The sequence below is a fragment of the Eubalaena glacialis genome, chromosome 12, assembly GCF_028564815.1.
Source record: "Eubalaena glacialis isolate mEubGla1 chromosome 12, mEubGla1.1.hap2.+ XY, whole genome shotgun sequence".
Lineage (NCBI taxonomy): Eukaryota > Metazoa > Chordata > Mammalia > Artiodactyla > Balaenidae > Eubalaena > Eubalaena glacialis.
Genome location: NC_083727.1, coordinates 86,616,213 through 86,900,453, shown reverse-complemented (window position 1 = coordinate 86,900,453; position 284,241 = coordinate 86,616,213).

Genomic DNA, 284,241 nt, shown 5'->3' with positions numbered 1-284,241 from the left:
ACTCAGGCACTGACACTGTCCATAACTAAGGCCCTCTCACTACGCCTAACTCAGGCACTGACACTGTCCCTAACTAAGGCCATGACACTACTCTTAACTCAGGCCCTGACACTGTCCATAACTAAGACCCTGACACTACTCAGAGTTCAGGCACTGACACTGTCCCTAACAAAGGCCGTAACACTGCACCTACCACAGGCCCTGACACTGTCCCTTACTAAGGCCCTGAAATTACTCCCAACTAAGGCGCTGACACTGTCCCTAACTACAGCACTCACACTACCCCTATTTCAGGCACTGACAATATTCCTATCTCAGGAAATGACTCTGCCCCTAAGAGAGGCCCTGACACTACTCTTAACTCAGGCGCTGATACAATATGTAACGAAGGCACCAATTATACTCCTAACTCAGGCCTTGAATTTGTCCCTAACTAAGCCCAGTCACTACTCCTAACTCTGGTACTGACACTGTCCCTAACTAAGGTCCTGACACTACTCCTAACTCAGGGGCTTATACTATACCTAATGAAGCCAACGATGCTACTGCTAACTCAGTACCTCACACTCTCCTTAACAAAGGCCTTGAAACTACTCTTAACTCAGGCCCTGACACTGTCCCTAACTAAGGTCCTGACACTACTCCTAACTCATGCACGGACTCTGGCCCTAAATAAGGCTTGACACTACTCCTAGCTCGGGCCCTGACACCCTCCCTAACTAAGGTCCTGACACTACTCCCAACTCAGGCCCTGACACTGTCCCTAACTAAGGCCCTGACACTATTCCTAACCCAGGCACTGACACTGTCGCTAACAAAGGTCGTGAAACTACTACTAACTCAGGCACTTACACTGTCCCTAACTAAGGCCCTGACACTATTCCCAACTCAGGGACTGACCCTATCCCTACCTAAGGTCTTAACACTACTCCTAACTCAGGCCCTGACACTGTCTGTAACTAAGGCCTTGACACTACTCCTAACTCAGGCACTGACACTGTCCGTAACTAAGGCCCTAACACTACTATTAACTCAGGCACTGATACAATACCTAATGAAGGCACCGATTCTACTCCTAACTCAGGACCTGACACTGACCCTAACTAAGGCCATGAAACTACTCCTATCTCAGGCCCTGACACTGTCCCTAACTAAGGCCCTGACACTACTCCTAATACAGGCACTCACATTCTCCCTAACTAAGGCCCTGACACTACTTCCAACACAGGCCATGACACTGTCCCTATCTACGGCCCTCACACTACTCCTAACTCAGGCACTGACACTGTCCCTAACTAAGGCCGTGACACTACTCCTAAGTAAGGCCCTGACATGATTCCTAACATAGGTTCTGATGCTTGTCTTAACTAAGGCCCTATGACTGGCCTTAAATAAAGCCTTGACACTATTCTTAACTCAGGCCCTGACACTGTCCCTAAATAAGGCCCTGACAGTATTCCTAACACAGGCCCTGACACTGTCCCTAACTAAGGCCATGACACTACTCCTAACTCAGGTGTAGACACTGTCCCTAACTAAGAACCTGACACTTCTCTTAACTCAGGCACTGGCACTGTACCTAACTAAGGCCCTGACACTACTCCTAATTCAGGCATGACACTCTCCAAAACTAATGCGCTGACACTACTCCTAACTCAGGAACTGACACTGTCCATAACTAAGGCCCAGGCACAACTCCTAAATCAAGCATTGAAACAATACCTAACGAAGGCACCGGTGCTACTCCTAACTAAGGCCCAGACACTCGCCCTCACTAAGGCTCTGACACTATTCTCAACTCAGTAATTGACACTCTGGCGAACTAGGGCCCTGACTCTGCCCCTAACTCAGGTACTGACACTGTCCGTAACTAAGGCCATGACACTACTCCTAACTCAGGCCCTAACACTACTCCTAACTCAGGCACTAACTCTGTCGCTAATTAAGTCCTTGACACTACTCCTAACTCAGGGCCTTACACTGTCCCTAAATAAGGCTCTGACACTACTCCTTTCTCAGGCCCTGAAAATGTCCGTAACTAAGGCCCTGACAATTCTCCTAACACAGGCATTGACACTGTCCCTAACTAAGGCCCTGAGACTATTCCTCACTCAAACACAGACACTGTCCCTAACTAAGGCCTTGACACTTCTCCCAACTTAGGCACTGACACTGTCCCTATCTAAGGCCTTGACACTACTCTTAAACCAGGCACTGACACTGCCCCTAACTAAGGCCCTGACACTACTCCCAACACAGGCAGTGATACTTTCAGTAACTAAGACCCTGACACTACTCCTAACTCAGGCACTGACGCTGTGCCTAACAAGTCCGTGACACTACTCCTAACTCAGGGCCTTACACTGTCCCTAAGTAAGGCTCTGACGCTACTTCTAACTCAGGCACTGACACTGCCCCTAACAAAGGCCCTGACACTACTGCTAACTGAGGCATTGACACTGTCCCTAAATAAGGCCCTCACACTACTCCTAACTCAGGCCCTAACACTACTCCTAACTCAGGCACTAATTCTGTCGCTAATTAAGTCCTTGACACTACTCCTAACTCAGGGCCTTACACTGTCCCTAAATAAGGCTCTGACACTACTCCTAACTCAGGCCCTGAAAATGTCCGTAACTAAGGCCCTGACAATTCTCCTAACACAGGCATTGACACTGTCCCTAACTAAGGTCCTGAGACTATTCCTCACTCAAACACAGACACTGTCCCTAACTAAGGCCTTGACACTTCTCCCAACTTAGGCACTGACACTGTCCCTATCTAAGGCCTTGACACTACTCTTAAACCAGGCACTGACACTGCCCCTAACTAAGGCCCTGACACTACTCCCAACACAGGCAGTGATACTTTCAGTAACTAAGACCCTGACACTACTCCTAACTCAGGCACTGACGCTGTGCCTAACAAGTCCGTGACACTACTCCTAACTCAGGGCCTTACACTGTCCCTAAGTAAGGCTCTGACGCTACTTCTAACTCAGGCACTGACACTGCCCCTAACAAAGGCCCTGACACTACTGCTAACTGAGGCATTGACACTGTCCCTAAATAAGGCCCTCACACTACTCCTAACTCAGGCCCTAACACTACTCCTAATTCAGTCACTGACTCTGTCCCTAACTAAGTCCTTGACACTACTCCAACTCAGGGCCTTACACTGTCCCTAACTAAGGCTCTGACACTACTCCTAACTCAGGCCCTGACATTGTCCATAACTAAGACCCTGACACTTCTCCTAACTCAGACATTGACACTGTCCCTAACTAAGGCCCTGAGACTATTCCTCACTCAAACCCAGACACTGTCCCTAACTAAGGCCTTGACACTTCTCCCAACTTAGGCACTGACACTGTCCCTATCTAAGGCCTTGACACTACTCTTTAACCAGGCACTGACACTGCCCCTAACTAAGGCCCTGACACTACTCCCAACACAGGCAATGATACTTTCAGTAACTAAGACCCTAACACTACTCCTAACTCAGGCACTGACGCTGTGCCTAACAAAGTCCGTGACACTATTCCCAACTCAGGGCCTTGCACTGTCCCTAAGTAAGGCTCTGACACTACTTCTAACTCAGGCACTGACACTGTCCTTAACTAAGGCCCTCAAACTTCTCCTAACTCAGGCCCTAACACTACTCCTAACTCAGGCACTGACACTGTCCCTAACTAAGGCTCTGACACTGCTCCTAACTCAGGGCCTTACACTGTCCCTAACTAAGGCTCTGACACTGCTCCTAACTCAGGCACTGACACTGTCCCTAAGTAAGACTCTGACACTACTCCTAACACAGGCACTGACACTGTCTGAAACTAAGGGCGTGACACTCCTCCTAACTAAGGAACTGATACAGTCTCTAACAAAGGCCCTGAGAATACTCCTCACTCAGACCCTGACACTTTCCGTAACTAAAGCCCTGACACGTCTCCCAACTCAGGCACTGACACTGTCCCTAATGAGGGCCGAGACACTACTCCTAACTGAGGCACTGACACTGCCCCTAACTAAGGCCTTCACACTATTCCTAACACAGGCACTGACCCTGCCCATAACTAAGGTCCTGACACTACTCCTAACTCAGGGCCTTAAACTGTCCCTAAATAAGGACGTGACACTAGTCTTATATCAAGCACTGACGCTCTCCCTAACTAAGGCCCTGACACTATTCTTAACTCAGGCACTGACACTGTCCCTAAATAAGGCCCTCACACTACTCCTAACTCAGGCCCTAACACTACTCCGAAATCAGGAACTGACACTGTCCCTAACAAAGTCCATGACCCTACTCCTAACTCAGTGCCTTACAGTGTCCCTAACTAAGGCCCTGAGACTACTCCCAACTCAGGCACTGACACTGTCCTTAAGTAAGGCCGTGGCACTCCTCCTAACGTAGGAACTGACACTGTCTCTAACTAAGGCCCTGAGACCCTCCTCACTCAAACCCTGACACTCTCCCTAACTAAGGCCCTGACACTTGTCCCAACTCAGGCACTGACACTGTCCGAATTAACTTGTGACACTACTCCTAACTCAGGCACTGACACTACTCCTAATTCAGGCACTGACACTGTCCCTAACTAAGTCCGTGACACTACTCCTAACTCAGGGCCTTACACTGTCCCTAAATAAGGACGTGACACTACTCTTAAATCAGGCACTGACACTCTCCCTAACTAAGGCCTTGACACTACTCTTAACAAAGGCACTGACAATGTCCCTAAATTAAGCCCTCACACTACTCCTAACTCAGGCCTAACACTACTCCTAACTCAGGCACTGACACTGTGCCTAACTAAGGCCCTGACACTACTCCTAACTTAGTGCCTTACACTGTCACTAACTAATGTTCTGATACTACTCCTGACACAGGCGCTGAAACTATCCCTAACTAAGGCCATGACACTACTCCCGGATCAAGAACTGACACTTTCTGTAACTAAGACCCTGACACCACTCCTCACTCAGGCCCTGACACTGTCTCTAACTAAGGCCCTGACACTACTCCCAACACAGGCAGTGATACTTTCAGCAACTAAGACCCTGACACTACTCCTAACTCAGGCACTGACGCTGTGCCTAACAAAGTCTGTGACACTACTCCTAACTCAGGGCCTTACACTGTCCCTAAGTAAGGCTCTGACGCTACTTCTAACTCAGGCACTGACACGGTCCCTAACTAAGGCCCTGAGACTATTCCTCACTCAAACCCAGACACTGTCCCTAACTAAGGCCTTGACACTTCTCCCAACTTAGGCACTGACACTGTCCCTATCTAAGGCCTTGACACTACTCTTAAACCAGGCACTGACACTGCCCCTAACTAAGGCCCTGACACTACTCCCAACACAGGCAGTGATACTTTCAGCAACTAAGACCCTGACACTACTCCTAACTCAGGCACTGACGCTGTGCCTAACAAAGTCCGTGACACTACTCCTAACTCAGGGCCTTACACTGTCCCTAAGTAAGGCTCTGACGCTACTTCTAACTCAGGCACTGACACTGTCCCTAACTAAGGCCCTCAAACTACTCCTAACTCAGGCCCTCACACTACTCCTAACTCAGGCACTGACACTGACCCTAACTAAGTCCGTGACACTACTCCTAACTCAGGGCCTTACACTGTCCCTAAATAAGGACATGACACTTCTCTTAACTCAGGCACTGACACTCTCCCTAACTAAGGCCTTGACACTACTCTTCACAAAGGCAGTGACACTGTCCAAAAATTAAACCCTCACACTACTCCTAACTCAGGCCCTAACACTACTCCTAACTGAGGCACTGACAGTGTCCCTAAATAAGGCCGTGACACTATTCCTAACTCAGGCCCTGTCACTGTCCGTAACGAAGGCCTTGACACTACTCTTAACACAGGCACTGACACTGCCCCTAACAAAGGCCCTCACACTACTGCTAACTGAGGCATTGACACTGTCCCTAAATAAGGCCCTCACACTACTCCTAACTCAGGCCGTAACACTACTCCTAACTCAGTCACTGACTCTGTCCCTAACTAAGTCCTTGACACTACTCCAACTCAGGGCCTTACACTGTCCCTAACTAAGGCTCTGACACTACTCCTAACTCAGGCCCTGACATTGTCCATAACTAAGACCCTGACACTTCTCCTAACTCAGACATTGTCACTGTCCCTAACTAAGGCCCTGAGACTATTCCTCACTCAAACCCAGACACTGTCCCTAACTAAGGCCTTGACACTTCTCCCAACTTAGGCACTGACACTGTCCCTATCTAAGGCCTTGACACTACTCTTAAACCAGGCACTGACACTGCCCCTAACTAAGGCCCTGACACTACTCCCAACACAGGCAGTGATACTTTCAGTAACTAAGACCCTGACACTACTCCTAACTCAGGCACTGACGCTGTGCCTAACAAAGTCCGTGACACTACTCCTAACTCAGGGCCTTACACTGTCCCTAAGTAAGGCTCTGACGCTACTTCTAACTCAGGCACTGACACTGTCCCTAACTAAGGCCCTCAAACTACTCCTAACTCAGGCCCTCACACTACTCCTAACTCACGCACTGACACTGTCCGTAACTAAGTCCGTGACACGACTCCTAACTCAGAGCCTTACACTGTCCCTAAATAAGGACGTGACACTACTCTTAAATCAGGCACTGACACTGCCCCTAACTAAGGCCCTGACACTACTCCCAACACAGGCAGTGATACTTTCAGCAACTAAGACCCTGACACTACTCCTAACTCAGGCACTGACGCTGTGCCTAACAAATTCTGTGACACTACTCCTAACTCAGGGCCTTACAATGTCCCTAAGTAAGGCTCTGACACTACTTCTAACTCAGGCAATGACACTGTCCCTAACTAAGGTCCTCAAACTACTCCTAACTCAGGCCCTAACACTACTCCTAATTCAGGCACTGACACTGTCCCTAACTAAGTCCGTGACACTACTCCTAACTCAGGCCTAACACTACTCCTAACTCAGGCACTGACACTGTGCCTAACTAAGGCCCTGACACTACTCCTAACTTAGTGCCTTACACTGTCACTAACTAATGTTCTGACACTACTCCTGACACAGGCGCTGAAACTATCCCTAACTAAGGCCATGACACTACTCCCGGATCAAGAACTGACACTTTCTGTAACTAAGACCCTGACACCACTCCTCACTCAGGCCCTGACACTGTCTCTAACTAAGGCCTTGACACTACCCTTAACACAGGCACTGACACTGCCCGTAACAAAGGCCCTGAAACTACTGTTAACAGAGGCATGGACACTGTCCCTAAATAAGGCCCTCACACTACTCCTAACTCAGGCCCTAACACTAGTCCTAACTCAGTCACTGACACTGTCCCTAACTAAGTCCGGGAAACTACTCCGAACTCAGGGCCTAACACTGTCCCTAACTAAGGCCTTGACACTACTCTTAACACAGGCACTGACACTGCCCCTAACAAAGGCCCTGAAACTACTGTTAACTGAGGCATGGACACTGTCCCTAAATAAGGCCCTCACACTACTCCTAACTCAGGCCCTAACACTAGTCCTAACTCAGTCACTGACACGAACCCTAACTAAGTCCGTGACACTACTCCTAACTCAGGGCCTTACACTGTCCCTAAATAAGGACATGACACTTCTCTTAACTCAGGCACTGACACTCTCCCTAACTAAGGCCTTGACACTACTCTTCACAAAGGCAGTGACACTGTCCAAAAATTAAACCCTCACACTACTCCTAACTCAGGCCCTAACACTACTCCTAACTGAGGCACTGACAGTGTCCCTAAATAAGGCCGTGACACTATTCCTAACACAGGCCCTGTCACTGTCCGTAACGAAGGCCTTGACACTACTCTTAACACAGGCACTGACACTGCCCCTAAAAAGGCCCTCACACTACTGCTAACTGAGGCATTGACACTGTCCCTAAATAAGGCCCTCACACTACTCCTAACTCAGGCCCTAACACTACTCCTAACTCAGTCACTGACTCTGTCCCTAACTAAGTCCTTGACACTACTCCAACTCAGGGCCTTACACTGTCCCTAACTAAGGCTCTGACACTACTCCTAACTCAGGCCCTGACATTGTCCATAACTAAGACCCTGACACTTCTCCTAACTCAGACATTGACACTGTCCCTAACTAAGTCCCTGAGACTATTCCTCACTCAAACCCAGACACTGTCCCTAACTAAGGCCTTGACACTTCTCCCAACTTAGGCACTGACACTGTCCCTATCTAAGGCCTTGACACTACTCTTAAACCAGGCACTGACACTGCCCCTAACTAAGGCCCTGACACTACTCCCAACACAGGCAGTGATACTTTCAGCAACTAAGACCCTGACACTACTCCTAACTCAGGCACTGACGCTGTGCCTAACTAAGTCCGTGACACTACTCCTAACTCAGGGCCTTACACTGTCCCTAAATAAGGACGTGACACTACTCTTAAATCAGGCACTGACACTCTCCCTAACTAAGGCCTTGACACTACTCTTAACAAAGGCACTGACAATGTCCCTAAATTAAGCCCTCACACTACTCCTAACTCAGGCCCTAACACTACTCCTAACTCAGGCACTGACACTGTCCCTAACTAAGGCCCTGACACTACTCTTATCTCAGGAACTGACAATTTCCCTATATAAGGCCCTCACACTACTCCTAACTCAGGCTCTAAACTACTCCTAACGAAGGCACTGACACTGACCCTAACTAAGGCCATTACACTACTCCTAACTCAGGCACAGAAATTTTCTCTAACTAAGGCCCTGAGACTATTCCTCACTCAGACCCTGACACTGTCCCTAACTAAGGCCCTGACACTACTCCCAATTAAGGCACTGACACTGTCCCTAATTAAGGTCGTGATACTACTCCTAACTCAGGCACTGACTCTCTCCCTAACTAAGGCCTTGACACTACTCTTAACACAGGCACTGACACTACCTCTAAATAAGACCCTGACACTACTCCTAAATTAGGCCCTAACACTACTCCTAACTCATGCACTGACACTGTGCCTCACAAAGTACGTGACACTACTCCTAACTCAGGGCCTTACACTGTCTCTACGTAAGGTTCTGACACTATTCCTAACTCAGCCACTGACTCTGTCCCAAACTAAGGTCCTCACACTACTCCCAAACAGGCTCTGACACTGTCCCGAATTAAAGTCATGACACTACTCCTAACTCAGGCCCTGACACTGTCCCTAACTAAGGCCTTGACACTATTCTTAACACAGGCACTGTCACTGCCCCTAACAAAGGCCCTGACACTACTCCTAACTCAGTCACTGACTCTGTCCCTAACTAAGTCCTTGACACTACTCCAACTCAGGACCTTACACTGTCCCTAACTAAGTCCCTGACACTACTCCTAACTCAAGCATTCACACTGTCTCTAACTTAAGCCCTCACACTACTCCTAACTCAGGCCCTACCGTTACTCCCTACTCAGGCACTTACTCTGTCCCTAACTAAGTCCCTGACTCTACTCCAAAGTCAGGGGCTTAGACTAGCCCTAACTAAGGCTCTGACACTACACCTAACTAAGGAACTGACACTTCGCTAACTAAGGCCCTCACACTTCTCCTAACTCAGGCCATAACAGTACTCCTAACTCAGGCACTGAAACTCTCCCAACTAAGGCCTTGACACTACTCTTAACACAGGCACTGGCACTGCCCCTCACTAAGGCCCTGACACTACTGCTGACTCAGGCACTGACACTGTCCCTAAATAAGGTCCTCACACTACTGCTAACTTAGACCCTAACACTGCTCCTAACTCAGGCACTGACACTGTGCCTAACAAAGTACGTGTCACAACTCCTAACTCAGGGCCCTACACTGTCCCTAAATAAGGACGTGACACTATTCTTAACTCAGGCACTGACACTCTCCCTAACTAAGGCCTTGACAGTATTCTTAAAAAAGGCAATGACACTGTCCCTAAATTAAGCCCTCACACTACTCCTAACTCAAGCCCTAACACTACTCCTAACTCAGGCACTGACACTGTCCCTAACTAAGTCCTTGACACTACTCCAACTCAGGACCTTACACTGTCCCTAACTAAGGCTCTGACACTACTCCTTACTCAGGCCCTGGCAATGTCTGTAACTAAGGCCCTGACACTGCTCCTAACTCAGGCACTGACACTGTCCCTAACTAAGGTCCGGAGAGTACTCCTCACTCAGACCAAGACATTGTCCCTATCTAAGGCCTTGACACTTCTCCCTACTTCGGAACTGACACTGTCCCTATCTAAGGCCTTGACACTACTCTTAACACAGGCACTGACACTGCCCCTAACTAAGGCCCTGACACTACTCCCAATTCAGACACTGACACTTTCAGTAACTAAGACCCTGACAATACTCCTAACTCAGGCACTGACACTGACCCTAACTAAAACCGTGACACTATTCCTAATGCAGGCCCTGACACTGACCTTAAGTAAGTCCCTGACACTACGCCTAACTCAGGCACTGACACTCTCCGTATCTAAGGCCTTGATACTACTCTTAACATAGGCACAGGAACTGTCCCTATCTAAGGCCCTGACACTACTCCTAACTCAGGCACTGACACTGTCCCTAATTAAGGCCAGCACACTACTCCTAACACAGGCCCTAACACTACTACTAAGTCAGGCACTGACACTGTCCCTAACAAATTCCGTGACACTACTCCTAAATCAGGGCCTTACACTGTCCCTAACTAAAGCCCTGACACTACACCAAACTCAGTCACTGACTCTGTCAGTAACTAAGGTCCTGACACTTCTCCCAAATAAGGCCCTGAGAGTGTCCCTAATTAAAGTCGTGACACTACTCAAACTCAGGGCCTAACAGTGTCCCTAAGTAGGGGTCTGACACTACTCCTAAATCAGGCACTGACCCTGTCCGTAACTAAGTCTCTGGCACTACTCCTAACTCAGGCACTAACACTGTCCGTAACTAAGGCCCTGACACTACGCCTAACTCAGGCACTGACACTCTCCCTAACTAAGGCCTTGACACTACTCTTAACAAAGTCACTGACACTGTCCCTAAATAAGGCCCTCACACTTCTCCTGACATAGGCACTAACACTACTCCTAACTCAGGCACTGACTCTCTCTCTAACTAAGGCCCTCATACTACTCCTAACTCAGGTCCTAACACTACTCCTAACTCAGGCACTGACACTGTCCCTAACTAAGGCCCTGACACTACGCCCAATGCAGGTACTGACACTGTCCCAAATTAAGATCGTGACACTACTCGTAAATCAGGCACTGACACTGTCCCTAAGTAAGGCCGAGACACTCCTCCTAACTCAGGGACTGACACTGTCCATAACTAAGGCCCTGACACTACTGCTACCTCAGGAACTGACACTGTCCCTAAATAAGGCCCTCACACTACTCCTAACACAGGCCCTAACATTAATCCTATCCCAGGCCCTGACACTGTCCCTAACTAAGACCGTGACATAACTCCCAAATCAGGCACTGACACTGTCCCTAATTAGGGTCCTAACACAGGCCCTGACACTGTCAATAACTAAGGCCGTGAGACTACCCCTAACTCAGGCACTGACACTGTCCTTAACTAAGAGGATGACACTACTCCTAATTCAGGCCCTAACACTATTCCTAACTCAGGCACTGGCTCTGTCCCTATCTAAGTCATTGACACTATTCCTACTTCAGGACCTTACACTGTCACAAATTAAGGCCCTCACACTACTTGTAACTGAGGCCCTAACACTACTCCTAACTCAGGCACTGACATTGTCCCTAACTAAGGCCCAGACACTACTCCCAACTCAGGCACTGACATTGTCCCTAACTAACGTCCTGACACTTCTCCCAACTCAGGCAGTGACACTGTCCCTAACTAAGGCCCTGACACTACTCCTATCTCAGGCACTGACACTGTCCCTAACTAAGGCACTGACACTACTCCCAACACAGGCGCTGACACTGTCCCTAACTAAGGCCATGACACTTCTCCTAACTCAGGCACTGATACTGTCCCTAACTAAGGCCCTGAGACTACTCCTCACTCAGACCCTGACACTGTCCCTAACAAAGGCCCTGACACTACTCCCAACTCAGGCACTGACACTTTCCCTAACTAAGACTATGACATTACTCCTAACTCAAACAGTGACACTGTCCCTAATTAAGGTCGTGACACTACACTTAACTCAGGCACTGACACTGTCCCTAATTAAGGCTCTGATACTACTCCTAACTCAGGCACTGACACTGTTCTGAACTAATGTCCTCACACTACTCCTGACTCAGGCCCTAACACTACTCTAATACAGGCACTGACAAGGTCCCTAACTAAGTCCTTGACACTACTCCTAACTCAGCGCCAGACACTATCGCTAACTAAGGCCCTGACACTACTCCTAACTCCGACTCTGACACTGTCCCTAACTAAGGCCCTGACACTACTCCTATCTCAAGCACTGGCACTCTCCCTAACTAAGGCCTTAATACTACTCTGAACACAGGCATGGACACTGTACCTAAAAAGGCCGTGACAATTCTCCTAACAAAGGCCCTGACACTGTCCCTAAGTAAAGCCCTGACAATACACCTAACTCAGGCCCCGACACTCTCCCTAACTAAGGCCTGGACACTACTCTTAACACAGACACTGGCACTGTCCCTAACTAAGGCCCTGACACTACTCCTAAATCAGGCCCTGAAACTACTCCCTACTCTGGCACTGACACTGTCGCTAACTAAGGCCCTGACACTACTCCCAACACAGGCACTGACACATCCCTAACTAAGGCCCTGACACTACTCCCAACACAGGCACTGACACCGTCCCTAACTAAGGCCATGACACTACTCTTCACTCAGACCCTGACACTGTCCCTAACTAAGGCCCTGACACTTCTCCCAACTCAGGCACTGACACTTTCCATAACTAAGACCCTGACATTACTCCTACCTCAAACACTGACACAGTCACTAACTAAGACCCTAACACGACTCCTAACTCTGGTCCTGACACTGTCCCTAACTAACGCCGTGACACTATTCCTAACTCAGGCACTGACACTCTCCCTAACTAAGGCCTTGACACTACTCTTAACACAGGCAGTGACACTGCCCCTAACAAAGACCCTGACACTACACCTAACTCAGGCACTGACTGTCACTAACTAAGGCCCTGACACTACACCCAAATAAGGCCCTGAGAGTGTCCCTAATTAAGGTCCTGACACTACTCCAAACTCAGGGCCTAACACTGTCCCTAAGTAGGGCTGTGACACCACTCCTAACTCACGCACTGACCCTGTCCTTAACTAAGGCTCTGGCACTACTCCTAACTCAGGCACTAACACTGTCCGTAACTAAGGCCCTGACACTACGCCTAACTCAGGCACTGACACTCTCCCTAACTAAGGCTTTGACAATAGTCTTAACAAAGGCAGTGACACTGTCCCTAAATAAGGGCATCACACTACTCCTAACTCAGGCCGTACCACTACTCCTAACTCAGGCACTGACACTGTCCCAAATTAAGATCGTGACACTACTCCTAAATCAGGCACTGACACTGTCCCTAAATAAGGCCGGGACACTCCTCCTAACACAGGAACTGACACTGTCCATAACTAAGGCCCTGACACTACTGCTAACTCAGGAACTGACACTGTCCCTAAATAAGGCCCTCACACTACTCCTAACACAGGCCCTAACATTACTCTTAACCCAGGCCCTGACACTGTCCCTAACTTAGACCGTGACATTACTCCCAATTCAGACACTGACACTGTTCCTAATTAGGGTCGTGACACTACTGCTAACACAGGCCCTGACACTGTCCCTAACTAAGGATCTGACACTACTTCTAACACAGGAACTGACACTGTCGCTAACTAAGGCCCTCACACTACTCCTATCTCAGGCCCTAACACTACTCCTAACTCAGGCACTGACACTGTCCATAACTAAGGCCCTGACACCACTCGTAACTCAGGGCCTTACACTGTGCCTAACTAAGGCTCTGACAATACACCTAACTCAGGCACAGACACTGTCCCTCATTAAGTTTGTGACACTACTCCCAACGCAGGCACTGACACTCTCCCTAATTAAGGCCCTGACACTACTCCCAACTCAGGCACTGACTCAGTCCCTAACTAAGTCCCTGACACTTCTCGTAACTCAGGGCCTTACACTGTGCCTAACTAAGGCTCTGACAATACACCTAACTCAAGCACTGACACTGTCCCTAACTAAGGCCGTGACAGTACTCCTAACTCAGGCACTGACACTGTCCGTAACAAAGGGATGACACTACTCTTAACTCAGGCACTTACACTGTCTCTAACTAAGGCCCTGAGACTACTCCTCACTCAGACCCTGACACTGTCCCTAACTAAGGCCCTGACACTACTCCCAAATCAGGCACTGACACTTACTGTATCTAAGACCCTGACACTACTCCTAACTCAGGCACTGACAGTCTCCCTAACTACGGCCCTCACACTACTTCCAACTCAGGCACTGACATTGTGCCTACCTAGGCCCCTGACCCTATTCTCAACTCAGGCACTAACACTGTGTCTTACTAATGCCATGACACTACTTCCAACTCAGACACTGACACTTTCACTAACTAAGGCCCTGAAACTCTTAACAACAAAGGCCCTGACACTGTTCCTAACTACCAGTCTCAGACTACTCTTAACTCAGGCCCTGACACTATTCCTAACACAGTCACTGACACTGTCCCTAACTAAGGCCCTGAGACTACTCCTAACTCAGGCACTGACACTGTCCATAACCTAGGCCCTGGCACTATTCCCAACTGAGGCAATGACGCTGTCTGTAACTAAGGGTCTCACACTACTCCCAACACAGGCACTGATGCCATCCCTAACTAAGGCCATAACACTTCTCCAAACTCAGGCACTGACACTGTCCCTAACTAAGGCCCAGACAATAGAACCAACACAGGCACTGACACTGTCCCTAACTAAGGCCCTGACACTACTACCAACTCAGGAACTGACACTGTCCCTAATTAAGGCCCTCACACTACTCCTAACTCAGGCTCTGACACTGTCCCTAACTTCTGCCCTGACACTACTTGTTACTTAGCCACTGACACGCTCCCTAACTAAGGCCCTGAGACTACTTCTACCTCAGGCCCTGACACTGTCCCTAACTAAGGCCCTGACACTACTCCCAAATCAGACACTGACACTGTCCTTAACTAAGGCCCTGACTCTACCCCTAACTCAAGCACTGACACAGTCCCTGACTAAGACCTTTACACTACCCCTAACTCAGGCCCTGAATGTATTCCTAACTCAGGCACTGACATTGGCACTAAATAAGCCCGGACGCTACTCCTAACTCAAGCACTGATTCTATACCTAACGAAGGCACTGATGCTACTCCTAACTAAGGCCCTCACACTACTCTTAATTCAGGCCCTAGGCCCTGTGTCAGAGTCCTAGCCAGTGTGTTCCTTGGCTGAGGCAGTTCACTAGATGCAGAACACCCTCGAGAAGTTGATTCAGAGGAGGATCCAGTGTGTACTCTGTGTCTCTTTTGACTTGTTAGAAACCACAGGGATGTATGCTGCATGTCCCCATGGAAATGGGGGCGAGATGGTACTAGCCTTGCTTTTCCATTTGGAAAGTTCCATTCATGCTCCCTTGAAGCTCCCTGAAATTCTCTGCTGTTGACTGGCCTCTGGCCACTGTAGACATGGGTCTGGGAAGAAAATGAGTTTTCTCTGGCTACTCAGGGTGCTTCCATGGCCGGGGTGGGGCTCATCTTGCCATGCTCTAGAGCTAAAGGGACTCTCAACGTGAGTCCTTGCCTCGAGGTAAGGCCCTGAGTAGCCATGCAGAAAGGGAGGCAGGCAGCTCTTCCCATGAGCTCTTAGTCGCTGTTATGCTTTACTTTAAAGAAGGTACCCTTTGAGAACTCCTAGGCCCCTCTGGTGAGCATCATTTTGATTCGAAGATCACTGAGTACCTCCACACCGCTGTGGGCCTAATGAGCAACATCGAGGCCCATAAGTCCCTCGGAGACCCTCTGTGTCCGCCGAGTGATGGGCAACACACTGCACTCTTTCTTGGGACTTCTTGATTTCCCCAGCACTCGCACAGGATCACGAGCACCGTTCTAGCAAGGTCCAACACGCCGTGGAAGTGGCACCCTTTCCCTAGTCTGAGCTGCACCGAGAGAAACACTCGGCTTCGCCTTCCAACCTGGACCTCGTACCTGAAGTCACCCTGCCTCCCGGAGAAAGGCGGAGTGCTTGCCTATTGCAACTGAAGCCCAGTTTTTCCTGTAGCACTGCAGGCTTCTGAAGAGGCACGGGCCCAGAGGCCTAGCTAGGGCGTGCCTTGGCTGAGGCCGTTCACTAGATGCAGAACACCCTGCCTCGAGAAGTTGATTCAGGGAAGGAACCAGTGTGCGCTCTGTGTCTCTTTTGACTTGTCAGAAACCACAGGGAGGTATGCTGCGTGTGCCCATGGAAATGGGGGCGCGATGGTACTAGCCTTGCTTTTCCATTTGCAAAGCTCCACGCGTGCTGCCTTGAAGCTCCCTGAAATTCTCTGCTGTTGACTGGCCTCTGGCCGCTGTAGGCATGGGTCTGGGAAGAAAATGAGTTTTCTCTGGCTACACAGGGTGCTTCCATGGCCGGCGTGGGGCTCATCTTGCCATGCTCTAGAGATAAAGGGAATCTCAACCTGAGTCCTTGCCTCGAGGTAAGGCCCTGAGTAGCCATGCAGAAAGGGAGGCATGCAGCACTCTCCCTGAGCTCTTAAGTGCTGTTCTGCTTTATTTTTAAAAAGGACCCTTTCTGGAACTCCTAGCCCCCTCGGGTGTGCGTCATTTTCGTTCCAAAATCACTGAGTACCACCTCCACACTGCTGTGGGCCTGATGAGCAACATTGAGGCCCTTAAGTCCCTCGGAGGCCCTCTGTGTCTGCCGAGGGATGGGCAACACACTGCACTCTTTCTTGGGACTTCTTGATTTACCCAGCACTCGCACAGGATCACGAGCACCGTTGTAGCAAGGTCCAACATGCCGTGGAAGTCGCACTCTTTCCCTAGTCTGAGCTGCACTGAGAGAAACCCTCGGCTTCGCCTTCCAACCTGGACCTCGTACCTGAAGTCACCCTGCCTCCAGGAGAAAGGCGGATTGCTTGCCTATTGCAACTAAAGCACACTTCTTCCTGTAGCACTGCAGGCTTCTGAAGAGGCACGGGCCCAGAGGCCTAGCTAGGGCGTGCCTTGGTTGAGGCCGTTCACTACATGCAGAACACCCTGCCTCGAGAAGTTGATTCAGGGAAGGAACCAGTGTGCGCTCTGTGTCTCTTTTGACTTGTCAGAAACCACAGGGAGGTATGCTGCGTGTGCCCATGGAAATGGGGGCGCGATGGTACTAGCCTTGCTTTTCCATTTGCAAAGCTCCACGCGTGCTGCCTTGAAGCTCCCTGAAATTCTCTGCTGTTGACTGGCCTCTGGCCGCTGTAGGCATGGGTCTGGGAAGAAAATGAGTTTTCTCTGGCTACACAGGGTGCTTCCATGGCCGGGGTGGGGCTCATCTTGCCATGCTCTAGAGCTAAAGGGAATCTCAACGTGAGTCCTTGCCTCGAGGTAAGGCCCTGAGTAGCCATGCAGAACGGGAGGCATGCAGCTCTCTCCATGAGCTCTTAGTCGCTGTTCTGCTTTATTTGAAAGAAGGTAGCCTTGGAGAACTCCTAGGCCCCTCGGGTGAGCATCCTTTTCGTTCCAAGATCACTGAGTACCTCCACACCCCTGTGGGCCTACTGAGCAACATCGAGGCCCATAGGTCCCTCGGAAGCCCTCCGTGTCTGCCGAGGGATGGGCAACACACTGCACGTTACTTCAGGAGAGCTACATTTCTAGAGCACTCGAACAGCATCAGAACCACATTTCTAGGCAGTCCAACATGCCCTGGTAGTCTTCGACATTGCCCCCGTTAGAGCTGCCATGAGAAAACACTCTGCTTCGAATTCTTAGAGGACCTCGTACCTGAAGTCTCTCTACTCAAGGAGAAAGTCAGCATCCTACCATGCGGTGTCGCTCACGGGACACTCAACGTGAAGACTTGCCTCGAGGTAAGGCCCTGAATTGCTCTGCAGAAGCGGAGGCGTGCAGCAGTTTCCATGAGGCCGCAGGCGCTCCTCTGCAGCCTTTGAACGCCAGTACGCTTTTCGGGACACCTAGGTGCCTCGCCTGGAAACCCTATGCCCTGCAAGAACACGGAGTACCCCCAGGCTCCCCTGGCCCTACTAAACAACATCCAGGCCGGTAGGCCTTCGGACTCACACTGTGTATGCCGAGTGAGGGGCAAAACAGTACACTCTTTCTTGGGACAGCTTGATTCCCCCAGCACTACCACAGGTTCACGAGCACGGTTCTAGCAGGTTCCAACATGCCGTGGAAGTCGCACTCATTCCCTACTCTGAGCTGCACTGAAACAAACACTAGGCTTCGCCTTCCAACCAGGACCTCCTACCTGAAGTCACGCTGCCTCCAGGAGAAAGTCGGCTTGCGTTCCTATTGCCACTAAAGCACAGTTTTGCCTGTAGCCCTGCAGGCTTCTGAAGAGGCACGGGCCCAGAGGCCTAGCTAGGGCGCGCCTTCGTTGAGGCCGTTCACTACATGCAGAACACCCTGCCTCGAGAAGCTGATTCGGGGAAGGACGAAGTGTGTGCTCTGTGTCTCTTTTGACTGCTCAGAAACCACAGGGAGGTATGCTGCGTGTGCCCATGGAAATGGGGGCGGGATGGTACTAGCCTTGCTTTTCCATTTGGAAAGCCCCATTCATGCTCCCTGGAAGCTCCCTGAAATTCTCTGCTGTTGTCAGGCCTCTGGACGCCGTAGGCATGGGTCTGGGAAGAAAATGAGTTTTCTCTGGCTACACAGAGTGCTTCCATGGACGGGGTGGGGATCATCTTGCCATGCTCTAGAGCTAAAGGGTATCTCAACGTGAGTCCTTGCCTCGAGGTAATGCCCTGAGTAGCCATGCAGGAAGGGAGGCATGCAGCTCTTTCCATGAGCTCTTAGTCGCTGTTCTGCTTTATTTTTGAAAAGTACCCTCTCTGGAACTCCTAGGCCCCTCGGGTGAGCATCCTTTTCGTTCCAAGATCACTGAGTACCTCCACACCGCTGTGGGCCTACTGAGCAACATCGAGGCCCATAGGTCCCTCGGAGGCCCTCCGTGTCTGCCGAGGGATGGGCAACACACTGCACTCTTTCTTGGGACTTCTTGATTTACCCAGCACTCGCACAGGATCACGAGCCCCGTTCTAGCAAGGTCCAACATGCCGTGGAAGTCACACTCTTTCCCTAGTCTGAGCTGCACTGAGAGAAACCCTCGGCTTCGCCTTCCATCCTGGACCTCGTACCTGAAGTCACCCTGCCTCCCGGAGAAAGGCGGAGTGCTTGCCTATTGCAACTGAAGCACAGTTTTTCCTGTAGCACTGCAGGCTTCTGAAGAGACACGGGCCCAGAGGCCTAGGTAGGGCGTGCCTTGGCTGAGGCCGTTCACTAGATGCAGAACACCCTGCCTCGAGAAGTTGATTCAGGGAAGGAACCAGTGTGTGCTCTGTGTCTCTTTTGACTTGTCAGAAACCACAGGGAGGTATGCTGCGTGTGCCCATGGAAATGGGGGCGCGATGGTACTAGCCTTGCTTTTCCATTTGCAAAGCTCCACGCGTGCTGCCTTGAAGCTCCCTGAAATGCTCTGCTGTTGACTGGCCTCTGGCCGCTGTAGGCATGGGTCTGGGAAGAAAATGAGCTTTCTCTGGCTACACAGGGTGCTTCCATGGCCGGGGTGGGGCTCATCTTGCCATGCTCTGGAGCTAAAGGGAATCTCAACGTGAGTCCTTGCCTCGAGGTAAGGCCCTGAGTAGCCATGCAGAACGGGAGGCATGCAGCTCTCTCCATGAGCTCTTAGTCGCTGTTCTGCTTTATTTGAAAGAAGGTAGCCTTGGAGAACTCCTAGGCCCCTCGGGTGAGCATCCTTTTCGTTCCAAGATCACTGAGTACCTCCACACCCCTGTGGGCCTACTGAGCAACATCGAGGCCCATAGGTCCCTCGGAGGCCCTCTGTGTCTGCCGAGAGATGGGCAACACACTGCACGTTACTTCAGGAGAGCTACATTTCTAGAGCACTCGAACAGCATCAGAACCACATTTCTAGGCAGTCCAACATGCCCTGGAAGGCTTCGACATTGCCCTCGTTTGAGCTGCCATGAGAAAACACTCTGCTTCGAATTCTTAGAGGACCTCGTACCTGAAGTCTCTCTACTCAAGGAGAAAGTCAGCATCCTACCATGCGGTGTCGCTCACGGGACACTCAACGTGAGGACTTGCCTCGAGGTAAGGCCCTGAATTGCTCTGCAGAAGCGGAGGCGTGCAGCAGTTTCCATGAGGCCGCAGGCTCTCCTCTGCAGCCTTTGAACGCCAGTACGCTTTTCGGGACACCTAGGTGCCTCGCCTGGAAACCCTATGCCCTGCAAGAACACGGAGTACCCCCAGGCTCCCCTGGCCCTACTAAACAACATCCAGGCCGGTAGGCCTTCGGACTCACACTGTGTATGCCGAGTGAGGGGCAAAACAGTACACTCTTTCTTGGGACAGCTTGATTCCCCCAGCACTACCACAGGTTCACGAGCACGGTTCTAGCAGGTTCCAACATGCCGTGGAAGTCGCACTCATTCCCTACTCTGAGCTGCACTGAAAAAAACACTAGGCTTCGCCTTCCAACCAGAACCTCCTACCTGAAGTCACGCTGCCTCCAGGAGAAAGTCGGCTTGCGTTCCTATTGCCACTAAAGCACAGTTTTGCCTGTAGCCCTGCAGGCTTCTGAAGAGGCACGGGCCCAGAGGCCTAGCTAGGGCGCGCCTTGGTTGAGGCCGTTCACTACATGCAGAACACCCTGCCTCGAGAAGCTGATTCGGGGAAGGACGAAGTGTGTGCTCTGTGTCTCTTTGGACTTCTCAGAAACCACAGGGATGTATGCTGCGTGTGCCCATGGAAATGGGGGCGCGACGGTACTAGCCTTGCTTTTTCATTTGCAAAGGCCCGTTCACGCTCCCTTGAAGCGCCCTGAAAGTCTCTGCTGTTGTCAGGCCTCTGGCCGCTGTAGGCATGGGTCTGGGAAGAAAATGAGCTTTCTCTGGCTACACAGGGTGCTTCCATGGCCGGGGTGGGGCTCATCTTGCCATGCTCTGGAGCTAAAGGGAATCTCAACGTGAGTCCTTGCGTCGAGGTAAGGCCCTGAGTAGCCATGCAGGAAGGGAGGCATGCAGCTCTCTCCATGAGCTCTTAGTCGCTGTTCTGCTTTATTTGAAAGAAGGCAGCATTTGAGAACTCCTAGGCCCCTCGGGTGAGCATCCTTTTCGTTCCAAGATCACTGAGTACCTCCACACCGCTGTGGGCCTACTGAGCAACATCGAGGCCCATAGGTCCCTCGGAGGCCCTCCGTGTCTGCCGAGGGATGGGCAACACACTGCACTCTTTCTTGGGACTTCTTGATTTACCCAGCACTCGCACAGGATCACGAGCCCCGTTCTAGCAAGGTCCAACATGCCGTGGAAGTCACACTCTTTCCCTAGTCTGAGCTGCACTGAGAGAAACCCTCGGCTTCGCCTTCCATCCTGGACCTCGTACCTGAAGTCACCCTGCCTCCCGGAGAAAGGCGGAGTGCTTGCCTATTGCAACTGAAGCACAGTTTTTCCTGTAGCACTGCAGGCTTCTGAAGAGGCACGGGCCCAGAGGCCTAGCAAGGGCGTGCCTTGGCTGAGGCCGTTCACTAGATGCAGAACACCCTGCCTCGAGATGCTGATTCGGGGAAGGACGAAGTGTGTGCTCTGTGTCTCTTTTGACTGCTCAGAAACCACAGGGAGGTATGCTGCGTGTGCCCATGGAAATGGGAGCGCGATGGTACTAGCCTTGCTTTTCCATTTGCAAAGCTCCACGCGTGCTGCCTTGAAGCTCCCTGAAATGCTCTGCTGTTGACTGGCCTCTGGCCGCTGTAGGCATGGGTCTGGGAAGAAAATGAGCTTTCTCTGGCTACACAGGGTGCTTCCATGGCCGGAGTGGGGCTCATCTTGCCATGCTCTGGAGCTAAAGGGAATCTCAACGTGAGTCCTTGCCTCGAGGTAAGGCCCTGAGTAGCCATGCAGAACGGGAGGCATGCAGCTCTCTCCATGAGCTCTTAGTCGCTGTTCTGCTTTATTTGAAAGAAGGTAGCCTTGGAGAACTCCTAGGCCCCTCGGGTGAGCATCCTTTTCGTTCCAAGATCACTGAGTACCTCCACACAGCTGTGGGCCTACTGAGCAACATCGAGGCCCATAGGTCCCTCGGAGGCCCTCCGTGTCTGCCGAGGGATGGGCAACACACTGCACGTTACTTCAGGAGAGCTACATTTCTAGAGCACTCGAACAGCATCAGAACCACATTTCTAGGCAGTCCAACATGCCCTGGAAGTCTTCGACATTGCCCTCGTTTGAGCTGCCATGAGAAAACACTCTGCTTCGAATTCTTAGAGGACCTCGTACCTGAAGTCTCTCTACTCAAGGAGAAAGTCAGCATCCTACCATGCGGTGTCGCTCACGGGACACTCAACGTGAAGACTTGCCTCGAGGTAAGGCCCTGAATTGCTCTGCAGAAGCGGAGGCGTGCAGCAGTTTCCATGAGGCCGCAGGCGCTCCTCTGCAGCCTTTGAACGCCAGTACGCTTTTCGGGACACCTAGGTGCCTCGCCTGGAAACCCTATGCCCTGCAAGAACACGGAGTACCCCCAGGCTCCCCGGCCCTACTAAACAACATCCAGGCCGGTAGGCCTTCGGACTCACACTGTGTATGCCGAGTGAGGGGCAAAACAGTACACTCTTTCTTGGGACAGCTTGATTCCCCCAGCACTACCACAGGTTCACGAGCACGGTTCTAGCAGGTTCCAACATGCCGTGGAAGTCGCACTCATTCCCTACTCTGAGCTGCACTGAAAAAAACACTAGGCTTCGCCTTCCAACCAGGACCTCCTACCTGAAGTCACGCTGCCTCCAGGAGAAAGTCGGCTTGCGTTCCTATTGCCACTAAAGCACAGTTTTTCCTGTAGCACTGCAGGCTTCTGAAGAGGCACGGGCCCAGAGGCCTAGCTAGGGCGCGCCTTGGTTGAGGCCGTTCACTACATGCAGAACACCCTGCCTCGAGAAGCTGATTCGGGGAAGGACGAAGTGTGTGCTCTGTGTCTCTTTTGACTGCTCAGAAACCACAGGGAGGTATGCTGCGTGTGCCCATGGAAATGGGGGCGCGACGGTACTAGCCTTGCTTTTTCATTTGCAAAGCCCCGTTCACGCTCCCTTGAAGCGCCCTGAAATTCTCTGCTGTTGTCAGGCCTCTGGCCGCTGTAGGCATGGGTCTGGGAAGAAAATGAGCTTTCTCTGGCTACACAGGGTGCTTCCATGGCCGGGGTGGGGCTCATCTTGCCATGCTCTAGAGCTAAAGGGAATCTCAACGTGAGTCCTTGCCTCGAGGTAAGGCCCTGAGTAGCCATGCAGGAAGGGAGGCATGCAGCTCTCTCCATGAGCTCTTAGTCGCTGTTCTGCTTTATTTGAAAGAAGGCAGCATTTGAGAACTCCTAGGCCCCTCGGGTGAGCATCCTTTTCGTTCCAAGATCACTGAGTACCTCCACACCGCTGTGGGCCTACTGAGCAACATCGAGGCCCATAGGTCCCTCGGAGGCCCTCCGTGTCTGCCGAGGGATGGGCAACACACTGCACTCTTTCTTGGGACTTCTTGATTTACCCAGCACTCGCACAGGATCACGAGCCCCGTTCTAGCAAGGTCCAACATGCCGTGGAAGTCACACTCTTTCCCTAGTCTGAGCTGCACTGAGAGAAACCCTCGGCTTCGCCTTCCATCCTGGACCTCGTACCTGAAGTCACCCTGCCTCCCGGAGAAAGGCGGAGTGCTTGCCTATTGCAACTGAAGCACAGTTTTTCCTGTAGCACTGCAGGCTTCTGAAGAGGCACGGGCCCAGAGGCCTAGCTAGGGCGTGCCTTGGCTGAGGCCGTTCACTAGATGCAGAACACCCTGCCTCGAGAAGTTGATTCAGGGAAGGAACCAGTGTGTGCTCTGTGTCTCTTTTGACTTGTCAGAAACCACAGGGAGGTATGCTGCGTGTGCCCATGGAAATGGGGGCGCGATGGTACTAGCCTTGCTTTTCCATTTGCAAAGCTCCACGCGTGCTGCCTTGAAGCTCCCTGAAATGCTCTGCTGTTGACTGGCCTCTGGCCGCTGTAGGCATGGGTCTGGGAAGAAAATGAGCTTTCTCTGGCTACACAGGGTGCTTCCATGGCCGGGGTGGGGCTCATCTTGCCATGCTCTGGAGCTAAAGGGAATCTCAACGTGAGTCCTTGCCTCGAGGTAAGGCCCTGAGTAGCCATGCAGAACGGGAGGCATGCAGCTCTCTCCATGAGCTCTTAGTCGCTGTTCTGCTTTATTTGAAAGAAGGTAGCCTTGGAGAACTCCTAGGCCCCTCGGGTGAGCATCCTTTTCGTTCCAAGATCACTGAGTACCTCCACACAGCTGTGGGCCTACTGAGCAACATCGAGGCCCATAGGTCCCTCGGAGGCCCTCCGTGTCTGCCGAAGGATGGGCAACACACTGCACGTTACTTCAGGAGAGCTACATTTCTAGAGCACTCGAACAGCATCAGAACCACATTTCTAGGCAGTCCAACATGCCCTGGAAGGCTTCGACATTGCCCTCGTTTGAGCTGCCATGAGAAAACACTCTGCTTCGAATTCTTAGAGGACCTCCTACCTGAAGTCTCTCTACTCAAGGAGAAAGTCAGCATCCTACCATGCGGTGTCGCTCACGGGACACTCAACGTGAAGACTTGCCTCGAGGTAAGGCCCTGAATTGCTCTGCAGAAGCGGAGGCGTGCAGCAGTTTCCATGAGGCCGCAGGCGCTCCTCTGCAGCCTTTGAACGCCAGTACGCTTTTCGGGACACCTAGGTGCCTCGCCTGGAAACCCTATGCCCTGCAAGAACACGGAGTACCCCCAGGCTCCCCGGCCCTACTAAACAACATCCAGGCCGGTAGGCCTTCGGACTCACACTGTGTATGCCGAGTGAGGGGCAAAACAGTACACTCTTTCTTGGGACAGCTTGATTCCCCCAGCACTACCACAGGTTCACGAGCACGGTTCTAGCAGGTTCCAACATGCCGTGGAAGTCGCACTCATTCCCTACTCTGAGCTGCACTGAAAAAAACACTAGGCTTCGCCTTCCAACCAGGACCTCCTACCTGAAGTCACGCTGCCTCCAGGAGAAAGTCGGCTTGCGTTCCTATTGCCACTAAAGCACAGTTTTTCCTGTAGCACTGCAGGCTTCTGAAGAGGCACGGGCCCAGAGGCCTAGCTAGGGCGCGCCTTGGTTGAGGCCGTTCACTACATGCAGAACACCCTGCCTCGAGAAGCTGATTCGGGGAAGGACGAAGTGCGTGCTCTGTGTCTCTTTTGACTGCTCAGAAACCACAGGGAGGTATGCTGCGTGTGCCCATGGAAATGGGGGCGCGACGGTACTAGCCTTGCTTTTTCATTTGCAAAGCCCCGTTCACGCTCCCTTGAAGCGCCCTGAAATTCTCTGCTGTTGTCAGGCCTCTGGCCGAGTAGGCATGGGTCTGGGAAGAAAATGAGCTTTCTCTGGCTACACAGGGTGCTTCCATGGCCGGGGTGGGGCTCATCTTGCCATGCTCTGGAGCTAAAGGGAATCTCAACGTGAGTCCTTGCCTCGAGGTAAGGCCCTGAGTAGCCATGCAGGAAGGGAGGCATGCAGCTCTCTCCATGAGCTCTTAGTCGCTGTTCTGCTTTATTTGAAAGAAGGCAGCATTTGAGAACTCCTAGGCCCCTCGGGTGAGCATCATTTTCGTTCCAAGATCACTGAGTACCTCCACACCGCTGTGGGCCTACTGAGCAACATCGAGGCCCATAGGTCCCTCGGAGGCCCTCCGTGTCTGCCGAGGGATGGGCAACACACTGCACTCTTTCTTGGGACTTCTTGATTTACCCAGCACTCGCACAGGATCACGAGCCCCGTTCTAGCAAGGTCCAACATGCCGTGGAAGTCGCACTCTTTCCCTAGTCTGAGCTGCACTGAGAGAAACCCTCGGCTTCGCCTTCCATCCTGGACCTCGTACCTGAAGTCACCCTGCCTCCCGGAGAAAGGCGGAGTGCTTGCCTATTGCAACTGAAGCACAGTTTTTCCTGTAGCACTGCAGGCTTCTGAAGAGGCATGGGCCCAGAGGCCTAGCTAGGGCGTGCCTTGGCTGAGGCCGTTCACTAGATGCAGAACACCCTGCCTCGAGAAGTTGATTCAGGGAAGGAACCAGTGTGCGCTCTGTGTCTCTTTTGACTTGTCAGAAACCACAGGGAGGTATGCTGCGTGTGCCCATGGAAATGGGGGCGCGATGGTACTAGCCTTGCTTTTCCATTTGCAAGCTCCACGCGTGCTGCCTTGAAGCTCCCTGAAATGCTCTGCTGTTGACTGGCCTCTGGCCGCTGTAGGCATGGGTCTGGGAAGAAAATGAGCTTTCTCTGGCTACACAGGGTGCTTCCATGGCCGAGGTGGGGCTCATCTTGCCATGCTCTGGAGCTAAAGGGAATCTCAACGTGAGTCCTTGCCTCGAGGTAAGGCCCTGAGTAGCCATGCAGAACGGGAGGCATGCAGCTCTCTCCATGAGCTCTTAGTCGCTGTTCTGCTTTATTTGAAAGAAGGTAGCCTTGGAGAACTCCTAGGCCCCTCGGGTGAGCATCCTTTTCGTTCCAAGATCACTGAGTACCTCCACACAGCTGTGGGCCTACTGAGCAACATCGAGGCCCATAGGTCCCTCGGAGGCCCTCCGTGTCTGCCGAGGGATGGGCAACACACTGCACGTTACTTCAGGAGAGCTACATTTCTAGAGCACTCGAACAGCATCAGAACCACATTTCTAGGCAGTCCAACATGCCCTGGAAGGCTTCGACATTGCCCTCGTTTGAGCTGCCATGAGAAAACACTCTGCTTCGAATTCTTAGAGGACCTCGTACCTGAAGTCTCTCTACTCAAGGAGAAAGTCAGCATCCTACCATGCGGTGTCGCTCACGGGACACTCAACGTGAAGACTTGCCTCGAGGTAAGGCCCTGAATTGCTCTGCAGAAGCGGAGGCGTGCAGCAGTTTCCATGTGGCCGCAGGCGCTCCTCTGCAGCCTTTGAACGCCAGTACGCTTTTCGGGACACCTAGGTGCCTCGCCTGGAAACCCTATGCCCTGCAAGAACACGGAGTACCCCCAGGCTCCCCGGCCCTACTAAACAACATCCAGGCCGGTAGGCCTTCGGACTCACACTGTGTATGCCGAGTGAGGGGCAAAACAGTACACTCTTTCTTGGGACAGCTTGATTCCCCCAGCACTACCACAGGTTCACGAGCACGGTTCTAGCAGGTTCCAACATGCCGTGGAAGTCGCACTCATTCCCTACTCTGAGCTGCACTGAAAAAAACACTAGGCTTCGCCTTCCAACCAGGACCTCCTACCTGAAGTCACGCTGCCTCCAGGAGAAAGTCGGCTTGCGTTCCTATTGCCACTAAAGCACAGTTTTTCCTGTAGCACTGCAGGCTTCTGAAGAGGCACGGGCCCAGAGGCCTAGCTAGGGCGCGCCTTGGTTGAGGCCGTTCACTACATGCAGAACACCCTGCCTCGAGAAGCTGATTCGGGGAAGGACGAAGTGTGTGCTCTGTGTCTCTTTTGACTGCTCAGAAACCACAGGGAGGTATGCTGCGTGTGCCCATGGAAATGGGGGCGCGACGGTACTAGCCTTGCTTTTTCATTTGCAAAGCCCCGTTCACGCTCCCTTGAAGCGCCCTGAAATTCTCTGCTGTTGTCAGGCCTCTGGCCGCTGTAGGCATGGGTCTGGGAAGAAAATGAGCTTTCTCTGGCTACACAGGGTGCTTCCATGGCCGGGGTGGGGCTCATCTTGCCATGCTCTAGAGCTAAAGGGAATCTCAACGTGAGTCCTTGCCTCGAGGTAAGGCCCTGAGTAGCCATGCAGGAAGGGAGGCATGCAGCTCTCTCCATGAGCTCTTAGTCGCTGTTCTGCTTTATTTGAAAGAAGGCAGCATTTGAGAACTCCTAGGCCCCTCGGGTGAGCATCCTTTTCGTTCCAAGATCACTGAGTACCTCCACACCGCTGTGGGCCTACTGAGCAACATCGAGGCCCATAGGTCCCTCGGAGGCCCTCCGTGTCTGCCGAGGGATGGGCAACACACTGCACTCTTTCTTGGGACTTCTTGATTTACCCAGCACTCGCACAGGATCACGAGCCCCGTTCTAGCAAGGTCCAACATGCCGTGGAAGTCACACTCTTTCCCTAGTCTGAGCTGCACTGAGAGAAACCCTCGGCTTCGCCTTCCATCCTGGACCTCGTACCTGAAGTCACCCTGCCTCCCGGAGAAAGGCGGAGTGCTTGCCTATTGCAACTGAAGCACAGTTTTTCCTGTAGCACTGCAGGCTTCTGAAGAGGCACGGGCCCAGAGGCCTAGCTAGGGCGTGCCTTGGCTGAGGCCGTTCACTAGATGCAGAACACCCTGCCTCGAGAAGTTGATTCAGGGAAGGAACCAGTGTGTGCTCTGTGTCTCTTTTGACTTGTCAGAAACCACAGGGAGGTATGCTGCGTGTGCCCATGGAAATGGGGGCGCGATGGTACTAGCCTTGCTTTTCCATTTGCAAAGCTCCACGCGTGCTGCCTTGAAGCTCCCTGAAATGCTCTGCTGTTGACTGGCCTCTGGCCGCTGTAGGCATGGGTCTGGGAAGAAAATGAGCTTTCTCTGGCTACACAGGGTGCTTCCATGGCCGGGGTGGGGCTCATCTTGCCATGCTCTGGAGCTAAAGGGAATCTCAACGTGAGTCCTTGCCTCGAGGTAAGGCCCTGAGTAGCCATGCAGAACGGGAGGCATGCAGCTCTCTCCATGAGCTCTTAGTCGCTGTTCTGCTTTATTTGAAAGAAGGTAGCCTTGGAGAACTCCTAGGCCCCTCGGGTGAGCATCCTTTTCGTTCCAAGATCACTGAGTACCTCCACACAGCTGTGGGCCTACTGAGCAACATCGAGGCCCATAGGTCCCTCGGAGGCCCTCCGTGTCTGCCGAGGGATGGGCAACACACTGCACGTTACTTCAGGAGAGCTACATTTCTAGAGCACTCGAACAGCATCAGAACCACATTTCTAGGCAGTCCAACATGCCCTGGAAGGCTTCGACATTGCCCTCGTTTGAGCTGCCATGAGAAAACACTCTGCTTCGAATTCTTAGAGGACCTCCTACCTGAAGTCTCTCTACTCAAGGAGAAAGTCAGCATCCTACCATGCGGTGTCGCTCACGGGACACTCAACGTGAAGACTTGCCTCGAGGTAAGGCCCTGAATTGCTCTGCAGAAGCGGAGGCGTGCAGCAGTTTCCATGAGGCCGCAGGCGCTCCTCTGCAGCCTTTGAACGCCAGTACGCTTTTCGGGACACCTAGGTGCCTCGCCTGGAAACCCTATGCCCTGCAAGAACACGGAGTACCCCCAGGCTCCCCGGCCCTACTAAACAACATCCAGGCCGGTAGGCCTTCGGACTCACACTGTGTATGCCGAGTGAGGGGCAAAACAGTACACTCTTTCTTGGGACAGCTTGATTCCCCCAGCACTACCACAGGTTCACGAGCACGGTTCTAGCAGGTTCCAACATGCCGTGGAAGTCGCACTCATTCCCTACTCTGAGCTGCACTGAAAAAAACACTAGGCTTCGCCTTCCAACCAGGACCTCCTACCTGAAGTCACGCTGCCTCCAGGAGAAAGTCGGCTTGCGTTCCTATTGCCACTAAAGCACAGTTTTTCCTGTAGCACTGCAGGCTTCTGAAGAGGCACGGGCCCAGAGGCCTAGCTAGGGCGCGCCTTGGTTGAGGCCGTTCACTACATGCAGAACACCCTGCCTCGAGAAGCTGATTCGGGGAAGGACGAAGTGTGTGCTCTGTGTCTCTTTTGACTGCTCAGAAACCACAGGGAGGTATGCTGCGTGTGCCCATGGAAATGGGGGCGCGACGGTACTAGCCTTGCTTTTTCATTTGCAAAGCCCCGTTCACGCTCCCTTGAAGCGCCCTGAAATTCTCTGCTGTTGTCAGGCCTCTGGCCGCTGTAGGCATGGGTCTGGGAAGAAAATGAGCTTTCTCTGGCTACACAGGGTGCTTCCATGGCCGGGGTGGGGCTCATCTTGCCATGCTCTGGAGCTAAAGGGAATCTCAACGTGAGTCCTTGCGTCGAGGTAAGGCCCTGAGTAGCCATGCAGGAAGGGAGGCATGCAGCTCTCTCCATGAGCTCTTAGTCGCTGTTCTGCTTTATTTGAAAGAAGGCAGCATTTGAGAACTCCTAGGCCCCTCGGGTGAGCATCATTTTCGTTCCAAGATCACTGAGTACCTCCACACCGCTGTGGGCCTACTGAGCAACATCGAGGCCCATAGGTCCCTCGGAGGCCCTCCGTGTCTGCCGAGGGATGGGCAACACACTGCACTCTTTCTTGGGACTTCTTGATTTACCCAGCACTCGCACAGGATCACGAGCCCCGTTCTAGCAATGTCCAACATGCCGTGGAAGTCACACTCTTTCCCTAGTCTGAGCTGCACTGAGAGAAACCCTCGGCTTCGCCTTCCATCCTGGACCTCGTACCTGAAGTCACCCTGCCTCCCGGAGAAAGGCGGAGTGCTTGCCTATTGCAACTGAAGCACAGTTTTTCCTGTAGCACTGCAGGCTTCTGAAGAGGCACGGGCCCAGAGGCCTAGCTAGGGCGTGCCTTGGCTGAGGCCGTTCACTAGATGCAGAACACCCTGCCTCGAGAAGTTGATTCAGGGAAGGAACCAGTGTGTGCTCTGTGTCTCTTTTGACTTGTCAGAAACCACAGGGAGGTATGCTGCGTGTGCCCATGGAAATGGGGGCGCGATGGTACTAGCCTTGCTTTTCCATTTGCAAAGCTCCACGCGTGCTGCCTTGAAGCTCCCTGAAATGCTCTGCTGTTGACTGGCCTCTGGCCGCTGTAGGCATGGGTCTGGGAAGAAAATGAGCTTTCTCTGGCTACACAGGGTGCTTCCATGGCCGGGGTGGGGCTCATCTTGCCATGCTCTGGAGCTAAAGGGAATCTCAACGTGAGTCCTTGCCTCGAGGTAAGGCCCTGAGTAGCCATGCAGAACGGGAGGCATGCAGCTCTCTCCATGAGCTCTTAGTCGCTGTTCTGCTTTATTTGAAAGAAGGTAGCCTTGGAGAACTCCTAGGCCCCTCGGGTGAGCATCCTTTTCGTTCCAAGATCACTGAGTACCTCCACACAGCTGTGGGCCTACTGAGCAACATCGAGGCCCATAGGTCCCTCGGAGGCCCTCCGTGTCTGCCGAGGGATGGGCAACACACTGCACGTTACTTCAGGAGAGCTACATTTCTAGAGCACTCGAACAGCATCAGAACCACATTTCTAGGCAGTCCAACATGCCCTGGAAGGCTTCGACATTGCCCTCGTTTGAGCTGCCATGAGAAAACACTCTGCTTCGAATTCTTAGAGGACCTCCTACCTGAAGTCTCTCTACTCAAGGAGAAAGTCAGCATCCTACCATGCGGTGTCGCTCACGGGACACTCAACGTGAAGACTTGCCTCGAGGTAAGGCCCTGAATTGCTCTGCAGAAGCGGAGGCGTGCAGCAGTTTCCATGAGGCCGCAGGCGCTCCTCTGCAGCCTTTGAACGCCAGTACGCTTTTCGGGACACCTAGGTGCCTCGCCTGGAAACCCTATGCCCTGCAAGAACACGGAGTACCCCCAGGCTCCCCGGCCCTACTAAACAACATCCAGGCCGGTAGGCCTTCGGACTCACACTGTGTATGCCGAGTGAGGGGCAAAACAGTACACTCTTTCTTGGGACAGCTTGATTCCCCCAGCACTACCACAGGTTCACGAGCACGGTTCTAGCAGGTTCCAACATGCCGTGGAAGTCGCACTCATTCCCTACTCTGAGCTGCACTGAAAAAAACACTAGGCTTCGCCTTCCAACCAGGACCTCCTACCTGAAGTCACGCTGCCTCCAGGAGAAAGTCGGCTTGCGTTCCTATTGCCACTAAAGCACAGTTTTTCCTGTAGCACTGCAGGCTTCTGAAGAGGCACGGGCCCAGAGGCCTAGCTAGGGCGCGCCTTGGTTGAGGCCGTTCACTACATGCAGAACACCCTGCCTCGAGAAGCTGATTCGGGGAAGGACGAAGTGTGTGCTCTGTGTCTCTTTTGACTGCTCAGAAACCACAGGGAGGTATGCTGCGTGTGCCCATGGAAATGGGGGCGCGACGGTACTAGCCTTGCTTTTTCATTTGCAAAGCCCCGTTCACGCTCCCTTGAAGCGCCCTGAAATTCTCTGCTGTTGTCAGGCCTCTGGCCGCTGTAGGCATGGGTCTGGGAAGAAAATGAGCTTTCTCTGGCTACACAGGGTGCTTCCATGGCCGGGGTGGGGCTCATCTTGCCATGCTCTGGAGCTAAAGGGAATCTCAACGTGAGTCCTTGCGTCGAGGTAAGGCCCTGAGTAGCCATGCAGGAAGGGAGGCATGCAGCTCTCTCCATGAGCTCTTAGTCGCTGTTCTGCTTTATTTGAAAGAAGGCAGCATTTGAGAACTCCTAGGCCCCTCGGGTGAGCATCATTTTCGTTCCAAGATCACTGAGTACCTCCACACCGCTGTGGGCCTACTGAGCAACATCGAGGCCCATAGGTCCCTCGGAGGCCCTCCGTGTCTGCCGAGGGATGGGCAACACACTGCACTCTTTCTTGGGACTTCTTGATTTACCCAGCACTCGCACAGGATCACGAGCCCCGTTCTAGCAAGGTCCAACATGCCGTGGAAGTCACACTCTTTCCCTAGTCTGAGCTGCACTGAGAGAAACCCTCGGCTTCGCCTTCCATCCTGGACCTCGTACCTGAAGTCACCCTGCCTCCCGGAGAAAGGCGGAGTGCTTGCCTATTGCAACTGAAGCACAGTTTTTCCTGTAGCACTGCAGGCTTCTGAAGAGGCACGGGCCCAGAGGCCTAGCTAGGGCGTGCCTTGGCTGAGGCCGTTCACTAGATGCAGAACACCCTGCCTCGAGAAGTTGATTCAGGGAAGGAACCAGTGTGTGCTCTGTGTCTCTTTTGACTTGTCAGAAACCACAGGGAGGTATGCTGCGTGTGCCCATGGAAATGGGGGCGCGATGGTACTAGCCTTGCTTTTCCATTTGCAAAGCTCCACGCGTGCTGCCTTGAAGCTCCCTGAAATGCTCTGCTGTTGACTGGCCTCTGGCCGCTGTAGGCATGGGTCTGGGAAGAAAATGAGCTTTCTCTGGCTACACAGGGTGCTTCCATGGCCGGGGTGGGGCTCATCTTGCCATGCTCTGGAGCTAAAGGGAATCTCAACGTGAGTCCTTGCCTCGAGGTAAGGCCCTGAGTAGCCATGCAGAACGGGAGGCATGCAGCTCTCTCCATGAGCTCTTAGTCGCTGTTCTGCTTTATTTGAAAGAAGGTAGCCTTGGAGAACTCCTAGGCCCCTCGGGTGAGCATCCTTTTCGTTCCAAGATCACTGAGTACCTCCACACAGCTGTGGGCCTACTGAGCAACATCGAGGCCCATAGGTCCCTCGGAGGCCCTCCGTGTCTGCCGAGGGATGGGCAACACACTGCACGTTACTTCAGGAGAGCTACATTTCTAGAGCACTCGAACAGCATCAGAACCACATTTCTAGGCAGTCCAACATGCCCTGGTAGTCTTCGACATTGCCCCCGTTAGAGCTGCCATGAGAAAACACTCTGCTTCGAATTCTTAGAGGACCTCCTACCTGAAGTCTCTCTACTCAAGGAGAAAGTCAGCATCCTACCATGCGGTGTCGCTCACGGGACACTCAACGTGAAGACTTGCCTCGAGGTAAGGCCCTGAATTGCTCTGCAGAAGCGGAGGCGTGCAGCAGTTTCCATGAGGCCGCAGGCGCTCCTCTGCAGCCTTTGAACGCCAGTACGCTTTTCGGGACACCTAGGTGCCTCGCCTGGAAACCCTATGCCCTGCAAGAACACGGAGTACCCCCAGGCTCCCCGGCCCTACTAAACAACATCCAGGCCGGTAGGCCTTCGGACTCACACTGTGTATGCCGAGTGAGGGGCAAAACAGTACACTCTTTCTTGGGACAGCTTGATTCCCCCAGCACTACCACAGGTTCACGAGCACGGTTCTAGCAGGTTCCAACATGCCGTGGAAGTCGCACTCATTCCCTACTCTGAGCTGCACTGAAAAAAACACTAGGCTTCGCCTTCCAACCAGGACCTCCTACCTGAAGTCACGCTGCCTCCAGGAGAAAGTCGGCTTGCGTTCCTATTGCCACTAAAGCACAGTTTTTCCTGTAGCACTGCAGGCTTCTGAAGAGGCACGGGCCCAGAGGCCTAGCTAGGGCGCGCCTTGGTTGAGGCCGTTCACTACATGCAGAACACCCTGCCTCGAGAAGCTGATTCGGGGAAGGACGAAGTGTGTGCTCTGTGTCTCTTTTGACTGCTCAGAAACCACAGGGAGGTATGCTGCGTGTGCCCATGGAAATGGGGGCGCGACGGTACTAGCCTTGCTTTTTCATTTGCAAAGCCCCGTTCACGCTCCCTTGAAGCGCCCTGAAATTCTCTGCTGTTGTCAGGCCTCTGGCCGCTGTAGGCATGGGTCTGGGAAGAAAATGAGCTTTCTCTGGCTACACAGGGTGCTTCCATGGCCGGGGTGGGGCTCATCTTGCCATGCTCTAGAGCTAAAGGGAATCTCAACGTGAGTCCTTGCCTCGAGGTAAGGCCCTGAGTAGCCATGCAGGAAGGGAGGCATGCAGCTCTCTCCATGAGCTCTTAGTCGCTGTTCTGCTTTATTTGAAAGAAGGCAGCATTTGAGAACTCCTAGGCCCCTCGGGTGAGCATCATTTTCGTTCCAAGATCACTGAGTACCTCCACACCGCTGTGGGCCTACTGAGCAACATCGAGGCCCATAGGTCCCTCGGAGGCCCTCCGTGTCTGCCGAGGGATGGGCAACACACTGCACTCTTTCTTGGGACTTCTTGATTTACCCAGCACTCGCACAGGATCACGAGCCCCGTTCTAGCAAGGTCCAACATGCCGTGGAAGTCACACTCTTTCCCTAGTCTGAGCTGCACTGAGAGAAACCCTCGGCTTCGCCTTCCATCCTGGACCTCGTACCTGAAGTCACCCTGCCTCCCGGAGAAAGGCGGAGTGCTTGCCTATTGCAACTGAAGCACAGTTTTTCCTGTAGCACTGCAGGCTTCTGAAGAGGCACGGGCCCAGAGGCCTAGCTAGGGCGTGCCTTGGCTGAGGCCGTTCACTAGATGCAGAACACCCTGCCTCGAGAAGTTGATTCAGGGAAGGAACCAGTGTGTGCTCTGTGTCTCTTTTGACTTGTCAGAAACCACAGGGAGGTATGCTGCGTGTGCCCATGGAAATGGGGGCGCGATGGTACTAGCCTTGCTTTTCCATTTGCAAAGCTCCACGCGTGCTGCCTTGAAGCTCCCTGAAATGCTCTGCTGTTGACTGGCCTCTGGCCGCTGTAGGCATGGGTCTGGGAAGAAAATGAGCTTTCTCTGGCTACACAGGGTGCTTCCATGGCCGGGGTGGGGCTCATCTTGCCATGCTCTGGAGCTAAAGGGAATCTCAACGTGAGTCCTTGCCTCGAGGTAAGGCCCTGAGTAGCCATGCAGAACGGGAGGCATGCAGCTCTCTCCATGAGCTCTTAGTCGCTGTTCTGCTTTATTTGAAAGAAGGTAGCCTTGGAGAACTCCTAGGCCCCTCGGGTGAGCATCCTTTTCGTTCCAAGATCACTGAGTACCTCCACACAGCTGTGGGCCTACTGAGCAACATCGAGGCCCATAGGTCCCTCGGAGGCCCTCCGTGTCTGCCGAGGGATGGGCAACACACTGCACGTTACTTCAGGAGAGCTACATTTCTAGAGCACTCGAACAGCATCAGAACCACATTTCTAGGCAGTCCAACATGCCCTGGAAGTCTTCGACATTGCCCTCGTTTGAGCTGCCATGAGAAAACACTCTGCTTCGAATTCTTAGAGGACCTCGTACCTGAAGTCTCTCTACTCAAGGAGAAAGTCAGCATCCTACCATGCGGTGTCGCTCACGGGACACTCAACGTGAAGACTTGCCTCGAGGTAAGGCCCTGAATTGCTCTGCAGAAGCGGAGGCGTGCAGCAGTTTCCATGAGGCCGCAGGCGCTCCTCTGCAGCCTTTGAACGCCAGTACGCTTTTCGGGACACCTAGGTGCCTCGCCTGGAAACCCTATGCCCTGCAAGAACACGGAGTACCCCCAGGCTCCCCGGCCCTACTAAACAACATCCAGGCCGGTAGGCCTTCGGACTCACACTGTGTATGCCGAGTGAGGGGCAAAACAGTACACTCTTTCTTGGGACAGCTTGATTCCCCCAGCACTACCACAGGTTCACGAGCACGGTTCTAGCAGGTTCCAACATGCCGTGGAAGTCGCACTCATTCCCTACTCTGAGCTGCACTGAAAAAAACACTAGGCTTCGCCTTCCAACCAGGACCTCCTACCTGAAGTCACGCTGCCTCCAGGAGAAAGTCGGCTTGCGTTCCTATTGCCACTAAAGCACAGTTTTTCCTGTAGCACTGCAGGCTTCTGAAGAGGCACGGGCCCAGAGGCCTAGCTAGGGCGCGCCTTGGTTGAGGCCGTTCACTACATGCAGAACACCCTGCCTCGAGAAGCTGATTCGGGGAAGGACGAAGTGTGTGCTCTGTGTCTCTTTTGACTGCTCAGAAACCACAGGGAGGTATGCTGCGTGTGCCCATGGAAATGGGGGCACGACGGTACTAGCCTTGCTTTTTCATTTGCAAAGCCCCGTTCACGCTCCCTTGAAGCGCCCTGAAATTCTCTGCTGTTGTCAGGCCTCTGGCCGCTGTAGGCATGGGTCTGGGAAGAAAATGAGCTTTCTCTGGCTACACAGGGTGCTTCCATGGCCGGGGTGGGGCTCATCTTGCCATGCTCTAGAGCTAAAGGGAATCTCAACGTGAGTCCTTGCCTCGAGGTAAGGCCCTGAGTAGCCATGCAGGAAGGGAGGCATGCAGCTCTCTCCATGAGCTCTTAGTCGCTGTTCTGCTTTATTTGAAAGAAGGCAGCATTTGAGAACTCCTAGGCCCCTCGGGTGAGCATCCTTTTCGTTCCAAGATCACTGAGTACCTCCACACCGCTGTGGGCCTACTGAGCAACATCGAGGCCCATAGGTCCCTCGGAGGCCCTCCGTGTCTGCCGAGGGATGGGCAACACACTGCACTCTTTCTTGGGACTTCTTGATTTACCCAGCACTCGCACAGGATCACGAGCCCCGTTCTAGCAAGGTCCAACATGCCGTGGAAGTCACACTCTTTCCCTAGTCTGAGCTGCACTGAGAGAAACCCTCGGCTTCGCCTTCCATCCTGGACCTCGTACCTGAAGTCACCCTGCCTCCCGGAGAAAGGCGGAGTGCTTGCCTATTGCAACTGAAGCACAGTTTTTCCTGTAGCACTGCAGGCTTCTGAAGAGGCACGGGCCCAGAGGCCTAGCTAGGGCGTGCCTTGGCTGAGGCCGTTCACTAGATGCAGAACACCCTGCCTCGAGAAGTTGATTCAGGGAAGGAACCAGTGTGCGCTCTGTGTCTCTTTTGACTTGTCAGAAACCACAGGGAGGTATGCTGCGTGTGCCCATGGAAATGGGGGCGCGATGGTACTAGCCTTGCTTTTCCATTTGCAAAGCTCCACGCGTGCTGCCTTGAAGCTCCCTGAAATGCTCTGCTGTTGACTGGCCTCTGGCCGCTGTAGGCATGGGTCTGGGAAGAAAATGAGCTTTCTCTGGCTACACAGGGTGCTTCCATGGCCGGGGTGGGGCTCATCTTGCCATGCTCTGGAGCTAAAGGGAATCTCAACGTGAGTCCTTGCCTCGAGGTAAGGCCCTGAGTAGCCATGCAGAACGGGAGGCATGCAGCTCTCTCCATGAGCTCTTAGTCGCTGTTCTGCTTTATTTGAAAGAAGGTAGCCTTGGAGAACTCCTAGGCCCCTCGGGTGAGCATCCTTTTCGTTCCAAGATCACTGAGTACCTCCACACCCCTGTGGGCCTACTGAGCAACATCGAGGCCCATAGGTCCCTCGGAGGCCCTCCGTGTCTGCCGAGGGATGGGCAACACACTGCACGTTACTTCAGGAGAGCTACATTTCTAGAGCACTCGAACAGCATCAGAACCACATTTCTAGGCAGTCCAACATGCCCTGGAAGTCTTCGACATTGCCCTCGTTTGAGCTGCCATGAGAAAACACTCTGCTTCGAATTCTTAGAGGACCTCGTACCTGAAGTCTCTCTACTCAAGGAGAAAGTCAGCATCCTACCATGCGGTGTCGCTCACGGGACACTCAACGTGAAGACTTGCCTCGAGGTAAGGCCCTGAATTGCTCTGCAGAAGCGGAGGCGTGCAGCAGTTTCCATGAGGCCGCAGGCGCTCCTCTGCAGCCTTTGAACGCCAGTACGCTTTTCGGGACACCTAGGTGCCTCGCCTGGAAACCCTATGCCCTGCAAGAACACGGAGTACCCCCAGGCTCCCCGGCCCTACTAAACAACATCCAGGCCGGTAGGCCTTCGGACTCACACTGTGTATGCCGAGTGAGGGGCAAAACAGTACACTCTTTCTTGGGACAGCTTGATTCCCCCAGCACTACCACAGGTTCACGAGCACGGTTCTAGCAGGTTCCAACATGCCGTGGAAGTCGCACTCATTCCCTACTCTGAGCTGCACTGAAAAGAACACTAGGCTTCACCTTCCAACCAGGACCTCCTACCTGAAGTCACGCTGCCTCCAGGAGAAAGTCGGCTTGCGTTCCTATTGCCACTAAAGCACAGTTTTTCCTGTAGCACTGCAGGCTTCTGAAGAGGCACGGGCCCAGAGGCCTAGCTAGGGCGCGCCTTGGTTGAGGCCGTTCACTACATGCAGAACACCCTGCCTCGAGAAGCTGATTCGGGGAAGGACGAAGTGTGTGCTCTGTGTCTCTTTTGACTGCTCAGAAACCACAGGGAGGTATGCTGCGTGTGCCCATGGAAATGGGGGCGCGACAGTACTAGCCTTGCTTTTTCATTTGCAAAGCCCCGTTCACGCTCCCTTGAAGCGCCCTGAAATTCTCTGCTGTTGACTGGCCTCTGGCCGCCGTAGGCATGGGTCTGGGAAGAAAATGAGCTTTCTCTGGCTACACAGGGTGCTTCCATGGCCGGGGTGGGGCTCATCTTGCCATGCTCTGGAGCTAAAGGGAATCTCAACGTGAGTCCTTGCCTCGAGGTAAGGCCCTGAGTAGCCATGCAGGAAGGGAGGCATGCAGCTCTCTCCATGAGCTCTTAGTCGCTGTTCTGCTTTATTTGAAAGAAGGTAGCCTTGGAGAACTCCTAGGCCCCTCGGGTGAGCATCCTTTTCGTTCCAAGATCACTGAGTACCTCCACACAGCTGTGGGCCTACTGAGCAACATCGAGGCCCATAGGTCCCTCGGAGGCCCTCCGTGTCTGCCGAGGGATGGGCAACACACTGCACGTTACTTCAGGAGAGCTACATTTCTAGAGCACTCGAACAGCATCAGAACCACATTTCTAGGCAGTCCAACATGCCCTGGAAGGCTTCGACATTGCCCTCGTTTGAGCTGCCATGAGAAAACACTCTGCTTCGAATTCTTAGAGGACCTCGTACCTGAAGTCTCTCTACTCAAGGAGAAAGTCAGCATCCTACCATGCGGTGTCGCTCACGGGACACTCAACGTGAAGACTTGCCTCGAGGTAAGGCCCTGAATTGCTCTGCAGAAGCGGAGGCGTGCAGCAGTTTCCATGAGGCCGCAGGCGCTCCTCTGCAGCCTTTGAACGCCAGTACGCTTTTCGGGACACCTAGGTGCCTCGCCTGGAAACCCTATGCCCTGCAAGAACACGGAGTACCCCCAGGCTCCCCGGCCCTACTAAACAACATCCAGGCCGGTAGGCCTTCGGACTCACACTGTGTATGCCGAGTGAGGGGCAAAACAGTACACTCTTTCTTGGGACAGCTTGATTCCCCCAGCACTACCACAGGTTCACGAGCACGGTTCTAGCAGGTTCCAACATGCCGTGGAAGTCGCACTCATTCCCTACTCTGAGCTGCACTGAAAAAAACACTAGGCTTCGCCTTCCAACCAGGACCTCCTACCTGAAGTCACGCTGCCTCCAGGAGAAAGTCGGCTTGCGTTCCTATTGCCACTAAAGCACAGTTTTTCCTGTAGCACTGCAGGCTTCTGAAGAGGCACGGGCCCAGAGGCCTAGCTAGGGCGCGCCTTGGTTGAGGCCGTTCACTACATGCAGAACACCCTGCCTCGAGAAGCTGATTCGGGGAAGGACGAAGTGTGTGCTCTGTGTCTCTTTTGACTGCTCAGAAACCACAGGGAGGTATGCTGCGTGTGCCCATGGAAATGGGGGCGCGACGGTACTAGCCTTGCTTTTTCATTTGCAAAGCCCCGTTCACGCTCCCTTGAAGCGCCCTGAAATTCTCTGCTGTTGTCAGGCCTCTGGCCGCTGTAGGCATGGGTCTGGGAAGAAAATGAGCTTTCTCTGGCTACACAGGGTGCTTCCATGGCCGGGGTGGGGCTCATCTTGCCATGCTCTAGAGCTAAAGGGAATCTCAACGTGAGTCCTTGCCTCGAGGTAAGGCCCTGAGTAGCCATGCAGGAAGGGAGGCATGCAGCTCTCTCCATGAGCTCTTAGTCGCTGTTCTGCTTTATTTGAAAGAAGGCAGCATTTGAGAACTCCTAGGCCCCTCGGGTGAGCATCATTTTCGTTCCAAGATCACTGAGTACCTCCACACCGCTGTGGGCCTACTGAGCAACATCGAGGCCCATAGGTCCCTCGGAGGCCCTCCGTGTCTGCCGAGTGATGGGCAACACACTGCACTCTTTCTTGGGACTTCTTGATTTACCCAGCACTCGCACAGGATCACGAGCCCCGTTCTAGCAAGGTCCAACATGCCGTGGAAGTCACACTCTTTCCCTAGTCTGAGCTGCACTGAGAGAAACCCTCGGCTTCGCCTTCCATCCTGGACCTCGTACCTGAAGTCACCCTGCCTCCCGGAGAAAGGCGGAGTGCTTGCCTATTGCAACTGAAGCACAGTTTTTCCTGTAGCACTGCAGGCTTCTGAAGAGGCACGGGCCCAGAGGCCTAGCTAGGGCGTGCCTTGGCTGAGGCCGTTCACTAGATGCAGAACACCCTGCCTCGAGAAGTTGATTCAGGGAAGGAACCAGTGTGTGCTCTGTGTCTCTTTTGACTTGTCAGAAACCACAGGGAGGTATGCTGCGTGTGCCCATGGAAATGGGGGCGCGATGGTACTAGCCTTGCTTTTCCATTTGCAAAGCTCCACGCGTGCTGCCTTGAAGCTCCCTGAAATGCTCTGCTGTTGACTGGCCTCTGGCCGCTGTAGGCATGGGTCTGGGAAGAAAATGAGCTTTCTCTGGCTACACAGGGTGCTTCCATGGCCGGGGTGGGGCTCATCTTGCCATGCTCTGGAGTTAAAGGGAATCTCAACGTGAGTCCTTGCCTCGAGGTAAGGCCCTGAGTAGCCATGCAGAACGGGAGGCATGCAGCTCTCTCCATGAGCTCTTAGTCGCTGTTCTGCTTTATTTGAAAGAAGGTAGCCTTGGAGAACTCCTAGGCCCCTCGGGTGAGCATCCTTTTCGTTCCAAGATCACTGAGTACCTCCACACAGCTGTGGGCCTACTGAGCAACATCGAGGCCCATAGGTCCCTCGGAGGCCCTCCGTGTCTGCCGAGGGATGGGCAACACACTGCACGTTACTTCAGGAGAGCTACATTTCTAGAGCACTCGAACAGCATCAGAACCACATTTCTAGGCAGTCCAACATGCCCTGGAAGTCTTCGACATTGCCCTCGTTTGAGCTGCCATGAGAAAACACTCTGCTTCGAATTCTTAGAGGACCTCGTACCTGAAGTCTCTCTACTCAAGGAGAAAGTCAGCATCCTACCATGCGGTGTCGCTCACGGGACACTCAACGTGAAGACTTGCCTCGAGGTAAGGCCCTGAATTGCTCTGCAGAAGCGGAGGCGTGCAGCAGTTTCCATGAGGCCGCAGGCGCTCCTCTGCAGCCTTTGAACGCCAGTACGCTTTTCGGGACACCTAGGTGCCTCGCCTGGAAACCCTATGCCCTGCAAGAACACGGAGTACCCCCAGGCTCCCCGGCCCTACTAAACAACATCCAGGCCGGTAGGCCTTCGGACTCACACTGTGTATGCCGAGTGAGGGGCAAAACAGTACACTCTTTCTTGGGACAGCTTGATTCCCCCAGCACTACCACAGGTTCACGAGCACGGTTCTAGCAGGTTCCAACATGCCGTGGAAGTCGCACTCATTCCCTACTCTGAGCTGCACTGAAAAAAACACTAGGCTTCGCCTTCCAACCAGGACCTCCTACCTGAAGTCACGCTGCCTCCAGGAGAAAGTCGGCTTGCGTTCCTATTGCCACTAAAGCACAGTTTTTCCTGTAGCACTGCAGGCTTCTGAAGAGGCACGGGCCCAGAGGCCTAGCTAGGGCGCGCCTTGGTTGAGGCCGTTCACTACATGCAGAACACCCTGCCTCGAGAAGCTGATTCGGGGAAGGACGAAGTGTGTGCTCTGTGTCTCTTTCGACTGCTCAGAAACCACAGGGAGGTATGCTGCGTGTGCCCATGGAAATGGGGGCGCGACGGTACTAGCCTTGCTTTTTCATTTGCAAAGCCCCGTTCACGCTCCCTTGAAGCGCCCTGAAATTCTCTGCTGTTGTCAGGCCTCTGGCCGCTGTAGGCATGGGTCTGGGAAGAAAATGAGCTTTCTCTGGCTACACAGGGTGCTTCCATGGCCGGGGTGGGGCTCATCTTGCCATGCTCTGGAGCTAAAGGGAATCTCAACGTGAGTCCTTGCCTCGAGGTAAGGCCCTGAGTAGCCATGCAGGAAGGGAGGCATGCAGCTCTCTCCATGAGCTCTTAGTCGCTGTTCTGCTTTATTTGAAAGAAGGCAGCATTTGAGAACTCCTAGGCCCCTCGGGTGAGCATCATTTTCGTTCCAAGATCACTGAGTACCTCCACACCGCTGTGGGCCTACTGAGCAACATCGAGGCCCATAGGTCCCTCGGAGGCCCTCCGTGTCTGCCGAGGGATGGGCAACACACTGCACTCTTTCTTGGGACTTCTTGATTTACCCAGCACTCGCACAGGATCACGAGCCCCGTTCTAGCAAGGTCCAACATGCCGTGGAAGTCACACTCTTTCCCTAGTCTGAGCTGCACTGAGAGAAACCCTCGGCTTCGCCTTCCATCCTGGACCTCGTACCTGAAGTCACCCTGCCTCCCGGAGAAAGGCGGAGTGCTTGCCTATTGCAACTGAAGCACAGTTTTTCCTGTAGCACTGCAGGCTTCTGAAGAGGCACGGGCCCAGAGGCCTAGCTAGGGCGTGCCTTGGCTGAGGCCGTTCACTAGATGCAGAACACCCTGCCTCGAGAAGTTGATTCAGGGAAGGAACCAGTGTGTGCTCTGTGTCTCTTTTGACTTGTCAGAAACCACAGGGAGGTATGCTGCGTGTGCCCATGGAAATGGGGGCGCGATGGTACTAGCCTTGCTTTTCCATTTGCAAAGCTCCACGCGTGCTGCCTTGAAGCTCCCTGAAATGCTCTGCTGTTGACTGGCCTCTGGCCGCTGTAGGCATGGGTCTGGGAAGAAAATGAGCTTTCTCTGGCTACACAGGGTGCTTCCATGGCCGGGGTGGGGCTCATCTTGCCATGCTCTGGAGCTAAAGGGAATCTCAACGTGAGTCCTTGCCTCGAGGTAAGGCCCTGAGTAGCCATGCAGAACGGGAGGCATGCAGCTCTCTCCATGAGCTCTTAGTCGCTGTTCTGCTTTATTTGAAAGAAGGTAGCCTTGGAGAACTCCTAGGCCCCTCGGGTGAGCATCCTTTTCGTTCCAAGATCACTGAGTACCTCCACACAGCTGTGGGCCTACTGAGCAACATCGAGGCCCATAGGTCCCTCGGAGGCCCTCCGTGTCTGCCAAGGGATGGGCAACACACTGCACGTTACTTCAGGAGAGCTACATTTCTAGAGCACTCGAACAGCATCAGAACCACATTTCTAGGCAGTCCAACATGCCCTGGAAGGCTTCGACATTGCCCTCGTTTGAGCTGCCATGAGAAAACACTCTGCTTCGAATTCTTAGAGGACCTCGTACCTGAAGTCTCTCTACTCAAGGAGAAAGTCAGCATCCTACCATGCGGTGTCGCTCACGGGACACTCAACGTGAAGACTTGCCTCGAGGTAAGGCCCTGAATTGCTCTGCAGAAGCGGAGGCGTGCAGCAGTTTCCATGAGGCCGCAGGCGCTCCTCTGCAGCCTTTGAACGCCAGTACGCTTTTCGGGACACCTAGGTGCCTCGCCTGGAAACCCTATGCCCTGCAAGAACACGGAGTACCCCCAGGCTCCCCGGCCCTACTAAACAACATCCAGGCCGGTAGGCCTTCGGACTCACACTGTGTATGCCGAGTGAGGGGCAAAACAGTACACTCTTTCTTGGGACAGCTTGATTCCCCCAGCACTACCACAGGTTCACGAGCACGGTTCTAGCAGGTTCCAACATGCCGTGGAAGTCGCACTCATTCCCTACTCTGAGCTGCACTGAAAAAAACACTAGGCTTCGCCTTCCAACCAGGACCTCCTACCTGAAGTCACGCTGCCTCCAGGAGAAAGTCGGCTTGCGTTCCTATTGCCACTAAAGCACAGTTTTTCCTGTAGCACTGCAGGCTTCTGAAGAGGCACGGGCCCAGAGGCCTAGCTAGGGCGCGCCTTGGTTGAGGCCGTTCACTACATGCAGAACACCCTGCCTCGAGAAGCTGATTCGGGGAAGGACGAAGTGTGTGCTCTGTGTCTCTTTTGACTGCTCAGAAACCACAGGGAGGTATGCTGCGTGTGCCCATGGAAATGGGGGCGCGACGGTACTAGCCTTGCTTTTTCATTTGCAAAGCCCCGTTCACGCTCCCTTGAAGCGCCCTGAAATTCTCTGCTGTTGTCAGGCCTCTGGCCGCTGTAGGCATGGGTCTGGGAAGAAAATGAGCTTTCTCTGGCTACACAGGGTGCTTCCATGGCCGGGGTGGGGCTCATCTTGCCATGCTCTGGAGCTAAAGGGAATCTCAACGTGAGTCCTTGCCTCGAGGTAAGGCCCTGAGTAGCCATGCAGGAAGGGAGGCATGCAGCTCTCTCCATGAGCTCTTAGTCGCTGTTCTGCTTTATTTGAAAGAAGGCAGCATTTGAGAACTCCTAGGCCCCTCGGGTGAGCATCATTTTCGTTCCAAGATCACTGAGTACCTCCACACCGCTGTGGGCCTACTGAGCAACATCGAGGCCCATAGGTCCCTCGGAGGCCCTCCGTGTCTGCCGAGTGATGGGCAACACACTGCACTCTTTCTTGGGACTTCTTGATTTACCCAGCACTCGCACAGGATCACGAGCCCCGTTCTAGCAAGGTCCAACATGCCGTGGAAGTCACACTCTTTCCCTAGTCTGAGCTGCACTGAGAGAAACCCTCGGCTTCGCCTTCCATCCTGGACCTCGTACCTGAAGTCACCCTGCCTCCCGGAGAAAGGCGGAGTGCTTGCCTATTGCAACTGAAGCACAGTTTTTCCTGTAGCACTGCAGGCTTCTGAAGAGGCACGGGCCCAGAGGCCTAGCTAGGGCGTGCCTTGGCTGAGGCCGTTCACTAGATGCAGAACACCCTGCCTCGAGAAGTTGATTCAGGGAAGGAACCAGTGTGTGCTCTGTGTCTCTTTTGACTTGTCAGAAACCACAGGGAGGTATGCTGCGTGTGCCCATGGAAATGGGGGCGCGATGGTACTAGCCTTGCTTTTCCATTTGCAAAGCTCCACGCGTGCTGCCTTGAAGCTCCCTGAAATGCTCTGCTGTTGACTGGCCTCTGGCCGCTGTAGGCATGGGTCTGGGAAGAAAATGAGCTTTCTCTGGCTACACAGGGTGCTTCCATGGCCGGGGTGGGGCTCATCTTGCCATGCTCTGGAGCTAAAGGGAATCTCAACGTGAGTCCTTGCCTCGAGGTAAGGCCCTGAGTAGCCATGCAGAACGGGAGGCATGCAGCTCTCTCCATGAGCTCTTAGTCGCTGTTCTGCTTTATTTGAAAGAAGGTAGCCTTGGAGAACTCCTAGGCCCCTCGGGTGAGCATCCTTTTCGTTCCAAGATCACTGAGTACCTCCACACAGCTGTGGGCCTACTGAGCAACATCGAGGCCCATAGGTCCCTCGGAGGCCCTCCGTGTCTGCCGAGGGATGGGCAACACACTGCACGTTACTTCAGGAGAGCTACATTTCTAGAGCACTCGAACAGCATCAGAACCACATTTCTAGGCAGTCCAACATGCCCTGGAAGGCTTCGACATTGCCCTCGTTTGAGCTGCCATGAGAAAACACTCTGCTTCGAATTCTTAGAGGACCTCGTACCTGAAGTCTCTCTACTCAAGGAGAAAGTCAGCATCCTACCATGCGGTGTCGCTCACGGGACACTCAACGTGAAGACTTGCCTCGAGGTAAGGCCCTGAATTGCTCTGCAGAAGCGGAGGCGTGCAGCAGTTTCCATGAGGCCGCAGGCGCTCCTCTGCAGCCTTTGAACGCCAGTACGCTTTTCGGGACACCTAGGTGCCTCGCCTGGAAACCCTATGCCCTGCAAGAACACGGAGTACCCCCAGGCTCCCCGGCCCTACTAAACAACATCCAGGCCGGTAGGCCTTCGGACTCACACTGTGTATGCCGAGTGAGGGGCAAAACAGTACACTCTTTCTTGGGACAGCTTGATTCCCCCAGCACTACCACAGGTTCACGAGCACGGTTCTAGCAGGTTCCAACATGCCGTGGAAGTCGCACTCATTCCCTACTCTGAGCTGCACTGAAAAAAACACTAGGCTTCGCCTTCCAACCAGGACCTCCTACCTGAAGTCACGCTGCCTCCAGGAGAAAGTCGGCTTGCGTTCCTATTGCCACTAAAGCACAGTTTTTCCTGTAGCACTGCAGGCTTCTGAAGAGGCACGGGCCCAGAGGCCTAGCTAGGGCGCGCCTTGGTTGAGGCCGTTCACTACATGCAGAACACCCTGCCTCGAGAAGCTGATTCGGGGAAGGACGAAGTGTGTGCTCTGTGTCTCTTTTGACTGCTCAGAAACCACAGGGAGGTATGCTGCGTGTGCCCATGGAAATGGGGGCGCGACGGTACTAGCCTTGCTTTTTCATTTGCAAAGCCCCATTCACGCTCCCTTGAAGCGCCCTGAAATTCTCTGCTGTTGTCAGGCCTCTGGCCGCTGTAGGCATAGGTCTGGGAAGAAAATGAGCTTTCTCTGGCTACACAGGGTGCTTCCATGGCCGGGGTGGGGCTCATCTTGCCATGCTCTAGAGCTAAAGGGAATCTCAACGTGAGTCCTTGCCTCGAGGTAAGGCCCTGAGTAGCCATGCAGGAAGGGAGGCATGCAGCTCTCTCCATGAGCTCTTAGTCGCTGTTCTGCTTTATTTGAAAGAAGGCAGCATTTGAGAACTCCTAGGCCCCTCGGGTGAGCATCCTTTTCGTTCCAAGATCACTGAGTACCTCCACACCGCTGTGGGCCTACTGAGCAACATCGAGGCCCATAGGTCCCTCGGAGGCCCTCCGTGTCTGCCGAGGGATGGGCAACACACTGCACTCTTTCTTGGGACTTCTTGATTTACCCAGCACTCGCACAGGATCACGAGCCCCGTTCTAGCAAGGTCCAACATGCCGTGGAAGTCACACTCTTTCCCTAGTCTGAGCTGCACTGAGAGAAACCCTCGGCTTCGCCTTCCATCCTGGACCTCGTACCTGAAGTCACCCTGCCTCCCGGAGAAAGGCGGAGTGCTTGCCTATTGCAACTGAAGCACAGTTTTTCCTGTAGCACTGCAGGCTTCTGAAGAGGCACGGGCCCAGAGGCCTAGCTAGGGCGTGCCTTGGCTGAGGCCGTTCACTAGATGCAGAACACCCTGCCTCGAGAAGTTGATTCAGGGAAGGAACCAGTGTGTGCTCTGTGTCTCTTTTGACTTGTCAGAAACCACAGGGAGGTATGCTGCGTGTGCCCATGGAAATGGGGGCGCGATGGTACTAGCCTTGCTTTTCCATTTGCAAAGCTCCACGCGTGCTGCCTTGAAGCTCCCTGAAATGCTCTGCTGTTGACTGGCCTCTGGCCGCTGTAGGCATGGGTCTGGGAAGAAAATGAGCTTTCTCTGGCTACACAGGGTGCTTCCATGGCCGGGGTGGGGCTCATCTTGCCATGCTCTGGAGCTAAAGGGAATCTCAACGTGAGTCCTTGCCTCGAGGTAAGGCCCTGAGTAGCCATGCAGAACGGGAGGCATGCAGCTCTCTCCATGAGCTCTTAGTCGCTGTTCTGCTTTATTTGAAAGAAGGTAGCCTTGGAGAACTCCTAGGCCCCTCGGGTGAGCATCCTTTTCGTTCCAAGATCACTGAGTACCTCCACACAGCTGTGGGCCTACTGAGCAACATCGAGGCCCATAGGTCCCTCGGAGGCCCTCCGTGTCTGCCGAGGGATGGGCAACACACTGCACGTTACTTCAGGAGAGCTACATTTCTAGAGCACTCGAACAGCATCAGAACCACATTTCTAGGCAGTCCAACATGCCCTGGAAGGCTTCGACATTGCCCTCGTTTGAGCTGCCATGAGAAAACACTCTGCTTCGAATTCTTAGAGGACCTCGTACCTGAAGTCTCTCTACTCAAGGAGAAAGTCAGCATCCTACCATGCGGTGTCGCTCACGGGACACTCAACGTGAAGACTTGCCTCGAGGTAAGGCCCTGAATTGCTCTGCAGAAGCGGAGGCGTGCAGCAGTTTCCATGAGGCCGCAGGCGCTCCTCTGCAGCCTTTGAACGCCAGTACGCTTTTCGGGACACCTAGGTGCCTCGCCTGGAAACCCTATGCCCTGCAAGAACACGGAGTACCCCCAGGCTCCCCGGCCCTACTAAACAACATCCAGGCCGGTAGGCCTTCGGACTCACACTGTGTATGCCGAGTGAGGGGCAAAACAGTACACTCTTTCTTGGGACAGCTTGATTCCCCCAGCACTACCACAGGTTCACGAGCACGGTTCTAGCAGGTTCCAACATGCCGTGGAAGTCGCACTCATTCCCTACTCTGAGCTGCACTGAAAAAAACACTAGGCTTCGCCTTCCAACCAGGACCTCCTACCTGAAGTCACGCTGCCTCCAGGAGAAAGTCGGCTTGCGTTCCTATTGCCACTAAAGCACAGTTTTTCCTGTAGCACTGCAGGCTTCTGAAGAGGCACGGGCCCAGAGGCCTAGCTAGGGCGCGCCTTGGTTGAGGCCGTTCACTACATGCAGAACACCCTGCCTCGAGAAGCTGATTCGGGGAAGGACGAAGTGTGTGCTCTGTGTCTCTTTTGACTGCTCAGAAACCACAGGGAGGTATGCTGCGTGTGCCCATGGAAATGGGGGCGCGACGGTACTAGCCTTGCTTTTTCATTTGCAAAGCCCCGTTCACGCTCCCTTGAAGCGCCCTGAAATTCTCTGCTGTTGTCAGGCCTCTGGCCGCTGTAGGCATGGGTCTGGGAAGAAAATGAGCTTTCTCTGGCTACACAGGGTGCTTCCATGGCCGGGGTGGGGCTCATCTTGCCATGCTCTAGAGCTAAAGGGAATCTCAACGTGAGTCCTTGCCTCGAGGTAAGGCCCTGAGTAGCCATGCAGGAAGGGAGGCATGCAGCTCTCTCCATGAGCTCTTAGTCGCTGTTCTGCTTTATTTGAAAGAAGGCAGCATTTGAGAACTCCTAGGCCCCTCGGGTGAGCATCCTTTTCGTTCCAAGATCACTGAGTACCTCCACACCGCTGTGGGCCTACTGAGCAACATCGAGGCCCATAGGTCCCTCGGAGGCCCTCCGTGTCTGCCGAGGGATGGGCAACACACTGCACTCTTTCTTGGGACTTCTTGATTTACCCAGCACTCGCACAGGATCACGAGCCCCGTTCTAGCAAGGTCCAACATGCCGTGGAAGTCACACTCTTTCCCTAGTCTGAGCTGCACTGAGAGAAACCCTCGGCTTCGCCTTCCATCCTGGACCTCGTACCTGAAGTCACCCTGCCTCCCGGAGAAAGGCGGAGTGCTTGCCTATTGCAACTGAAGCACAGTTTTTCCTGTAGCACTGCAGGCTTCTGAAGAGGCACGGGCCCAGAGGCCTAGCTAGGGCGTGCCTTGGCTGAGGCCGTTCACTAGATGCAGAACACCCTGCCTCGAGAAGTTGATTCAGGGAAGGAACCAGTGTGTGCTCTGTGTCTCTTTTGACTTGTCAGAAACCACAGGGAGGTATGCTGCGTGTGCCCATGGAAATGGGGGCGCGATGGTACTAGCCTTGCTTTTCCATTTGCAAAGCTCCACGCGTGCTGCCTTGAAGCTCCCTGAAATGCTCTGCTGTTGACTGGCCTCTGGCCGCTGTAGGCATGGGTCTGGGAAGAAAATGAGCTTTCTCTGGCTACACAGGGTGCTTCCATGGCCGGGGTGGGGCTCATCTTGCCATGCTCTGGAGCTAAAGGGAATCTCAACGTGAGTCCTTGCCTCGAGGTAAGGCCCTGAGTAGCCATGCAGAACGGGAGGCATGCAGCTCTCTCCATGAGCTCTTAGTCGCTGTTCTGCTTTATTTGAAAGAAGGTAGCCTTGGAGAACTCCTAGGCCCCTCGGGTGAGCATCCTTTTCGTTCCAAGATCACTGAGTACCTCCACACAGCTGTGGGCCTACTGAGCAACATCGAGGCCCATAGGTCCCTCGGAGGCCCTCCGTGTCTGCCGAGGGATGGGCAACACACTGCACGTTACTTCAGGAGAGCTACATTTCTAGAGCACTCGAACAGCATCAGAACCACATTTCTAGGCAGTCCAACATGCCCTGGAAGTCTTCGACATTGCCCTCGTTTGAGCTGCCATGAGAAAACACTCTGCTTCGAATTCTTAGAGGACCTCGTACCTGAAGTCTCTCTACTCAAGGAGAAAGTCAGCATCCTACCATGCGGTGTCGCTCACGGGACACTCAACGTGAAGACTTGCCTCGAGGTAAGGCCCTGAATTGCTCTGCAGAAGCGGAGGCGTGCAGCAGTTTCCATGAGGCCGCAGGCGCTCCTCTGCAGCCTTTGAACGCCAGTACGCTTTTCGGGACACCTAGGTGCCTCGCCTGGAAACCCTATGCCCTGCAAGAACACGGAGTACCCCCAGGCTCCCCGGCCCTACTAAACAACATCCAGGCCGGTAGGCCTTCGGACTCACACTGTGTATGCCGAGTGAGGGGCAAAACAGTACACTCTTTCTTGGGACAGCTTGATTCCCCCAGCACTACCACAGGTTCACGAGCACGGTTCTAGCAGGTTCCAACATGCCGTGGAAGTCGCACTCATTCCCTACTCTGAGCTGCACTGAAAAAAACACTAGGCTTCGCCTTCCAACCAGGACCTCCTACCTGAAGTCACGCTGCCTCCAGGAGAAAGTCGGCTTGCGTTCCTATTGCCACTAAAGCACAGTTTTTCCTGTAGCACTGCAGGCTTCTGAAGAGGCACGGGCCCAGAGGCCTAGCTAGGGCGCGCCTTGGTTGAGGCCGTTCACTACATGCAGAACACCCTGCCTCGAGAAGCTGATTCGGGGAAGGACGAAGTGTGTGCTCTGTGTCTCTTTTGACTGCTCAGAAACCACAGGGAGGTATGCTGCGTGTGCCCATGGAAATGGGGGCGCGACGGTACTAGCCTTGCTTTTTCATTTGCAAAGCCCCGTTCACGCTCCCTTGAAGCGCCCTGAAATTCTCTGCTGTTGTCAGGCCTCTGGCCGCTGTAGGCATGGGTCTGGGAAGAAAATGAGCTTTCTCTGGCTACACAGGGTGCTTCCATGGCCGGGGTGGGGCTCATCTTGCCATGCTCTAGAGCTAAAGGGAATCTCAACGTGAGTCCTTGCCTCGAGGTAAGGCCCTGAGTAGCCATGCAGGAAGGGAGGCATGCAGCTCTCTCCATGAGCTCTTAGTCGCTGTTCTGCTTTATTTGAAAGAAGGCAGCATTTGAGAACTCCTAGGCCCCTCGGGTGAGCATCCTTTTCGTTCCAAGATCACTGAGTACCTCCACACCGCTGTGGGCCTACTGAGCAACATCGAGGCCCATAGGTCCCTCGGAGGCCCTCCGTGTCTGCCGAGGGATGGGCAACACACTGCACTCTTTCTTGGGACTTCTTGATTTACCCAGCACTCGCACAGGATCACGAGCCCCGTTCTAGCAAGGTCCAACATGCCGTGGAAGTCACACTCTTTCCCTAGTCTGAGCTGCACTGAGAGAAACCCTCGGCTTCGCCTTCCATCCTGGACCTCGTACCTGAAGTCACCCTGCCTCCCGGAGAAAGGCGGAGTGCTTGCCTATTGCAACTGAAGCACAGTTTTTCCTGTAGCACTGCAGGCTTCTGAAGAGGCACGGGCCCAGAGGCCTAGCTAGGGCGTGCCTTGGCTGAGGCCGTTCACTAGATGCAGAACACCCTGCCTCGAGAAGTTGATTCAGGGAAGGAACCAGTGTGTGCTCTGTGTCTCTTTTGACTTGTCAGAAACCACAGGGAGGTATGCTGCGTGTGCCCATGGAAATGGGGGCGCGATGGTACTAGCCTTGCTTTTCCATTTGCAAAGCTCCACGCGTGCTGCCTTGAAGCTCCCTGAAATGCTCTGCTGTTGACTGGCCTCTGGCCGCTGTAGGCATGGGTCTGGGAAGAAAATGAGCTTTCTCTGGCTACACAGGGTGCTTCCATGGCCGGGGTGGGGCTCATCTTGCCATGCTCTGGAGCTAAAGGGAATCTCAACGTGAGTCCTTGCCTCGAGGTAAGGCCCTGAGTAGCCATGCAGAACGGGAGGCATGCAGCTCTCTCCATGAGCTCTTAGTCGCTGTTCTGCTTTATTTGAAAGAAGGTAGCCTTGGAGAACTCCTAGGCCCCTCGGGTGAGCATCCTTTTCGTTCCAAGATCACTGAGTACCTCCACACAGCTGTGGGCCTACTGAGCAACATCGAGGCCCATAGGTCCCTCGGAGGCCCTCCGTGTCTGCCGAGGGATGGGCAACACACTGCACGTTACTTCAGGAGAGCTACATTTCTAGAGCACTCGAACAGCATCAGAACCACATTTCTAGGCAGTCCAACATGCCCTGGAAGTCTTCGACATTGCCCTCGTTTGAGCTGCCATGAGAAAACACTCTGCTTCGAATTCTTAGAGGACCTCGTACCTGAAGTCTCTCTACTCAAGGAGAAAGTCAGCATCCTACCATGCGGTGTCGCTCACGGGACACTCAACGTGAAGACTTGCCTCGAGGTAAGGCCCTGAATTGCTCTGCAGAAGCGGAGGCGTGCAGCAGTTTCCATGAGGCCGCAGGCGCTCCTCTGCAGCCTTTGAACGCCAGTACGCTTTTCGGGACACCTAGGTGCCTCGCCTGGAAACCCTATGCCCTGCAAGAACACGGAGTACCCCCAGGCTCCCCGGCCCTACTAAACAACATCCAGGCCGGTAGGCCTTCGGACTCACACTGTGTATGCCGAGTGAGGGGCAAAACAGTACACTCTTTCTTGGGACAGCTTGATTCCCCCAGCACTACCACAGGTTCACGAGCACGGTTCTAGCAGGTTCCAACATGCCGTGGAAGTCGCACTCATTCCCTACTCTGAGCTGCACTGAAAAAAACACTAGGCTTCGCCTTCCAACCAGGACCTCCTACCTGAAGTCACGCTGCCTCCAGGAGAAAGTCGGCTTGCGTTCCTATTGCCACTAAAGCACAGTTTTTCCTGTAGCACTGCAGGCTTCTGAAGAGGCACGGGCCCAGAGGCCTAGCTAGGGCGCGCCTTGGTTGAGGCCGTTCACTACATGCAGAACACCCTGCCTCGAGAAGCTGATTCGGGGAAGGACGAAGTGTGTGCTCTGTGTCTCTTTTGACTGCTCAGAAACCACAGGGAGGTATGCTGCGTGTGCCCATGGAAATGGGGGCGCGACGGTACTAGCCTTGCTTTTTCATTTGCAAAGCCCCGTTCACGCTCCCTTGAAGCGCCCTGAAATTCTCTGCTGTTGTCAGGCCTCTGGCCGCTGTAGGCATGGGTCTGGGAAGAAAATGAGCTTTCTCTGGCTACACAGGGTGCTTCCATGGCCGGGGTGGGGCTCATCTTGCCATGCTCTAGAGCTAAAGGGAATCTCAACGTGAGTCCTTGCCTCGAGGTAAGGCCCTGAGTAGCCATGCAGGAAGGGAGGCATGCAGCTCTCTCCATGAGCTCTTAGTCGCTGTTCTGCTTTATTTGAAAGAAGGCAGCATTTGAGAACTCCTAGGCCCCTCGGGTGAGCATCCTTTTCGTTCCAAGATCACTGAGTACCTCCACACCGCTGTGGGCCTACTGAGCAACATCGAGGCCCATAGGTCCCTCGGAGGCCCTCCGTGTCTGCCGAGGGATGGGCAACACACTGCACTCTTTCTTGGGACTTCTTGATTTACCCAGCACTCGCACAGGATCACGAGCCCCGTTCTAGCAAGGTCCAACATGCCGTGGAAGTCACACTCTTTCCCTAGTCTGAGCTGCACTGAGAGAAACCCTCGGCTTCGCCTTCCATCCTGGACCTCGTACCTGAAGTCACCCTGCCTCCCGGAGAAAGGCGGAGTGCTTGCCTATTGCAACTGAAGCACAGTTTTTCCTGTAGCACTGCAGGCTTCTGAAGAGGCACGGGCCCAGAGGCCTAGCTAGGGCGTGCCTTGGCTGAGGCCGTTCACTAGATGCAGAACACCCTGCCTCGAGAAGTTGATTCAGGGAAGGAACCAGTGTGTGCTCTGTGTCTCTTTTGACTTGTCAGAAACCACAGGGAGGTATGCTGCGTGTGCCCATGGAAATGGGGGCGCGATGGTACTAGCCTTGCTTTTCCATTTGCAAAGCTCCACGCGTGCTGCCTTGAAGCTCCCTGAAATGCTCTGCTGTTGACTGGCCTCTGGCCGCTGTAGGCATGGGTCTGGGAAGAAAATGAGCTTTCTCTGGCTACACAGGGTGCTTCCATGGCCGGGGTGGGGCTCATCTTGCCATGCTCTGGAGCTAAAGGGAATCTCAACGTGAGTCCTTGCCTCGAGGTAAGGCCCTGAGTAGCCATGCAGAACGGGAGGCATGCAGCTCTCTCCATGAGCTCTTAGTCGCTGTTCTGCTTTATTTGAAAGAAGGTAGCCTTGGAGAACTCCTAGGCCCCTCGGGTGAGCATCCTTTTCGTTCCAAGATCACTGAGTACCTCCACACAGCTGTGGGCCTACTGAGCAACATCGAGGCCCATAGGTCCCTCGGAGGCCCTCCGTGTCTGCCGAGGGATGGGCAACACACTGCACGTTACTTCAGGAGAGCTACATTTCTAGAGCACTCGAACAGCATCAGAACCACATTTCTAGGCAGTCCAACATGCCCTGGAAGTCTTCGACATTGCCCTCGTTTGAGCTGCCATGAGAAAACACTCTGCTTCGAATTCTTAGAGGACCTCGTACCTGAAGTCTCTCTACTCAAGGAGAAAGTCAGCATCCTACCATGCGGTGTCGCTCACGGGACACTCAACGTGAAGACTTGCCTCGAGGTAAGGCCCTGAATTGCTCTGCAGAAGCGGAGGCGTGCAGCAGTTTCCATGAGGCCGCAGGCGCTCCTCTGCAGCCTTTGAACGCCAGTACGCTTTTCGGGACACCTAGGTGCCTCGCCTGGAAACCCTATGCCCTGCAAGAACACGGAGTACCCCCAGGCTCCCCGGCCCTACTAAACAACATCCAGGCCGGTAGGCCTTCGGACTCACACTGTGTATGCCGAGTGAGGGGCAAAACAGTACACTCTTTCTTGGGACAGCTTGATTCCCCCAGCACTACCACAGGTTCACGAGCACGGTTCTAGCAGGTTCCAACATGCCGTGGAAGTCGCACTCATTCCCTACTCTGAGCTGCACTGAAAAAAACACTAGGCTTCGCCTTCCAACCAGGACCTCCTACCTGAAGTCACGCTGCCTCCAGGAGAAAGTCGGCTTGCGTTCCTATTGCCACTAAAGCACAGTTTTTCCTGTAGCACTGCAGGCTTCTGAAGAGGCACGGGCCCAGAGGCCTAGCTAGGGCGCGCCTTGGTTGAGGCCGTTCACTACATGCAGAACACCCTGCCTCGAGAAGCTGATTCGGGGAAGGACGAAGTGTGTGCTCTGTGTCTCTTTTGACTGCTCAGAAACCACAGGGAGGTATGCTGCGTGTGCCCATGGAAATGGGGGCGCGACGGTACTAGCCTTGCTTTTTCATTTGCAAAGCCCCGTTCACGCTCCCTTGAAGCGCCCTGAAATTCTCTGCTGTTGTCAGGCCTCTGGCCGCTGTAGGCATGGGTCTGGGAAGAAAATGAGCTTTCTCTGGCTACACAGGGTGCTTCCATGGCCGGGGTGGGGCTCATCTTGCCATGCTCTAGAGCTAAAGGGAATCTCAACGTGAGTCCTTGCCTCGAGGTAAGGCCCTGAGTAGCCATGCAGGAAGGGAGGCATGCAGCTCTCTCCATGAGCTCTTAGTCGCTGTTCTGCTTTATTTGAAAGAAGGCAGCATTTGAGAACTCCTAGGCCCCTCGGGTGAGCATCCTTTTCGTTCCAAGATCACTGAGTACCTCCACACCGCTGTGGGCCTACTGAGCAACATCGAGGCCCATAGGTCCCTCGGAGGCCCTCCGTGTCTGCCGAGGGATGGGCAACACACTGCACTCTTTCTTGGGACTTCTTGATTTACCCAGCACTCGCACAGGATCACGAGCCCCGTTCTAGCAAGGTCCAACATGCCGTGGAAGTCACACTCTTTCCCTAGTCTGAGCTGCACTGAGAGAAACCCTCGGCTTCGCCTTCCATCCTGGACCTCGTACCTGAAGTCACCCTGCCTCCCGGAGAAAGGCGGAGTGCTTGCCTATTGCAACTGAAGCACAGTTTTTCCTGTAGCACTGCAGGCTTCTGAAGAGGCACGGGCCCAGAGGCCTAGCTAGGGCGTGCCTTGGCTGAGGCCGTTCACTAGATGCAGAACACCCTGCCTCGAGAAGTTGATTCAGGGAAGGAACCAGTGTGTGCTCTGTGTCTCTTTTGACTTGTCAGAAACCACAGGGAGGTATGCTGCGTGTGCCCATGGAAATGGGGGCGCGATGGTACTAGCCTTGCTTTTCCATTTGCAAAGCTCCACGCGTGCTGCCTTGAAGCTCCCTGAAATGCTCTGCTGTTGACTGGCCTCTGGCCGCTGTAGGCATGGGTCTGGGAAGAAAATGAGCTTTCTCTGGCTACACAGGGTGCTTCCATGGCCGGGGTGGGGCTCATCTTGCCATGCTCTGGAGCTAAAGGGAATCTCAACGTGAGTCCTTGCCTCGAGGTAAGGCCCTGAGTAGCCATGCAGAACGGGAGGCATGCAGCTCTCTCCATGAGCTCTTAGTCGCTGTTCTGCTTTATTTGAAAGAAGGTAGCCTTGGAGAACTCCTAGGCCCCTCGGGTGAGCATCCTTTTCGTTCCAAGATCACTGAGTACCTCCACACAGCTGTGGGCCTACTGAGCAACATCGAGGCCCATAGGTCCCTCGGAGGCCCTCCGTGTCTGCCGAGGGATGGGCAACACACTGCACGTTACTTCAGGAGAGCTACATTTCTAGAGCACTCGAACAGCATCAGAACCACATTTCTAGGCAGTCCAACATGCCCTGGAAGTCTTCGACATTGCCCTCGTTTGAGCTGCCATGAGAAAACACTCTGCTTCGAATTCTTAGAGGACCTCGTACCTGAAGTCTCTCTACTCAAGGAGAAAGTCAGCATCCTACCATGCGGTGTCGCTCACGGGACACTCAACGTGAAGACTTGCCTCGAGGTAAGGCCCTGAATTGCTCTGCAGAAGCGGAGGCGTGCAGCAGTTTCCATGAGGCCGCAGGCGCTCCTCTGCAGCCTTTGAACGCCAGTACGCTTTTCGGGACACCTAGGTGCCTCGCCTGGAAACCCTATGCCCTGCAAGAACACGGAGTACCCCCAGGCTCCCCGGCCCTACTAAACAACATCCAGGCCGGTAGGCCTTCGGACTCACACTGTGTATGCCGAGTGAGGGGCAAAACAGTACACTCTTTCTTGGGACAGCTTGATTCCCCCAGCACTACCACAGGTTCACGAGCACGGTTCTAGCAGGTTCCAACATGCCGTGGAAGTCGCACTCATTCCCTACTCTGAGCTGCACTGAAAAAAACACTAGGCTTCGCCTTCCAACCAGGACCTCCTACCTGAAGTCACGCTGCCTCCAGGAGAAAGTCGGCTTGCGTTCCTATTGCCACTAAAGCACAGTTTTTCCTGTAGCACTGCAGGCTTCTGAAGAGGCACGGGCCCAGAGGCCTAGCTAGGGCGCGCCTTGGTTGAGGCCGTTCACTACATGCAGAACACCCTGCCTCGAGAAGCTGATTCGGGGAAGGACGAAGTGTGTGCTCTGTGTCTCTTTTGACTGCTCAGAAACCACAGGGAGGTATGCTGCGTGTGCCCATGGAAATGGGGGCGCGACGGTACTAGCCTTGCTTTTTCATTTGCAAAGCCCCGTTCACGCTCCCTTGAAGCGCCCTGAAATTCTCTGCTGTTGTCAGGCCTCTGGCCGCTGTAGGCATGGGTCTGGGAAGAAAATGAGCTTTCTCTGGCTACACAGGGTGCTTCCATGGCCGGGGTGGGGCTCATCTTGCCATGCTCTAGAGCTAAAGGGAATCTCAACGTGAGTCCTTGCCTCGAGGTAAGGCCCTGAGTAGCCATGCAGGAAGGGAGGCATGCAGCTCTCTCCATGAGCTCTTAGTCGCTGTTCTGCTTTATTTGAAAGAAGGCAGCATTTGAGAACTCCTAGGCCCCTCGGGTGAGCATCCTTTTCGTTCCAAGATCACTGAGTACCTCCACACCGCTGTGGGCCTACTGAGCAACATCGAGGCCCATAGGTCCCTCGGAGGCCCTCCGTGTCTGCCGAGGGATGGGCAACACACTGCACTCTTTCTTGGGACTTCTTGATTTACCCAGCACTCGCACAGGATCACGAGCCCCGTTCTAGCAAGGTCCAACATGCCGTGGAAGTCACACTCTTTCCCTAGTCTGAGCTGCACTGAGAGAAACCCTCGGCTTCGCCTTCCATCCTGGACCTCGTACCTGAAGTCACCCTGCCTCCCGGAGAAAGGCGGAGTGCTTGCCTATTGCAACTGAAGCACAGTTTTTCCTGTAGCACTGCAGGCTTCTGAAGAGGCACGGGCCCAGAGGCCTAGCTAGGGCGTGCCTTGGCTGAGGCCGTTCACTAGATGCAGAACACCCTGCCTCGAGAAGTTGATTCAGGGAAGGAACCAGTGTGTGCTCTGTGTCTCTTTTGACTTGTCAGAAACCACAGGGAGGTATGCTGCGTGTGCCCATGGAAATGGGGGCGCGATGGTACTAGCCTTGCTTTTCCATTTGCAAAGCTCCACGCGTGCTGCCTTGAAGCTCCCTGAAATGCTCTGCTGTTGACTGGCCTCTGGCCGCTGTAGGCATGGGTCTGGGAAGAAAATGAGCTTTCTCTGGCTACACAGGGTGCTTCCATGGCCGGGGTGGGGCTCATCTTGCCATGCTCTGGAGCTAAAGGGAATCTCAACGTGAGTCCTTGCCTCGAGGTAAGGCCCTGAGTAGCCATGCAGAACGGGAGGCATGCAGCTCTCTCCATGAGCTCTTAGTCGCTGTTCTGCTTTATTTGAAAGAAGGTAGCCTTGGAGAACTCCTAGGCCCCTCGGGTGAGCATCCTTTTCGTTCCAAGATCACTGAGTACCTCCACACAGCTGTGGGCCTACTGAGCAACATCGAGGCCCATAGGTCCCTCGGAGGCCCTCCGTGTCTGCCGAGGGATGGGCAACACACTGCACGTTACTTCAGGAGAGCTACATTTCTAGAGCACTCGAACAGCATCAGAACCACATTTCTAGGCAGTCCAACATGCCCTGGAAGTCTTCGACATTGCCCTCGTTTGAGCTGCCATGAGAAAACACTCTGCTTCGAATTCTTAGAGGACCTCGTACCTGAAGTCTCTCTACTCAAGGAGAAAGTCAGCATCCTACCATGCGGTGTCGCTCACGGGACACTCAACGTGAAGACTTGCCTCGAGGTAAGGCCCTGAATTGCTCTGCAGAAGCGGAGGCGTGCAGCAGTTTCCATGAGGCCGCAGGCGCTCCTCTGCAGCCTTTGAACGCCAGTACGCTTTTCGGGACACCTAGGTGCCTCGCCTGGAAACCCTATGCCCTGCAAGAACACGGAGTACCCCCAGGCTCCCCGGCCCTACTAAACAACATCCAGGCCGGTAGGCCTTCGGACTCACACTGTGTATGCCGAGTGAGGGGCAAAACAGTACACTCTTTCTTGGGACAGCTTGATTCCCCCAGCACTACCACAGGTTCACGAGCACGGTTCTAGCAGGTTCCAACATGCCGTGGAAGTCGCACTCATTCCCTACTCTGAGCTGCACTGAAAAAAACACTAGGCTTCGCCTTCCAACCAGGACCTCCTACCTGAAGTCACGCTGCCTCCAGGAGAAAGTCGGCTTGCGTTCCTATTGCCACTAAAGCACAGTTTTTCCTGTAGCACTGCAGGCTTCTGAAGAGGCACGGGCCCAGAGGCCTAGCTAGGGCGCGCCTTGGTTGAGGCCGTTCACTACATGCAGAACACCCTGCCTCGAGAAGCTGATTCGGGGAAGGACGAAGTGTGTGCTCTGTGTCTCTTTTGACTGCTCAGAAACCACAGGGAGGTATGCTGCGTGTGCCCATGGAAATGGGGGCGCGACGGTACTAGCCTTGCTCTTTCATTTGCAAAGCCCCGTTCACGCTCCCTTGAAGCGCCCTGAAATTCTCTGCTGTTGTCAGGCCTCTGGCCGCTGTAGGCATGGGTCTGGGAAGAAAATGAGCTTTCTCTGGCTACACAGGGTGCTTCCATGGCCGGGGTGGGGCTCATCTTGCCATGCTCTAGAGCTAAAGGGAATCTCAACGTGAGTCCTTGCCTCGAGGTAAGGCCCTGAGTAGCCATGCAGGAAGGGAGGCATGCAGCTCTCTCCATGAGCTCTTAGTCGCTGTTCTGCTTTATTTGAAAGAAGGCAGCATTTGAGAACTCCTAGGCCCCTCGGGTGAGCATCATTTTCGTTCCAAGATCACTGAGTACCTCCACACCGCTGTGGGCCTACTGAGCAACATCGAGGCCCATAGGTCCCTCGGAGGCCCTCCGTGTCTGCCGAGTGATGGGCAACACACTGCACTCTTTCTTGGGACTTCTTGATTTACCCAGCACTCGCACAGGATCACGAGCCCCGTTCTAGCAAGGTCCAACATGCCGTGGAAGTCACACTCTTTCCCTAGTCTGAGCTGCACTGAGAGAAACCCTCGGCTTCGCCTTCCATCCTGGACCTCGTACCTGAAGTCACCCTGCCTCCCGGAGAAAGGCGGAGTGCTTGCCTATTGCAACTGAAGCACAGTTTTTCCTGTAGCACTGCAGGCTTCTGAAGAGGCACGGGCCCAGAGGCCTAGCTAGGGCGTGCCTTGGCTGAGGCCGTTCACTAGATGCAGAACACCCTGCCTCGAGAAGTTGATTCAGGGAAGGAACCAGTGTGTGCTCTGTGTCTCTTTTGACTTGTCAGAAACCACAGGGAGGTATGCTGCGTGTGCCCATGGAAATGGGGGCGCGATGGTACTAGCCTTGCTTTTCCATTTGCAAAGCTCCACGCGTGCTGCCTTGAAGCTCCCTGAAATGCTCTGCTGTTGGCTGGCCTCTGGCCGCTGTAGGCATGGGTCTGGGAAGAAAATGAGCTTTCTCTGGCTACACAGGGTGCTTCCATGGCCGGAGTGGGGCTCATCTTGCCATGCTCTGGAGCTAAAGGGAATCTCAACGTGAGTCCTTGCCTCGAGGTAAGGCCCTGAGTAGCCATGCAGAACGGGAGGCATGCAGCTCTCTCCATGAGCTCTTAGTCGCTGTTCTGCTTTATTTGAAAGAAGGTAGCCTTGGAGAACTCCTAGGCCCCTCGGGTGAGCATCCTTTTCGTTCCAAGATCACTGAGTACCTCCACACCCCTGTGGGCCTACTGAGCAACATCGAGGCCCATAGGTCCCTCGGAGGCCCTCCGTGTCTGCCGAGGGATGGGCAACACACTGCACGTTACTTCAGGAGAGCTACATTTCTAGAGCACTCGAACAGCATCAGAACCACATTTCTAGGCAGTCCAACATGCCCTGGAAGTCTTCGACATTGCCCTCGTTTGAGCTGCCATGAGAAAACACTCTGCTTCGAATTCTTAGAGGACCTCGTACCTGAAGTCTCTCTACTCAAGGAGAAAGTCAGCATCCTACCATGCGGTGTCGCTCACGGGACACTCAACGTGAAGACTTGCCTCGAGGTAAGGCCCTGAATTGCTCTGCAGAAGCGGAGGCGTGCAGCAGTTTCCATGAGGCCGCAGGCGCTCCTCTGCAGCCTTTGAACGCCAGTACGCTTTTCGGGACACCTAGGTGCCTCGCCTGGAAACCCTATGCCCTGCAAGAACACGGAGTACCCCCAGGCTCCCCGGCCCTACTAAACAACATCCAGGCCGGTAGGCCTTCGGACTCACACTGTGTATGCCGAGTGAGGGGCAAAACAGTACACTCTTTCTTGGGACAGCTTGATTCCCCCAGCACTACCACAGGTTCACGAGCACGGTTCTAGCAGGTTCCAACATGCCGTGGAAGTCGCACTCATTCCCTACTCTGAGCTGCACTGAAAAAAACACTAGGCTTCGCCTTCCAACCAGGACCTCCTACCTGAAGTCACGCTGCCTCCAGGAGAAAGTCGGCTTGCGTTCCTATTGCCACTAAAGCACAGTTTTTCCTGTAGCACTGCAGGCTTCTGAAGAGGCACGGGCCCAGAGGCCTAGCTAGGGCGCGCCTTGGTTGAGGCCGTTCACTACATGCAGAACACCCTGCCTCGAGAAGCTGATTCGGGGAAGGACGAAGTGTGTGCTCTGTGTCTCTTTTGACTGCTCAGAAACCACAGGGAGGTATGCTGCGTGTGCCCATGGAAATGGGGGCGCGACGGTACTAGCCTTGCTTTTTCATTTGCAAAGCCCCGTTCACGCTCCCTTGAAGCGCCCTGAAATTCTCTGCTGTTGTCAGGCCTCTGGCCGCTGTAGGCATGGGTCTGGGAAGAAAATGAGCTTTCTCTGGCTACACAGGGTGCTTCCATGGCCGGGGTGGGGCTCATCTTGCCATGCTCTGGAGCTAAAGGGAATCTCAACGTGAGTCCTTGCCTCGAGGTAAGGCCCTGAGTAGCCATGCAGGAAGGGAGGCATGCAGCTCTCTCCATGAGCTCTTAGTCGCTGTTCTGCTTTATTTGAAAGAAGGCAGCATTTGAGAACTCCTAGGCCCCTCGGGTGAGCATCATTTTCGTTCCAAGATCACTGAGTACCTCCACACCGCTGTGGGCCTACTGAGCAACATCGAGGCCCATAGGTCCCTCGGAGGCCCTCCGTGTCTGCCGAGTGATGGGCAACACACTGCACTCTTTCTTGGGACTTCTTGATTTACCCAGCACTCGCACAGGATCACGAGCCCCGTTCTAGCAAGGTCCAACATGCCGTGGAAGTCACACTCTTTCCCTAGTCTGAGCTGCACTGAGAGAAACCCTCGGCTTCGCCTTCCATCCTGGACCTCGTACCTGAAGTCACCCTGCCTCCCGGAGAAAGGCGGAGTGCTTGCCTATTGCAACTGAAGCACAGTTTTTCCTGTAGCACTGCAGGCTTCTGAAGAGGCACGGGCCCAGAGGCCTAGCTAGGGCGTGCCTTGGCTGAGGCCGTTCACTAGATGCAGAACACCCTGCCTCGAGAAGTTGATTCAGGGAAGGAACCAGTGTGTGCTCTGTGTCTCTTTTGACTTGTCAGAAACCACAGGGAGGTATGCTGCGTGTGCCCATGGAAATGGGGGCGCGTTGGTACTAGCCTTGCTTTTCCATTTGCAAAGCTCCACACGTGCTGCCTTGAAGCTCCCTGAAATGCTCTGCTGTTGACTGGCCTCTGGCCGCTGTAGGCATGGGTCTGGGAAGAAAATGAGCTTTCTCTGGCTACACAGGGTGCTTCCATGGCCGGGGTGGGGCTCATCTTGCCATGCTCTGGAGCTAAAGGGAATCTCAACGTGAGTCCTTGCCTCGAGGTAAGGCCCTGAGTAGCCATGCAGAACGGGAGGCATGCAGCTCTCTCCATGAGCTCTTAGTCGCTGTTCTGCTTTATTTGAAAGAAGGTAGCCTTGGAGAACTCCTAGGCCCCTCGGGTGAGCATCCTTTTCGTTCCAAGATCACTGAGTACCTCCACACAGCTGTGGGCCTACTGAGCAACATCGAGGCCCATAGGTCCCTCGGAGGCCCTCCGTGTCTGCCGAGGGATGGGCAACACACTGCACGTTACTTCAGGAGAGCTACATTTCTAGAGCACTCGAACAGCATCAGAACCACATTTCTAGGCAGTCCAACATGCCCTGGAAGGCTTCGACATTGCCCTCGTTTGAGCTGCCATGAGAAAACACTCTGCTTCGAATTCTTAGAGGACCTCGTACCTGAAGTCTCTCTACTCAAGGAGAAAGTCAGCATCCTACCATGCGGTGTCGCTCACGGGACACTCAACGTGAAGACTTGCCTCGAGGTAAGGCCCTGAATTGCTCTGCAGAAGCGGAGGCGTGCAGCAGTTTCCATGAGGCCGCAGGCGCTCCTCTGCAGCCTTTGAACGCCAGTACGCTTTTCGGGACACCTAGGTGCCTCGCCTGGAAACCCTATGCCCTGCAAGAACACGGAGTACCCCCAGGCTCCCCGGCCCTACTAAACAACATCCAGGCCGGTAGGCCTTCGGACTCACACTGTGTATGCCGAGTGAGGGGCAAAACAGTACACTCTTTCTTGGGACAGCTTGATTCCCCCAGCACTACCACAGGTTCACGAGCACGGTTCTAGCAGGTTCCAACATGCCGTGGAAGTCGCACTCATTCCCTACTCTGAGCTGCACTGAAAAAAACACTAGGCTTCGCCTTCCAACCAGGACCTCCTACCTGAAGTCACGCTGCCTCCAGGAGAAAGTCGGCTTGCGTTCCTATTGCCACTAAAGCACAGTTTTTCCTGTAGCACTGCAGGCTTCTGAAGAGGCACGGGCCCAGAGGCCTAGCTAGGGCGCGCCTTGGTTGAGGCCGTTCACTACATGCAGAACACCCTGCCTCGAGAAGCTGATTCGGGGAAGGACGAAGTGTGTGCTCTGTGTCTCTTTTGACTGCTCAGAAACCACAGGGAGGTATGCTGCGTGTGCCCATGGAAATGGGGGCGCGACGGTACTAGCCTTGCTTTTTCATTTGCAAAGCCCCGTTCACGCTCCCTTGAAGCGCCCTGAAATTCTCTGCTGTTGTCAGGCCTCTGGCCGCTGTAGGCATGGGTCTGGGAAGAAAATGAGCTTTCTCTGGCTACACAGGGTGCTTCCATGGCCGGGGTGGGGCTCATCTTGCCATGCTCTAGAGCTAAAGGGAATCTCAACGTGAGTCCTTGCCTCGAGGTAAGGCCCTGAGTAGCCATGCAGGAAGGGAGGCATGCAGCTCTCTCCATGAGCTCTTAGTCGCTGTTCTGCTTTATTTGAAAGAAGGCAGCATTTGAGAACTCCTAGGCCCCTCGGGTGAGCATCCTTTTCGTTCCAAGATCACTGAGTACCTCCACATCGCTGTGGGCCTACTGAGCAACATCGAGGCCCATAGGTCCCTCGGAGGCCCTCCGTGTCTGCCGAGGGATGGGCAACACACTGCACTCTTTCTTGGGACTTCTTGATTTACCCAGCACTCGCACAGGATCACGAGCCCCGTTCTAGCAAGGTCCAACATGCCGTGGAAGTCACACTCTTTCCCTAGTCTGAGCTGCACTGAGAGAAACCCTCGGCTTCGCCTTCCATCCTGGACCTCGTACCTGAAGTCACCCTGCCTCCCGGAGAAAGGCGGAGTGCTTGCCTATTGCAACTGAAGCACAGTTTTTCCTGTAGCACTGCAGGCTTCTGAAGAGGCACGGGCCCAGAGGCCTAGCTAGGGCGTGCCTTGGCTGAGGCCGTTCACTAGATGCAGAACACCCTGCCTCGAGAAGTTGATTCAGGGAAGGAACCAGTGTGTGCTCTGTGTCTCTTTTGACTTGTCAGAAACCACAGGGAGGTATGCTGCGTGTGCCCATGGAAATGGGGGCGCGACGGTACTAGCCTTGCTTTTTCATTTGCAAAGCTCCACGCGTGCTGCCTTGAAGCTCCCTGAAATGCTCTGCTGTTGACTGGCCTCTGGCCGCTGTAGGCATGGGTCTGGGAAGAAAATGAGCTTTCTCTGGCTACACAGGGTGCTTCCATGGCCGGGGTGGGGCTCATCTTGCCATGCTCTGGAGCTAAAGGGAATCTCAACGTGAGTCCTTGCCTCGAGGTAAGGCCCTGAGTAGCCATGCAGAACGGGAGGCATGCAGCTCTCTCCATGAGCTCTTAGTCGCTGTTCTGCTTTATTTGAAAGAAGGTAGCCTTGGAGAACTCCTAGGCCCCTCGGGTGAGCATCCTTTTCGTTCCAAGATCACTGAGTACCTCCACACAGCTGTGGGCCTACTGAGCAACATCGAGGCCCATAGGTCCCTCGGAGGCCCTCCGTGTCTGCCGAGGGATGGGCAACACACTGCACGTTACTTCAGGAGAGCTACATTTCTAGAGCACTCGAACAGCATCAGAACCACATTTCTAGGCAGTCCAACATGCCCTGGAAGTCTTCGACATTGCCCTCGTTTGAGCTGCCATGAGAAAACACTCTGCTTCGAATTCTTAGAGGACCTCGTACCTGAAGTCTCTCTACTCAAGGAGAAAGTCAGCATCCTACCATGCGGTGTCGCTCACGGGACACTCAACGTGAAGACTTGCCTCGAGGTAAGGCCCTGAATTGCTCTGCAGAAGCGGAGGCGTGCAGCAGTTTCCATGAGGCCGCAGGCGCTCCTCTGCAGCCTTTGAACGCCAGTACGCTTTTCGGGACACCTAGGTGCCTCGCCTGGAAACCCTATGCCCTGCAAGAACACGGAGTACCCCCAGGCTCCCCGGCCCTACTAAACAACATCCAGGCCGGTAGGCCTTCGGACTCACACTGTGTATGCCGAGTGAGGGGCAAAACAGTACACTCTTTCTTGGGACAGCTTGATTCCCCCAGCACTACCACAGGTTCACGAGCACGGTTCTAGCAGGTTCCAACATGCCGTGGAAGTCGCACTCATTCCCTACTCTGAGCTGCACTGAAAAAAACACTAGGCTTCGCCTTCCAACCAGGACCTCCTACCTGAAGTCACGCTGCCTCCAGGAGAAAGTCGGCTTGCGTTCCTATTGCCACTAAAGCACAGTTTTTCCTGTAGCACTGCAGGCTTCTGAAGAGGCACGGGCCCAGAGGCCTAGCTAGGGCGCGCCTTGGTTGAGGCCGTTCACTACATGCAGAACACCCTGCCTCGAGAAGCTGATTCGGGGAAGGACGAAGTGTGTGCTCTGTGTCTCTTTTGACTGCTCAGAAACCACAGGGAGGTATGCTGCGTGTGCCCATGGAAATGGGGGCGCGACGGTACTAGCCTTGCTTTTTCATTTGCAAAGCCCCGTTCACGCTCCCTTGAAGCGCCCTGAAATTCTCTGCTGTTGTCAGGCCTCTGGCCGCTGTAGGCATGGGTCTGGGAAGAAAATGAGCTTTCTCTGGCTACACAGGGTGCTTCCATGGCCGGGGTGGGGCTCATCTTGCCATGCTCTAGAGCTAAAGGGAATCTCAACGTGAGTCCTTGCCTCGAGGTAAGGCCCTGAGTAGCCATGCAGGAAGGGAGGCATGCAGCTCTCTCCATGAGCTCTTAGTCGCTGTTCTGCTTTATTTGAAAGAAGGTAGCATTTGAGAACTCCTAGGCCCCTCGGGTGAGCATCATTTTCGTTCCAAGATCACTGAGTACCTCCACACCGCTGTGGGCCTACTGAGCAACATCGAGGCCCATAGGTCCCTCGGAGGCCCTCCGTGTCTGCCGAGTGATGGGCAACACACTGCACTCTTTCTTGGGACTTCTTGATTTACCCAGCACTCGCACAGGATCACGAGCCCCGTTCTAGCAAGGTCCAACATGCCGTGGAAGTCACACTCTTTCCCTAGTCTGAGCTGCACTGAGAGAAACCCTCGGCTTCGCCTTCCATCCTGGACCTCGTACCTGAAGTCACCCTGCCTCCCGGAGAAAGGCGGAGTGCTTGCCTATTGCAACTGAAGCACAGTTTTTCCTGTAGCACTGCAGGCTTCTGAAGAGGCACGGGCCCAGAGGCCTAGCTAGGGCGTGCCTTGGCTGAGGCCGTTCACTAGATGCAGAACACCCTGCCTCGAGAAGCTGATTCGGGGAAGGACGAAGTGTGTGCTCTGTGTCTCTTTTGACTGCTCAGAAACCACAGGGAGGTATGCTGCGTGTGCCCATGGAAATGGGGGCGCGATGGTGCTAGCCTTGCTTTTCCATTTGCAAAGCTCCACGCGTGCTGCCTTGAAGCTCCCTGAAATGCTCTGCTGTTGACTGGCCTCTGGCCGCTGTAGGCATGGGTCTGGGAAGAAAATGAGCTTTCTCTGGCTACACAGGGTGCTTCCATGGCCGGGGTGGGGCTCATCTTGCCATGCTCTGGAGCTAAAGGGAATCTCAACGTGAGTCCTTGCCTCGAGGTAAGGCCCTGAGTAGCCATGCAGAACGGGAGGCATGCAGCTCTCTCCATGAGCTCTTAGTCGCTGTTCTGCTTTATTTGAAAGAAGGTAGCCTTGGAGAACTCCTAGGCCCCTCGGGTGAGCATCCTTTTCGTTCCAAGATCACTGAGTACCTCCACACCCCTGTGGGCCTACTGAGCAACATCGAGGCCCATAGGTCCCTCGGAGGCCCTCCGTGTCTGCCGAGGGATGGGCAACACACTGCACGTTACTTCAGGAGAGTTACATTTCTAGAGCACTCGAACAGCATCAGAACCACATTTCTAGGCAGTCCAACATGCCCTGGTAGTCTTCGACATTGCCCCCGTTAGAGCTGCCATGAGAAAACACTCTGCTTCGAATTCTTAGAGGACCTCCTACCTGAAGTCTCTCTACTCAAGGAGAAAGTCAGCATCCTACCATGCGGTGTCGCTCACGGGACACTCAACGTGAAGACTTGCCTCGAGGTAAGGCCCTGAATTGCTCTGCAGAAGCGGAGGCGTGCAGCAGTTTCCATGAGGCCGCAGGCGCTCCTCTGCAGCCTTTGAACGCCAGTACGCTTTTCGGGACACCTAGGTGCCTCGCCTGGAAACCCTATGCCCTGCAAGAACACGGAGTACCCCCAGGCTCCCCTGGCCCTACTAAACAACATCCAGGCCGGTAGGCCTTCGGACTCACACTGTGTATGCCGAGTGAGGGGCAAAACAGTACACTCTTTCTTGGGACAGCTTGATTCCCCCAGCACTACCACAGGTTCACGAGCACGGTTCTAGCAGGTTCCAACATGCCGTGGAAGTCGCACTCATTCCCTACTCTGAGCTGCACTGAAAAAAACACTAGGCTTCGCCTTCCAACCAGGACCTCCTACCTGAAGTCACGCTGCCTCCAGGAGAAAGTCGGCTTGCGTTCCTATTGCCACTAAAGCACAGTTTTTCCTGTAGCACTGCAGGCTTCTGAAGAGGCACGGGCCCAGAGGCCTAGCTAGGGCGCGCCTTGGTTGAGGCCGTTCACTACATGCAGAACACCCTGCCTCGAGAAGCTGATTCGGGGAAGGACGAAGTGTGTGCTCTGTGTCTCTTTTGACTGCTCAGAAACCACAGGGAGGTATGCTGCGTGTGCCCATGGAAATGGGGGCGCGACGGTACTAGCCTTGCTTTTTCATTTGCAAAGCCCCGTTCACGCTCCCTTGAAGCGCCCTGAAATTCTCTGCTGTTGTCAGGCCTCTGGCCGCTGTAGGCATGGGTCTGGGAAGAAAATGAGCTTTCTCTGGCTACACAGGGTGCTTCCATGGCCGGGGTGGGGCTCATCTTGCCATGCTCTAGAGCTAAAGGGAATCTCAACGTGAGTCCTTGCCTCGAGGTAAGGCCCTGAGTAGCCATGCAGGAAGGGAGGCATGCAGCTCTCTCCATGAGCTCTTAGTCGCTGTTCTGCTTTATTTGAAAGAAGGTAGCATTTGAGAACTCCTAGGCCCCTCGGGTGAGCATCATTTTCGTTCCAAGATCACTGAGTACCTCCACACCGCTGTGGGCCTACTGAGCAACATCGAGGCCCATAGGTCCCTTGGAGGCCCTCCGTGTCTGCCGAGTGATGGGCAACACACTGCACTCTTTCTTGGGACTTCTTGATTTACCCAGCACTCGCACAGGATCACGAGTCCCATTCTAGCAAGGTCCAACATGCCGTGGAAGTCACACTCTTTCCCTAGTCTGAGCTGCACTGAGAGAAACCCTCGGCTTCGCCTTCCATCCTGGACCTCGTACCTGAAGTCACCCTGCCTCCCGGAGAAAGGCGGAGTGCTTGCCTATTGCAACTGAAGCACAGTTTTTCCTGTAGCACTGCAGGCTTCTGAAGAGGCACGGGCCCAGAGGCCTAGCTAGGGCGTGCCTTGGCTGAGGCCGTTCACTAGATGCAGAACACCCTGCCTCGAGAAGCTGATTCGGGGAAGGACGAAGTGTGTGCTCTGTGTCTCTTTTGACTGCTCAGAAACCACAGGGAGGTATGCTGCGTGTGCCCATGGAAATGGGGGCGCGATGGTGCTAGCCTTGCTTTTCCATTTGCAAAGCTCCACGCGTGCTGCCTTGAAGCTCCCTGAAATGCTCTGCTGTTGACTGGCCTCTGGCCGCTGTAGGCATGGGTCTGGGAAGAAAATGAGCTTTCTCTGGCTACACAGGGTGCTTCCATGGCCGGGGTGGGGCTCATCTTGCCATGCTCTGGAGCTAAAGGGAATCTCAACGTGAGTCCTTGCCTCGAGGTAAGGCCCTGAGTAGCCATGCAGAACGGGAGGCATGCAGCTCTCTCCATGAGCTCTTAGTCGCTGTTCTGCTTTATTTGAAAGAAGGTAGCCTTGGAGAACTCCTAGGCCCCTCGGGTGAGCATCCTTTTCGTTCCAAGATCACTGAGTACCTCCACACAGCTGTGGGCCTACTGAGCAACATCGAGGCCCATAGGTCCCTCGGAGGCCCTCCGTGTCTGCCGAGGGATGGGCAACACACTGCACGTTACTTCAGGAGAGCTACATTTCTAGAGCACTCGAACAGCATCAGAACCACATTTCTAGGCAGTCCAACATGCCCTGGAAGGCTTCGACATTGCCCTCGTTTGAGCTGCCATGAGAAAACACTCTGCTTCGAATTCTTAGAGGACCTCGTACCTGAAGTCTCTCTACTCAAGGAGAAAGTCAGCATCCTACCATGCGGTGTCGCTCACGGGACACTCAACGTGAAGACTTGCCTCGAGGTAAGGCCCTGAATTGCTCTGCAGAAGCGGAGGCGTGCAGCAGTTTCCATGAGGCCGCAGGCGCTCCTCTGCAGCCTTTGAACGCCAGTACGCTTTTCGGGACACCTAGGTGCCTCGCCTGGAAACCCTATGCCCTGCAAGAACACGGAGTACCCCCAGGCTCCCCGGCCCTACTAAACAACATCCAGGCCGGTAGGCCTTCGGACTCACACTGTGTATGCCGAGTGAGGGGCAAAACAGTACACTCTTTCTTGGGACAGCTTGATTCCCCCAGCACTACCACAGGTTCACGAGCACGGTTCTAGCAGGTTCCAACATGCCGTGGAAGTCGCACTCATTCCCTACTCTGAGCTGCACTGAAAAAAACACTAGGCTTCGCCTTCCAACCAGGACCTCCTACCTGAAGTCACGCTGCCTCCAGGAGAAAGTCGGCTTGCGTTCCTATTGCCACTAAAGCACAGTTTTTCCTGTAGCACTGCAGGCTTCTGAAGAGGCACGGGCCCAGAGGCCTAGCTAGGGCGCGCCTTGGTTGAGGCCGTTCACTACATGCAGAACACCCTGCCTCGAGAAGCTGATTCGGGGAAGGACGAAGTGTGTGCTCCGTGTCTCTTTTGACTGCTCAGAAACCACAGGGAGGTATGCTGCGTGTGCCCATGGAAATGGGGGCGCGACGGTACTAGCCTTGCTTTTTCATTTGCAAAGCCCCGTTCACGCTCCCTTGAAACGCCCTGAAATTCTCTGCTGTTGTCAGGCCTCTGGCCGCTGTAGGCATGGGTCTGGGAAGAAAATGAGCTTTCTCTGGCTACACAGGGTGCTTCCATGGCCGGGGTGGGGCTCATCTTGCCATGCTCTAGAGCTAAAGGGAATCTCAACGTGAGTCCTTGCCTCGAGGTAAGGCCCTGAGTAGCCATGCAGGAAGGGAGGCATGCAGCTCTCTCCATGAGCTCTTAGTCGCTGTTCTGCTTTATTTGAAAGAAGGCAGCATTTGAGAACTCCTAGGCCCCTCGGGTGAGCATCCTTTTCGTTCCAAGATCACTGAGTACCTCCACACCGCTGTGGGCCTACTGAGCAACATCGAGGCCCATAGGTCCCTCGGAGGCCCTCCGTGTCTGCCGAGTGATGGGCAACACACTGCACTCTTTCTTGGGACTTCTTGATTTACCCAGCACTCGCACAGGATCACGAGCCCCGTTCTAGCAAGGTCCAACATGCCGTGGAAGTCACACTCTTTCCCTAGTCTGAGCTGCACTGAGAGAAACCCTCGGCTTCGCCTTCCATCCTGGACCTCGTACCTGAAGTCACCCTGCCTCCCGGAGAAAGGCGGAGTGCTTGCCTATTGCAACTGAAGCACAGTTTTTCCTGTAGCACTGCAGGCTTCTGAAGAGGCACGGGCCCAGAGGCCTAGCTAGGGCGTGCCTTGGCTGAGGCCGTTCACTAGATGCAGAACACCCTGCCTCGAGAAGTTGATTCAGGGAAGGAACCAGTGTGTGCTCTGTGTCTCTTTTGACTTGTCAGAAACCACAGGGAGGTATGCTGCGTGTGCCCATGGAAATGGGGGCGCGATGGTACTAGCCTTGCTTTTCCATTTGCAAAGCTCCACGCGTGCTGCCTTGAAGCTCCCTGAAATGCTCTGCTGTTGACTGGCCTCTGGCCGCTGTAGGCATGGGTCTGGGAAGAAAATGAGCTTTCTCTGGCTACACAGGGTGCTTCCATGGCCGGGGTGGGGCTCATCTTGCCATGCTCTGGAGCTAAAGGGAATCTCAACGTGAGTCCTTGCCTCGAGGTAAGGCCCTGAGTAGCCATGCAGAACGGGAGGCATGCAGCTCTCTCCATGAGCTCTTAGTCGCTGTTCTGCTTTATTTGAAAGAAGGTAGCCTTGGAGAACTCCTAGGCCCCTCGGGTGAGCATCCTTTTCGTTCCAAGATCACTGAGTACCTCCACACCCCTGTGGGCCTACTGAGCAACATCGAGGCCCATAGGTCCCTCGGAGGCCCTCCGTGTCTGCCGAGGGATGGGCAACACACTGCACGTTACTTCAGGAGAGCTACATTTCTAGAGCACTCGAACAGCATCAGAACCACATTTCTAGGCAGTCCAACATGCCCTGGTAGTCTTCGACATTGCCCCCGTTAGAGCTGCCATGAGAAAACACTCTGCTTCGAATTCTTAGAGGACCTCGTACCTGAAGTCTCTCTACTCAAGGAGAAAGTCAGCATCCTACCATGCGGTGTCGCTCACGGGACACTCAACGTGAAGACTTGCCTCGAGGTAAGGCCCTGAATTGCTCTGCAGAAGCGGAGGCGTGCAGCAGTTTCCATGAGGCCGCAGGCGCTCCTCTGCAGCCTTTGAACGCCAGTACGCTTTTCGGGACACCTAGGTGCCTCGCCTGGAAACCCTATGCCCTGCAAGAACACGGAGTACCCCCAGGCTCCCCGGCCCTACTAAACAACATCCAGGCCGGTAGGCCTTCGGACTCACACTGTGTATGCCGAGTGAGGGGCAAAACAGTACACTCTTTCTTGGGACAGCTTGATTCCCCCAGCACTACCACAGGTTCACGAGCACGGTTCTAGCAGGTTCCAACATGCCGTGGAAGTCGCACTCATTCCCTACTCTGAGCTGCACTGAAAAAAACACTAGGCTTCGCCTTCCAACCAGGACCTCCTACCTGAAGTCACGCTGCCTCCAGGAGAAAGTCGGCTTGCGTTCCTATTGCCACTAAAGCACAGTTTTTCCTGTAGCACTGCAGGCTTCTGAAGAGGCACGGGCCCAGAGGCCTAGCTAGGGCGCGCCTTGGTTGAGGCCGTTCACTACATGCAGAACACCCTGCCTCGAGAAGCTGATTCGGGGAAGGACGAAGTGTGTGCTCTGTGTCTCTTTTGACTGCTCAGAAACCACAGGGAGGTATGCTGCGTGTGCCCATGGAAATGGGGGCGCGACGGTACTAGCCTTGCTTTTTCATTTGCAAAGCCCCGTTCACGCTCCCTTGAAGCGCCCTGAAATGCTCTGCTGTTGTCAGGCCTCTGGCCGCTGTAGGCATGGGTCTGGGAAGAAAATGAGCTTTCTCTGGCTACACAGGGTGCTTCCATGGCCGGAGTGGGGCTCATCTTGCCATGCTCTGGAGCTAAAGGGAATCTCAACGTGAGTCCTTGCCTCGAGGTAAGGCCCTGAGTAGCCATGCAGGAAGGGAGGCATGCAGCTCTCTCCATGAGCTCTTAGTCGCTGTTCTGCTTTATTTGAAAGAAGGTAGCATTTGAGAACTCCTAGGCCCCTCGGGTGAGCATCATTTTCGTTCCAAGATCACTGAGTACCTCCACACCGCTGTGGGCCTACTGAGCAACATCGAGGCCCATAGGTCCCTCGGAGGCCCTCCGTGTCTGCCGAGGGATGGGCAACACACTGCACTCTTTCTTGGGACTTCTTGATTTACCCAGCACTCGCACAGGATCACGAGCCCCGTTCTAGCAAGGTCCAACATGCCGTGGAAGTCACACTCTTTCCCTAGTCTGAGCTGCACTGAGAGAAACCCTCGGCTTCGCCTTCCATCCTGGACCTCGTACCTGAAGTCACCCTGCCTCCCGGAGAAAGGCGGAGTGCTTGCCTATTGCAACTGAAGCACAGTTTTTCCTGTAGCACTGCAGGCTTCTGAAGAGGCACGGGCCCAGAGGCCTAGCAAGGGCGTGCCTTGGCTGAGGCCGTTCACTAGATGCAGAACACCCTGCCTCGAGATGATTATTCGGGGAAGGACGAAGTGTGTGCTCTGTGTCTCTTTTGACTGCTCAGAAACCACAGGGAGGTATGCTGCGTGTGCCCATGGAAATGGGGGCGCGATGGTACTAGCCTTGCTTTTCCATTTGCAAAGCTCCACGCGTGCTGCCTTGAAGCTCCCTGAAATGCTCTGCTGTTGACTGGCCTCTGGCCGCTGTAGGCATGGGTCTGGGAAGAAAATGAGCTTTCTCTGGCTACACAGGGTGCTTCCATGGCCGGAGTGGGGCTCATCTTGCCATGCTCTGGAGCTAAAGGGAATCTCAACGTGAGTCCTTGCCTCGAGGTAAGGCCCTGAGTAGCCATGCAGAACGGGAGGCATGCAGCTCTCTCCATGAGCTCTTAGTCGCTGTTCTGCTTTATTTGAAAGAAGGTAGCCTTGGAGAACTCCTAGGCCCCTCGGGTGAGCATCCTTTTCGTTCCAGGATCACTGAGTACCTCCACACCCCTGTGGGCCTACTGAGCAACATCGAGGCCCATAGGTCCCTCGGAGGCCCTCCGTGTCTGCCGAGGGATGGGCAACACACTGCACGTTACTTCAGGAGAGCTACATTTCTAGAGCACTCGAACAGCATCAGAACCACATTTCTAGGCAGTCCAACATGCCCTGGTAGTCTTCGACATTGCCCCCGTTAGAGCTGCCATGAGAAAACACTCTGCTTCGAATTCTTAGAGGACCTCCTACCTGAAGTCTCTCTACTCAAGGAGAAAGTCAGCATCCTACCATGCGGTGTCGCTCACGGGACACTCAACGTGAAGACTTGCCTCGAGGTAAGGCCCTGAATTGCTCTGCAGAAGCGGAGGCGTGCAGCAGTTTCCATGAGGCCGCAGGCGCTCCTCTGCAGCCTTTGAACGCCAGTACGCTTTTCGGGACACCTAGGTGCCTCGCCTGGAAACCCTATGCCCTGCAAGAACACGGAGTACCCCCAGGCTCCCCGGCCCTACTAAACAACATCCAGGCCGGTAGGCCTTCGGACTCACACTGTGTATGCCGAGTGAGGGGCAAAACAGTACACTCTTTCTTGGGACAGCTTGATTCCCCCAGCACTACCACAGGTTCACGAGCACGGTTCTAGCAGGTTCCAACATGCCGTGGAAGTCGCACTCATTCCCTACTCTGAGCTGCACTGAAAAAAACACTAGGCTTCGCCTTCCAACCAGGACCTCCTACCTGAAGTCACGCTGCCTCCAGGAGAAAGTCGGCTTGCGTTCCTATTGCCACTAAAGCACAGTTTTTCCTGTAGCACTGCAGGCTTCTGAAGAGGCACGGGCCCAGAGGCCTAGCTAGGGCGCGCCTTGGTTGAGGCCGTTCACTACATGCAGAACACCCTGCCTCGAGAAGCTGATTCGGGGAAGGACGAAGTGCGTGCTCTGTGTCTCTTTTGACTGCTCAGAAACCACAGGGAGGTATGCTGCGTGTGCCCATGGAAATGGGGGCGCGACGGTACTAGCCTTGCTTTTTCATTTGCAAAGCCCCGTTCACGCTCCCTTGAAGCGCCCTGAAATGCTCTGCTGTTGTCAGGCCTCTGGCCGCTGTAGGCATGGGTCTGGGAAGAAAATGAGCTTTCTCTGGCTACACAGGGTGCTTCCATGGCCGGGGTGGGGCTCATCTTGCCATGCTCTGGAGCTAAAGGGAATCTCAACGTGAGTCCTTGCCTCGAGGTAAGGCCCTGAGTAGCCATGCAGAACGGGAGGCATGCAGCTCTCTCCATGAGCTCTTAGTCGCTGTTCTGCTTTATTTGAAAGAAGGTAGCATTAGAGAACTCCTAGGCCCCTCGGGTGAGCATCATTTTCGTTCCAAGATCACTGAGTACCTCCACACCGCTGTGGGCCTACTGAGCAACATCGAGGCCCATAGGTCCCTCGGAGGCCCTCCGTGTCTGCCGAGGGATGGGCAACACACTGCACTCTTTCTTGGGACTTCTTGATTTACCCAGCACTCGCACAGGATCACGAGCCCCGTTCTAGCAAGGTCCAACATGCCGTGGAAGTCACACTCTTTCCCTAGTCTGAGCTGCACTGAGAGAAACCCTCGGCTTCGCCTTCCATCCTGGACCTCGTACCTGAAGTCACCCTGCCTCCCGGAGAAAGGCGGAGTGCTTGCCTATTGCAACTGAAGCACAGTTTTTCCTGTAGCACTGCAGGCTTCTGAAGAGGCACGGGCCCAGAGGCCTAGCAAGGGCGTGCCTTGGCTGAGGCCGTTCACTAGATGCAGAACACCCTGCCTCGAGATGATTATTCGGGGAAGGACGAAGTGTGTGCTCTGTGTCTCTTTTGACTGCTCAGAAACCACAGGGAGGTATGCTGCGTGTGCCCATGGAAATGGGGGCGCGATGGTACTAGCCTTGCTTTTCCATTTGCAAAGCTCCACGCGTGCTGCCTTGAAGCTCCCTGAAATGCTCTGCTGTTGACTGGCCTCTGGCCGCTGTAGGCATGGGTCTGGGAAGAAAATGAGCTTTCTCTGGCTACACAGGGTGCTTCCATGGCCGGAGTGGGGCTCATCTTGCCATGCTCTGGAGCTAAAGGGAATCTCAACGTGAGTCCTTGCCTCGAGGTAAGGCCCTGAGTAGCCATGCAGAACGGGAGGCATGCAGCTCTCTCCATGAGCTCTTAGTCGCTGTTCTGCTTTATTTGAAAGAAGGTAGCCTTGGAGAACTCCTAGGCCCCTCGGGTGAGCATCCTTTTCGTTCCAAGATCACTGAGTACCTCCACACCCCTGTGGGCCTACTGAGCAACATCGAGGCCCATAGGTCCCTCGGAGGCCCTCCGTGTCTGCCGAGGGATGGGCAACACACTGCACGTTACTTCAGGAGAGCTACATTTCTAGAGCACTCGAACAGCATCAGAACCACATTTCTAGGCAGTCCAACATGCCCTGGTAGTCTTCGACATTGCCCCCGTTAGAGCTGCCATGAGAAAACACTCTGCTTCGAATTCTTAGAGGACCTCCTACCTGAAGTCTCTCTACTCAAGGAGAAAGTCAGCATCCTACCATGCGGTGTCGCTCACGGGACACTCAACGTGAAGACTTGCCTCGAGGTAAGGCCCTGAATTGCTCTGCAGAAGCGGAGGCGTGCAGCAGTTTCCATGAGGCCGCAGGCGCTCCTCTGCAGCCTTTGAACGCCAGTACGCTTTTCGGGACACCTAGGTGCCTCGCCTGGAAACCCTATGCCCTGCAAGAACACGGAGTACCCCCAGGCTCCCCGGCCCTACTAAACAACATCCAGGCCGGTAGGCCTTCGGACTCACACTGTGTATGCCGAGTGAGGGGCAAAACAGTACACTCTTTCTTGGGACAGCTTGATTCCCCCAGCACTACCACAGGTTCACGAGCACGGTTCTAGCAGGTTCCAACATGCCGTGGAAGTCGCACTCATTCCCTACTCTGAGCTGCACTGAAAAAAACACTAGGCTTCGCCTTCCAACCAGGACCTCCTACCTGAAGTCACGCTGCCTCCAGGAGAAAGTCGGCTTGCGTTCCTATTGCCACTAAAGCACAGTTTTTCCTGTAGCACTGCAGGCTTCTGAAGAGGCACGGGCCCAGAGGCCTAGCTAGGGCGCGCCTTGGTTGAGGCCGTTCACTACATGCAGAACACCCTGCCTCGAGAAGCTGATTCGGGGAAGGACGAAGTGTGTGCTCTGTGTCTCTTTTGACTGCTCAGAAACCACAGGGAGGTATGCTGCGTGTGCCCATGGAAATGGGGGCGCGACAGTACTAGCCTTGCTTTTTCATTTGCAAAGCCCCGTTCACGCTCCCTTGAAGCGCCCTGAAATGCTCTGCTGTTGTCAGGCCTCTGGCCGCTGTAGGCATGGGTCTGGGAAGAAAATGAGCTTTCTCTGGCTACACAGGGTGCTTCCATGGCCGGGGTGGGGCTCATCTTGCCATGCTCTAGAGCTAAAGGGAATCTCAACGTGAGTCCTTGCCTCGAGGTAAGGCCCTGAGTAGCCATGCAGGAAGGGAGGCATGCAGCTCTCTCCATGAGCTCTTAGTCGCTGTTCTGCTTTATTTGAAAGAAGGTAGCATTTGAGAACTCCTAGGCCCCTCGGGTGAGCATCATTTTCGTTCCAAGATCACTGAGTACCTCCACACCGCTGTGGGCCTACTGAGCAACATCGAGGCCCATAGGTCCCTCGGAGGCCCTCCGTGTCTGCCGAGGGATGGGCAACACACTGCACTCTTTCTTGGGACTTCTTGATTTACCCAGCACTCGCACAGGATCACGAGCCCCGTTCTAGCAAGGTCCAACATGCCATGGAAGTCACACTCTTTCCCTAGTCTGAGCTGCACTGAGAGAAACCCTCGGCTTCGCCTTCCATCCTGGACCTCGTACCTGAAGTCACCCTGCCTCCCGGAGAAAGGCGGAGTGCTTGCCTATTGCAACTGAAGCACAGTTTTTCCTGTAGCACTGCAGGCTTCTGAAGAGGCACGGGCCCAGAGGCCTAGCAAGGGCGTGCCTTGGCTGAGGCCGTTCACTAGATGCAGAACACCCTGCCTCGAGATGCTGATTCGGGGAAGGACGAAGTGTGTGCTCTGTGTCTCTTTTGACTGCTCAGAAACCACAGGGAGGTATGCTGCGTGTGCCCATGGAAATGGGGGCGCGATGGTACTAGCCTTGCTTTTCCATTTGCAAAGCTCCACGCGTGCTGCCTTGAAGCTCCCTGAAATGCTCTGCTGTTGACTGGCCTCTGGCCGCTGTAGGCATGGGTCTGGGAAGAAAATGAGCTTTCTCTGGCTACACAGGGTGCTTCCATGGCCGGAGTGGGGCTCATCTTGCCATGCTCTGGAGCTAAAGGGAATCTCAACGTGAGTCCTTGCCTCGAGGTAAGGCCCTGAGTAGCCATGCAGAACGGGAGGCATGCAGCTCTCTCCATGAGCTCTTAGTCGCTGTTCTGCTTTATTTGAAAGAAGGTAGCCTTGGAGAACTCCTAGGCCCCTCGGGTGAGCATCCTTTTCGTTCCAAGATCACTGAGTACCTCCACACCCCTGTGGGCCTACTGAGCAACATCGAGGCCCATAGGTCCCTCGGAGGCCCTCCGTGTCTGCCGAGGGATGGGCAACACACTGCACGTTACTTCAGGAGAGCTACATTTCTAGAGCACTCGAACAGCATCAGAACCACATTTCTAGGCAGTCCAACATGCCCTGGTAGTCTTCGACATTGCCCCCGTTAGAGCTGCCATGAGAAAACACTCTGCTTCCAATTCTTAGAGGACCTCCTACCTGAAGTCTCTCTACTCAAGGAGAAAGTCAGCATCCTACCATGCGGTGTCGCTCACGGGACACTCAACGTGAAGACTTGCCTCGAGGTAAGGCCCTGAATTGCTCTGCAGAAGCGGAGGCGTGCAGCAGTTTCCATGAGGCCGCAGGCGCTCCTCTGCAGCCTTTGAACGCCAGTACGCTTTTCGGGACACCTAGGTGCCTCGCCTGGAAACCCTATGCCCTGCAAGAACACGGAGTACCCCCAGGCTCCCCTGGCCCTACTAAACAACATCCAGGCCGGTAGGCCTTCGGACTCACACTGTGTATGCCGAGTGAGGGGCAAAACAGTACACTCTTTCTTGGGACAGCTTGATTCCCCCAGCACTACCACAGGTTCACGAGCACGGTTCTAGCAGGTTCCAACATGCCGTGGAAGTCGCACTCATTCCCTACTCTGAGCTGCACTGAAAAAAACACTAGGCTTCGCCTTCCAACCAGGACCTCCTACCTGAAGTCACGCTGCCTCCAGGAGAAAGTCGGCTTGCGTTCCTATTGCCACTAAAGCACAGTTTTTCCTGTAGCACTGCAGGCTTCTGAAGAGGCACGGGCCCAGAGGCCTAGCTAGGGCGCGCCTTGGTTGAGGCCGTTCACTACATGCAGAACACCCTGCCTCGAGAAGCTGATTCGGGGAAGGACGAAGTGTGTGCTCTGTGTCTCTTTTGACTGCTCAGAAACCACAGGGAGGTATGCTGCGTGTGCCCATGGAAATGGGGGCGCGACGGTACTAGCCTTGCTTTTTCATTTGCAAAGCCCCGTTCACGCTCCCTTGAAGCGCCCTGAAGTGCTCTGCTGTTGTCAGGCCTCTGGCCGCTGTAGGCATGGGTCTGGGAAGAAAATGAGCTTTCTCTGGCTACACAGGGTGCTTCCATGGCCGGGGTGGGGCTCATCTTGCCATGCTCTGGAGCTAAAGGGAATCTCAACGTGAGTCCTTGCCTCGAGGTAAGGCCCTGAGTAGCCATGCAGGAAGGGAGGCATGCAGCTCTCTCCATGAGCTCTTAGTCGCTGTTCTGCTTTATTTGAAAGAAGGTAGCATTTGAGAACTCCTAGGCCCCTCGGGTGAGCATCATTTTCGTTCCAAGATCACTGAGTACCTCCACACCGCTGTGGGCCTACTGAGCAACATCGAGGCCCATAGGTCCCTCGGAGGCCCTCCGTGTCTGCCGAGGGATGGGCAACACACTGCACTCTTTCTTGGGACTTCTTGATTTACCCAGCACTCGCACAGGATCACGAGCCCCGTTCTAGCAAGGTCCAACATGCCGTGGAAGTCACACTCTTTCCCTAGTCTGAGCTGCACTGAGAGAAACCCTCGGCTTCGCCTTCCATCCTGGACCTCGTACCTGAAGTCACCCTGCCTCCCGGAGAAAGGCGGAGTGCTTGCCTATTGCAACTGAAGCACAGTTTTTCCTGTAGCACTGCAGGCTTCTGAAGAGGCACGGGCCCAGAGGCCTAGCAAGGGCGTGCCTTGGCTGAGGCCGTTCACTAGATGCAGAACACCCTGCCTCGAGATGCTGATTCGGGGAAGGACGAAGTGTGTGCTCTGTGTCTCTTTTGACTGCTCAGAAACCACAGGGAGGTATGCTGCGTGTGCCCATGGAAATGGGGGCGCGATGGTACTAGCCTTGCTTTTCCATTTGCAAAGCTCCACGCGTGCTGCCTTGAAGCTCCCTGAAATGCTCTGCTGTTGACTGGCCTCTGGCCGCTGTAGGCATGGGTCTGGGAAGAAAATGAGCTTTCTCTGGCTACACAGGGTGCTTCCATGGCCGGAGTGGGGCTCATCTTGCCATGCTCTGGAGCTAAAGGGAATCTCAACGTGAGTCCTTGCCTCGAGGTAAGGCCCTGAGTAGCCATGCAGAACGGGAGGCATGCAGCTCTCTCCATGAGCTCTTAGTCGCTGTTCTGCTTTATTTGAAAGAAGGTAGCCTTGGAGAACTCCTAGGCCCCTCGGGTGAGCATCCTTTTCGTTCCAAGATCACTGAGTACCTCCACACCCCTGTGGGCCTACTGAGCAACATCGAGGCCCATAGGTCCCTCGGAGGCCCTCCGTGTCTGCCGAGGGATGGGCAACACACTGCACGTTACTTCAGGAGAGCTACATTTCTAGAGCACTCGAACAGCATCAGAACCACATTTCTAGGCAGTCCAACATGCCCTGGTAGTCTTCGACATTGCCCCCGTTAGAGCTGCCATGAGAAAACACTCTGCTTCGAATTCTTAGAGGACCTCCTACCTGAAGTCTCTCTACTCAAGGAGAAAGTCAGCATCCTACCATGCGGTGTCGCTCACGGGACACTCAACGTGAAGACTTGCCTCGAGGTAAGGCCCTGAATTGCTCTGCAGAAGCGGAGGCGTGCAGCAGTTTCCATGAGGCCGCAGGCGCTCCTCTGCAGCCTTTGAACGCCAGTACGCTTTTCGGGACACCTAGGTGCCTCGCCTGGAAACCCTATGCCCTGCAAGAACACGGAGTACCCCCAGGCTCCCCGGCCCTACTAAACAACATCCAGGCCGGTAGGCCTTCGGACTCACACTGTGTATGCCGAGTGAGGGGCAAAACAGTACACTCTTTCTTGGGACAGCTTGATTCCCCCAGCACTACCACAGGTTCACGAGCACGGTTCTAGCAGGTTCCAACATGCCGTGGAAGTCGCACTCATTCCCTACTCTGAGCTGCACTGAAAAAAACACTAGGCTTCGCCTTACAACCAGGACCTCCTACCTGAAGTCACGCTGCCTCCAGGAGAAAGTCGGCTTGCGTTCCTATTGCCACTAAAGCACAGTTTTTCCTGTAGCACTGCAGGCTTCTGAAGAGGCACGGGCCCAGAGGCCTAGCTAGGGCGCGCCTTGGTTGAGGCCGTTCACTACATGCAGAACACCCTGCCTCGAGAAGCTGATTCGGGGAAGGACGAAGTGTGTGCTCTGTGTCTCTTTTGACTGCTCAGAAACCACAGGGAGGTATGCTGCGTGTGCCCATGGAAATGGGGGCGCGACGGTACTAGCGTTGCTCTTTCATTTGCAAAGCACCGTTCACGCTCCCTTGAAGCGCCCTGAAATTCTCTGCTGTTGTCAGGCCTCTGGCCGCTGTAGGCATGGGTCTGGGAAGAAAATGAGCTTTCTCTGGCTACACAGGGTGCTTCCATGGCCGGGGTGGGGCTCATCTTGCCATGCTCTAGAGCTAAAGGGAATCTCAACGTGAGTCCTTGCCTCGAGGTAAGGCCCTGAGTAGCCATGCAGGAAGGGAGGCATGCAGCTCTCTCCATGAGCTCTTAGTCGCTGTTCTGCTTTATTTGAAAGAAGGCAGCATTTGAGAACTCCTAGGCCCCTCGGGTGAGCATCATTTTCGTTCCAAGATCACTGAGTACCTCCACACCGCTGTGGGCCTACTGAGCAACATCGAGGCCCATAGGTCCCTCGGAGGCCCTCCGTGTCTGCCGAGGGATGGGCAACACACTGCACTCTTTCTTGGGACTTCTTGATTTACCCAGCACTCGCACAGGATCACGAGCCCCGTTCTAGCAAGGTCCAACATGCCGTGGAAGTCACACTCTTTCCCTAGTCTGAGCTGCACTGAGAGAAACCCTCGGCTTCGCCTTCCATCCTGGACCTCGTACCTGAAGTCACCCTGCCTCCCGGAGAAAGGCGGAGTGCTTGCCTATTGCAACTGAAGCACAGTTTTTCCTGTAGCACTGCAGGCTTCTGAAGAGGCACGGGCCCAGAGGCCTAGCAAGGGCGTGCCTTGGCTGAGGCCGTTCACTAGATGCAGAACACCCTGCCTCGAGATGCTGATTCGGGGAAGGACGAAGTGTGTGCTCTGTGTCTCTTTTGACTGCTCAGAAACCACAGGGAGGTATGCTGCGTGTGCCCATGGAAATGGGGGCGCGATGGTACTAGCCTTGCTTTTCCATTTGCAAAGCTCCACGCGTGCTGCCTTGAAGCTCCCTGAAATGCTCTGCTGTTGACTGGCCTCTGGCCGCTGTAGGCATGGGTCTGGGAAGAAAATGAGCTTTCTCTGGCTACACAGGGTGCTTCCATGGCCGGAGTGGGGCTCATCTTGCCATGCTCTGGAGCTAAAGGGAATCTCAACGTGAGTCCTTGCCTCGAGGTAAGGCCCTGAGTAGCCATGCAGAACGGGAGGCATGCAGCTCTCTCCATGAGCTCTTAGTCGCTGTTCTGCTTTATTTGAAAGAAGGTAGCCTTGGAGAACTCCTAGGCCCCTCGGGTGAGCATCCTTTTCGTTCCAAGATCACTGAGTACCTCCACACCCCTGTGGGCCTACTGAGCAACATCGAGGCCCATAGGTCCCTCGGAGGCCCTCCGTGTCTGCCGAGGGATGGGCAACACACTGCACGTTACTTCAGGAGAGCTACATTTCTAGAGCACTCGAACAGCATCAGAACCACATTTCTAGGCAGTCCAACATGCCCTGGTAGTCTTCGACATTGCCCCCGTTAGAGCTGCCATGAGAAAACACTCTGCTTCGAATTCTTAGAGGACCTCCTACCTGAAGTCTCTCTACTCAAGGAGAAAGTCAGCATCCTACCATGCGGTGTCGCTCACGGGACACTCAACGTGAAGACTTGCCTCGAGGTAAGGCCCTGAATTGCTCTGCAGAAGCGGAGGCGTGCAGCAGTTTCCATGAGGCCGCAGGCGCTCCTCTGCAGCCTTTGAACGCCAGTACGCTTTTCGGGACACCTAGGTGCCTCGCCTGGAAACCCTATGCCCTGCAAGAACACGGAGTACCCCCAGGCTCCCCGGCCCTACTAAACAACATCCAGGCCGGTAGGCCTTCGGACTCACACTGTGTATGCCGAGTGAGGGGCAAAACAGTACACTCTTTCTTGGGACAGCTTGATTCCCCCAGCACTACCACAGGTTCACGAGCACGGTTCTAGCAGGTTCCAACATGCCGTGGAAGTCGCACTCATTCCCTACTCTGAGCTGCACTGAAAAAAACACTAGGCTTCGCCTTACAACCAGGACCTCCTACCTGAAGTCACGCTGCCTCCAGGAGAAAGTCGGCTTGCGTTCCTATTGCCACTAAAGCACAGTTTTTCCTGTAGCACTGCAGGCTTCTGAAGAGGCACGGGCCCAGAGGCCTAGCTAGGGCGCGCCTTGGTTGAGGCCGTTCACTACATGCAGAACACCCTGCCTCGAGAAGCTGATTCGGGGAAGGACGAAGTGTGTGCTCTGTGTCTCTTTTGACTGCTCAGAAACCACAGGGAGGTATGCTGCGTGTGCCCATGGAAATGGGGGCGCGACGGTACTAGCCTTGCTTTTTCATTTGCAAAGCCCCGTTCACGCTCCCTTGAAGCGCCCTGAAATGCTCTGCTGTTGTCAGGCCTCTGGCCGCTGTAGGCATGGGTCTGGGAAGAAAATGAGCTTTCTCTGGCTACACAGGGTGCTTCCATGGCCGGGGTGGGGCTCATCTTGCCATGCTCTGGAGCTAAAGGGAATCTCAACGTGAGTCCTTGCCTCGAGGTAAGGCCCTGAGTAGCCATGCAGAACGGGAGGCATGCAGCTCTCTCCATGAGCTCTTAGTCGCTGTTCTGCTTTATTTGAAAGAAGGTAGCATTTGAGAACTCCTAGGCCCCTCGGGTGAGCATCATTTTCGTTCCAAGATCACTGAGTACCTCCACACCGCTGTGGGCCTACTGAGCAACATCGAGGCCCATAGGTCCCTCGGAGGCCCTCCGTGTCTGCCGAGGGATGGGCAACACACTGCACTCTTTCTTGGGACTTCTTGATTTACCCAGCACTCGCACAGGATCACGAGCCCCGTTCTAGCAAGGTCCAACATGCCGTGGAAGTCACACTCTTTCCCTAGTCTGAGCTGCACTGAGAGAAACCCTCGGCTTCGCCTTCCATCCTGGACCTCGTACCTGAAGTCACCCTGCCTCCCGGAGAAAGGCGGAGTGCTTGCCTATTGCAACTGAAGCACAGTTTTTCCTGTAGCACTGCAGGCTTCTGAAGAGGCACGGGCCCAGAGGCCTAGCAAAGGCGTGCCTTGGCTGAGGCCGTTCACTAGATGCAGAACACCCTGCCTCGAGATGATGATTCGGGGAAGGACGAAGTGTGTGCTCTGTGTCTCTTTTGACTGCTCAGAAACCACAGGGAGGTATGCTGCGTGTGCCCATGGAAATGGGGGCGCGATGGTACTAGCCTTGCTTTTCCATTTGCAAAGCTCCACGCGTGCTGCCTTGAAGCTCCCTGAAATGCTCTGCTGTTGACTGGCCTCTGGCCGCTGTAGGCATGGGTCTGGGAAGAAAATGAGCTTTCTCTGGCTACACAGGGTGCTTCCATGGCCGGAGTGGGGCTCATCTTGCCATGCTCTGGAGCTAAAGGGAATCTCAACGTGAGTCCTTGCCTCGAGGTAAGGCCCTGAGTAGCCATGCAGAACGGGAGGCATGCAGCTCTCTCCATGAGCTCTTAGTCGCTGTTCTGCTTTATTTGAAAGAAGGTAGCCTTGGAGAACTCCTAGGCCCCTCGGGTGAGCATCCTTTTCGTTCCAAGATCACTGAGTACCTCCACACCCCTGTGGGCCTACTGAGCAACATCGAGGCCCATAGGTCCCTCGGAGGCCCTCCGTGTCTGCCGAGGGATGGGCAACACACTGCACGTTACTTCAGGAGAGCTACATTTCTAGAGCACTCGAACAGCATCAGAACCACATTTCTAGGCAGTCCAACATGCCCTGGTAGTCTTCGACATTGCCCCCGTTAGAGCTGCCATGAGAAAACACTCTGCTTCGAATTCTTAGAGGACCTCGTACCTGAAGTCTCTCTACTCAAGGAGAAAGTCAGCATCCTACCATGCGGTGTCGCTCACGGGACACTCAACGTGAAGACTTGCCTCGAGGTAAGGCCCTGAATTGCTCTGCAGAAGCGGAGGCGTGCAGCAGTTTCCATGAGGCCGCAGGCGCTCCTCTGCAGCCTTTGAACGCCAGTACGCTTTTCGGGACACCTAGGTGCCTCGCCTGGAAACCCTATGCCCTGCAAGAACACGGAGTACCCCCAGGCTCCCCGGGCCCTACTAAACAACATCCAGGCCGGTAGGCCTTCGGACTCACACTGTGCATGCCGAGTGAGGGGCAAAACAGTACACTCTTTCTTGGGACAGCTTGATTCCCCCAGCACTACCACAGGTTCACGAGCACGGTTCTAGCAGGTTCCAACATGCCGTGGAAGTCGCACTCATTCCCTACTCTGAGCTGCACTGAAAAAAACACTAGGCTTCGCCTTCCAACCAGGACCTCCTACCTGAAGTCACGCTGCCTCCAGGAGAAAGTCGGCTTGCGTTCCTATTGCCACTAAAGCACAGTTTTTCCTGTAGCACTGCAGGCTTCTGAAGAGGCACGGGCCCAGAGGCCTAGCTAGGGCGCGCCTTGGTTGAGGCCGTTCACTACATGCAGAACACCCTGCCTCGAGAAGCTGATTCGGGGAAGGACGAAGTGTGTGCTCTGTGTCTCTTTTGACTGCTCAGAAACCACAGGGAGGTATGCTGCGTGTGCCCATGGAAATGGGGGCGCGACGGTACTAGCCTTGCTTTTTCATTTGCAAAGCCCCGTTCACGCTCCCTTGAAGCGCCCTGAAGTGCTCTGCTGTTGTCAGGCCTCTGGCCGCTGTAGGCATGGGTCTGGGAAGAAAATGAGCTTTCTCTGGCTACACAGGGTGCTTCCATGGCCGGGGTGGGGCTCATCTTGCCATGCTCTGGAGCTAAAGGGAATCTCAACGTGAGTCCTTGCCTCGAGGTAAGGCCCTGAGTAGCCATGCAGAACGGGAGGCATGCAGCTCTCTCCATGAGCTCTTAGTCGCTGTTCTGCTTTATTTGAAAGAAGGTAGCATTTGAGAACTCCTAGGCCCCTCGGGTGAGCATCATTTTCGTTCCAAGATCACTGAGTACCTCCACACCGCTGTGGGCCTACTGAGCAACATCGAGGCCCATAGGTCCCTCGGAGGCCCTCCGTGTCTGCCGAGGGATGGGCAACACACTGCACTCTTTCTTGGGACTTCTTGATTTACCCAGCACTCGCACAGGATCACGAGCCCCGTTCTAGCAAGGTCCAACATGCCGTGGAAGTCACACTCTTTCCCTAGTCTGAGCTGCACTGAGAGAAACCCTCGGCTTCGCCTTCCATCCTGGACCTCGTACCTGAAGTCACCCTGCCTCCCGGAGAAAGGCGGAGTGCTTGCCTATTGCAACTGAAGCACAGTTTTTCCTGTAGCACTGCAGGCTTCTGAAGAGGCACGGGCCCAGAGGCCTAGCAAAGGCGTGCCTTGGCTGAGGCCGTTCACTAGATGCAGAACACCCTGCCTCGAGATGATGATTCGGGGAAGGACGAAGTGTGTGCTCTGTGTCTCTTTTGACTGCTCAGAAACCACAGGGAGGTATGCTGCGTGTGCCCATGGAAATGGGGGCGCGATGGTACTAGCCTTGCTTTTCCATTTGCAAAGCTCCACGCGTGCTGCCTTGAAGCTCCCTGAAATGCTCTGCTGTTGACTGGCCTCTGGCCGCTGTAGGCATGGGTCTGGGAAGAAAATGAGCTTTCTCTGGCTACACAGGGTGCTTCCATGGCCGGAGTGGGGCTCATCTTGCCATGCTCTGGAGCTAAAGGGAATCTCAACGTGAGTCCTTGCCTCGAGGTAAGGCCCTGAGTAGCCATGCAGAACGGGAGGCATGCAGCTCTCTCCATGAGCTCTTAGTCGCTGTTCTGCTTTATTTGAAAGAAGGTAGCCTTGGAGAACTCCTAGGCCCCTCGGGTGAGCATCCTTTTCGTTCCAAGATCACTGAGTACCTCCACACCCCTGTGGGCCTACTGAGCAACATCGAGGCCCATAGGTCCCTCGGAGGCCCTCCGTGTCTGCCGAGGGATGGGCAACACACTGCACGTTACTTCAGGAGAGCTACATTTCTAGAGCACTCGAACAGCATCAGAACCACATTTCTAGGCAGTCCAACATGCCCTGGTAGTCTTCGACATTGCCCCCGTTAGAGCTGCCATGAGAAAACACTCTGCTTCGAATTCTTAGAGGACCTCGTACCTGAAGTCTCTCTACTCAAGGAGAAAGTCAGCATCCTACCATGCGGTGTCGCTCACGGGACACTCAACGTGAAGACTTGCCTCGAGGTAAGGCCCTGAATTGCTCTGCAGAAGCGGAGGCGTGCAGCAGTTTCCATGAGGCCGCAGGCGCTCCTCTGCAGCCTTTGAACGCCAGTACGCTTTTCGGGACACCTAGGTGCCTCGCCTGGAAACCCTATGCCCTGCAAGAACACGGAGTACCCCCAGGCTCCCCGGGCCCTACTAAACAACATCCAGGCCGGTAGGCCTTCGGACTCACACTGTGCATGCCGAGTGAGGGGCAAAACAGTACACTCTTTCTTGGGACAGCTTGATTCCCCCAGCACTACCACAGGTTCACGAGCACGGTTCTAGCAGGTTCCAACATGCCGTGGAAGTCGCACTCATTCCCTACTCTGAGCTGCACTGAAAAAAACACTAGGCTTCGCCTTCCAACCAGGACCTCCTACCTGAAGTCACGCTGCCTCCAGGAGAAAGTCGGCTTGCGTTCCTATTGCCACTAAAGCACAGTTTTTCCTGTAGCACTGCAGGCTTCTGAAGAGGCACGGGCCCAGAGGCCTAGCTAGGGCGCGCCTTGGTTGAGGCCGTTCACTACATGCAGAACACCCTGCCTCGAGAAGCTGATTCGGGGAAGGACGAAGTGTGTGCTCTGTGTCTCTTTTGACTGCTCAGAAACCACAGGGAGGTATGCTGCGTGTGCCCATGGAAATGGGGGCGCGACGGTACTAGCCTTGCTTTTTCATTTGCAAAGCCCCGTTCACGCTCCCTTGAAGCGCCCTGAAGTGCTCTGCTGTTGTCAGGCCTCTGGCCGCTGTAGGCATGGGTCTGGGAAGAAAATGAGCTTTCTCTGGCTACACAGGGTGCTTCCATGGCCGGGGTGGGGCTCATCTTGCCATGCTCTGGAGCTAAAGGGAATCTCAACGTGAGTCCTTGCCTCGAGGTAAGGCCCTGAGTAGCCATGCAGGAAGGGAGGCATGCAGCTCTCTCCATGAGCTCTTAGTCGCTGTTCTGCTTTATTTGAAAGAAGGTAGCATTTGAGAACTCCTAGGCCCCTCGGGTGAGCATCATTTTCGTTCCAAGATCACTGAGTACCTCCACACCGCTGTGGGCCTACTGAGCAACATCGAGGCCCATAGGTCCCTCGGAGGCCCTCCGTGTCTGCCGAGGGATGGGCAACACACTGCACTCTTTCTTGGGACTTCTTGATTTACCCAGCACTCGCACAGGATCACGAGCCCCGTTCTAGCAAGGTCCAACATGCCGTGGAAGTCACACTCTTTCCCTAGTCTGAGCTGCACTGAGAGAAACCCTCGGCTTCGCCTTCCATCCTGGACCTCGTACCTGAAGTCACCCTGCCTCCCGGAGAAAGGCGGAGTGCTTGCCTATTGCAACTGAAGCACAGTTTTTCCTGTAGCACTGCAGGCTTCTGAAGAGGCACGGGCCCAGAGGCCTAGCAAGGGCGTGCCTTGGCTGAGGCCGTTCACTAGATGCAGAACACCCTGCCTCGAGATGATGATTCGGGGAAGGACGAAGTGTGTGCTCTGTGTCTCTTTTGACTGCTCAGAAACCACAGGGAGGTATGCTGCGTGTGCCCATGGAAATGGGGGCGCGATGGTACTAGCCTTGCTTTTCCATTTGCAAAGCTCCACGCGTGCTGCCTTGAAGCTCCCTGAAATGCTCTGCTGTTGACTGGCCTCTGGCCGCTGTAGGCATGGGTCTGGGAAGAAAATGAGCTTTCTCTGGCTACACAGGGTGCTTCCATGGCCGGAGTGGGGCTCATCTTGCCATGCTCTGGAGCTAAAGGGAATCTCAACGTGAGTCCTTGCCTCGAGGTAAGGCCCTGAGTAGCCATGCAGAACGGGAGGCATGCAGCTCTCTCCATGAGCTCTTAGTCGCTGTTCTGCTTTATTTGAAAGAAGGTAGCCTTGGAGAACTCCTAGGCCCCTCGGGTGAGCATCCTTTTCGTTCCAAGATCACTGAGTACCTCCACACCCCTGTGGGCCTACTGAGCAACATCGAGGCCCATAGGTCCCTCGGAGGCCCTCCGTGTCTGCCGAGGGATGGGCAACACACTGCACGTTACTTCAGGAGAGCTACATTTCTAGAGCACTCGAACAGCATCAGAACCACATTTCTAGGCAGTCCAACATGCCCTGGTAGTCTTCGACATTGCCCCCGTTAGAGCTGCCATGAGAAAACACTCTGCTTCGAATTCTTAGAGGACCTCCTACCTGAAGTCTCTCTACTCAAGGAGAAAGTCAGCATCCTACCATGCGGTGTCGCTCACGGGACACTCAACGTGAAGACTTGCCTCGAGGTAAGGCCCTGAATTGCTCTGCAGAAGCGGAGGCGTGCAGCAGTTTCCATGAGGCCGCAGGCGCTCCTCTGCAGCCTTTGAACGCCAGTACGCTTTTCGGGACACCTAGGTGCCTCGCCTGGAAACCCTATGCCCTGCAAGAACACGGAGTACCCCCAGGCTCCCCTGGCCCTACTAAACAACATCCAGGCCGGTAGGCCTTCGGACTCACACTGTGTATGCCGAGTGAGGGGCAAAACAGTACACTCTTTCTTGGGACAGCTTGATTCCCCCAGCACTACCACAGGTTCACGAGCACGGTTCTAGCAGGTTCCAACATGCCGTGGAAGTCGCACTCATTCCCTACTCTGAGCTGCACTGAAAAAAACACTAGGCTTCGCCTTCCAACCAGGACCTCCTACCTGAAGTCACGCTGCCTCCAGGAGAAAGTCGGCTTGCGTTCCTATTGCCACTAAAGCACAGTTTTTCCTGTAGCACTGCAGGCTTCTGAAGAGGCACGGGCCCAGAGGCCTAGCTAGGGCGCGCCTTGGTTGAGGCCGTTCACTACATGCAGAACACCCTGCCTCGAGAAGCTGATTCGGGGAAGGACGAAGTGTGTGCTCTGTGTCTCTTTTGACTGCTCAGAAACCACAGGGAGGTATGCTGCGTGTGCCCATGGAAATGGGGGCGCGACGGTACTAGCCTTGCTTTTTCATTTGCAAAGCCCCGTTCACGCTCCCTTGAAGCGCCCTGAAGTGCTCTGCTGTTGTCAGGCCTCTGGCCGCTGTAGGCATGGGTCTGGGAAGAAAATGAGCTTTCTCTGGCTACACAGGGTGCTTCCATGGCCGGGGTGGGGCTCATCTTGCCATGCTCTAGAGCTAAAGGGAATCTCAACGTGAGTCCTTGCCTCGAGGTAAGGCCCTGAGTAGCCATGCAGGAAGGGAGGCATGCAGCTCTCTCCATGAGCTCTTAGTCGCTGTTCTGCTTTATTTGAAAGAAGGTAGCATTTGAGAACTCCTAGGCCCCTCGGGTGAGCATCATTTTCGTTCCAAGATCACTGAGTACCTCCACACCGCTGTGGGCCTACTGAGCAACATCGAGGCCCATAGGTCCCTCGGAGGCCCTCCGTGTCTGCCGAGGGATGGGCAACACACTGCACTCTTTCTTGGGACTTCTTGATTTACCCAGCACTCGCACAGGATCACGAGCCCCGTTCTAGCAAGGTCCAACATGCCGTGGAAGTCACACTCTTTCCCTAGTCTGAGCTGCACTGAGAGAAACCCTCGGCTTCGCCTTCCATCCTGGACCTCGTACCTGAAGTCACCCTGCCTCCCGGAGAAAGGCGGAGTGCTTGCCTATTGCAACTGAAGCACAGTTTTTCCTGTAGCACTGCAGGCTTCTGAAGAGGCACGGGCCCAGAGGCCTAGCAAGGGCGTGCCTTGGCTGAGGCCGTTCACTAGATGCAGAACACCCTGCCTCGAGATGCTGATTCGGGGAAGGACGAAGTGTGTGCTCTGTGTCTCTTTTGACTGCTCAGAAACCACAGGGAGGTATGCTGCGTGTGCCCATGGAAATGGGGGCGCGATGGTACTAGCCTTGCTTTTCCATTTGCAAAGCTCCACGCGTGCTGCCTTGAAGCTCCCTGAAATGCTCTGCTGTTGACTGGCCTCTGGCCGCTGTAGGCATGGGTCTGGGAAGAAAATGAGCTTTCTCTGGCTACACAGGGTGCTTCCATGGCCGGAGTGGGGCTCATCTTGCCATGCTCTGGAGCTAAAGGGAATCTCAACGTGAGTCCTTGCCTCGAGGTAAGGCCCTGAGTAGCCATGCAGAACGGGAGGCATGCAGCTCTCTCCATGAGCTCTTAGTCGCTGTTCTGCTTTATTTGAAAGAAGGTAGCCTTGGAGAACTCCTAGGCCCCTCGGGTGAGCATCCTTTTCGTTCCAAGATCACTGAGTACCTCCACACCCCTGTGGGCCTACTGAGCAACATCGAGGCCCATAGGTCCCTCGGAGGCCCTCCGTGTCTGCCGAGGGATGGGCAACACACTGCACGTTACTTCAGGAGAGCTACATTTCTAGAGCACTCGAACAGCATCAGAACCACATTTCTAGGCAGTCCAACATGCCCTGGTAGTCTTCGACATTGCCCCCGTTAGAGCTGCCATGAGAAAACACTCTGCTTCGAATTCTTAGAGGACCTCCTACCTGAAGTCTCTCTACTCAAGGAGAAAGTCAGCATCCTACCATGCGGTGTCGCTCACGGGACACTCAACGTGAAGACTTGCCTCGAGGTAAGGCCCTGAATTGCTCTGCAGAAGCGGAGGCGTGCAGCAGTTTCCATGAGGCCGCAGGCGCTCCTCTGCAGCCTTTGAACGCCAGTACGCTTTTCGGGACACCTAGGTGCCTCGCCTGGAAACCCTATGCCCTGCAAGAACACGGAGTACCCCCAGGCTCCCCGGCCCTACTAAACAACATCCAGGCCGGTAGGCCTTCGGACTCACACTGTGTATGCCGAGTGAGGGGCAAAACAGTACACTCTTTCTTGGGACAGCTTGATTCCCCCAGCACTACCACAGGTTCACGAGCACGGTTCTAGCAGGTTCCAACATGCCGTGGAAGTCGCACTCATTCCCTACTCTGAGCTGCACTGAAAAAAACACTAGGCTTCGCCTTCCAACCAGGACCTCCTACCTGAAGTCACGCTGCCTCCAGGAGAAAGTCGGCTTGCGTTCCTATTGCCACTAAAGCACAGTTTTTCCTGTAGCACTGCAGGCTTCTGAAGAGGCACGGGCCCAGAGGCCTAGCTAGGGCGCGCCTTGGTTGAGGCCGTTCACTACATGCAGAACACCCTGCCTCGAGAAGCTGATTCGGGGAAGGACGAAGTGTGTGCTCTGTGTCTCTTTTGACTGCTCAGAAACCACAGGGAGGTATGCTGCGTGTGCCCATGGAAATGGGGGCGCGACGGTACTAGCGTTGCTCTTTCATTTGCAAAGCACCGTTCACGCTCCCTTGAAGCGCCCTGAAATTCTCTGCTGTTGTCAGGCCTCTGGCCGCTGTAGGCATGGGTCTGGGAAGAAAATGAGCTTTCTCTGGCTACACAGGGTGCTTCCATGGCCGGGGTGGGGCTCATCTTGCCATGCTCTAGAGCTAAAGGGAATCTCAACGTGAGTCCTTGCCTCGAGGTAAGGCCCTGAGTAGCCATGCAGGAAGGGAGGCATGCAGCTCTCTCCATGAGCTCTTAGTCGCTGTTCTGCTTTATTTGAAAGAAGGCAGCATTTGAGAACTCCTAGGCCCCTCGGGTGAGCATCATTTTCGTTCCAAGATCACTGAGTACCTCCACACCGCTGTGGGCCTACTGAGCAACATCGAGGCCCATAGGTCCCTCGGAGGCCCTCCGTGTCTGCCGAGGGATGGGCAACACACTGCACTCTTTCTTGGGACTTCTTGATTTACCCAGCACTCGCACAGGATCACGAGCCCCGTTCTAGCAAGGTCCAACATGCCGTGGAAGTCACACTCTTTCCCTAGTCTGAGCTGCACTGAGAGAAACCCTCGGCTTCGCCTTCCATCCTGGACCTCGTACCTGAAGTCACCCTGCCTCCCGGAGAAAGGCGGAGTGCTTGCCTATTGCAACTGAAGCACAGTTTTTCCTGTAGCACTGCAGGCTTCTGAAGAGGCACGGGCCCAGAGGCCTAGCAAGGGCGTGCCTTGGCTGAGGCCGTTCACTAGATGCAGAACACCCTGCCTCGAGAAGTTGATTCAGGGAAGGAACCAGTGTGTGCTCTGTGTCTCTTTTGACTTGTCAGAAACCACAGGGAGGTATGCTGCGTGTGCCCATGGAAATGGGGGCGCGATGGTACTAGCCTTGTTTTTCCATTTGCGAAGCTCCACGCGTGCTGCCTTGAAGCTCCCTGAAATGCTCTGCTGTTGACTGGCCTCTGGCCGCTGTAGGCATGGGTCTGGGAAGAAAATGAGCTTTCTCTGGCTACACAGGGTGCTTCCATGGCCGGAGTGGGGCTCATCTTGCCATGCTCTGGAGCTAAAGGGAATCTCAACGTGAGTCCTTGCCTCGAGGTAAGGCCCTGAGTAGCCATGCAGAACGGGAGGCATGCAGCTCTCTCCATGAGCTCTTAGTCGCTGTTCTGCTTTATTTGAAAGAAGGTAGCCTTGGAGAACTCCTAGGCCCCTCGGGTGAGCATCCTTTTCGTTCCAAGATCACTGAGTACCTCCACACCCCTGTGGGCCTACTGAGCAACATCGAGGCCCATAGGTCCCTCGGAGGCCCTCCGTGTCTGCCGAGGGATGGGCAACACACTGCACGTTACTTCAGGAGAGCTACATTTCTAGAGCACTCGAACAGCATCAGAACCACATTTCTAGGCAGTCCAACATGCCCTGGTAGTCTTCGACATTGCCCCCGTTAGAGCTGCCATGAGAAAACACTCTGCTTCGAATTCTTAGAGGACCTCCTACCTGAAGTCTCTCTACTCAAGGAGAAAGTCAGCATCCTACCATGCGGTGTCGCTCACGGGACACTCAACGTGAAGACTTGCCTCGAGGTAAGGCCCTGAATTGCTCTGCAGAAGCGGAGGCGTGCAGCAGTTTCCATGAGGCCGCAGGCGCTCCTCTGCAGCCTTTGAACGCCAGTACGCTTTTCGGGACACCTAGGTGCCTCGCCTGGAAACCCTATGCCCTGCAAGAACACGGAGTACCCCCAGGCTCCCCGGCCCTACTAAACAACATCCAGGCCGGTAGGCCTTCGGACTCACACTGTGTATGCCGAGTGAGGGGCAAAACAGTACACTCTTTCTTGGGACAGCTTGATTCCCCCAGCACTACCACAGGTTCACGAGCACGGTTCTAGCAGGTTCCAACATGCCGTGGAAGTCGCACTCATTCCCTACTCTGAGCTGCACTGAAAAAAACACTAGGCTTCGCCTTCCAACCAGGACCTCCTACCTGAAGTCACGCTGCCTCCAGGAGAAAGTCGGCTTGCGTTCCTATTGCCACTAAAGCACAGTTTTTCCTGTAGCACTGCAGGCTTCTGAAGAGGCACGGGCCCAGAGGCCTAGCTAGGGCGCGCCTTGGTTGAGGCCGTTCACTACATGCAGAACACCCTGCCTCGAGAAGCTGATTCGGGGAAGGACGAAGTGTGTGCTCTGTGTCTCTTTTGACTGCTCAGAAACCACAGGGAGGTATGCTGCGTGTGCCCATGGAAATGGGGGCGCGACGGTACTAGCCTTGCTTTTTCATTTGCAAAGCCCCGTTCACGCTCCCTTGAAGCGCCCTGAAATGCTCTGCTGTTGTCAGGCCTCTGGCCGCTGTAGGCATGGGTCTGGGAAGAAAATGAGCTTTCTCTGGCTACACAGGGTGCTTCCATGGCCGGGGTGGGGCTCATCTTGCCATGCTCTGGAGCTAAAGGGAATCTCAACGTGAGTCCTTGCCTCGAGGTAAGGCCCTGAGTAGCCATGCAGAACGGGAGGCATGCAGCTCTCTCCATGAGCTCTTAGTCGCTGTTCTGCTTTATTTGAAAGAAGGTAGCATTTGAGAACTCCTAGGCCCCTCGGGTGAGCATCATTTTCGTTCCAAGATCACTGAGTACCTCCACACCGCTGTGGGCCTACTGAGCAACATCGAGGCCCATAGGTCCCTCGGAGGCCCTCCGTGTCTGCCGAGGGATGGGCAACACACTGCACTCTTTCTTGGGACTTCTTGATTTACCCAGCACTCGCACAGGATCACGAGCCCCGTTCTAGCAAGGTCCAACATGCCGTGGAAGTCACACTCTTTCCCTAGTCTGAGCTGCACTGAGAGAAACCCTCGGCTTCGCCTTCCATCCTGGACCTCGTACCTGAAGTCACCCTGCCTCCCGGAGAAAGGCGGAGTGCTTGCCTATTGCAACTGAAGCACAGTTTTTCCTGTAGCACTGCAGGCTTCTGAAGAGGCACGGGCCCAGAGGCCTAGCAAGGGCGTGCCTTGGCTGAGGCCGTTCACTAGATGCAGAACACCCTGCCTCGAGATGCTGATTCGGGGAAGGACGAAGTGTGTGCTCTGTGTCTCTTTTGACTGCTCAGAAACCACAGGGAGGTATGCTGCGTGTGCCCATGGAAATGGGGGCGCGATGGTACTAGCCTTGCTTTTCCATTTGCAAAGCTCCACGCGTGCTGCCTTGAAGCTCCCTGAAATGCTCTGCTGTTGACTGGCCTCTGGCCGCTGTAGGCATGGGTCTGGGAAGAAAATGAGCTTTCTCTGGCTACACAGGGTGCTTCCATGGCCGGAGTGGGGCTCATCTTGCCATGCTCTGGAGCTAAAGGGAATCTCAACGTGAGTCCTTGCCTCGAGGTAAGGCCCTGAGTAGCCATGCAGAACGGGAGGCATGCAGCTCTCTCCATGAGCTCTTAGTCGCTGTTCTGCTTTATTTGAAAGAAGGTAGCCTTGGAGAACTCCTAGGCCCCTCGGGTGAGCATCCTTTTCGTTCCAAGATCACTGAGTACCTCCACACCCCTGTGGGCCTACTGAGCAACATCGAGGCCCATAGGTCCCTCGGAGGCCCTCCGTGTCTGCCGAGGGATGGGCAACACACTGCACGTTACTTCAGGAGAGCTACATTTCTAGAGCACTCGAACAGCATCAGAACCACATTTCTAGGCAGTCCAACATGCCCTGGTAGTCTTCGACATTGCCCCCGTTAGAGCTGCCATGAGAAAACACTCTGCTTCGAATTCTTAGAGGACCTCCTACCTGAAGTCTCTCTACTCAAGGAGAAAGTCAGCATCCTACCATGCGGTGTCGCTCACGGGACACTCAACGTGAAGACTTGCCTCGAGGTAAGGCCCTGAATTGCTCTGCAGAAGCGGAGGCGTGCAGCAGTTTCCATGAGGCCGCAGGCGCTCCTCTGCAGCCTTTGAACGCCAGTACGCTTTTCGGGACACCTAGGTGCCTCGCCTGGAAACCCTATGCCCTGCAAGAACACGGAGTACCCCCAGGCTCCCCGGCCCTACTAAACAACATCCAGGCCGGTAGGCCTTCGGACTCACACTGTGTATGCCGAGTGAGGGGCAAAACAGTACACTCTTTCTTGGGACAGCTTGATTCCCCCAGCACTACCACAGGTTCACGAGCACGGTTCTAGCAGGTTCCAACATGCCGTGGAAGTCGCACTCATTCCCTACTCTGAGCTGCACTGAAAAAAACACTAGGCTTCGCCTTCCAACCAGGACCTCCTACCTGAAGTCACGCTGCCTCCAGGAGAAAGTCGGCTTGCGTTCCTATTGCCACTAAAGCACAGTTTTTCCTGTAGCACTGCAGGCTTCTGAAGAGGCACGGGCCCAGAGGCCTAGCTAGGGCGCGCCTTGGTTGAGGCCGTTCACTACATGCAGAACACCCTGCCTCGAGAAGCTGATTCGGGGAAGGACGAAGTGTGTGCTCTGTGTCTCTTTTGACTGCTCAGAAACCACAGGGAGGTATGCTGCGTGTGCCCATGGAAATGGGGGCGCGACGGTACTAGCCTTGCTCTTTCATTTGCAAAGCCCCGTTCACGCTCCCTTGAAGCGCCCTGAAATGCTCTGCTGTTGTCAGGCCTCTGGCCGCTGTAGGCATGGGTCTGGGAAGAAAATGAGCTTTCTCTGGCTACACAGGGTGCTTCCATGGCCGGGGTGGGGCTCATCTTGCCATGCTCTAGAGCTAAAGGGAATCTCAACGTGAGTCCTTGCCTCGAGGTAAGGCCCTGAGTAGCCATGCAGGAAGGGAGGCATGCAGCTCTCTCCATGAGCTCTTAGTCGCTGTTCTGCTTTATTTGAAAGAAGGCAGCATTTGAGAACTCCTAGGCCCCTCGGGTGAGCATCATTTTCGTTCCAAGATCACTGAGTACCTCCACACCGCTGTGGGCCTACTGAGCAACATCGAGGCCCATAGGTCCCTCGGAGGCCCTCCGTGTCTGCCGAGTGATGGGCAACACACTGCACTCTTTCTTGGGACTTCTTGATTTACCCAGCACTCGCACAGGATCACGAGCCCCGTTCTAGCAAGGTCCAACATGCCGTGGAAGTCACACTCTTTCCCTAGTCTGAGCTGCACTGAGAGAAACCCTCGGCTTCGCCTTCCATCCTGGACCTCGTACCTGAAGTCACCCTGCCTCCCGGAGAAAGGCGGAGTGCTTGCCTATTGCAACTGAAGCACAGTTTTTCCTGTAGCACTGCAGGCTTCTGAAGAGGCACGGGCCCAGAGGCCTAGCTAGGGCGTGCCTTGGCTGAGGCCGTTCACTAGATGCAGAACACCCTGCCTCGAGAAGTTGATTCAGGGAAGGAACCAGTGTGTGCTCTGTGTCTCTTTTGACTTGTCAGAAACCACAGGGAGGTATGCTGCGTGTGCCCATGGAAATGGGGGCGCGATGGTACTAGCCTTGCTTTTCCATTTGCAAAGCTCCACGCGTGCTGCCTTGAAGCTCCCTGAAATGCTCTGCTGTTGACTGGCCTCTGGCCGCTGTAGGCATGGGTCTGGGAAGAAAATGAGCTTTCTCTGGCTACACAGGGTGCTTCCATGGCCGGAGTGGGGCTCATCTTGCCATGCTCTGGAGCTAAAGGGAATCTCAACGTGAGTCCTTGCCTCGAGGTAAGGCCCTGAGTAGCCATGCAGAACGGGAGGCATGCAGCTCTCTCCATGAGCTCTTAGTCGCTGTTCTGCTTTATTTGAAAGAAGGTAGCCTTGGAGAACTCCTAGGCCCCTCGGGTGAGCATCCTTTTCGTTCCAAGATCACTGAGTACCTCCACACCCCTGTGGGCCTACTGAGCAACATCGAGGCCCATAGGTCCCTCGGAGGCCCTCCGTGTCTGCCGAGGGATGGGCAACACACTGCACGTTACTTCAGGAGAGCTACATTTCTAGAGCACTCGAACAGCATCAGAACCACATTTCTAGGCAGTCCAACATGCCCTGGTAGTCTTCGACATTGCCCCCGTTAGAGCTGCCATGAGAAAACACTCTGCTTCGAATTCTTAGAGGACCTCCTACCTGAAGTCTCTCTACTCAAGGAGAAAGTCAGCATCCTACCATGCGGTGTCGCTCACGGGACACTCAACGTGAAGACTTGCCTCGAGGTAAGGCCCTGAATTGCTCTGCAGAAGCGGAGGCGTGCAGCAGTTTCCATGAGGCCGCAGGCGCTCCTCTGCAGCCTTTGAACGCCAGTACGCTTTTCGGGACACCTAGGTGCCTCGCCTGGAAACCCTATGCCCTGCAAGAACACGGAGTACCCCCAGGCTCCCCGGCCCTACTAAACAACATCCAGGCCGGTAGGCCTTCGGACTCACACTGTGTATGCCGAGTGAGGGGCAAAACAGTACACTCTTTCTTGGGACAGCTTGATTCCCCCAGCACTACCACAGGTTCACGAGCACGGTTCTAGCAGGTTCCAACATGCCGTGGAAGTCGCACTCATTCCCTACTCTGAGCTGCACTGAAAAAAACACTAGGCTTCGCCTTCCAACCAGGACCTCCTACCTGAAGTCACGCTGCCTCCAGGAGAAAGTCGGCTTGCGTTCCTATTGCCACTAAAGCACAGTTTTTCCTGTAGCACTGCAGGCTTCTGAAGAGGCACGGGCCCAGAGGCCTAGCTAGGGCGCGCCTTGGTTGAGGCCGTTCACTACATGCAGAACACCCTGCCTCGAGAAGCTGATTCGGGGAAGGACGAAGTGTGTGCTCTGTGTCTCTTTTGACTGCTCAGAAACCACAGGGAGGTATGCTGCGTGTGCCCATGGAAATGGGGGCGCGACGGTACTAGCCTTGCTCTTTCATTTGCAAAGCCCCGTTCACGCTCCCTTGAAGCGCCCTGAAATTCTCTGCTGTTGTCAGGCCTCTGGCCGCTGTAGGCATGGGTCTGGGAAGAAAATGAGCTTTCTCTGGCTACACAGGGTGCTTCCATGGCCGGGGTGGGGCTCATCTTGCCATGCTCTAGAGCTAAAGGGAATCTCAACGTGAGTCCTTGCCTCGAGGTAAGGCCCTGAGTAGCCATGCAGGAAGGGAGGCATGCAGCTCTCTCCATGAGCTCTTAGTCGCTGTTCTGCTTTATTTGAAAGAAGGTAGCATTTGAGAACTCCTAGGCCCCTCGGGTGAGCATCATTTTCGTTCCAAGATCACTGAGTACCTCCACACCGCTGTGGGCCTACTGAGCAACATCGAGGCCCATAGGTCCCTCGGAGGCCCTCCGTGTCTGCCGAGGGATGGGCAACACACTGCACTCTTTCTTGGGACTTCTTGATTTACCCAGCACTCGCACAGGATCACGAGCCCCGTTCTAGCAAGGTCCAACATGCCGTGGAAGTCACACTCTTTCCCTAGTCTGAGCTGCACTGAGAGAAACCCTCGGCTTCGCCTTCCATCCTGGACCTCGTACCTGAAGTCACCCTGCCTCCCGGAGAAAGGCGGAGTGCTTGCCTATTGCAACTGAAGCACAGTTTTTCCTGTAGCACTGCAGGCTTCTGAAGAGGCACGGGCCCAGAGGCCTAGCAAGGGCGTGCCTTGGCTGAGGCCGTTCACTAGATGCAGAACACCCTGCCTCGAGATGATGATTCGGGGAAGGACGAAGTGTGTGCTCTGTGTCTCTTTTGACTGCTCAGAAACCACAGGGAGGTATGCTGCGTGTGCCCATGGAAATGGGGGCGCGATGGTACTAGCCTTGCTTTTCCATTTGCAAAGCTCCACGCGTGCTGCCTTGAAGCTCCCTGAAATGCTCTGCTGTTGACTGGCCTCTGGCCGCTGTAGGCATGGGTCTGGGAAGAAAATGAGCTTTCTCTGGCTACACAGGGTGCTTCCATGGCCGGAGTGGGGCTCATCTTGCCATGCTCTGGAGCTAAAGGGAATCTCAACGTGAGTCCTTGCCTCGAGGTAAGGCCCTGAGTAGCCATGCAGAACGGGAGGCATGCAGCTCTCTCCATGAGCTCTTAGTCGCTGTTCTGCTTTATTTGAAAGAAGGTAGCCTTGGAGAACTCCTAGGCCCCTCGGGTGAGCATCCTTTTCGTTCCAAGATCACTGAGTACCTCCACACCCCTGTGGGCCTACTGAGCAACATCGAGGCCCATAGGTCCCTCGGAGGCCCTCCGTGTCTGCCGAGGGATGGGCAACACACTGCACGTTACTTCAGGAGAGCTACATTTCTAGAGCACTCGAACAGCATCAGAACCACATTTCTAGGCAGTCCAACATGCCCTGGTAGTCTTCGACATTGCCCCCGTTAGAGCTGCCATGAGAAAACACTCTGCTTCGAATTCTTAGAGGACCTCCTACCTGAAGTCTCTCTACTCAAGGAGAAAGTCAGCATCCTACCATGCGGTGTCGCTCACGGGACACTCAACGTGAAGACTTGCCTCGAGGTAAGGCCCTGAATTGCTCTGCAGAAGCGGAGGCGTGCAGCAGTTTCCATGAGGCCGCAGGCGCTCCTCTGCAGCCTTTGAACGCCAGTACGCTTTTCGGGACACCTAGGTGCCTCGCCTGGAAACCCTATGCCCTGCAAGAACACGGAGTACCCCCAGGCTCCCCGGGCCCTACTAAACAACATCCAGGCCGGTAGGCCTTCGGACTCACACTGTGTATGCCGAGTGAGGGGCAAAACAGTACACTCTTTCTTGGGACAGCTTGATTCCCCCAGCACTACCACAGGTTCACGAGCACGGTTCTAGCAGGTTCCAACATGCCGTGGAAGTCGCACTCATTCCCTACTCTGAGCTGCACTGAAAAAAACACTAGGCTTCGCCTTCCAACCAGGACCTCCTACCTGAAGTCACGCTGCCTCCAGGAGAAAGTCGGCTTGCGTTCCTATTGCCACTAAAGCACAGTTTTTCCTGTAGCACTGCAGGCTTCTGAAGAGGCACGGGCCCAGAGGCCTAGCTAGGGCGCGCCTTGGTTGAGGCCGTTCACTACATGCAGAACACCCTGCCTCGAGAAGCTGATTCGGGGAAGGACGAAGTGTGTGCTCTGTGTCTCTTTTGACTGCTCAGAAACCACAGGGAGGTATGCTGCGTGTGCCCATGGAAATGGGGGCGCGACGGTACTAGCCTTGCTTTTTCATTTGCAAAGCCCCGTTCACGCTCCCTTGAAGCGCCCTGAAGTGCTCTGCTGTTGTCAGGCCTCTGGCCGCTGTAGGCATGGGTCTGGGAAGAAAATGAGCTTTCTCTGGCTACACAGGGTGCTTCCATGGCCGGGGTGGGGCTCATCTTGCCATGCTCTAGAGCTAAAGGGAATCTCAACGTGAGTCCTTGCCTCGAGGTAAGGCCCTGAGTAGCCATGCAGGAAGGGAGGCATGCAGCTCTCTCCATGAGCTCTTAGTCGCTGTTCTGCTTTATTTGAAAGAAGGTAGCATTTGAGAACTCCTAGGCCCCTCGGGTGAGCATCATTTTCGTTCCAAGATCACTGAGTACCTCCACACCGCTGTGGGCCTACTGAGCAACATCGAGGCCCATAGGTCCCTCGGAGGCCCTCCGTGTCTGCCGAGGGATGGGCAACACACTGCACTCTTTCTTGGGACTTCTTGATTTACCCAGCACTCGCACAGGATCACGAGCCCCGTTCTAGCAAGGTCCAACATGCCGTGGAAGTCACACTCTTTCCCTAGTCTGAGCTGCACTGAGAGAAACCCTCGGCTTCGCCTTCCATCCTGGACCTCGTACCTGAAGTCACCCTGCCTCCCGGAGAAAGGCGGAGTGCTTGCCTATTGCAACTGAAGCACAGTTTTTCCTGTAGCACTGCAGGCTTCTGAAGAGGCACGGGCCCAGAGGCCTAGCAAGGGCGTGCCTTGGCTGAGGCCGTTCACTAGATGCAGAACACCCTGCCTCGAGATGATGATTCGGGGAAGGACGAAGTGTGTGCTCTGTGTCTCTTTTGACTGCTCAGAAACCACAGGGAGGTATGCTGCGTGTGCCCATGGAAATGGGGGCGCGATGGTACTAGCCTTGCTTTTCCATTTGCAAAGCTCCACGCGTGCTGCCTTGAAGCTCCCTGAAATGCTCTGCTGTTGACTGGCCTCTGGCCGCTGTAGGCATGGGTCTGGGAAGAAAATGAGCTTTCTCTGGCTACACAGGGTGCTTCCATGGCCGGAGTGGGGCTCATCTTGCCATGCTCTGGAGCTAAAGGGAATCTCAACGTGAGTCCTTGCCTCGAGGTAAGGCCCTGAGTAGCCATGCAGAACGGGAGGCATGCAGCTCTCTCCATGAGCTCTTAGTCGCTGTTCTGCTTTATTTGAAAGAAGGTAGCCTTGGAGAACTCCTAGGCCCCTCGGGTGAGCATCCTTTTCGTTCCAAGATCACTGAGTACCTCCACACCCCTGTGGGCCTACTGAGCAACATCGAGGCCCATAGGTCCCTCGGAGGCCCTCCGTGTCTGCCGAGGGATGGGCAACACACTGCACGTTACTTCAGGAGAGCTACATTTCTAGAGCACTCGAACAGCATCAGAACCACATTTCTAGGCAGTCCAACATGCCCTGGTAGTCTTCGACATTGCCCCCGTTAGAGCTGCCATGAGAAAACACTCTGCTTCGAATTCTTAGAGGACCTCCTACCTGAAGTCTCTCTACTCAAGGAGAAAGTCAGCATCCTACCATGCGGTGTCGCTCACGGGACACTCAACGTGAAGACTTGCCTCGAGGTAAGGCCCTGAATTGCTCTGCAGAAGCGGAGGCGTGCAGCAGTTTCCATGAGGCCGCAGGCGCTCCTCTGCAGCCTTTGAACGCCAGTACGCTTTTCGGGACACCTAGGTGCCTCGCCTGGAAACCCTATGCCCTGCAAGAACACGGAGTACCCCCAGGCTCCCCGGCCCTACTAAACAACATCCAGGCCGGTAGGCCTTCGGACTCACACTGTGTATGCCGAGTGAGGGGCAAAACAGTACACTCTTTCTTGGGACAGCTTGATTCCCCCAGCACTACCACAGGTTCACGAGCACGGTTCTAGCAGGTTCCAACATGCCGTGGAAGTCGCACTCATTCCCTACTCTGAGCTGCACTGAAAAAAACACTAGGCTTCGCCTTCCAACCAGGACCTCCTACCTGAAGTCACGCTGCCTCCAGGAGAAAGTCGGCTTGCGTTCCTATTGCCACTAAAGCACAGTTTTTCCTGTAGCACTGCAGGCTTCTGAAGAGGCACGGGCCCAGAGGCCTAGCTAGGGCGCGCCTTGGTTGAGGCCGTTCACTACATGCAGAACACCCTGCCTCGAGAAGCTGATTCGGGGAAGGACGAAGTGTGTGCTCTGTGTCTCTTTTGACTGCTCAGAAACCACAGGGAGGTATGCTGCGTGTGCCCATGGAAATGGGGGCGCGACGGTACTAGCCTTGCTCTTTCATTTGCAAAGCCCCGTTCACGCTCCCTTGAAGCGCCCTGAAATTCTCTGCTGTTGTCAGGCCTCTGGCCGCTGTAGGCATGGGTCTGGGAAGAAAATGAGCTTTCTCTGGCTACACAGGGTGCTTCCATGGCCGGGGTGGGGCTCATCTTGCCATGCTCTAGAGCTAAAGGGAATCTCAACGTGAGTCCTTGCCTCGAGGTAAGGCCCTGAGTAGCCATGCAGGAAGGGAGGCATGCAGCTCTCTCCATGAGCTCTTAGTCGCTGTTCTGCTTTATTTGAAAGAAGGCAGCATTTGAGAACTCCTAGGCCCCTCGGGTGAGCATCATTTTCGTTCCAAGATCACTGAGTACCTCCACACCGCTGTGGGCCTACTGAGCAACATCGAGGCCCATAGGTCCCTCGGAGGCCCTCCGTGTCTGCCGAGGGATGGGCAACACACTGCACTCTTTCTTGGGACTTCTTGATTTACCCAGCACTCGCACAGGATCACGAGCCCCGTTCTAGCAAGGTCCAACATGCCGTGGAAGTCACACTCTTTCCCTAGTCTGAGCTGCACTGAGAGAAACCCTCGGCTTCGCCTTCCATCCTGGACCTCGTACCTGAAGTCACCCTGCCTCCCGGAGAAAGGCGGAGTGCTTGCCTATTGCAACTGAAGCACAGTTTTTCCTGTAGCACTGCAGGCTTCTGAAGAGGCACGGGCCCAGAGGCCTAGCTAGGGCGTGCCTTGGCTGAGGCCGTTCACTAGATGCAGAACACCCTGCCTCGAGAAGTTGATTCGGGGAAGGAACCAGTGTGTGCTCTGTGTCTCTTTTGACTTGTCAGAAACCACAGGGAGGTATGCTGCGTGTGCCCATGGAAATGGGGGCGCGATGGTACTAGCCTTGTTTTTCCATTTGCAAAGCTCCACGCGTGCTGCCTTGAAGCTCCCTGAAATGCTCTGCTGTTGACTGGCCTCTGGCCGCTGTAGGCATGGGTCTGGGAAGAAAATGAGCTTTCTCTGGCTACACAGGGTGCTTCCATGGCCGGAGTGGGGCTCATCTTGCCATGCTCTGGAGCTAAAGGGAATCTCAACGTGAGTCCTTGCCTCGAGGTAAGGCCCTGAGTAGCCATGCAGAACGGGAGGCATGCAGCTCTCTCCATGAGCTCTTAGTCGCTGTTCTGCTTTATTTGAAAGAAGGTAGCCTTGGAGAACTCCTAGGCCCCTCGGGTGAGCATCCTTTTCGTTCCAAGATCACTGAGTACCTCCACACCCCTGTGGGCCTACTGAGCAACATCGAGGCCCATAGGTCCCTCGGAGGCCCTCCGTGTCTGCCGAGGGATGGGCAACACACTGCACGTTACTTCAGGAGAGCTACATTTCTAGAGCACTCGAACAGCATCAGAACCACATTTCTAGGCAGTCCAACATGCCCTGGTAGTCTTCGACATTGCCCCCGTTAGAGCTGCCATGAGAAAACACTCTGCTTCGAATTCTTAGAGGACCTTGTACCTGAAGTCTCTCTACTCAAGGAGAAAGTCAGCATCCTACCATGCGGTGTCGCTCACGGGACACTCAACGTGAAGACTTGCCTCGAGGTAAGGCCCTGAATTGCTCTGCAGAAGCGGAGGCGTGCAGCAGTTTCCATGAGGCCGCAGGCGCTCCTCTGCAGCCTTTGAACGCCAGTACGCTTTTCGGGACACCTAGGTGCCTCGCCTGGAAACCCTATGCCCTGCAAGAACACGGAGTACCCCCAGGCTCCCCGGCCCTACTAAACAACATCCAGGCCGGTAGGCCTTCGGACTCACACTGTGTATGCCGAGTGAGGGGCAAAACAGTACACTCTTTCTTGGGACAGCTTGATTCCCCCAGCACTACCACAGGTTCACGAGCACGGTTCTAGCAGGTTCCAACATGCCGTGGAAGTCGCACTCATTCCCTACTCTGAGCTGCACTGAAAAAAACACTAGGCTTCGCCTTCCAACCAGGACCTCCTACCTGAAGTCACGCTGCCTCCAGGAGAAAGTCGGCTTGCGTTCCTATTGCCACTAAAGCACAGTTTTTCCTGTAGCACTGCAGGCTTCTGAAGAGGCACGGGCCCAGAGGCCTAGCTAGGGCGCGCCTTGGTTGAGGCCGTTCACTACATGCAGAACACCCTGCCTCGAGAAGCTGATTCGGGGAAGGACGAAGTGTGTGCTCTGTGTCTCTTTTGACTGCTCAGAAACCACAGGGAGGTATGCTGCGTGTGCCCATGGAAATGGGGGCGCGACGGTACTAGCCTTGCTCTTTCATTTGCAAAGCCCCGTTCACGCTCCCTTGAAGCGCCCTGAAATTCTCTGCTGTTGTCAGGCCTCTGGCCGCTGTAGGCATGGGTCTGGGAAGAAAATGAGCTTTCTCTGGCTACACAGGGTGCTTCCATGGCCGGGGTGGGGCTCATCTTGCCATGCTCTAGAGCTAAAGGGAATCTCAACGTGAGTCCTTGCCTCGAGGTAAGGCCCTGAGTAGCCATGCAGGAAGGGAGGCATGCAGCTCTCTCCATGAGCTCTTAGTCGCTGTTCTGCTTTATTTGAAAGAAGGCAGCATTTGAGAACTCCTAGGCCCCTCGGGTGAGCATCATTTTCGTTCCAAGATCACTGAGTACCTCCACACCGCTGTGGGCCTACTGAGCAACATCGAGGCCCATAGGTCCCTCGGAGGCCCTCCGTGTCTGCCGAGGGATGGGCAACACACTGCACTCTTTCTTGGGACTTCTTGATTTACCCAGCACTCGCACAGGATCACGAGCCCCGTTCTAGCAAGGTCCAACATGCCGTGGAAGTCACACTCTTTCCCTAGTCTGAGCTGCACTGAGAGAAACCCTCGGCTTCGCCTTCCATCCTGGACCTCGTACCTGAAGTCACCCTGCCTCCCGGAGAAAGGCGGAGTGCTTGCCTATTGCAACTGAAGCACAGTTTTTCCTGTAGCACTGCAGGCTTCTGAAGAGGCACGGGCCCAGAGGCCTAGCTAGGGCGTGCCTTGGCTGAGGCCGTTCACTAGATGCAGAACACCCTGCCTCGAGAAGTTGATTCGGGGAAGGAACCAGTGTGTGCTCTGTGTCTCTTTTGACTTGTCAGAAACCACAGGGAGGTATGCTGCGTGTGCCCATGGAAATGGGGGCGCGATGGTACTAGCCTTGTTTTTCCATTTGCAAAGCTCCACGCGTGCTGCCTTGAAGCTCCCTGAAATGCTCTGCTGTTGACTGGCCTCTGGCCGCTGTAGGCATGGGTCTGGGAAGAAAATGAGCTTTCTCTGGCTACACAGGGTGCTTCCATGGCCGGAGTGGGGCTCATCTTGCCATGCTCTGGAGCTAAAGGGAATCTCAACGTGAGTCCTTGCCTCGAGGTAAGGCCCTGAGTAGCCATGCAGAACGGGAGGCATGCAGCTCTCTCCATGAGCTCTTAGTCGCTGTTCTGCTTTATTTGAAAGAAGGTAGCCTTGGAGAACTCCTAGGCCCCTCGGGTGAGCATCCTTTTCGTTCCAAGATCACTGAGTACCTCCACACCCCTGTGGGCCTACTGAGCAACATCGAGGCCCATAGGTCCCTCGGAGGCCCTCCGTGTCTGCCGAGGGATGGGCAACACACTGCACGTTACTTCAGGAGAGCTACATTTCTAGAGCACTCGAACAGCATCAGAACCACATTTCTAGGCAGTCCAACATGCCCTGGTAGTCTTCGACATTGCCCCCGTTAGAGCTGCCATGAGAAAACACTCTGCTTCGAATTCTTAGAGGACCTTGTACCTGAAGTCTCTCTACTCAAGGAGAAAGTCAGCATCCTACCATGCGGTGTCGCTCACGGGACACTCAACGTGAAGACTTGCCTCGAGGTAAGGCCCTGAATTGCTCTGCAGAAGCGGAGGCGTGCAGCAGTTTCCATGAGGCCGCAGGCGCTCCTCTGCAGCCTTTGAACGCCAGTACGCTTTTCGGGACACCTAGGTGCCTCGCCTGGAAACCCTATGCCCTGCAAGAACACGGAGTATCCCCAGGCTCCCCTGGCCCTACTAAACAACATCCAGGCCGGTAGGCCTTCGGACTCACACTGTGTATGCCGAGTGAGGGGCAAAACAGTACACTCTTTCTTGGGACAGCTTGATTCCCCCAGCACTACCACAGGTTCACGAGCACGGTTCTAGCAGGTTCCAACATGCCGTGGAAGTCGCACTCATTCCCTACTCTGAGCTGCACTGAAAAAAACACTAGGCTTCGCCTTCCAACCAGGACCTCCTACCTGAAGTCACGCTGCCTCCAGGAGAAAGTCGGCTTGCGTTCCTATTGCCACTAAAGCACAGTTTTTCCTGTAGCACTGCAGGCTTCTGAAGAGGCACGGGCCCAGAGGCCTAGCTAGGGCGCGCCTTGGTTGAGGCCGTTCACTACATGCAGAACACCCTGCCTCGAGAAGCTGATTCGGGGAAGGACGAAGTGTGTGCTCTGTGTCTCTTTTGACTGCTCAGAAACCACAGGGAGGTATGCTGCGTGTGCCCATGGAAATGGGGGCGCGACGGTACTAGCCTTGCTTTTTCATTTGCAAAGCCCCGTTCACGCTCCCTTGAAGCGCCCTGAAATGCTCTGCTGTTGTCAGGCCTCTGGCCGCTGTAGGCATGGGTCTGGGAAGAAAATGAGCTTTCTCTGGCTACACAGGGTGCTTCCATGGCCGGGGTGGGGCTCATCTTGCCATGCTCTGGAGCTAAAGGGAATCTCAACGTGAGTCCTTGCCTCGAGGTAAGGCCCTGAGTAGCCATGCAGAACGGGAGGCATGCAGCTCTCTCCATGAGCTCTTAGTCGCTGTTCTGCTTTATTTGAAAGAAGGTAGCATTTGAGAACTCCTAGGCCCCTCGGGTGAGCATCATTTTCGTTCCAAGATCACTGAGTACCTCCACACCGCTGTGGGCCTACTGAGCAACATCGAGGCCCATAGGTCCCTCGGAGGCCCTCCGTGTCTGCCGAGGGATGGGCAACACACTGCACTCTTTCTTGGGACTTCTTGATTTACCCAGCACTCGCACAGGATCACGAGCCCCGTTCTAGCAAGGTCCAACATGCCGTGGAAGTCACACTCTTTCCCTAGTCTGAGCTGCACTGAGAGAAACCCTCGGCTTCGCCTTCCATCCTGGACCTCGTACCTGAAGTCACCCTGCCTCCCGGAGAAAGGCGGAGTGCTTGCCTATTGCAACTGAAGCACAGTTTTTCCTGTAGCACTGCAGGCTTCTGAAGAGGCACGGGCCCAGAGGCCTAGCAAGGGCGTGCCTTGGCTGAGGCCGTTCACTAGATGCAGAACACCCTGCCTCGAGATGATGATTCGGGGAAGGACGAAGTGTGTGCTCTGTGTCTCTTTTGACTGCTCAGAAACCACAGGGAGGTATGCTGCGTGTGCCCATGGAAATGGGGGCGCGATGGTACTAGCCTTGCTTTTCCATTTGCAAAGCTCCACGCGTGCTGCCTTGAAGCTCCCTGAAATGCTCTGCTGTTGACTGGCCTCTGGCCGCTGTAGGCATGGGTCTGGGAAGAAAATGAGCTTTCTCTGGCTACACAGGGTGCTTCCATGGCCGGAGTGGGGCTCATCTTGCCATGCTCTGGAGCTAAAGGGAATCTCAACGTGAGTCCTTGCCTCGAGGTAAGGCCCTGAGTAGCCATGCAGAACGGGAGGCATGCAGCTCTCTCCATGAGCTCTTAGTCGCTGTTCTGCTTTATTTGAAAGAAGGTAGCCTTGGAGAACTCCTAGGCCCCTCGGGTGAGCATCCTTTTCGTTCCAAGATCACTGAGTACCTCCACACCCCTGTGGGCCTACTGAGCAACATCGAGGCCCATAGGTCCCTCGGAGGCCCTCCGTGTCTGCCGAGGGATGGGCAACACACTGCACGTTACTTCAGGAGAGCTACATTTCTAGAGCACTCGAACAGCATCAGAACCACATTTCTAGGCAGTCCAACATGCCCTGGTAGTCTTCGACATTGCCCCCGTTAGAGCTGCCATGAGAAAACACTCTGCTTCGAATTCTTAGAGGACCTCCTACCTGAAGTCTCTCTACTCAAGGAGAAAGTCAGCATCCTACCATGCGGTGTCGCTCACGGGACACTCAACGTGAAGACTTGCCTCGAGGTAAGGCCCTGAATTGCTCTGCAGAAGCGGAGGCGTGCAGCAGTTTCCATGAGGCCGCAGGCGCTCCTCTGCAGCCTTTGAACGCCAGTACGCTTTTCGGGACACCTAGGTGCCTCGCCTGGAAACCCTATGCCCTGCAAGAACACGGAGTACCCCCAGGCTCCCCGGCCCTACTAAACAACATCCAGGCCGGTAGGCCTTCGGACTCACACTGTGTATGCCGAGTGAGGGGCAAAACAGTACACTCTTTCTTGGGACAGCTTGATTCCCCCAGCACTACCACAGGTTCACGAGCACGGTTCTAGCAGGTTCCAACATGCCGTGGAAGTCGCACTCATTCCCTACTCTGAGCTGCACTGAAAAAAACACTAGGCTTCGCCTTCCAACCAGGACCTCCTACCTGAAGTCACGCTGCCTCCAGGAGAAAGTCGGCTTGCGTTCCTATTGCCACTAAAGCACAGTTTTTCCTGTAGCACTGCAGGCTTCTGAAGAGGCACGGGCCCAGAGGCCTAGCTAGGGCGCGCCTTGGTTGAGGCCGTTCACTACATGCAGAACACCCTGCCTCGAGAAGCTGATTCGGGGAAGGACGAAGTGTGTGCTCTGTGTCTCTTTTGACTGCTCAGAAACCACAGGGAGGTATGCTGCGTGTGCCCATGGAAATGGGGGCGCGACGGTACTAGCCTTGCTCTTTCATTTGCAAAGCCCCGTTCACGCTCCCTTGAAGCGCCCTGAAATTCTCTGCTGTTGTCAGGCCTCTGGCCGCTGTAGGCATGGGTCTGGGAAGAAAATGAGCTTTCTCTGGCTACACAGGGTGCTTCCATGGCCGGGGTGGGGCTCATCTTGCCATGCTCTAGAGCTAAAGGGAATCTCAACGTGAGTCCTTGCCTCGAGGTAAGGCCCTGAGTAGCCATGCAGGAAGGGAGGCATGCAGCTCTCTCCATGAGCTCTTAGTCGCTGTTCTGCTTTATTTGAAAGAAGGCAGCATTTGAGAACTCCTAGGCCCCTCGGGTGAGCATCATTTTCGTTCCAAGATCACTGAGTACCTCCACACCGCTGTGGGCCTACTGAGCAACATCGAGGCCCATAGGTCCCTCGGAGGCCCTCCGTGTCTGCCGAGGGATGGGCAACACACTGCACTCTTTCTTGGGACTTCTTGATTTACCCAGCACTCGCACAGGATCACGAGCCCCGTTCTAGCAAGGTCCAACATGCCGTGGAAGTCACACTCTTTCCCTAGTCTGAGCTGCACTGAGAGAAACCCTCGGCTTCGCCTTCCATCCTGGACCTCGTACCTGAAGTCACCCTGCCTCCCGGAGAAAGGCGGAGTGCTTGCCTATTGCAACTGAAGCACAGTTTTTCCTGTAGCACTGCAGGCTTCTGAAGAGGCACGGGCCCAGAGGCCTAGCTAGGGCGTGCCTTGGCTGAGGCCGTTCACTAGATGCAGAACACCCTGCCTCGAGAAGTTGATTCGGGGAAGGAACCAGTGTGTGCTCTGTGTCTCTTTTGACTTGTCAGAAACCACAGGGAGGTATGCTGCGTGTGCCCATGGAAATGGGGGCGCGATGGTACTAGCCTTGTTTTTCCATTTGCAAAGCTCCACGCGTGCTGCCTTGAAGCTCCCTGAAATGCTCTGCTGTTGACTGGCCTCTGGCCGCTGTAGGCATGGGTCTGGGAAGAAAATGAGCTTTCTCTGGCTACACAGGGTGCTTCCATGGCCGGAGTGGGGCTCATCTTGCCATGCTCTGGAGCTAAAGGGAATCTCAACGTGAGTCCTTGCCTCGAGGTAAGGCCCTGAGTAGCCATGCAGAACGGGAGGCATGCAGCTCTCTCCATGAGCTCTTAGTCGCTGTTCTGCTTTATTTGAAAGAAGGTAGCCTTGGAGAACTCCTAGGCCCCTCGGGTGAGCATCCTTTTCGTTCCAAGATCACTGAGTACCTCCACACCCCTGTGGGCCTACTGAGCAACATCGAGGCCCATAGGTCCCTCGGAGGCCCTCCGTGTCTGCCGAGGGATGGGCAACACACTGCACGTTACTTCAGGAGAGCTACATTTCTAGAGCACTCGAACAGCATCAGAACCACATTTCTAGGCAGTCCAACATGCCCTGGTAGTCTTCGACATTGCCCCCGTTAGAGCTGCCATGAGAAAACACTCTGCTTCGAATTCTTAGAGGACCTCCTACCTGAAGTCTCTCTACTCAAGGAGAAAGTCAGCATCCTACCATGCGGTGTCGCTCACGGGACACTCAACGTGAAGACTTGCCTCGAGGTAAGGCCCTGAATTGCTCTGCAGAAGCGGAGGCGTGCAGCAGTTTCCATGAGGCCGCAGGCGCTCCTCTGCAGCCTTTGAACGCCAGTACGCTTTTCGGGACACCTAGGTGCCTCGCCTGGAAACCCTATGCCCTGCAAGAACACGGAGTATCCCCAGGCTCCCCTGGCCCTACTAAACAACATCCAGGCCGGTAGGCCTTCGGACTCACACTGTGTATGCCGAGTGAGGGGCAAAACAGTACACTCTTTCTTGGGACAGCTTGATTCCCCCAGCACTACCACAGGTTCACGAGCACGGTTCTAGCAGGTTCCAACATGCCGTGGAAGTCGCACTCATTCCCTACTCTGAGCTGCACTGAAAAAAACACTAGGCTTCGCCTTCCAACCAGGACCTCCTACCTGAAGTCACGCTGCCTCCAGGAGAAAGTCGGCTTGCGTTCCTATTGCCACTAAAGCACAGTTTTTCCTGTAGCACTGCAGGCTTCTGAAGAGGCACGGGCCCAGAGGCCTAGCTAGGGCGCGCCTTGGTTGAGGCCGTTCACTACATGCAGAACACCCTGCCTCGAGAAGCTGATTCGGGGAAGGACGAAGTGTGTGCTCTGTGTCTCTTTTGACTGCTCAGAAACCACAGGGAGGTATGCTGCGTGTGCCCATGGAAATGGGGGCGCGACGGTACTAGCCTTGCTTTTTCATTTGCAAAGCCCCGTTCACGCTCCCTTGAAGCGCCCTGAAATGCTCTGCTGTTGTCAGGCCTCTGGCCGCTGTAGGCATGGGTCTGGGAAGAAAATGAGCTTTCTCTGGCTACACAGGGTGCTTCCATGGCCGGGGTGGGGCTCATCTTGCCATGCTCTGGAGCTAAAGGGAATCTCAACGTGAGTCCTTGCCTCGAGGTAAGGCCCTGAGTAGCCATGCAGAACGGGAGGCATGCAGCTCTCTCCATGAGCTCTTAGTCGCTGTTCTGCTTTATTTGAAAGAAGGTAGCATTTGAGAACTCCTAGGCCCCTCGGGTGAGCATCATTTTCGTTCCAAGATCACTGAGTACCTCCACACCGCTGTGGGCCTACTGAGCAACATCGAGGCCCATAGGTCCCTCGGAGGCCCTCCGTGTCTGCCGAGGGATGGGCAACACACTGCACTCTTTCTTGGGACTTCTTGATTTACCCAGCACTCGCACAGGATCACGAGCCCCGTTCTAGCAAGGTCCAACATGCCGTGGAAGTCACACTCTTTCCCTAGTCTGAGCTGCACTGAGAGAAACCCTCGGCTTCGCCTTCCATCCTGGACCTCGTACCTGAAGTCACCCTGCCTCCCGGAGAAAGGCGGAGTGCTTGCCTATTGCAACTGAAGCACAGTTTTTCCTGTAGCACTGCAGGCTTCTGAAGAGGCACGGGCCCAGAGGCCTAGCAAGGGCGTGCCTTGGCTGAGGCCGTTCACTAGATGCAGAACACCCTGCCTCGAGATGCTGATTCGGGGAAGGACGAAGTGTGTGCTCTGTGTCTCTTTTGACTGCTCAGAAACCACAGGGAGGTATGCTGCGTGTGCCCATGGAAATGGGGGCGCGATGGTACTAGCCTTGCTTTTCCATTTGCAAAGCTCCACGCGTGCTGCCTTGAAGCTCCCTGAAATGCTCTGCTGTTGACTGGCCTCTGGCCGCTGTAGGCATGGGTCTGGGAAGAAAATGAGCTTTCTCTGGCTACACAGGGTGCTTCCATGGCCGGAGTGGGGCTCATCTTGCCATGCTCTGGAGCTAAAGGGAATCTCAACGTGAGTCCTTGCCTCGAGGTAAGGCCCTGAGTAGCCATGCAGAACGGGAGGCATGCAGCTCTCTCCATGAGCTCTTAGTCGCTGTTCTGCTTTATTTGAAAGAAGGTAGCCTTGGAGAACTCCTAGGCCCCTCGGGTGAGCATCCTTTTCGTTCCAAGATCACTGAGTACCTCCACACCCCTGTGGGCCTACTGAGCAACATCGAGGCCCATAGGTCCCTCGGAGGCCCTCCGTGTCTGCCGAGGGATGGGCAACACACTGCACGTTACTTCAGGAGAGCTACATTTCTAGAGCACTCGAACAGCATCAGAACCACATTTCTAGGCAGTCCAACATGCCCTGGTAGTCTTCGACATTGCCCCCGTTAGAGCTGCCATGAGAAAACACTCTGCTTCGAATTCTTAGAGGACCTCCTACCTGAAGTCTCTCTACTCAAGGAGAAAGTCAGCATCCTACCATGCGGTGTCGCTCACGGGACACTCAACGTGAAGACTTGCCTCGAGGTAAGGCCCTGAATTGCTCTGCAGAAGCGGAGGCGTGCAGCAGTTTCCATGAGGCCGCAGGCGCTCCTCTGCAGCCTTTGAACGCCAGTACGCTTTTCGGGACACCTAGGTGCCTCGCCTGGAAACCCTATGCCCTGCAAGAACACGGAGTACCCCCAGGCTCCCCGGCCCTACTAAACAACATCCAGGCCGGTAGGCCTTCGGACTCACACTGTGTATGCCGAGTGAGGGGCAAAACAGTACACTCTTTCTTGGGACAGCTTGATTCCCCCAGCACTACCACAGGTTCACGAGCACGGTTCTAGCAGGTTCCAACATGCCGTGGAAGTCGCACTCATTCCCTACTCTGAGCTGCACTGAAAAAAACACTAGGCTTCGCCTTCCAACCAGGACCTCCTACCTGAAGTCACGCTGCCTCCAGGAGAAAGTCGGCTTGCGTTCCTATTGCCACTAAAGCACAGTTTTTCCTGTAGCACTGCAGGCTTCTGAAGAGGCACGGGCCCAGAGGCCTAGCTAGGGCGCGCCTTGGTTGAGGCCGTTCACTACATGCAGAACACCCTGCCTCGAGAAGCTGATTCGGGGAAGGACGAAGTGTGTGCTCTGTGTCTCTTTTGACTGCTCAGAAACCACAGGGAGGTATGCTGCGTGTGCCCATGGAAATGGGGGCGCGATGGTGCTAGCCTTGCTTTTTCATTTGCAAAGCCCCGTTCACGCTCCCTTGAAGCGCCCTGAAATTCTCTGCTGTTGTCAGGCCTCTGGCCGCTGTAGGCATGGGTCTGGGAAGAAAATGAGCTTTCTCTGGCTACACAGGGTGCTTCCATGGCCGGAGTGGGGCTCATCTTGCCATGCTCTGGAGCTAAAGGGAATCTCAACGTGAGTCCTTGCCTCGAGGTAAGTCCCTGAGTAGCCATGCAGAACGGGAGGCATGCAGCTCTCTCCATGAGCTCTTAGTCGCTGTTCTGCTTTATTTGAAAGAAGGTAGCCTTGGAGAACTCCTAGGCCCCTCGGGTGAGCATCCTTTTCGTTCCAAGATCACTGAGTACCTCCACACCCCTGTGGGCCTACTGAGCAACATCGAGGCCCATAGGTCCCTCGGAGGCCCTCCGTGTCTGCCGAGGGATGGGCAACACACTGCACTCTTTCTTGGGACTTCTTGATTTACCCAGCACTCGCACAGGATCACGAGCCCCGTTCTAGCAAGGTCCAACATGCCGTGGAAGTCACACTCTTTCCCTAGTCTGAGCTGCACTGAGAGAAACCCTCGGCTTCGCCTTCCATCCTGGACCTCGTACCTGAAGTCACCCTGCCTCCCGGAGAAAGGCGGAGTGCTTGCCTATTGCAACTGAAGCACAGTTTTTCCTGTAGCACTGCAGGCTTCTGAAGAGGCACGGGCCCAGAGGCCTAGCTAGGGCGTGCCTTGGCTGAGGCCGTTCACTAGATGCAGAACACCCTGCCTCGAGAAGTTGATTCAGGGAAGGAACCAGTGTGTGCTCTGTGTCTCTTTTGACTGCTCAGAAACCACAGGGAGGTATGCTGCGTGTGCCCATGGAAATGGGGGCGCGATGGTACTAGCCTTGCTTTTCCATTTGCAAAGCTCCACGCGTGCTGCCTTGAAGCTCCCTGAAATGCTCTGCTGTTGACTGGCCTCTGGCCGCTGTAGGCATGGGTCTGGGAAGAAAATGAGCTTTCTCTGGCTACACAGGGTGCTTCCATGGCCGGAGTGGGGCTCATCTTGCCATGCTCTGGAGCTAAAGGGAATCTCAACGTGAGTCCTTGCCTCGAGGTAAGGCCCTGAGTAGCCATGCAGAACGGGAGGCATGCAGCTCTCTCCATGAGCTCTTAGTCGCTGTTCTGCTTTATTTGAAAGAAGGTAGCCTTGGAGAACTCCTAGGCCCCTCGGGTGAGCATCCTTTTCGTTCCAAGATCACTGAGTACCTCCACACCCCTGTGGGCCTACTGAGCAACATCGAGGCCCATAGGTCCCTCGGAGGCCCTCCGTGTCTGCCGAGGGATGGGCAACACACTGCACGTTACTTCAGGAGAGCTACATTTCTAGAGCACTCGAACAGCATCAGAACCACATTTCTAGGCAGTCCAACATGCCCTGGTAGTCTTCGACATTGCCCCCGTTAGAGCTGCCATGAGAAAACACTCTGCTTCGAATTCTTAGAGGACCTCCTACCTGAAGTCTCTCTACTCAAGGAGAAAGTCAGCATCCTACCATGCGGTGTCGCTCACGGGACACTCAACGTGAAGACTTGCCTCGAGGTAAGGCCCTGAATTGCTCTGCAGAAGCGGAGGCGTGCAGCAGTTTCCATGAGGCCGCAGGCGCTCCTCTGCAGCCTTTGAACGCCAGTACGCTTTTCGGGACACCTAGGTGCCTCGCCTGGAAACCCTATGCCCTGCAAGAACACGGAGTACCCCCAGGCTCCCCGGCCCTACTAAACAACATCCAGGCCGGTAGGCCTTCGGACTCACACTGTGTATGCCGAGTGAGGGGCAAAACAGTACACTCTTTCTTGGGACAGCTTGATTCCCCCAGCACTACCACAGGTTCACGAGCACGGTTCTAGCAGGTTCCAACATGCCGTGGAAGTCGCACTCATTCCCTACTCTGAGCTGCACTGAAAAAAACACTAGGCTTCGCCTTCCAACCAGGACCTCCTACCTGAAGTCACGCTGCCTCCAGGAGAAAGTCGGCTTGCGTTCCTATTGCCACTAAAGCACAGTTTTTCCTGTAGCACTGCAGGCTTCTGAAGAGGCACGGGCCCAGAGGCCTAGCTAGGGCGCGCCTTGGTTGAGGCCGTTCACTACATGCAGAACACCCTGCCTCGAGAAGCTGATTCGGGGAAGGACGAAGTGTGTGCTCTGTGTCTCTTTTGACTGCTCAGAAACCACAGGGAGGTATGCTGCGTGTGCCCATGGAAATGGGGGCGCGATGGTGATAGCCTTGCTTTTTCATTTGCAAAGCCCCGTTCACGCTCCCTTGAAGCGCCCTGAAATGCTCTGCTGTTGTCAGGCCTCTGGCCGCTGTAGGCATGGGTCTGGGAAGAAAATGAGCTTTCTCTGGCTACACAGGGTGCTTCCATGGCCGGGGTGGGGCTCATCTTGCCATGCTCTGGAGCTAAAGGGAATCTCAACGTGAGTCCTTGCCTCGAGGTAAGGCCCTGAGTAGCCATGCAGAACGGGAGGCATGCAGCTCTCTCCATGAGCTCTTAGTCGCTGTTCTGCTTTATTTGAAAGAAGGTAGCCTTGGAGAACTCCTAGGCCCCTCGGGTGAGCATCCTTTTCGTTCCAAGATCACTGAGTACCTCCACACCCCTGTGGGCCTACTGAGCAACATCGAGGCCCATAGGTCCCTCGGAGGCCCTCCGTGTCTGCCGAGGGATGGGCAACACACTGCACTCTTTCTTGGGACTTCTTGATTTACCCAGCACTCGCACAGGATCACGAGCCCCGTTCTAGCAAGGTCCAACATGCCGTGGAAGTCACACTCTTTCCCTAGTCTGAGCTGCACTGAGAGAAACCCTCGGCTTCGCCTTCCATCCTGGACCTCGTACCTGAAGTCACCCTGCCTCCCGGAGAAAGGCGGAGTGCTTGCCTATTGCAACTGAAGCACAGTTTTTCCTGTAGCACTGCAGGCTTCTGAAGAGGCACGGGCCCAGAGGCCTAGCTAGGGCGTGCCTTGGCTGAGGCCGTTCACTAGATGCAGAACACCCTGCCTCGAGAAGTTGATTCAGGGAAGGAACCAGTGTGTGCTCTGTGTCTCTTTTGACTGCTCAGAAACCACAGGGAGGTATGCTGCGTGTGCCCATGGAAATGGGGGCGCGATGGTACTAGCCTTGCTTTTCCATTTGCAAAGCTCCACGCGTGCTGCCTTGAAGCTCCCTGAAATGCTCTGCTGTTGACTGGCCTCTGGCCGCTGTAGGCATGGGTCTGGGAAGAAAATGAGCTTTCTCTGGCTACACAGGGTGCTTCCATGGCCGGAGTGGGGCTCATCTTGCCATGCTCTGGAGCTAAAGGGAATCTCAACGTGAGTCCTTGCCTCGAGGTAAGGCCCTGAGTAGCCATGCAGAACGGGAGGCATGCAGCTCTCTCCATGAGCTCTTAGTCGCTGTTCTGCTTTATTTGAAAGAAGGTAGCCTTGGAGAACTCCTAGGCCCCTCGGGTGAGCATCCTTTTCGTTCCAAGATCACTGAGTACCTCCACACCCCTGTGGGCCTACTGAGCAACATCGAGGCCCATAGGTCCCTCGGAGGCCCTCCGTGTCTGCCGAGGGATGGGCAACACACTGCACGTTACTTCAGGAGAGCTACATTTCTAGAGCACTCGAACAGCATCAGAACCACATTTCTAGGCAGTCCAACATGCCCTGGTAGTCTTCGACATTGCCCCCGTTAGAGCTGCCATGAGAAAACACTCTGCTTCGAATTCTTAGAGGACCTCGTACCTGAAGTCTCTCTACTCAAGGAGAAAGTCAGCATCCTACCATGCGGTGTCGCTCACGGGACACTCAACGTGAAGACTTGCCTCGAGGTAAGGCCCTGAATTGCTCTGCAGAAGCGGAGGCGTGCAGCAGTTTCCATGAGGCCGCAGGCGCTCCTCTGCAGCCTTTGAACGCCAGTACGCTTTTCGGGACACCTAGGTGCCTCGCCTGGAAACCCTATGCCCTGCAAGAACACGGAGTACCCCCAGGCTCCCCGGCCCTACTAAACAACATCCAGGCCGGTAGGCCTTCGGACTCACACTGTGTATGCCGAGTGAGGGGCAAAACAGTACACTCTTTCTTGGGACAGCTTGATTCCCCCAGCACTACCACAGGTTCACGAGCACGGTTCTAGCAGGTTCCAACATGCCGTGGAAGTCGCACTCATTCCCTACTCTGAGCTGCACTGAAAAAAACACTAGGCTTCGCCTTCCAACCAGGACCTCCTACCTGAAGTCACGCTGCCTCCAGGAGAAAGTCGGCTTGCGTTCCTATTGCCACTAAAGCACAGTTTTTCCTGTAGCACTGCAGGCTTCTGAAGAGGCACGGGCCCAGAGGCCTAGCTAGGGCGCGCCTTGGTTGAGGCCGTTCACTACATGCAGAACACCCTGCCTCGAGAAGCTGATTCGGGGAAGGACGAAGTGTGTGCTCTGTGTCTCTTTTGACTGCTCAGAAACCACAGGGAGGTATGCTGCGTGTGCCCATGGAAATGGGGGCGCGATGGTGCTAGCCTTGCTTTTTCATTTGCAAAGCCCCGTTCACGCTCCCTTGAAGCGCCCTGAAATTCTCTGCTGTTGTCAGGCCTCTGGCCGCTGTAGGCATGGGTCTGGGAAGAAAATGAGCTTTCTCTGGCTACACAGGGTGCTTCCATGGCCGGGGTGGGGCTCATCTTGCCATGCTCTGGAGCTAAAGGGAATCTCAACGTGAGTCCTTGCCTCGAGGTAAGGCCCTGAGTAGCCATGCAGAACGGGAGGCATGCAGCTCTCTCCATGAGCTCTTAGTCGCTGTTCTGCTTTATTTGAAAGAAGGTAGCCTTGGAGAACTCCTAGGCCCCTCGGGTGAGCATCCTTTTCGTTCCAAGATCACTGAGTACCTCCACACCCCTGTGGGCCTACTGAGCAACATCGAGGCCCATAGGTCCCTCGGAGGCCCTCCGTGTCTGCCGAGGGATGGGCAACACACTGCACTCTTTCTTGGGACTTCTTGATTTACCCAGCACTCGCACAGGATCACGAGCCCCGTTCTAGCAAGGTCCAACATGCCGTGGAAGTCACACTCTTTCCCTAGTCTGAGCTGCACTGAGAGAAACCCTCGGCTTCGCCTTCCATCCTGGACCTCGTACCTGAAGTCACCCTGCCTCCCGGAGAAAGGCGGAGTGCTTGCCTATTGCAACTGAAGCACAGTTTTTCCTGTAGCCCTGCAGGCTTCTGAAGAGGCACGGGCCCAGAGGCCTAGCTAGGGCGTGCCTTGGCTGAGGCCGTTCACTAGATGCAGAACACCCTGCCTCGAGAAGTTGATTCAGGGAAGGAACCAGTGTGTGCTCTGTGTCTCTTTTGACTGCTCAGAAACCACAGGGAGGTATGCTGCGTGTGCCCATGGAAATGGGGGCGCGATGGTACTAGCCTTGCTTTTCCATTTGCAAAGCTCCACGCGTGCTGCCTTGAAGCTCCCTGAAATGCTCTGCTGTTGACTGGCCTCTGGCCGCTGTAGGCATGGGTCTGGGAAGAAAATGAGCTTTCTCTGGCTACACAGGGTGCTTCCATGGCCGGAGTGGGGCTCATCTTGCCATGCTCTGGAGCTAAAGGGAATCTCAACGTGAGTCCTTGCCTCGAGGTAAGGCCCTGAGTAGCCATGCAGAACGGGAGGCATGCAGCTCTCTCCATGAGCTCTTAGTCGCTGTTCTGCTTTATTTGAAAGAAGGTAGCCTTGGAGAACTCCTAGGCCCCTCGGGTGAGCATCCTTTTCGTTCCAAGATCACTGAGTACCTCCACACCCCTGTGGGCCTACTGAGCAACATCGAGGCCCATAGGTCCCTCGGAGGCCCTCCGTGTCTGCCGAGGGATGGGCAACACACTGCACGTTACTTCAGGAGAGCTACATTTCTAGAGCACTCGAACAGCATCAGAACCACATTTCTAGGCAGTCCAACATGCCCTGGTAGTCTTCGACATTGCCCCCGTTAGAGCTGCCATGAGAAAACACTCTGCTTCGAATTCTTAGAGGACCTCGTACCTGAAGTCTCTCTACTCAAGGAGAAAGTCAGCATCCTACCATGCGGTGTCGCTCACGGGACACTCAACGTGAAGACTTGCCTCGAGGTAAGGCCCTGAATTGCTCTGCAGAAGCGGAGGCGTGCAGCAGTTTCCATGAGGCCGCAGGCGCTCCTCTGCAGCCTTTGAACGCCAGTACGCTTTTCGGGACACCTAGGTGCCTCGCCTGGAAACCCTATGCCCTGCAAGAACACGGAGTACCCCCAGGCTCCCCGGCCCTACTAAACAACATCCAGGCCGGTAGGCCTTCGGACTCACACTGTGTATGCCGAGTGAGGGGCAAAACAGTACACTCTTTCTTGGGACAGCTTGATTCCCCCAGCACTACCACAGGTTCACGAGCACGGTTCTAGCAGGTTCCAACATGCCGTGGAAGTCGCACTCATTCCCTACTCTGAGCTGCACTGAAAAAAACACTAGGCTTCGCCTTCCAACCAGGACCTCCTACCTGAAGTCACGCTGCCTCCAGGAGAAAGTCGGCTTGCGTTCCTATTGCCACTAAAGCACAGTTTTTCCTGTAGCACTGCAGGCTTCTGAAGAGGCACGGGCCCAGAGGCCTAGCTAGGGCGCGCCTTGGTTGAGGCCGTTCACTACATGCAGAACACCCTGCCTCGAGAAGCTGATTCGGGGAAGGACGAAGTGTGTGCTCTGTGTCTCTTTTGACTGCTCAGAAACCACAGGGAGGTATGCTGCGTGTGCCCATGGAAATGGGGGCGCGATGGTGATAGCCTTGCTTTTTCATTTGCAAAGCCCCGTTCACGCTCCCTTGAAGCGCCCTGAAATTCTCTGCTGTTGTCAGGCCTCTGGCCGCTGTAGGCATGGGTCTGGGAAGAAAATGAGCTTTCTCTGGCTACACAGGGTGCTTCCATGGCCGGAGTGGGGCTCATCTTGCCATGCTCTGGAGCTAAAGGGAATCTCAACGTGAGTCCTTGCCTCGAGGTAAGGCCCTGAGTAGCCATGCAGAACGGGAGGCATGCAGCTCTCTCCATGAGCTCTTAGTCGCTGTTCTGCTTTATTTGAAAGAAGGTAGCCTTGGAGAACTCCTAGGCCCCTCGGGTGAGCATCCTTTTCGTTCCAAGATCACTGAGTACCTCCACACCCCTGTGGGCCTACTGAGCAACATCGAGGCCCATAGGTCCCTCGGAGGCCCTCCGTGTCTGCCGAGGGATGGGCAACACACTGCACTCTTTCTTGGGACTTCTTGATTTACCCAGCACTCGCACAGGATCACGAGCCCCGTTCTAGCAAGGTCCAACATGCCGTGGAAGTCACACTCTTTCCCTAGTCTGAGCTGCACTGAGAGAAACCCTCGGCTTCGCCTTCCATCCTGGACCTCGTACCTGAAGTCACCCTGCCTCCCGGAGAAAGGCGGAGTGCTTGCCTATTGCAACTGAAGCACAGTTTTTCCTGTAGCCCTGCAGGCTTCTGAAGAGGCACGGGCCCAGAGGCCTAGCTAGGGCGTGCCTTGGCTGAGGCCGTTCACTAGATGCAGAACACCCTGCCTCGAGAAGTTGATTCAGGGAAGGAACCAGTGTGTGCTCTGTGTCTCTTTTGACTGCTCAGAAACCACAGGGAGGTATGCTGCGTGTGCCCATGGAAATGGGGGCGCGATGGTACTAGCCTTGCTTTTCCATTTGCAAAGCTCCACGCGTGCTGCCTTGAAGCTCCCTGAAATGCTCTGCTGTTGACTGGCCTCTGGCCGCTGTAGGCATGGGTCTGGGAAGAAAATGAGCTTTCTCTGGCTACACAGGGTGCTTCCATGGCCGGAGTGGGGCTCATTTTGCCATGCTCTGGAGCTAAAGGGAATCTCAACGTGAGTCCTTGCCTCGAGGTAAGGCCCTGAGTAGCCATGCAGAACGGGAGGCATGCAGCTCTCTCCATGAGCTCTTAGTCGCTGTTCTGCTTTATTTGAAAGAAGGTAGCCTTGGAGAACTCCTAGGCCCCTCGGGTGAGCATCCTTTTCGTTCCAAGATCACTGAGTACCTCCACACCCCTGTGGGCCTACTGAGCAACATCGAGGCCCATAGGTCCCTCGGAGGCCCTCCGTGTCTGCCGAGGGATGGGCAACACACTGCACGTTACTTCAGGAGAGCTACATTTCTAGAGCACTCGAACAGCATCAGAACCACATTTCTAGGCAGTCCAACATGCCCTGGTAGTCTTCGACATTGCCCCCGTTAGAGCTGCCATGAGAAAACACTCTGCTTCGAATTCTTAGAGGACCTCCTACCTGAAGTCTCTCTACTCAAGGAGAAAGTCAGCATCCTACCATGCGGTGTCGCTCACGGGACACTCAACGTGAAGACTTGCCTCGAGGTAAGGCCCTGAATTGCTCTGCAGAAGCGGAGGCGTGCAGCAGTTTCCATGAGGCCGCAGGCGCTCCTCTGCAGCCTTTGAACGCCAGTACGCTTTTCGGGACACCTAGGTGCCTCGCCTGGAAACCCTATGCCCTGCAAGAACACGGAGTATCCCCAGGCTCCCCTGGCCCTACTAAACAACATCCAGGCCGGTAGGCCTTCGGACTCACACTGTGTATGCCGAGTGAGGGGCAAAACAGTACACTCTTTCTTGGGACAGCTTGATTCCCCCAGCACTACCACAGGTTCACGAGCACGGTTCTAGCAGGTTCCAACATGCCGTGGAAGTCGCACTCATTCCCTACTCTGAGCTGCACTGAAAAAAACACTAGGCTTCGCCTTCCAACCAGGACCTCCTACCTGAAGTCACGCTGCCTCCAGGAGAAAGTCGGCTTGCGTTCCTATTGCCACTAAAGCACAGTTTTTCCTGTAGCACTGCAGGCTTCTGAAGAGGCACGGGCCCAGAGGCCTAGCTAGGGCGCGCCTTGGTTGAGGCCGTTCACTACATGCAGAACACCCTGCCTCGAGAAGCTGATTCGGGGAAGGACGAAGTGTGTGCTCTGTGTCTCTTTTGACTGCTCAGAAACCACAGGGAGGTATGCTGCGTGTGCCCATGGAAATGGGGGCGCGACGGTACTAGCCTTGCTTTTTCATTTGCAAAGCCCCGTTCACGCTCCCTTGAAGCGCCCTGAAATGCTCTGCTGTTGTCAGGCCTCTGGCCGCTGTAGGCATGGGTCTGGGAAGAAAATGAGCTTTCTCTGGCTACACAGGGTGCTTCCATGGCCGGGGTGGGGCTCATCTTGCCATGCTCTGGAGCTAAAGGGAATCTCAACGTGAGTCCTTGCCTCGAGGTAAGGCCCTGAGTAGCCATGCAGAACGGGAGGCATGCAGCTCTCTCCATGAGCTCTTAGTCGCTGTTCTGCTTTATTTGAAAGAAGGTAGCATTTGAGAACTCCTAGGCCCCTCGGGTGAGCATCATTTTCGTTCCAAGATCACTGAGTACCTCCACACCGCTGTGGGCCTACTGAGCAACATCGAGGCCCATAGGTCCCTCGGAGGCCCTCCGTGTCTGCCGAGGGATGGGCAACACACTGCACTCTTTCTTGGGACTTCTTGATTTACCCAGCACTCGCACAGGATCACGAGCCCCGTTCTAGCAAGGTCCAACATGCCGTGGAAGTCACACTCTTTCCCTAGTCTGAGCTGCACTGAGAGAAACCCTCGGCTTCGCCTTCCATCCTGGACCTCGTACCTGAAGTCACCCTGCCTCCCGGAGAAAGGCGGAGTGCTTGCCTATTGCAACTGAAGCACAGTTTTTCCTGTAGCACTGCAGGCTTCTGAAGAGGCACGGGCCCAGAGGCCTAGCAAGGGCGTGCCTTGGCTGAGGCCGTTCACTAGATGCAGAACACCCTGCCTCGAGATGCTGATTCGGGGAAGGACGAAGTGTGTGCTCTGTGTCTCTTTTGACTGCTCAGAAACCACAGGGAGGTATGCTGCGTGTGCCCATGGAAATGGGGGCGCGATGGTACTAGCCTTGCTTTTCCATTTGCAAAGCTCCACGCGTGCTGCCTTGAAGCTCCCTGAAATGCTCTGCTGTTGACTGGCCTCTGGCCGCTGTAGGCATGGGTCTGGGAAGAAAATGAGCTTTCTCTGGCTACACAGGGTGCTTCCATGGCCGGAGTGGGGCTCATCTTGCCATGCTCTGGAGCTAAAGGGAATCTCAACGTGAGTCCTTGCCTCGAGGTAAGGCCCTGAGTAGCCATGCAGAACGGGAGGCATGCAGCTCTCTCCATGAGCTCTTAGTCGCTGTTCTGCTTTATTTGAAAGAAGGTAGCCTTGGAGAACTCCTAGGCCCCTCGGGTGAGCATCCTTTTCGTTCCAAGATCACTGAGTACCTCCACACCCCTGTGGGCCTACTGAGCAACATCGAGGCCCATAGGTCCCTCGGAGGCCCTCCGTGTCTGCCGAGGGATGGGCAACACACTGCACGTTACTTCAGGAGAGCTACATTTCTAGAGCACTCGAACAGCATCAGAACCACATTTCTAGGCAGTCCAACATGCCCTGGTAGTCTTCGACATTGCCCCCGTTAGAGCTGCCATGAGAAAACACTCTGCTTCGAATTCTTAGAGGACCTCGTACCTGAAGTCTCTCTACTCAAGGAGAAAGTCAGCATCCTACCATGCGGTGTCGCTCACGGGACACTCAACGTGAAGACTTGCCTCGAGGTAAGGCCCTGAATTGCTCTGCAGAAGCGGAGGCGTGCAGCAGTTTCCATGAGGCCGCAGGCGCTCCTCTGCAGCCTTTGAACGCCAGTACGCTTTTCGGGACACCTAGGTGCCTCGCCTGGAAACCCTATGCCCTGCAAGAACACGGAGTACCCCCAGGCTCCCCGGCCCTACTAAACAACATCCAGGCCGGTAGGCCTTCGGACTCACACTGTGTATGCCGAGTGAGGGGCAAAACAGTACACTCTTTCTTGGGACAGCTTGATTCCCCCAGCACTACCACAGGTTCACGAGCACGGTTCTAGCAGGTTCCAACATGCCGTGGAAGTCGCACTCATTCCCTACTCTGAGCTGCACTGAAAAAAACACTAGGCTTCGCCTTCCAACCAGGACCTCCTACCTGAAGTCACGCTGCCTCCAGGAGAAAGTCGGCTTGCGTTCCTATTGCCACTAAAGCACAGTTTTTCCTGTAGCACTGCAGGCTTCTGAAGAGGCACGGGCCCAGAGGCCTAGCTAGGGCGCGCCTTGGTTGAGGCCGTTCACTACATGCAGAACACCCTGCCTCGAGAAGCTGATTCGGGGAAGGACGAAGTGTGTGCTCTGTGTCTCTTTTGACTGCTCAGAAACCACAGGGAGGTATGCTGCGTGTGCCCATGGAAATGGGGGCGCGACGGTACTAGCCTTGCTCTTTCATTTGCAAAGCCCCGTTCACGCTCCCTTGAAGCGCCCTGAAATTCTCTGCTGTTGTCAGGCCTCTGGCCGCTGTAGGCATGGGTCTGGGAAGAAAATGAGCTTTCTCTGGCTACACAGGGTGCTTCCATGGCCGGGGTGGGGCTCATCTTGCCATGCTCTAGAGCTAAAGGGAATCTCAACGTGAGTCCTTGCCTCGAGGTAAGGCCCTGAGTAGCCATGCAGGAAGGGAGGCATGCAGCTCTCTCCATGAGCTCTTAGTCGCTGTTCTGCTTTATTTGAAAGAAGGCAGCATTTGAGAACTCCTAGGCCCCTCGGGTGAGCATCATTTTCGTTCCAAGATCACTGAGTACCTCCACACCGCTGTGGGCCTACTGAGCAACATCGAGGCCCATAGGTCCCTCGGAGGCCCTCCGTGTCTGCCGAGGGATGGGCAACACACTGCACTCTTTCTTGGGACTTCTTGATTTACCCAGCACTCGCACAGGATCACGAGCCCCGTTCTAGCAAGGTCCAACATGCCGTGGAAGTCACACTCTTTCCCTAGTCTGAGCTGCACTGAGAGAAACCCTCGGCTTCGCCTTCCATCCTGGACCTCGTACCTGAAGTCACCCTGCCTCCCGGAGAAAGGCGGAGTGCTTGCCTATTGCAACTGAAGCACAGTTTTTCCTGTAGCACTGCAGGCTTCTGAAGAGGCACGGGCCCAGAGGCCTAGCTAGGGCGTGCCTTGGCTGAGGCCGTTCACTAGATGCAGAACACCCTGCCTCGAGAAGTTGATTCGGGGAAGGAACCAGTGTGTGCTCTGTGTCTCTTTTGACTTGTCAGAAACCACAGGGAGGTATGCTGCGTGTGCCCATGGAAATGGGGGCGCGATGGTACTAGCCTTGTTTTTCCATTTGCAAAGCTCCACGCGTGCTGCCTTGAAGCTCCCTGAAATGCTCTGCTGTTGACTGGCCTCTGGCCGCTGTAGGCATGGGTCTGGGAAGAAAATGAGCTTTCTCTGGCTACACAGGGTGCTTCCATGGCCGGAGTGGGGCTCATCTTGCCATGCTCTGGAGCTAAAGGGAATCTCAACGTGAGTCCTTGCCTCGAGGTAAGGCCCTGAGTAGCCATGCAGAACGGGAGGCATGCAGCTCTCTCCATGAGCTCTTAGTCGCTGTTCTGCTTTATTTGAAAGAAGGTAGCCTTGGAGAACTCCTAGGCCCCTCGGGTGAGCATCCTTTTCGTTCCAAGATCACTGAGTACCTCCACACCCCTGTGGGCCTACTGAGCAACATCGAGGCCCATAGGTCCCTCGGAGGCCCTCCGTGTCTGCCGAGGGATGGGCAACACACTGCACGTTACTTCAGGAGAGCTACATTTCTAGAGCACTCGAACAGCATCAGAACCACATTTCTAGGCAGTCCAACATGCCCTGGTAGTCTTCGACATTGCCCCCGTTAGAGCTGCCATGAGAAAACACTCTGCTTCGAATTCTTAGAGGACCTCCTACCTGAAGTCTCTCTACTCAAGGAGAAAGTCAGCATCCTACCATGCGGTGTCGCTCACGGGACACTCAACGTGAAGACTTGCCTCGAGGTAAGGCCCTGAATTGCTCTGCAGAAGCGGAGGCGTGCAGCAGTTTCCATGAGGCCGCAGGCGCTCCTCTGCAGCCTTTGAACGCCAGTACGCTTTTCGGGACACCTAGGTGCCTCGCCTGGAAACCCTATGCCCTGCAAGAACACGGAGTATCCCCAGGCTCCCCTGGCCCTACTAAACAACATCCAGGCCGGTAGGCCTTCGGACTCACACTGTGTATGCCGAGTGAGGGGCAAAACAGTACACTCTTTCTTGGGACAGCTTGATTCCCCCAGCACTACCACAGGTTCACGAGCACGGTTCTAGCAGGTTCCAACATGCCGTGGAAGTCGCACTCATTCCCTACTCTGAGCTGCACTGAAAAAAACACTAGGCTTCGCCTTCCAACCAGGACCTCCTACCTGAAGTCACGCTGCCTCCAGGAGAAAGTCGGCTTGCGTTCCTATTGCCACTAAAGCACAGTTTTTCCTGTAGCACTGCAGGCTTCTGAAGAGGCACGGGCCCAGAGGCCTAGCTAGGGCGCGCCTTGGTTGAGGCCGTTCACTACATGCAGAACACCCTGCCTCGAGAAGCTGATTCGGGGAAGGACGAAGTGTGTGCTCTGTGTCTCTTTTGACTGCTCAGAAACCACAGGGAGGTATGCTGCGTGTGCCCATGGAAATGGGGGCGCGACGGTACTAGCCTTGCTTTTTCATTTGCAAAGCCCCGTTCACGCTCCCTTGAAGCGCCCTGAAATGCTCTGCTGTTGTCAGGCCTCTGGCCGCTGTAGGCATGGGTCTGGGAAGAAAATGAGCTTTCTCTGGCTACACAGGGTGCTTCCATGGCCGGGGTGGGGCTCATCTTGCCATGCTCTGGAGCTAAAGGGAATCTCAACGTGAGTCCTTGCCTCGAGGTAAGGCCCTGAGTAGCCATGCAGAACGGGAGGCATGCAGCTCTCTCCATGAGCTCTTAGTCGCTGTTCTGCTTTATTTGAAAGAAGGTAGCATTTGAGAACTCCTAGGCCCCTCGGGTGAGCATCATTTTCGTTCCAAGATCACTGAGTACCTCCACACCGCTGTGGGCCTACTGAGCAACATCGAGGCCCATAGGTCCCTCGGAGGCCCTCCGTGTCTGCCGAGGGATGGGCAACACACTGCACTCTTTCTTGGGACTTCTTGATTTACCCAGCACTCGCACAGGATCACGAGCCCCGTTCTAGCAAGGTCCAACATGCCGTGGAAGTCACACTCTTTCCCTAGTCTGAGCTGCACTGAGAGAAACCCTCGGCTTCGCCTTCCATCCTGGACCTCGTACCTGAAGTCACCCTGCCTCCCGGAGAAAGGCGGAGTGCTTGCCTATTGCAACTGAAGCACAGTTTTTCCTGTAGCACTGCAGGCTTCTGAAGAGGCACGGGCCCAGAGGCCTAGCAAGGGCGTGCCTTGGCTGAGGCCGTTCACTAGATGCAGAACACCCTGCCTCGAGATGATGATTCGGGGAAGGACGAAGTGTGTGCTCTGTGTCTCTTTTGACTGCTCAGAAACCACAGGGAGGTATGCTGCGTGTGCCCATGGAAATGGGGGCGCGATGGTACTAGCCTTGCTTTTCCATTTGCAAAGCTCCACGCGTGCTGCCTTGAAGCTCCCTGAAATGCTCTGCTGTTGACTGGCCTCTGGCCGCTGTAGGCATGGGTCTGGGAAGAAAATGAGCTTTCTCTGGCTACACAGGGTGCTTCCATGGCCGGAGTGGGGCTCATCTTGCCATGCTCTGGAGCTAAAGGGAATCTCAACGTGAGTCCTTGCCTCGAGGTAAGGCCCTGAGTAGCCATGCAGAACGGGAGGCATGCAGCTCTCTCCATGAGCTCTTAGTCGCTGTTCTGCTTTATTTGAAAGAAGGTAGCCTTGGAGAACTCCTAGGCCCCTCGGGTGAGCATCCTTTTCGTTCCAAGATCACTGAGTACCTCCACACCCCTGTGGGCCTACTGAGCAACATCGAGGCCCATAGGTCCCTCGGAGGCCCTCCGTGTCTGCCGAGGGATGGGCAACACACTGCACGTTACTTCAGGAGAGCTACATTTCTAGAGCACTCGAACAGCATCAGAACCACATTTCTAGGCAGTCCAACATGCCCTGGAAGTCTTCGACATTGCCCTCGTTTGAGCTGCCATGAGAAAACACTCTGCTTCGAATTCTTAGAGGACCTCGTACCTGAAGTCTCTCTACTCAAGGAGAAAGTCAGCATCCTACCATGCGGTGTCGCTCACGGGACACTCAACGTGAAGACTTGCCTCGAGGTAAGGCCCTGAATTGCTCTGCAGAAGCGGAGGCGTGCAGCAGTTTCCATGAGGCCGCAGGCGCTCCTCTGCAGCCTTTGAACGCCAGTACGCTTTTCGGGACACCTAGGTGCCTCGCCTGGAAACCCTATGCCCTGCAAGAACACGGAGTACCCCCAGGCTCCCCGGCCCTACTAAACAACATCCAGGCCGGTAGGCCTTCGGACTCACACTGTGTATGCCGAGTGAGGGGCAAAACAGTACACTCTTTCTTGGGACAGCTTGATTCCCCCAGCACTACCACAGGTTCACGAGCACGGTTCTAGCAGGTTCCAACATGCCGTGGAAGTCGCACTCATTCCCTACTCTGAGCTGCACTGAAAAAAACACTAGGCTTCGCCTTCCAACCAGGACCTCCTACCTGAAGTCACGCTGCCTCCAGGAGAAAGTCGGCTTGCGTTCCTATTGCCACTAAAGCACAGTTTTTCCTGTAGCACTGCAGGCTTCTGAAGAGGCACGGGCCCAGAGGCCTAGCTAGGGCGCGCCTTGGTTGAGGCCGTTCACTACATGCAGAACACCCTGCCTCGAGAAGCTGATTCGGGGAAGGACGAAGTGTGTGCTCTGTGTCTCTTTTGACTGCTCAGAAACCACAGGGAGGTATGCTGCGTGTGCCCATGGAAATGGGGGCGCGACGGTACTAGCCTTGCTTTTTCATTTGCAAAGCCCCGTTCACGCTCCCTTGAAGCGCCCTGAAATGCTCTGCTGTTGTCAGGCCTCTGGCCGCTGTAGGCATGGGTCTGGGAAGAAAATGAGCTTTCTCTGGCTACACAGGGTGCTTCCATGGCCGGGGTGGGGCTCATCTTGCCATGCTCTGGAGCTAAAGGGAATCTCAACGTGAGTCCTTGCCTCGAGGTAAGGCCCTGAGTAGCCATGCAGAACGGGAGGCATGCAGCTCTCTCCATGAGCTCTTAGTCGCTGTTCTGCTTTATTTGAAAGAAGGTAGCATTTGAGAACTCCTAGGCCCCTCGGGTGAGCATCATTTTCGTTCCAAGATCACTGAGTACCTCCACACCGCTGTGGGCCTACTGAGCAACATCGAGGCCCATAGGTCCCTCGGAGGCCCTCCGTGTCTGCCGAGGGATGGGCAACACACTGCACTCTTTCTTGGGACTTCTTGATTTACCCAGCACTCGCACAGGATCACGAGCCCCGTTCTAGCAAGGTCCAACATGCCGTGGAAGTCACACTCTTTCCCTAGTCTGAGCTGCACTGAGAGAAACCCTCGGCTTCGCCTTCCATCCTGGACCTCGTACCTGAAGTCACCCTGCCTCCCGGAGAAAGGCGGAGTGCTTGCCTATTGCAACTGAAGCACAGTTTTTCCTGTAGCACTGCAGGCTTCTGAAGAGGCACGGGCCCAGAGGCCTAGCAAGGGCGTGCCTTGGCTGAGGCCGTTCACTAGATGCAGAACACCCTGCCTCGAGATGCTGATTCGGGGAAGGACGAAGTGTGTGCTCTGTGTCTCTTTTGACTGCTCAGAAACCACAGGGAGGTATGCTGCGTGTGCCCATGGAAATGGGGGCGCGATGGTACTAGCCTTGCTTTTCCATTTGCAAAGCTCCACGCGTGCTGCCTTGAAGCTCCCTGAAATGCTCTGCTGTTGACTGGCCTCTGGCCGCTGTAGGCATGGGTCTGGGAAGAAAATGAGCTTTCTCTGGCTACACAGGGTGCTTCCATGGCCGGAGTGGGGCTCATCTTGCCATGCTCTGGAGCTAAAGGGAATCTCAACGTGAGTCCTTGCCTCGAGGTAAGGCCCTGAGTAGCCATGCAGAACGGGAGGCATGCAGCTCTCTCCATGAGCTCTTAGTCGCTGTTCTGCTTTATTTGAAAGAAGGTAGCCTTGGAGAACTCCTAGGCCCCTCGGGTGAGCATCCTTTTCGTTCCAAGATCACTGAGTACCTCCACACCCCTGTGGGCCTACTGAGCAACATCGAGGCCCATAGGTCCCTCGGAGGCCCTCCGTGTCTGCCGAGGGATGGGCAACACACTGCACGTTACTTCAGGAGAGCTACATTTCTAGAGCACTCGAACAGCATCAGAACCACATTTCTAGGCAGTCCAACATGCCCTGGTAGTCTTCGACATTGCCCCCGTTAGAGCTGCCATGAGAAAACACTCTGCTTCGAATTCTTAGAGGACCTCGTACCTGAAGTCTCTCTACTCAAGGAGAAAGTCAGCATCCTACCATGCGGTGTCGCTCACGGGACACTCAACGTGAAGACTTGCCTCGAGGTAAGGCCCTGAATTGCTCTGCAGAAGCGGAGGCGTGCAGCAGTTTCCATGAGGCCGCAGGCGCTCCTCTGCAGCCTTTGAACGCCAGTACGCTTTTCGGGACACCTAGGTGCCTCGCCTGGAAACCCTATGCCCTGCAAGAACACGGAGTACCCCCAGGCTCCCCGGCCCTACTAAACAACATCCAGGCCGGTAGGCCTTCGGACTCACACTGTGTATGCCGAGTGAGGGGCAAAACAGTACACTCTTTCTTGGGACAGCTTGATTCCCCCAGCACTACCACAGGTTCACGAGCACGGTTCTAGCAGGTTCCAACATGCCGTGGAAGTCGCACTCATTCCCTACTCTGAGCTGCACTGAAAAAAACACTAGGCTTCGCCTTCCAACCAGGACCTCCTACCTGAAGTCACGCTGCCTCCAGGAGAAAGTCGGCTTGCGTTCCTATTGCCACTAAAGCACAGTTTTTCCTGTAGCACTGCAGGCTTCTGAAGAGGCACGGGCCCAGAGGCCTAGCTAGGGCGCGCCTTGGTTGAGGCCGTTCACTACATGCAGAACACCCTGCCTCGAGAAGCTGATTCGGGGAAGGACGAAGTGTGTGCTCTGTGTCTCTTTTGACTGCTCAGAAACCACAGGGAGGTATGCTGCGTGTGCCCATGGAAATGGGGGCGCGATGGTGCTAGCCTTGCTTTTTCATTTGCAAAGCCCCGTTCACGCTCCCTTGAAGCGCCCTGAAATTCTCTGCTGTTGTCAGGCCTCTGGCCGCTGTAGGCATGGGTCTGGGAAGAAAATGAGCTTTCTCTGGCTACACAGGGTGCTTCCATGGCCGGAGTGGGGCTCATCTTGCCATGCTCTGGAGCTAAAGGGAATCTCAACGTGAGTCCTTGCCTCGAGGTAAGTCCCTGAGTAGCCATGCAGAACGGGAGGCATGCAGCTCTCTCCATGAGCTCTTAGTCGCTGTTCTGCTTTATTTGAAAGAAGGTAGCCTTGGAGAACTCCTAGGCCCCTCGGGTGAGCATCCTTTTCGTTCCAAGATCACTGAGTACCTCCACACCCCTGTGGGCCTACTGAGCAACATCGAGGCCCATAGGTCCCTCGGAGGCCCTCCGTGTCTGCCGAGGGATGGGCAACACACTGCACTCTTTCTTGGGACTTCTTGATTTACCCAGCACTCGCACAGGATCACGAGCCCCGTTCTAGCAAGGTCCAACATGCCGTGGAAGTCACACTCTTTCCCTAGTCTGAGCTGCACTGAGAGAAACCCTCGGCTTCGCCTTCCATCCTGGACCTCGTACCTGAAGTCACCCTGCCTCCCGGAGAAAGGCGGAGTGCTTGCCTATTGCAACTGAAGCACAGTTTTTCCTGTAGCACTGCAGGCTTCTGAAGAGGCACGGGCCCAGAGGCCTAGCTAGGGCGTGCCTTGGCTGAGGCCGTTCACTAGATGCAGAACACCCTGCCTCGAGAAGTTGATTCAGGGAAGGAACCAGTGTGTGCTCTGTGTCTCTTTTGACTGCTCAGAAACCACAGGGAGGTATGCTGCGTGTGCCCATGGAAATGGGGGCGCGATGGTACTAGCCTTGCTTTTCCATTTGCAAAGCTCCACGCGTGCTGCCTTGAAGCTCCCTGAAATGCTCTGCTGTTGACTGGCCTCTGGCCGCTGTAGGCATGGGTCTGGGAAGAAAATGAGCTTTCTCTGGCTACACAGGGTGCTTCCATGGCCGGAGTGGGGCTCATCTTGCCATGCTCTGGAGCTAAAGGGAATCTCAACGTGAGTCCTTGCCTCGAGGTAAGGCCCTGAGTAGCCATGCAGAACGGGAGGCATGCAGCTCTCTCCATGAGCTCTTAGTCGCTGTTCTGCTTTATTTGAAAGAAGGTAGCCTTGGAGAACTCCTAGGCCCCTCGGGTGAGCATCCTTTTCGTTCCAAGATCACTGAGTACCTCCACACCCCTGTGGGCCTACTGAGCAACATCGAGGCCCATAGGTCCCTCGGAGGCCCTCCGTGTCTGCCGAGGGATGGGCAACACACTGCACGTTACTTCAGGAGAGCTACATTTCTAGAGCACTCGAACAGCATCAGAACCACATTTCTAGGCAGTCCAACATGCCCTGGTAGTCTTCGACATTGCCCCCGTTAGAGCTGCCATGAGAAAACACTCTGCTTCGAATTCTTAGAGGACCTCCTACCTGAAGTCTCTCTACTCAAGGAGAAAGTCAGCATCCTACCATGCGGTGTCGCTCACGGGACACTCAACGTGAAGACTTGCCTCGAGGTAAGGCCCTGAATTGCTCTGCAGAAGCGGAGGCGTGCAGCAGTTTCCATGAGGCCGCAGGCGCTCCTCTGCAGCCTTTGAACGCCAGTACGCTTTTCGGGACACCTAGGTGCCTCGCCTGGAAACCCTATGCCCTGCAAGAACACGGAGTACCCCCAGGCTCCCCGGCCCTACTAAACAACATCCAGGCCGGTAGGCCTTCGGACTCACACTGTGTATGCCGAGTGAGGGGCAAAACAGTACACTCTTTCTTGGGACAGCTTGATTCCCCCAGCACTACCACAGGTTCACGAGCACGGTTCTAGCAGGTTCCAACATGCCGTGGAAGTCGCACTCATTCCCTACTCTGAGCTGCACTGAAAAAAACACTAGGCTTCGCCTTCCAACCAGGACCTCCTACCTGAAGTCACGCTGCCTCCAGGAGAAAGTCGGCTTGCGTTCCTATTGCCACTAAAGCACAGTTTTTCCTGTAGCACTGCAGGCTTCTGAAGAGGCACGGGCCCAGAGGCCTAGCTAGGGCGCGCCTTGGTTGAGGCCGTTCACTACATGCAGAACACCCTGCCTCGAGAAGCTGATTCGGGGAAGGACGAAGTGTGTGCTCTGTGTCTCTTTTGACTGCTCAGAAACCACAGGGAGGTATGCTGCGTGTGCCCATGGAAATGGGGGCGCGATGGTGATAGCCTTGCTTTTTCATTTGCAAAGCCCCGTTCACGCTCCCTTGAAGCGCCCTGAAATGCTCTGCTGTTGTCAGGCCTCTGGCCGCTGTAGGCATGGGTCTGGGAAGAAAATGAGCTTTCTCTGGCTACACAGGGTGCTTCCATGGCCGGGGTGGGGCTCATCTTGCCATGCTCTGGAGCTAAAGGGAATCTCAACGTGAGTCCTTGCCTCGAGGTAAGGCCCTGAGTAGCCATGCAGAACGGGAGGCATGCAGCTCTCTCCATGAGCTCTTAGTCGCTGTTCTGCTTTATTTGAAAGAAGGTAGCCTTGGAGAACTCCTAGGCCCCTCGGGTGAGCATCCTTTTCGTTCCAAGATCACTGAGTACCTCCACACCCCTGTGGGCCTACTGAGCAACATCGAGGCCCATAGGTCCCTCGGAGGCCCTCCGTGTCTGCCGAGGGATGGGCAACACACTGCACTCTTTCTTGGGACTTCTTGATTTACCCAGCACTCGCACAGGATCACGAGCCCCGTTCTAGCAAGGTCCAACATGCCGTGGAAGTCACACTCTTTCCCTAGTCTGAGCTGCACTGAGAGAAACCCTCGGCTTCGCCTTCCATCCTGGACCTCGTACCTGAAGTCACCCTGCCTCCCGGAGAAAGGCGGAGTGCTTGCCTATTGCAACTGAAGCACAGTTTTTCCTGTAGCACTGCAGGCTTCTGAAGAGGCACGGGCCCAGAGGCCTAGCAAGGGCGTGCCTTGGCTGAGGCCGTTCACTAGATGCAGAACACCCTGCCTCGAGATGCTGATTCGGGGAAGGACGAAGTGTGTGCTCTGTGTCTCTTTTGACTGCTCAGAAACCACAGGGAGGTATGCTGCGTGTGCCCATGGAAATGGGGGCGCGATGGTACTAGCCTTGCTTTTCCATTTGCAAAGCTCCACGCGTGCTGCCTTGAAGCTCCCTGAAATGCTCTGCTGTTGACTGGCCTCTGGCCGCTGTAGGCATGGGTCTGGGAAGAAAATGAGCTTTCTCTGGCTACACAGGGTGCTTCCATGGCCGGAGTGGGGCTCATCTTGCCATGCTCTGGAGCTAAAGGGAATCTCAACGTGAGTCCTTGCCTCGAGGTAAGGCCCTGAGTAGCCATGCAGAACGGGAGGCATGCAGCTCTCTCCATGAGCTCTTAGTCGCTGTTCTGCTTTATTTGAAAGAAGGTAGCCTTGGAGAACTCCTAGGCCCCTCGGGTGAGCATCCTTTTCGTTCCAAGATCACTGAGTACCTCCACACCCCTGTGGGCCTACTGAGCAACATCGAGGCCCATAGGTCCCTCGGAGGCCCTCCGTGTCTGCCGAGGGATGGGCAACACACTGCACGTTACTTCAGGAGAGCTACATTTCTAGAGCACTCGAACAGCATCAGAACCACATTTCTAGGCAGTCCAACATGCCCTGGTAGTCTTCGACATTGCCCCCGTTAGAGCTGCCATGAGAAAACACTCTGCTTCGAATTCTTAGAGGACCTCGTACCTGAAGTCTCTCTACTCAAGGAGAAAGTCAGCATCCTACCATGCGGTGTCGCTCACGGGACACTCAACGTGAAGACTTGCCTCGAGGTAAGGCCCTGAATTGCTCTGCAGAAGCGGAGGCGTGCAGCAGTTTCCATGAGGCCGCAGGCGCTCCTCTGCAGCCTTTGAACGCCAGTACGCTTTTCGGGACACCTAGGTGCCTCGCCTGGAAACCCTATGCCCTGCAAGAACACGGAGTACCCCCAGGCTCCCCGGCCCTACTAAACAACATCCAGGCCGGTAGGCCTTCGGACTCACACTGTGTATGCCGAGTGAGGGGCAAAACAGTACACTCTTTCTTGGGACAGCTTGATTCCCCCAGCACTACCACAGGTTCACGAGCACGGTTCTAGCAGGTTCCAACATGCCGTGGAAGTCGCACTCATTCCCTACTCTGAGCTGCACTGAAAAAAACACTAGGCTTCGCCTTCCAACCAGGACCTCCTACCTGAAGTCACGCTGCCTCCAGGAGAAAGTCGGCTTGCGTTCCTATTGCCACTAAAGCACAGTTTTTCCTGTAGCACTGCAGGCTTCTGAAGAGGCACGGGCCCAGAGGCCTAGCTAGGGCGCGCCTTGGTTGAGGCCGTTCACTACATGCAGAACACCCTGCCTCGAGAAGCTGATTCGGGGAAGGACGAAGTGTGTGCTCTGTGTCTCTTTTGACTGCTCAGAAACCACAGGGAGGTATGCTGCGTGTGCCCATGGAAATGGGGGCGCGATGGTGCTAGCCTTGCTTTTTCATTTGCAAAGCCCCGTTCACGCTCCCTTGAAGCGCCCTGAAATTCTCTGCTGTTGTCAGGCCTCTGGCCGCTGTAGGCATGGGTCTGGGAAGAAAATGAGCTTTCTCTGGCTACACAGGGTGCTTCCATGGCCGGAGTGGGGCTCATCTTGCCATGCTCTGGAGCTAAAGGGAATCTCAACGTGAGTCCTTGCCTCGAGGTAAGTCCCTGAGTAGCCATGCAGAACGGGAGGCATGCAGCTCTCTCCATGAGCTCTTAGTCGCTGTTCTGCTTTATTTGAAAGAAGGTAGCCTTGGAGAACTCCTAGGCCCCTCGGGTGAGCATCCTTTTCGTTCCAAGATCACTGAGTACCTCCACACCCCTGTGGGCCTACTGAGCAACATCGAGGCCCATAGGTCCCTCGGAGGCCCTCCGTGTCTGCCGAGGGATGGGCAACACACTGCACTCTTTCTTGGGACTTCTTGATTTACCCAGCACTCGCACAGGATCACGAGCCCCGTTCTAGCAAGGTCCAACATGCCGTGGAAGTCACACTCTTTCCCTAGTCTGAGCTGCACTGAGAGAAACCCTCGGCTTCGCCTTCCATCCTGGACCTCGTACCTGAAGTCACCCTGCCTCCCGGAGAAAGGCGGAGTGCTTGCCTATTGCAACTGAAGCACAGTTTTTCCTGTAGCACTGCAGGCTTCTGAAGAGGCACGGGCCCAGAGGCCTAGCTAGGGCGTGCCTTGGCTGAGGCCGTTCACTAGATGCAGAACACCCTGCCTCGAGAAGTTGATTCAGGGAAGGAACCAGTGTGTGCTCTGTGTCTCTTTTGACTGCTCAGAAACCACAGGGAGGTATGCTGCGTGTGCCCATGGAAATGGGGGCGCGATGGTACTAGCCTTGCTTTTCCATTTGCAAAGCTCCACGCGTGCTGCCTTGAAGCTCCCTGAAATGCTCTGCTGTTGACTGGCCTCTGGCCGCTGTAGGCATGGGTCTGGGAAGAAAATGAGCTTTCTCTGGCTACACAGGGTGCTTCCATGGCCGGAGTGGGGCTCATCTTGCCATGCTCTGGAGCTAAAGGGAATCTCAACGTGAGTCCTTGCCTCGAGGTAAGGCCCTGAGTAGCCATGCAGAACGGGAGGCATGCAGCTCTCTCCATGAGCTCTTAGTCGCTGTTCTGCTTTATTTGAAAGAAGGTAGCCTTGGAGAACTCCTAGGCCCCTCGGGTGAGCATCCTTTTCGTTCCAAGATCACTGAGTACCTCCACACCCCTGTGGGCCTACTGAGCAACATCGAGGCCCATAGGTCCCTCGGAGGCCCTCCGTGTCTGCCGAGGGATGGGCAACACACTGCACGTTACTTCAGGAGAGCTACATTTCTAGAGCACTCGAACAGCATCAGAACCACATTTCTAGGCAGTCCAACATGCCCTGGTAGTCTTCGACATTGCCCCCGTTAGAGCTGCCATGAGAAAACACTCTGCTTCGAATTCTTAGAGGACCTCCTACCTGAAGTCTCTCTACTCAAGGAGAAAGTCAGCATCCTACCATGCGGTGTCGCTCACGGGACACTCAACGTGAAGACTTGCCTCGAGGTAAGGCCCTGAATTGCTCTGCAGAAGCGGAGGCGTGCAGCAGTTTCCATGAGGCCGCAGGCGCTCCTCTGCAGCCTTTGAACGCCAGTACGCTTTTCGGGACACCTAGGTGCCTCGCCTGGAAACCCTATGCCCTGCAAGAACACGGAGTACCCCCAGGCTCCCCGGCCCTACTAAACAACATCCAGGCCGGTAGGCCTTCGGACTCACACTGTGTATGCCGAGTGAGGGGCAAAACAGTACACTCTTTCTTGGGACAGCTTGATTCCCCCAGCACTACCACAGGTTCACGAGCACGGTTCTAGCAGGTTCCAACATGCCGTGGAAGTCGCACTCATTCCCTACTCTGAGCTGCACTGAAAAAAACACTAGGCTTCGCCTTCCAACCAGGACCTCCTACCTGAAGTCACGCTGCCTCCAGGAGAAAGTCGGCTTGCGTTCCTATTGCCACTAAAGCACAGTTTTTCCTGTAGCACTGCAGGCTTCTGAAGAGGCACGGGCCCAGAGGCCTAGCTAGGGCGCGCCTTGGTTGAGGCCGTTCACTACATGCAGAACACCCTGCCTCGAGAAGCTGATTCGGGGAAGGACGAAGTGTGTGCTCTGTGTCTCTTTTGACTGCTCAGAAACCACAGGGAGGTATGCTGCGTGTGCCCATGGAAATGGGGGCGCGATGGTGATAGCCTTGCTTTTTCATTTGCAAAGCCCCGTTCACGCTCCCTTGAAGCGCCCTGAAATGCTCTGCTGTTGTCAGGCCTCTGGCCGCTGTAGGCATGGGTCTGGGAAGAAAATGAGCTTTCTCTGGCTACACAGGGTGCTTCCATGGCCGGGGTGGGGCTCATCTTGCCATGCTCTGGAGCTAAAGGGAATCTCAACGTGAGTCCTTGCCTCGAGGTAAGGCCCTGAGTAGCCATGCAGAACGGGAGGCATGCAGCTCTCTCCATGAGCTCTTAGTCGCTGTTCTGCTTTATTTGAAAGAAGGTAGCCTTGGAGAACTCCTAGGCCCCTCGGGTGAGCATCCTTTTCGTTCCAAGATCACTGAGTACCTCCACACCCCTGTGGGCCTACTGAGCAACATCGAGGCCCATAGGTCCCTCGGAGGCCCTCCGTGTCTGCCGAGGGATGGGCAACACACTGCACTCTTTCTTGGGACTTCTTGATTTACCCAGCACTCGCACAGGATCACGAGCCCCGTTCTAGCAAGGTCCAACATGCCGTGGAAGTCACACTCTTTCCCTAGTCTGAGCTGCACTGAGAGAAACCCTCGGCTTCGCCTTCCATCCTGGACCTCGTACCTGAAGTCACCCTGCCTCCCGGAGAAAGGCGGAGTGCTTGCCTATTGCAACTGAAGCACAGTTTTTCCTGTAGCCCTGCAGGCTTCTGAAGAGGCACGGGCCCAGAGGCCTAGCTAGGGCGTGCCTTGGCTGAGGCCGTTCACTAGATGCAGAACACCCTGCCTCGAGAAGTTGATTCAGGGAAGGAACCAGTGTGTGCTCTGTGTCTCTTTTGACTGCTCAGAAACCACAGGGAGGTATGCTGCGTGTGCCCATGGAAATGGGGGCGCGATGGTACTAGCCTTGCTTTTCCATTTGCAAAGCTCCACGCGTGCTGCCTTGAAGCTCCCTGAAATGCTCTGCTGTTGACTGGCCTCTGGCCGCTGTAGGCATGGGTCTGGGAAGAAAATGAGCTTTCTCTGGCTACACAGGGTGCTTCCATGGCCGGAGTGGGGCTCATCTTGCCATGCTCTGGAGCTAAAGGGAATCTCAACGTGAGTCCTTGCCTCGAGGTAAGGCCCTGAGTAGCCATGCAGAACGGGAGGCATGCAGCTCTCTCCATGAGCTCTTAGTCGCTGTTCTGCTTTATTTGAAAGAAGGTAGCCTTGGAGAACTCCTAGGCCCCTCGGGTGAGCATCCTTTTCGTTCCAAGATCACTGAGTACCTCCACACCCCTGTGGGCCTACTGAGCAACATCGAGGCCCATAGGTCCCTCGGAGGCCCTCCGTGTCTGCCGAGGGATGGGCAACACACTGCACGTTACTTCAGGAGAGCTACATTTCTAGAGCACTCGAACAGCATCAGAACCACATTTCTAGGCAGTCCAACATGCCCTGGTAGTCTTCGACATTGCCCCCGTTAGAGCTGCCATGAGAAAACACTCTGCTTCGAATTCTTAGAGGACCTCCTACCTGAAGTCTCTCTACTCAAGGAGAAAGTCAGCATCCTACCATGCGGTGTCGCTCACGGGACACTCAACGTGAAGACTTGCCTCGAGGTAAGGCCCTGAATTGCTCTGCAGAAGCGGAGGCGTGCAGCAGTTTCCATGAGGCCGCAGGCGCTCCTCTGCAGCCTTTGAACGCCAGTACGCTTTTCGGGACACCTAGGTGCCTCGCCTGGAAACCCTATGCCCTGCAAGAACACGGAGTACCCCCAGGCTCCCCGGCCCTACTAAACAACATCCAGGCCGGTAGGCCTTCGGACTCACACTGTGTATGCCGAGTGAGGGGCAAAACAGTACACTCTTTCTTGGGACAGCTTGATTCCCCCAGCACTACCACAGGTTCACGAGCACGGTTCTAGCAGGTTCCAACATGCCGTGGAAGTCGCACTCATTCCCTACTCTGAGCTGCACTGAAAAAAACACTAGGCTTCGCCTTCCAACCAGGACCTCCTACCTGAAGTCACGCTGCCTCCAGGAGAAAGTCGGCTTGCGTTCCTATTGCCACTAAAGCACAGTTTTTCCTGTAGCACTGCAGGCTTCTGAAGAGGCACGGGCCCAGAGGCCTAGCTAGGGCGCGCCTTGGTTGAGGCCGTTCACTACATGCAGAACACCCTGCCTCGAGAAGCTGATTCGGGGAAGGACGAAGTGTGTGCTCTGTGTCTCTTTTGACTGCTCAGAAACCACAGGGAGGTATGCTGCGTGTGCCCATGGAAATGGGGGCGCGATGGTGATAGCCTTGCTTTTTCATTTGCAAAGCCCCGTTCACGCTCCCTTGAAGCGCCCTGAAATTCTCTGCTGTTGTCAGGCCTCTGGCCGCTGTAGGCATGGGTCTGGGAAGAAAATGAGCTTTCTCTGGCTACACAGGGTGCTTCCATGGCCGGAGTGGGGCTCATCTTGCCATGCTCTGGAGCTAAAGGGAATCTCAACGTGAGTCCTTGCCTCGAGGTAAGGCCCTGAGTAGCCATGCAGAACGGGAGGCATGCAGCTCTCTCCATGAGCTCTTAGTCGCTGTTCTGCTTTATTTGAAAGAAGGTAGCCTTGGAGAACTCCTAGGCCCCTCGGGTGAGCATCCTTTTCGTTCCAAGATCACTGAGTACCTCCACACCCCTGTGGGCCTACTGAGCAACATCGAGGCCCATAGGTCCCTCGGAGGCCCTCCGTGTCTGCCGAGGGATGGGCAACACACTGCACTCTTTCTTGGGACTTCTTGATTTACCCAGCACTCGCACAGGATCACGAGCCCCGTTCTAGCAAGGTCCAACATGCCGTGGAAGTCACACTCTTTCCCTAGTCTGAGCTGCACTGAGAGAAACCCTCGGCTTCGCCTTCCATCCTGGACCTCGTACCTGAAGTCACCCTGCCTCCCGGAGAAAGGCGGAGTGCTTGCCTATTGCAACTGAAGCACAGTTTTTCCTGTAGCCCTGCAGGCTTCTGAAGAGGCACGGGCCCAGAGGCCTAGCTAGGGCGTGCCTTGGCTGAGGCCGTTCACTAGATGCAGAACACCCTGCCTCGAGAAGTTGATTCAGGGAAGGAACCAGTGTGTGCTCTGTGTCTCTTTTGACTTGTCAGAAACCACAGGGAGGTATGCTGCGTGTGCCCATGGAAATGGGGGCGCGATGGTACTAGCCTTGCTTTTCCATTTGCAAAGCTCCACGCGTGCTGCCTTGAAGCTCCCTGAAATGCTCTGCTGTTGACTGGCCTCTGGCCGCTGTAGGCATGGGTCTGGGAAGAAAATGAGCTTTCTCTGGCTACACAGGGTGCTTCCATGGCCGGAGTGGGGCTCATCTTGCCATGCTCTGGAGCTAAAGGGAATCTCAACGTGAGTCCTTGCCTCGAGGTAAGGCCCTGAGTAGCCATGCAGAACGGGAGGCATGCAGCTCTCTCCATGAGCTCTTAGTCGCTGTTCTGCTTTATTTGAAAGAAGGTAGCCTTGGAGAACTCCTAGGCCCCTCGGGTGAGCATCCTTTTCGTTCCAAGATCACTGAGTACCTCCACACCCCTGTGGGCCTACTGAGCAACATCGAGGCCCATAGGTCCCTCGGAGGCCCTCCGTGTCTGCCGAGGGATGGGCAACACACTGCACGTTACTTCAGGAGAGCTACATTTCTAGAGCACTCGAACAGCATCAGAACCACATTTCTAGGCAGTCCAACATGCCCTGGTAGTCTTCGACATTGCCCCCGTTAGAGCTGCCATGAGAAAACACTCTGCTTCGAATTCTTAGAGGACCTCCTACCTGAAGTCTCTCTACTCAAGGAGAAAGTCAGCATCCTACCATGCGGTGTCGCTCACGGGACACTCAACGTGAAGACTTGCCTCGAGGTAAGGCCCTGAATTGCTCTGCAGAAGCGGAGGCGTGCAGCAGTTTCCATGAGGCCGCAGGCGCTCCTCTGCAGCCTTTGAACGCCAGTACGCTTTTCGGGACACCTAGGTGCCTCGCCTGGAAACCCTATGCCCTGCAAGAACACGGAGTACCCCCAGGCTCCCCGGCCCTACTAAACAACATCCAGGCCGGTAGGCCTTCGGACTCACACTGTGTATGCCGAGTGAGGGGCAAAACAGTACACTCTTTCTTGGGACAGCTTGATTCCCCCAGCACTACCACAGGTTCACGAGCACGGTTCTAGCAGGTTCCAACATGCCGTGGAAGTCGCACTCATTCCCTACTCTGAGCTGCACTGAAAAAAACACTAGGCTTCGCCTTCCAACCAGGACCTCCTACCTGAAGTCACGCTGCCTCCAGGAGAAAGTCGGCTTGCGTTCCTATTGCCACTAAAGCACAGTTTTTCCTGTAGCACTGCAGGCTTCTGAAGAGGCACGGGCCCAGAGGCCTAGCTAGGGCGCGCCTTGGTTGAGGCCGTTCACTACATGCAGAACACCCTGCCTCGAGAAGCTGATTCGGGGAAGGACGAAGTGTGTGCTCTGTGTCTCTTTTGACTGCTCAGAAACCACAGGGAGGTATGCTGCGTGTGCCCATGGAAATGGGGGCGCGATGGTGCTAGCCTTGCTTTTTCATTTGCAAAGCCCCGTTCACGCTCCCTTGAAGCGCCCTGAAATTCTCTGCTGTTGTCAGGCCTCTGGCCGCTGTAGGCATGGGTCTGGGAAGAAAATGAGCTTTCTCTGGCTACACAGGGTGCTTCCATGGCCGGGGTGGGGCTCATCTTGCCATGCTCTGGAGCTAAAGGGAATCTCAACGTGAGTCCTTGCCTCGAGGTAAGGCCCTGAGTAGCCATGCAGAACGGGAGGCATGCAGCTCTCTCCATGAGCTCTTAGTCGCTGTTCTGCTTTATTTGAAAGAAGGTAGCCTTGGAGAACTCCTAGGCCCCTCGGGTGAGCATCCTTTTCGTTCCAAGATCACTGAGTACCTCCACACCCCTGTGGGCCTACTGAGCAACATCGAGGCCCATAGGTCCCTCGGAGGCCCTCCGTGTCTGCCGAGGGATGGGCAACACACTGCACTCTTTCTTGGGACTTCTTGATTTACCCAGCACTCGCACAGGATCACGAGCCCCGTTCTAGCAAGGTCCAACATGCCGTGGAAGTCACACTCTTTCCCTAGTCTGAGCTGCACTGAGAGAAACCCTCGGCTTCGCCTTCCATCCTGGACCTCGTACCTGAAGTCACCCTGCCTCCCGGAGAAAGGCGGAGTGCTTGCCTATTGCAACTGAAGCACAGTTTTTCCTGTAGCCCTGCAGGCTTCTGAAGAGGCACGGGCCCAGAGGCCTAGCTAGGGCGTGCCTTGGCTGAGGCCGTTCACTAGATGCAGAACACCCTGCCTCGAGAAGTTGATTCAGGGAAGGAACCAGTGTGTGCTCTGTGTCTCTTTTGACTGCTCAGAAACCACAGGGAGGTATGCTGCGTGTGCCCATGGAAATGGGGGCGCGATGGTACTAGCCTTGCTTTTCCATTTGCAAAGCTCCACGCGTGCTGCCTTGAAGCTCCCTGAAATGCTCTGCTGTTGACTGGCCTCTGGCCGCTGTAGGCATGGGTCTGGGAAGAAAATGAGCTTTCTCTGGCTACACAGGGTGCTTCCATGGCCGGAGTGGGGCTCATCTTGCCATGCTCTGGAGCTAAAGGGAATCTCAACGTGAGTCCTTGCCTCGAGGTAAGGCCCTGAGTAGCCATGCAGAACGGGAGGCATGCAGCTCTCTCCATGAGCTCTTAGTCGCTGTTCTGCTTTATTTGAAAGAAGGTAGCCTTGGAGAACTCCTAGGCCCCTCGGGTGAGCATCCTTTTCGTTCCAAGATCACTGAGTACCTCCACACCCCTGTGGGCCTACTGAGCAACATCGAGGCCCATAGGTCCCTCGGAGGCCCTCCGTGTCTGCCGAGGGATGGGCAACACACTGCACGTTACTTCAGGAGAGCTACATTTCTAGAGCACTCGAACAGCATCAGAACCACATTTCTAGGCAGTCCAACATGCCCTGGTAGTCTTCGACATTGCCCCCGTTAGAGCTGCCATGAGAAAACACTCTGCTTCGAATTCTTAGAGGACCTCGTACCTGAAGTCTCTCTACTCAAGGAGAAAGTCAGCATCCTACCATGCGGTGTCGCTCACGGGACACTCAACGTGAAGACTTGCCTCGAGGTAAGGCCCTGAATTGCTCTGCAGAAGCGGAGGCGTGCAGCAGTTTCCATGAGGCCGCAGGCGCTCCTCTGCAGCCTTTGAACGCCAGTACGCTTTTCGGGACACCTAGGTGCCTCGCCTGGAAACCCTATGCCCTGCAAGAACACGGAGTACCCCCAGGCTCCCCGGCCCTACTAAACAACATCCAGGCCGGTAGGCCTTCGGACTCACACTGTGTATGCCGAGTGAGGGGCAAAACAGTACACTCTTTCTTGGGACAGCTTGATTCCCCCAGCACTACCACAGGTTCACGAGCACGGTTCTAGCAGGTTCCAACATGCCGTGGAAGTCGCACTCATTCCCTACTCTGAGCTGCACTGAAAAAAACACTAGGCTTCGCCTTCCAACCAGGACCTCCTACCTGAAGTCACGCTGCCTCCAGGAGAAAGTCGGCTTGCGTTCCTATTGCCACTAAAGCACAGTTTTTCCTGTAGCACTGCAGGCTTCTGAAGAGGCACGGGCCCAGAGGCCTAGCTAGGGCGCGCCTTGGTTGAGGCCGTTCACTACATGCAGAACACCCTGCCTCGAGAAGCTGATTCGGGGAAGGACGAAGTGTGTGCTCTGTGTCTCTTTTGACTGCTCAGAAACCACAGGGAGGTATGCTGCGTGTGCCCATGGAAATGGGGGCGCGATGGTGATAGCCTTGCTTTTTCATTTGCAAAGCCCCGTTCACGCTCCCTTGAAGCGCCCTGAAATTCTCTGCTGTTGTCAGGCCTCTGGCCGCTGTAGGCATGGGTCTGGGAAGAAAATGAGCTTTCTCTGGCTACACAGGGTGCTTCCATGGCCGGAGTGGGGCTCATCTTGCCATGCTCTGGAGCTAAAGGGAATCTCAACGTGAGTCCTTGCCTCGAGGTAAGGCCCTGAGTAGCCATGCAGAACGGGAGGCATGCAGCTCTCTCCATGAGCTCTTAGTCGCTGTTCTGCTTTATTTGAAAGAAGGTAGCCTTGGAGAACTCCTAGGCCCCTCGGGTGAGCATCCTTTTCGTTCCAAGATCACTGAGTACCTCCACACCCCTGTGGGCCTACTGAGCAACATCGAGGCCCATAGGTCCCTCGGAGGCCCTCCGTGTCTGCCGAGGGATGGGCAACACACTGCACTCTTTCTTGGGACTTCTTGATTTACCCAGCACTCGCACAGGATCACGAGCCCCGTTCTAGCAAGGTCCAACATGCCGTGGAAGTCACACTCTTTCCCTAGTCTGAGCTGCACTGAGAGAAACCCTCGGCTTCGCCTTCCATCCTGGACCTCGTACCTGAAGTCACCCTGCCTCCCGGAGAAAGGCGGAGTGCTTGCCTATTGCAACTGAAGCACAGTTTTTCCTGTAGCCCTGCAGGCTTCTGAAGAGGCACGGGCCCAGAGGCCTAGCTAGGGCGTGCCTTGGCTGAGGCCGTTCACTAGATGCAGAACACCCTGCCTCGAGAAGTTGATTCAGGGAAGGAACCAGTGTGTGCTCTGTGTCTCTTTTGACTTGTCAGAAACCACAGGGAGGTATGCTGCGTGTGCCCATGGAAATGGGGGCGCGATGGTACTAGCCTTGCTTTTCCATTTGCAAAGCTCCACGCGTGCTGCCTTGAAGCTCCCTGAAATGCTCTGCTGTTGACTGGCCTCTGGCCGCTGTAGGCATGGGTCTGGGAAGAAAATGAGCTTTCTCTGGCTACACAGGGTGCTTCCATGGCCGGAGTGGGGCTCATCTTGCCATGCTCTGGAGCTAAAGGGAATCTCAACGTGAGTCCTTGCCTCGAGGTAAGGCCCTGAGTAGCCATGCAGAACGGGAGGCATGCAGCTCTCTCCATGAGCTCTTAGTCGCTGTTCTGCTTTATTTGAAAGAAGGTAGCCTTGGAGAACTCCTAGGCCCCTCGGGTGAGCATCCTTTTCGTTCCAAGATCACTGAGTACCTCCACACCCCTGTGGGCCTACTGAGCAACATCGAGGCCCATAGGTCCCTCGGAGGCCCTCCGTGTCTGCCGAGGGATGGGCAACACACTGCACGTTACTTCAGGAGAGCTACATTTCTAGAGCACTCGAACAGCATCAGAACCACATTTCTAGGCAGTCCAACATGCCCTGGTAGTCTTCGACATTGCCCCCGTTAGAGCTGCCATGAGAAAACACTCTGCTTCGAATTCTTAGAGGACCTCCTACCTGAAGTCTCTCTACTCAAGGAGAAAGTCAGCATCCTACCATGCGGTGTCGCTCACGGGACACTCAACGTGAAGACTTGCCTCGAGGTAAGGCCCTGAATTGCTCTGCAGAAGCGGAGGCGTGCAGCAGTTTCCATGAGGCCGCAGGCGCTCCTCTGCAGCCTTTGAACGCCAGTACGCTTTTCGGGACACCTAGGTGCCTCGCCTGGAAACCCTATGCCCTGCAAGAACACGGAGTACCCCCAGGCTCCCCGGCCCTACTAAACAACATCCAGGCCGGTAGGCCTTCGGACTCACACTGTGTATGCCGAGTGAGGGGCAAAACAGTACACTCTTTCTTGGGACAGCTTGATTCCCCCAGCACTACCACAGGTTCACGAGCACGGTTCTAGCAGGTTCCAACATGCCGTGGAAGTCGCACTCATTCCCTACTCTGAGCTGCACTGAAAAAAACACTAGGCTTCGCCTTCCAACCAGGACCTCCTACCTGAAGTCACGCTGCCTCCAGGAGAAAGTCGGCTTGCGTTCCTATTGCCACTAAAGCACAGTTTTTCCTGTAGCACTGCAGGCTTCTGAAGAGGCACGGGCCCAGAGGCCTAGCTAGGGCGCGCCTTGGTTGAGGCCGTTCACTACATGCAGAACACCCTGCCTCGAGAAGCTGATTCGGGGAAGGACGAAGTGTGTGCTCTGTGTCTCTTTTGACTGCTCAGAAACCACAGGGAGGTATGCTGCGTGTGCCCATGGAAATGGGGGCGCGATGGTGCTAGCCTTGCTTTTTCATTTGCAAAGCCCCGTTCACGCTCCCTTGAAGCGCCCTGAAATTCTCTGCTGTTGTCAGGCCTCTGGCCGCTGTAGGCATGGGTCTGGGAAGAAAATGAGCTTTCTCTGGCTACACAGGGTGCTTCCATGGCCGGGGTGGGGCTCATCTTGCCATGCTCTGGAGCTAAAGGGAATCTCAACGTGAGTCCTTGCCTCGAGGTAAGGCCCTGAGTAGCCATGCAGAACGGGAGGCATGCAGCTCTCTCCATGAGCTCTTAGTCGCTGTTCTGCTTTATTTGAAAGAAGGTAGCCTTGGAGAACTCCTAGGCCCCTCGGGTGAGCATCCTTTTCGTTCCAAGATCACTGAGTACCTCCACACCCCTGTGGGCCTACTGAGCAACATCGAGGCCCATAGGTCCCTCGGAGGCCCTCCGTGTCTGCCGAGGGATGGGCAACACACTGCACTCTTTCTTGGGACTTCTTGATTTACCCAGCACTCGCACAGGATCACGAGCCCCGTTCTAGCAAGGTCCAACATGCCGTGGAAGTCACACTCTTTCCCTAGTCTGAGCTGCACTGAGAGAAACCCTCGGCTTCGCCTTCCATCCTGGACCTCGTACCTGAAGTCACCCTGCCTCCCGGAGAAAGGCGGAGTGCTTGCCTATTGCAACTGAAGCACAGTTTTTCCTGTAGCACTGCAGGCTTCTGAAGAGGCACGGGCCCAGAGGCCTAGCTAGGGCGTGCCTTGGCTGAGGCCGTTCACTAGATGCAGAACACCCTGCCTCGAGAAGTTGATTCAGGGAAGGAACCAGTGTGTGCTCTGTGTCTCTTTTGACTGCTCAGAAACCACAGGGAGGTATGCTGCGTGTGCCCATGGAAATGGGGGCGCGATGGTACTAGCCTTGCTTTTCCATTTGCAAAGCTCCACGCGTGCTGCCTTGAAGCTCCCTGAAATGCTCTGCTGTTGACTGGCCTCTGGCCGCTGTAGGCATGGGTCTGGGAAGAAAATGAGCTTTCTCTGGCTACACAGGGTGCTTCCATGGCCGGAGTGGGGCTCATCTTGCCATGCTCTGGAGCTAAAGGGAATCTCAACGTGAGTCCTTGCCTCGAGGTAAGGCCCTGAGTAGCCATGCAGAACGGGAGGCATGCAGCTCTCTCCATGAGCTCTTAGTCGCTGTTCTGCTTTATTTGAAAGAAGGTAGCCTTGGAGAACTCCTAGGCCCCTCGGGTGAGCATCCTTTTCGTTCCAAGATCACTGAGTACCTCCACACCCCTGTGGGCCTACTGAGCAACATCGAGGCCCATAGGTCCCTCGGAGGCCCTCCGTGTCTGCCGAGGGATGGGCAACACACTGCACGTTACTTCAGGAGAGCTACATTTCTAGAGCACTCGAACAGCATCAGAACCACATTTCTAGGCAGTCCAACATGCCCTGGTAGTCTTCGACATTGCCCCCGTTAGAGCTGCCATGAGAAAACACTCTGCTTCGAATTCTTAGAGGACCTCCTACCTGAAGTCTCTCTACTCAAGGAGAAAGTCAGCATCCTACCATGCGGTGTCGCTCACGGGACACTCAACGTGAAGACTTGCCTCGAGGTAAGGCCCTGAATTGCTCTGCAGAAGCGGAGGCGTGCAGCAGTTTCCATGAGGCCGCAGGCGCTCCTCTGCAGCCTTTGAACGCCAGTACGCTTTTCGGGACACCTAGGTGCCTCGCCTGGAAACCCTATGCCCTGCAAGAACACGGAGTACCCCCAGGCTCCCCGGCCCTACTAAACAACATCCAGGCCGGTAGGCCTTCGGACTCACACTGTGTATGCCGAGTGAGGGGCAAAACAGTACACTCTTTCTTGGGACAGCTTGATTCCCCCAGCACTACCACAGGTTCACGAGCACGGTTCTAGCAGGTTCCAACATGCCGTGGAAGTCGCACTCATTCCCTACTCTGAGCTGCACTGAAAAAAACACTAGGCTTCGCCTTCCAACCAGGACCTCCTACCTGAAGTCACGCTGCCTCCAGGAGAAAGTCGGCTTGCGTTCCTATTGCCACTAAAGAACAGTTTTTCCTGTAGCACTGCAGGCTTCTGAAGAGGCACGGGCCCAGAGGCCTAGCTAGGGCGCGCCTTGGTTGAGGCCGTTCACTACATGCAGAACACCCTGCCTCGAGAAGCTGATTCGGGGAAGGACGAAGTGTGTGCTCTGTGTCTCTTTTGACTGCTCAGAAACCACAGGGAGGTATGCTGCGTGTGCCCATGGAAATGGGGGCGCGATGGTGCTAGCCTTGCTTTTTCATTTGCAAAGCCCCGTTCACGCTCCCTTGAAGCGCCCTGAAATTCTCTGCTGTTGTCAGGCCTCTGGCCGCTGTAGGCATGGGTCTGGGAAGAAAATGAGCTTTCTCTGGCTACACAGGGTGCTTCCATGGCCGGGGTGGGGCTCATCTTGCCATGCTCTGGAGCTAAAGGGAATCTCAACGTGAGTCCTTGCCTCGAGGTAAGGCCCTGAGTAGCCATGCAGAACGGGAGGCATGCAGCTCTCTCCATGAGCTCTTAGTCGCTGTTCTGCTTTATTTGAAAGAAGGTAGCCTTGGAGAACTCCTAGGCCCCTCGGGTGAGCATCCTTTTCGTTCCAAGATCACTGAGTACCTCCACACCCCTGTGGGCCTACTGAGCAACATCGAGGCCCATAGGTCCCTCGGAGGCCCTCCGTGTCTGCCGAGGGATGGGCAACACACTGCACGTTACTTCAGGAGAGCTACATTTCTAGAGCACTCGAACAGCATCAGAACCACATTTCTAGGCAGTCCAACATGCCCTGGAAGTCTTCGACATTGCCCTCGTTTGAGCTGCCATGAGAAAACACTCTGCTTCGAATTCTTAGAGGACCTCGTACCTGAAGTCTCTCTACTCAAGGAGAAAGTCAGCATCCTACCATGCGGTGTCGCTCACGGGACACTCAACGTGAAGACTTGCCTCGAGGTAAGGCCCTGAATTGCTCTGCAGAAGCGGAGGCGTGCAGCAGTTTCCATGAGGCCGCAGGCGCTCCTCTGCAGCCTTTGAACGCCAGTACGCTTTTCGGGACACCTAGGTGCCTCGCCTGGAAACCCTATGCCCTGCAAGAACACGGAGTACCCCCAGGCTCCCCTGGCCCTACTAAACAACATCCAGGCCGGTAGGCCTTCGGACTCACACTGTGTATGCCGAGTGAGGGGCAAAACAGTACACTCTTTCTTGGGACAGCTTGATTCCCCCAGCACTACCACAGGTTCACGAGCACGGTTCTAGCAGGTTCCAACATGCCGTGGAAGTCGCACTCATTCCCTACTCTGAGCTGCACTGAAAAAAACACTAGGCTTCGCCTTCCAACCAGGACCTCCTACCTGAAGTCACGCTGCCTCCAGGAGAAAGTCGGCTTGCGTTCCTATTGCCACTAAAGCACAGTTTTTCCTGTAGCACTGCAGGCTTCTGAAGAGGCACGGGCCCAGAGGCCTAGCTAGGGCGCGCCTTGGTTGAGGCCGTTCACTACATGCAGAACACCCTGCCTCGAGAAGCTGATTCGGGGAAGGACGAAGTGTGTGCTCTGTGTCTCTTTTGACTGCTCAGAAACCACAGGGAGGTATGCTGCGTGTGCCCATGGAAATGGGGGCGCGATGGTACTAGCCTTGCTTTTCCATTTGCAAAGCTCCACGCGTGCTGCCTTGAAGCTCCCTGAAATGCTCTGCTGTTGACTGGCCTCTGGCCGCTGTAGGCATGGGTCTGGGAAGAAAATGAGCTTTCTCTGGCTACACAGGGTGCTTCCATGGCCGGAGTGGGGCTCATCTTGCCATGCTCTGGAGCTAAAGGGAATCTCAACGTGAGTCCTTGCCTCGAGGTAAGGCCCTGAGTAGCCATGCAGAACGGGAGGCATGCAGCTCTCTCCATGAGCTCTTAGTCGCTGTTCTGCTTTATTTGAAAGAAGGTAGCCTTGGAGAACTCCTAGGCCCCTCGGGTGAGCATCCTTTTCGTTCCAAGATCACTGAGTACCTCCACACCCCTGTGGGCCTACTGAGCAACATCGAGGCCCATAGGTCCCTCGGAGGCCCTCCGTGTCTGCCGAGGGATGGGCAACACACTGCACGTTACTTCAGGAGAGCTACATTTCTAGAGCACTCGAACAGCATCAGAACCACATTTCTAGGCAGTCCAACATGCCCTGGTAGTCTTCGACATTGCCCCCGTTAGAGCTGCCATGAGAAAACACTCTGCTTCGAATTCTTAGAGGACCTCCTACCTGAAGTCTCTCTACTCAAGGAGAAAGTCAGCATCCTACCATGCGGTGTCGCTCACGGGACACTCAACGTGAAGACTTGCCTCGAGGTAAGGCCCTGAATTGCTCTGCAGAAGCGGAGGCGTGCAGCAGTTTCCATGAGGCCGCAGGCGCTCCTCTGCAGCCTTTGAACGCCAGTACGCTTTTCGGGACACCTAGGTGCCTCGCCTGGAAACCCTATGCCCTGCAAGAACACGGAGTACCCCCAGGCTCCCCGGCCCTACTAAACAACATCCAGGCCGGTAGGCCTTCGGACTCACACTGTGTATGCCGAGTGAGGGGCAAAACAGTACACTCTTTCTTGGGACAGCTTGATTCCCCCAGCACTACCACAGGTTCACGAGCACGGTTCTAGCAGGTTCCAACATGCCGTGGAAGTCGCACTCATTCCCTACTCTGAGCTGCACTGAAAAAAACACTAGGCTTCGCCTTCCAACCAGGACCTCCTACCTGAGGTCACGCTGCCTCCAGGAGAAAGTCGGCTTGCGTTCCTATTGCCACTAAAGCACAGTTTTTCCTGTAGCACTGCAGGCTTCTGAAGAGGCACGGGCCCAGAGGCCTAGCTAGGGCGCGCCTTGGTTGAGGCCGTTCACTACATGCAGAACACCCTGCCTCGAGAAGCTGATTCGGGGAAGGACGAAGTGTGTGCTCTGTGTCTCTTTTGACTGCTCAGAAACCACAGGGAGGTATGCTGCGTGTGCCCATGGAAATGGGGGCGCGACGGTACTAGCCTTGCTTTTTCATTTGCAAAGCCCCGTTCACGCTCCCTTGAAGCGCCCTGAAATTCTCTGCTGTTGTCAGGCCTCTGGCCGCTGTAGGCATGGGTCTGGGAAGAAAATGAGCTTTCTCTGGCTACACAGGGTGCTTCCATGGCCGGGGTGGGGCTCATCTTGCCATGCTCTGGAGCTAAAGGGAATCTCAACGTGAGTCCTTGCCTCGAGGTAAGGCCCTGAGTAGCCATGCAGAACGGGAGGCATGCAGCTCTCTCCATGAGCTCTTAGTCGCTGTTCTGCTTTATTTGAAAGAAGGTAGCATTTGAGAACTCCTAGGCCCCTCGGGTGAGCATCATTTTCGTTCCAAGATCACTGAGTACCTCCACACCGCTGTGGGCCTACTGAGCAACATCGAGGCCCATAGGTCCCTCGGAGGCCCTCCGTGTCTGCCGAGGGATGGGCAACACACTGCACTCTTTCTTGGGACTTCTTGATTTACCCAGCACTCGCACAGGATCACGAGCCCCGTTCTAGCAAGGTCCAACATGCCGTGGAAGTCACACTCTTTCCCTAGTCTGAGCTGCACTGAGAGAAACCCTCGGCTTCGCCTTCCATCCTGGACCTCGTACCTGAAGTCACCCTGCCTCCCGGAGAAAGGCGGAGTGCTTGCCTATTGCAACTGAAGCACAGTTTTTCCTGTAGCACTGCAGGCTTCTGAAGAGGCACGGGCCCAGAGGCCTAGCAAGGGCGTGCCTTGGCTGAGGCCGTTCACTAGATGCAGAACACCCTGCCTCGAGATGATTATTCGGGGAAGGACGAAGTGTGTGCTCTGTGTCTCTTTTGACTGCTCAGAAACCACAGGGAGGTATGCTGCGTGTGCCCATGGAAATGGGGGCGCGATGGTACTAGCCTTGCTTTTCCATTTGCAAAGCTCCACGCGTGCTGCCTTGAAGCTCCCTGAAATGCTCTGCTGTTGACTGGCCTCTGGCCGCTGTAGGCATGGGTCTGGGAAGAAAATGAGCTTTCTCTGGCTACACAGGGTGCTTCCATGGCCGGGGTGGGGCTCATCTTGCCATGCTCTGGAGCTAAAGGGAATCTCAACGTGAGTCCTTGCCTCGAGGTAAGGCCCTGAGTAGCCATGCAGAACGGGAGGCATGCAGCTCTCTCCATGAGCTCTTAGTCGCTGTTCTGCTTTATTTGAAAGAAGGTAGCCTTGGAGAACTCCTAGGCCCCTCGGGTGAGCATCCTTTTCGTTCCAAGATCACTGAGTACCTCCACACCCCTGTGGGCCTACTGAGCAACATCGAGGCCCATAGGTCCCTCGGAGGCCCTCCGTGTCTGCCGAGGGATGGGCAACACACTGCACGTTACTTCAGGAGAGCTACATTTCTAGAGCACTCGAACAGCATCAGAACCACATTTCTAGGCAGTCCAACATGCCCTGGAAGTCTTCGACATTGCCCTCGTTTGAGCTGCCATGAGAAAACACTCTGCTTCGAATTCTTAGAGGACCTCGTACCTGAAGTCTCTCTACTCAAGGAGAAAGTCAGCATCCTACCATGCGGTGTCGCTCACGGGACACTCAACGTGAAGACTTGCCTCGAGGTAAGGCCCTGAATTGCTCTGCAGAAGCGGAGGCGTGCAGCAGTTTCCATGAGGCCGCAGGCGCTCCTCTGCAGCCTTTGAACGCCAGTACGCTTTTCGGGACACCTAGGTGCCTCGCCTGGAAACCCTATGCCCTGCAAGAACACGGAGTACCCCCAGGCTCCCCTGGCCCTACTAAACAACATCCAGGCCGGTAGGCCTTCGGACTCACACTGTGTATGCCGAGTGAGGGGCAAAACAGTACACTCTTTCTTGGGACAGCTTGATTCCCCCAGCACTACCACAGGTTCACGAGCACGGTTCTAGCAGGTTCCAACATGCCGTGGAAGTCGCACTCATTCCCTACTCTGAGCTGCACTGAAAAAAACACTAGGCTTCGCCTTCCAACCAGGACCTCCTACCTGAAGTCACGCTGCCTCCAGGAGAAAGTCGGCTTGCGTTCCTATTGCCACTAAAGCACAGTTTTTCCTGTAGCACTGCAGGCTTCTGAAGAGGCACGGGCCCAGAGGCCTAGCTAGGGCGCGCCTTGGTTGAGGCCGTTCACTACATGCAGAACACCCTGCCTCGAGAAGCTGATTCGGGGAAGGACGAAGTGTGTGCTCTGTGTCTCTTTTGACTGCTCAGAAACCACAGGGAGGTATGCTGCGTGTGCCCATGGAAATGGGGGCGCGATGGTACTAGCCTTGCTTTTCCATTTGCAAAGCTCCACGCGTGCTGCCTTGAAGCTCCCTGAAATGCTCTGCTGTTGACTGGCCTCTGGCCGCTGTAGGCATGGGTCTGGGAAGAAAATGAGCTTTCTCTGGCTACACAGGGTGCTTCCATGGCCGGAGTGGGGCTCATCTTGCCATGCTCTGGAGCTAAAGGGAATCTCAACGTGAGTCCTTGCCTCGAGGTAAGGCCCTGAGTAGCCATGCAGAACGGGAGGCATGCAGCTCTCTCCATGAGCTCTTAGTCGCTGTTCTGCTTTATTTGAAAGAAGGTAGCCTTGGAGAACTCCTAGGCCCCTCGGGTGAGCATCCTTTTCGTTCCAAGATCACTGAGTACCTCCACACCCCTGTGGGCCTACTGAGCAACATCGAGGCCCATAGGTCCCTCGGAGGCCCTCCGTGTCTGCCGAGGGATGGGCAACACACTGCACGTTACTTCAGGAGAGCTACATTTCTAGAGCACTCGAACAGCATCAGAACCACATTTCTAGGCAGTCCAACATGCCCTGGTAGTCTTCGACATTGCCCCCGTTAGAGCTGCCATGAGAAAACACTCTGCTTCGAATTCTTAGAGGACCTCCTACCTGAAGTCTCTCTACTCAAGGAGAAAGTCAGCATCCTACCATGCGGTGTCGCTCACGGGACACTCAACGTGAAGACTTGCCTCGAGGTAAGGCCCTGAATTGCTCTGCAGAAGCGGAGGCGTGCAGCAGTTTCCATGAGGCCGCAGGCGCTCCTCTGCAGCCTTTGAACGCCAGTACGCTTTTCGGGACACCTAGGTGCCTCGCCTGGAAACCCTATGCCCTGCAAGAACACGGAGTACCCCCAGGCTCCCCGGCCCTACTAAACAACATCCAGGCCGGTAGGCCTTCGGACTCACACTGTGTATGCCGAGTGAGGGGCAAAACAGTACACTCTTTCTTGGGACAGCTTGATTCCCCCAGCACTACCACAGGTTCACGAGCACGGTTCTAGCAGGTTCCAACATGCCGTGGAAGTCGCACTCATTCCCTACTCTGAGCTGCACTGAAAAAAACACTAGGCTTCGCCTTCCAACCAGGACCTCCTACCTGAGGTCACGCTGCCTCCAGGAGAAAGTCGGCTTGCGTTCCTATTGCCACTAAAGCACAGTTTTTCCTGTAGCACTGCAGGCTTCTGAAGAGGCACGGGCCCAGAGGCCTAGCTAGGGCGCGCCTTGGTTGAGGCCGTTCACTACATGCAGAACACCCTGCCTCGAGAAGCTGATTCGGGGAAGGACGAAGTGTGTGCTCTGTGTCTCTTTTGACTGCTCAGAAACCACAGGGAGGTATGCTGCGTGTGCCCATGGAAATGGGGGCGCGACGGTACTAGCCTTGCTTTTTCATTTGCAAAGCCCCGTTCACGCTCCCTTGAAGCGCCCTGAAATTCTCTGCTGTTGTCAGGCCTCTGGCCGCTGTAGGCATGGGTCTGGGAAGAAAATGAGCTTTCTCTGGCTACACAGGGTGCTTCCATGGCCGGGGTGGGGCTCATCTTGCCATGCTCTGGAGCTAAAGGGAATCTCAACGTGAGTCCTTGCCTCGAGGTAAGGCCCTGAGTAGCCATGCAGAACGGGAGGCATGCAGCTCTCTCCATGAGCTCTTAGTCGCTGTTCTGCTTTATTTGAAAGAAGGTAGCATTTGAGAACTCCTAGGCCCCTCGGGTGAGCATCATTTTCGTTCCAAGATCACTGAGTACCTCCACACCGCTGTGGGCCTACTGAGCAACATCGAGGCCCATAGGTCCCTCGGAGGCCCTCCGTGTCTGCCGAGGGATGGGCAACACACTGCACTCTTTCTTGGGACTTCTTGATTTACCCAGCACTCGCACAGGATCACGAGCCCCGTTCTAGCAAGGTCCAACATGCCGTGGAAGTCACACTCTTTCCCTAGTCTGAGCTGCACTGAGAGAAACCCTCGGCTTCGCCTTCCATCCTGGACCTCGTACCTGAAGTCACCCTGCCTCCCGGAGAAAGGCGGAGTGCTTGCCTATTGCAACTGAAGCACACTTTTTCCTGTAGCACTGCAGGCTTCTGAAGAGGCACGGGCCCAGAGGCCTAGCAAGGGCGTGCCTTGGCTGAGGCCGTTCACTAGATGCAGAACACCCTGCCTCGAGATGATTATTCGGGGAAGGACGAAGTGTGTGCTCTGTGTCTCTTTTGACTGCTCAGAAACCACAGGGAGGTATGCTGCGTGTGCCCATGGAAATGGGGGCGCGATGGTACTAGCCTTGCTTTTCCATTTGCAAAGCTCCACGCGTGCTGCCTTGAAGCTCCCTGAAATGCTCTGCTGTTGACTGGCCTCTGGCCGCTGTAGGCATGGGTCTGGGAAGAAAATGAGCTTTCTCTGGCTACACAGGGTGCTTCCATGGCCGGAGTGGGGCTCATCTTGCCATGCTCTGGAGCTAAAGGGAATCTCAACGTGAGTCCTTGCCTCGAGGTAAGGCCCTGAGTAGCCATCCAGAACGGGAGGCATGCAGCTCTCTGCATGAGCTCTTAGTCGCTGTTCTGCTTTATTTGAAAGAAGGTAGCCTTGGAGAACTCCTAGGCCCCTCGGGTGAGCATCCTTTTCGTTCCAAGATCACTGAGTACCTCCACACCCCTGTGGGCCTACTGAGCAACATCGAGGCCCATAGGTCCCTCGGAGGCCCTCCGTGTCTGCCGAGGGATGGGCAACACACTGCACGTTACTTCAGGAGAGCTACATTTCTAGAGCACTCGAACAGCATCAGAACCACATTTCTAGGCAGTCCAACATGCCCTGGTAGTCTTCGACATTGCCCCCGTTAGAGCTGCCATGAGAAAACACTCTGCTTCGAATTCTTAGAGGACCTCCTACCTGAAGTCTCTCTACTCAAGGAGAAAGTCAGCATCCTACCATGCGGTGTCGCTCACGGGACACTCAACGTGAAGACTTGCCTCGAGGTAAGGCCCTGAATTGCTCTGCAGAAGCGGAGGCGTGCAGCAGTTTCCATGAGGCCGCAGGCGCTCCTCTGCAGCCTTTGAACGCCAGTACGCTTTTCGGGACACCTAGGTGCCTCGCCTGGAAACCCTATGCCCTGCAAGAACACGGAGTACCCCCAGGCTCCCCGGCCCTACTAAACAACATCCAGGCCGGTAGGCCTTCGGACTCACACTGTGTATGCCGAGTGAGGGGCAAAACAGTACACTCTTTCTTGGGACAGCTTGATTCCCCCAGCACTACCACAGGTTCACGAGCACGGTTCTAGCAGGTTCCAACATGCCGTGGAAGTCGCACTCATTCCCTACTCTGAGCTGCACTGAAAAAAACACTAGGCTTCGCCTTCCAACCAGGACCTCCTACCTGAAGTCACGCTGCCTCCAGGAGAAAGTCGGCTTGCGTTCCTATTGCCACTAAAGCACAGTTTTTCCTGTAGCACTGCAGGCTTCTGAAGAGGCACGGGCCCAGAGGCCTAGCTAGGGCGCGCCTTGGTTGAGGCCGTTCACTACATGCAGAACACCCTGCCTCGAGAAGCTGATTCGGGGAAGGACGAAGTGTGTGCTCTGTGTCTCTTTTGACTGCTCAGAAACCACAGGGAGGTATGCTGCGTGTGCCCATGGAAATGGGGGCGCGACGGTACTAGCGTTGCTCTTTCATTTGCAAAGCACCGTTCACGCTCCCTTGAAGCGCCCTGAAATTCTCTGCTGTTGTCAGGCCTCTGGCCGCTGTAGGCATGGGTCTGGGAAGAAAATGAGCTTTCTCTGGCTACACAGGGTGCTTCCATGGCCGGGGTGGGGCTCATCTTGCCATGCTCTAGAGCTAAAGGGAATCTCAACGTGAGTCCTTGCCTCGAGGTAAGGCCCTGAGTAGCCATGCAGGAAGGGAGGCATGCAGCTCTCTCCATGAGCTCTTAGTCGCTGTTCTGCTTTATTTGAAAGAAGGCAGCATTTGAGAACTCCTAGGCCCCTCGGGTGAGCATCATTTTCGTTCCAAGATCACTGAGTACCTCCACACCGCTGTGGGCCTACTGAGCAACATCGAGGCCCATAGGTCCCTCGGAGGCCCTCCGTGTCTGCCGAGTGATGGGCAACACACTGCACTCTTTCTTGGGACTTCTTGATTTACCCAGCACTCGCACAGGATCACGAGCCCCGTTCTAGCAAGGTCCAACATGCCGTGGAAGTCACACTCTTTCCCTAGTCTGAGCTGCACTGAGAGAAACCCTCGGCTTCGCCTTCCATCCTGGACCTCGTACCTGAAGTCACCCTGCCTCCCGGAGAAAGGCGGAGTGCTTGCCTATTGCAACTGAAGCACAGTTTTTCCTGTAGCACTGCAGGCTTCTGAAGAGGCACGGGCCCAGAGGCCTAGCTAGGGCGTGCCTTGGCTGAGGCCGTTCACTAGATGCAGAACACCCTGCCTCGAGATGATGATTCGGGGAAGGACGAAGTGTGTGCTCTGTGTCTCTTTTGACTGCTCAGAAACCACAGGGAGGTATGCTGCGTGTGCCCATGGAAATGGGGGCGCGATGGTACTAGCCTTGCTTTTCCATTTGCAAAGCTCCACGCGTGCTGCCTTGAAGCTCCCTGAAATGCTCTGCTGTTGACTGGCCTCTGGCCGCTGTAGGCATGGGTCTGGGAAGAAAATGAGCTTTCTCTGGCTACACAGGGTGCTTCCATGGCCGGAGTGGGGCTCATCTTGCCATGCTCTGGAGCTAAAGGGAATCTCAACGTGAGTCCTTGCCTCGAGGTAAGGCCCTGAGTAGCCATGCAGAACGGGAGGCATGCAGCTCTCTCCATGAGCTCTTAGTCGCTGTTCTGCTTTATTTGAAAGAAGGTAGCCTTGGAGAACTCCTAGGCCCCTCGGGTGAGCATCCTTTTCGTTCCAAGATCACTGAGTACCTCCACACCCCTGTGGGCCTACTGAGCAACATCGAGGCCCATAGGTCCCTCGGAGGCCCTCCGTGTCTGCCGAGGGATGGGCAACACACTGCACGTTACTTCAGGAGAGCTACATTTCTAGAGCACTCGAACAGCATCAGAACCACATTTCTAGGCAGTCCAACATGCCCTGGTAGTCTTCGACATTGCCCCCGTTAGAGCTGCCATGAGAAAACACTCTGCTTCGAATTCTTAGAGGACCTCCTACCTGAAGTCTCTCTACTCAAGGAGAAAGTCAGCATCCTACCATGCGGTGTCGCTCACGGGACACTCAACGTGAAGACTTGCCTCGAGGTAAGGCCCTGAATTGCTCTGCAGAAGCGGAGGCGTGCAGCAGTTTCCATGAGGCCGCAGGCGCTCCTCTGCAGCCTTTGAACGCCAGTACGCTTTTCGGGACACCTAGGTGCCTCGCCTGGAAACCCTATGCCCTGCAAGAACACGGAGTACCCCCAGGCTCCCCGGCCCTACTAAACAACATCCAGGCCGGTAGGCCTTCGGACTCACACTGTGTATGCCGAGTGAGGGGCAAAACAGTACACTCTTTCTTGGGACAGCTTGATTCCCCCAGCACTACCACAGGTTCACGAGCACGGTTCTAGCAGGTTCCAACATGCCGTGGAAGTCGCACTCATTCCCTACTCTGAGCTGCACTGAAAAAAACACTAGGCTTCGCCTTCCAACCAGGACCTCCTACCTGAAGTCACGCTGCCTCCAGGAGAAAGTCGGCTTGCGTTCCTATTGCCACTAAAGCACAGTTTTTCCTGTAGCACTGCAGGCTTCTGAAGAGGCACGGGCCCAGAGGCCTAGCTAGGGCGCGCCTTGGTTGAGGCCGTTCACTACATGCAGAACACCCTGCCTCGAGAAGCTGATTCGGGGAAGGACGAAGTGTGTGCTCTGTGTCTCTTTTGACTGCTCAGAAACCACAGGGAGGTATGCTGCGTGTGCCCATGGAAATGGGGGCGCGACGGTACTAGCCTTGCTCTTTCATTTGCAAAGCCCCGTTCACGCTCCCTTGAAGCGCCCTGAAATGCTCTGCTGTTGTCAGGCCTCTGGCCGCTGTAGGCATGGGTCTGGGAAGAAAATGAGCTTTCTCTGGCTACACAGGGTGCTTCCATGGCCGGGGTGGGGCTCATCTTGCCATGCTCTAGAGCTAAAGGGAATCTCAACGTGAGTCCTTGCCTCGAGGTAAGGCCCTGAGTAGCCATGCAGGAAGGGAGGCATGCAGCTCTCTCCATGAGCTCTTAGTCGCTGTTCTGCTTTATTTGAAAGAAGGCAGCATTTGAGAACTCCTAGGCCCCTCGGGTGAGCATCATTTTCGTTCCAAGATCACTGAGTACCTCCACACCGCTGTGGGCCTAACTGAGCAACATCGAGGCCCATAGGTCCCTCGGAGGCCCTCCGTGTCTGCCGAGTGATGGGCAACACACTGCACTCTTTCTTGGGACTTCTTGATTTACCCAGCACTCGCACAGGATCACGAGCCCCGTTCTAGCAAGGTCCAACATGCCGTGGAAGTCACACTCTTTCCCTAGTCTGAGCTGCACTGAGAGAAACCCTCGGCTTCGCCTTCCATCCTGGACCTCGTACCTGAAGTCACCCTGCCTCCCGGAGAAAGGCGGAGTGCTTGCCTATTGCAACTGAAGCACAGTTTTTCCTGTAGCACTGCAGGCTTCTGAAGAGGCACGGGCCCAGAGGCCTAGCTAGGGCGTGCCTTGGCTGAGGCCGTTCACTAGATGCAGAACACCCTGCCTCGAGAAGTTGATTCAGGGAAGGAACCAGTGTGTGCTCTGTGTCTCTTTTGACTTGTCAGAAACCACAGGGAGGTATGCTGCGTGTGCCCATGGAAATGGGGGCGCGATGGTACTAGCCTTGCTTTTCCATTTGCAAAGCTCCACGCGTGCTGCCTTGAAGCTCCCTGAAATGCTCTGCTGTTGACTGGCCTCTGGCCGCTGTAGGCATGGGTCTGGGAAGAAAATGAGCTTTCTCTGGCTACACAGGGTGCTTCCATGGCCGGAGTGGGGCTCATCTTGCCATGCTCTGGAGCTAAAGGGAATCTCAACGTGAGTCCTTGCCTCGAGGTAAGGCCCTGAGTAGCCATGCAGAACGGGAGGCATGCAGCTCTCTCCATGAGCTCTTAGTCGCTGTTCTGCTTTATTTGAAAGAAGGTAGCCTTGGAGAACTCCTAGGCCCCTCGGGTGAGCATCCTTTTCGTTCCAAGATCACTGAGTACCTCCACACCCCTGTGGGCCTACTGAGCAACATCGAGGCCCATAGGTCCCTCGGAGGCCCTCCGTGTCTGCCGAGGGATGGGCAACACACTGCACGTTACTTCAGGAGAGCTACATTTCTAGAGCACTCGAACAGCATCAGAACCACATTTCTAGGCAGTCCAACATGCCCTGGTAGTCTTCGACATTGCCCCCGTTAGAGCTGCCATGAGAAAACACTCTGCTTCGAATTCTTAGAGGACCTCCTACCTGAAGTCTCTCTACTCAAGGAGAAAGTCAGCATCCTACCATGCGGTGTCGCTCACGGGACACTCAACGTGAAGACTTGCCTCGAGGTAAGGCCCTGAATTGCTCTGCAGAAGCGGAGGCGTGCAGCAGTTTCCATGAGGCCGCAGGCGCTCCTCTGCAGCCTTTGAACGCCAGTACGCTTTTCGGGACACCTAGGTGCCTCGCCTGGAAACCCTATGCCCTGCAAGAACACGGAGTACCCCCAGGCTCCCCGGGCCCTACTAAACAACATCCAGGCCGGTAGGCCTTCGGACTCACACTGTGTATGCCGAGTGAGGGGCAAAACAGTACACTCTTTCTTGGGACAGCTTGATTCCCCCAGCACTACCACAGGTTCACGAGCACGGTTCTAGCAGGTTCCAACATGCCGTGGAAGTCGCACTCATTCCCTACTCTGAGCTGCACTGAAAAAAACACTAGGCTTCGCCTTCCAACCAGGACCTCCTACCTGAAGTCACGCTGCCTCCAGGAGAAAGTCGGCTTGCGTTCCTATTGCCACTAAAGCACAGTTTTTCCTGTAGCACTGCAGGCTTCTGAAGAGGCACGGGCCCAGAGGCCTAGCTAGGGCGCGCCTTGGTTGAGGCCGTTCACTACATGCAGAACACCCTGCCTCGAGAAGCTGATTCGGGGAAGGACGAAGTGTGTGCTCTGTGTCTCTTTTGACTGCTCAGAAACCACAGGGAGGTATGCTGCGTGTGCCCATGGAAATGGGGGCGCGACGGTACTAGCCTTGCTTTTTCATTTGCAAAGCCCCGTTCACGCTCCCTTGAAGCGCCCTGAAGTGCTCTGCTGTTGTCAGGCCTCTGGCCGCTGTAGGCATGGGTCTGGGAAGAAAATGAGCTTTCTCTGGCTACACAGGGTGCTTCCATGGCCGGAGTGGGGCTCATCTTGCCATGCTCTGGAGCTAAAGGGAATCTCAACGTGAGTCCTTGCCTCGAGGTAAGGCCCTGAGTAGCCATGCAGAACGGGAGGCATGCAGCTCTCTCCATGAGCTCTTAGTCGCTGTTCTGCTTTATTTGAAAGAAGGTAGCCTTGGAGAACTCCTAGGCCCCTCGGGTGAGCATCCTTTTCGTTCCAAGATCACTGAGTACCTCCACACCCCTGTGGGCCTACTGAGCAACATCGAGGCCCATAGGTCCCTCGGAGGCCCTCCGTGTCTGCCGAGGGATGGGCAACACACTGCACGTTACTTCAGGAGAGCTACATTTCTAGAGCACTCGAACAGCATCAGAACCACATTTCTAGGCAGTCCAACATGCCCTGGTAGTCTTCGACATTGCCCCCGTTAGAGCTGCCATGAGAAAACACTCTGCTTCGAATTCTTAGAGGACCTCCTACCTGAAGTCTCTCTACTCAAGGAGAAAGTCAGCATCCTACCATGCGGTGTCGCTCACGGGACACTCAACGTGAAGACTTGCCTCGAGGTAAGGCCCTGAATTGCTCTGCAGAAGCGGAGGCGTGCAGCAGTTTCCATGAGGCCGCAGGCGCTCCTCTGCAGCCTTTGAACGCCAGTACGCTTTTCGGGACACCTAGGTGCCTCGCCTGGAAACCCTATGCCCTGCAAGAACACGGAGTACCCCCAGGCTCCCCGGCCCTACTAAACAACATCCAGGCCGGTAGGCCTTCGGACTCACACTGTGTATGCCGAGTGAGGGGCAAAACAGTACACTCTTTCTTGGGACAGCTTGATTCCCCCAGCACTACCACAGGTTCACGAGCACGGTTCTAGCAGGTTCCAACATGCCGTGGAAGTCGCACTCATTCCCTACTCTGAGCTGCACTGAAAAAAACACTAGGCTTCGCCTTCCAACCAGGACCTCCTACCTGAAGTCACGCTGCCTCCAGGAGAAAGTCGGCTTGCGTTCCTATTGCCACTAAAGCACAGTTTTTCCTGTAGCACTGCAGGCTTCTGAAGAGGCACGGGCCCAGAGGCCTAGCTAGGGCGCGCCTTGGTTGAGGCCGTTCACTACATGCAGAACACCCTGCCTCGAGAAGCTGATTCGGGGAAGGACGAAGTGTGTGCTCTGTGTCTCTTTTGACTGCTCAGAAACCACAGGGAGGTATGCTGCGTGTGCCCATGGAAATGGGGGCGCGACGGTACTAGCCTTGCTCTTTCATTTGCAAAGCCCCGTTCACGCTCCCTTGAAGCGCCCTGAAATGCTCTGCTGTTGTCAGGCCTCTGGCCGCTGTAGGCATGGGTCTGGGAAGAAAATGAGCTTTCTCTGGCTACACAGGGTGCTTCCATGGCCGGGGTGGGGCTCATCTTGCCATGCTCTAGAGCTAAAGGGAATCTCAACGTGAGTCCTTGCCTCGAGGTAAGGCCCTGAGTAGCCATGCAGGAAGGGAGGCATGCAGCTCTCTCCATGAGCTCTTAGTCGCTGTTCTGCTTTATTTGAAAGAAGGCAGCATTTGAGAACTCCTAGGCCCCTCGGGTGAGCATCATTTTCGTTCCAAGATCACTGAGTACCTCCACACCGCTGTGGGCCTAACTGAGCAACATCGAGGCCCATAGGTCCCTCGGAGGCCCTCCGTGTCTGCCGAGTGATGGGCAACACACTGCACTCTTTCTTGGGACTTCTTGATTTACCCAGCACTCGCACAGGATCACGAGCCCCGTTCTAGCAAGGTCCAACATGCCGTGGAAGTCACACTCTTTCCCTAGTCTGAGCTGCACTGAGAGAAACCCTCGGCTTCGCCTTCCATCCTGGACCTCGTACCTGAAGTCACCCTGCCTCCCGGAGAAAGGCGGAGTGCTTGCCTATTGCAACTGAAGCACAGTTTTTCCTGTAGCACTGCAGGCTTCTGAAGAGGCACGGGCCCAGAGGCCTAGCTAGGGCGTGCCTTGGCTGAGGCCGTTCACTAGATGCAGAACACCCTGCCTCGAGAAGTTGATTCAGGGAAGGAACCAGTGTGTGCTCTGTGTCTCTTTTGACTTGTCAGAAACCACAGGGAGGTATGCTGCGTGTGCCCATGGAAATGGGGGCGCGATGGTACTAGCCTTGCTTTTCCATTTGCAAAGCTCCACGCGTGCTGCCTTGAAGCTCCCTGAAATGCTCTGCTGTTGACTGGCCTCTGGCCGCTGTAGGCATGGGTCTGGGAAGAAAATGAGCTTTCTCTGGCTACACAGGGTGCTTCCATGGCCGGAGTGGGGCTCATCTTGCCATGCTCTGGAGCTAAAGGGAATCTCAACGTGAGTCCTTGCCTCGAGGTAAGGCCCTGAGTAGCCATGCAGAACGGGAGGCATGCAGCTCTCTCCATGAGCTCTTAGTCGCTGTTCTGCTTTATTTGAAAGAAGGTAGCCTTGGAGAACTCCTAGGCCCCTCGGGTGAGCATCCTTTTCGTTCCAAGATCACTGAGTACCTCCACACCCCTGTGGGCCTACTGAGCAACATCGAGGCCCATAGGTCCCTCGGAGGCCCTCCGTGTCTGCCGAGGGATGGGCAACACACTGCACGTTACTTCAGGAGAGCTACATTTCTAGAGCACTCGAACAGCATCAGAACCACATTTCTAGGCAGTCCAACATGCCCTGGTAGTCTTCGACATTGCCCCCGTTAGAGCTGCCATGAGAAAACACTCTGCTTCGAATTCTTAGAGGACCTCCTACCTGAAGTCTCTCTACTCAAGGAGAAAGTCAGCATCCTACCATGCGGTGTCGCTCACGGGACACTCAACGTGAAGACTTGCCTCGAGGTAAGGCCCTGAATTGCTCTGCAGAAGCGGAGGCGTGCAGCAGTTTCCATGAGGCCGCAGGCGCTCCTCTGCAGCCTTTGAACGCCAGTACGCTTTTCGGGACACCTAGGTGCCTCGCCTGGAAACCCTATGCCCTGCAAGAACACGGAGTACCCCCAGGCTCCCCGGGCCCTACTAAACAACATCCAGGCCGGTAGGCCTTCGGACTCACACTGTGTATGCCGAGTGAGGGGCAAAACAGTACACTCTTTCTTGGGACAGCTTGATTCCCCCAGCACTACCACAGGTTCACGAGCACGGTTCTAGCAGGTTCCAACATGCCGTGGAAGTCGCACTCATTCCCTACTCTGAGCTGCACTGAAAAAAACACTAGGCTTCGCCTTCCAACCAGGACCTCCTACCTGAAGTCACGCTGCCTCCAGGAGAAAGTCGGCTTGCGTTCCTATTGCCACTAAAGCACAGTTTTTCCTGTAGCACTGCAGGCTTCTGAAGAGGCACGGGCCCAGAGGCCTAGCTAGGGCGCGCCTTGGTTGAGGCCGTTCACTACATGCAGAACACCCTGCCTCGAGAAGCTGATTCGGGGAAGGACGAAGTGTGTGCTCTGTGTCTCTTTTGACTGCTCAGAAACCACAGGGAGGTATGCTGCGTGTGCCCATGGAAATGGGGGCGCGACGGTACTAGCCTTGCTTTTTCATTTGCAAAGCCCCGTTCACGCTCCCTTGAAGCGCCCTGAAGTGCTCTGCTGTTGTCAGGCCTCTGGCCGCTGTAGGCATGGGTCTGGGAAGAAAATGAGCTTTCTCTGGCTACACAGGGTGCTTCCATGGCCGGGGTGGGGCTCATCTTGCCATGCTCTAGAGCTAAAGGGAATCTCAACGTGAGTCCTTGCCTCGAGGTAAGGCCCTGAGTAGCCATGCAGGAAGGGAGGCATGCAGCTCTCTCCATGAGCTCTTAGTCGCTGTTCTGCTTTATTTGAAAGAAGGTAGCATTTGAGAACTCCTAGGCCCCTCGGGTGAGCATCATTTTCGTTCCAAGATCACTGAGTACCTCCACACCGCTGTGGGCCTACTGAGCAACATCGAGGCCCATAGGTCCCTCGGAGGCCCTCCGTGTCTGCCGAGGGATGGGCAACACACTGCACTCTTTCTTGGGACTTCTTGATTTACCCAGCACTCGCACAGGATCACGAGCCCCGTTCTAGCAAGGTCCAACATGCCGTGGAAGTCACACTCTTTCCCTAGTCTGAGCTGCACTGAGAGAAACCCTCGGCTTCGCCTTCCATCCTGGACCTCGTACCTGAAGTCACCCTGCCTCCCGGAGAAAGGCGGAGTGCTTGCCTATTGCAACTGAAGCACAGTTTTTCATGTAGCACTGCAGGCTTCTGAAGAGGCACGGGCCCAGAGGCCTAGCAAGGGCGTGCCTTGGCTGAGGCCGTTCACTAGATGCAGAACACCCTGCCTCGAGATGCTGATTCGGGGAAGGACGAAGTGTGTGCTCTGTGTCTCTTTTGACTGCTCAGAAACCACAGGGAGGTATGCTGCGTGTGCCCATGGAAATGGGGGCGCGATGGTACTAGCCTTGCTTTTCCATTTGCAAAGCTCCACGCGTGCTGCCTTGAAGCTCCCTGAAATGCTCTGCTGTTGACTGGCCTCTGGCCGCTGTAGGCATGGGTCTGGGAAGAAAATGAGCTTTCTCTGGCTACACAGGGTGCTTCCATGGCCGGAGTGGGGCTCATCTTGCCATGCTCTGGAGCTAAAGGGAATCTCAACGTGAGTCCTTGCCTCGAGGTAAGGCCCTGAGTAGCCATGCAGAACGGGAGGCATGCAGCTCTCTCCATGAGCTCTTAGTCGCTGTTCTGCTTTATTTGAAAGAAGGTAGCCTTGGAGAACTCCTAGGCCCCTCGGGTGAGCATCCTTTTCGTTCCAAGATCACTGAGTACCTCCACACCCCTGTGGGCCTACTGAGCAACATCGAGGCCCATAGGTCCCTCGGAGGCCCTCCGTGTCTGCCGAGGGATGGGCAACACACTGCACGTTACTTCAGGAGAGCTACATTTCTAGAGCACTCGAACAGCATCAGAACCACATTTCTAGGCAGTCCAACATGCCCTGGTAGTCTTCGACATTGCCCCCGTTAGAGCTGCCATGAGAAAACACTCTGCTTCGAATTCTTAGAGGACCTCGTACCTGAAGTCTCTCTACTCAAGGAGAAAGTCAGCATCCTACCATGCGGTGTCGCTCACGGGACACTCAACGTGAAGACTTGCCTCGAGGTAAGGCCCTGAATTGCTCTGCAGAAGCGGAGGCGTGCAGCAGTTTCCATGAGGCCGCAGGCGCTCCTCTGCAGCCTTTGAACGCCAGTACGCTTTTCGGGACACCTAGGTGCCTCGCCTGGAAACCCTATGCCCTGCAAGAACACGGAGTACCCCCAGGCTCCCCGGGCCCTACTAAACAACATCCAGGCCGGTAGGCCTTCGGACTCACACTGTGTATGCCGAGTGAGGGGCAAAACAGTACACTCTTTCTTGGGACAGCTTGATTCCCCCAGCACTACCACAGGTTCACGAGCACGGTTCTAGCAGGTTCCAACATGCCGTGGAAGTCGCACTCATTCCCTACTCTGAGCTGCACTGAAAAAAACACTAGGCTTCGCCTTCCAACCAGGACCTCCTACCTGAAGTCACGCTGCCTCCAGGAGAAAGTCGGCTTGCGTTCCTATTGCCACTAAAGCACAGTTTTTCCTGTAGCACTGCAGGCTTCTGAAGAGGCACGGGCCCAGAGGCCTAGCTAGGGCGCGCCTTGGTTGAGGCCGTTCACTACATGCAGAACACCCTGCCTCGAGAAGCTGATTCGGGGAAGGACGAAGTGTGTGCTCTGTGTCTCTTTTGACTGCTCAGAAACCACAGGGAGGTATGCTGCGTGTGCCCATGGAAATGGGGGCGCGACGGTACTAGCCTTGCTTTTTCATTTGCAAAGCCCCGTTCACGCTCCCTTGAAGCGCCCTGAAGTGCTCTGCTGTTGTCAGGCCTCTGGCCGCTGTAGGCATGGGTCTGGGAAGAAAATGAGCTTTCTCTGGCTACACAGGGTGCTTCCATGGCCGGGGTGGGGCTCATCTTGCCATGCTCTAGAGCTAAAGGGAATCTCAACGTGAGTCCTTGCCTCGAGGTAAGGCCCTGAGTAGCCATGCAGGAAGGGAGGCATGCAGCTCTCTCCATGAGCTCTTAGTCGCTGTTCTGCTTTATTTGAAAGAAGGTAGCATTTGAGAACTCCTAGGCCCCTCGGGTGAGCATCATTTTCGTTCCAAGATCACTGAGTACCTCCACACCGCTGTGGGCCTACTGAGCAACATCGAGGCCCATAGGTCCCTCGGAGGCCCTCCGTGTCTGCCGAGGGATGGGCAACACACTGCACTCTTTCTTGGGACTTCTTGATTTACCCAGCACTCGCACAGGATCACGAGCCCCGTTCTAGCAAGGTCCAACATGCCGTGGAAGTCACACTCTTTCCCTAGTCTGAGCTGCACTGAGAGAAACCCTCGGCTTCGCCTTCCATCCTGGACCTCGTACCTGAAGTCACCCTGCCTCCCGGAGAAAGGCGGAGTGCTTGCCTATTGCAACTGAAGCACAGTTTTTCATGTAGCACTGCAGGCTTCTGAAGAGGCACGGGCCCAGAGGCCTAGCAAGGGCGTGCCTTGGCTGAGGCCGTTCACTAGATGCAGAACACCCTGCCTCGAGATGCTGATTCGGGGAAGGACGAAGTGTGTGCTCTGTGTCTCTTTTGACTGCTCAGAAACCACAGGGAGGTATGCTGCGTGTGCCCATGGAAATGGGGGCGCGATGGTACTAGCCTTGCTTTTCCATTTGCAAAGCTCCACGCGTGCTGCCTTGAAGCTCCCTGAAATGCTCTGCTGTTGACTGGCCTCTGGCCGCTGTAGGCATGGGTCTGGGAAGAAAATGAGCTTTCTCTGGCTACACAGGGTGCTTCCATGGCCGGAGTGGGGCTCATCTTGCCATGCTCTGGAGCTAAAGGGAATCTCAACGTGAGTCCTTGCCTCGAGGTAAGGCCCTGAGTAGCCATGCAGAACGGGAGGCATGCAGCTCTCTCCATGAGCTCTTAGTCGCTGTTCTGCTTTATTTGAAAGAAGGTAGCCTTGGAGAACTCCTAGGCCCCTCGGGTGAGCATCCTTTTCGTTCCAAGATCACTGAGTACCTCCACACCCCTGTGGGCCTACTGAGCAACATCGAGGCCCATAGGTCCCTCGGAGGCCCTCCGTGTCTGCCGAGGGATGGGCAACACACTGCACGTTACTTCAGGAGAGCTACATTTCTAGAGCACTCGAACAGCATCAGAACCACATTTCTAGGCAGTCCAACATGCCCTGGTAGTCTTCGACATTGCCCCCGTTAGAGCTGCCATGAGAAAACACTCTGCTTCGAATTCTTAGAGGACCTCCTACCTGAAGTCTCTCTACTCAAGGAGAAAGTCAGCATCCTACCATGCGGTGTCGCTCACGGGACACTCAACGTGAAGACTTGCCTCGAGGTAAGGCCCTGAATTGCTCTGCAGAAGCGGAGGCGTGCAGCAGTTTCCATGAGGCCGCAGGCGCTCCTCTGCAGCCTTTGAACGCCAGTACGCTTTTCGGGACACCTAGGTGCCTCGCCTGGAAACCCTATGCCCTGCAAGAACACGGAGTACCCCCAGGCTCCCCGGCCCTACTAAACAACATCCAGGCCGGTAGGCCTTCGGACTCACACTGTGTATGCCGAGTGAGGGGCAAAACAGTACACTCTTTCTTGGGACAGCTTGATTCCCCCAGCACTACCACAGGTTCACGAGCACGGTTCTAGCAGGTTCCAACATGCCGTGGAAGTCGCACTCATTCCCTACTCTGAGCTGCACTGAAAAAAACACTAGGCTTCGCCTTCCAACCAGGACCTCCTACCTGAAGTCACGCTGCCTCCAGGAGAAAGTCGGCTTGCGTTCCTATTGCCACTAAAGCACAGTTTTTCCTGTAGCACTGCAGGCTTCTGAAGAGGCACGGGCCCAGAGGCCTAGCTAGGGCGCGCCTTGGTTGAGGCCGTTCACTACATGCAGAACACCCTGCCTCGAGAAGCTGATTCGGGGAAGGACGAAGTGTGTGCTCTGTGTCTCTTTTGACTGCTCAGAAACCACAGGGAGGTATGCTGCGTGTGCCCATGGAAATGGGGGCGCGACGGTACTAGCCTTGCTTTTTCATTTGCAAAGCCCCGTTCACGCTCCCTTGAAGCGCCCTGAAATGCTCTGCTGTTGTCAGGCCTCTGGCCGCTGTAGGCATGGGTCTGGGAAGAAAATGAGCTTTCTCTGGCTACACAGGGTGCTTCCATGGCCGGGGTGGGGCTCATCTTGCCATGCTCTGGAGCTAAAGGGAATCTCAACGTGAGTCCTTGCCTCGAGGTAAGGCCCTGAGTAGCCATGCAGAACGGGAGGCATGCAGCTCTCTCCATGAGCTCTTAGTCGCTGTTCTGCTTTATTTGAAAGAAGGTAGCATTTGAGAACTCCTAGGCCCCTCGGGTGAGCATCATTTTCGTTCCAAGATCACTGAGTACCTCCACACCGCTGTGGGCCTACTGAGCAACATCGAGGCCCATAGGTCCCTCGGAGGCCCTCCGTGTCTGCCGAGTGATGGGCAACACACTGCACTCTTTCTTGGGACTTCTTGATTTACCCAGCACTCGCACAGGATCACGAGCCCCGTTCTAGCAAGGTCCAACATGCCGTGGAAGTCACACTCTTTCCCTAGTCTGAGCTGCACTGAGAGAAACCCTCGGCTTCGCCTTCCATCCTGGACCTCGTACCTGAAGTCACCCTGCCTCCCGGAGAAAGGCGGAGTGCTTGCCTATTGCAACTGAAGCACAGTTTTTCCTGTAGCACTGCAGGCTTCTGAAGAGGCACAGGCCCAGAGGTCTAGCAAGGGCGTGCCTTGGCTGAGGCCGTTCACTAGATGCAGAACACCCTGCCTCGAGATGCTGATTCGGGGAAGGACGAAGTGTGTGCTCTGTGTCTCTTCTGACTGCTCAGAAACCACAGGGAGGTATGCTGCGTGTGCCCATGGAAATGGGGGCGCGATGGTACTAGCCTTGCTTTTCCATTTGCAAAGCTCCACGCGTGCTGCCTTGAAGCTCCCTGAAATGCTCTGCTGTTGACTGGCCTCTGGCCGCTGTAGGCATGGGTCTGGGAAGAAAATGAGCTTTCTCTGGCTACACAGGGTGCTTCCATGGCCGGAGTGGGGCTCATCTTGCCATGCTCTGGAGCTAAAGGGAATCTCAACGTGAGTCCTTGCCTCGAGGTAAGGCCCTGAGTAGCCATGCAGAACGGGAGGCATGCAGCTCTCTCCATGAGCTCTTAGTCGCTGTTCTGCTTTATTTGAAAGAAGGTAGCCTTGGAGAACTCCTAGGCCCCTCGGGTGAGCATCCTTTTCGTTCCAAGATCACTGAGTACCTCCACACCCCTGTGGGCCTACTGAGCAACATCGAGGCCCATAGGTCCCTCGGAGGCCCTCCGTGTCTGCCGAGGGATGGGCAACACACTGCACGTTACTTCAGGAGAGCTACATTTCTAGAGCACTCGAACAGCATCAGAACCACATTTCTAGGCAGTCCAACATGCCCTGGTAGTCTTCGACATTGCCCCCGTTAGAGCTGCCATGAGAAAACACTCTGCTTCGAATTCTTAGAGGACCTCCTACCTGAAGTCTCTCTACTCAAGGAGAAAGTCAGCATCCTACCATGCGGTGTCGCTCACGGGACACTCAACGTGAAGACTTGCCTCGAGGTAAGGCCCTGAATTGCTCTGCAGAAGCGGAGGCGTGCAGCAGTTTCCATGAGGCCGCAGGCGCTCCTCTGCAGCCTTTGAACGCCAGTACGCTTTTCGGGACACCTAGGTGCCTCGCCTGGAAACCCTATGCCCTGCAAGAACACGGAGTACCCCCAGGCTCCCCGGCCCTACTAAACAACATCCAGGCCGGTAGGCCTTCGGACTCACACTGTGTATGCCGAGTGAGGGGCAAAACAGTACACTCTTTCTTGGGACAGCTTGATTCCCCCAGCACTACCACAGGTTCACGAGCACGGTTCTAGCAGGTTCCAACATGCCGTGGAAGTCGCACTCATTCCCTACTCTGAGCTGCACTGAAAAAAACACTAGGCTTCGCCTTCCAACCAGGACCTCCTACCTGAAGTCACGCTGCCTCCAGGAGAAAGTCGGCTTGCGTTCCTATTGCCACTAAAGCACAGTTTTTCCTGTAGCACTGCAGGCTTCTGAAGAGGCACGGGCCCAGAGGCCTAGCTAGGGCGCGCCTTGGTTGAGGCCGTTCACTACATGCAGAACACCCTGCCTCGAGAAGCTGATTCGGGGAAGGACGAAGTGTGTGCTCTGTGTCTCTTTTGACTGCTCAGAAACCACAGGGAGGTATGCTGCGTGTGCCCATGGAAATGGGGGCGCGATGGTGCTAGCCTTGCTTTTTCATTTGCAAAGCCCCGTTCACGCTCCCTTGAAGCGCCCTGAAATTCTCTGCTGTTGTCAGGCCTCTGGCCGCTGTAGGCATGGGTCTGGGAAGAAAATGAGCTTTCTCTGGCTACACAGGGTGCTTCCATGGCCGGAGTGGGGCTCATCTTGCCATGCTCTGGAGCTAAAGGGAATCTCAACGTGAGTCCTTGCCTCGAGGTAAGGCCCTGAGTAGCCATGCAGAACGGGAGGCATGCAGCTCTCTCCATGAGCTCTTAGTCGCTGTTCTGCTTTATTTGAAAGAAGGTAGCCTTGGAGAACTCCTAGGCCCCTCGGGTGAGCATCATTTTCGTTCCAAGATCACTGAGTACCTCCACACAGCTGTGGGCCTACTGAGCAACATCGAGGCCCATAGGTCCCTCGGAGGCCCTCCGTGTCTGCCGAGGGATGGGCAACACACTGCACTCTTTCTTGGGACTTCTTGATTTACCCAGCACTCGCACAGGATCACGAGCCCCGTTCTAGCAAGGTCCAACATGCCGTGGAAGTCACACTCTTTCCCTAGTCTGAGCTGCACTGAGAGAAACCCTCGGCTTCGCCTTCCATCCTGGACCTCGTACCTGAAGTCACCCTGCCTCCCGGAGAAAGGCGGAGTGCTTGCCTATTGCAACTGAAGCACAGTTTTTCCTGTAGCACTGCAGGCTTCTGAAGAGGCACGGGCCCAGAGGCCTAGCTAGGGCGTGCCTTGGCTGAGGCCGTTCACTAGATGCAGAACACCCTGCCTCGAGAAGTTGATTCAGGGAAGGAACCAGTGTGTGCTCTGTGTCTCTTTTGACTGCTCAGAAACCACAGGGAGGTATGCTGCGTGTGCCCATGGAAATGGGGGCGCGATGGTACTAGCCTTGCTTTTCCATTTGCAAAGCTCCACGCGTGCTGCCTTGAAGCTCCCTGAAATGCTCTGCTGTTGACTGGCCTCTGGCCGCTGTAGGCATGGGTCTGGGAAGAAAATGAGCTTTCTCTGGCTACACAGGGTGCTTCCATGGCCGGAGTGGGGCTCATCTTGCCATGCTCTGGAGCTAAAGGGAATCTCAACGTGAGTCCTTGCCTCGAGGTAAGGCCCTGAGTAGCCATGCAGAACGGGAGGCATGCAGCTCTCTCCATGAGCTCTTAGTCGCTGTTCTGCTTTATTTGAAAGAAGGTAGCCTTGGAGAACTCCTAGGCCCCTCGGGTGAGCATCCTTTTCGTTCCAAGATCACTGAGTACCTCCACACCCCTGTGGGCCTACTGAGCAACATCGAGGCCCATAGGTCCCTCGGAGGCCCTCCGTGTCTGCCGAGGGATGGGCAACACACTGCACGTTACTTCAGGAGAGCTACATTTCTAGAGCACTCGAACAGCATCAGAACCACATTTCTAGGCAGTCCAACATGCCCTGGTAGTCTTCGACATTGCCCCCGTTAGAGCTGCCATGAGAAAACACTCTGCTTCGAATTCTTAGAGGACCTCCTACCTGAAGTCTCTCTACTCAAGGAGAAAGTCAGCATCCTACCATGCGGTGTCGCTCACGGGACACTCAACGTGAAGACTTGCCTCGAGGTAAGGCCCTGAATTGCTCTGCAGAAGCGGAGGCGTGCAGCAGTTTCCATGAGGCCGCAGGCGCTCCTCTGCAGCCTTTGAACGCCAGTACGCTTTTCGGGACACCTAGGTGCCTCGCCTGGAAACCCTATGCCCTGCAAGAACACGGAGTACCCCCAGGCTCCCCGGCCCTACTAAACAACATCCAGGCCGGTAGGCCTTCGGACTCACACTGTGTATGCCGAGTGAGGGGCAAAACAGTACACTCTTTCTTGGGACAGCTTGATTCCCCCAGCACTACCACAGGTTCACGAGCACGGTTCTAGCAGGTTCCAACATGCCGTGGAAGTCGCACTCATTCCCTACTCTGAGCTGCACTGAAAAAAACACTAGGCTTCGCCTTCCAACCAGGACCTCCTACCTGAAGTCACGCTGCCTCCAGGAGAAAGTCGGCTTGCGTTCCTATTGCCACTAAAGCACAGTTTTTCCTGTAGCACTGCAGGCTTCTGAAGAGGCACGGGCCCAGAGGCCTAGCTAGGGCGCGCCTTGGTTGAGGCCGTTCACTACATGCAGAACACCCTGCCTCGAGAAGCTGATTCGGGGAAGGACGAAGTGTGTGCTCTGTGTCTCTTTTGACTGCTCAGAAACCACAGGGAGGTATGCTGCGTGTGCCCATGGAAATGGGGGCGCGATGGTGATAGCCTTGCTTTTTCATTTGCAAAGCCCCGTTCACGCTCCCTTGAAGCGCCCTGAAATGCTCTGCTGTTGTCAGGCCTCTGGCCGCTGTAGGCATGGGTCTGGGAAGAAAATGAGCTTTCTCTGGCTACACAGGGTGCTTCCATGGCCGGGGTGGGGCTCATCTTGCCATGCTCTGGAGCTAAAGGGAATCTCAACGTGAGTCCTTGCCTCGAGGTAAGGCCCTGAGTAGCCATGCAGAACGGGAGGCATGCAGCTCTCTCCATGAGCTCTTAGTCGCTGTTCTGCTTTATTTGAAAGAAGGTAGCCTTGGAGAACTCCTAGGCCCCTCGGGTGAGCATCCTTTTCGTTCCAAGATCACTGAGTACCTCCACACCCCTGTGGGCCTACTGAGCAACATCGAGGCCCATAGGTCCCTCGGAGGCCCTCCGTGTCTGCCGAGGGATGGGCAACACACTGCACTCTTTCTTGGGACTTCTTGATTTACCCAGCACTCGCACAGGATCACGAGCCCCGTTCTAGCAAGGTCCAACATGCCGTGGAAGTCACACTCTTTCCCTAGTCTGAGCTGCACTGAGAGAAACCCTCGGCTTCGCCTTCCATCCTGGACCTCGTACCTGAAGTCACCCTGCCTCCCGGAGAAAGGCGGAGTGCTTGCCTATTGCAACTGAAGCACAGTTTTTCCTGTAGCACTGCAGGCTTCTGAAGAGGCACGGGCCCAGAGGCCTAGCTAGGGCGTGCCTTGGCTGAGGCCGTTCACTAGATGCAGAACACCCTGCCTCGAGAAGTTGATTCAGGGAAGGAACCAGTGTGTGCTCTGTGTCTCTTTTGACTGCTCAGAAACCACAGGGAGGTATGCTGCGTGTGCCCATGGAAATGGGGGCGCGATGGTACTAGCCTTGCTTTTCCATTTGCAAAGCTCCACGCGTGCTGCCTTGAAGCTCCCTGAAATGCTCTGCTGTTGACTGGCCTCTGGCCGCTGTAGGCATGGGTCTGGGAAGAAAATGAGCTTTCTCTGGCTACACAGGGTGCTTCCATGGCCGGAGTGGGGCTCATCTTGCCATGCTCTGGAGCTAAAGGGAATCTCAACGTGAGTCCTTGCCTCGAGGTAAGGCCCTGAGTAGCCATGCAGAACGGGAGGCATGCAGCTCTCTCCATGAGCTCTTAGTCGCTGTTCTGCTTTATTTGAAAGAAGGTAGCCTTGGAGAACTCCTAGGCCCCTCGGGTGAGCATCCTTTTCGTTCCAAGATCACTGAGTACCTCCACACCCCTGTGGGCCTACTGAGCAACATCGAGGCCCATAGGTCCCTCGGAGGCCCTCCGTGTCTGCCGAGGGATGGGCAACACACTGCACGTTACTTCAGGAGAGCTACATTTCTAGAGCACTCGAACAGCATCAGAACCACATTTCTAGGCAGTCCAACATGCCCTGGTAGTCTTCGACATTGCCCCCGTTAGAGCTGCCATGAGAAAACACTCTGCTTCGAATTCTTAGAGGACCTCCTACCTGAAGTCTCTCTACTCAAGGAGAAAGTCAGCATCCTACCATGCGGTGTCGCTCACGGGACACTCAACGTGAAGACTTGCCTCGAGGTAAGGCCCTGAATTGCTCTGCAGAAGCGGAGGCGTGCAGCAGTTTCCATGAGGCCGCAGGCGCTCCTCTGCAGCCTTTGAACGCCAGTACGCTTTTCGGGACACCTAGGTGCCTCGCCTGGAAACCCTATGCCCTGCAAGAACACGGAGTACCCCCAGGCTCCCCGGCCCTACTAAACAACATCCAGGCCGGTAGGCCTTCGGACTCACACTGTGTATGCCGAGTGAGGGGCAAAACAGTACACTCTTTCTTGGGACAGCTTGATTCCCCCAGCACTACCACAGGTTCACGAGCACGGTTCTAGCAGGTTCCAACATGCCGTGGAAGTCGCACTCATTCCCTACTCTGAGCTGCACTGAAAAAAACACTAGGCTTCGCCTTCCAACCAGGACCTCCTACCTGAAGTCACGCTGCCTCCAGGAGAAAGTCGGCTTGCGTTCCTATTGCCACTAAAGCACAGTTTTTCCTGTAGCACTGCAGGCTTCTGAAGAGGCACGGGCCCAGAGGCCTAGCTAGGGCGCGCCTTGGTTGAGGCCGTTCACTACATGCAGAACACCCTGCCTCGAGAAGCTGATTCGGGGAAGGACGAAGTGTGTGCTCTGTGTCTCTTTTGACTGCTCAGAAACCACAGGGAGGTATGCTGCGTGTGCCCATGGAAATGGGGGCGCGATGGTGATAGCCTTGCTTTTTCATTTGCAAAGCCCCGTTCACGCTCCCTTGAAGCGCCCTGAAATGCTCTGCTGTTGTCAGGCCTCTGGCCGCTGTAGGCATGGGTCTGGGAAGAAAATGAGCTTTCTCTGGCTACACAGGGTGCTTCCATGGCCGGGGTGGGGCTCATCTTGCCATGCTCTGGAGCTAAAGGGAATCTCAACGTGAGTCCTTGCCTCGAGGTAAGGCCCTGAGTAGCCATGCAGAACGGGAGGCATGCAGCTCTCTCCATGAGCTCTTAGTCGCTGTTCTGCTTTATTTGAAAGAAGGTAGCCTTGGAGAACTCCTAGGCCCCTCGGGTGAGCATCCTTTTCGTTCCAAGATCACTGAGTACCTCCACACCCCTGTGGGCCTACTGAGCAACATCGAGGCCCATAGGTCCCTCGGAGGCCCTCCGTGTCTGCCGAGGGATGGGCAACACACTGCACTCTTTCTTGGGACTTCTTGATTTACCCAGCACTCGCACAGGATCACGAGCCCCGTTCTAGCAAGGTCCAACATGCCGTGGAAGTCACACTCTTTCCCTAGTCTGAGCTGCACTGAGAGAAACCCTCGGCTTCGCCTTCCATCCTGGACCTCGTACCTGAAGTCACCCTGCCTCCCGGAGAAAGGCGGAGTGCTTGCCTATTGCAACTGAAGCACAGTTTTTCCTGTAGCACTGCAGGCTTCTGAAGAGGCACGGGCCCAGAGGCCTAGCTAGGGCGTGCCTTGGCTGAGGCCGTTCACTAGATGCAGAACACCCTGCCTCGAGAAGTTGATTCAGGGAAGGAACCAGTGTGTGCTCTGTGTCTCTTTTGACTGCTCAGAAACCACAGGGAGGTATGCTGCGTGTGCCCATGGAAATGGGGGCGCGATGGTACTAGCCTTGCTTTTCCATTTGCAAAGCTCCACGCGTGCTGCCTTGAAGCTCCCTGAAATGCTCTGCTGTTGACTGGCCTCTGGCCGCTGTAGGCATGGGTCTGGGAAGAAAATGAGCTTTCTCTGGCTACACAGGGTGCTTCCATGGCCGGAGTGGGGCTCATCTTGCCATGCTCTGGAGCTAAAGGGAATCTCAACGTGAGTCCTTGCCTCGAGGTAAGGCCCTGAGTAGCCATGCAGAACGGGAGGCATGCAGCTCTCTCCATGAGCTCTTAGTCGCTGTTCTGCTTTATTTGAAAGAAGGTAGCCTTGGAGAACTCCTAGGCCCCTCGGGTGAGCATCCTTTTCGTTCCAAGATCACTGAGTACCTCCACACCCCTGTGGGCCTACTGAGCAACATCGAGGCCCATAGGTCCCTCGGAGGCCCTCCGTGTCTGCCGAGGGATGGGCAACACACTGCACGTTACTTCAGGAGAGCTACATTTCTAGAGCACTCGAACAGCATCAGAACCACATTTCTAGGCAGTCCAACATGCCCTGGTAGTCTTCGACATTGCCCCCGTTAGAGCTGCCATGAGAAAACACTCTGCTTCGAATTCTTAGAGGACCTCCTACCTGAAGTCTCTCTACTCAAGGAGAAAGTCAGCATCCTACCATGCGGTGTCGCTCACGGGACACTCAACGTGAAGACTTGCCTCGAGGTAAGGCCCTGAATTGCTCTGCAGAAGCGGAGGCGTGCAGCAGTTTCCATGAGGCCGCAGGCGCTCCTCTGCAGCCTTTGAACGCCAGTACGCTTTTCGGGACACCTAGGTGCCTCGCCTGGAAACCCTATGCCCTGCAAGAACACGGAGTACCCCCAGGCTCCCCGGCCCTACTAAACAACATCCAGGCCGGTAGGCCTTCGGACTCACACTGTGTATGCCGAGTGAGGGGCAAAACAGTACACTCTTTCTTGGGACAGCTTGATTCCCCCAGCACTACCACAGGTTCACGAGCACGGTTCTAGCAGGTTCCAACATGCCGTGGAAGTCGCACTCATTCCCTACTCTGAGCTGCACTGAAAAAAACACTAGGCTTCGCCTTCCAACCAGGACCTCCTACCTGAAGTCACGCTGCCTCCAGGAGAAAGTCGGCTTGCGTTCCTATTGCCACTAAAGCACAGTTTTTCCTGTAGCACTGCAGGCTTCTGAAGAGGCACGGGCCCAGAGGCCTAGCTAGGGCGCGCCTTGGTTGAGGCCGTTCACTACATGCAGAACACCCTGCCTCGAGAAGCTGATTCGGGGAAGGACGAAGTGTGTGCTCTGTGTCTCTTTTGACTGCTCAGAAACCACAGGGAGGTATGCTGCGTGTGCCCATGGAAATGGGGGCGCGATGGTGCTAGCCTTGCTTTTTCATTTGCAAAGCCCCGTTCACGCTCCCTTGAAGCGCCCTGAAATTCTCTGCTGTTGTCAGGCCTCTGGCCGCTGTAGGCATGGGTCTGGGAAGAAAATGAGCTTTCTCTGGCTACACAGGGTGCTTCCATGGCCGGAGTGGGGCTCATCTTGCCATGCTCTGGAGCTAAAGGGAATCTCAACGTGAGTCCTTGCCTCGAGGTAAGGCCCTGAGTAGCCATGCAGAACGGGAGGCATGCAGCTCTCTCCATGAGCTCTTAGTCGCTGTTCTGCTTTATTTGAAAGAAGGTAGCCTTGGAGAACTCCTAGGCCCCTCGGGTGAGCATCATTTTCGTTCCAAGATCACTGAGTACCTCCACACAGCTGTGGGCCTACTGAGCAACATCGAGGCCCATAGGTCCCTCGGAGGCCCTCCGTGTCTGCCGAGGGATGGGCAACACACTGCACTCTTTCTTGGGACTTCTTGATTTACCCAGCACTCGCACAGGATCACGAGCCCCGTTCTAGCAAGGTCCAACATGCCGTGGAAGTCACACTCTTTCCCTAGTCTGAGCTGCACTGAGAGAAACCCTCGGCTTCGCCTTCCATCCTGGACCTCGTACCTGAAGTCACCCTGCCTCCCGGAGAAAGGCGGAGTGCTTGCCTATTGCAACTGAAGCACAGTTTTTCCTGTAGCACTGCAGGCTTCTGAAGAGGCACGGGCCCAGAGGCCTAGCTAGGGCGTGCCTTGGCTGAGGCCGTTCACTAGATGCAGAACACCCTGCCTCGAGAAGTTGATTCAGGGAAGGAACCAGTGTGTGCTCTGTGTCTCTTTTGACTGCTCAGAAACCACAGGGAGGTATGCTGCGTGTGCCCATGGAAATGGGGGCGCGATGGTACTAGCCTTGCTTTTCCATTTGCAAAGCTCCACGCGTGCTGCCTTGAAGCTCCCTGAAATGCTCTGCTGTTGACTGGCCTCTGGCCGCTGTAGGCATGGGTCTGGGAAGAAAATGAGCTTTCTCTGGCTACACAGGGTGCTTCCATGGCCGGAGTGGGGCTCATCTTGCCATGCTCTGGAGCTAAAGGGAATCTCAACGTGAGTCCTTGCCTCGAGGTAAGGCCCTGAGTAGCCATGCAGAACGGGAGGCATGCAGCTCTCTCCATGAGCTCTTAGTCGCTGTTCTGCTTTATTTGAAAGAAGGTAGCCTTGGAGAACTCCTAGGCCCCTCGGGTGAGCATCCTTTTCGTTCCAAGATCACTGAGTACCTCCACACCCCTGTGGGCCTACTGAGCAACATCGAGGCCCATAGGTCCCTCGGAGGCCCTCCGTGTCTGCCGAGGGATGGGCAACACACTGCACGTTACTTCAGGAGAGCTACATTTCTAGAGCACTCGAACAGCATCAGAACCACATTTCTAGGCAGTCCAACATGCCCTGGTAGTCTTCGACATTGCCCCCGTTAGAGCTGCCATGAGAAAACACTCTGCTTCGAATTCTTAGAGGACCTCCTACCTGAAGTCTCTCTACTCAAGGAGAAAGTCAGCATCCTACCATGCGGTGTCGCTCACGGGACACTCAACGTGAAGACTTGCCTCGAGGTAAGGCCCTGAATTGCTCTGCAGAAGCGGAGGCGTGCAGCAGTTTCCATGAGGCCGCAGGCGCTCCTCTGCAGCCTTTGAACGCCAGTACGCTTTTCGGGACACCTAGGTGCCTCGCCTGGAAACCCTATGCCCTGCAAGAACACGGAGTACCCCCAGGCTCCCCGGCCCTACTAAACAACATCCAGGCCGGTAGGCCTTCGGACTCACACTGTGTATGCCGAGTGAGGGGCAAAACAGTACACTCTTTCTTGGGACAGCTTGATTCCCCCAGCACTACCACAGGTTCACGAGCACGGTTCTAGCAGGTTCCAACATGCCGTGGAAGTCGCACTCATTCCCTACTCTGAGCTGCACTGAAAAAAACACTAGGCTTCGCCTTCCAACCAGGACCTCCTACCTGAAGTCACGCTGCCTCCAGGAGAAAGTCGGCTTGCGTTCCTATTGCCACTAAAGCACAGTTTTTCCTGTAGCACTGCAGGCTTCTGAAGAGGCACGGGCCCAGAGGCCTAGCTAGGGCGCGCCTTGGTTGAGGCCGTTCACTACATGCAGAACACCCTGCCTCGAGAAGCTGATTCGGGGAAGGACGAAGTGTGTGCTCTGTGTCTCTTTTGACTGCTCAGAAACCACAGGGAGGTATGCTGCGTGTGCCCATGGAAATGGGGGCGCGATGGTGATAGCCTTGCTTTTTCATTTGCAAAGCCCCGTTCACGCTCCCTTGAAGCGCCCTGAAATGCTCTGCTGTTGTCAGGCCTCTGGCCGCTGTAGGCATGGGTCTGGGAAGAAAATGAGCTTTCTCTGGCTACACAGGGTGCTTCCATGGCCGGGGTGGGGCTCATCTTGCCATGCTCTGGAGCTAAAGGGAATCTCAACGTGAGTCCTTGCCTCGAGGTAAGGCCCTGAGTAGCCATGCAGAACGGGAGGCATGCAGCTCTCTCCATGAGCTCTTAGTCGCTGTTCTGCTTTATTTGAAAGAAGGTAGCCTTGGAGAACTCCTAGGCCCCTCGGGTGAGCATCCTTTTCGTTCCAAGATCACTGAGTACCTCCACACCCCTGTGGGCCTACTGAGCAACATCGAGGCCCATAGGTCCCTCGGAGGCCCTCCGTGTCTGCCGAGGGATGGGCAACACACTGCACTCTTTCTTGGGACTTCTTGATTTACCCAGCACTCGCACAGGATCACGAGCCCCGTTCTAGCAAGGTCCAACATGCCGTGGAAGTCACACTCTTTCCCTAGTCTGAGCTGCACTGAGAGAAACCCTCGGCTTCGCCTTCCATCCTGGACCTCGTACCTGAAGTCACCCTGCCTCCCGGAGAAAGGCGGAGTGCTTGCCTATTGCAACTGAAGCACAGTTTTTCCTGTAGCACTGCAGGCTTCTGAAGAGGCACGGGCCCAGAGGCCTAGCTAGGGCGTGCCTTGGCTGAGGCCGTTCACTAGATGCAGAACACCCTGCCTCGAGAAGTTGATTCAGGGAAGGAACCAGTGTGTGCTCTGTGTCTCTTTTGACTGCTCAGAAACCACAGGGAGGTATGCTGCGTGTGCCCATGGAAATGGGGGCGCGATGGTACTAGCCTTGCTTTTCCATTTGCAAAGCTCCACGCGTGCTGCCTTGAAGCTCCCTGAAATGCTCTGCTGTTGACTGGCCTCTGGCCGCTGTAGGCATGGGTCTGGGAAGAAAATGAGCTTTCTCTGGCTACACAGGGTGCTTCCATGGCCGGAGTGGGGCTCATCTTGCCATGCTCTGGAGCTAAAGGGAATCTCAACGTGAGTCCTTGCCTCGAGGTAAGGCCCTGAGTAGCCATGCAGAACGGGAGGCATGCAGCTCTCTCCATGAGCTCTTAGTCGCTGTTCTGCTTTATTTGAAAGAAGGTAGCCTTGGAGAACTCCTAGGCCCCTCGGGTGAGCATCCTTTTCGTTCCAAGATCACTGAGTACCTCCACACCCCTGTGGGCCTACTGAGCAACATCGAGGCCCATAGGTCCCTCGGAGGCCCTCCGTGTCTGCCGAGGGATGGGCAACACACTGCACGTTACTTCAGGAGAGCTACATTTCTAGAGCACTCGAACAGCATCAGAACCACATTTCTAGGCAGTCCAACATGCCCTGGTAGTCTTCGACATTGCCCCCGTTAGAGCTGCCATGAGAAAACACTCTGCTTCGAATTCTTAGAGGACCTCCTACCTGAAGTCTCTCTACTCAAGGAGAAAGTCAGCATCCTACCATGCGGTGTCGCTCACGGGACACTCAACGTGAAGACTTGCCTCGAGGTAAGGCCCTGAATTGCTCTGCAGAAGCGGAGGCGTGCAGCAGTTTCCATGAGGCCGCAGGCGCTCCTCTGCAGCCTTTGAACGCCAGTACGCTTTTCGGGACACCTAGGTGCCTCGCCTGGAAACCCTATGCCCTGCAAGAACACGGAGTACCCCCAGGCTCCCCGGCCCTACTAAACAACATCCAGGCCGGTAGGCCTTCGGACTCACACTGTGTATGCCGAGTGAGGGGCAAAACAGTACACTCTTTCTTGGGACAGCTTGATTCCCCCAGCACTACCACAGGTTCACGAGCACGGTTCTAGCAGGTTCCAACATGCCGTGGAAGTCGCACTCATTCCCTACTCTGAGCTGCACTGAAAAAAACACTAGGCTTCGCCTTCCAACCAGGACCTCCTACCTGAAGTCACGCTGCCTCCAGGAGAAAGTCGGCTTGCGTTCCTATTGCCACTAAAGCACAGTTTTTCCTGTAGCACTGCAGGCTTCTGAAGAGGCACGGGCCCAGAGGCCTAGCTAGGGCGCGCCTTGGTTGAGGCCGTTCACTACATGCAGAACACCCTGCCTCGAGAAGCTGATTCGGGGAAGGACGAAGTGTGTGCTCTGTGTCTCTTTTGACTGCTCAGAAACCACAGGGAGGTATGCTGCGTGTGCCCATGGAAATGGGGGCGCGATGGTGATAGCCTTGCTTTTTCATTTGCAAAGCCCCGTTCACGCTCCCTTGAAGCGCCCTGAAATTCTCTGCTGTTGTCAGGCCTCTGGCCGCTGTAGGCATGGGTCTGGGAAGAAAATGAGCTTTCTCTGGCTACACAGGGTGCTTCCATGGCCGGCGTGGGGCTCATCTTGCCATGCTCTGGAGCTAAAGGGAATCTCAACGTGAGTCCTTGCCTCGAGGTAAGGCCCTGAGTAGCCATGCAGAACGGGAGGCATGCAGCTCTCTCCATGAGCTCTTAGTCGCTGTTCTGCTTTATTTGAAAGAAGGTAGCCTTGGAGAACTCCTAGGCCCCTCGGGTGAGCATCCTTTTCGTTCCAAGATCACTGAGTACCTCCACACCCCTGTGGGCCTACTGAGCAACATCGAGGCCCATAGGTCCCTCGGAGGCCCTCCGTGTCTGCCGAGGGATGGGCAACACACTGCACTCTTTCTTGGGACTTCTTGATTTACCCAGCACTCGCACAGGATCACGAGCCCCGTTCTAGCAAGGTCCAACATGCCGTGGAAGTCACACTCTTTCCCTAGTCTGAGCTGCACTGAGAGAAACCCTCGGCTTCGCCTTCCATCCTGGACCTCGTACCTGAAGTCACCCTGCCTCCCGGAGAAAGGCGGAGTGCTTGCCTATTGCAACTGAAGCACAGTTTTTCCTGTAGCACTGCAGGCTTCTGAAGAGGCACGGGCCCAGAGGCCTAGCTAGGGCGTGCCTTGGCTGAGGCCGTTCACTAGATGCAGAACACCCTGCCTCGAGAAGTTGATTCAGGGAAGGAACCAGTGTGTGCTCTGTGTCTCTTTTGACTGCTCAGAAACCACAGGGAGGTATGCTGCGTGTGCCCATGGAAATGGGGGCGCGATGGTACTAGCCTTGCTTTTCCATTTGCAAAGCTCCACGCGTGCTGCCTTGAAGCTCCCTGAAATGCTCTGCTGTTGACTGGCCTCTGGCCGCTGTAGGCATGGGTCTGGGAAGAAAATGAGCTTTCTCTGGCTACACAGGGTGCTTCCATGGCCGGAGTGGGGCTCATCTTGCCATGCTCTGGAGCTAAAGGGAATCTCAACGTGAGTCCTTGCCTCGAGGTAAGGCCCTGAGTAGCCATGCAGAACGGGAGGCATGCAGCTCTCTCCATGAGCTCTTAGTCGCTGTTCTGCTTTATTTGAAAGAAGGTAGCCTTGGAGAACTCCTAGGCCCCTCGGGTGAGCATCCTTTTCGTTCCAAGATCACTGAGTACCTCCACACCCCTGTGGGCCTACTGAGCAACATCGAGGCCCATAGGTCCCTCGGAGGCCCTCCGTGTCTGCCGAGGGATGGGCAACACACTGCACGTTACTTCAGGAGAGCTACATTTCTAGAGCACTCGAACAGCATCAGAACCACATTTCTAGGCAGTCCAACATGCCCTGGTAGTCTTCGACATTGCCCCCGTTAGAGCTGCCATGAGAAAACACTCTGCTTCGAATTCTTAGAGGACCTCGTACCTGAAGTCTCTCTACTCAAGGAGAAAGTCAGCATCCTACCATGCGGTGTCGCTCACGGGACACTCAACGTGAAGACTTGCCTCGAGGTAAGGCCCTGAATTGCTCTGCAGAAGCGGAGGCGTGCAGCAGTTTCCATGAGGCCGCAGGCGCTCCTCTGCAGCCTTTGAACGCCAGTACGCTTTTCGGGACACCTAGGTGCCTCGCCTGGAAACCCTATGCCCTGCAAGAACACGGAGTACCCCCAGGCTCCCCGGCCCTACTAAACAACATCCAGGCCGGTAGGCCTTCGGACTCACACTGTGTATGCCGAGTGAGGGGCAAAACAGTACACTCTTTCTTGGGACAGCTTGATTCCCCCAGCACTACCACAGGTTCACGAGCACGGTTCTAGCAGGTTCCAACATGCCGTGGAAGTCGCACTCATTCCCTACTCTGAGCTGCACTGAAAAAAACACTAGGCTTCGCCTTCCAACCAGGACCTCCTACCTGAAGTCACGCTGCCTCCAGGAGAAAGTCGGCTTGCGTTCCTATTGCCACTAAAGCACAGTTTTTCCTGTAGCACTGCAGGCTTCTGAAGAGGCACGGGCCCAGAGGCCTAGCTAGGGCGCGCCTTGGTTGAGGCCGTTCACTACATGCAGAACACCCTGCCTCGAGAAGCTGATTCGGGGAAGGACGAAGTGTGTGCTCTGTGTCTCTTTTGACTGCTCAGAAACCACAGGGAGGTATGCTGCGTGTGCCCATGGAAATGGGGGCGCGATGGTGATAGCCTTGCTTTTTCATTTGCAAAGCCCCGTTCACGCTCCCTTGAAGCGCCCTGAAATTCTCTGCTGTTGTCAGGCCTCTGGCCGCTGTAGGCATGGGTCTGGGAAGAAAATGAGCTTTCTCTGGCTACACAGGGTGCTTCCATGGCCGGGGTGGGGCTCATCTTGCCATGCTCTGGAGCTAAAGGGAATCTCAACGTGAGTCCTTGCCTCGAGGTAAGGCCCTGAGTAGCCATGCAGAACGGGAGGCATGCAGCTCTCTCCATGAGCTCTTAGTCGCTGTTCTGCTTTATTTGAAAGAAGGTAGCCTTGGAGAACTCCTAGGCCCCTCGGGTGAGCATCCTTTTCGTTCCAAGATCACTGAGTACCTCCACACCCCTGTGGGCCTACTGAGCAACATCGAGGCCCATAGGTCCCTCGGAGGCCCTCCGTGTCTGCCGAGGGATGGGCAACACACTGCACTCTTTCTTGGGACTTCTTGATTTACCCAGCACTCGCACAGGATCACGAGCCCCGTTCTAGCAAGGTCCAACATGCCGTGGAAGTCACACTCTTTCCCTAGTCTGAGCTGCACTGAGAGAAACCCTCGGCTTCGCCTTCCATCCTGGACCTCGTACCTGAAGTCACCCTGCCTCCCGGAGAAAGGCGGAGTGCTTGCCTATTGCAACTGAAGCACAGTTTTTCCTGTAGCACTGCAGGCTTCTGAAGAGGCACGGGCCCAGAGGCCTAGCTAGGGCGTGCCTTGGCTGAGGCCGTTCACTAGATGCAGAACACCCTGCCTCGAGAAGTTGATTCAGGGAAGGAACCAGTGTGTGCTCTGTGTCTCTTTTGACTGCTCAGAAACCACAGGGAGGTATGCTGCGTGTGCCCATGGAAATGGGGGTGCGATGGTACTAGCCTTGCTTTTCCATTTGCAAAGCTCCACGCGTGCTGCCTTGAAGCTCCCTGAAATGCTCTGCTGTTGACTGGCCTCTGGCCGCTGTAGGCATGGGTCTGGGAAGAAAATGAGCTTTCTCTGGCTACACAGGGTGCTTCCATGGCCGGAGTGGGGCTCATCTTGCCATGCTCTGGAGCTAAAGGGAATCTCAACGTGAGTCCTTGCCTCGAGGTAAGGCCCTGAGTAGCCATGCAGAACGGGAGGCATGCAGCTCTCTCCATGAGCTCTTAGTCGCTGTTCTGCTTTATTTGAAAGAAGGTAGCCTTGGAGAACTCCTAGGCCCCTCGGGTGAGCATCCTTTTCGTTCCAAGATCACTGAGTACCTCCACACCCCTGTGGGCCTACTGAGCAACATCGAGGCCCATAGGTCCCTCGGAGGCCCTCCGTGTCTGCCGAGGGATGGGCAACACACTGCACGTTACTTCAGGAGAGCTACATTTCTAGAGCACTCGAACAGCATCAGAACCACATTTCTAGGCAGTCCAACATGCCCTGGTAGTCTTCGACATTGCCCCCGTTAGAGCTGCCATGAGAAAACACTCTGCTTCGAATTCTTAGAGGACCTCCTACCTGAAGTCTCTCTACTCAAGGAGAAAGTCAGCATCCTACCATGCGGTGTCGCTCACGGGACACTCAACGTGAAGACTTGCCTCGAGGTAAGGCCCTGAATTGCTCTGCAGAAGCGGAGGCGTGCAGCAGTTTCCATGAGGCCGCAGGCGCTCCTCTGCAGCCTTTGAACGCCAGTACGCTTTTCGGGACACCTAGGTGCCTCGCCTGGAAACCCTATGCCCTGCAAGAACACGGAGTACCCCCAGGCTCCCCGGCCCTACTAAACAACATCCAGGCCGGTAGGCCTTCGGACTCACACTGTGTATGCCGAGTGAGGGGCAAAACAGTACACTCTTTCTTGGGACAGCTTGATTCCCCCAGCACTACCACAGGTTCACGAGCACGGTTCTAGCAGGTTCCAACATGCCGTGGAAGTCGCACTCATTCCCTACTCTGAGCTGCACTGAAAAAAACACTAGGCTTCGCCTTCCAACCAGGACCTCCTACCTGAAGTCACGCTGCCTCCAGGAGAAAGTCGGCTTGCGTTCCTATTGCCACTAAAGCACAGTTTTTCCTGTAGCACTGCAGGCTTCTGAAGAGGCACGGGCCCAGAGGCCTAGCTAGGGCGCGCCTTGGTTGAGGCCGTTCACTACATGCAGAACACCCTGCCTCGAGAAGCTGATTCGGGGAAGGACGAAGTGTGTGCTCTGTGTCTCTTTTGACTGCTCAGAAACCACAGGGAGGTATGCTGCGTGTGCCCATGGAAATGGGGGCGCGACGGTACTAGCCTTGCTTTTTCATTTGCAAAGCCCCGTTCACGCTCCCTTGAAGCGCCCTGAAATTCTCTGCTGTTGTCAGGCCTCTGGCCGCTGTAGGCATGGGTCTGGGAAGAAAATGAGCTTTCTCTGGCTACACAGGGTGCTTCCATGGCCGGGGTGGGGCTCATCTTGCCATGCTCTGGAGCTAAAGGGAATCTCAACGTGAGTCCTTGCCTCGAGGTAAGGCCCTGAGTAGCCATGCAGAACGGGAGGCATGCAGCTCTCTCCATGAGCTCTTAGTCGCTGTTCTGCTTTATTTGAAAGAAGGTAGCCTTGGAGAACTCCTAGGCCCCTCGGGTGAGCATCCTTTTCGTTCCAAGATCACTGAGTACCTCCACACCCCTGTGGGCCTACTGAGCAACATCGAGGCCCATAGGTCCCTCGGAGGCCCTCCGTGTCTGCCGAGGGATGGGCAACACACTGCACGTTACTTCAGGAGAGCTACATTTCTAGAGCACTCGAACAGCATCAGAACCACATTTCTAGGCAGTCCAACATGCCCTGGAAGTCTTCGACATTGCCCCCGTTAGAGCTGCCATTAGAAAACACTCTGCTTCGAATTCTTAGAGGACCTCCTACCTGAAGTCTCTCTACTCAAGGAGAAAGTCAGCATCCTACCATGCGGTGTCGCTCACGGGACACTCAACGTGAAGACTTGCCTCGAGGTAAGGCCCTGAATTGCTCTGCAGAAGCGGAGGCGTGCAGCAGTTTCCATGAGGCCGCAGGCGCTCCTCTGCAGCCTTTGAACGCCAGTACGCTTTTCGGGACACCTAGGTGCCTCGCCTGGAAACCCTATGCCCTGCAAGAACACGGAGTACCCCCAGGCTCCCCGGCCCTACTAAACAACATCCAGGCCGGTAGGCCTTCGGACTCACACTGTGTATGCCGAGTGAGGGGCAAAACAGTACACTCTTTCTTGGGACAGCTTGATTCCCCCAGCACTACCACAGGTTCACGAGCACGGTTCTAGCAGGTTCCAACATGCCGTGGAAGTCGCACTCATTCCCTACTCTGAGCTGCACTGAAAAAAACACTAGGCTTCGCCTTCCAACCAGGACCTCCTACCTGAAGTCACGCTGCCTCCAGGAGAAAGTCGGCTTGCGTTCCTATTGCCACTAAAGCACAGTTTTTCCTGTAGCACTGCAGGCTTCTGAAGAGGCACGGGCCCAGAGGCCTAGCTAGGGCGCGCCTTGGTTGAGGCCGTTCACTACATGCAGAACACCCTGCCTCGAGAAGCTGATTCGGGGAAGGACGAAGTGTGTGCTCTGTGTCTCTTTTGACTGCTCAGAAACCACAGGGAGGTATGCTGCGTGTGCCCATGGAAATGGGGGCGCGACGGTACTAGCCTTGCTTTTTCATTTGCAAAGCCCCGTTCACGCTCCCTTGAAGCGCCCTGAAATTCTCTGCTGTTGTCAGGCCTCTGGCCGCTGTAGGCATGGGTCTGGGAAGAAAATGAGCTTTCTCTGGCTACACAGGGTGCTTCCATGGCCGGGGTGGGGCTCATCTTGCCATGCTCTAGAGCTAAAGGGAATCTCAACGTGAGTCCTTGCCTCGAGGTAAGGCCCTGAGTAGCCATGCAGGAAGGGAGGCATGCAGCTCTCTCCATGAGCTCTTAGTCGCTGTTCTGCTTTATTTGAAAGAAGGTAGCATTTGAGAACTCCTAGGCCCCTCGGGTGAGCATCCTTTTCGTTCCAAGATCACTGAGTACCTCCACACCGCTGTGGGCCTACTGAGCAACATCGAGGCCCATAGGTCCCTCGGAGGCCCTCCGTGTCTGCCGAGGGATGGGCAACACACTGCACTCTTTCTTGGGACTTCTTGATTTACCCAGCACTCGCACAGGATCACGAGCCCCGTTCTAGCAAGGTCCAACATGCCGTGGAAGTCACACTCTTTCCCTAGTCTGAGCTGCACTGAGAGAAACCCTCGGCTTCGCCTTCCATCCTGGACCTCGTACCTGAAGTCACCCTGCCTCCCGGAGAAAGGCGGAGTGCTTGCCTATTGCAACTGAAGCACAGTTTTTCCTGTAGCACTGCAGGCTTCTGAAGAGGCACGGGCCCAGAGGCCTAGCAAGGGCGTGCCTTGGCTGAGGCCGTTCACTAGATGCAGAACACCCTGCCTCGAGATGCTGATTCGGGGAAGGACGAAGTGTGTGCTCTGTGTCTCTTTTGACTGCTCAGAAACCACAGGGAGGTATGCTGCGTGTGCCCATGGAAATGGGGGCGCGATGGTACTAGCCTTGCTTTTCCATTTGCAAAGCTCCACGCGTGCTGCCTTGAAGCTCCCTGAAATGCTCTGCTGTTGACTGGCCTCTGGCCGCTGTAGGCATGGGTCTGGGAAGAAAATGAGCTTTCTCTGGCTACACAGGGTGCTTCCATGGCCGGAGTGGGGCTCATCTTGCCATGCTCTGGAGCTAAAGGGAATCTCAACGTGAGTCCTTGCCTCGAGGTAAGGCCCTGAGTAGCCATGCAGAACGGGAGGCATGCAGCTCTCTCCATGAGCTCTTAGTCGCTGTTCTGCTTTATTTGAAAGAAGGTAGCCTTGGAGAACTCCTAGGCCCCTCGGGTGAGCATCCTTTTCGTTCCAAGATCACTGAGTACCTCCACACCCCTGTGGGCCTACTGAGCAACATCGAGGCCCATAGGTCCCTCGGAGGCCCTCCGTGTCTGCCGAGGGATGGGCAACACACTGCACGTTACTTCAGGAGAGCTACATTTCTAGAGCACTCGAACAGCATCAGAACCACATTTCTAGGCAGTCCAACATGCCCTGGTAGTCTTCGACATTGCCCCCGTTAGAGCTGCCATGAGAAAACACTCTGCTTCGAATTCTTAGAGGACCTCCTACCTGAAGTCTCTCTACTCAAGGAGAAAGTCAGCATCCTACCATGCGGTGTCGCTCACGGGACACTCAACGTGAAGACTTGCCTCGAGGTAAGGCCCTGAATTGCTCTGCAGAAGCGGAGGCGTGCAGCAGTTTCCATGAGGCCGCAGGCGCTCCTCTGCAGCCTTTGAACGCCAGTACGCTTTTCGGGACACCTAGGTGCCTCGCCTGGAAACCCTATGCCCTGCAAGAACACGGAGTACCCCCAGGCTCCCCGGCCCTACTAAACAACATCCAGGCCGGTAGGCCTTCGGACTCACACTGTGTATGCCGAGTGAGGGGCAAAACAGTACACTCTTTCTTGGGACAGCTTGATTCCCCCAGCACTACCACAGGTTCACGAGCACGGTTCTAGCAGGTTCCAACATGCCGTGGAAGTCGCACTCATTCCCTACTCTGAGCTGCACTGAAAAAAACACTAGGCTTCGCCTTCCAACCAGGACCTTCTACCTGAAGTCACGCTGCCTCCAGGAGAAAGTCGGCTTGCGTTCCTATTGCCACTAAAGCACAGTTTTTCCTGTAGCACTGCAGGCTTCTGAAGAGGCACGGGCCCAGAGGCCTAGCTAGGGCGCGCCTTGGTTGAGGCCGTTCACTACATGCAGAACACCCTGCCTCGAGAAGCTGATTCGGGGAAGGACGAAGTGTGTGCTCTGTGTCTCTTTTGACTGCTCAGAAACCACAGGGAGGTATGCTGCGTGTGCCCATGGAAATGGGGGCGCGACGGTACTAGCCTTGCTTTTTCATTTGCAAAGCCCCGTTCACGCTCCCTTGAAGCGCCCTGAAATTCTCTGCTGTTGTCAGGCCTCTGGCCGCTGTAGGCATGGGTCTGGGAAGAAAATGAGCTTTCTCTGGCTACACAGGGTGCTTCCATGGCCGGGGTGGGGCTCATCTTGCCATGCTCTAGAGCTAAAGGGAATCTCAACGTGAGTCCTTGCCTCGAGGTAAGGCCCTGAGTAGCCATGCAGGAAGGGAGGCATGCAGCTCTCTCCATGAGCTCTTAGTCGCTGTTCTGCTTTATTTGAAAGAAGGTAGCATTTGAGAACTCCTAGGCCCCTCGGGTGAGCATCATTTTCGTTCCAAGATCACTGAGTACCTCCACACCGCTGTGGGCCTACTGAGCAACATCGAGGCCCATAGGTCCCTCGGAGGCCCTCCGTGTCTGCCGAGGGATGGGCAACACACTGCACTCTTTCTTGGGACTTCTTGATTTACCCAGCACTCGCACAGGATCACGAGCCCCGTTCTAGCAAGGTCCAACATGCCGTGGAAGTCACACTCTTTCCCTAGTCTGAGCTGCACTGAGAGAAACCCTCGGCTTCGCCTTCCATCCTGGACCTCGTACCTGAAGTCACCCTGCCTCCCGGAGAAAGGCGGAGTGCTTGCCTATTGCAACTGAAGCACAGTTTTTCCTGTAGCACTGCAGGCTTCTGAAGAGGCACGGGCCCAGAGGCCTAGCAAGGGCGTGCCTTGGCTGAGGCCGTTCACTAGATGCAGAACACCCTGCCTCGAGATGCTGATTCGGGGAAGGACGAAGTGTGTGCTCTGTGTCTCTTTTGACTGCTCAGAAACCACAGGGAGGTATGCTGCGTGTGCCCATGGAAATGGGGGCGCGATGGTACTAGCCTTGCTTTTCCATTTGCAAAGCTCCACGCGTGCTGCCTTGAAGCTCCCTGAAATGCTCTGCTGTTGACTGGCCTCTGGCCGCTGTAGGCATGGGTCTGGGAAGAAAATGAGCTTTCTCTGGCTACACAGGGTGCTTCCATGGCCGGAGTGGGGCTCATCTTGCCATGCTCTGGAGCTAAAGGGAATCTCAACGTGAGTCCTTGCCTCGAGGTAAGGCCCTGAGTAGCCATGCAGAACGGGAGGCATGCAGCTCTCTCCATGAGCTCTTAGTCGCTGTTCTGCTTTATTTGAAAGAAGGTAGCTTTGGAGAACTCCTAGGCCCCTCGGGTGAGCATCCTTTTCGTTCCAAGATCACTGAGTACCTCCACACCCCTGTGGGCCTACTGAGCAACATCGAGGCCCATAGGTCCCTCGGAGGCCCTCCGTGTCTGCCGAGGGATGGGCAACACACTGCACGTTACTTCAGGAGAGCTACATTTCTAGAGCACTCGAACAGCATCAGAACCACATTTCTAGGCAGTCCAACATGCCCTGGTAGTCTTCGACATTGCCCCCGTTAGAGCTGCCATGAGAAAACACTCTGCTTCGAATTCTTAGAGGACCTCCTACCTGAAGTCTCTCTACTCAAGGAGAAAGTCAGCATCCTACCATGCGGTGTCGCTCACGGGACACTCAACGTGAAGACTTGCCTCGAGGTAAGGCCCTGAATTGCTCTGCAGAAGCGGAGGCGTGCAGCAGTTTCCATGAGGCCGCAGGCGCTCCTCTGCAGCCTTTGAACGCCAGTACGCTTTTCGGGACACCTAGGTGCCTCGCCTGGAAACCCTATGCCCTGCAAGAACACGGAGTACCCCCAGGCTCCCCGGGCCCTACTAAACAACATCCAGGCCGGTAGGCCTTCGGACTCACACTGTGTATGCCGAGTGAGGGGCAAAACAGTACACTCTTTCCTGGGACAGCTTGATTCCCCCAGCACTACCACAGGTTCACGAGCACGGTTCTAGCAGGTTCCAACATGCCGTGGAAGTCGCACTCATTCCCTACTCTGAGCTGCACTGAAAAAAACACTAGGCTTCGCCTTCCAACCAGGACCTCCTACCTGAAGTCACGCTGCCTCCAGGAGAAAGTCGGCTTGCGTTCCTATTGCCACTAAAGCACAGTTTTTCCTGTAGCACTGCAGGCTTCTGAAGAGGCACGGGCCCAGAGGCCTAGCTAGGGCGCGCCTTGGTTGAGGCCGTTCACTACATGCAGAACACCCTGCCTCGAGAAGCTGATTCGGGGAAGGACGAAGTGTGTGCTCTGTGTCTCTTTTGACTGCTCAGAAACCACAGGGAGGTATGCTGCGTGTGCCCATGGAAATGGGGGCGCGACGGTACTAGCCTTGCTTTTTCATTTGCAAAGCCCCGTTCACGCTCCCTTGAAGCGCCCTGAAATGCTCTGCTGTTGTCAGGCCTCTGGCCGCTGTAGGCATGGGTCTGGGAAGAAAATGAGCTTTCTCTGGCTACACAGGGTGCTTCCATGGCCGGGGTGGGGCTCATCTTGCCATGCTCTGGAGCTAAAGGGAATCTCAACGTGAGTCCTTGCCTCGAGGTAAGGCCCTGAGTAGCCATGCAGGAAGGGAGGCATGCAGCTCTCTCCGTGAGCTCTTAGTCGCTGTTCTGCTTTATTTGAAAGAAGGTAGCATTTGAGAACTCCTAGGCCCCTCGGGTGAGCATCATTTTCGTTCCAAGATCACTGAGTACCTCCACACCGCTGTGGGCCTACTGAGCAACATCGAGGCCCATAGGTCCCTCGGAGGCCCTCCGTGTCTGCCGAGTGATGGGCAACACACTGCACTCTTTCTTGGGACTTCTTGATTTACCCAGCACTCGCACAGGATCACGAGCCCCGTTCTAGCAAGGTCCAACATGCCGTGGAAGTCACACTCTTTCCCTAGTCTGAGCTGCACTGAGAGAAACCCTCGGCTTCGCCTTCCATCCTGGACCTCGTACCTGAAGTCACCCTGCCTCCCGGAGAAAGGCGGAGTGCTTGCCTATTGCAACTGAAGCACAGTTTTTCCTGTAGCACTGCAGGCTTCTGAAGAGGCACGGGCCCAGAGGCCTAGCTAGGGCGTGCCTTGGCTGAGGCCGTTCACTAGATGCAGAACACCCTGCCTCGAGAAGTTGATTCAGGGAAGGAACCAGTGTGTGCTCTGTGTCTCTTTTGACTTGTCAGAAACCACAGGGAGGTATGCTGCGTGTGCCCATGGAAATGGGGGCGCGATGGTACTAGCCTTGCTTTTCCATTTGCAAAGCTCCACGCGTGCTGCCTTGAAGCTCCCTGAAATGCTCTGCTGTTGACTGGCCTCTGGCCGCTGTAGGCATGGGTCTGGGAAGAAAATGAGCTTTCTCTGGCTACACAGGGTGCTTCCATGGCCGGAGTGGGGCTCATCTTGCCATGCTCTGGAGCTAAAGGGAATCTCAACGTGAGTCCTTGCCTCGAGGTAAGGCCCTGAGTAGCCATGCAGAACGGGAGGCATGCAGCTCTCTCCATGAGCTCTTAGTCGCTGTTCTGCTTTATTTGAAAGAAGGTAGCCTTGGAGAACTCCTAGGCCCCTCGGGTGAGCATCCTTTTCGTTCCAAGATCACTGAGTACCTCCACACCCCTGTGGGCCTACTGAGCAACATCGAGGCCCATAGGTCCCTCGGAGGCCCTCCGTGTCTGCCGAGGGATGGGCAACACACTGCACGTTACTTCAGGAGAGCTACATTTCTAGAGCACTCGAACAGCATCAGAACCACATTTCTAGGCAGTCCAACATGCCCTTGTAGTCTTCGACATTGCCCCCGTTAGAGCTGCCATGAGAAAACACTCTGCTTCGAATTCTTAGAGGACCTCCTACCTGAAGTCTCTCTACTCAAGGAGAAAGTCAGCATCCTACCATGCGGTGTCGCTCACGGGACACTCAACGTGAAGACTTGCCTCGAGGTAAGGCCCTGAATTGCTCTGCAGAAGCGGAGGCGTGCAGCAGTTTCCATGAGGCCGCAGGCGCTCCTCTGCAGCCTTTGAACGCCAGTACGCTTTTCGGGACACCTAGGTGCCTCGCCTGGAAACCCTATGCCCTGCAAGAACACGGAGTACCCCCAGGCTCCCCGGGCCCTACTAAACAACATCCAGGCCGGTAGGCCTTCGGACTCACACTGTGTATGCCGAGTGAGGGGCAAAACAGTACACTCTTTCCTGGGACAGCTTGATTCCCCCAGCACTACCACAGGTTCACGAGCACGGTTCTAGCAGGTTCCAACATGCCGTGGAAGTCGCACTCATTCCCTACTCTGAGCTGCACTGAAAAAAACACTAGGCTTCGCCTTCCAACCAGGACCTCCTACCTGAAGTCACGCTGCCTCCAGGAGAAAGTCGGCTTGCGTTCCTATTGCCACTAAAGCACAGTTTTTCCTGTAGCACTGCAGGCTTCTGAAGAGGCACGGGCCCAGAGGCCTAGCTAGGGCGCGCCTTGGTTGAGGCCGTTCACTACATGCAGAACACCCTGCCTCGAGAAGCTGATTCGGGGAAGGACGAAGTGTGTGCTCTGTGTCTCTTTTGACTGCTCAGAAACCACAGGGAGGTATGCTGCGTGTGCCCATGGAAATGGGGGCGCGACGGTACTAGCCTTGCTTTTTCATTTGCAAAGCCCCGTTCACGCTCCCTTGAAGCGCCCTGAAATGCTCTGCTGTTGTCAGGCCTCTGGCCGCTGTAGGCATGGGTCTGGGAAGAAAATGAGCTTTCTCTGGCTACACAGGGTGCTTCCATGGCCGGGGTGGGGCTCATCTTGCCATGCTCTGGAGCTAAAGGGAATCTCAACGTGAGTCCTTGCCTCGAGGTAAGGCCCTGAGTAGCCATGCAGGAAGGGAGGCATGCAGCTCTCTCCGTGAGCTCGTAGTCGCTGTTCTGCTTTATTTGAAAGAAGGTAGCATTTGAGAACTCCTAGGCCCCTCGGGTGAGCATCATTTTCGTTCCAAGATCACTGAGTACCTCCACACCGCTGTGGGCCTACTGAGCAACATCGAGGCCCATAGGTCCCTCGGAGGCCCTCCGTGTCTGCCGAGGGATGGGCAACACACTGCACTCTTTCTTGGGACTTCTTGATTTACCCAGCACTCGCACAGGATCACGAGCCCCGTTCTAGCAAGGTCCAACATGCCGTGGAAGTCACACTCTTTCCCTAGTCTGAGCTGCACTGAGAGAAACCCTCGGCTTCGCCTTCCATCCTGGACCTCGTACCTGAAGTCACCCTGCCTCCCGGAGAAAGGCGGAGTGCTTGCCTATTGCAACTGAAGCACAGTTTTTCCTGTAGCACTGCAGGCTTCTGAAGAGGCACGGGCCCAGAGGCCTAGCTAGGGCGTGCCTTGGCTGAGGCCGTTCACTAGATGCAGAACACCCTGCCTCGAGAAGTTGATTCAGGGAAGGAACCAGTGTGTGCTCTGTGTCTCTTTTGACTGCTCAGAAACCACAGGGAGGTATGCTGCGTGTGCCCATGGAAATGGGGGCGCGATGGTACTAGCCTTGCTTTTCCATTTGCAAAGCTCCACGCGTGCTGCCTTGAAGCTCCCTGAAATGCTCTGCTGTTGACTGGCCTCTGGCCGCTGTAGGCATGGGTCTGGGAAGAAAATGAGCTTTCTCTGGCTACACAGGGTGCTTCCATGGCCGGAGTGGGGCTCATCTTGCCATGCTCTGGAGCTAAAGGGAATCTCAACGTGAGTCCTTGCCTCGAGGTAAGGCCCTGAGTAGCCATGCAGAACGGGAGGCATGCAGCTCTCTCCATGAGCTCTTAGTCGCTGTTCTGCTTTATTTGAAAGAAGGTAGCCTTGGAGAACTCCTAGGCCCCTCGGGTGAGCATCCTTTTCGTTCCAAGATCACTGAGTACCTCCACACCCCTGTGGGCCTACTGAGCAACATCGAGGCCCATAGGTCCCTCGGAGGCCCTCCGTGTCTGCCGAGGGATGGGCAACACACTGCACGTTACTTCAGGAGAGCTACATTTCTAGAGCACTCGAACAGCATCAGAACCACATTTCTAGGCAGTCCAACATGCCCTTGTAGTCTTCGACATTGCCCCCGTTAGAGCTGCCATGAGAAAACACTCTGCTTCGAATTCTTAGAGGACCTCCTACCTGAAGTCTCTCTACTCAAGGAGAAAGTCAGCATCCTACCATGCGGTGTCGCTCACGGGACACTCAACGTGAAGACTTGCCTCGAGGTAAGGCCCTGAATTGCTCTGCAGAAGCGGAGGCGTGCAGCAGTTTCCATGAGGCCGCAGGCGCTCCTCTGCAGCCTTTGAACGCCAGTACGCTTTTCGGGACACCTAGGTGCCTCGCCTGGAAACCCTATGCCCTGCAAGAACACGGAGTACCCCCAGGCTCCCCGGGCCCTACTAAACAACATCCAGGCCGGTAGGCCTTCGGACTCACACTGTGTATGCCGAGTGAGGGGCAAAACAGTACACTCTTTCCTGGGACAGCTTGATTCCCCCAGCACTACCACAGGTTCACGAGCACGGTTCTAGCAGGTTCCAACATGCCGTGGAAGTCGCACTCATTCCCTACTCTGAGCTGCACTGAAAAAAACACTAGGCTTCGCCTTCCAACCAGGACCTCCTACCTGAAGTCACGCTGCCTCCAGGAGAAAGTCGGCTTGCGTTCCTATTGCCACTAAAGCACAGTTTTTCCTGTAGCACTGCAGGCTTCTGAAGAGGCACGGGCCCAGAGGCCTAGCTAGGGCGCGCCTTGGTTGAGGCCGTTCACTACATGCAGAACACCCTGCCTCGAGAAGCTGATTCGGGGAAGGACGAAGTGTGTGCTCTGTGTCTCTTTTGACTGCTCAGAAACCACAGGGAGGTATGCTGCGTGTGCCCATGGAAATGGGGGCGCGACGGTACTAGCCTTGCTTTTTCATTTGCAAAGCCCCGTTCACGCTCCCTTGAAGCGCCCTGAAATGCTCTGCTGTTGTCAGGCCTCTGGCCGCTGTAGGCATGGGTCTGGGAAGAAAATGAGCTTTCTCTGGCTACACAGGGTGCTTCCATGGCCGGGGTGGGGCTCATCTTGCCATGCTCTGGAGCTAAAGGGAATCTCAACGTGAGTCCTTGCCTCGAGGTAAGGCCCTGAGTAGCCATGCAGGAAGGGAGGCATGCAGCTCTCTCCGTGAGCTCGTAGTCGCTGTTCTGCTTTATTTGAAAGAAGGTAGCATTTGAGAACTCCTAGGCCCCTCGGGTGAGCATCATTTTCGTTCCAAGATCACTGAGTACCTCCACACCGCTGTGGGCCTACTGAGCAACATCGAGGCCCATAGGTCCCTCGGAGGCCCTCCGTGTCTGCCGAGGGATGGGCAACACACTGCACTCTTTCTTGGGACTTCTTGATTTACCCAGCACTCGCACAGGATCACGAGCCCCGTTCTAGCAAGGTCCAACATGCCGTGGAAGTCACACTCTTTCCCTAGTCTGAGCTGCACTGAGAGAAACCCTCGGCTTCGCCTTCCATCCTGGACCTCGTACCTGAAGTCACCCTGCCTCCCGGAGAAAGGCGGAGTGCTTGCCTATTGCAACTGAAGCACAGTTTTTCCTGTAGCACTGCAGGCTTCTGAAGAGGCACGGGCCCAGAGGCCTAGCTAGGGCGTGCCTTGGCTGAGGCCGTTCACTAGATGCAGAACACCCTGCCTCGAGAAGTTGATTCAGGGAAGGAACCAGTGTGTGCTCTGTGTCTCTTTTGACTTGTCAGAAACCACAGGGAGGTATGCTGCGTGTGCCCATGGAAATGGGGGCGCGATGGTACTAGCCTTGCTTTTCCATTTGCAAAGCTCCACGCGTGCTGCCTTGAAGCTCCCTGAAATGCTCTGCTGTTGACTGGCCTCTGGCCGCTGTAGGCATGGGTCTGGGAAGAAAATGAGCTTTCTCTGGCTACACAGGGTGCTTCCATGGCCGGAGTGGGGCTCATCTTGCCATGCTCTGGAGCTAAAGGGAATCTCAACGTGAGTCCTTGCCTCGAGGTAAGGCCCTGAGTAGCCATGCAGAACGGGAGGCATGCAGCTCTCTCCATGAGCTCTTAGTCGCTGTTCTGCTTTATTTGAAAGAAGGTAGCTTTGGAGAACTCCTAGGCCCCTCGGGTGAGCATCCTTTTCGTTCCAAGATCACTGAGTACCTCCACACCCCTGTGGGCCTACTGAGCAACATCGAGGCCCATAGGTCCCTCGGAGGCCCTCCGTGTCTGCCGAGGGATGGGCAACACACTGCACGTTACTTCAGGAGAGCTACATTTCTAGAGCACTCGAACAGCATCAGAACCACATTTCTAGGCAGTCCAACATGCCCTGGTAGTCTTCGACATTGCCCCCGTTAGAGCTGCCATGAGAAAACACTCTGCTTCGAATTCTTAGAGGACCTCCTACCTGAAGTCTCTCTACTCAAGGAGAAAGTCAGCATCCTACCATGCGGTGTCGCTCACGGGACACTCAACGTGAAGACTTGCCTCGAGGTAAGGCCCTGAATTGCTCTGCAGAAGCGGAGGCGTGCAGCAGTTTCCATGAGGCCGCAGGCGCTCCTCTGCAGCCTTTGAACGCCAGTACGCTTTTCGGGACACCTAGGTGCCTCGCCTGGAAACCCTATGCCCTGCAAGAACACGGAGTACCCCCAGGCTCCCCGGGCCCTACTAAACAACATCCAGGCCGGTAGGCCTTCGGACTCACACTGTGTATGCCGAGTGAGGGGCAAAACAGTACACTCTTTCCTGGGACAGCTTGATTCCCCCAGCACTACCACAGGTTCACGAGCACGGTTCTAGCAGGTTCCAACATGCCGTGGAAGTCGCACTCATTCCCTACTCTGAGCTGCACTGAAAAAAACACTAGGCTTCGCCTTCCAACCAGGACCTCCTACCTGAAGTCACGCTGCCTCCAGGAGAAAGTCGGCTTGCGTTCCTATTGCCACTAAAGCACAGTTTTTCCTGTAGCACTGCAGGCTTCTGAAGAGGCACGGGCCCAGAGGCCTAGCTAGGGCGCGCCTTGGTTGAGGCCGTTCACTACATGCAGAACACCCTGCCTCGAGAAGCTGATTCGGGGAAGGACGAAGTGTGTGCTCTGTGTCTCTTTTGACTGCTCAGAAACCACAGGGAGGTATGCTGCGTGTGCCCATGGAAATGGGGGCGCGACGGTACTAGCCTTGCTTTTTCATTTGCAAAGCCCCGTTCACGCTCCCTTGAAGCGCCCTGAAATGCTCTGCTGTTGTCAGGCCTCTGGCCGCTGTAGGCATGGGTCTGGGAAGAAAATGAGCTTTCTCTGGCTACACAGGGTGCTTCCATGGCCGGGGTGGGGCTCATCTTGCCATGCTCTAGAGCTAAAGGGAATCTCAACGTGAGTCCTTGCCTCGAGGTAAGGCCCTGAGTAGCCATGCAGGAAGGGAGGCATGCAGCTCTCTCCGTGAGCTCGTAGTCGCTGTTCTGCTTTATTTGAAAGAAGGTAGCATTTGAGAACTCCTAGGCCCCTCGGGTGAGCATCATTTTCGTTCCAAGATCACTGAGTACCTCCACACCGCTGTGGGCCTACTGAGCAACATCGAGGCCCATAGGTCCCTCGGAGGCCCTCCGTGTCTGCCGAGGGATGGGCAACACACTGCACTCTTTCTTGGGACTTCTTGATTTACCCAGCACTCGCACAGGATCACGAGCCCCGTTCTAGCAAGGTCCAACATGCCGTGGAAGTCACACTCTTTCCCTAGTCTGAGCTGCACTGAGAGAAACCCTCGGCTTCGCCTTCCATCCTGGACCTCGTACCTGAAGTCACCCTGCCTCCCGGAGAAAGGCGGAGTGCTTGCCTATTGCAACTGAAGCACAGTTTTTCCTGTAGCACTGCAGGCTTCTGAAGAGGCACGGGCCCAGAGGCCTAGCTAGGGCGTGCCTTGGCTGAGGCCGTTCACTAGATGCAGAACACCCTGCCTCGAGAAGTTGATTCAGGGAAGGAACCAGTGTGTGCTCTGTGTCTCTTTTGACTGCTCAGAAACCACAGGGAGGTATGCTGCGTGTGCCCATGGAAATGGGGGCGCGATGGTACTAGCCTTGCTTTTCCATTTGCAAAGCTCCACGCGTGCTGCCTTGAAGCTCCCTGAAATGCTCTGCTGTTGACTGGCCTCTGGCCGCTGTAGGCATGGGTCTGGGAAGAAAATGAGCTTTCTCTGGCTACACAGGGTGCTTCCATGGCCGGAGTGGGGCTCATCTTGCCATGCTCTGGAGCTAAAGGGAATCTCAACGTGAGTCCTTGCCTCGAGGTAAGGCCCTGAGTAGCCATGCAGAACGGGAGGCATGCAGCTCTCTCCATGAGCTCTTAGTCGCTGTTCTGCTTTATTTGAAAGAAGGTAGCCTTGGAGAACTCCTAGGCCCCTCGGGTGAGCATCCTTTTCGTTCCAAGATCACTGAGTACCTCCACACCCCTGTGGGCCTACTGAGCAACATCGAGGCCCATAGGTCCCTCGGAGGCCCTCCGTGTCTGCCGAGGGATGGGCAACACACTGCACGTTACTTCAGGAGAGCTACATTTCTAGAGCACTCGAACAGCATCAGAACCACATTTCTAGGCAGTCCAACATGCCCTGGTAGTCTTCGACATTGCCCCCGTTAGAGCTGCCATGAGAAAACACTCTGCTTCGAATTCTTAGAGGACCTCCTACCTGAAGTCTCTCTACTCAAGGAGAAAGTCAGCATCCTACCATGCGGTGTCGCTCACGGGACACTCAACGTGAAGACTTGCCTCGAGGTAAGGCCCTGAATTGCTCTGCAGAAGCGGAGGCGTGCAGCAGTTTCCATGAGGCCGCAGGCGCTCCTCTGCAGCCTTTGAACGCCAGTACGCTTTTCGGGACACCTAGGTGCCTCGCCTGGAAACCCTATGCCCTGCAAGAACACGGAGTACCCCCAGGCTCCCCGGGCCCTACTAAACAACATCCAGGCCGGTAGGCCTTCGGACTCACACTGTGTATGCCGAGTGAGGGGCAAAACAGTACACTCTTTCTTGGGACAGCTTGATTCCCCCAGCACTACCACAGGTTCACGAGCACGGTTCTAGCAGGTTCCAACATGCCGTGGAAGTCGCACTCATTCCCTACTCTGAGCTGCACTGAAAAAAACACTAGGCTTCGCCTTCCAACCAGGACCTCCTACCTGAAGTCACGCTGCCTCCAGGAGAAAGTCGGCTTGCGTTCCTATTGCCACTAAAGCACAGTTTTTCCTGTAGCACTGCAGGCTTCTGAAGAGGCACGGGCCCAGAGGCCTAGCTAGGGCGCGCCTTGGTTGAGGCCGTTCACTACATGCAGAACACCCTGCCTTGAGAAGCTGATTCGGGGAAGGACGAAGTGTGTGCTCTGTGTCTCTTTTGACTGCTCAGAAACCACAGGGAGGTATGCTGCGTGTGCCCATGGAAATGGGGGCGCGACGGTACTAGCCTTGCTTTTTCATTTGCAAAGCCCCGTTCACGCTCCCTTGAAGCGCCCTGAAATGCTCTGCTGTTGTCAGGCCTCTGGCCGCTGTAGGCATGGGTCTGGGAAGAAAATGAGCTTTCTCTGGCTACACAGGGTGCTTCCATGGCCGGGGTGGGGCTCATCTTGCCATGCTCTGGAGCTAAAGGGAATCTCAACGTGAGTCCTTGCCTCGAGGTAAGGCCCTGAGTAGCCATGCAGGAAGGGAGGCATGCAGCTCTCTCCGTGAGCTCTTAGTCGCTGTTCTGCTTTATTTGAAAGAAGGTAGCATTTGAGAACTCCTAGGCCCCTCGGGTGAGCATCATTTTCGTTCCAAGATCACTGAGTACCTCCACACCGCTGTGGGCCTACTGAGCAACATCGAGGCCCATAGGTCCCTCGGAGGCCCTCCGTGTCTGCCGAGTGATGGGCAACACACTGCACTCTTTCTTGGGACTTCTTGATTTACCCAGCACTCGCACAGGATCACGAGCCCCGTTCTAGCAAGGTCCAACATGCCGTGGAAGTCACACTCTTTCCCTAGTCTGAGCTGCACTGAGAGAAACCCTCGGCTTCGACTTCCATCCTGGACCTCGTACCTGAAGTCACCCTGCCTCCCGGAGAAAGGCGGAGTGCTTGCCTATTGCAACTGAAGCACAGTTTTTCCTGTAGCACTGCAGGCTTCTGAAGAGGCACGGGCCCAGAGGCCTAGCTAGGGCGTGCCTTGGCTGAGGCCGTTCACTAGATGCAGAACACCCTGCCTCGAGAAGTTGATTCAGGGAAGGAACCAGTGTGTGCTCTGTGTCTCTTTTGACTTGTCAGAAACCACAGGGAGGTATGCTGCGTGTGCCCATGGAAATGGGGGCGCGATGGTACTAGCCTTGCTTTTCCATTTGCAAAGCTCCACGCGTGCTGCCTTGAAGCTCCCTGAAATGCTCTGCTGTTGACTGGCCTCTGGCCGCTGTAGGCATGGGTCTGGGAAGAAAATGAGCTTTCTCTGGCTACACAGGGTGCTTCCATGGCCGGGGTGGGGCTCATCTTGCCATGCTCTGGAGCTAAAGGGAATCTCAACGTGAGTCCTTGCCTCGAGGTAAGGCCCTGAGTAGCCATGCAGGAAGGGAGGCATGCAGCTCTCTCCGTGAGCTCTTAGTCGCTGTTCTGCTTTATTTGAAAGAAGGTAGCATTTGAGAACTCCTAGGCCCCTCGGGTGAGCATCATTTTCGTTCCAAGATCACTGAGTACCTCCACACCGCTGTGGGCCTACTGAGCAACATCGAGGCCCATAGGTCCCTCGGAGGCCCTCCGTGTCTGCCGAGGGATGGGCAACACACTGCACTCTTTCTTGGGACTTCTTGATTTACCCAGCACTCGCACAGGATCACGAGCCCCGTTCTAGCAAGGTCCAACATGCCGTGGAAGTCACACTCTTTCCCTAGTCTGAGCTGCACTGAGAGAAACCCTCGGCTTCGCCTTCCATCCTGGACCTCGTACCTGAAGTCACCCTGCCTCCCGGAGAAAGGCGGAGTGCTTGCCTATTGCAACTGAAGCACAGTTTTTCCTGTAGCACTGCAGGCTTCTGAAGAGGCACGGGCCCAGAGGCCTAGCTAGGGCGTGCCTTGGCTGAGGCCGTTCACTAGATGCAGAACACCCTGCCTCGAGAAGTTGATTCAGGGAAGGAACCAGTGTGTGCTCTGTGTCTCTTTTGACTTGTCAGAAACCACAGGGAGGTATGCTGCGTGTGCCCATGGAAATGGGGGCGCGATGGTACTAGCCTTGCTTTTCCATTTGCAAAGCTCCACGCGTGCTGCCTTGAAGCTCCCTGAAATGCTCTGCTGTTGACTGGCCTCTGGCCGCTGTAGGCATGGGTCTGGGAAGAAAATGAGCTTTCTCTGGCTACACAGGGTGCTTCCATGGCCGGAGTGGGGCTCATCTTGCCATGCTCTGGAGCTAAAGGGAATCTCAACGTGAGTCCTTGCCTCGAGGTAAGGCCCTGAGTAGCCATGCAGAACGGGAGGCATGCAGCTCTCTCCATGAGCTCTTAGTCGCTGTTCTGCTTTATTTGAAAGAAGGTAGCTTTGGAGAACTCCTAGGCCCCTCGGGTGAGCATCCTTTTCGTTCCAAGATCACTGAGTACCTCCACACCCCTGTGGGCCTACTGAGCAACATCGAGGCCCATAGGTCCCTCGGAGGCCCTCCGTGTCTGCCGAGGGATGGGCAACACACTGCACGTTACTTCAGGAGAGCTACATTTCTAGAGCACTCGAACAGCATCAGAACCACATTTCTAGGCAGTCCAACATGCCCTGGTAGTCTTCGACATTGCCCCCGTTAGAGCTGCCATGAGAAAACACTCTGCTTCGAATTCTTAGAGGACCTCCTACCTGAAGTCTCTCTACTCAAGGAGAAAGTCAGCATCCTACCATGCGGTGTCGCTCACGGGACACTCAACGTGAAGACTTGCCTCGAGGTAAGGCCCTGAATTGCTCTGCAGAAGCGGAGGCGTGCAGCAGTTTCCATGAGGCCGCAGGCGCTCCTCTGCAGCCTTTGAACGCCAGTACGCTTTTCGGGACACCTAGGTGCCTCGCCTGGAAACCCTATGCCCTGCAAGAACACGGAGTACCCCCAGGCTCCCCGGGCCCTACTAAACAACATCCAGGCCGGTAGGCCTTCGGACTCACACTGTGTATGCCGAGTGAGGGGCAAAACAGTACACTCTTTCCTGGGACAGCTTGATTCCCCCAGCACTACCACAGGTTCACGAGCACGGTTCTAGCAGGTTCCAACATGCCGTGGAAGTCGCACTCATTCCCTACTCTGAGCTGCACTGAAAAAAACACTAGGCTTCGCCTTCCAACCAGGACCTCCTACCTGAAGTCACGCTGCCTCCAGGAGAAAGTCGGCTTGCGTTCCTATTGCCACTAAAGCACAGTTTTTCCTGTAGCACTGCAGGCTTCTGAAGAGGCACGGGCCCAGAGGCCTAGCTAGGGCGCGCCTTGGTTGAGGCCGTTCACTACATGCAGAACACCCTGCCTCGAGAAGCTGATTCGGGGAAGGACGAAGTGTGTGCTCTGTGTCTCTTTTGACTGCTCAGAAACCACAGGGAGGTATGCTGCGTGTGCCCATGGAAATGGGGGCGCGACGGTACTAGCCTTGCTTTTTCATTTGCAAAGCCCCGTTCACGCTCCCTTGAAGCGCCCTGAAATGCTCTGCTGTTGTCAGGCCTCTGGCCGCTGTAGGCATGGGTCTGGGAAGAAAATGAGCTTTCTCTGGCTACACAGGGTGCTTCCATGGCCGGGGTGGGGCTCATCTTGCCATGCTCTGGAGCTAAAGGGAATCTCAACGTGAGTCCTTGCCTCGAGGTAAGGCCCTGAGTAGCCATGCAGGAAGGGAGGCATGCAGCTCTCTCCGTGAGCTCTTAGTCGCTGTTCTGCTTTATTTGAAAGAAGGTAGCATTTGAGAACTCCTAGGCCCCTCGGGTGAGCATCATTTTCGTTCCAAGATCACTGAGTACCTCCACACCGCTGTGGGCCTACTGAGCAACATCGAGGCCCATAGGTCCCTCGGAGGCCCTCCGTGTCTGCCGAGGGATGGGCAACACACTGCACTCTTTCTTGGGACTTCTTGATTTACCCAGCACTCGCACAGGATCACGAGCCCCGTTCTAGCAAGGTCCAACATGCCGTGGAAGTCACACTCTTTCCCTAGTCTGAGCTGCACTGAGAGAAACCCTCGGCTTCGCCTTCCATCCTGGACCTCGTACCTGAAGTCACCCTGCCTCCCGGAGAAAGGCGGAGTGCTTGCCTATTGCAACTGAAGCACAGTTTTTCCTGTAGCACTGCAGGCTTCTGAAGAGGCACGGGCCCAGAGGCCTAGCTAGGGCGTGCCTTGGCTGAGGCCGTTCACTAGATGCAGAACACCCTGCCTCGAGAAGTTGATTCAGGGAAGGAACCAGTGTGTGCTCTGTGTCTCTTTTGACTTGTCAGAAACCACAGGGAGGTATGCTGCGTGTGCCCATGGAAATGGGGGCGCGATGGTACTAGCCTTGCTTTTCCATTTGCAAAGCTCCACGCGTGCTGCCTTGAAGCTCCCTGAAATGCTCTGCTGTTGACTGGCCTCTGGCCGCTGTAGGCATGGGTCTGGGAAGAAAATGAGCTTTCTCTGGCTACACAGGGTGCTTCCATGGCCGGGGTGGGGCTCATCTTGCCATGCTCTGGAGCTAAAGGGAATCTCAACGTGAGTCCTTGCCTCGAGGTAAGGCCCTGAGTAGCCATGCAGGAAGGGAGGCATGCAGCTCTCTCCGTGAGCTCTTAGTCGCTGTTCTGCTTTATTTGAAAGAAGGTAGCATTTGAGAACTCCTAGGCCCCTCGGGTGAGCATCATTTTCGTTCCAAGATCACTGAGTACCTCCACACCGCTGTGGGCCTACTGAGCAACATCGAGGCCCATAGGTCCCTCGGAGGCCCTCCGTGTCTGCCGAGGGATGGGCAACACACTGCACTCTTTCTTGGGACTTCTTGATTTACCCAGCACTCGCACAGGATCACGAGCCCCGTTCTAGCAAGGTCCAACATGCCGTGGAAGTCACACTCTTTCCCTAGTCTGAGCTGCACTGAGAGAAACCCTCGGCTTCGCCTTCCATCCTGGACCTCGTACCTGAAGTCACCCTGCCTCCCGGAGAAAGGCGGAGTGCTTGCCTATTGCAACTGAAGCACAGTTTTTCCTGTAGCACTGCAGGCTTCTGAAGAGGCACGGGCCCAGAGGCCTAGCTAGGGCGTGCCTTGGCTGAGGCCGTTCACTAGATGCAGAACACCCTGCCTCGAGAAGTTGATTCAGGGAAGGAACCAGTGTGTGCTCTGTGTCTCTTTTGACTTGTCAGAAACCACAGGGAGGTATGCTGCGTGTGCCCATGGAAATGGGGGCGCGATGGTACTAGCCTTGCTTTTCCATTTGCAAAGCTCCACGCGTGCTGCCTTGAAGCTCCCTGAAATGCTCTGCTGTTGACTGGCCTCTGGCCGCTGTAGGCATGGGTCTGGGAAGAAAATGAGCTTTCTCTGGCTACACAGGGTGCTTCCATGGCCGGAGTGGGGCTCATCTTGCCATGCTCTGGAGCTAAAGGGAATCTCAACGTGAGTCCTTGCCTCGAGGTAAGGCCCTGAGTAGCCATGCAGAACGGGAGGCATGCAGCTCTCTCCATGAGCTCTTAGTCGCTGTTCTGCTTTATTTGAAAGAAGGTAGCTTTGGAGAACTCCTAGGCCCCTCGGGTGAGCATCCTTTTCGTTCCAAGATCACTGAGTACCTCCACACCCCTGTGGGCCTACTGAGCAACATCGAGGCCCATAGGTCCCTCGGAGGCCCTCCGTGTCTGCCGAGGGATGGGCAACACACTGCACTCTTTCTTGGGACTTCTTGATTTACCCAGCACTCGCACAGGATCACGAGCCCCGTTCTAGCAAGGTCCAACATGCCGTGGAAGTCACACTCTTTCCCTAGTCTGAGCTGCACTGAGAGAAACCCTCGGCTTCGCCTTCCATCCTGGACCTCGTACCTGAAGTCACCCTGCCTCCCGGAGAAAGGCGGAGTGCTTGCCTATTGCAACTGAAGCACAGTTTTTCCTGTAGCACTGCAGGCTTCTGAAGAGGCACGGGCCCAGAGGCCTAGCTAGGGCGTGCCTTGGCTGAGGCCGTTCACTAGATGCAGAACACCCTGCCTCGAGAAGTTGATTCAGGGAAGGAACCAGTGTGTGCTCTGTGTCTCTTTTGACTGCTCAGAAACCACAGGGAGGTATGCTGCGTGTGCCCATGGAAATGGGGGCGCGATGGTACTAGCCTTGCTTTTCCATTTGCAAAGCTCCACGCGTGCTGCCTTGAAGCTCCCTGAAATGCTCTGCTGTTGACTGGCCTCTGGCCGCTGTAGGCATGGGTCTGGGAAGAAAATGAGCTTTCTCTGGCTACACAGGGTGCTTCCATGGCCGGAGTGGGGCTCATCTTGCCATGCTCTGGAGCTAAAGGGAATCTCAACGTGAGTCCTTGCCTCGAGGTAAGGCCCTGAGTAGCCATGCAGAACGGGAGGCATGCAGCTCTCTCCATGAGCTCTTAGTCGCTGTTCTGCTTTATTTGAAAGAAGGTAGCCTTGGAGAACTCCTAGGCCCCTCGGGTGAGCATCCTTTTCGTTCCAAGATCACTGAGTACCTCCACACCCCTGTGGGCCTACTGAGCAACATCGAGGCCCATAGGTCCCTCGGAGGCCCTCCGTGTCTGCCGAGGGATGGGCAACACACTGCACGTTACTTCAGGAGAGCTACATTTCTAGAGCACTCGAACAGCATCAGAACCACATTTCTAGGCAGTCCAACATGCCCTGGTAGTCTTCGACATTGCCCCCGTTAGAGCTGCCATGAGAAAACACTCTGCTTCGAATTCTTAGAGGACCTCCTACCTGAAGTCTCTCTACTCAAGGAGAAAGTCAGCATCCTACCATGCGGTGTCGCTCACGGGACACTCAACGTGAAGACTTGCCTCGAGGTAAGGCCCTGAATTGCTCTGCAGAAGCGGAGGCGTGCAGCAGTTTCCATGAGGCCGCAGGCGCTCCTCTGCAGCCTTTGAACGCCAGTACGCTTTTCGGGACACCTAGGTGCCTCGCCTGGAAACCCTATGCCCTGCAAGAACACGGAGTACCCCCAGGCTCCCCGGGCCCTACTAAACAACATCCAGGCCGGTAGGCCTTCGGACTCACACTGTGTATGCCGAGTGAGGGGCAAAACAGTACACTCTTTCCTGGGACAGCTTGATTCCCCCAGCACTACCACAGGTTCACGAGCACGGTTCTAGCAGGTTCCAACATGCCGTGGAAGTCGCACTCATTCCCTACTCTGAGCTGCACTGAAAAAAACACTAGGCTTCGCCTTCCAACCAGGACCTCCTACCTGAAGTCACGCTGCCTCCAGGAGAAAGTCGGCTTGCGTTCCTATTGCCACTAAAGCACAGTTTTTCCTGTAGCACTGCAGGCTTCTGAAGAGGCACGGGCCCAGAGGCCTAGCTAGGGCGCGCCTTGGTTGAGGCCGTTCACTACATGCAGAACACCCTGCCTCGAGAAGCTGATTCGGGGAAGGACGAAGTGTGTGCTCTGTGTCTCTTTTGACTGCTCAGAAACCACAGGGAGGTATGCTGCGTGTGCCCATGGAAATGGGGGCGCGACGGTACTAGCCTTGCTTTTTCATTTGCAAAGCCCCGTTCACGCTCCCTTGAAGCGCCCTGAAATGCTCTGCTGTTGTCAGGCCTCTGGCCGCTGTAGGCATGGGTCTGGGAAGGAAATGAGCTTTCTCTGGCTACACAGGGTGCTTCCATGGCCGGGGTGGGGCTCATCTTGCCATGCTCTGGAGCTAAAGGGAATCTCAACGTGAGTCCTTGCCTCGAGGTAAGGCCCTGAGTAGCCATGCAGGAAGGGAGGCATGCAGCTCTCTCCGTGAGCTCTTAGTCGCTGTTCTGCTTTATTTGAAAGAAGGTAGCATTTGAGAACTCCTAGGCCCCTCGGGTGAGCATCATTTTCGTTCCAAGATCACTGAGTACCTCCACACCGCTGTGGGCCTACTGAGCAACATCGAGGCCCATAGGTCCCTCGGAGGCCCTCCGTGTCTGCCGAGGGATGGGCAACACACTGCACTCTTTCTTGGGACTTCTTGATTTACCCAGCACTCGCACAGGATCACGAGCCCCGTTCTAGCAAGGTCCAACATGCCGTGGAAGTCACACTCTTTCCCTAGTCTGAGCTGCACTGAGAGAAACCCTCGGCTTCGCCTTCCATCCTGGACCTCGTACCTGAAGTCACCCTGCCTCCCGGAGAAAGGCGGAGTGCTTGCCTATTGCAACTGAAGCACAGTTTTTCCTGTAGCACTGCAGGCTTCTGAAGAGGCACGGGCCCAGAGGCCTAGCTAGGGCGTGCCTTGGCTGAGGCCGTTCACTAGATGCAGAACACCCTGCCTCGAGAAGTTGATTCAGGGAAGGAACCAGTGTGTGCTCTGTGTCTCTTTTGACTGCTCAGAAACCACAGGGAGGTATGCTGCGTGTGCCCATGGAAATGGGGGCGCGATGGTACTAGCCTTGCTTTTCCATTTGCAAAGCTCCACGCGTGCTGCCTTGAAGCTCCCTGAAATGCTCTGCTGTTGACTGGCCTCTGGCCGCTGTAGGCATGGGTCTGGGAAGAAAATGAGCTTTCTCTGGCTACACAGGGTGCTTCCATGGCCGGAGTGGGGCTCATCTTGCCATGCTCTGGAGCTAAAGGGAATCTCAACGTGAGTCCTTGCCTCGAGGTAAGGCCCTGAGTAGCCATGCAGAACGGGAGGCATGCAGCTCTCTCCATGAGCTCTTAGTCGCTGTTCTGCTTTATTTGAAAGAAGGTAGCCTTGGAGAACTCCTAGGCCCCTCGGGTGAGCATCCTTTTCGTTCCAAGATCACTGAGTACCTCCACACCCCTGTGGGCCTACTGAGCAACATCGAGGCCCATAGGTCCCTCGGAGGCCCTCCGTGTCTGCCGAGGGATGGGCAACACACTGCACGTTACTTCAGGAGAGCTACATTTCTAGAGCACTCGAACAGCATCAGAACCACATTTCTAGGCAGTCCAACATGCCCTGGTAGTCTTCGACATTGCCCCCGTTAGAGCTGCCATGAGAAAACACTCTGCTTCGAATTCTTAGAGGACCTCCTACCTGAAGTCTCTCTACTCAAGGAGAAAGTCAGCATCCTACCATGCGGTGTCGCTCACGGGACACTCAACGTGAAGACTTGCCTCGAGGTAAGGCCCTGAATTGCTCTGCAGAAGCGGAGGCGTGCAGCAGTTTCCATGAGGCCGCAGGCGCTCCTCTGCAGCCTTTGAACGCCAGTACGCTTTTCGGGACACCTAGGTGCCTCGCCTGGAAACCCTATGCCCTGCAAGAACACGGAGTACCCCCAGGCTCCCCGGGCCCTACTAAACAACATCCAGGCCGGTAGGCCTTCGGACTCACACTGTGTATGCCGAGTGAGGGGCAAAACAGTACACTCTTTCCTGGGACAGCTTGATTCCCCCAGCACTACCACAGGTTCACGAGCACGGTTCTAGCAGGTTCCAACATGCCGTGGAAGTCGCACTCATTCCCTACTCTGAGCTGCACTGAAAAAAACACTAGGCTTCGCCTTCCAACCAGGACCTCCTACCTGAAGTCACGCTGCCTCCAGGAGAAAGTCGGCTTGCGTTCCTATTGCCACTAAAGCACAGTTTTTCCTGTAGCACTGCAGGCTTCTGAAGAGGCACGGGCCCAGAGGCCTAGCTAGGGCGCGCCTTGGTTGAGGCCGTTCACTACATGCAGAACACCCTGCCTCGAGAAGCTGATTCGGGGAAGGACGAAGTGTGTGCTCTGTGTCTCTTTTGACTGCTCAGAAACCACAGGGAGGTATGCTGCGTGTGCCCATGGAAATGGGGGCGCGACGGTACTAGCCTTGCTTTTTCATTTGCAAAGCCCCGTTCACGCTCCCTTGAAGCGCCCTGAAATGCTCTGCTGTTGTCAGGCCTCTGGCCGCTGTAGGCATGGGTCTGGGAAGAAAATGAGCTTTCTCTGGCTACACAGGGTGCTTCCATGGCCGGGGTGGGGCTCATCTTGCCATGCTCTGGAGCTAAAGGGAATCTCAACGTGAGTCCTTGCCTCGAGGTAAGGCCCTGAGTAGCCATGCAGGAAGGGAGGCATGCAGCTCTCTCCGTGAGCTCTTAGTCGCTGTTCTGCTTTATTTGAAAGAAGGTAGCATTTGAGAACTCCTAGGCCCCTCGGGTGAGCATCCTTTTCGTTCCAAGATCACTGAGTACCTCCACACCGCTGTGGGCCTACTGAGCAACATCGAGGCCCATAGGTCCCTCGGAGGCCCTCCGTGTCTGCCGAGGGATGGGCAACACACTGCACTCTTTCTTGGGACTTCTTGATTTACCCAGCACTCGCACAGGATCACGAGCCCCGTTCTAGCAAGGTCCAACATGCCGTGGAAGTCACACTCTTTCCCTAGTCTGAGCTGCACTGAGAGAAACCCTCGGCTTCGCCTTCCATCCTGGACCTCGTACCTGAAGTCACCCTGCCTCCCGGAGAAAGGCGGAGTGCTTGCCTATTGCAACTGAAGCACAGTTTTTCCTGTAGCACTGCAGGCTTCTGAAGAGGCACGGGCCCAGAGGCCTAGCTAGGGCGTGCCTTGGCTGAGGCCGTTCACTAGATGCAGAACACCCTGCCTCGAGAAGTTGATTCAGGGAAGGAACCAGTGTGTGCTCTGTGTCTCTTTTGACTGCTCAGAAACCACAGGGAGGTATGCTGCGTGTGCCCATGGAAATGGGGGCGCGATGGTACTAGCCTTGCTTTTCCATTTGCAAAGCTCCACGCGTGCTGCCTTGAAGCTCCCTGAAATGCTCTGCTGTTGACTGGCCTCTGGCCGCTGTAGGCATGGGTCTGGGAAGAAAATGAGCTTTCTCTGGCTACACAGGGTGCTTCCATGGCCGGAGTGGGGCTCATCTTGCCATGCTCTGGAGCTAAAGGGAATCTCAACGTGAGTCCTTGCCTCGAGGTAAGGCCCTGAGTAGCCATGCAGAACGGGAGGCATGCAGCTCTCTCCATGAGCTCTTAGTCGCTGTTCTGCTTTATTTGAAAGAAGGTAGCCTTGGAGAACTCCTAGGCCCCTCGGGTGAGCATCCTTTTCGTTCCAAGATCACTGAGTACCTCCACACCGCTGTGGGCCTACTGAGCAACATCGAGGCCCATAGGTCCCTCGGAGGCCCTCCGTGTCTGCCGAGGGATGGGCAACACACTGCACGTTACTTCAGGAGAGCTACATTTCTAGAGCACTCGAACAGCATCAGAACCACATTTCTAGGCAGTCCAACATGCCCTGGTAGTCTTCGACATTGCCCCCGTTAGAGCTGCCATGAGAAAACACTCTGCTTCGAATTCTTAGAGGACCTCCTACCTGAAGTCTCTCTACTCAAGGAGAAAGTCAGCATCCTACCATGCGGTGTCGCTCACGGGACACTCAACGTGAAGACTTGCCTCGAGGTAAGGCCCTGAATTGCTCTGCAGAAGCGGAGGCGTGCAGCAGTTTCCATGAGGCCGCAGGCGCTCCTCTGCAGCCTTTGAACGCCAGTACGCTTTTCGGGACACCTAGGTGCCTCGCCTGGAAACCCTATGCCCTGCAAGAACACGGAGTACCCCCAGGCTCCCCGGGCCCTACTAAACAACATCCAGGCCCGTAGGCCTTCGGACTCACACTGTGTATGCCGAGTGAGGGGCAAAACAGTACACTCTTTCCTGGGACAGCTTGATTCCCCCAGCACTACCACAGGTTCACGAGCACGGTTCTAGCAGGTTCCAACATGCCGTGGAAGTCGCACTCATTCCCTACTCTGAGCTGCACTGAAAAAAACACTAGGCTTCGCCTTCCAACCAGGACCTCCTACCTGAAGTCACGCTGCCTCCAGGAGAAAGTCGGCTTGCGTTCCTATTGCCACTAAAGCACAGTTTTTCCTGTAGCACTGCAGGCTTCTGAAGAGGCACGGGCCCAGAGGCCTAGCTAGGGCGCGCCTTGGTTGAGGCCGTTCACTACATGCAGAACACCCTGCCTCGAGAAGCTGATTCGGGGAAGGACGAAGTGTGTGCTCTGTGTCTCTTTTGACTGCTCAGAAACCACAGGGAGGTATGCTGCGTGTGCCCATGGAAATGGGGGCGCGACGGTACTAGCCTTGCTTTTTCATTTGCAAAGCCCCGTTCACGCTCCCTTGAAGCGCCCTGAAATGCTCTGCTGTTGTCAGGCCTCTGGCCGCTGTAGGCATGGGTCTGGGAAGAAAATGAGCTTTCTCTGGCTACACAGGGTGCTTCCATGGCCGGGGTGGGGCTCATCTTGCCATGCTCTGGAGCTAAAGGGAATCTCAACGTGAGTCCTTGCCTCGAGGTAAGGCCCTGAGTAGCCATGCAGGAAGGGAGGCATGCAGCTCTCTCCGTGAGCTCTTAGTCGCTGTTCTGCTTTATTTGAAAGAAGGTAGCATTTGAGAACTCCTAGGCCCCTCGGGTGAGCATCCTTTTCGTTCCAAGATCACTGAGTACCTCCACACCGCTGTGGGCCTACTGAGCAACATCGAGGCCCATAGGTCCCTCGGAGGCCCTCCGTGTCTGCCGAGGGATGGGCAACACACTGCACTCTTTCTTGGGACTTCTTGATTTACCCAGCACTCGCACAGGATCACGAGCCCCGTTCTAGCAAGGTCCAACATGCCGTGGAAGTCACACTCTTTCCCTAGTCTGAGCTGCACTGAGAGAAACCCTCGGCTTCGCCTTCCATCCTGGACCTCGTACCTGAAGTCACCCTGCCTCCCGGAGAAAGGCGGAGTGCTTGCCTATTGCAACTGAAGCACAGTTTTTCCTGTAGCACTGCAGGCTTCTGAAGAGGCACGGGCCCAGAGGCCTAGCTAGGGCGTGCCTTGGCTGAGGCCGTTCACTAGATGCAGAACACCCTGCCTCGAGAAGTTGATTCAGGGAAGGAACCAGTGTGTGCTCTGTGTCTCTTTTGACTTGTCAGAAACCACAGGGAGGTATGCTGCGTGTGCCCATGGAAATGGGGGCGCGATGGTACTAGCCTTGCTTTTCCATTTGCAAAGCTCCACGCGTGCTGCCTTGAAGCTCCCTGAAATGCTCTGCTGTTGACTGGCCTCTGGCCGCTGTAGGCATGGGTCTGGGAAGAAAATGAGCTTTCTCTGGCTACACAGGGTGCTTCCATGGCCGGAGTGGGGCTCATCTTGCCATGCTCTGGAGCTAAAGGGAATCTCAACGTGAGTCCTTGCCTCGAGGTAAGGCCCTGAGTAGCCATGCAGAACGGGAGGCATGCAGCTCTCTCCATGAGCTCTTAGTCGCTGTTCTGCTTTATTTGAAAGAAGGTAGCCTTGGAGAACTCCTAGGCCCCTCGGGTGAGCATCCTTTTCGTTCCAAGATCACTGAGTACCTCCACACCCCTGTGGGCCTACTGAGCAACATCGAGGCCCATAGGTCCCTCGGAGGCCCTCCGTGTCTGCCGAGGGATGGGCAACACACTGCACGTTACTTCAGGAGAGCTACATTTCTAGAGCACTCGAACAGCATCAGAACCACATTTCTAGGCAGTCCAACATGCCCTGGTAGTCTTCGACATTGCCCCCGTTAGAGCTGCCATGAGAAAACACTCTGCTTCGAATTCTTAGAGGACCTCCTACCTGAAGTCTCTCTACTCAAGGAGAAAGTCAGCATCCTACCATGCGGTGTCGCTCACGGGACACTCAACGTGAAGACTTGCCTCGAGGTAAGGCCCTGAATTGCTCTGCAGAAGCGGAGGCGTGCAGCAGTTTCCATGAGGCCGCAGGCGCTCCTCTGCAGCCTTTGAACGCCAGTACGCTTTTCGGGACACCTAGGTGCCTCGCCTGGAAACCCTATGCCCTGCAAGAACACGGAGTACCCCCAGGCTCCCCTGGCCCTACTAAACAACATCCAGGCCGGTAGGCCTTCGGACTCACACTGTGTATGCCGAGTGAGGGGCAAAACAGTACACTCTTTCTTGGGACAGCTTGATTCCCCCAGCACTACCACAGGTTCACGAGCACGGTTCTAGCAGGTTCCAACATGCCGTGGAAGTCGCACTCATTCCCTACTCTGAGCTGCACTGAAAAAAACACTAGGCTTCGCCTTCCAACCAGGACCTCCTACCTGAAGTCACGCTGCCTCCAGGAGAAAGTCGGCTTGCGTTCCTATTGCCACTAAAGCACAGTTTTTCCTGTAGCCCTGCAGGCTTCTGAAGAGGCACGGGCCCAGAGGCCTAGCTAGGGCGCGCCTTGGTTGAGGCCGTTCACTACATGCAGAACACCCTGCCTCGAGAAGCTGATTCGGGGAAGGACGAAGTGTGTGCTCTGTGTCTCTTTTGACTGCTCAGAAACCACAGGGAGGTATGCTGCGTGTGCCCATGGAAATGGGGGCGCGACGGTACTAGCCTTGCTTTTTCATTTGCAAAGCCCCGTTCACGCTCCCTTGAAGCGCCCTGAAATGCTCTGCTGTTGTCAGGCCTCTGGCCGCTGTAGGCATGGGTCTGGGAAGGAAATGAGCTTTCTCTGGCTACACAGGGTGCTTCCATGGCCGGGGTGGGGCTCATCTTGCCATGCTCTGGAGCTAAAGGGAATCTCAACGTGAGTCCTTGCCTCGAGGTAAGGCCCTGAGTAGCCATGCAGGAAGGGAGGCATGCAGCTCTCTCCGTGAGCTCTTAGTCGCTGTTCTGCTTTATTTGAAAGAAGGTAGCATTTGAGAACTCCTAGGCCCCTCGGGTGAGCATCATTTTCGTTCCAAGATCACTGATTACCTCCACACCGCTGTGGGCCTACTGAGCAACATCGAGGCCCATAGGTCCCTCGGAGGCCCTCCGTGTCTGCCGAGGGATGGGCAACACACTGCACTCTTTCTTGGGACTTCTTGATTTACCCAGCACTCGCACAGGATCACGAGCCCCGTTCTAGCAAGGTCCAACATGCCGTGGAAGTCACACTCTTTCCCTAGTCTGAGCTGCACTGAGAGAAACCCTCGGCTTCGCCTTCCATCCTGGACCTCGTACCTGAAGTCACCCTGCCTCCCGGAGAAAGGCGGAGTGCTTGCCTATTGCAACTGAAGCACAGTTTTTCCTGTAGCACTGCAGGCTTCTGAAGAGGCACGGGCCCAGAGGCCTAGCTAGGGCGTGCCTTGGCTGAGGCCGTTCACTAGATGCAGAACACCCTGCCTCGAGAAGTTGATTCAGGGAAGGAACCAGTGTGTGCTCTGTGTCTCTTTTGACTTGTCAGAAACCACAGGGAGGTATGCTGCGTGTGCCCATGGAAATGGGGGCGCGATGGTACTAGCCTTGCTTTTCCATTTGCAAAGCTCCACGCGTGCTGCCTTGAAGCTCCCTGAAATGCTCTGCTGTTGACTGGCCTCTGGCCGCTGTAGGCATGGGTCTGGGAAGAAAATGAGCTTTCTCTGGCTACACAGGGTGCTTCCATGGCCGGAGTGGGGCTCATCTTGCCATGCTCTGGAGCTAAAGGGAATCTCAACGTGAGTCCTTGCCTCGAGGTAAGGCCCTGAGTAGCCATGCAGAACGGGAGGCATGCAGCTCTCTCCATGAGCTCTTAGTCGCTGTTCTGCTTTATTTGAAAGAAGGTAGCCTTGGAGAACTCCTAGGCCCCTCGGGTGAGCATCCTTTTCGTTCCAAGATCACTGAGTACCTCCACACCCCTGTGGGCCTACTGAGCAACATCGAGGCCCATAGGTCCCTCGGAGGCCCTCCGTGTCTGCCGAGGGATGGGCAACACACTGCACGTTACTTCAGGAGAGCTACATTTCTAGAGCACTCGAACAGCATCAGAACCACATTTCTAGGCAGTCCAACATGCCCTGGAAGTCTTCGACATTGCCCTCGTTTGAGCTGCCATGAGAAAACACTCTGCTTCGAATTCTTAGAGGACCTCCTACCTGAAGTCTCTCTACTCAAGGAGAAAGTCAGCATCCTACCATGCGGTGTCGCTCACGGGACACTCAACGTGAAGACTTGCCTCGAGGTAAGGCCCTGAATTGCTCTGCAGAAGCGGAGGCGTGCAGCAGTTTCCATGAGGCCGCAGGCGCTCCTCTGCAGCCTTTGAACGCCAGTACGCTTTTCGGGACACCTAGGTGCCTCGCCTGGAAACCCTATGCCCTGCAAGAACACGGAGTACCCCCAGGCTCCCCGGGCCCTACTAAACAACATCCAGGCCGGTAGGCCTTCGGACTCACACTGTGTATGCCGAGTGAGGGGCAAAACAGTACACTCTTTCCTGGGACAGCTTGATTCCCCCAGCACTACCACAGGTTCACGAGCACGGTTCTAGCAGGTTCCAACATGCCGTGGAAGTCGCACTCATTCCCTACTCTGAGCTGCACTGAAAAAAACACTAGGCTTCGCCTTCCAACCAGGACCTCCTACCTGAAGTCACGCTGCCTCCAGGAGAAAGTCGGCTTGCGTTCCTATTGCCACTAAAGCACAGTTTTTCCTGTAGCACTGCAGGCTTCTGAAGAGGCACGGGCCCAGAGGCCTAGCTAGGGCGCGCCTTGGTTGAGGCCGTTCACTACATGCAGAACACCCTGCCTCGAGAAGCTGATTCGGGGAAGGACGAAGTGTGTGCTCTGTGTCTCTTTTGACTGCTCAGAAACCACAGGGAGGTATGCTGCGTGTGCCCATGGAAATGGGGGCGCGACGGTACTAGCCTTGCTTTTTCATTTGCAAAGCCCCGTTCACGCTCCCTTGAAGCGCCCTGAAATGCTCTGCTGTTGTCAGGCCTCTGGCCGCTGTAGGCATGGGTCTGGGAAGGAAATGAGCTTTCTCTGGCTACACAGGGTGCTTCCATGGCCGGGGTGGGGCTCATCTTGCCATGCTCTGGAGCTAAAGGGAATCTCAACGTGAGTCCTTGCCTCGAGGTAAGGCCCTGAGTAGCCATGCAGGAAGGGAGGCATGCAGCTCTCTCCGTGAGCTCTTAGTCGCTGTTCTGCTTTATTTGAAAGAAGGTAGCATTTGAGAACTCCTAGGCCCCTCGGGTGAGCATCATTTTCGTTCCAAGATCACTGAGTACCTCCACACCGCTGTGGGCCTACTGAGCAACATCGAGGCCCATAGGTCCCTCGGAGGCCCTCCGTGTCTGCCGAGGGATGGGCAACACACTGCACTCTTTCTTGGGACTTCTTGATTTACCCAGCACTCGCACAGGATCACGAGCCCCGTTCTAGCAAGGTCCAACATGCCGTGGAAGTCACACTCTTTCCCTAGTCTGAGCTGCACTGAGAGAAACCCTCGGCTTCGCCTTCCATCCTGGACCTCGTACCTGAAGTCACCCTGCCTCCCGGAGAAAGGCGGAGTGCTTGCCTATTGCAACTGAAGCACAGTTTTTCCTGTAGCACTGCAGGCTTCTGAAGAGGCACGGGCCCAGAGGCCTAGCTAGGGCGTGCCTTGGCTGAGGCCGTTCACTAGATGCAGAACACCCTGCCTCGAGAAGTTGATTCAGGGAAGGAACCAGTGTGTGCTCTGTGTCTCTTTTGACTTGTCAGAAACCACAGGGAGGTATGCTGCGTGTGCCCATGGAAATGGGGGCGCGATGGTACTAGCCTTGCTTTTCCATTTGCAAAGCTCCACGCGTGCTGCCTTGAAGCTCCCTGAAATGCTCTGCTGTTGACTGGCCTCTGGCCGCTGTAGGCATGGGTCTGGGAAGAAAATGAGCTTTCTCTGGCTACACAGGGTGCTTCCATGGCCGGAGTGGGGCTCATCTTGCCATGCTCTGGAGCTAAAGGGAATCTCAACGTGAGTCCTTGCCTCGAGGTAAGGCCCTGAGTAGCCATGCAGAACGGGAGGCATGCAGCTCTCTCCATGAGCTCTTAGTCGCTGTTCTGCTTTATTTGAAAGAAGGTAGCCTTGGAGAACTCCTAGGCCCCTCGGGTGAGCATCCTTTTCGTTCCAAGATCACTGAGTACCTCCACACCCCTGTGGGCCTACTGAGCAACATCGAGGCCCATAGGTCCCTCGGAGGCCCTCCGTGTCTGCCGAGGGATGGGCAACACACTGCACGTTACTTCAGGAGAGCTACATTTCTAGAGCACTCGAACAGCATCAGAACCACATTTCTAGGCAGTCCAACATGCCCTGGTAGTCTTCGACATTGCCCCCGTTAGAGCTGCCATGAGAAAACACTCTGCTTCGAATTCTTAGAGGACCTCCTACCTGAAGTCTCTCTACTCAAGGAGAAAGTCAGCATCCTACCATGCGGTGTCGCTCACGGGACACTCAACGTGAAGACTTGCCTCGAGGTAAGGCCCTGAATTGCTCTGCAGAAGCGGAGGCGTGCAGCAGTTTCCATGAGGCCGCAGGCGCTCCTCTGCAGCCTTTGAACGCCAGTACGCTTTTCGGGACACCTAGGTGCCTCGCCTGGAAACCCTATGCCCTGCAAGAACACGGAGTACCCCCAGGCTCCCCGGGCCCTACTAAACAACATCCAGGCCCGTAGGCCTTCGGACTCACACTGTGTATGCCGAGTGAGGGGCAAAACAGTACACTCTTTCCTGGGACAGCTTGATTCCCCCAGCACTACCACAGGTTCACGAGCACGGTTCTAGCAGGTTCCAACATGCCGTGGAAGTCGCACTCATTCCCTACTCTGAGCTGCACTGAAAAAAACACTAGGCTTCGCCTTCCAACCAGGACCTCCTACCTGAAGTCACGCTGCCTCCAGGAGAAAGTCGGCTTGCGTTCCTATTGCCACTAAAGCACAGTTTTTCCTGTAGCACTGCAGGCTTCTGAAGAGGCACGGGCCCAGAGGCCTAGCTAGGGCGCGCCTTGGTTGAGGCCGTTCACTACATGCAGAACACCCTGCCTCGAGAAGCTGATTCGGGGAAGGACGAAGTGTGTGCTCTGTGTCTCTTTTGACTGCTCAGAAACCACAGGGAGGTATGCTGCGTGTGCCCATGGAAATGGGGGCGCGACGGTACTAGCCTTGCTTTTTCATTTGCAAAGCCCCGTTCACGCTCCCTTGAAGCGCCCTGAAATGCTCTGCTGTTGTCAGGCCTCTGGCCGCTGTAGGCATGGGTCTGGGAAGGAAATGAGCTTTCTCTGGCTACACAGGGTGCTTCCATGGCCGGGGTGGGGCTCATCTTGCCATGCTCTGGAGCTAAAGGGAATCTCAACGTGAGTCCTTGCCTCGAGGTAAGGCCCTGAGTAGCCATGCAGGAAGGGAGGCATGCAGCTCTCTCCGTGAGCTCTTAGTCGCTGTTCTGCTTTATTTGAAAGAAGGTAGCATTTGAGAACTCCTAGGCCCCTCGGGTGAGCATCATTTTCGTTCCAAGATCACTGAGTACCTCCACACCGCTGTGGGCCTACTGAGCAACATCGAGGCCCATAGGTCCCTCGGAGGCCCTCCGTGTCTGCCGAGGGATGGGCAACACACTGCACTCTTTCTTGGGACTTCTTGATTTACCCAGCACTCGCACAGGATCACGAGCCCCGTTCTAGCAAGGTCCAACATGCCGTGGAAGTCACACTCTTTCCCTAGTCTGAGCTGCACTGAGAGAAACCCTCGGCTTCGCCTTCCATCCTGGACCTCGTACCTGAAGTCACCCTGCCTCCCGGAGAAAGGCGGAGTGCTTGCCTATTGCAACTGAAGCACAGTTTTTCCTGTAGCACTGCAGGCTTCTGAAGAGGCACGGGCCCAGAGGCCTAGCTAGGGCGTGCCTTGGCTGAGGCCGTTCACTAGATGCAGAACACCCTGCCTCGAGAAGTTGATTCAGGGAAGGAACCAGTGTGTGCTCTGTGTCTCTTTTGACTTGTCAGAAACCACAGGGAGGTATGCTGCGTGTGCCCATGGAAATGGGGGCGCGATGGTACTAGCCTTGCTTTTCCATTTGCAAAGCTCCACGCGTGCTGCCTTGAAGCTCCCTGAAATGCTCTGCTGTTGACTGGCCTCTGGCCGCTGTAGGCATGGGTCTGGGAAGAAAATGAGCTTTCTCTGGCTACACAGGGTGCTTCCATGGCCGGAGTGGGGCTCATCTTGCCATGCTCTGGAGCTAAAGGGAATCTCAACGTGAGTCCTTGCCTCGAGGTAAGGCCCTGAGTAGCCATGCAGAACGGGAGGCATGCAGCTCTCTCCATGAGCTCTTAGTCGCTGTTCTGCTTTATTTGAAAGAAGGTAGCCTTGGAGAACTCCTAGGCCCCTCGGGTGAGCATCCTTTTCGTTCCAAGATCACTGAGTACCTCCACACCCCTGTGGGCCTACTGAGCAACATCGAGGCCCATAGGTCCCTCGGAGGCCCTCCGTGTCTGCCGAGGGATGGGCAACACACTGCACGTTACTTCAGGAGAGCTACATTTCTAGAGCACTCGAACAGCATCAGAACCACATTTCTAGGCAGTCCAACATGCCCTGGTAGTCTTCGACATTGCCCCCGTTAGAGCTGCCATGAGAAAACACTCTGCTTCGAATTCTTAGAGGACCTCCTACCTGAAGTCTCTCTACTCAAGGAGAAAGTCAGCATCCTACCATGCGGTGTCGCTCACGGGACACTCAACGTGAAGACTTGCCTCGAGGTAAGGCCCTGAATTGCTCTGCAGAAGCGGAGGCGTGCAGCAGTTTCCATGAGGCCGCAGGCGCTCCTCTGCAGCCTTTGAACGCCAGTACGCTTTTCGGGACACCTAGGTGCCTCGCCTGGAAACCCTATGCCCTGCAAGAACACGGAGTACCCCCAGGCTCCCCGGGCCCTACTAAACAACATCCAGGCCGGTAGGCCTTCGGACTCACACTGTGTATGCCGAGTGAGGGGCAAAACAGTACACTCTTTCCTGGGACAGCTTGATTCCCCCAGCACTACCACAGGTTCACGAGCACGGTTCTAGCAGGTTCCAACATGCCGTGGAAGTCGCACTCATTCCCTACTCTGAGCTGCACTGAAAAAAACACTAGGCTTCGCCTTCCAACCAGGACCTCCTACCTGAAGTCACGCTGCCTCCAGGAGAAAGTCGGCTTGCGTTCCTATTGCCACTAAAGCACAGTTTTTCCTGTAGCACTGCAGGCTTCTGAAGAGGCACGGGCCCAGAGGCCTAGCTAGGGCGCGCCTTGGTTGAGGCCGTTCACTACATGCAGAACACCCTGCCTCGAGAAGCTGATTCGGGGAAGGACGAAGTGTGTGCTCTGTGTCTCTTTTGACTGCTCAGAAACCACAGGGAGGTATGCTGCGTGTGCCCATGGAAATGGGGGCGCGACGGTACTAGCCTTGCTTTTTCATTTGCAAAGCCCCGTTCACGCTCCCTTGAAGCGCCCTGAAATGCTCTGCTGTTGTCAGGCCTCTGGCCGCTGTAGGCATGGGTCTGGGAAGGAAATGAGCTTTCTCTGGCTACACAGGGTGCTTCCATGGCCGGGGTGGGGCTCATCTTGCCATGCTCTGGAGCTAAAGGGAATCTCAACGTGAGTCCTTGCCTCGAGGTAAGGCCCTGAGTAGCCATGCAGGAAGGGAGGCATGCAGCTCTCTCCGTGAGCTCTTAGTCGCTGTTCTGCTTTATTTGAAAGAAGGTAGCATTTGAGAACTCCTAGGCCCCTCGGGTGAGCATCATTTTCGTTCCAAGATCACTGAGTACCTCCACACCGCTGTGGGCCTACTGAGCAACATCGAGGCCCATAGGTCCCTCGGAGGCCCTCCGTGTCTGCCGAGGGATGGGCAACACACTGCACTCTTTCTTGGGACTTCTTGATTTACCCAGCACTCGCACAGGATCACGAGCCCCGTTCTAGCAAGGTCCAACATGCCGTGGAAGTCACACTCTTTCCCTAGTCTGAGCTGCACTGAGAGAAACCCTCGGCTTCGCCTTCCATCCTGGACCTCGTACCTGAAGTCACCCTGCCTCCCGGAGAAAGGCGGAGTGCTTGCCTATTGCAACTGAAGCACAGTTTTTCCTGTAGCACTGCAGGCTTCTGAAGAGGCACGGGCCCAGAGGCCTAGCTAGGGCGTGCCTTGGCTGAGGCCGTTCACTAGATGCAGAACACCCTGCCTCGAGAAGTTGATTCAGGGAAGGAACCAGTGTGTGCTCTGTGTCTCTTTTGACTTGTCAGAAACCACAGGGAGGTATGCTGCGTGTGCCCATGGAAATGGGGGCGCGATGGTACTAGCCTTGCTTTTCCATTTGCAAAGCTCCACGCGTGCTGCCTTGAAGCTCCCTGAAATGCTCTGCTGTTGACTGGCCTCTGGCCGCTGTAGGCATGGGTCTGGGAAGAAAATGAGCTTTCTCTGGCTACACAGGGTGCTTCCATGGCCGGAGTGGGGCTCATCTTGCCATGCTCTGGAGCTAAAGGGAATCTCAACGTGAGTCCTTGCCTCGAGGTAAGGCCCTGAGTAGCCATGCAGAACGGGAGGCATGCAGCTCTCTCCATGAGCTCTTAGTCGCTGTTCTGCTTTATTTGAAAGAAGGTAGCCTTGGAGAACTCCTAGGCCCCTCGGGTGAGCATCCTTTTCGTTCCAAGATCACTGAGTACCTCCACACCCCTGTGGGCCTACTGAGCAACATCGAGGCCCATAGGTCCCTCGGAGGCCCTCCGTGTCTGCCGAGGGATGGGCAACACACTGCACGTTACTTCAGGAGAGCTACATTTCTAGAGCACTCGAACAGCATCAGAACCACATTTCTAGGCAGTCCAACATGCCCTGGTAGTCTTCGACATTGCCCCCGTTAGAGCTGCCATGAGAAAACACTCTGCTTCGAATTCGTAGAGGACCTCCTACCTGAAGTCTCTCTACTCAAGGAGAAAGTCAGCATCCTACCATGCGGTGTCGCTCACGGGACACTCAACGTGAAGACTTGCCTCGAGGTAAGGCCCTGAATTGCTCTGCAGAAGCGGAGGCGTGCAGCAGTTTCCATGAGGCCGCAGGCGCTCCTCTGCAGCCTTTGAACGCCAGTACGCTTTTCGGGACACCTAGGTGCCTCGCCTGGAAACCCTATGCCCTGCAAGAACACGGAGTACCCCCAGGCTCCCCGGGCCCTACTAAACAACATCCAGGCCGGTAGGCCTTCGGACTCACACTGTGTATGCCGAGTGAGGGGCAAAACAGTACACTCTTTCCTGGGACAGCTTGATTCCCCCAGCACTACCACAGGTTCACGAGCACGGTTCTAGCAGGTTCCAACATGCCGTGGAAGTCGCACTCATTCCCTACTCTGAGCTGCACTGAAAAAAACACTAGGCTTCGCCTTCCAACCAGGACCTCCTACCTGAAGTCACGCTGCCTCCAGGAGAAAGTCGGCTTGCGTTCCTATTGCCACTAAAGCACAGTTTTTCCTGTAGCACTGCAGGCTTCTGAAGAGGCACGGGCCCAGAGGCCTAGCTAGGGCGCGCCTTGGTTGAGGCCGTTCACTACATGCAGAACACCCTGCCTCGAGAAGCTGATTCGGGGAAGGACGAAGTGTGTGCTCTGTGTCTCTTTTGACTGCTCAGAAACCACAGGGAGGTATGCTGCGTGTGCCCATGGAAATGGGGGCGCGACGGTACTAGCCTTGCTTTTTCATTTGCAAAGCCCCGTTCACGCTCCCTTGAAGCGCCCTGAAATGCTCTGCTGTTGTCAGGCCTCTGGCCGCTGTAGGCATGGGTCTGGGAAGAAAATGAGCTTTCTCTGGCTACACAGGGTGCTTCCATGGCCGGGGTGGGGCTCATCTTGCCATGCTCTGGAGCTAAAGGGAATCTCAACGTGAGTCCTTGCCTCGAGGTAAGGCCCTGAGTAGCCATGCAGGAAGGGAGGCATGCAGCTCTCTCCGTGAGCTCTTAGTCGCTGTTCTGCTTTATTTGAAAGAAGGTAGCATTTGAGAACTCCTAGGCCCCTCGGGTGAGCATCATTTTCGTTCCAAGATCACTGAGTACCTCCACACAGCTGTGGGCCTACTGAGCAACATCGAGGCCCATAGGTCCCTCGGAGGCCCTCCGTGTCTGCCGAGGGATGGGCAACACACTGCACTCTTTCTTGGGACTTCTTGATTTACCCAGCACTCGCACAGGATCACGAGCCCCGTTCTAGCAAGGTCCAACATGCCGTGGAAGTCACACTCTTTCCCTAGTCTGAGCTGCACTGAGAGAAACCCTCGGCTTCGCCTTCCATCCTGGACCTCGTACCTGAAGTCACCCTGCCTCCCGGAGAAAGGCGGAGTGCTTGCCTATTGCAACTGAAGCACAGTTTTTCCTGTAGCACTGCAGGCTTCTGAAGAGGCACGGGCCCAGAGGCCTAGCTAGGGCGTGCCTTGGCTGAGGCCGTTCACTAGATGCAGAACACCCTGCCTCGAGAAGTTGATTCAGGGAAGGAACCAGTGTGTGCTCTGTGTCTCTTTTGACTTGTCAGAAACCACAGGGAGGTATGCTGCGTGTGCCCATGGAAATGGGGGCGCGATGGTACTAGCCTTGCTTTTCCATTTGCAAAGCTCCACGCGTGCTGCCTTGAAGCTCCCTGAAATGCTCTGCTGTTGACTGGCCTCTGGCCGCTGTAGGCATGGGTCTGGGAAGAAAATGAGCTTTCTCTGGCTACACAGGGTGCTTCCATGGCCGGAGTGGGGCTCATCTTGCCATGCTCTGGAGCTAAAGGGAATCTCAACGTGAGTCCTTGCCTCGAGGTAAGGCCCTGAGTAGCCATGCAGAACGGGAGGCATGCAGCTCTCTCCATGAGCTCTTAGTCGCTGTTCTGCTTTATTTGAAAGAAGGTAGCCTTGGAGAACTCCTAGGCCCCTCGGGTGAGCATCCTTTTCGTTCCAAGATCACTGAGTACCTCCACACAGCTGTGGGCCTACTGAGCAACATCGAGGCCCATAGGTCCCTCGGAGGCCCTCCGTGTCTGCCGAGGGATGGGCAACACACTGCACGTTACTTCAGGAGAGCTACATTTCTAGAGCACTCGAACAGCATCAGAACCACATTTCTAGGCAGTCCAACATGCCCTGGAAGTCTTCGACATTGCCCTCGTTTGAGCTGCCATGAGAAAACACTCTGCTTCGAATTCTTAGAGGACCTCCTACCTGAAGTCTCTCTACTCAAGGAGAAAGTCAGCATCCTACCATGCGGTGTCGCTCACGGGACACTCAACGTGAAGACTTGCCTCGAGGTAAGGCCCTGAATTGCTCTGCAGAAGCGGAGGCGTGCAGCAGTTTCCATGAGGCCGCAGGCGCTCCTCTGCAGCCTTTGAACGCCAGTACGCTTTTCGGGACACCTAGGTGCCTCGCCTGGAAACCCTATGCCCTGCAAGAACACGGAGTACCCCCAGGCTCCCCGGGCCCTACTAAACAACATCCAGGCCGGTAGGCCTTCGGACTCACACTGTGTATGCCGAGTGAGGGGCAAAACAGTACACTCTTTCCTGGGACAGCTTGATTCCCCCAGCACTACCACAGGTTCACGAGCACGGTTCTAGCAGGTTCCAACATGCCGTGGAAGTCGCACTCATTCGCTACTCTGAGCTGCACTGAAAAAAACACTAGGCTTCGCCTTCCAACCAGGACCTCCTACCTGAAGTCACGCTGCCTCCAGGAGAAAGTCGGCTTGCGTTCCTATTGCCACTAAAGCACAGTTTTTCCTGTAGCACTGCAGGCTTCTGAAGAGGCACGGGCCCAGAGGCCTAGCTAGGGCGCGCCTTGGTTGAGGCCGTTCACTACATGCAGAACACCCTGCCTCGAGAAGCTGATTCGGGGAAGGACGAAGTGTGTGCTCTGTGTCTCTTTTGACTGCTCAGAAACCACAGGGAGGTATGCTGCGTGTGCCCATGGAAATGGGGGCGCGACGGTACTAGCCTTGCTTTTTCATTTGCAAAGCCCCGTTCACGCTCCCTTGAAGCGCCCTGAAATGCTCTGCTGTTGTCAGGCCTCTGGCCGCTGTAGGCATGGGTCTGGGAAGGAAATGAGCTTTCTCTGGCTACACAGGGTGCTTCCATGGCCGGGGTGGGGCTCATCTTGCCATGCTCTGGAGCTAAAGGGAATCTCAACGTGAGTCCTTGCCTCGAGGTAAGGCCCTGAGTAGCCATGCAGGAAGGGAGGCATGCAGCTCTCTCCGTGAGCTCTTAGTCGCTGTTCTGCTTTATTTGAAAGAAGGTAGCATTTGAGAACTCCTAGGCCCCTCGGGTGAGCATCATTTTCGTTCCAAGATCACTGAGTACCTCCACACCGCTGTGGGCCTACTGAGCAACATCGAGGCCCATAGGTCCCTCGGAGGCCCTCCGTGTCTGCCGAGGGATGGGCAACACACTGCACTCTTTCTTGGGACTTCTTGATTTACCCAGCACTCGCACAGGATCACGAGCCCCGTTCTAGCAAGGTCCAACATGCCGTGGAAGTCACACTCTTTCCCTAGTCTGAGCTGCACTGAGAGAAACCCTCGGCTTCGCCTTCCATCCTGGACCTCGTACCTGAAGTCACCCTGCCTCCCGGAGAAAGGCGGAGTGCTTGCCTATTGCAACTGAAGCACAGTTTTTCCTGTAGCACTGCAGGCTTCTGAAGAGGCACGGGCCCAGAGGCCTAGCTAGGGCGTGCCTTGGCTGAGGCCGTTCACTAGATGCAGAACACCCTGCCTCGAGAAGTTGATTCAGGGAAGGAACCAGTGTGTGCTCTGTGTCTCTTTTGACTTGTCAGAAACCACAGGGAGGTATGCTGCGTGTGCCCATGGAAATGGGGGCGCGATGGTACTAGCCTTGCTTTTCCATTTGCAAAGCTCCACGCGTGCTGCCTTGAAGCTCCCTGAAATGCTCTGCTGTTGACTGGCCTCTGGCCGCTGTAGGCATGGGTCTGGGAAGAAAATGAGCTTTCTCTGGCTACACAGGGTGCTTCCATGGCCGGAGTGGGGCTCATCTTGCCATGCTCTGGAGCTAAAGGGAATCTCAACGTGAGTCCTTGCCTCGAGGTAAGGCCCTGAGTAGCCATGCAGAACGGGAGGCATGCAGCTCTCTCCATGAGCTCTTAGTCGCTGTTCTGCTTTATTTGAAAGAAGGTAGCCTTGGAGAACTCCTAGGCCCCTCGGGTGAGCATCCTTTTCGTTCCAAGATCACTGAGTACCTCCACACCCCTGTGGGCCTACTGAGCAACATCGAGGCCCATAGGTCCCTCGGAGGCCCTCCGTGTCTGCCGAGGGATGGGCAACACACTGCACGTTACTTCAGGAGAGCTACATTTCTAGAGCACTCGAACAGCATCAGAACCACATTTCTAGGCAGTCCAACATGCCCTGGTAGTCTTCGACATTGCCCCCGTTAGAGCTGCCATGAGAAAACACTCTGCTTCGAATTCGTAGAGGACCTCCTACCTGAAGTCTCTCTACTCAAGGAGAAAGTCAGCATCCTACCATGCGGTGTCGCTCACGGGACACTCAACGTGAAGACTTGCCTCGAGGTAAGGCCCTGAATTGCTCTGCAGAAGCGGAGGCGTGCAGCAGTTTCCATGAGGCCGCAGGCGCTCCTCTGCAGCCTTTGAACGCCAGTACGCTTTTCGGGACACCTAGGTGCCTCGCCTGGAAACCCTATGCCCTGCAAGAACACGGAGTACCCCCAGGCTCCCCGGGCCCTACTAAACAACATCCAGGCCGGTAGGCCTTCGGACTCACACTGTGTATGCCGAGTGAGGGGCAAAACAGTACACTCTTTCCTGGGACAGCTTGATTCCCCCAGCACTACCACAGGTTCACGAGCACGGTTCTAGCAGGTTCCAACATGCCGTGGAAGTCGCACTCATTCCCTACTCTGAGCTGCACTGAAAAAAACACTAGGCTTCGCCTTCCAACCAGGACCTCCTACCTGAAGTCACGCTGCCTCCAGGAGAAAGTCGGCTTGCGTTCCTATTGCCACTAAAGCACAGTTTTTCCTGTAGCACTGCAGGCTTCTGAAGAGGCACGGGCCCAGAGGCCTAGCTAGGGCGCGCCTTGGTTGAGGCCGTTCACTACATGCAGAACACCCTGCCTCGAGAAGCTGATTCGGGGAAGGACGAAGTGTGTGCTCTGTGTCTCTTTTGACTGCTCAGAAACCACAGGGAGGTATGCTGCGTGTGCCCATGGAAATGGGGGCGCGACGGTACTAGCCTTGCTTTTTCATTTGCAAAGCCCCGTTCACGCTCCCTTGAAGCGCCCTGAAATGCTCTGCTGTTGTCAGGCCTCTGGCCGCTGTAGGCATGGGTCTGGGAAGAAAATGAGCTTTCTCTGGCTACACAGGGTGCTTCCATGGCCGGGGTGGGGCTCATCTTGCCATGCTCTGGAGCTAAAGGGAATCTCAACGTGAGTCCTTGCCTCGAGGTAAGGCCCTGAGTAGCCATGCAGGAAGGGAGGCATGCAGCTCTCTCCGTGAGCTCTTAGTCGCTGTTCTGCTTTATTTGAAAGAAGGTAGCATTTGAGAACTCCTAGGCCCCTCGGGTGAGCATCATTTTCGTTCCAAGATCACTGAGTACCTCCACACAGCTGTGGGCCTACTGAGCAACATCGAGGCCCATAGGTCCCTCGGAGGCCCTCCGTGTCTGCCGAGGGATGGGCAACACACTGCACTCTTTCTTGGGACTTCTTGATTTACCCAGCACTCGCACAGGATCACGAGCCCCGTTCTAGCAAGGTCCAACATGCCGTGGAAGTCACACTCTTTCCCTAGTCTGAGCTGCACTGAGAGAAACCCTCGGCTTCGCCTTCCATCCTGGACCTCGTACCTGAAGTCACCCTGCCTCCCGGAGAAAGGCGGAGTGCTTGCCTATTGCAACTGAAGCACAGTTTTTCCTGTAGCACTGCAGGCTTCTGAAGAGGCACGGGCCCAGAGGCCTAGCTAGGGCGTGCCTTGGCTGAGGCCGTTCACTAGATGCAGAACACCCTGCCTCGAGAAGTTGATTCAGGGAAGGAACCAGTGTGTGCTCTGTGTCTCTTTTGACTTGTCAGAAACCACAGGGAGGTATGCTGCGTGTGCCCATGGAAATGGGGGCGCGATGGTACTAGCCTTGCTTTTCCATTTGCAAAGCTCCACGCGTGCTGCCTTGAAGCTCCCTGAAATGCTCTGCTGTTGACTGGCCTCTGGCCGCTGTAGGCATGGGTCTGGGAAGAAAATGAGCTTTCTCTGGCTACACAGGGTGCTTCCATGGCCGGAGTGGGGCTCATCTTGCCATGCTCTGGAGCTAAAGGGAATCTCAACGTGAGTCCTTGCCTCGAGGTAAGGCCCTGAGTAGCCATGCAGAACGGGAGGCATGCAGCTCTCTCCATGAGCTCTTAGTCGCTGTTCTGCTTTATTTGAAAGAAGGTAGCCTTGGAGAACTCCTAGGCCCCTCGGGTGAGCATCCTTTTCGTTCCAAGATCACTGAGTACCTCCACACAGCTGTGGGCCTACTGAGCAACATCGAGGCCCATAGGTCCCTCGGAGGCCCTCCGTGTCTGCCGAGGGATGGGCAACACACTGCACGTTACTTCAGGAGAGCTACATTTCTAGAGCACTCGAACAGCATCAGAACCACATTTCTAGGCAGTCCAACATGCCCTGGAAGTCTTCGACATTGCCCTCGTTTGAGCTGCCATGAGAAAACACTCTGCTTCGAATTCTTAGAGGACCTCCTACCTGAAGTCTCTCTACTCAAGGAGAAAGTCAGCATCCTACCATGCGGTGTCGCTCACGGGACACTCAACGTGAAGACTTGCCTCGAGGTAAGGCCCTGAATTGCTCTGCAGAAGCGGAGGCGTGCAGCAGTTTCCATGAGGCCGCAGGCGCTCCTCTGCAGCCTTTGAACGCCAGTACGCTTTTCGGGACACCTAGGTGCCTCGCCTGGAAACCCTATGCCCTGCAAGAACACGGAGTACCCCCAGGCTCCCCGGGCCCTACTAAACAACATCCAGGCCGGTAGGCCTTCGGACTCACACTGTGTATGCCGAGTGAGGGGCAAAACAGTACACTCTTTCCTGGGACAGCTTGATTCCCCCAGCACTACCACAGGTTCACGAGCACGGTTCTAGCAGGTTCCAACATGCCGTGGAAGTCGCACTCATTCGCTACTCTGAGCTGCACTGAAAAAAACACTAGGCTTCGCCTTCCAACCAGGACCTCCTACCTGAAGTCACGCTGCCTCCAGGAGAAAGTCGGCTTGCGTTCCTATTGCCACTAAAGCACAGTTTTTCCTGTAGCACTGCAGGCTTCTGAAGAGGCACGGGCCCAGAGGCCTAGCTAGGGCGCGCCTTGGTTGAGGCCGTTCACTACATGCAGAACACCCTGCCTCGAGAAGCTGATTCGGGGAAGGACGAAGTGTGTGCTCTGTGTCTCTTTTGACTGCTCAGAAACCACAGGGAGGTATGCTGCGTGTGCCCATGGAAATGGGGGCGCGACGGTACTAGCCTTGCTTTTTCATTTGCAAAGCCCCGTTCACGCTCCCTTGAAGCGCCCTGAAATGCTCTGCTGTTGTCAGGCCTCTGGCCGCTGTAGGCATGGGTCTGGGAAGAAAATGAGCTTTCTCTGGCTACACAGGGTGCTTCCATGGCCGGGGTGGGGCTCATCTTGCCATGCTCTGGAGCTAAAGGGAATCTCAACGTGAGTCCTTGCCTCGAGGTAAGGCCCTGAGTAGCCATGCAGGAAGGGAGGCATGCAGCTCTCTCCGTGAGCTCTTAGTCGCTGTTCTGCTTTATTTGAAAGAAGGTAGCATTTGAGAACTCCTAGGCCCCTCGGGTGAGCATCCTTTTCGTTCCAAGATCACTGAGTACCTCCACACCGCTGTGGGCCTACTGAGCAACATCGAGGCCCATAGGTCCCTCGGAGGCCCTCCGTGTCTGCCGAGGGATGGGCAACACACTGCACTCTTTCTTGGGACTTCTTGATTTACCCAGCACTCGCACAGGATCACGAGCCCCGTTCTAGCAAGGTCCAACATGCCGTGGAAGTCACACTCTTTCCCTAGTCTGAGCTGCACTGAGAGAAACCCTCGGCTTCGCCTTCCATCCTGGACCTCGTACCTGAAGTCACCCTGCCTCCCGGAGAAAGGCGGAGTGCTTGCCTATTGCAACTGAAGCACAGTTTTTCCTGTAGCACTGCAGGCTTCTGAAGAGGCACGGGCCCAGAGGCCTAGCTAGGGCGTGCCTTGGCTGAGGCCGTTCACTAGATGCAGAACACCCTGCCTCGAGAAGTTGATTCAGGGAAGGAACCAGTGTGTGCTCTGTGTCTCTTTTGACTGCTCAGAAACCACAGGGAGGTATGCTGCGTGTGCCCATGGAAATGGGGGCGCGATGGTACTAGCCTTGCTTTTCCATTTGCAAAGCTCCACGCGTGCTGCCTTGAAGCTCCCTGAAATGCTCTGCTGTTGACTGGCCTCTGGCCGCTGTAGGCATGGGTCTGGGAAGAAAATGAGCTTTCTCTGGCTACACAGGGTGCTTCCATGGCCGGAGTGGGGCTCATCTTGCCATGCTCTGGAGCTAAAGGGAATCTCAACGTGAGTCCTTGCCTCGAGGTAAGGCCCTGAGTAGCCATGCAGAACGGGAGGCATGCAGCTCTCTCCATGAGCTCTTAGTCGCTGTTCTGCTTTATTTGAAAGAAGGTAGCCTTGGAGAACTCCTAGGCCCCTCGGGTGAGCATCCTTTTCGTTCCAAGATCACTGAGTACCTCCACACCCCTGTGGGCCTACTGAGCAACATCGAGGCCCATAGGTCCCTCGGAGGCCCTCCGTGTCTGCCGAGGGATGGGCAACACACTGCACGTTACTTCAGGAGAGCTACATTTCTAGAGCACTCGAACAGCATCAGAACCACATTTCTAGGCAGTCCAACATGCCCTGGTAGTCTTCGACATTGCCCCCGTTAGAGCTGCCATGAGAAAACACTCTGCTTCGAATTCTTAGAGGACCTCCTACCTGAAGTCTCTCTACTCAAGGAGAAAGTCAGCATCCTACCATGCGGTGTCGCTCACGGGACACTCAACGTGAAGACTTGCCTCGAGGTAAGGCCCTGAATTGCTCTGCAGAAGCGGAGGCGTGCAGCAGTTTCCATGAGGCCGCAGGCGCTCCTCTGCAGCCTTTGAACGCCAGTACGCTTTTCGGGACACCTAGGTGCCTCGCCTGGAAACCCTATGCCCTGCAAGAACACGGAGTACCCCCAGGCTCCCCGGGCCCTACTAAACAACATCCAGGCCCGTAGGCCTTCGGACTCACACTGTGTATGCCGAGTGAGGGGCAAAACAGTACACTCTTTCCTGGGACAGCTTGATTCCCCCAGCACTACCACAGGTTCACGAGCACGGTTCTAGCAGGTTCCAACATGCCGTGGAAGTCGCACTCATTCCCTACTCTGAGCTGCACTGAAAAAAACACTAGGCTTCGCCTTCCAACCAGGACCTCCTACCTGAAGTCACGCTGCCTCCAGGAGAAAGTCGGCTTGCGTTCCTATTGCCACTAAAGCACAGTTTTTCCTGTAGCACTGCAGGCTTCTGAAGAGGCACGGGCCCAGAGGCCTAGCTAGGGCGCGCCTTGGTTGAGGCCGTTCACTACATGCAGAACACCCTGCCTCGAGAAGCTGATTCGGGGAAGGACGAAGTGTGTGCTCTGTGTCTCTTTTGACTGCTCAGAAACCACAGGGAGGTATGCTGCGTGTGCCCATGGAAATGGGGGCGCGACGGTACTAGCCTTGCTTTTTCATTTGCAAAGCCCCGTTCACGCTCCCTTGAAGCGCCCTGAAATGCTCTGCTGTTGTCAGGCCTCTGGCCGCTGTAGGCATGGGTCTGGGAAGAAAATGAGCTTTCTCTGGCTACACAGGGTGCTTCCATGGCCGGGGTGGGGCTCATCTTGCCATGCTCTGGAGCTAAAGGGAATCTCAACGTGAGTCCTTGCCTCGAGGTAAGGCCCTGAGTAGCCATGCAGGAAGGGAGGCATGCAGCTCTCTCCGTGAGCTCTTAGTCGCTGTTCTGCTTTATTTGAAAGAAGGTAGCATTTGAGAACTCCTAGGCCCCTCGGGTGAGCATCCTTTTCGTTCCAAGATCACTGAGTACCTCCACACCGCTGTGGGCCTACTGAGCAACATCGAGGCCCATAGGTCCCTCGGAGGCCCTCCGTGTCTGCCGAGGGATGGGCAACACACTGCACTCTTTCTTGGGACTTCTTGATTTACCCAGCACTCGCACAGGATCACGAGCCCCGTTCTAGCAAGGTCCAACATGCCGTGGAAGTCACACTCTTTCCCTAGTCTGAGCTGCACTGAGAGAAACCCTCGGCTTCGCCTTCCATCCTGGACCTCGTACCTGAAGTCACCCTGCCTCCCGGAGAAAGGCGGAGTGCTTGCCTATTGCAACTGAAGCACAGTTTTTCCTGTAGCACTGCAGGCTTCTGAAGAGGCACGGGCCCAGAGGCCTAGCTAGGGCGTGCCTTGGCTGAGGCCGTTCACTAGATGCAGAACACCCTGCCTCGAGAAGTTGATTCAGGGAAGGAACCAGTGTGTGCTCTGTGTCTCTTTTGACTTGTCAGAAACCACAGGGAGGTATGCTGCGTGTGCCCATGGAAATGGGGGCGCGATGGTACTAGCCTTGCTTTTCCATTTGCAAAGCTCCACGCGTGCTGCCTTGAAGCTCCCTGAAATGCTCTGCTGTTGACTGGCCTCTGGCCGCTGTAGGCATGGGTCTGGGAAGAAAATGAGCTTTCTCTGGCTACACAGGGTGCTTCCATGGCCGGAGTGGGGCTCATCTTGCCATGCTCTGGAGCTAAAGGGAATCTCAACGTGAGTCCTTGCCTCGAGGTAAGGCCCTGAGTAGCCATGCAGAACGGGAGGCATGCAGCTCTCTCCATGAGCTCTTAGTCGCTGTTCTGCTTTATTTGAAAGAAGGTAGCCTTGGAGAACTCCTAGGCCCCTCGGGTGAGCATCCTTTTCGTTCCAAGATCACTGAGTACCTCCACACCCCTGTGGGCCTACTGAGCAACATCGAGGCCCATAGGTCCCTCGGAGGCCCTCCGTGTCTGCCGAGGGATGGGCAACACACTGCACGTTACTTCAGGAGAGCTACATTTCTAGAGCACTCGAACAGCATCAGAACCACATTTCTAGGCAGTCCAACATGCCCTGGTAGTCTTCGACATTGCCCCCGTTAGAGCTGCCATGAGAAAACACTCTGCTTCGAATTCTTAGAGGACCTCCTACCTGAAGTCTCTCTACTCAAGGAGAAAGTCAGCATCCTACCATGCGGTGTCGCTCACGGGACACTCAACGTGAAGACTTGCCTCGAGGTAAGGCCCTGAATTGCTCTGCAGAAGCGGAGGCGTGCAGCAGTTTCCATGAGGCCGCAGGCGCTCCTCTGCAGCCTTTGAACGCCAGTACGCTTTTCGGGACACCTAGGTGCCTCGCCTGGAAACCCTATGCCCTGCAAGAACACGGAGTACCCCCAGGCTCCCCGGGCCCTACTAAACAACATCCAGGCCCGTAGGCCTTCGGACTCACACTGTGTATGCCGAGTGAGGGGCAAAACAGTACACTCTTTCTTGGGACAGCTTGATTCCCCCAGCACTACCACAGGTTCACGAGCACGGTTCTAGCAGGTTCCAACATGCCGTGGAAGTCGCACTCATTCCCTACTCTGAGCTGCACTGAAAAAAACACTAGGCTTCGCCTTCCAACCAGGACCTCCTACCTGAAGTCACGCTGCCTCCAGGAGAAAGTCGGCTTGCGTTCCTATTGCCACTAAAGCACAGTTTTTCCTGTAGCCCTGCAGGCTTCTGAAGAGGCACGGGCCCAGAGGCCTAGCTAGGGCGCGCCTTGGTTGAGGCCGTTCACTACATGCAGAACACCCTGCCTCGAGAAGCTGATTCGGGGAAGGACGAAGTGTGTGCTCTGTGTCTCTTTTGACTGCTCAGAAACCACAGGGAGGTATGCTGCGTGTGCCCATGGAAATGGGGGCGCGACGGTACTAGCCTTGCTTTTTCATTTGCAAAGCCCCGTTCACGCTCCCTTGAAGCGCCCTGAAATGCTCTGCTGTTGTCAGGCCTCTGGCCGCTGTAGGCATGGGTCTGGGAAGAAAATGAGCTTTCTCTGGCTACACAGGGTGCTTCCATGGCCGGGGTGGGGCTCATCTTGCCATGCTCTGGAGCTAAAGGGAATCTCAACGTGAGTCCTTGCCTCGAGGTAAGGCCCTGAGTAGCCATGCAGGAAGGGAGGCATGCAGCTCTCTCCGTGAGCTCTTAGTCGCTGTTCTGCTTTATTTGAAAGAAGGTAGCATTTGAGAACTCCTAGGCCCCTCGGGTGAGCATCATTTTCGTTCCAAGATCACTGAGTACCTCCACACCGCTGTGGGCCTACTGAGCAACATCGAGGCCCATAGGTCCCTCGGAGGCCCTCCGTGTCTGCCGAGGGATGGGCAACACACTGCACTCTTTCTTGGGACTTCTTGATTTACCCAGCACTCGCACAGGATCACGAGCCCCGTTCTAGCAAGGTCCAACATGCCGTGGAAGTCACACTCTTTCCCTAGTCTGAGCTGCACTGAGAGAAACCCTCGGCTTCGCCTTCCATCCTGGACCTCGTACCTGAAGTCACCCTGCCTCCCGGAGAAAGGCGGAGTGCTTGCCTATTGCAACTGAAGCACAGTTTTTCCTGTAGCACTGCAGGCTTCTGAAGAGGCACGGGCCCAGAGGCCTAGCTAGGGCGTGCCTTGGCTGAGGCCGTTCACTAGATGCAGAACACCCTGCCTCGAGAAGTTGATTCAGGGAAGGAACCAGTGTGTGCTCTGTGTCTCTTTTGACTTGTCAGAAACCACAGGGAGGTATGCTGCGTGTGCCCATGGAAATGGGGGCGCGATGGTACTAGCCTTGCTTTTCCATTTGCAAAGCTCCACGCGTGCTGCCTTGAAGCTCCCTGAAATGCTCTGCTGTTGACTGGCCTCTGGCCGCTGTAGGCATGGGTCTGGGAAGAAAATGAGCTTTCTCTGGCTACACAGGGTGCTTCCATGGCCGGAGTGGGGCTCATCTTGCCATGCTCTGGAGCTAAAGGGAATCTCAACGTGAGTCCTTGCCTCGAGGTAAGGCCCTGAGTAGCCATGCAGAACGGGAGGCATGCAGCTCTCTCCATGAGCTCTTAGTCGCTGTTCTGCTTTATTTGAAAGAAGGTAGCCTTGGAGAACTCCTAGGCCCCTCGGGTGAGCATCCTTTTCGTTCCAAGATCACTGAGTACCTCCACACAGCTGTGGGCCTACTGAGCAACATCGAGGCCCATAGGTCCCTCGGAGGCCCTCCGTGTCTGCCGAGGGATGGGCAACACACTGCACGTTACTTCAGGAGAGCTACATTTCTAGAGCACTCGAACAGCATCAGAACCACATTTCTAGGCAGTCCAACATGCCCTGGTAGTCTTCGACATTGCCCCCGTTAGAGCTGCCATGAGAAAACACTCTGCTTCGAATTCTTAGAGGACCTCCTACCTGAAGTCTCTCTACTCAAGGAGAAAGTCAGCATCCTACCATGCGGTGTCGCTCACGGGACACTCAACGTGAAGACTTGCCTCGAGGTAAGGCCCTGAATTGCTCTGCAGAAGCGGAGGCGTGCAGCAGTTTCCATGAGGCCGCAGGCGCTCCTCTGCAGCCTTTGAACGCCAGTACGCTTTTCGGGACACCTAGGTGCCTCGCCTGGAAACCCTATGCCCTGCAAGAACACGGAGTACCCCCAGGCTCCCCGGGCCCTACTAAACAACATCCAGGCCGGTAGGCCTTCGGACTCACACTGTGTATGCCGAGTGAGGGGCAAAACAGTACACTCTTTCTTGGGACAGCTTGATTCCCCCAGCACTACCACAGGTTCACGAGCACGGTTCTAGCAGGTTCCAACATGCCGTGGAAGTCGCACTCATTCCCTACTCTGAGCTGCACTGAAAAAAACACTAGGCTTCGCCTTCCAACCAGGACCTCCTACCTGAAGTCACGCTGCCTCCAGGAGAAAGTCGGCTTGCGTTCCTATTGCCACTAAAGCACAGTTTTTCCTGTAGCCCTGCAGGCTTCTGAAGAGGCACGGGCCCAGAGGCCTAGCTAGGGCGCGCCTTGGTTGAGGCCGTTCACTACATGCAGAACACCCTGCCTCGAGAAGCTGATTCGGGGAAGGACGAAGTGTGTGCTCTGTGTCTCTTTTGACTGCTCAGAAACCACAGGGAGGTATGCTGCGTGTGCCCATGGAAATGGGGGCGCGACGGTACTAGCCTTGCTTTTTCATTTGCAAAGCCCCGTTCACGCTCCCTTGAAGCGCCCTGAAATGCTCTGCTGTTGTCAGGCCTCTGGCCGCTGTAGGCATGGGTCTGGGAAGGAAATGAGCTTTCTCTGGCTACACAGGGTGCTTCCATGGCCGGGGTGGGGCTCATCTTGCCATGCTCTGGAGCTAAAGGGAATCTCAACGTGAGTCCTTGCCTCGAGGTAAGGCCCTGAGTAGCCATGCAGGAAGGGAGGCATGCAGCTCTCTCCGTGAGCTCTTAGTCGCTGTTCTGCTTTATTTGAAAGAAGGTAGCATTTGAGAACTCCTAGGCCCCTCGGGTGAGCATCATTTTCGTTCCAAGATCACTGAGTACCTCCACACCGCTGTGTGCCTACTGAGCAACATCGAGGCCCATAGGTCCCTCGGAGGCCCTCCGTGTCTGCCGAGGGATGGGCAACACACTGCACTCTTTCTTGGGACTTCTTGATTTACCCAGCACTCGCACAGGATCACGAGCCCCGTTCTAGCAAGGTCCAACATGCCGTGGAAGTCACACTCTTTCCCTAGTCTGAGCTGCACTGAGAGAAACCCTCGGCTTCGCCTTCCATCCTGGACCTCGTACCTGAAGTCACCCTGCCTCCCGGAGAAAGGCGGAGTGCTTGCCTATTGCAACTGAAGCACAGTTTTTCCTGTAGCACTGCAGGCTTCTGAAGAGGCACGGGCCCAGAGGCCTAGCTAGGGCGTGCCTTGGCTGAGGCCGTTCACTAGATGCAGAACACCCTGCCTCGAGAAGTTGATTCAGGGAAGGAACCAGTGTGTGCTCTGTGTCTCTTTTGACTTGTCAGAAACCACAGGGAGGTATGCTGCGTGTGCCCATGGAAATGGGGGCGCGATGGTACTAGCCTTGCTTTTCCATTTGCAAAGCTCCACGCGTGCTGCCTTGAAGCTCCCTGAAATGCTCTGCTGTTGACTGGCCTCTGGCCGCTGTAGGCATGGGTCTGGGAAGAAAATGAGCTTTCTCTGGCTACACAGGGTGCTTCCATGGCCGGAGTGGGGCTCATCTTGCCATGCTCTGGAGCTAAAGGGAATCTCAACGTGAGTCCTTGCCTCGAGGTAAGGCCCTGAGTAGCCATGCAGAACGGGAGGCATGCAGCTCTCTCCATGAGCTCTTAGTCGCTGTTCTGCTTTATTTGAAAGAAGGTAGCCTTGGAGAACTCCTAGGCCCCTCGGGTGAGCATCCTTTTCGTTCCAAGATCACTGAGTACCTCCACACCCCTGTGGGCCTACTGAGCAACATCGAGGCCCATAGGTCCCTCGGAGGCCCTCCGTGTCTGCCGAGGGATGGGCAACACACTGCACGTTACTTCAGGAGAGCTACATTTCTAGAGCACTCGAACAGCATCAGAACCACATTTCTAGGCAGTCCAACATGCCCTGGTAGTCTTCGACATTGCCCCCGTTAGAGCTGCCATGAGAAAACACTCTGCTTCGAATTCTTAGAGGACCTCCTACCTGAAGTCTCTCTACTCAAGGAGAAAGTCAGCATCCTACCATGCGGTGTCGCTCACGGGACACTCAACGTGAAGACTTGCCTCGAGGTAAGGCCCTGAATTGCTCTGCAGAAGCGGAGGCGTGCAGCAGTTTCCATGAGGCCGCAGGCGCTCCTCTGCAGCCTTTGAACGCCAGTACGCTTTTCGGGACACCTAGGTGCCTCGCCTGGAAACCCTATGCCCTGCAAGAACACGGAGTACCCCCAGGCTCCCCGGGCCCTACTAAACAACATCCAGGCCCGTAGGCCTTCGGACTCACACTGTGTATGCCGAGTGAGGGGCAAAACAGTACACTCTTTCCTGGGACAGCTTGATTCCCCCAGCACTACCACAGGTTCACGAGCACGGTTCTAGCAGGTTCCAACATGCCGTGGAAGTCGCACTCATTCCCTACTCTGAGCTGCACTGAAAAAAACACTAGGCTTCGCCTTCCAACCAGGACCTCCTACCTGAAGTCACGCTGCCTCCAGGAGAAAGTCGGCTTGCGTTCCTATTGCCACTAAAGCACAGTTTTTCCTGTAGCACTGCAGGCTTCTGAAGAGGCACGGGCCCAGAGGCCTAGCTAGGGCGCGCCTTGGTTGAGGCCGTTCACTACATGCAGAACACCCTGCCTCGAGAAGCTGATTCGGGGAAGGATGAAGTGTGTGCTCTGTGTCTCTTTTGACTGCTCAGAAACCACAGGGAGGTATGCTGCGTGTGCCCATGGAAATGGGGGCGCGACGGTACTAGCCTTGCTTTTTCATTTGCAAAGCCCCGTTCACGCTCCCTTGAAGCGCCCTGAAATGCTCTGCTGTTGTCAGGCCTCTGGCCGCTGTAGGCATGGGTCTGGGAAGAAAATGAGCTTTCTCTGGCTACACAGGGTGCTTCCATGGCCGGGGTGGGGCTCATCTTGCCATGCTCTGGAGCTAAAGGGAATCTCAACGTGAGTCCTTGCCTCGAGGTAAGGCCCTGAGTAGCCATGCAGGAAGGGAGGCATGCAGCTCTCTCCGTGAGCTCTTAGTCGCTGTTCTGCTTTATTTGAAAGAAGGTAACATTTGAGAACTCCTAGGCCCCTCGGGTGAGCATCATTTTCGTTCCAAGATCACTGAGTACCTCCACACCGCTGTGGGCCTACTGAGCAACATCGAGGCCCATAGGTCCCTCGGAGGCCCTCCGTGTCTGCCGAGGGATGGGCAACACACTGCACTCTTTCTTGGGACTTCTTGATTTACCCAGCACTCGCACAGGATCACGAGCCCCGTTCTAGCAAGGTCCAACATGCCGTGGAAGTCACACTCTTTCCCTAGTCTGAGCTGCACTGAGAGAAACCCTCGGCTTCGCCTTCCATCCTGGACCTCGTACCTGAAGTCACCCTGCCTCCCGGAGAAAGGCGGAGTGCTTGCCTATTGCAACTGAAGCACAGTTTTTCCTGTAGCACTGCAGGCTTCTGAAGAGGCACGGGCCCAGAGGCCTAGCTAGGGCGTGCCTTGGCTGAGGCCGTTCACTAGATGCAGAACACCCTGCCTCGAGAAGTTGATTCAGGGAAGGAACCAGTGTGTGCTCTGTGTCTCTTTTGACTGCTCAGAAACCACAGGGAGGTATGCTGCGTGTGCCCATGGAAATGGGGGCGCGATGGTACTAGCCTTGCTTTTCCATTTGCAAAGCTCCACGCGTGCTGCCTTGAAGCTCCCTGAAATGCTCTGCTGTTGACTGGCCTCTGGCCGCTGTAGGCATGGGTCTGGGAAGAAAATGAGCTTTCTCTGGCTACACAGGGTGCTTCCATGGCCGGAGTGGGGCTCATCTTGCCATGCTCTGGAGCTAAAGGGAATCTCAACGTGAGTCCTTGCCTCGAGGTAAGGCCCTGAGTAGCCATGCAGAACGGGAGGCATGCAGCTCTCTCCATGAGCTCTTAGTCGCTGTTCTGCTTTATTTGAAAGAAGGTAGCCTTGGAGAACTCCTAGGCCCCTCGGGTGAGCATCCTTTTCGTTCCAAGATCACTGAGTACCTCCACACCCCTGTGGGCCTACTGAGCAACATCGAGGCCCATAGGTCCCTCGGAGGCCCTCCGTGTCTGCCGAGGGATGGGCAACACACTGCACGTTACTTCAGGAGAGCTACATTTCTAGAGCACTCGAACAGCATCAGAACCACATTTCTAGGCAGTCCAACATGCCCTGGTAGTCTTCGACATTGCCCCCGTTAGAGCTGCCATGAGAAAACACTCTGCTTCGAATTCTTAGAGGACCTCCTACCTGAAGTCTCTCTACTCAAGGAGAAAGTCAGCATCCTACCATGCGGTGTCGCTCACGGGACACTCAACGTGAAGACTTGCCTCGAGGTAAGGCCCTGAATTGCTCTGCAGAAGCGGAGGCGTGCAGCAGTTTCCATGAGGCCGCAGGCGCTCCTCTGCAGCCTTTGAACGCCAGTACGCTTTTCGGGACACCTAGGTGCCTCGCCTGGAAACCCTATGCCCTGCAAGAACACGGAGTACCCCCAGGCTCCCCTGGCCCTACTAAACAACATCCAGGCCGGTAGGCCTTCGGACTCACACTGTGTATGCCGAGTGAGGGGCAAAACAGTACACTCTTTCTTGGGACAGCTTGATTCCCCCAGCACTACCACAGGTTCACGAGCACGGTTCTAGCAGGTTCCAACATGCCGTGGAAGTCGCACTCATTCCCTACTCTGAGCTGCACTGAAAAAAACACTAGGCTTCGCCTTCCAACCAGGACCTCCTACCTGAAGTCACGCTGCCTCCAGGAGAAAGTCGGCTTGCGTTCCTATTGCCACTAAAGCACAGTTTTTCCTGTAGCCCTGCAGGCTTCTGAAGAGGCACGGGCCCAGAGGCCTAGCTAGGGCGCGCCTTGGTTGAGGCCGTTCACTACATGCAGAACACCCTGCCTCGAGAAGCTGATTCGGGGAAGGACGAAGTGTGTGCTCTGTGTCTCTTTTGACTGCTCAGAAACCACAGGGAGGTATGCTGCGTGTGCCCATGGAAATGGGGGCGCGACGGTACTAGCCTTGCTTTTTCATTTGCAAAGCCCCGTTCACGCTCCCTTGAAGCGCCCTGAAATGCTCTGCTGTTGTCAGGCCTCTGGCCGCTGTAGGCATGGGTCTGGGAAGGAAATGAGCTTTCTCTGGCTACACAGGGTGCTTCCATGGCCGGGGTGGGGCTCATCTTGCCATGCTCTGGAGCTAAAGGGAATCTCAACGTGAGTCCTTGCCTCGAGGTAAGGCCCTGAGTAGCCATGCAGGAAGGGAGGCATGCAGCTCTCTCCGTGAGCTCTTAGTCGCTGTTCTGCTTTATTTGAAAGAAGGTAGCATTTGAGAACTCCTAGGCCCCTCGGGTGAGCATCATTTTCGTTCCAAGATCACTGAGTACCTCCACACCGCTGTGGGCCTACTGAGCAACATCGAGGCCCATAGGTCCCTCGGAGGCCCTCCGTGTCTGCCGAGGGATGGGCAACACACTGCACTCTTTCTTGGGACTTCTTGATTTACCCAGCACTCGCACAGGATCACGAGCCCCGTTCTAGCAAGGTCCAACATGCCGTGGAAGTCACACTCTTTCCCTAGTCTGAGCTGCACTGAGAGAAACCCTCGGCTTCGCCTTCCATCCTGGACCTCGTACCTGAAGTCACCCTGCCTCCCGGAGAAAGGCGGAGTGCTTGCCTATTGCAACTGAAGCACAGTTTTTCCTGTAGCACTGCAGGCTTCTGAAGAGGCACGGGCCCAGAGGCCTAGCTAGGGCGTGCCTTGGCTGAGGCCGTTCACTAGATGCAGAACACCCTGCCTCGAGAAGTTGATTCAGGGAAGGAACCAGTGTGTGCTCTGTGTCTCTTTTGACTTGTCAGAAACCACAGGGAGGTATGCTGCGTGTGCCCATGGAAATGGGGGCGCGATGGTACTAGCCTTGCTTTTCCATTTGCAAAGCTCCACGCGTGCTGCCTTGAAGCTCCCTGAAATGCTCTGCTGTTGACTGGCCTCTGGCCGCTGTAGGCATGGGTCTGGGAAGAAAATGAGCTTTCTCTGGCTACACAGGGTGCTTCCATGGCCGGAGTGGGGCTCATCTTGCCATGCTCTGGAGCTAAAGGGAATCTCAACGTGAGTCCTTGCCTCGAGGTAAGGCCCTGAGTAGCCATGCAGAACGGGAGGCATGCAGCTCTCTCCATGAGCTCTTAGTCGCTGTTCTGCTTTATTTGAAAGAAGGTAGCCTTGGAGAACTCCTAGGCCCCTCGGGTGAGCATCCTTTTCGTTCCAAGATCACTGAGTACCTCCACACCCCTGTGGGCCTACTGAGCAACATCGAGGCCCATAGGTCCCTCGGAGGCCCTCCGTGTCTGCCGAGGGATGGGCAACACACTGCACGTTACTTCAGGAGAGCTACATTTCTAGAGCACTCGAACAGCATCAGAACCACATTTCTAGGCAGTCCAACATGCCCTGGTAGTCTTCGACATTGCCCCCGTTAGAGCTGCCATGAGAAAACACTCTGCTTCGAATTCTTAGAGGACCTCCTACCTGAAGTCTCTCTACTCAAGGAGAAAGTCAGCATCCTACCATGCGGTGTCGCTCACGGGACACTCAACGTGAAGACTTGCCTCGAGGTAAGGCCCTGAATTGCTCTGCAGAAGCGGAGGCGTGCAGCAGTTTCCATGAGGCCGCAGGCGCTCCTCTGCAGCCTTTGAACGCCAGTACGCTTTTCGGGACACCTAGGTGCCTCGCCTGGAAACCCTATGCCCTGCAAGAACACGGAGTACCCCCAGGCTCCCCGGGCCCTACTAAACAACATCCAGGCCGGTAGGCCTTCGGACTCACACTGTGTATGCCGAGTGAGGGGCAAAACAGTACACTCTTTCTTGGGACAGCTTGATTCCCCCAGCACTACCACAGGTTCACGAGCACGGTTCTAGCAGGTTCCAACATGCCGTGGAAGTCGCACTCATTCCCTACTCTGAGCTGCACTGAAAAAAACACTAGGCTTCGCCTTCCAACCAGGACCTCCTACCTGAAGTCACGCTGCCTCCAGGAGAAAGTCGGCTTGCGTTCCTATTGCCACTAAAGCACAGTTTTTCCTGTAGCCCTGCAGGCTTCTGAAGAGGCACGGGCCCAGAGGCCTAGCTAGGGCGCGCCTTGGTTGAGGCCGTTCACTACATGCAGAACACCCTGCCTCGAGAAGCTGATTCGGGGAAGGACGAAGTGTGTGCTCTGTGTCTCTTTTGACTGCTCAGAAACCACAGGGAGGTATGCTGCGTGTGCCCATGGAAATGGGGGCGCGACGGTACTAGCCTTGCTTTTTCATTTGCAAAGCCCCGTTCACGCTCCCTTGAAGCGCCCTGAAATGCTCTGCTGTTGTCAGGCCTCTGGCCGCTGTAGGCATGGGTCTGGGAAGGAAATGAGCTTTCTCTGGCTACACAGGGTGCTTCCATGGCCGGGGTGGGGCTCATCTTGCCATGCTCTGGAGCTAAAGGGAATCTCAACGTGAGTCCTTGCCTCGAGGTAAGGCCCTGAGTAGCCATGCAGGAAGGGAGGCATGCAGCTCTCTCCGTGAGCTCTTAGTCGCTGTTCTGCTTTATTTGAAAGAAGGTAGCATTTGAGAACTCCTAGGCCCCTCGGGTGAGCATCATTTTCGTTCCAAGATCACTGAGTACCTCCACACCGCTGTGGGCCTACTGAGCAACATCGAGGCCCATAGGTCCCTCGGAGGCCCTCCGTGTCTGCCGAGGGATGGGCAACACACTGCACTCTTTCTTGGGACTTCTTGATTTACCCAGCACTCGCACAGGATCACGAGCCCCGTTCTAGCAAGGTCCAACATGCCGTGGAAGTCACACTCTTTCCCTAGTCTGAGCTGCACTGAGAGAAACCCTCGGCTTCGCCTTCCATCCTGGACCTCGTACCTGAAGTCACCCTGCCTCCCGGAGAAAGGCGGAGTGCTTGCCTATTGCAACTGAAGCACAGTTTTTCCTGTAGCACTGCAGGCTTCTGAAGAGGCACGGGCCCAGAGGCCTAGCTAGGGCGTGCCTTGGCTGAGGCCGTTCACTAGATGCAGAACACCCTGCCTCGAGAAGTTGATTCAGGGAAGGAACCAGTGTGTGCTCTGTGTCTCTTTTGACTTGTCAGAAACCACAGGGAGGTATGCTGCGTGTGCCCATGGAAATGGGGGCGCGATGGTACTAGCCTTGCTTTTCCATTTGCAAAGCTCCACGCGTGCTGCCTTGAAGCTCCCTGAAATGCTCTGCTGTTGACTGGCCTCTGGCCGCTGTAGGCATGGGTCTGGGAAGAAAATGAGCTTTCTCTGGCTACACAGGGTGCTTCCATGGCCGGAGTGGGGCTCATCTTGCCATGCTCTGGAGCTAAAGGGAATCTCAACGTGAGTCCTTGCCTCGAGGTAAGGCCCTGAGTAGCCATGCAGAACGGGAGGCATGCAGCTCTCTCCATGAGCTCTTAGTCGCTGTTCTGCTTTATTTGAAAGAAGGTAGCCTTGGAGAACTCCTAGGCCCCTCGGGTGAGCATCCTTTTCGTTCCAAGATCACTGAGTACCTCCACACCCCTGTGGGCCTACTGAGCAACATCGAGGCCCATAGGTCCCTCGGAGGCCCTCCGTGTCTGCCGAGGGATGGGCAACACACTGCACGTTACTTCAGGAGAGCTACATTTCTAGAGCACTCGAACAGCATCAGAACCACATTTCTAGGCAGTCCAACATGCCCTGGTAGTCTTCGACATTGCCCCCGTTAGAGCTGCCATGAGAAAACACTCTGCTTCGAATTCTTAGAGGACCTCCTACCTGAAGTCTCTCTACTCAAGGAGAAAGTCAGCATCCTACCATGCGGTGTCGCTCACGGGACACTCAACGTGAAGACTTGCCTCGAGGTAAGGCCCTGAATTGCTCTGCAGAAGCGGAGGCGTGCAGCAGTTTCCATGAGGCCGCAGGCGCTCCTCTGCAGCCTTTGAACGCCAGTACGCTTTTCGGGACACCTAGGTGCCTCGCCTGGAAACCCTATGCCCTGCAAGAACACGGAGTACCCCCAGGCTCCCCGGGCCCTACTAAACAACATCCAGGCCGGTAGGCCTTCGGACTCACACTGTGTATGCCGAGTGAGGGGCAAAACAGTACACTCTTTCCTGGGACAGCTTGATTCCCCCAGCACTACCACAGGTTCACGAGCAAGGTTCTAGCAGGTTCCAACATGCCGTGGAAGTCGCACTCATTCCCTACTCTGAGCTGCACTGAAAAAAACACTAGGCTTCGCCTTCCAACCAGGACCTCCTACCTGAAGTCACGCTGCCTCCAGGAGAAAGTCGGCTTGCGTTCCTATTGCCACTAAAGCACAGTTTTTCCTGTAGCACTGCAGGCTTCTGAAGAGGCACGGGCCCAGAGGCCTAGCTAGGGCGCGCCTTGGTTGAGGCCGTTCACTACATGCAGAACACCCTGCCTCGAGAAGCTGATTCGGGGAAGGACGAAGTGTGTGCTCTGTGTCTCTTTTGACTGCTCAGAAACCACAGGGAGGTATGTTGCGTGTGCCCATGGAAATGGGGGCGCGATGGTGCTAGCCTTGCTTTTTCATTTGCAAAGCCCCGTTCACGCTCCCTTGAAGCGCCCTGAAATGCTCTGCTGTTGTCAGGCCTCTGGCCGCTGTAGGCATGGGTCTGGGAAGGAAATGAGCTTTCTCTGGCTACACAGGGTGCTTCCATGGCCGGGGTGGGGCTCATCTTGCCATGCTCTGGAGCTAAAGGGAATCTCAACGTGAGTCCTTGCCTCGAGGTAAGGCCCTGAGTAGCCATGCAGGAAGGGAGGCATGCAGCTCTCTCCGTGAGCTCTTAGTCGCTGTTCTGCTTTATTTGAAAGAAGGTAGCATTTGAGAACTCCTAGGCCCCTCGGGTGAGCATCATTTTCGTTCCAAGATCACTGAGTACCTCCACACCGCTGTGGGCCTACTGAGCAACATCGAGGCCCATAGGTCCCTCGGAGGCCCTCCGTGTCTGCCGAGGGATGGGCAACACACTGCACTCTTTCTTGGGACTTCTTGATTTACCCAGCACTCGCACAGGATCACGAGCCCCGTTCTAGCAAGGTCCAACATGCCGTGGAAGTCACACTCTTTCCCTAGTCTGAGCTGCACTGAGAGAAACCCTCGGCTTCGCCTTCCATCCTGGACCTCGTACCTGAAGTCACCCTGCCTCCCGGAGAAAGGCGGAGTGCTTGCCTATTGCAACTGAAGCACAGTTTTTCCTGTAGCACTGCAGGCTTCTGAAGAGGCACGGGCCCAGAGGCCTAGCTAGGGCGTGCCTTGGCTGAGGCCGTTCACTAGATGCAGAACACCCTGCCTCGAGAAGTTGATTCAGGGAAGGAACCAGTGTGTGCTCTGTGTCTCTTTTGACTTGTCAGAAACCACAGGGAGGTATGCTGCGTGTGCCCATGGAAATGGGGGCGCGATGGTACTAGCCTTGCTTTTCCATTTGCAAAGCTCCACGCGTGCTGCCTTGAAGCTCCCTGAAATGCTCTGCTGTTGACTGGCCTCTGGCCGCTGTAGGCATGGGTCTGGGAAGAAAATGAGCTTTCTCTGGCTACACAGGGTGCTTCCATGGCCGGAGTGGGGCTCATCTTGCCATGCTCTGGAGCTAAAGGGAATCTCAACGTGAGTCCTTGCCTCGAGGTAAGGCCCTGAGTAGCCATGCAGAACGGGAGGCATGCAGCTCTCTCCATGAGCTCTTAGTCGCTGTTCTGCTTTATTTGAAAGAAGGTAGCCTTGGAGAACTCCTAGGCCCCTCGGGTGAGCATCCTTTTCGTTCCAAGATCACTGAGTACCTCCACACCCCTGTGGGCCTACTGAGCAACATCGAGGCCCATAGGTCCCTCGGAGGCCCTCCGTGTCTGCCGAGGGATGGGCAACACACTGCACGTTACTTCAGGAGAGCTACATTTCTAGAGCACTCGAACAGCATCAGAACCACATTTCTAGGCAGTCCAACATGCCCTGGTAGTCTTCGACATTGCCCCCGTTAGAGCTGCCATGAGAAAACACTCTGCTTCGAATTCTTAGAGGACCTCCTACCTGAAGTCTCTCTACTCAAGGAGAAAGTCAGCATCCTACCATGCGGTGTCGCTCACGGGACACTCAACGTGAAGACTTGCCTCGAGGTAAGGCCCTGAATTGCTCTGCAGAAGCGGAGGCGTGCAGCAGTTTCCATGAGGCCGCAGGCGCTCCTCTGCAGCCTTTGAACGCCAGTACGCTTTTCGGGACACCTAGGTGCCTCGCCTGGAAACCCTATGCCCTGCAAGAACACGGAGTACCCCCAGGCTCCCCGGGCCCTACTAAACAACATCCAGGCCGGTAGGCCTTCGGACTCACACTGTGTATGCCGAGTGAGGGGCAAAACAGTACACTCTTTCCTGGGACAGCTTGATTCCCCCAGCACTACCACAGGTTCACGAGCAAGGTTCTAGCAGGTTCCAACATGCCGTGGAAGTCGCACTCATTCCCTACTCTGAGCTGCACTGAAAAAAACACTAGGCTTCGCCTTCCAACCAGGACCTCCTACCTGAAGTCACGCTGCCTCCAGGAGAAAGTCGGCTTGCGTTCCTATTGCCACTAAAGCACAGTTTTTCCTGTAGCACTGCAGGCTTCTGAAGAGGCACGGGCCCAGAGGCCTAGCTAGGGCGCGCCTTGGTTGAGGCCGTTCACTACATGCAGAACACCCTGCCTCGAGAAGCTGATTCGGGGAAGGACGAAGTGTGTGCTCTGTGTCTCTTTTGACTGCTCAGAAACCACAGGGAGGTATGCTGCGTGTGCCCATGGAAATGGGGGCGCGACGGTACTAGCCTTGCTTTTTCATTTGCAAAGCCCCGTTCACGCTCCCTTGAAGCGCCCTGAAATGCTCTGCTGTTGTCAGGCCTCTGGCCGCTGTAGGCATGGGTCTGGGAAGGAAATGAGCTTTCTCTGGCTACACAGGGTGCTTCCATGGCCGGGGTGGGGCTCATCTTGCCATGCTCTGGAGCTAAAGGGAATCTCAACGTGAGTCCTTGCCTCGAGGTAAGGCCCTGAGTAGCCATGCAGGAAGGGAGGCATGCAGCTCTCTCCGTGAGCTCTTAGTCGCTGTTCTGCTTTATTTGAAAGAAGGTAGCATTTGAGAACTCCTAGGCCCCTCGGGTGAGCATCATTTTCGTTCCAAGATCACTGAGTACCTCCACACCGCTGTGGGCCTACTGAGCAACATCGAGGCCCATAGGTCCCTCGGAGGCCCTCCGTGTCTGCCGAGGGATGGGCAACACACTGCACTCTTTCTTGGGACTTCTTGATTTACCCAGCACTCGCACAGGATCACGAGCCCCGTTCTAGCAAGGTCCAACATGCCGTGGAAGTCACACTCTTTCCCTAGTCTGAGCTGCACTGAGAGAAACCCTCGGCTTCGCCTTCCATCCTGGACCTCGTACCTGAAGTCACCCTGCCTCCCGGAGAAAGGCGGAGTGCTTGCCTATTGCAACTGAAGCACAGTTTTTCCTGTAGCACTGCAGGCTTCTGAAGAGGCACGGGCCCAGAGGCCTAGCTAGGGCGTGCCTTGGCTGAGGCCGTTCACTAGATGCAGAACACCCTGCCTCGAGAAGTTGATTCAGGGAAGGAACCAGTGTGTGCTCTGTGTCTCTTTTGACTTGTCAGAAACCACAGGGAGGTATGCTGCGTGTGCCCATGGAAATGGGGGCGCGATGGTACTAGCCTTGCTTTTCCATTTGCAAAGCTCCACGCGTGCTGCCTTGAAGCTCCCTGAAATGCTCTGCTGTTGACTGGCCTCTGGCCGCTGTAGGCATGGGTCTGGGAAGAAAATGAGCTTTCTCTGGCTACACAGGGTGCTTCCATGGCCGGAGTGGGGCTCATCTTGCCATGCTCTGGAGCTAAAGGGAATCTCAACGTGAGTCCTTGCCTCGAGGTAAGGCCCTGAGTAGCCATGCAGAACGGGAGGCATGCAGCTCTCTCCATGAGCTCTTAGTCGCTGTTCTGCTTTATTTGAAAGAAGGTAGCCTTGGAGAACTCCTAGGCCCCTCGGGTGAGCATCCTTTTCGTTCCAAGATCACTGAGTACCTCCACACCCCTGTGGGCCTACTGAGCAACATCGAGGCCCATAGGTCCCTCGGAGGCCCTCCGTGTCTGCCGAGGGATGGGCAACACACTGCACGTTACTTCAGGAGAGCTACATTTCTAGAGCACTCGAACAGCATCAGAACCACATTTCTAGGCAGTCCAACATGCCCTGGTAGTCTTCGACATTGCCCCCGTTAGAGCTGCCATGAGAAAACACTCTGCTTCGAATTCTTAGAGGACCTCCTACCTGAAGTCTCTCTACTCAAGGAGAAAGTCAGCATCCTACCATGCGGTGTCGCTCACGGGACACTCAACGTGAAGACTTGCCTCGAGGTAAGGCCCTGAATTGCTCTGCAGAAGCGGAGGCGTGCAGCAGTTTCCATGAGGCCGCAGGCGCTCCTCTGCAGCCTTTGAACGCCAGTACGCTTTTCGGGACACCTAGGTGCCTCGCCTGGAAACCCTATGCCCTGCAAGAACACGGAGTACCCCCAGGCTCCCCGGGCCCTACTAAACAACATCCAGGCCGGTAGGCCTTCGGACTCACACTGTGTATGCCGAGTGAGGGGCAAAACAGTACACTCTTTCTTGGGACAGCTTGATTCCCCCAGCACTACCACAGGTTCACGAGCACGGTTCTAGCAGGTTCCAACATGCCGTGGAAGTCGCACTCATTCCCTACTCTGAGCTGCACTGAAAAAAACACTAGGCTTCGCCTTCCAACCAGGACCTCCTACCTGAAGTCACGCTGCCTCCAGGAGAAAGTCGGCTTGCGTTCCTATTGCCACTAAAGCACAGTTTTTCCTGTAGCCCTGCAGGCTTCTGAAGAGGCACGGGCCCAGAGGCCTAGCTAGGGCGCGCCTTGGTTGAGGCCGTTCACTACATGCAGAACACCCTGCCTCGAGAAGCTGATTCGGGGAAGGACGAAGTGTGTGCTCTGTGTCTCTTTTGACTGCTCAGAAACCACAGGGAGGTATGCTGCGTGTGCCCATGGAAATGGGGGCGCGACGGTACTAGCCTTGCTTTTTCATTTGCAAAGCCCCGTTCACGCTCCCTTGAAGCGCCCTGAAATGCTCTGCTGTTGTCAGGCCTCTGGCCGCTGTAGGCATGGGTCTGGGAAGGAAATGAGCTTTCTCTGGCTACACAGGGTGCTTCCATGGCCGGGGTGGGGCTCATCTTGCCATGCTCTGGAGCTAAAGGGAATCTCAACGTGAGTCCTTGCCTCGAGGTAAGGCCCTGAGTAGCCATGCAGGAAGGGAGGCATGCAGCTCTCTCCGTGAGCTCTTAGTCGCTGTTCTGCTTTATTTGAAAGAAGGTAGCATTTGAGAACTCCTAGGCCCCTCGGGTGAGCATCATTTTCGTTCCAAGATCACTGAGTACCTCCACACCGCTGTGGGCCTACTGAGCAACATCGAGGCCCATAGGTCCCTCGGAGGCCCTCCGTGTCTGCCGAGGGATGGGCAACACACTGCACTCTTTCTTGGGACTTCTTGATTTACCCAGCACTCGCACAGGATCACGAGCCCCGTTCTAGCAAGGTCCAACATGCCGTGGAAGTCACACTCTTTCCCTAGTCTGAGCTGCACTGAGAGAAACCCTCGGCTTCGCCTTCCATCCTGGACCTCGTACCTGAAGTCACCCTGCCTCCCGGAGAAAGGCGGAGTGCTTGCCTATTGCAACTGAAGCACAGTTTTTCCTGTAGCACTGCAGGCTTCTGAAGAGGCACGGGCCCAGAGGCCTAGCTAGGGCGTGCCTTGGCTGAGGCCGTTCACTAGATGCAGAACACCCTGCCTCGAGAAGTTGATTCAGGGAAGGAACCAGTGTGTGCTCTGTGTCTCTTTTGACTTGTCAGAAACCACAGGGAGGTATGCTGCGTGTGCCCATGGAAATGGGGGCGCGATGGTACTAGCCTTGCTTTTCCATTTGCAAAGCTCCACGCGTGCTGCCTTGAAGCTCCCTGAAATGCTCTGCTGTTGACTGGCCTCTGGCCGCTGTAGGCATGGGTCTGGGAAGAAAATGAGCTTTCTCTGGCTACACAGGGTGCTTCCATGGCCGGAGTGGGGCTCATCTTGCCATGCTCTGGAGCTAAAGGGAATCTCAACGTGAGTCCTTGCCTCGAGGTAAGGCCCTGAGTAGCCATGCAGAACGGGAGGCATGCAGCTCTCTCCATGAGCTCTTAGTCGCTGTTCTGCTTTATTTGAAAGAAGGTAGCCTTGGAGAACTCCTAGGCCCCTCGGGTGAGCATCCTTTTCGTTCCAAGATCACTGAGTACCTCCACACCCCTGTGGGCCTACTGAGCAACATCGAGGCCCATAGGTCCCTCGGAGGCCCTCCGTGTCTGCCGAGGGATGGGCAACACACTGCACGTTACTTCAGGAGAGCTACATTTCTAGAGCACTCGAACAGCATCAGAACCACATTTCTAGGCAGTCCAACATGCCCTGGTAGTCTTCGACATTGCCCCCGTTAGAGCTGCCATGAGAAAACACTCTGCTTCGAATTCTTAGAGGACCTCCTACCTGAAGTCTCTCTACTCAAGGAGAAAGTCAGCATCCTACCATGCGGTGTCGCTCACGGGACACTCAACGTGAAGACTTGCCTCGAGGTAAGGCCCTGAATTGCTCTGCAGAAGCGGAGGCGTGCAGCAGTTTCCATGAGGCCGCAGGCGCTCCTCTGCAGCCTTTGAACGCCAGTACGCTTTTCGGGACACCTAGGTGCCTCGCCTGGAAACCCTATGCCCTGCAAGAACACGGAGTACCCCCAGGCTCCCCGGGCCCTACTAAACAACATCCAGGCCGGTAGGCCTTCGGACTCACACTGTGTATGCCGAGTGAGGGGCAAAACAGTACACTCTTTCCTGGGACAGCTTGATTCCCCCAGCACTACCACAGGTTCACGAGCAAGGTTCTAGCAGGTTCCAACATGCCGTGGAAGTCGCACTCATTCCCTACTCTGAGCTGCACTGAAAAAAACACTAGGCTTCGCCTTCCAACCAGGACCTCCTACCTGAAGTCACGCTGCCTCCAGGAGAAAGTCGGCTTGCGTTCCTATTGCCACTAAAGCACAGTTTTTCCTGTAGCACTGCAGGCTTCTGAAGAGGCACGGGCCCAGAGGCCTAGCTAGGGCGCGCCTTGGTTGAGGCCGTTCACTACATGCAGAACACCCTGCCTCGAGAAGCTGATTCGGGGAAGGACGAAGTGTGTGCTCTGTGTCTCTTTTGACTGCTCAGAAACCACAGGGAGGTATGCTGCGTGTGCCCATGGAAATGGGGGCGCGACGGTACTAGCCTTGCTTTTTCATTTGCAAAGCCCCGTTCACGCTCCCTTGAAGCGCCCTGAAATGCTCTGCTGTTGTCAGGCCTCTGGCCGCTGTAGGCATGGGTCTGGGAAGGAAATGAGCTTTCTCTGGCTACACAGGGTGCTTCCATGGCCGGGGTGGGGCTCATCTTGCCATGCTCTGGAGCTAAAGGGAATCTCAACGTGAGTCCTTGCCTCGAGGTAAGGCCCTGAGTAGCCATGCAGGAAGGGAGGCATGCAGCTCTCTCCGTGAGCTCTTAGTCGCTGTTCTGCTTTATTTGAAAGAAGGTAGCATTTGAGAACTCCTAGGCCCCTCGGGTGAGCATCATTTTCGTTCCAAGATCACTGAGTACCTCCACACCGCTGTGGGCCTACTGAGCAACATCGAGGCCCATAGGTCCCTCGGAGGCCCTCCGTGTCTGCCGAGGGATGGGCAACACACTGCACTCTTTCTTGGGACTTCTTGATTTACCCAGCACTCGCACAGGATCACGAGCCCCGTTCTAGCAAGGTCCAACATGCCGTGGAAGTCACACTCTTTCCCTAGTCTGAGCTGCACTGAGAGAAACCCTCGGCTTCGCCTTCCATCCTGGACCTCGTACCTGAAGTCACCCTGCCTCCCGGAGAAAGGCGGAGTGCTTGCCTATTGCAACTGAAGCACAGTTTTTCCTGTAGCACTGCAGGCTTCTGAAGAGGCACGGGCCCAGAGGCCTAGCTAGGGCGTGCCTTGGCTGAGGCCGTTCACTAGATGCAGAACACCCTGCCTCGAGAAGTTGATTCAGGGAAGGAACCAGTGTGTGCTCTGTGTCTCTTTTGACTTGTCAGAAACCACAGGGAGGTATGCTGCGTGTGCCCATGGAAATGGGGGCGCGATGGTACTAGCCTTGCTTTTCCATTTGCAAAGCTCCACGCGTGCTGCCTTGAAGCTCCCTGAAATGCTCTGCTGTTGACTGGCCTCTGGCCGCTGTAGGCATGGGTCTGGGAAGAAAATGAGCTTTCTCTGGCTACACAGGGTGCTTCCATGGCCGGAGTGGGGCTCATCTTGCCATGCTCTGGAGCTAAAGGGAATCTCAACGTGAGTCCTTGCCTCGAGGTAAGGCCCTGAGTAGCCATGCAGAACGGGAGGCATGCAGCTCTCTCCATGAGCTCTTAGTCGCTGTTCTGCTTTATTTGAAAGAAGGTAGCCTTGGAGAACTCCTAGGCCCCTCGGGTGAGCATCCTTTTCGTTCCAAGATCACTGAGTACCTCCACACCCCTGTGGGCCTACTGAGCAACATCGAGGCCCATAGGTCCCTCGGAGGCCCTCCGTGTCTGCCGAGGGATGGGCAACACACTGCACGTTACTTCAGGAGAGCTACATTTCTAGAGCACTCGAACAGCATCAGAACCACATTTCTAGGCAGTCCAACATGCCCTGGTAGTCTTCGACATTGCCCCCGTTAGAGCTGCCATGAGAAAACACTCTGCTTCGAATTCTTAGAGGACCTCCTACCTGAAGTCTCTCTACTCAAGGAGAAAGTCAGCATCCTACCATGCGGTGTCGCTCACGGGACACTCAACGTGAAGACTTGCCTCGAGGTAAGGCCCTGAATTGCTCTGCAGAAGCGGAGGCGTGCAGCAGTTTCCATGAGGCCGCAGGCGCTCCTCTGCAGCCTTTGAACGCCAGTACGCTTTTCGGGACACCTAGGTGCCTCGCCTGGAAACCCTATGCCCTGCAAGAACACGGAGTACCCCCAGGCTCCCCGGGCCCTACTAAACAACATCCAGGCCCGTAGGCCTTCGGACTCACACTGTGTATGCCGAGTGAGGGGCAAAACAGTACACTCTTTCCTGGGACAGCTTGATTCCCCCAGCACTACCACAGGTTCACGAGCACGGTTCTAGCAGGTTCCAACATGCCGTGGAAGTCGCACTCATTCCCTACTCTGAGCTGCACTGAAAAAAACACTAGGCTTCGCCTTCCAACCAGGACCTCCTACCTGAAGTCACGCTGCCTCCAGGAGAAAGTCGGCTTGCGTTCCTATTGCCACTAAAGCACAGTTTTTCCTGTAGCCCTGCAGGCTTCTGAAGAGGCACGGGCCCAGAGGCCTAGCTAGGGCGCGCCTTGGTTGAGGCCGTTCACTACATGCAGAACACCCTGCCTCGAGAAGCTGATTCGGGGAAGGACGAAGTGTGTGCTCTGTGTCTCTTTTGACTGCTCAGAAACCACAGGGAGGTATGCTGCGTGTGCCCATGGAAATGGGGGCGCGACGGTACTAGCCTTGCTTTTTCATTTGCAAAGCCCCGTTCACGCTCCCTTGAAGCGCCCTGAAATGCTCTGCTGTTGTCAGGCCTCTGGCCGCTGTAGGCATGGGTCTGGGAAGAAAATGAGCTTTCTCTGGCTACACAGGGTGCTTCCATGGCCGGGGTGGGGCTCATCTTGCCATGCTCTGGAGCTAAAGGGAATCTCAACGTGAGTCCTTGCCTCGAGGTAAGGCCCTGAGTAGCCATGCAGGAAGGGAGGCATGCAGCTCTCTCCGTGAGCTCTTAGTCGCTGTTCTGCTTTATTTGAAAGAAGGTAGCATTTGAGAACTCCTAGGCCCCTCGGGTGAGCATCATTTTCGTTCCAAGATCACTGAGTACCTCCACACCGCTGTGGGCCTACTGAGCAACATCGAGGCCCATAGGTCCCTCGGAGGCCCTCCGTGTCTGCCGAGGGATGGGCAACACACTGCACTCTTTCTTGGGACTTCTTGATTTACCCAGCACTCGCACAGGATCACGAGCCCCGTTCTAGCAAGGTCCAACATGCCGTGGAAGTCACACTCTTTCCCTAGTCTGAGCTGCACTGAGAGAAACCCTCGGCTTCGCCTTCCATCCTGGACCTCGTACCTGAAGTCACCCTGCCTCCCGGAGAAAGGCGGAGTGCTTGCCTATTGCAACTGAAGCACAGTTTTTCCTGTAGCACTGCAGGCTTCTGAAGAGGCACGGGCCCAGAGGCCTAGCTAGGGCGTGCCTTGGCTGAGGCCGTTCACTAGATGCAGAACACCCTGCCTCGAGAAGTTGATTCAGGGAAGGAACCAGTGTGTGCTCTGTGTCTCTTTTGACTTGTCAGAAACCACAGGGAGGTATGCTGCGTGTGCCCATGGAAATGGGGGCGCGATGGTACTAGCCTTGCTTTTCCATTTGCAAAGCTCCACGCGTGCTGCCTTGAAGCTCCCTGAAATGCTCTGCTGTTGACTGGCCTCTGGCCGCTGTAGGCATGGGTCTGGGAAGAAAATGAGCTTTCTCTGGCTACACAGGGTGCTTCCATGGCCGGAGTGGGGCTCATCTTGCCATGCTCTGGAGCTAAAGGGAATCTCAACGTGAGTCCTTGCCTCGAGGTAAGGCCCTGAGTAGCCATGCAGAACGGGAGGCATGCAGCTCTCTCCATGAGCTCTTAGTCGCTGTTCTGCTTTATTTGAAAGAAGGTAGCCTTGGAGAACTCCTAGGCCCCTCGGGTGAGCATCCTTTTCGTTCCAAGATCACTGAGTACCTCCACACCCCTGTGGGCCTACTGAGCAACATCGAGGCCCATAGGTCCCTCGGAGGCCCTCCGTGTCTGCCGAGGGATGGGCAACACACTGCACGTTACTTCAGGAGAGCTACATTTCTAGAGCACTCGAACAGCATCAGAACCACATTTCTAGGCAGTCCAACATGCCCTGGTAGTCTTCGACATTGCCCCCGTTAGAGCTGCCATGAGAAAACACTCTGCTTCGAATTCTTAGAGGACCTCCTACCTGAAGTCTCTCTACTCAAGGAGAAAGTCAGCATCCTACCATGCGGTGTCGCTCACGGGACACTCAACGTGAAGACTTGCCTCGAGGTAAGGCCCTGAATTGCTCTGCAGAAGCGGAGGCGTGCAGCAGTTTCCATGAGGCCGCAGGCGCTCCTCTGCAGCCTTTGAACGCCAGTACGCTTTTCGGGACACCTAGGTGCCTCGCCTGGAAACCCTATGCCCTGCAAGAACACGGAGTACCCCCAGGCTCCCCGGGCCCTACTAAACAACATCCAGGCCGGTAGGCCTTCGGACTCACACTGTGTATGCCGAGTGAGGGGCAAAACAGTACACTCTTTCCTGGGACAGCTTGATTCCCCCAGCACTACCACAGGTTCACGAGCAAGGTTCTAGCAGGTTCCAACATGCCGTGGAAGTCGCACTCATTCCCTACTCTGAGCTGCACTGAAAAAAACACTAGGCTTCGCCTTCCAACCAGGACCTCCTACCTGAAGTCACGCTGCCTCCAGGAGAAAGTCGGCTTGCGTTCCTATTGCCACTAAAGCACAGTTTTTCCTGTAGCACTGCAGGCTTCTGAAGAGGCACGGGCCCAGAGGCCTAGCTAGGGCGCGCCTTGGTTGAGGCCGTTCACTACATGCAGAACACCCTGCCTCGAGAAGCTGATTCGGGGAAGGACGAAGTGTGTGCTCTGTGTTTCTTTTGACTGCTCAGAAACCACAGGGAGGTATGCTGCGTGTGCCCATGGAAATGGGGGCGCGATGGTGCTAGCCTTGCTTTTTCATTTGCAAAGCCCCGTTCACGCTCCCTTGAAGCGCCCTGAAATGCTCTGCTGTTGTCAGGCCTCTGGCCGCTGTAGGCATGGGTCTGGGAAGGAAATGAGCTTTCTCTGGCTACACAGGGTGCTTCCATGGCCGGGGTGGGGCTCATCTTGCCATGCTCTGGAGCTAAAGGGAATCTCAACGTGAGTCCTTGCCTCGAGGTAAGGCCCTGAGTAGCCATGCAGGAAGGGAGGCATGCAGCTCTCTCCGTGAGCTCTTAGTCGCTGTTCTGCTTTATTTGAAAGAAGGTAGCATTTGAGAACTCCTAGGCCCCTCGGGTGAGCATCATTTTCGTTCCAAGATCACTGAGTACCTCCACACCGCTGTGGGCCTACTGAGCAACATCGAGGCCCATAGGTCCCTCGGAGGCCCTCCGTGTCTGCCGAGGGATGGGCAACACACTGCACTCTTTCTTGGGACTTCTTGATTTACCCAGCACTCGCACAGGATCACGAGCCCCGTTCTAGCAAGGTCCAACATGCCGTGGAAGTCACACTCTTTCCCTAGTCTGAGCTGCACTGAGAGAAACCCTCGGCTTCGCCTTCCATCCTGGACCTCGTACCTGAAGTCACCCTGCCTCCCGGAGAAAGGCGGAGTGCTTGCCTATTGCAACTGAAGCACAGTTTTTCCTGTAGCACTGCAGGCTTCTGAAGAGGCACGGGCCCAGAGGCCTAGCTAGGGCGTGCCTTGGCTGAGGCCGTTCACTAGATGCAGAACACCCTGCCTCGAGAAGTTGATTCAGGGAAGGAACCAGTGTGTGCTCTGTGTCTCTTTTGACTTGTCAGAAACCACAGGGAGGTATGCTGCGTGTGCCCATGGAAATGGGGGCGCGATGGTACTAGCCTTGCTTTTCCATTTGCAAAGCTCCACGCGTGCTGCCTTGAAGCTCCCTGAAATGCTCTGCTGTTGACTGGCCTCTGGCCGCTGTAGGCATGGGTCTGGGAAGAAAATGAGCTTTCTCTGGCTACACAGGGTGCTTCCATGGCCGGAGTGGGGCTCATCTTGCCATGCTCTGGAGCTAAAGGGAATCTCAACGTGAGTCCTTGCCTCGAGGTAAGGCCCTGAGTAGCCATGCAGAACGGGAGGCATGCAGCTCTCTCCATGAGCTCTTAGTCGCTGTTCTGCTTTATTTGAAAGAAGGTAGCCTTGGAGAACTCCTAGGCCCCTCGGGTGAGCATCCTTTTCGTTCCAAGATCACTGAGTACCTCCACACCCCTGTGGGCCTACTGAGCAACATCGAGGCCCATAGGTCCCTCGGAGGCCCTCCGTGTCTGCCGAGGGATGGGCAACACACTGCACGTTACTTCAGGAGAGCTACATTTCTAGAGCACTCGAACAGCATCAGAACCACATTTCTAGGCAGTCCAACATGCCCTGGTAGTCTTCGACATTGCCCCCGTTAGAGCTGCCATGAGAAAACACTCTGCTTCGAATTCTTAGAGGACCTCCTACCTGAAGTCTCTCTACTCAAGGAGAAAGTCAGCATCCTACCATGCGGTGTCGCTCACGGGACACTCAACGTGAAGACTTGCCTCGAGGTAAGGCCCTGAATTGCTCTGCAGAAGCGGAGGCGTGCAGCAGTTTCCATGAGGCCGCAGGCGCTCCTCTGCAGCCTTTGAACGCCAGTACGCTTTTCGGGACACCTAGGTGCCTCGCCTGGAAACCCTATGCCCTGCAAGAACACGGAGTACCCCCAGGCTCCCCTGGCCCTACTAAACAACATCCAGGCCGGTAGGCCTTCGGACTCACACTGTGTATGCCGAGTGAGGGGCAAAACAGTACACTCTTTCTTGGGACAGCTTGATTCCCCCAGCACTACCACAGGTTCACGAGCACGGTTCTAGCAGGTTCCAACATGCCGTGGAAGTCGCACTCATTCCCTACTCTGAGCTGCACTGAAAAAAACACTAGGCTTCGCCTTCCAACCAGGACCTCCTACCTGAAGTCACGCTGCCTCCAGGAGAAAGTCGGCTTGCGTTCCTATTGCCACTAAAGCACAGTTTTTCCTGTAGCACTGCAGGCTTCTGAAGAGGCACGGGCCCAGAGGCCTAGCTAGGGCGCGCCTTGGTTGAGGCCGTTCACTACATGCAGAACACCCTGCCTCGAGAAGCTGATTCGGGGAAGGACGAAGTGTGTGCTCTGTGTTTCTTTTGACTGCTCAGAAACCACAGGGAGGTATGCTGCGTGTGCCCATGGAAATGGGGGCGCGATGGTGCTAGCCTTGCTTTTTCATTTGCAAAGCCCCGTTCACGCTCCCTTGAAGCGCCCTGAAATGCTCTGCTGTTGTCAGGCCTCTGGCCGCTGTAGGCATGGGTCTGGGAAGGAAATGAGCTTTCTCTGGCTACACAGGGTGCTTCCATGGCCGGGGTGGGGCTCATCTTGCCATGCTCTGGAGCTAAAGGGAATCTCAACGTGAGTCCTTGCCTCGAGGTAAGGCCCTGAGTAGCCATGCAGGAAGGGAGGCATGCAGCTCTCTCCGTGAGCTCTTAGTCGCTGTTCTGCTTTATTTGAAAGAAGGTAGCATTTGAGAACTCCTAGGCCCCTCGGGTGAGCATCATTTTCGTTCCAAGATCACTGAGTACCTCCACACCGCTGTGGGCCTACTGAGCAACATCGAGGCCCATAGGTCCCTCGGAGGCCCTCCGTGTCTGCCGAGGGATGGGCAACACACTGCACTCTTTCTTGGGACTTCTTGATTTACCCAGCACTCGCACAGGATCACGAGCCCCGTTCTAGCAAGGTCCAACATGCCGTGGAAGTCACACTCTTTCCCTAGTCTGAGCTGCACTGAGAGAAACCCTCGGCTTCGCCTTCCATCCTGGACCTCGTACCTGAAGTCACCCTGCCTCCCGGAGAAAGGCGGAGTGCTTGCCTATTGCAACTGAAGCACAGTTTTTCCTGTAGCACTGCAGGCTTCTGAAGAGGCACGGGCCCAGAGGCCTAGCTAGGGCGTGCCTTGGCTGAGGCCGTTCACTAGATGCAGAACACCCTGCCTCGAGAAGTTGATTCAGGGAAGGAACCAGTGTGTGCTCTGTGTCTCTTTTGACTTGTCAGAAACCACAGGGAGGTATGCTGCGTGTGCCCATGGAAATGGGGGCGCGATGGTACTAGCCTTGCTTTTCCATTTGCAAAGCTCCACGCGTGCTGCCTTGAAGCTCCCTGAAATGCTCTGCTGTTGACTGGCCTCTGGCCGCTGTAGGCATGGGTCTGGGAAGAAAATGAGCTTTCTCTGGCTACACAGGGTGCTTCCATGGCCGGAGTGGGGCTCATCTTGCCATGCTCTGGAGCTAAAGGGAATCTCAACGTGAGTCCTTGCCTCGAGGTAAGGCCCTGAGTAGCCATGCAGAACGGGAGGCATGCAGCTCTCTCCATGAGCTCTTAGTCGCTGTTCTGCTTTATTTGAAAGAAGGTAGCCTTGGAGAACTCCTAGGCCCCTCGGGTGAGCATCCTTTTCGTTCCAAGATCACTGAGTACCTCCACACCCCTGTGGGCCTACTGAGCAACATCGAGGCCCATAGGTCCCTCGGAGGCCCTCCGTGTCTGCCGAGGGATGGGCAACACACTGCACGTTACTTCAGGAGAGCTACATTTCTAGAGCACTCGAACAGCATCAGAACCACATTTCTAGGCAGTCCAACATGCCCTGGTAGTCTTCGACATTGCCCCCGTTAGAGCTGCCATGAGAAAACACTCTGCTTCGAATTCTTAGAGGACCTCCTACCTGAAGTCTCTCTACTCAAGGAGAAAGTCAGCATCCTACCATGCGGTGTCGCTCACGGGACACTCAACGTGAAGACTTGCCTCGAGGTAAGGCCCTGAATTGCTCTGCAGAAGCGGAGGCGTGCAGCAGTTTCCATGAGGCCGCAGGCGCTCCTCTGCAGCCTTTGAACGCCAGTACGCTTTTCGGGACACCTAGGTGCCTCGCCTGGAAACCCTATGCCCTGCAAGAACACGGAGTACCCCCAGGCTCCCCTGGCCCTACTAAACAACATCCAGGCCGGTAGGCCTTCGGACTCACACTGTGTATGCCGAGTGAGGGGCAAAACAGTACACTCTTTCTTGGGACAGCTTGATTCCCCCAGCACTACCACAGGTTCACGAGCACGGTTCTAGCAGGTTCCAACATGCCGTGGAAGTCGCACTCATTCCCTACTCTGAGCTGCACTGAAAAAAACACTAGGCTTCGCCTTCCAACCAGGACCTCCTACCTGAAGTCACGCTGCCTCCAGGAGAAAGTCGGCTTGCGTTCCTATTGCCACTAAAGCACAGTTTTTCCTGTAGCACTGCAGGCTTCTGAAGAGGCACGGGCCCAGAGGCCTAGCTAGGGCGCGCCTTGGTTGAGGCCGTTCACTACATGCAGAACACCCTGCCTCGAGAAGCTGATTCGGGGAAGGACGAAGTGTGTGCTCTGTGTCTCTTTTGACTGCTCAGAAACCACAGGGAGGTATGCTGCGTGTGCCCATGGAAATGGGGGCGCGACGGTACTAGCCTTGCTTTTTCATTTGCAAAGCCCCGTTCACGCTCCCTTGAAGCGCCCTGAAATGCTCTGCTGTTGTCAGGCCTCTGGCCGCTGTAGGCATGGGTCTGGGAAGGAAATGAGCTTTCTCTGGCTACACAGGGTGCTTCCATGGCCGGGGTGGGGCTCATCTTGCCATGCTCTGGAGCTAAAGGGAATCTCAACGTGAGTCCTTGCCTCGAGGTAAGGCCCTGAGTAGCCATGCAGGAAGGGAGGCATGCAGCTCTCTCCGTGAGCTCTTAGTCGCTGTTCTGCTTTATTTGAAAGAAGGTAGCATTTGAGAACTCCTAGGCCCCTCGGGTGAGCATCATTTTCGTTCCAAGATCACTGAGTACCTCCACACCGCTGTGGGCCTACTGAGCAACATCGAGGCCCATAGGTCCCTCGGAGGCCCTCCGTGTCTGCCGAGGGATGGGCAACACACTGCACTCTTTCTTGGGACTTCTTGATTTACCCAGCACTCGCACAGGATCACGAGCCCCGTTCTAGCAAGGTCCAACATGCCGTGGAAGTCACACTCTTTCCCTAGTCTGAGCTGCACTGAGAGAAACCCTCGGCTTCGCCTTCCATCCTGGACCTCGTACCTGAAGTCACCCTGCCTCCCGGAGAAAGGCGGAGTGCTTGCCTATTGCAACTGAAGCACAGTTTTTCCTGTAGCACTGCAGGCTTCTGAAGAGGCACGGGCCCAGAGGCCTAGCTAGGGCGTGCCTTGGCTGAGGCCGTTCACTAGATGCAGAACACCCTGCCTCGAGAAGTTGATTCAGGGAAGGAACCAGTGTGTGCTCTGTGTCTCTTTTGACTTGTCAGAAACCACAGGGAGGTATGCTGCGTGTGCCCATGGAAATGGGGGCGCGATGGTACTAGCCTTGCTTTTCCATTTGCAAAGCTCCACGCGTGCTGCCTTGAAGCTCCCTGAAATGCTCTGCTGTTGACTGGCCTCTGGCCGCTGTAGGCATGGGTCTGGGAAGAAAATGAGCTTTCTCTGGCTACACAGGGTGCTTCCATGGCCGGAGTGGGGCTCATCTTGCCATGCTCTGGAGCTAAAGGGAATCTCAACGTGAGTCCTTGCCTCGAGGTAAGGCCCTGAGTAGCCATGCAGAACGGGAGGCATGCAGCTCTCTCCATGAGCTCTTAGTCGCTGTTCTGCTTTATTTGAAAGAAGGTAGCCTTGGAGAACTCCTAGGCCCCTCGGGTGAGCATCCTTTTCGTTCCAAGATCACTGAGTACCTCCACACCCCTGTGGGCCTACTGAGCAACATCGAGGCCCATAGGTCCCTCGGAGGCCCTCCGTGTCTGCCGAGGGATGGGCAACACACTGCACGTTACTTCAGGAGAGCTACATTTCTAGAGCACTCGAACAGCATCAGAACCACATTTCTAGGCAGTCCAACATGCCCTGGTAGTCTTCGACATTGCCCCCGTTAGAGCTGCCATGAGAAAACACTCTGCTTCGAATTCTTAGAGGACCTCCTACCTGAAGTCTCTCTACTCAAGGAGAAAGTCAGCATCCTACCATGCGGTGTCGCTCACGGGACACTCAACGTGAAGACTTGCCTCGAGGTAAGGCCCTGAATTGCTCTGCAGAAGCGGAGGCGTGCAGCAGTTTCCATGAGGCCGCAGGCGCTCCTCTGCAGCCTTTGAACGCCAGTACGCTTTTCGGGACACCTAGGTGCCTCGCCTGGAAACCCTATGCCCTGCAAGAACACGGAGTACCCCCAGGCTCCCCGGGCCCTACTAAACAACATCCAGGCCGGTAGGCCTTCGGACTCACACTGTGTATGCCGAGTGAGGGGCAAAACAGTACACTCTTTCCTGGGACAGCTTGATTCCCCCAGCACTACCACAGGTTCACGAGCAAGGTTCTAGCAGGTTCCAACATGCCGTGGAAGTCGCACTCATTCCCTACTCTGAGCTGCACTGAAAAAAACACTAGGCTTCGTCTTCCAACCAGGACCTCCTACCTGAAGTCACGCTGCCTCCAGGAGAAAGTCGGCTTGCGTTCCTATTGCCACTAAAGCACAGTTTTTCCTGTAGCACTGCAGGCTTCTGAAGAGGCACGGGCCCAGAGGCCTAGCTAGGGCGCGCCTTGGTTGAGGCCGTTCACTACATGCAGAACACCCTGCCTCGAGAAGCTGATTCGGGGAAGGACGAAGTGTGTGCTCTGTGTCTCTTTTGACTGCTCAGAAACCACAGGGAGGTATGCTGCGTGTGCCCATGGAAATGGGGGCGCGACGGTACTAGCCTTGCTTTTTCATTTGCAAAGCCCCGTTCACGCTCCCTTGAAGCGCCCTGAAATGCTCTGCTGTTGTCAGGCCTCTGGCCGCTGTAGGCATGGGTCTGGGAAGGAAATGAGCTTTCTCTGGCTACACAGGGTGCTTCCATGGCCGGGGTGGGGCTCATCTTGCCATGCTCTGGAGCTAAAGGGAATCTCAACGTGAGTCCTTGCCTCGAGGTAAGGCCCTGAGTAGCCATGCAGGAAGGGAGGCATGCAGCTCTCTCCGTGAGCTCTTAGTCGCTGTTCTGCTTTATTTGAAAGAAGGTAGCATTTGAGAACTCCTAGGCCCCTCGGGTGAGCATCATTTTCGTTCCAAGATCACTGAGTACCTCCACACCGCTGTGGGCCTACTGAGCAACATCGAGGCCCATAGGTCCCTCGGAGGCCCTCCGTGTCTGCCGAGGGATGGGCAACACACTGCACTCTTTCTTGGGACTTCTTGATTTACCCAGCACTCGCACAGGATCACGAGCCCCGTTCTAGCAAGGTCCAACATGCCGTGGAAGTCACACTCTTTCCCTAGTCTGAGCTGCACTGAGAGAAACCCTCGGCTTCGCCTTCCATCCTGGACCTCGTACCTGAAGTCACCCTGCCTCCCGGAGAAAGGCGGAGTGCTTGCCTATTGCAACTGAAGCACAGTTTTTCCTGTAGCACTGCAGGCTTCTGAAGAGGCACGGGCCCAGAGGCCTAGCTAGGGCGTGCCTTGGCTGAGGCCGTTCACTAGATGCAGAACACCCTGCCTCGAGAAGTTGATTCAGGGAAGGAACCAGTGTGTGCTCTGTGTCTCTTTTGACTTGTCAGAAACCACAGGGAGGTATGCTGCGTGTGCCCATGGAAATGGGGGCGCGATGGTACTAGCCTTGCTTTTCCATTTGCAAAGCTCCACGCGTGCTGCCTTGAAGCTCCCTGAAATGCTCTGCTGTTGACTGGCCTCTGGCCGCTGTAGGCATGGGTCTGGGAAGAAAATGAGCTTTCTCTGGCTACACAGGGTGCTTCCATGGCCGGAGTGGGGCTCATCTTGCCATGCTCTGGAGCTAAAGGGAATCTCAACGTGAGTCCTTGCCTCGAGGTAAGGCCCTGAGTAGCCATGCAGAACGGGAGGCATGCAGCTCTCTCCATGAGCTCTTAGTCGCTGTTCTGCTTTATTTGAAAGAAGGTAGCCTTGGAGAACTCCTAGGCCCCTCGGGTGAGCATCCTTTTCGTTCCAAGATCACTGAGTACCTCCACACCCCTGTGGGCCTACTGAGCAACATCGAGGCCCATAGGTCCCTCGGAGGCCCTCCGTGTCTGCCGAGGGATGGGCAACACACTGCACGTTACTTCAGGAGAGCTACATTTCTAGAGCACTCGAACAGCATCAGAACCACATTTCTAGGCAGTCCAACATGCCCTGGTAGTCTTCGACATTGCCCCCGTTAGAGCTGCCATGAGAAAACACTCTGCTTCGAATTCTTAGAGGACCTCCTACCTGAAGTCTCTCTACTCAAGGAGAAAGTCAGCATCCTACCATGCGGTGTCGCTCACGGGACACTCAACGTGAAGACTTGCCTCGAGGTAAGGCCCTGAATTGCTCTGCAGAAGCGGAGGCGTGCAGCAGTTTCCATGAGGCCGCAGGCGCTCCTCTGCAGCCTTTGAACGCCAGTACGCTTTTCGGGACACCTAGGTGCCTCGCCTGGAAACCCTATGCCCTGCAAGAACACGGAGTACCCCCAGGCTCCCCGGGCCCTACTAAACAACATCCAGGCCGGTAGGCCTTCGGACTCACACTGTGTATGCCGAGTGAGGGGCAAAACAGTACACTCTTTCCTGGGACAGCTTGATTCCCCCAGCACTACCACAGGTTCACGAGCAAGGTTCTAGCAGGTTCCAACATGCCGTGGAAGTCGCACTCATTCCCTACTCTGAGCTGCACTGAAAAAAACACTAGGCTTCGCCTTCCAACCAGGACCTCCTACCTGAAGTCACGCTGCCTCCAGGAGAAAGTCGGCTTGCGTTCCTATTGCCACTAAAGCACAGTTTTTCCTGTAGCACTGCAGGCTTCTGAAGAGGCACGGGCCCAGAGGCCTAGCTAGGGCGCGCCTTGGTTGAGGCCGTTCACTACATGCAGAACACCCTGCCTCGAGAAGCTGATTCGGGGAAGGACGAAGTGTGTGCTCTGTGTCTCTTTTGACTGCTCAGAAACCACAGGGAGGTATGCTGCGTGTGCCCATGGAAATGGGGGCGCGACGGTACTAGCCTTGCTTTTTCATTTGCAAAGCCCCGTTCACGCTCCCTTGAAGCGCCCTGAAATGCTCTGCTGTTGTCAGGCCTCTGGCCGCTGTAGGCATGGGTCTGGGAAGGAAATGAGCTTTCTCTGGCTACACAGGGTGCTTCCATGGCCGGGGTGGGGCTCATCTTGCCATGCTCTGGAGCTAAAGGGAATCTCAACGTGAGTCCTTGCCTCGAGGTAAGGCCCTGAGTAGCCATGCAGGAAGGGAGGCATGCAGCTCTCTCCGTGAGCTCTTAGTCGCTGTTCTGCTTTATTTGAAAGAAGGTAGCATTTGAGAACTCCTAGGCCCCTCGGGTGAGCATCATTTTCGTTCCAAGATCACTGAGTACCTCCACACCGCTGTGGGCCTACTGAGCAACATCGAGGCCCATAGGTCCCTCGGAGGCCCTCCGTGTCTGCCGAGGGATGGGCAACACACTGCACTCTTTCTTGGGACTTCTTGATTTACCCAGCACTCGCACAGGATCACGAGCCCCGTTCTAGCAAGGTCCAACATGCCGTGGAAGTCACACTCTTTCCCTAGTCTGAGCTGCACTGAGAGAAACCCTCGGCTTCGCCTTCCATCCTGGACCTCGTACCTGAAGTCACCCTGCCTCCCGGAGAAAGGCGGAGTGCTTGCCTATTGCAACTGAAGCACAGTTTTTCCTGTAGCACTGCAGGCTTCTGAAGAGGCACGGGCCCAGAGGCCTAGCTAGGGCGTGCCTTGGCTGAGGCCGTTCACTAGATGCAGAACACCCTGCCTCGAGAAGTTGATTCAGGGAAGGAACCAGTGTGTGCTCTGTGTCTCTTTTGACTTGTCAGAAACCACAGGGAGGTATGCTGCGTGTGCCCATGGAAATGGGGGCGCGATGGTACTAGCCTTGCTTTTCCATTTGCAAAGCTCCACGCGTGCTGCCTTGAAGCTCCCTGAAATGCTCTGCTGTTGACTGGCCTCTGGCCGCTGTAGGCATGGGTCTGGGAAGAAAATGAGCTTTCTCTGGCTACACAGGGTGCTTCCATGGCCGGAGTGGGGCTCATCTTGCCCTTCTCTGGAGCCAAAGGGAATCTCAACGTGAGTCCTTGCCTCGAGGTAAGGCCCTGAGTAGCCATGCAGAACGGGAGGCATGCAGCTCTCTCCATGAGCTCTTAGTCGCTGTTCTGCTTTATTTGAAAGAAGGTAGCCTTGGAGAACTCCTAGGCCCCTCGGGTGAGCATCCTTTTCGTTCCAAGATCACTGAGTACCTCCACACCCCTGTGGGCCTACTGAGCAACATCGAGGCCCATAGGTCCCTCGGAGGCCCTCCGTGTCTGCCGAGGGATGGGCAACACACTGCACGTTACTTCAGGAGAGCTACATTTCTAGAGCACTCGAACAGCATCAGAACCACATTTCTAGGCAGTCCAACATGCCCTGGAAGTCTTCGACATTGCCCTCGTTTGAGCTGCCATGAGAAAACACTCTGCTTCGAATTCTTAGAGGACCTCCTACCTGAAGTCTCTCTACTCAAGGAGAAAGTCAGCATCCTACCATGCGGTGTCGCTCACGGGACACTCAACGTGAAGACTTGCCTCGAGGTAAGGCCCTGAATTGCTCTGCAGAAGCGGAGGCGTGCAGCAGTTTCCATGAGGCCGCAGGCGCTCCTCTGCAGCCTTTGAACGCCAGTACGCTTTTCGGGACACCTAGGTGCCTCGCCTGGAAACCCTATGCCCTGCAAGAACACGGAGTACCCCCAGGCTCCCCGGGCCCTACTAAACAACATCCAGGCCGGTAGGCCTTCGGACTCACACTGTGTATGCCGAGTGAGGGGCAAAACAGTACACTCTTTCCTGGGACAGCTTGATTCCCCCAGCACTACCACAGGTTCACGAGCACGGTTCTAGCAGGTTCCAACATGCCGTGGAAGTCGCACTCATTCCCTACTCTGAGCTGCACTGAAAAAAACACTAGGCTTCGCCTTCCAACCAGGACCTCCTACCTGAAGTCACGCTGCCTCCAGGAGAAAGTCGGCTTGCGTTCCTATTGCCACTAAAGCACAGTTTTTCCTGTAGCACTGCAGGCTTCTGAAGAGGCACGGGCCCAGAGGCCTAGCTAGGGCGCGCCTTGGTTGAGGCCGTTCACTACATGCAGAACACCCTGCCTCGAGAAGCTGATTCGGGGAAGGACGAAGTGTGTGCTCTGTGTCTCTTTTGACTGCTCAGAAACCACAGGGAGGTATGCTGCGTGTGCCCATGGAAATGGGGGCGCGACGGTACTAGCCTTGCTTTTTCATTTGCAAAGCCCCGTTCACGCTCCCTTGAAGCGCCCTGAAATGCTCTGCTGTTGTCAGGCCTCTGGCCGCTGTAGGCATGGGTCTGGGAAGGAAATGAGCTTTCTCTGGCTACACAGGGTGCTTCCATGGCCGGGGTGGGGCTCATCTTGCCATGCTCTGGAGCTAAAGGGAATCTCAACGTGAGTCCTTGCCTCGAGGTAAGGCCCTGAGTAGCCATGCAGGAAGGGAGGCATGCAGCTCTCTCCGTGAGCTCTTAGTCGCTGTTCTGCTTTATTTGAAAGAAGGTAGCATTTGAGAACTCCTAGGCCCCTCGGGTGAGCATCATTTTCGTTCCAAGATCACTGAGTACCTCCACACCGCTGTGGGCCTACTGAGCAACATCGAGGCCCATAGGTCCCTCGGAGGCCCTCCGTGTCTGCCGAGGGATGGGCAACACACTGCACTCTTTCTTGGGACTTCTTGATTTACCCAGCACTCGCACAGGATCACGAGCCCCGTTCTAGCAAGGTCCAACATGCCGTGGAAGTCACACTCTTTCCCTAGTCTGAGCTGCACTGAGAGAAACCCTCGGCTTCGCCTTCCATCCTGGACCTCGTACCTGAAGTCACCCTGCCTCCCGGAGAAAGGCGGAGTGCTTGCCTATTGCAACTGAAGCACAGTTTTTCCTGTAGCACTGCAGGCTTCTGAAGAGGCACGGGCCCAGAGGCCTAGCTAGGGCGTGCCTTGGCTGAGGCCGTTCACTAGATGCAGAACACCCTGCCTCGAGAAGTTGATTCAGGGAAGGAACCAGTGTGTGCTCTGTGTCTCTTTTGACTTGTCAGAAACCACAGGGAGGTATGCTGCGTGTGCCCATGGAAATGGGGGCGCGATGGTACTAGCCTTGCTTTTCCATTTGCAAAGCTCCACGCGTGCTGCCTTGAAGCTCCCTGAAATGCTCTGCTGTTGACTGGCCTCTGGCCGCTGTAGGCATGGGTCTGGGAAGAAAATGAGCTTTCTCTGGCTACACAGGGTGCTTCCATGGCCGGAGTGGGGCTCATCTTGCCATGCTCTGGAGCTAAAGGGAATCTCAACGTGAGTCCTTGCCTCGAGGTAAGGCCCTGAGTAGCCATGCAGAACGGGAGGCATGCAGCTCTCTCCATGAGCTCTTAGTCGCTGTTCTGCTTTATTTGAAAGAAGGTAGCCTTGGAGAACTCCTAGGCCCCTCGGGTGAGCATCCTTTTCGTTCCAAGATCACTGAGTACCTCCACACCCCTGTGGGCCTACTGAGCAACATCGAGGCCCATAGGTCCCTCGGAGGCCCTCCGTGTCTGCCGAGGGATGGGCAACACACTGCACGTTACTTCAGGAGAGCTACATTTCTAGAGCACTCGAACAGCATCAGAACCACATTTCTAGGCAGTCCAACATGCCCTGGTAGTCTTCGACATTGCCCCCGTTAGAGCTGCCATGAGAAAACACTCTGCTTCGAATTCTTAGAGGACCTCCTACCTGAAGTCTCTCTACTCAAGGAGAAAGTCAGCATCCTACCATGCGGTGTCGCTCACGGGACACTCAACGTGAAGACTTGCCTCGAGGTAAGGCCCTGAATTGCTCTGCAGAAGCGGAGGCGTGCAGCAGTTTCCATGAGGCCGCAGGCGCTCCTCTGCAGCCTTTGAACGCCAGTACGCTTTTCGGGACACCTAGGTGCCTCGCCTGGAAACCCTATGCCCTGCAAGAACACGGAGTACCCCCAGGCTCCCCGGGCCCTACTAAACAACATCCAGGCCGGTAGGCCTTCGGACTCACACTGTGTATGCCGAGTGAGGGGCAAAACAGTACACTCTTTCCTGGGACAGCTTGATTCCCCCAGCACTACCACAGGTTCACGAGCACGGTTCTAGCAGGTTCCAACATGCCGTGGAAGTCGCACTCATTCCCTACTCTGAGCTGCACTGAAAAAAACACTAGGCTTCGCCTTCCAACCAGGACCTCCTACCTGAAGTCACGATGCCTCCAGGAGAAAGTCGGCTTGCGTTCCTATTGCCACTAAAGCACAGTTTTTCCTGTAGCACTGCAGGCTTCTGAAGAGGCACGGGCCCAGAGGCCTAGCTAGGGCGCGCCTTGGTTGAGGCCGTTCACTACATGCAGAACACCCTGCCTCGAGAAGCTGATTCGGAGAAGGACGAAGTGTGTGCTCTGTGTCTCTTTTGACTGCTCAGAAACCACAGGGAGGTATGCTGCGTGTGCCCATGGAAATGGGGGCGCGATGGTACTAGCCTTGCTTTTCCATTTGCAAAGCTCCACGCGTGCTGCCTTGAAGCTCCCTGAAATGCTCTGCTGTTGACTGGCCTCTGGCCGCTGTAGGCATGGGTCTGGGAAGAAAATGAGCTTTCTCTGGCTACACAGGGTGCTTCCATGGCCGGAGTGGGGCTCATCTTGCCATGCTCTGGAGCTAAAGGGAATCTCAACGTGAGTCCTTGCCTCGAGGTAAGGCCCTGAGTAGCCATGCAGAACGGGAGGCATGCAGCTCTCTCCATGAGCTCTTAGTCGCTGTTCTGCTTTATTTGAAAGAAGGTAGCCTTGGAGAACTCCTAGGCCCCTCGGGTGAGCATCCTTTTCGTTCCAAGATCACTGAGTACCTCCACACCCCTGTGGGCCTACTGAGCAACATCGAGGCCCATAGGTCCCTCGGAGGCCCTCCGTGTCTGCCGAGGGATGGGCAACACACTGCACGTTACTTCAGGAGAGCTACATTTCTAGAGCACTCGAACAGCATCAGAACCACATTTCTAGGCAGTCCAACATGCCCTGGAAGTCTTCGACATTGCCCTCGTTTGAGCTGCCATGAGAAAACACTCTGCTTCGAATTCTTAGAGGACCTCGTACCTGAAGTCTCTCTACTCAAGGAGAAAGTCAGCATCCTACCATGCGGTGTCGCTCACGGGACACTCAACGTGAAGACTTGCCTCGAGGTAAGGCCCTGAATTGCTCTGCAGAAGCGGAGGCGTGCAGCAGTTTCCATGAGGCCGCAGGCGCTCCTCTGCAGCCTTTGAACGCCAGTACGCTTTTCGGGACACCTAGGTGCCTCGCCTGGAAACCCTATGCCCTGCAAGAACACGGAGTACCCCCAGGCTCCCCGGCCCTACTAAACAACATCCAGGCCGGTAGGCCTTCGGACTCACACTGTGTATGCCGAGTGAGGGGCAAAACAGTACACTCTTTCTTGGGACAGCTTGATTCCCCCAGCACTACCACAGGTTCACGAGCACGGTTCTAGCAGGTTCCAACATGCCGTGGAAGTCGCACTCATTCCCTACTCTGAGCTGCACTGAAAAAAACACTAGGCTTCGCCTTCCAACCAGGACCTCCTACCTGAAGTCACGCTGCCTCCAGGAGAAAGTCGGCTTGCGTTCCTATTGCCACTAAAGCACAGTTTTTCCTGTAGCACTGCAGGCTTCTGAAGAGGCACGGGCCCAGAGGCCTAGCTAGGGCGCGCCTTGGTTGAGGCCGTTCACTACATGCAGAACACCCTGCCTCGAGAAGCTGATTCGGGGAAGGACGAAGTGTGTGCTCTGTGTCTCTTTTGACTGCTCAGAAACCACAGGGAGGTATGCTGCGTGTGCCCATGGAAATGGGGGCGCGACGGTACTAGCCTTGCTTTTTCATTTGCAAAGCCCCGTTCACGCTCCCTTGAAGCGCCCTGAAATTCTCTGCTGTTGTCAGGCCTCTGGCCGCTGTAGGCATGGGTCTGGGAAGAAAATGAGCTTTCTCTGGCTACACAGGGTGCTTCCATGGCCGGGGTGGGGCTCATCTTGCCATGCTCTAGAGCTAAAGGGAATCTCAACGTGAGTCCTTGCCTCGAGGTAAGGCCCTGAGTAGCCATGCAGGAAGGGAGGCATGCAGCTCTCTCCATGAGCTCTTAGTCGCTGTTCTGCTTTATTTGAAAGAAGGCAGCATTTGAGAACTCCTAGGCCCCTTGGGTGAGCATCATTTTCGTTCCAAGATCACTGAGTACCTCCACACCGCTGTGGGCCTACTGAGCAACATCGAGGCCCATAGGTCCCTCGGAGGCCCTCCGTGTCTGCCGAGGGATGGGCAACACACTGCACTCTTTCTTGGGACTTCTTGATTTACCCAGCACTCGCACAGGATCACGAGCCCCGTTCTAGCAAGGTCCAACATGCCGTGGAAGTCACACTCTTTCCCTAGTCTGAGCTGCACTGAGAGAAACCCTCGGCTTCGCCTTCCATCCTGGACCTCGTACCTGAAGTCACCCTGCCTCCCGGAGAAAGGCGGAGTGCTTGCCTATTGCAACTGAAGCACAGTTTTTCCTGTAGCACTGCAGGCTTCTGAAGAGGCACGGGCCCAGAGGCCTAGCTAGGGCGTGCCTTGGCTGAGGCCGTTCACTAGATGCAGAACACCCTGCCTCGAGAAGTTGATTCAGGGAAGGAACCAGTGTGTGCTCTGTGTCTCTTTTGACTTGTCAGAAACCACAGGGAGGTATGCTGCGTGTGCCCATGGAAATGGGGGCGCGATGGTACTAGCCTTGCTTTTCCATTTGCAAAGCTCCACGCGTGCTGCCTTGAAGCTCCCTGAAATGCTCTGCTGTTGACTGGCCTCTGGCCGCTGTAGGCATGGGTCTGGGAAGAAAATGAGCTTTCTCTGGCTACACAGGGTGCTTCCATGGCCGGGGTGGGGCTCATCTTGCCATGCTCTGGAGCTAAAGGGAATCTCAACGTGAGTCCTTGCCTCGAGGTAAGGCCCTGAGTAGCCATGCAGAACGGGAGGCATGCAGCTCTCTCCATGAGCTCTTAGTCGCTGTTCTGCTTTATTTGAAAGAAGGTAGCCTTGGAGAACTCCTAGGCCCCTCGGGTGAGCATCCTTTTCGTTCCAAGATCACTGAGTACCTCCACACCCCTGTGGGCCTACTGAGCAACATCGAGGCCCATAGGTCCCTCGGAGGCCCTCCGTGTCTGCCGAGGGATGGGCAACACACTGCACGTTACTTCAGGAGAGCTACATTTCTAGAGCACTCGAACAGCATCAGAACCACATTTCTAGGCAGTCCAACATGCCCTGGAAGTCTTCGACATTGCCCTCGTTTGAGCTGCCATGAGAAAACACTCTGCTTCCAATTCTTAGAGGACCTCGTACCTGAAGTCTCTCTACTCAAGGAGAAAGTCAGCATCCTACCATGCGGTGTCGCTCACGGGACACTCAACGTGAAGACTTGCCTCGAGGTAAGGCCCTGAATTGCTCTGCAGAAGCGGAGGCGTGCAGCAGTTTCCATGAGGCCGCAGGCGCTCCTCTGCAGCCTTTGAACGCCAGTACGCTTTTCGGGACACCTAGGTGCCTCGCCTGGAAACCCTATGCCCTGCAAGAACACGGAGTACCCCCAGGCTCCCCGGCCCTACTAAACAACATCCAGGCCGGTAGGCCTTCGGACTCACACTGTGTATGCCGAGTGAGGGGCAAAACAGTACACTCTTTCTTGGGACAGCTTGATTCCCCCAGCACTACCACAGGTTCACGAGCACGGTTCTAGCAGGTTCCAACATGCCGTGGAAGTCGCACTCATTCCCTACTCTGAGCTGCACTGAAAAAAACACTAGGCTTCGCCTTCCAACCAGGACCTCCTACCTGAAGTCACGCTGCCTCCAGGAGAAAGTCGGCTTGCGTTCCTATTGCCACTAAAGCACAGTTTTTCCTGTAGCACTGCAGGCTTCTGAAGAGGCACGGGCCCAGAGGCCTAGCTAGGGCGCGCCTTGGTTGAGGCCGTTCACTACATGCAGAACACCCTGCCTCGAGAAGCTGATTCGGGGAAGGACGAAGTGTGTGCTCTGTGTCTCTTTTGACTGCTCAGAAACCACAGGGAGGTATGCTGCGTGTGCCCATGGAAATGGGGGCGCGACGGTACTAGCCTTGCTTTTTCATTTGCAAAGCCCCGTTCACGCTCCCTTGAAGCGCCCTGAAATTCTCTGCTGTTGTCAGGCCTCTGGCCGCTGTAGGCATGGGTCTGGGAAGAAAATGAGCTTTCTCTGGCTACACAGGGTGCTTCCATGGCCGGGGTGGGGCTCATCTTGCCATGCTCTAGAGCTAAAGGGAATCTCAACGTGAGTCCTTGCCTCGAGGTAAGGCCCTGAGTAGCCATGCAGGAAGGGAGGCATGCAGCTCTCTCCATGAGCTCTTAGTCGCTGTTCTGCTTTATTTGAAAGAAGGCAACATTTGAGAACTCCTAGGCCCCTCGGGTGAGCATCATTTTCGTTCCAAGATCACTGAGTACCTCCACACCGCTGTGGGCCTACTGAGCAACATCGAGGCCCATAGGTCCCTCGGAGGCCCTCCGTGTCTGCCGAGGGATGGGCAACACACTGCACTCTTTCTTGGGACTTCTTGATTTACCCAGCACTCGCACAGGATCACGAGCCCCGTTCTAGCAAGGTCCAACATGCCGTGGAAGTCACACTCTTTCCCTAGTCTGAGCTGCACTGAGAGAAACCCTCGGCTTCGCCTTCCATCCTGGACCTCGTACCTGAAGTCACCCTGCCTCCCGGAGAAAGGCGGAGTGCTTGCCTATTGCAACTGAAGCACAGTTTTTCCTGTAGCACTGCAGGCTTCTGAAGAGGCACGGGCCCAGAGGCCTAGCTAGGGCGTGCCTTGGCTGAGGCCGTTCACTAGATGCAGAACACCCTGCCTCGAGAAGTTGATTCAGGGAAGGAACCAGTGTGTGCTCTGTGTCTCTTTTGACTTGTCAGAAACCACAGGGAGGTATGCTGCGTGTGCCCATGGAAATGGGGGCGCGATGGTACTAGCCTTGCTTTTCCATTTGCAAAGCTCCACGCGTGCTGCCTTGAAGCTCCCTGAAATGCTCTGCTGTTGACTGGCCTCTGGCCGCTGTAGGCATGGGTCTGGGAAGAAAATGAGCTTTCTCTGGCTACACAGGGTGCTTCCATGGCCGGGGTGGGGCTCATCTTGCCATGCTCTAGAGCTAAAGGGAATCTCAACGTGAGTCCTTGCCTCGAGGTAAGGCCCTGAGTAGCCATGCAGGAAGGGAGGCATGCAGCTCTCTCCATGAGCTCTTAGTCGCTGTTCTGCTTTATTTGAAAGAAGGCAACATTTGAGAACTCCTAGGCCCCTCGGGTGAGCATCATTTTCGTTCCAAGATCACTGAGTACCTCCACACCGCTGTGGGCCTACTGAGCAACA